The sequence below is a fragment of the Chenopodium album genome, chromosome 24 (assembly GCF_948465745.1).
Source record: "Chenopodium album chromosome 24, dcCheAlbu1.1, whole genome shotgun sequence".
Classification (NCBI taxonomy): Eukaryota; Viridiplantae; Streptophyta; class Magnoliopsida; order Caryophyllales; family Amaranthaceae; genus Chenopodium; species Chenopodium album.
This window is the reverse complement of record NC_137857.1, coordinates 9835921-10095723: the sequence shown is the minus strand read 5'-3', so window position 1 is coordinate 10095723 and position 259803 is coordinate 9835921. Positions and strand designations below refer to the sequence as shown.

The 259803-nt window shown below is 34.5% G+C and overlaps 19 protein-coding genes, 3 long non-coding RNA genes and 1 pseudogene across 26 annotated transcripts; 14 read left to right on the top strand and 9 right to left on the bottom strand.

Annotated features, from left to right (window-relative positions):
• Nucleotides 1–3064: 3064 nt before the first annotated feature.
• On the top strand, nt 3065–9315 carry LOC145610537 (protein FAR-RED IMPAIRED RESPONSE 1-like). Its single transcript, XM_081665857.1, has 4 exons — nt 3065–3286; nt 7714–7840; nt 7952–8176; nt 8315–9315. The coding sequence occupies exons 1-4, from the start codon at nt 3065–3067 to the stop codon at nt 9313–9315; spliced, it is 1575 nt and encodes a 524-aa protein (XP_081521983.1).
• A 7969-nt stretch (nt 9316–17284) lies between these two features.
• Nucleotides 17285–23588, top strand: LOC145611340 (uroporphyrinogen decarboxylase 1, chloroplastic-like). The gene is made up of 7 exons (XM_081666658.1): nt 17285–17463; nt 18957–19037; nt 19152–19294; nt 21026–21408; nt 21497–21781; nt 22857–23092; nt 23224–23588. Exons 2-7 carry the CDS (start codon nt 19015–19017, stop codon nt 23345–23347), a joined length of 1194 nt encoding a protein of 397 aa, XP_081522784.1. The 5' UTR covers nt 17285–17463; nt 18957–19014; the 3' UTR covers nt 23348–23588.
• Nucleotides 23589–26443: 2855 nt separating this feature from the next.
• On the top strand, nt 26444–33889 carry LOC145611238 (uncharacterized). Of its 2 annotated transcripts, none has more exons than XM_081666541.1 (17): nt 26444–26638; nt 26911–26967; nt 27748–27826; nt 27905–28057; nt 28165–28242; nt 28354–28458; nt 28577–28643; nt 28748–28809; nt 30385–30524; nt 31060–31186; nt 31303–31417; nt 31873–31961; nt 32071–32154; nt 32233–32571; nt 32776–33294; nt 33409–33468; nt 33664–33889. In XM_081666541.1, the coding sequence occupies exons 2-17, from the start codon at nt 26924–26926 to the stop codon at nt 33742–33744; spliced, it is 2142 nt and encodes a 713-aa protein (XP_081522667.1). In that variant the 5' UTR covers nt 26444–26638; nt 26911–26923; the 3' UTR covers nt 33745–33889. The 2 variants fall into 2 exon arrangements, with proteins under 2 accessions (XP_081522667.1, XP_081522666.1); XM_081666540.1 differs by having other exon boundaries at nt 26898–26967.
• A 360-nt stretch (nt 33890–34249) lies between these two features.
• Nucleotides 34250–44233, bottom strand: LOC145611737 (THO complex subunit 3-like). The gene is made up of 12 exons (XM_081667095.1): nt 44078–44233; nt 43745–43857; nt 43521–43616; nt 40540–40669; nt 37689–37780; nt 37390–37458; nt 36557–36614; nt 36373–36472; nt 35674–35760; nt 35495–35573; nt 35215–35347; nt 34250–35081 (listed from the first exon to the last, which is right to left on the bottom strand). Exons 2-12 carry the CDS (start codon nt 43823–43825, stop codon nt 35047–35049), a joined length of 960 nt encoding a protein of 319 aa, XP_081523221.1. The 5' UTR covers nt 43826–43857; nt 44078–44233; the 3' UTR covers nt 34250–35046.
• Nucleotides 44234–45914: 1681 nt separating this feature from the next.
• LOC145611396 (conserved oligomeric Golgi complex subunit 8-like) lies at nt 45915–53902 on the top strand. The gene is made up of 12 exons (XM_081666723.1): nt 45915–46168; nt 46247–46399; nt 48629–48777; nt 49361–49438; nt 49552–49645; nt 49786–49860; nt 50008–50304; nt 51749–51816; nt 51905–51959; nt 52249–52387; nt 52607–52791; nt 52871–53902. The coding sequence occupies exons 1-12, from the start codon at nt 46028–46030 to the stop codon at nt 53186–53188; spliced, it is 1752 nt and encodes a 583-aa protein (XP_081522849.1). The 5' UTR covers nt 45915–46027; the 3' UTR covers nt 53189–53902.
• A 162-nt stretch (nt 53903–54064) lies between these two features.
• On the bottom strand, nt 54065–60821 carry LOC145611598 (vacuolar protein sorting-associated protein 29). Its single transcript, XM_081666937.1, has 3 exons — nt 60590–60821; nt 55854–55991; nt 54065–54646 (listed from the first exon to the last, which is right to left on the bottom strand). Exons 1-3 carry the CDS (start codon nt 60719–60721, stop codon nt 54344–54346), a joined length of 573 nt encoding a protein of 190 aa, XP_081523063.1. The 5' UTR covers nt 60722–60821; the 3' UTR covers nt 54065–54343.
• A 5720-nt stretch (nt 60822–66541) lies between these two features.
• LOC145612357 (uncharacterized) lies at nt 66542–66986 on the bottom strand. The gene is made up of 3 exons (XR_014106583.1): nt 66930–66986; nt 66780–66859; nt 66542–66688 (listed from the first exon to the last, which is right to left on the bottom strand). It is a non-coding gene; the product is annotated as an uncharacterized LOC145612357 (long non-coding RNA).
• A 12136-nt stretch (nt 66987–79122) lies between these two features.
• On the top strand, nt 79123–80796 carry LOC145610536 (1-aminocyclopropane-1-carboxylate synthase 7-like). Its single transcript, XM_081665855.1, has 3 exons — nt 79123–79302; nt 79442–79734; nt 79845–80796. Exons 1-3 carry the CDS (start codon nt 79123–79125, stop codon nt 80707–80709), a joined length of 1338 nt encoding a protein of 445 aa, XP_081521981.1. The 3' UTR covers nt 80710–80796.
• A 5860-nt stretch (nt 80797–86656) lies between these two features.
• LOC145612224 (putative phospholipase A2 homolog 1) lies at nt 86657–89862 on the bottom strand. Its single transcript, XM_081667603.1, has 4 exons — nt 89711–89862; nt 89563–89602; nt 89334–89453; nt 86657–87031 (listed from the first exon to the last, which is right to left on the bottom strand). Exons 1-4 carry the CDS (start codon nt 89810–89812, stop codon nt 86853–86855), a joined length of 441 nt encoding a protein of 146 aa, XP_081523729.1. The 5' UTR covers nt 89813–89862; the 3' UTR covers nt 86657–86852.
• Nucleotides 89863–90699: 837 nt separating this feature from the next.
• Nucleotides 90700–100293, top strand: LOC145611863 (uncharacterized). Its single transcript, XM_081667244.1, has 7 exons — nt 90700–90997; nt 91157–91289; nt 92103–92206; nt 94257–94428; nt 94566–94706; nt 97365–97560; nt 97656–100293. The coding sequence occupies exons 1-7, from the start codon at nt 90966–90968 to the stop codon at nt 99920–99922; spliced, it is 3045 nt and encodes a 1014-aa protein (XP_081523370.1). The 5' UTR covers nt 90700–90965; the 3' UTR covers nt 99923–100293.
• Nucleotides 100294–104693: 4400 nt separating this feature from the next.
• Nucleotides 104694–106571, top strand: LOC145612619 (putative caffeoyl-CoA O-methyltransferase At4g26220). The gene is made up of 5 exons (XM_081667954.1): nt 104694–104794; nt 104962–105053; nt 105314–105461; nt 105567–105698; nt 106171–106571. Exons 1-5 carry the CDS (start codon nt 104729–104731, stop codon nt 106462–106464), a joined length of 732 nt encoding a protein of 243 aa, XP_081524080.1. The 5' UTR covers nt 104694–104728; the 3' UTR covers nt 106465–106571.
• A 15725-nt stretch (nt 106572–122296) lies between these two features.
• Nucleotides 122297–134824, bottom strand: LOC145612039 (general transcription and DNA repair factor IIH helicase subunit XPD-like). 2 transcript variants are annotated; one of them, XM_081667417.1, is made up of 12 exons: nt 134575–134824; nt 133168–134095; nt 129886–129968; nt 129289–129692; nt 128837–129030; nt 128499–128679; nt 128089–128213; nt 127292–127381; nt 125893–125971; nt 124183–124259; nt 123619–123727; nt 122297–123463 (listed from the first exon to the last, which is right to left on the bottom strand). In XM_081667417.1, exons 2-12 carry the CDS (start codon nt 133971–133973, stop codon nt 123344–123346), a joined length of 2268 nt encoding a protein of 755 aa, XP_081523543.1. In that variant the 5' UTR covers nt 133974–134095; nt 134575–134824; the 3' UTR covers nt 122297–123343. The 2 variants fall into 2 exon arrangements, 1 of the variants encoding a protein (XP_081523543.1); XR_014106516.1 differs by having other exon boundaries at nt 123434–123463; nt 124183–124237.
• A 10702-nt stretch (nt 134825–145526) lies between these two features.
• On the top strand, nt 145527–146103 carry LOC145610318 (uncharacterized). The gene is made up of 3 exons (XR_014106270.1): nt 145527–145582; nt 145660–145744; nt 146029–146103. It is a non-coding gene; the product is annotated as an uncharacterized LOC145610318 (long non-coding RNA).
• A 2054-nt stretch (nt 146104–148157) lies between these two features.
• On the bottom strand, nt 148158–150728 carry LOC145610133 (putative metal-nicotianamine transporter YSL7). The gene is made up of 5 exons (XM_081665401.1): nt 150563–150728; nt 150073–150170; nt 149811–149945; nt 149458–149647; nt 148158–149368 (listed from the first exon to the last, which is right to left on the bottom strand). Exons 1-5 carry the CDS (start codon nt 150692–150694, stop codon nt 148289–148291), a joined length of 1635 nt encoding a protein of 544 aa, XP_081521527.1. The 5' UTR covers nt 150695–150728; the 3' UTR covers nt 148158–148288.
• Nucleotides 150729–158558: 7830 nt separating this feature from the next.
• Nucleotides 158559–162565, top strand: LOC145610267 (putative metal-nicotianamine transporter YSL7). Its single transcript, XM_081665578.1, has 6 exons — nt 158559–158763; nt 160410–160570; nt 160727–160824; nt 160936–161070; nt 161197–161386; nt 161495–162565. The coding sequence occupies exons 1-6, from the start codon at nt 158574–158576 to the stop codon at nt 162563–162565; spliced, it is 1845 nt and encodes a 614-aa protein (XP_081521704.1). The 5' UTR covers nt 158559–158573.
• Nucleotides 162566–173538: 10973 nt separating this feature from the next.
• LOC145610385 (putative disease resistance protein RGA1) lies at nt 173539–179082 on the top strand. Its single transcript, XM_081665731.1, has 2 exons — nt 173539–177222; nt 178448–179082. Exons 1-2 carry the CDS (start codon nt 173781–173783, stop codon nt 178474–178476), a joined length of 3471 nt encoding a protein of 1156 aa, XP_081521857.1. The 5' UTR covers nt 173539–173780; the 3' UTR covers nt 178477–179082.
• Nucleotides 179083–180149: 1067 nt separating this feature from the next.
• On the top strand, nt 180150–187028 carry LOC145610386 (caffeoyl-CoA O-methyltransferase-like). The gene is made up of 6 exons (XM_081665732.1): nt 180150–180222; nt 183962–184069; nt 184197–184276; nt 185116–185260; nt 185563–185694; nt 186632–187028. Exons 2-6 carry the CDS (start codon nt 183974–183976, stop codon nt 186920–186922), a joined length of 744 nt encoding a protein of 247 aa, XP_081521858.1. The 5' UTR covers nt 180150–180222; nt 183962–183973; the 3' UTR covers nt 186923–187028.
• A 5373-nt stretch (nt 187029–192401) lies between these two features.
• On the top strand, nt 192402–193806 carry LOC145612417 (caffeoyl-CoA O-methyltransferase-like). The gene is made up of 5 exons (XM_081667793.1): nt 192402–192467; nt 192575–192654; nt 192741–192885; nt 193070–193201; nt 193463–193806. Exons 1-5 carry the CDS (start codon nt 192402–192404, stop codon nt 193751–193753), a joined length of 714 nt encoding a protein of 237 aa, XP_081523919.1. The 3' UTR covers nt 193754–193806.
• A 53-nt stretch (nt 193807–193859) lies between these two features.
• On the bottom strand, nt 193860–197741 carry LOC145612416 (deoxyhypusine synthase-like). The gene is made up of 8 exons (XM_081667792.1): nt 197640–197741; nt 197127–197334; nt 196867–197034; nt 195723–195941; nt 195372–195458; nt 194712–194817; nt 194397–194632; nt 193860–194302 (listed from the first exon to the last, which is right to left on the bottom strand). Exons 2-8 carry the CDS (start codon nt 197322–197324, stop codon nt 194222–194224), a joined length of 1095 nt encoding a protein of 364 aa, XP_081523918.1. The 5' UTR covers nt 197325–197334; nt 197640–197741; the 3' UTR covers nt 193860–194221.
• A 16219-nt stretch (nt 197742–213960) lies between these two features.
• LOC145612504 (uncharacterized) lies at nt 213961–216484 on the top strand. Of its 3 annotated transcripts, none has more exons than XR_014106625.1 (4): nt 213961–214320; nt 214814–214972; nt 216041–216139; nt 216234–216484. It is a non-coding gene; the product is annotated as an uncharacterized LOC145612504 (long non-coding RNA). The 3 variants fall into 3 exon arrangements; XR_014106624.1 differs by having other exon boundaries at nt 213961–214356; nt 214814–214962; XR_014106623.1 differs by having other exon boundaries at nt 213961–214356.
• Nucleotides 216485–223356: 6872 nt separating this feature from the next.
• On the top strand, nt 223357–226762 carry LOC145610535 (kirola pseudogene; annotated as a pseudogene).
• A 16833-nt stretch (nt 226763–243595) lies between these two features.
• LOC145610533 (ethylene-responsive transcription factor ERF026-like) lies at nt 243596–244132 on the bottom strand. The gene has a single exon (XM_081665854.1). It carries the CDS (start codon nt 244130–244132, stop codon nt 243596–243598), a length of 537 nt encoding a protein of 178 aa, XP_081521980.1.
• An 11436-nt stretch (nt 244133–255568) lies between these two features.
• LOC145610532 (uncharacterized) lies at nt 255569–259536 on the bottom strand. The gene is made up of 4 exons (XM_081665853.1): nt 258792–259536; nt 257564–258702; nt 255893–257521; nt 255569–255811 (listed from the first exon to the last, which is right to left on the bottom strand). The coding sequence occupies exons 1-4, from the start codon at nt 259534–259536 to the stop codon at nt 255569–255571; spliced, it is 3756 nt and encodes a 1251-aa protein (XP_081521979.1).
• Nucleotides 259537–259803: the final 267 nt, after the last annotated feature.

The following is a 259803-nucleotide window of genomic DNA, read 5'->3' as shown; positions in this document are numbered from 1 at the left end:
AAATAATTTCAGTTCAATAAAATTAATTTAAGTTCAATAAAAATAATTTAAGTTCAGAAAAAAAAAAAAAAAAAAAAAAAAAAAAAGAGTATTAGGTGAGACAAGCCTGACCTAACCATTGGTGAGACGACCCCACCTTCACATATTCCATCAACCTAACAATCTTTTGCTTCCAAACACAGGTTCGCTCACACCACCTCCAATTCCCATAATTCCCACTGTCACTTTCTCTCTCATACGACCCCAGTCTTCTTCCATGGAGTCATTCCTTCGTTCCCATCACCGTCGTTACCTAAGAGCATCAACAATGGGAAGGAAGCTTATATCCTTTTTAGGGTGCATTCTATTCACCTGATTTTTACTTATTTTAACTTATCTGAACTTACCTGAACTTATTAAACTTATTTTAGTTGTAATTTGTACTTGGGTAACCCTTATCAGAACTGATTAAACCTTATCTGAACTTATTACACCTGAAATAAGTGAAAATAATGTGAACAGAATAAACCCTCAATTTTCTCTCTCTTTTTCTTCATTTGACACATCACACTCTCTTCCCTCCACGTTAGTTCCCACTTTTCTCCATCGTTTTTCCCTTTCCTCTTTCTTTTTTTAAATATTTCCAACATCAATGAGTATCCTTACCATTATAGATTTTACAACCACATATAAATAATAGATCACTCATATCTTGACAAGTGGCTTCACAATGATGTTACTTTTGCTCTTCAACACTAATTTCCTTTTGCTAATTATTATTAAATTCAAACTAGTGAGTAGCCCGGACGTTGCTCAGAGATACTACTTTTATAGTTGTGCAGCTTCAATACTTTTATAGTATTATATTATTTAGTGTGCAATATTAAAACATAATTAGCTATTAGCCTAGATGGTTACACAATAATCTCTCTTCCAAGAGGTCTAGTGTTCGAATCTTGTCATCCATATTTTCTTTTTTCAATATAGTTGAGCCAACATGGAGTATTTTTGGTAGTGCGGTGATGTGGCATATTGAGAAATGGGGTAGCTGACGTGGCATAATAAGGAGTTGAGTTAGTGACGTGACATAGTGAGGGGCTCTACGTGGCGTAGAGACGTTTTTAGAAACGCCTTTTAATATATTAGTATAGATATTGTGTTAAAATTGGCACAAAGGCCTAGGTTACAAATCATTTTCACCTAAAGGAATAGCTTAAATCCTTTTGGTAAAAGGATTCTTGTAGGATACTAGGAATAATGTATTATAATGTGAGTGGGGTCAAAAGTAAGAATAGATTGGAGAGAGAGAGTGTGTAAAAGGGGGAAAAGTAGGAGAAAGTGAGCAATTCTCAACCTCAACTAAGATGAGGCATCAAGGACTCAACTAAGGTTAAAAAAAAAGGAAAAAAAATTTTTCTCTAAAATTAATAAAAGGATTGAAGTACAAGTGGGACCTTAAGTAATAAAACACACTAAAATAATGTAAGAATGGGGGGACCTCAATATGTTAGAGAGGAACACATCTCCATCTTAAAGAGGGAAGACCAAATATCCCAAATTAATGGAGGGGAGTTTTTTTCCCAAAAATCTCCTAAATTTTTTCCCTACCAATTTTTTCACCAACAAATAATGGAATTAGTAATCTATTCCTCAAATTTGTTCCAGAAAAATAAACGAAGAGCATCAAAGACGAGTTGGTTGCGAGCTTAGTCGTAGGCTAATATTCAACATAATTTACACACACTGATTACTAAGCAAATATTCAACAATTTACACCCAATTTTTTCACAAAAAAATAATCGAAGCTGATTGGGAGCTGATTGCTGCTGCAGCTTAGTCGTTGAGGCATCAGAGACGAGCAGGTTGCCAGCTTAGTCGTAGGTTGTACAAAATGGATTATGGTGGTGCTTGTGTGAATAGAGAAATTGAAATTATTGAGGTAAGTTAATGTTAATTTAGAATGTTTAATTATTGAGGTAATTTAATGTTGAAATTATCAGAAATTGGTCATTGTAAGATTAATTGTTTAAGTTTAGAGCTATGGAATGTGTTTGCAAATTGGGCATGCAATTGTTCTTTTTTTGGGACAATTGAATTGCAATTGATGTTTATTTATTATGAAATATGCATTCTAATGTTGAAATTCTCTTAATTGAATTGGATGCTGAAATTCTTTTAATTGGATTTTGCTCACTCATAGATGTGTTTGGATCTCATAATGTGTTGGTTCATGCTCGTTTTTTTTATTCATTGTTCTTGTAATTAGCTTGAGTGTTGCTAATGTGGTTGGTGTTAGTTGTTTCTGTGACAATTCTCTCCATCTCCCTAATTCGTAATTCGTGATGTTCTATTCCCATATTAAGCAGAATGACTGTCATAGTTCAAACAATGATGAAATTCCACATAGTGTTGTGAATGATGATGGATGGGAGGCCTTTGACTTGAATAAGGAGCCTCCATCTAAGGTGTTCACTCTTTTATTGTGCGTGGTGGCATCAATAGGGACAGTGAGTTTATTGACATGAATGAAGACTGTATAGTGGGTTCAAAGAGGGAGTTAGATAGTTCTATAGGTAGTGTATTACCTCAACAAAAAGTGGGAATGGTGTTCTACACCTAGGATGAAATGAATAAGTTTTATCGTGGTTATGGGAGGCAAGAAGGGTTTGGTGTTGTGTGTATAGGTGGTGGGAAGCCAGCCTCAAAAAATGCTGAAAAGTCAACTTCATATCGCACTTATGTATGGAAGTGTGCGTGCTATGGGAAGACAACATACATAAGGAAGGTTAATGGTAAGAGGGTTGTGGTTAAGGATGAACCAGTGGTGAAGAAGAAGACTAAAAAATGCGATTGTCTAGTTATGATGTACGACCAAGGTAATGATGAAGGTGGTTGGATGATAAAGAAGGTTGTGAATGAGCATAATCATGTAGTGAGTCCCGAGATGTCCAAACACATAGCTATGTATAGGAAGGAGAATATTACAAAGCACTTGGAGTATAGGATAGAAAACGATCATGGATCCGGCGGTCCAATCGGGCAGATTTACAACAATATGGAAAGTTAAAGGAATGGTGTTGGGAATATGGGATTCACTAAGAAAGATATGCACAACTTGGTGAATAGAAAGAGGAGGTTGAAGTTAAAAAATGGTGATGTCTCGGCTATGTTGTACTATTTTGATAGGATGAGTGCCGATAATCAAATTTTTATTCATATGCACTTTCTTGATGAGAAGGGGAGGTTGAAAGACATAATGTGGGTTGATGCTCGGAGTAGGAAGGCATTTAACTATATTAGGGATGTCGTATGTTTTGATTTGATGTACCTAACAAATTAGTACGAACTTCTCTTTTCGAATTTCGTAGGGGTTAATCACTACGGCCAGACTATCCTTCTTGGTTGTGCGTTGGTTTCTCATGAGAATGTGGAGACCTTTGAGTAGTTATTCAAGACTTGGATGTCATTGTAACATCCTAGAAATTCCTTTCCTTTAAATACACACTTTACTCTTTGAAAATACGTTTAGGAATATCTAAGACATTACCGCCACCGTGAAAACGGCTAAGGCAACTATCAAAGATACACAGCGGAAGACTTGAAAACCAAAACTATTTAAATAACACAATTTAAAAACCAAACCAACGAAAGTAAAGTTGAAAATCAACAAAACCAAAGTCAAATAAAATCCACTACAACTTGGAACCATTTAAGGCCCTTATTCAAAACCGAATCAACCAAACTTTTGCGTTAGTCCATAAACTAATGTAATAAAATATTTAATGCATAAAACACATCATATCCTTATGGAAACTAGCATGATTCTCTCTTTACTCATGCCCCGTCATGAACATACCTCAATACCTGAAAAGTGTATCTCTACTTGCCCCCACTACTCTCCATTAAAATGGATCATCGTAGGGCAAAGATAAAGACATGGCCAGACACAAACAACACACACAATTAGCAAAGCTGAGTACATAAGCGTAATTAAACACACTAACATGCATTCTCCTATCATCACACACACTTACCTCATTGCACCTGTTTATAAGCACACACAACATTCAACAAGACACTTTAACTAGACACTAACTAATTCATTTAGCGTTGATTACGCATCGAACGGGTTTCCAACTATACCTCCCCCAATAAATTGAGGTTAACTGACACGGGAGCTAACCGTGTTAGCAACAAACCTGTGCCACACATAGGTGGTGGAATTCCAGCGCATAATAATAATAAAAAGGAATATACAGCAACCTGTACTCCGTTAGAAGTTATGATCAAATATAAAGTCACATAACTGCCCCCATATGTTCATACTCAAGGTATATACGTTCCAAGAGTTTTGGTGCGTAATCTCTTTCACTTTACGTTATTTACATATTATTAGACTTGGTGATGACTCTCAAAGCATAACAATTCAATCATCAATAATAATTCAATCAATCAACATACCAATTTAATTCTTGAATATTTAGTGATCACATAATATTTAATGTTGAACCCTTTTTAATTCTACCTCAGTGTCAAAGACACCTTAAATGCATAAAACGCCAAAAATCCTATCCCTCGGTGTTAAAAACACCTTAAGTGCACAAAGGCACCAACATACTATTTATTCCTTGTATACATAGACACTTATATAGCTCCTTCCTCATGCTTAAAGCATCAATAAAAATTATATGAACCTTAATAAAATTCCTTTTCAATATTCCAAACATAATTAAACAATTAGTTTGATTAAACATGCTCTCTATCATGCCATAAATAAATATGTAGTTCATAAATAATATTCCAAACTATAAAATTCCATTCAATATCTCATCACAAATAAATCATACATCTCAATTCCATCACTAATAACATCCAACTCACAAATTTCCACTTCAAACCTAGCATGATACTATTTTTAATTAATCAAACATCTTTTGCATGCTACTACATCAATCATAACTATGCTAAGTACGCGAACATACCTTGAATACGATCTTAAAATCGCCACGACTAGTAAAAATTGCTCACTTCGAAGTCTCCTACACATTAAAATTATAATAGAGCATTAAAATCCACTCTAAACAAATTTCCAGCAATTTATACTATTTTAAAACCCCTCATAAATTAATTAGAATAAGCTGAAATTATATTTAAAACACCATAATTAAGTCCCACTTGATGGGTAATTTAAATTTCCTTCAAAAACATAATATTAAGGGTTCTACATAAAATTCCAGCACTTTATTTCTAATTAAAACTTGTTGTAATTTGGTCTTAAAGCACTTAAACACTAGTAGAAAAACGCATTTGGCCACCGGTTCAAAACCCCCCTATGCCACCGGTTTTGAACCGGTCCGCATTTGGGGGGTGGCAATAGTCAGATGCAATGCCACCGGTTCAAAACCGGTGGCATTACGGTTAACTGGTGGCAATAGTCACTTCCCGGTTTTTTTTTATTATTCAAAATTTAATGCCACTGGTTAACCGGTGGCAATACTCCATGTAGAAATTTTTTTTTAAAATTCACTTGAAATAATACGGAATATCAAACTTTGGTGATATTGATTGCTATGAGTGCTCGTTTTTCCTCAAAAAAAAAAAAAAAAAAAGCAAAAATTACAATCAAACAATTAAAGGTAAGAAACACAACATCATAATCAACTGAAATATAATTATCATTAAATTGTTATTGTAAAATACCAAAAAAAAAAAAAACAAAACAAAAATTACAACATAAAAATCAGAAAAAAAAAATTATTTACAACATCAAAATCCAAAAACAAAATTACAACATTAACAACATGATTCCAAAATTAAAAATTAACATCTTGATTCTTTTGTGTGGAGTCATAAACTAGTACCTGCAACAATTAAAACACCAAATTAAAATTAATAAAACTCACATTACAAGCTTCAAAAAAATAAAAAAAAAAAAAAAACACTCATGCATGTACCTAGAAATTTAACCCAGAAAAATCGATTAATTTAACCTAGAAATTAAACCCAGAAAGTTGATTAAAATCAAACCCTAAAAAATCCAAAATTAAACCGATGAACAACCCACAACGCATGAACAACCCACAACCCAGAAAAAACCCACAACCCACAACGATGAACAACAACCCACGACCCACAACCCACCACCAACGACTTTACCACCCAAAAACAGAAAAAATGAAAAAAAAACACAAATCTTCATTCAACGACACTCATACTTTGAATTGAGTTTACGAGGCCAATTTCGACCATGAAAACTCTAGATCTAGAGTTTTCATGGTCGAATTTGACCTGAAAACTTATATTTTCATCACGAGGTGGGCGACGGTGGTGTTGTCGAAGGGGGTTGTTGGTCTTGGTGGCGGGGATGGTTAGAAGCGGTGGTGATTTTAGGTGGGTGGTTAGGAGCGGTAGAGGGAGAGGTGAGAGAAGGAGAGATGAGAGAGAGGAGATCAGAGAGAAGCATAGACGAGAGAGAAGCAGAGACGAGGGAAGAAGACGTTGGTGGTGGTGGTGAGACGAAGGAGTAGAAAAGAGAGGGAGAGGAGAGAGAATGAGAGAGAGGAAGAGGAGTGAGAAGGAGTGATGAGAAGAAGGAGGCCGTGAGTGAAATGAATTAGGGTTAGGATTTATATAGGGGGGCTTTTTTTTTAAATAAAATGGCACGGGTTTGGCAAACCGGTGGGAATAATGATTTTTCCCACCGGTTCAAACTGAACCGGTGGCAAAAATCTCCCCTCAAAATCCCGCCTATTTTTTCCCCTATTTTCCCCACCGGTTTTAAATAACCGGTGGCCTTAGGGCGGTGCCTATCTTCTTTTTTCACCTAGTGAAATTAAAGATCTAAACATTTATACATCATATACTTTCATAATTTCATAAATCAAGAACCTAGGGTTTCAAAAATTGGGGCTTTTTAATTAAAAACCAAATCTGAAAATTAATTAACATAATTACTATAATCAAACATCAAAATTAAATCCCAAAACTCACAAATTACAATTAGGTCTAGTCATAGATTAAATTAAAATAGGAAAGATTAAATTATTTTTTTTTTCGAGGACCATCGACGGCAGCAGCAGCCACCACGGCACGGCTGGGCTGCTGCCGCTGCTGCTGGCCGTGTTCTGGTGGCGCGCGGTGGTGTGCGGTGGTGGTCCGGCCACGTGTGTGGTGGTGGTGGTGGCCGGCCGTGAAAAAGGGGAAGGGGAAGAGGAAGAAAAAAAAGAAAGAAAAGTAAGGAGAAAAGGGGAGAAGCTTACCTTGGGTTTTCTCCACTCTGGGCAAAGTTGATTTGCCTCATAAGTGGGATATTTATACCCCTTCTCTACTAACCCTTTACCCTAAACTTTCCTCTTTTAGTTTTTCCTAATCCCTTTCCTAATAAAACTTGTTAAAATTAAACTTTCTTAAAATAAAACCCCAACTTTTAAATAAAATAAATAAATAAACTTTCCTTTTATAATAATATTAATTAAAATACTTTAATTAAAATAATTACAACTATTTAAATACTTTATAAAATACATACTTTAAATAAAATACGTATAAAAATACGGGGTATTACAGTCATGCATGAGAGGCAAGGCTCCGGCAGAGATCATGACAGATTAGTGTGCAGCAATGAGGAAGGCGATTAGAGCTGTTTTCCCCATGCCTCAAACACGCCATCGTTGGTCTATGTGGCATATTATGAAGAAGTTTGGGTAGAAACTTGGTGCTTTGTCTAACTATTAGAATGTGAAAGATGAGTTGCAGAATGTGATCTACGACAGCATTACCTTGAAGGAGTTTGTTGAGTCTTGGTGCGAAGTGATGAAAAAGTTCAAGCTCGAAGAATTTGATTGGTATGAATGGCTGGAAGGTCAGTATTTTGTTAGTCTTTTAACTGATGTGCATAGTCCATGCTTTGCTAATTTATTTTTTATGTTTTGGTCCTTTTTTAGTTTCTGTTTTGTATGTTTCTGCCATCCAGTCTCTATTCTGCCTCATGTTTTGGCTGTGTTATTTTTATTCTGCCCCTCGTGTTTCTGTCCTGTATATTCTGTAATTTTTTTTCTGCCTCATGTTGGTAGTACCATCATGGGTTTGGATGGTACTGCCAACATGTGGCAGCACAGAATGAGCAGAACCATCATGGGTTTGGATGGTACTTCATTTAATACTGATGGTACTTCAGTATACCACATTGTTGTGAATGGTATTGTATTTGAGTTAGTCTAATGTTGCATAGTTGATTTGACACTTTACTTAGTAAAATTCGACCTTTTGTTGTTAGGCCTGTTTGATGAAAGAGAGATGTGGATTCCTTGCTATGTTAAGGATGTCTTTTGGGCAGGAATGCAGACAACTCAAAGGGTTGAAAGCATCAACATCTTTTTTGATGGGTATATTAACAGGCACACTCGCCTTTGTGAATTTGCTCATAACTATTGCAAGGCCATGGAAAGTCTTGCAAGTGATGAGAAGGATACGGACGCGAACTCAGCCCGGTATGTAAGGCCTTTGCTATCGGAATTCAGGTTGGAACACCAATTTCAAAAAGTGTATACGAATTCAAAGTTTGTTGAGGTACAGAATCAGTGCAACCGAGTGGCATATGTGGCCCCTGTTAGGCCAAAGAAGATGTTGTCACCTACTGAGGAAAAGCATGTTTTTTCAAATCGTGTTTGGATCTATAGCACGAAAAAGAGGAGAGAAGTTCCTCTGCAAAATAGGGGGCAGAATAGGTTGAAGGAGTACACAGTTTTATATAACAAGGAGAAAAAAGAGGCGTACTGTGATTGTCGGCACTTCGAATGTAATGGGATTGTTTGTAGACACATAATTAAGGTATTAGACATGAATGGTGTTACTAAGGTCCCTCCCATGTACATTCTAGATAGGTGGAGAAAGGATATAACCAGGAAACATACCCTTACCAAAGTTGCTTACCATGATGCATCCAAAACGGAAGATGTGATGAGATATGATAAGTCGATGCTAGCTCTAGATCCCGTTGTTATGTGTGCTACATCATTCGAAGAAGCTGTAGAATTGTTGATGGATATGATTCAGTTTATGAGCCTAAAGGTTGATGAACTACAAGTGTTGGCTCAAGGTTCAGGACAAGGTTCTGGCGGTGATGAAAGGCCTAGTGGTGAAATTGAGATGGTGCAACTGGCTATTCCTCCAACTCCAAAAACTCCTAGCTCAGTTAACAAAGGGAGCACTGTACATCTAGAAGATACACCGAACTCAAACGTGAAAGATCCTGAATCTTGGGGTAATAATAAAAAGGGCAGACCAAGAGCTACTCGATTTGTATCACCTGCAGAAAAAGGGAGTACGAATAAGTAGGCCAAGGCAGGAAGAGGCAAGAAGAAACAGGTTACGGGAAAAGAGACTGATGTGGTTAATGGGACTGTACATACGTTCAACATGAAAAATGAGGTAAGTGTAGTGTCATTGAAGTGGTAAGTGTGTGCTAATTAGATTACAGTTGCTTATTACTGCGATTATGCTTGCAGCTTCCTTTTCCTAATATGTTTGGTGCTCAATATTTTCAACAGCAACTGTACCAACTAATATAATAATAATAATAATAATAATAATATTTAATTTAATTAATTTAATTTGGAGTAAGCAATAGACGAGGTTGTCCAATCCACCAAATCATTTTGGCCCTAAATGACCATTTAAAAGAAAAGTTTACCGCGATGTAAGAATGGGCGTGACTCCATTCTCACAAAGTTAGTCTAGGATCCCATCCAACTTTCATTATAAATAAAAATTGTAAATTCCAAAAGAAAAGAGGACATGTTGATCAAACAAGCCTCGAAAAGCCACGGGCTACCACCGTGTACCCCAACCCATAATTGTCAATACTCTAGAAGTGCACGCTTTCCAGAGTTTTATTGTTCATCCAGTTTCACTTAACAGCCGACTCATTCAAGAAGACCATACATAAAAATCATACATAAATTCACTTTTAATCTTATTTAGGACAATGGTGATCATATAACAAATTGACCTTTAATTCCATTAAACTTCCAAATTATCCAAAATTGTTGAACATAGTCAACCCACCTAGCCATTTCGGCTTAACCCACCCTTACTCAACATACCAACAAGTTATGATTGAGTAATAAATATATAAATAATAACCTTGTGGAATGATTAATAAATTCATTCCACTTAAACCATTCAACTCCAATCCTTTAATAATCCAAATGTGGTTAACAAACTAATCCAATAAAAATATGCTTGTATCAACATTCCATACAAACAATTAATCCAAGATAATTCAACATGCTTGCATCCATGATTCTATACAAACATAATTAATTCACCAAAACATGTCTCATAAACATAAGCACATGAATTAAATCAATGTGTAACCAAACAATTTCCATACAAGTGTTCCTTAAACATGAAACTAAGTTCTTTTCTTTTAGTACCTAAACATGATACTTCTTACAACGAAGTAGACATGTACGTATCTCGTGTAAACAATCCTTTGTGCCACTTTTAATAACTTAAAAGTCTCCTGGAGAATAATCACTTCCTAGAAAACAACCAACAACAATAAATTAATACTTAACCAAAATTCCAGCAATACAAATTAGATTAAAAGTCCTTAAAACTTCATCAAAAACATGTTTTTATGCTTAATTAACCAATAAAATACAATAGGGACAAAAGCCCCAAATTAATTAGTCATAAGAACCCTAAAATCCCAATTTCAATAAATTGAAACCCTAGGTTCTATAATCACAAAATCTGAAAATTAATAACATAATTAAAATATGAAATTATAAGTTGAAGCTATCAAAAACATGATTTTGATACTAAAAATGATCTTTATAATACAAAATCAAAACCCATAACTAACACATTAAAATTCATACAAGGTAAATAAAACAGAGATGGAAGAAGAAGGGGTAGGCCACGTGGGCTGCTGGTGGGCCGGCAGGGTCGCCGGCGGTCAGGCGGCGGTGACAAGTGGTGCGCCAGAGGTTAGGCAGCGTGATGGTTGGCGGCAAAACAAGGCAGCAGTGAGTGAAAACTCACGTAAAAGGGGAAAAAGGAAAAGGAAAAAGAAAAGAAAGAAAAAGGAAAAAGAAAAGAAAGGAAAAAAAAATAAAGGAAAAATAAAGAAATAAAATAAAGAGGAGAGAATTTACTAACCTTTTAGTGTGGAAAAAATTTGGGAATGTACATTTATAGGAGAGAGAGATGTAGGGTAAGTAGGAGTGTTGGGCCTCATAAAATAATAATGGGTTAATTAGATAAATGAAATGGACTAGCTTCGTTGAATATGTATGACATAAATTGTAGAATGGACAATTAAAAATCCCTTTATAACAAAATCGTTTATCAACCCAAAAATAATTTCAAACTTTAAAACTTAATTCCCGGAAAAACACACAAAATATTATAAATAAAATAAAATTTCATTTATAATATATTTATAAATACGGGGGATTACAAAATTAATATGCAAATAGAATATAAAATACCGTGCAAATATGCATAAGACATAAAGACCACCAATAATAATTCTCCTTAAAGGGCTAGCCATCTACGCACATCGAGCGCGTAAGAATCCCTAGTTAATTAATAAAACTATTACTTTTTTCTCTTAATAAAAGTAAATTGTCATATATATATATATATATATATATATATATATATATATATATATATATATATATATATATATATATATCATTGTTTCAAAAAAAGTATTATAAAAATATCATTCTTTACATAAAATTTAATTGTCATATGATTTTTTTTTCCATGTGACTCATTATACGTTAGATGTAAATTAAAAATTAACGTATTCATTAATTAAAAAAATCTCAAATTTAGCATGTTTTAATCCAAATTCGTCTTTCAAAATGACTGGTAGTGAATTTGGGAAATAGATATTGTATTTTTTTGGTGGAAAGGGGAAAAAAAAACAGATTACGGTGAAAAAAGAATTAGTACTCCTAAAGTCCTAATGTCCTACGCTGCTACGCATGATATTAGTGAGGAGAGAGAAGCAAAGAATATATTGAAGTAATGAAGTTATTTCTATTATATTAAGCCATTAATTAAAAGATACGGTGTACAAAGTAAGGCCCTGTTCTGATTGACTGAAATTAACTGAACTGAACTGAACTGAACTTATTAATTAGTGATTTTTAACTACGGATTAATGCTCTTTGATTATATATTACTATACCTATGTGTATATACAAATGTACATATTAAAATATTTACGAAAAATATACTATATAATTATAAAATTTATGGAAAATATATTAAAAACTTGAAACCTCTAAATATTTTAAACACATATACTATTTAATTTTAAAATAAAATAGTATTATGAGAAAATAACACAAAACACTTACATGTATCTAACCCATTTAAACAAATTAAAAAAAATAAAAAAAAAATAATAAAAGAAAAAAAAAAGAAAAGAAAAAAAACGAAAAGCTAACAGAAGCAATGGCCCAACAGTCCAACACCCTAACCCACTATCTTTAATGCTAACTAGTATCTTTAATGCTAACCCCAAATAAAGAGAAAAAAAACCCCAAAAGGCTATCTCCTTCCTCCTACCCCCAACGACGCCGTCACCTTCATCTTGTAGTCCACCAGATTGGCGGTGCCCAGCCGGTTGAGCTTGATTTTTCGGCGACTGTTCTGCTACGTGAAGGTGTCAAAGCTAAGGTTAGTATCAACACTCTTCCTAGTTTGTTTTAGATAGTTTTGTTTTGGATAGGTTAGTATCATTCCTCCTTTCGTATTAGATAGATCTATTTTGTTAGCTGAATATTCTTCCTTTTGGTTAGTTTGTATTTGTTGTTGTTGTTAAAATTTTAATATGAATTGAATTATGAATTGAATAGTTCTTGAATAAATTTCTAATTGCCTAGTTTGGTTCATTGTAGTAGTGTAGTTTTTTTTTTTTTTTTTAAATTGAATAGCAGTGTAGTTTTTTTTTTTTTTTTTTTTAAATTGAATGTTTACTGCTCTACTCTTTTTGTTCTGTCCATTAGAGGTTACGGAATGAAGAAACGTATTTGCGTAAATCAAAAAGGAATTCTTCCCTGATATGCTCATCTTGTAAACCATTAATCAACAATACTCCAAAATTATATGACATCAAAAAGGATGCAAAAAGTAAAACCCAATCTCTGGGTATGGTAGCTTGGTTAAATTTTAATACACTACTCAAAACTTTCCAACAATTCATGGGGCTCAGAGCTGTTTTTATTTTTTATTTTTTTTGCTTTCTGGTTGGAGGCTAGTGCAACAATAACACCAATCAATCTACACATATAATTTGTTTGGTTCATTGCTAATTGGATTTATTACACATGTTTTAATTGCAAATTGCAAATTGAATTTATTGTTAGTAGAAATAATTCATCAGAGGAGTTTGTGGTGTAATGTTTGTTTTGTTACTTTGATTGATGTTTAGCAATATCTTGTTTGCAATGAGTACCAAACGGGCATCATTCACTACGGACATTGTGACCATACTTTTGGGAATCCTGCCGGAACATGTAAGATGTAACCCCAGCTGGGGGGAAAGTTGATTGGGACAATGTTGCAAATACTTTAAACACCCGGACAGGAAAGACATTTTCAGCCGTTTCTGTTAAGAATTGGTTCTCGAGTATGAAAGAAAAACACAAAGCTTGGAAAGAATTGAAGAGATGGACTGGTCTTGGATGGGGGCCGAATAATTGCCCTCTAGTTGATCTTCAATCAGAAAAATGGCAAGCCTTTTCTAAGGTACTTGTTGAGTATTTTTTTCCTTTTAAATTTCTATAATGTACACATATGTTTTTTTTTCCCCACTAATGCATCTCTTTGAAACGGAATCCTTTTTCAGAAATATAAAGCCAACGGAAGATCCCTTCTTAGGACTCCATTCGAGAATGTGCAAGAATGGGATAACATTTTGAAAGGTGGTTATGCAACTGGTGATTTAAGTTTTACACCTGCTTCACTTGGGAAGAAAGAACAGGAATATGTTGTTGAAGATGACGATGAAGGAGCAGGTGACTCTGATGATGTTTAGGGAGATGAAACCCAAACCCCCAATACTGCCATCCAGCCACCTGTTGCCCGAATGGACTAAAAAAAACGTAAAAGCATTGACAGCCAGCCTTCTAGAATATCTGGTAAAAAGTCTAGGGAAGAGGATATTGATGCGTGTCTTGATGTACTAAGGCGATCCTCTTTGAGTCAATCTTCTAAACCCAAAAATGCTTTTGATGAAGTTCTCAGTATCTTGGACTCCATGGGGATTTTAGAACAGTATGGGGAAGCCTTTGCTGTAGATATTCTTGATAGCTTTCGCAAAACCCCCGGTGCCATTGATCTTTTCACTGCTTTGCGTTCTGATGAAGGGAGACTTCACTTCATCCAATGCTTCCTGATGAAGCGTATAAGCCAGACACCTCTTTCAGTTCATTGATATATGAAGATGTCTTGATGTATGACAACTAGTATGTTAGGTTGGAATTTTGTGACTTTCTGCCGGCTTTTATGTTTGTGATCAGATTTTCATTTTCTATTTTAGGTACAACATATGCTGTTGTAATAAGATCGGATGATCTCGGTACAATTATTTATGTTATGCGTGTTTGTATCAACTTTTGTGACCACTATGTATCAACTTTTATTTATCCTTTTTATTTTGAATTTCGTATAAAGTAATTTGTGTTAAATGTTTTGTTGGTTATGTAGAATGGATGATGAGTTGGTGCAAGAAAGTTTGACACGTATAGCATTGTATGAGCTACGGAGATTGACGTCCCAAGTTGAACGGATTCCTATGCATGTTGGTGAGGAAATGGGGAGCCAATGGATTCATAGGATGCTGACAGGCCATCATAATTTGTGTAAAGAACAACTTCGGCTAAGTAGAGAAATATTTATAAGTCTTGCTAATGTCCTCAGAGCACAACAATTGTTGACAGATGGTTCTGGTAAACATATGCACATTGAAGAGCAACTTGGGATAGGTTTGTACATGCTTGCCAAACCTGCTTCCGTTCGTGATGCTGCTGAAAGATTTCAACATGGGGTATGTACTATTTCGAGGTATTTCCACAAAGTGTTAGAGGCATTGCAAACATTGTCAACTCAAATAATTCGACCTTATCAAAGTTTGAATGAAACACCTCCTGAAATTCAAAACAACAGCAAACTCTGGCCTTTCTTTAAGGTACTCATTCACAATAAATTTTCAAGATTATTAGTGTCTATGTAATAACCATGTCCACTTTTGTGCTTAGGATTGTGTTGGTGCCATTGATGGTACCCTCATACATACAGTTGTTGCCGATGATGTGGGCAAGGCCTACAGAGATCGAAAAGGGGACAAATCATGGAATGTGATGGCAGTGTGTTCACATAACATGTTGTTTACTCACATCAACGTAGGCTACGAAGGCAGTGCACATGATAGCACCGTTTGGAACGAAGTTTAGGAGAAGCAAGAATGGGATTCCCTCATCCACCGCCTGGTACAAACTAAATTTCATGAATAAAATGGGAAAATCTATTAGTTTCGTTAACTAACATTATCATTATTGCACAGGAAAATACTATGTAGTTGATTCAGCGTATCTTAATACACTCGGGTACTTGAGTCCTCATACAGGACGTGATTTGAGGTACCATTTGCCTGATTTCAAGAGATCAGGTCCTCCACAAGGAATGTTTGAGCATTTCAATTACCTACACTCGTCTTGTCGAAATGTAATTGAGCGGATTTTTGCGATTCTGAAAAATAGGTGGAAGGTTCTACAACCTAAATTGATGCCGCAAATGGAATTACGTTTTCAGTTGCAAATAATCGTTGCTTGTTGTACTCTACACAATTTTATTCGTTTACATGAACTAGGGATTCCATTCACGCACCAAGTTGAAGTCATGGAGCGAAGAGAAGATCACACTATGTACGATCCTAGCAGAAAAGCAGCTATGGATATTGTACGACAAGAAATAACTGATCAGATATGGGAGTCAGTTCAGAGGAATGCCGAGGTAATGGAGGAGCTTGGTGGACAAGAAGAAGACGAAGAACTAACTGACTATGAAAATTAGTTTAAGTTGTGTAGTACTCTAATTTTCTCAATAAGATTAACAATAGAAATGTGTATCAAAAAAATAGAACCATTTGAACAATGAATTGTATCAATATTATTATTATTATTATTAATTATTGATTATTATTATTATTAATTAATTATTGATCGATTATTATTATTATTAGTATTATTGTTATTATTATTATTATTATTATTTATTCATGATTATTATTATTATTATTATTTGTTGTTGTTGTCGTCGTTGTAATAAGAGCTTAAAAGAATGAAATTTGGCTTTATATCATTAGCAATATCATTAGACATAAGAGCTGAACTAAACTGAACTGAGCTGAACTGAACTGAGCTGAACTGAACTGAACTGAATTTCAACGGAAGAGAACATGCCCTAATGGGATATAGCTGGCGACAGCAATTATTAAAAAAAAAAAATTCCATAACAAGAATTGAACCCCTGACTTTACCACTAAACCGGAAAAGGCTTTACTACTGAATCGGAAAAAGCTTTACTTAACTATTTATTCACAATAACCTTTTAAGCTTTTATTATATTCTGGGCCCCTATTATTCTGGGGTCTCGCACGATCATTCAAGTAACACCGCGCCAGCGTCGCCCTTAGAATAAGGTGAAGTACAGATAGACAAGAGAGAACGAAAAAAAAAATGCGAAACGAATAAATCCCTTAAGATGTCTATCAAGTGTATTTTTATTTTCCCATATTAGCGTAGTGGAGAGAGCATGATATAAACGAGGATTCGAGGAAGTATGACCACGTGTCAAAACCACACACAACCCGACCCGATCCAAAAAATATCCGATTCTGATTTCGATTTATGTGACTCAACTTTAAAATTTGACCCAACCCAATTATCCGAATTGACACCTCTAAGGGTCTATTCTGATTAACTGAACTAAACTGATTGGAGCTGAACTGAACTGAATATTTTATGAGAGAAAGAAATTAAGATAATAACTAAATTAAACTGAATTTATTAGAGCTGAACTTAACATAACCGAACTGAACCGAACTGAAAATAATCTAAAGAAAACCGGCCCTGAATTTGATGTTTTTTTCAACATTACTTTTTTTTTTTTTTTTTTTTTTTTTTTTTTTTTTTTTTTTTTTTTTTTTTTGACGCAACATTACTCTATTTACTTCGTCCGTATATGCGTATCATTAATCTTATCTTCCTCAAACATTTCAATTATTTTCCTCCTTTTTGAAGCTCTTCACTTTTGCAAATTAGCTGCAGTTCACCCCATCCTTCTCTCTCCTCCACTGAATCGCAATGCTTTGAATTCTCCATTGAAGCGCACACTCTAAATTCACCATTCAAGCAACTTCTGAGCTTTCTCTCCTCCATTAAAGCAGCTTCTGAGGTAAATTATTTGTTTTTTTAATTTTCTTATCTTAAGCATCAGATTCAATTTCACAATGTAGGTTTCATTGTTAATTTAATTCTCAGTATAGTCAATTTAGGGTTCTTCTAAGATGAATTATTGAACTTTTGGTTGTATAATTACTCAAGTTATGAACGATTATAGCAATTGATTTTGTTGCTAGAATTTGCTATGTGCAATTTGCGTTGACATTCTTAAGGGAGGAGATTTTAAAGTGATTATTCTGGAGCCTAGTTTGATAATTGTCAATTGAGTCAAATGTGGTTGCTAATGTGTTGCATGATGTTGTGTTTATGACCTATTTAGCTCAATATCTTGACCAATTTAGGCTGAAATAATTGGGTTTATGGATTTGTTTTAGTATTGGATTGGTTTTTAGCAATTTATATGCCCATTCGTGGAACCATTGCAACTAAGAACTGTTATTGTTTAACTATCGATTTATCGGACTTTATGTTGGGAGTTTGGGACGAGAGGAAGGGACAATTTTTGATGTCTACACCATGTCGAGGATGATAGAGAAATTTTTCAATACCACATTAAAGCAGTAGATGGAAATCAATAACGAACTCATCTAAGACGAACACAAAAAAAATATGGAGAATGGAAAGAATATTTCTATTAGATTGTTACTAAACAAATTAGTTTTTATAATAAAAACTACATAATTTCACATATTTTTATATGTGGTTAGCTACATTATGTTCATGTATAAGACAATTAATTGAGTGATGGGGGATATAATAATGAATAATTGGGGTTACTTTGATGGATGGGGTCAAAAAAATGGGGTTATTCTTATGAACAAGTGAGATTATTCTTAAAGGTAGAACAAAAGAAGGGGGGATAGTGTTTACTCAAATGAATAAATGGGGTTATTTTTTTATAGTAGATTGATATTACTCCTATAATGAATTTGAGTTACTCTTATGGAAATAATTAGGCTACATAAATGAATAAATGAAGTTACTCATGTGAATGAATAATGGTTAGTCTTATAAGCAATGTAGCCACACCCTGTGATCACAATACTCAAGACTTGCTGATAAAATTTAGCCTGTGATCACAACACTCAAGACTTGCTGATAAAATTTAGGTGTTTGAAAAAAATAAAATTATAAGGAACTTAAGAGACCCATTTGATATTTTGTAATTTATTAATATGTTAATATACAAACACGATTAAAGTTCAATTTCAACAAAATGAGAAATTGTATAAAAAAAATTTGGAATTGTTATATTGTGGATAATGCATTTAACAAAGACATTTTTCATCATTTTGGCATTACGAGTATCTTAAGGATTACATGTAAAATAAGAAGGTTGTAACCATGTAATGTTTGTTATTATATCTAGAAATTACATAATTTCCATGTTATATGCACTATTCAAAACAAACAACTTATTGATGAAGGATTTTAAAAAGGTTGAGTCCTATCCTCTACTCACATATTCACATTGCCTCTTTTCAGCCATAGAAGCCATTGAAGAAAAATAATTAGCAAGAGAGAGAAAAAATAGCCATTGGAGATGACTCTTCCTTCTCTTTCAAGGTCAATTTACTTCCTCAATTTTAGATTTATTTTCTTAATGTTGATAATTATTGATTTGCATTGACCTCAAATTTGAATTCTGTAAATCCTCAATTTTCATGGCGAATTTTGCAGCGGTTGTTGTCACACTAATGGTTGGAATTCGTTGAGCTTTTTATCTACTCTTCCTAAATCCAATTATAAACACATTCTCTCTCCTCGTCGCAAGATCAATTACAGGAAATTCCCTCAGACTTGTTCTGCTTCTGCTACCACAGGTATGGATTTTTATGATTCTGATTTTAATTTAAAGGCTTATTCATTACAACCTCCATCTTTTTTTTGCAACTGTTTTATTTTGATCCTTGAAAACACTTAATACCATTTAGATTTTTACTAACAATACGAAATGTGGGAATGGGAATCAGGGGAAAAGAGTGGGAAATGTATTGGAAATTGCTGGTTGGGTATATTATAAAAATATCACCATTGCCTTGTTTGGTGGGGAATATGTTAGGAATAGATATCACAGAAAACAAATTAGGAATTTTGGAGCTCTTCCTTAACACTTTAAGACATAAGAGGCTCTCTTCATGCAAATTGAATACATAAAGGTAAGAGAAGGTCACCTTAGCGCAATCCACAAAGGGATTAGAAGTGCTTTAAATATTTCCAATTACCAATACTGTGATAAGAACCATTATAATGCATAGACTGACGAGTTAAATCCAATGCTTCAAGAATTCATGTACACATAAACAGCTAGGAAGAAAGAACCAGCTAACCCGATCACAGACCTTATTCTTATAAATCTTAACCACCTCCAAATCAACTAATACTCTTCAACTTCTTATAGCTCGGAACTTGACGTGAGGCCAGGCGTTTATATTTGGATGATTTTAATAAATTGTACTTATACTCTATGGGGGATGTTGGTGGTGGTGGCCTGGTGGGGGGAGGTAATGTCTTGTAGCAAGCTGCAATTCCTGAATTCATACTGCTTTTTATACCCTTAACATGTCACCTTCACACCAACATGTGGCTGATACATCAGTTTGTTGAGTTTAGTACCGGAACTCTACAGATGTATCCTCTTAAATATTGGTGTATAAGCATGTGAATATACAACTTCTTTGTATTAGCACTAGGTGTGACTAGCATGTTGGGATAGACATGCTTGTGAGTTAAAAGGTGATTTTCGGTGGAGACGTGAGATTCCTTACCTAGGACACAACGAATTTGTATGTGCGACATTTCGTGCTAAACTGCTAAAGTTATATCTTTTTTAACCGTAGACCAAATAAGCTGCTGCAAATGGGATTGATCATCTTTTCCCTCTAAGTAAAGAGACACTACATTAACATTTAAGTATCTTGTTACATTGGGATAATTAGGGTTTGGAACCTTCAAATAGCTTTAAAGGCAGTAGCCCAAGGGTCATGGTGGCCAGGATCTAGAATTCACTAATCATATCTAATGATGTAATGGTAGTTCCATTATGCGCAACAGAAATAACTTGGCTTCTCAACAAAACTTGGAAGACTAATTTTATGCTGTGGCTTGTGACATTGGGAAAGAAGAACTGATGACCAATAATTTAGAAGATGTTTGTGAAGAAATCCACGATAGACTAGGTTGTGCAGCTTTTTTTTTTTTTTTTTTTTTTTTTTTTTTTTTTTTTTTTTTGAGGAAAAGACTAGGTTGTGCAGCTTTAAATTATTAAAGTCTTGTAAAAAATGAGCTTAACTTATGTTTCTGAGAGTTTCACCGGATGTTAAATCTTAGGAAACAGACTATTGTTTGTGGTGGTATACGTTAGAATGTACAAATTGAATCCGAAGACAGCATTTGTTATGTTTTATTTGCATCATGATAGATGGCTGACTATGTGACTATTTGACCTATGCTGCCGCTGAAGCAGTGGTAACATTATATGAGCTTTTACCACTTTCCATGTATCAATTTTTATTGCTAGATCTCTTATTTCCTCCACATTTTACAAAATTCAGATCCACTCTTGGTTCAGGCTGCAAGAGGACATCCTGTTAGCCGGCCCCCAGCATGGATGATGCGCCAGGCAGGAAGGTATATGGCTGTTTACAGAAAGCTCGCAGAGAAATACCCATCCTTTAGAGAGAGATCAGAGACAACTGATCTTATTGTGAAAATTTCCTTGCAGCCTTGGGAAGCATTTCGCCCTGATGGGGTTATAATATTTTCTGACATACTCACTCCTCTTCCTGCTTTTGGGGTTCCTTTTGACATAGAAGAAGTCAGAGGCCCTGTCATCCAGTCACCTATTCGTGATGAAGATGCCTTGAAAGCATTGCATCCAATTGACTTGGAAAAGCTTAATTTTGTTGGCGAATCTCTTAAAATTTTGCGCAATGAGGTGAATGCTAATTTCTTCATGATCCCTGTGTAAATCCCTCGTGCTGTGTGAATCTCTGTTGTTACTAAATGCACTTCCTTCCCCTTAGGTTGGTGACAAGGCTGCCGTTCTGGGATTTGTGGGTGCACCTTGGACTATAGCAACATACATAGTGGAAGGGGGTACTACTCGCACCTACACCACAATAAAAAGTATGTGCCACACAGCGCCTCATGTCCTCGAGACTCTTCTGTCACACATAACGGAGGCAATTACTGAATATGTAATTTACCAAGTTAAGTCTGGAGCTCACTGTATTCAAATATTTGATTCATGGGGTGGACAACTACCACCACATATGTGGGAACGCTGGTCTAAGCCTTATATTAAACAGGTAAGTCTCCAGTATGTTTTCTACAGTTTATGACTAGATCATTGTTCATTTGTCGGCTTGTGCTTTTGAGCTTTTTCTATATTTTACGCCAAGAGACTTGTATTATTGTTTAGAATTTGTCTGCTAGGGGTGATTAATTCTCTTTATCTGCTAAGCCAGAAAAATTAGATGCAAGCCTCTATACTGTCTTTTACCGATTAATTTTTTAAAACTAAACAAGATGAGAACTTTTGTCAAATCTTGAGCCCACGTCCCACTGATTTGTAATCATACGTAAATTATGTGTAACTGTTTATCAAAAGCTTTAATATCGCCTGACAAACATTTACTACCTCCTCATTCCTTCCTTTTACTGTCATATTTAGTCAATGCTTTCTCTGGTTGAAGCTCCTCCTGATATTCCTACTTTTCTGCCAGTTTTTGTATTACCCTTATTTTAAGGGGAATTGGGGGGTGTTGAAGCTGACTGTAAATGCAGGGTTGCATAGCTTGATGGTAATTCTAGAGCTGGTGCTGGTTGTGGGGTTTGTATTGGTTTGATAACTTTGCAAGGTTTTGTTGAACTGTATTCCTGTGCCCGTGAATCTGCACTGTACACTAAGGTCTTTGTGAGCTGGTTACCAAGCTTAAACTTTCCAAATAAGCTTCCTCTACAAGAGAGTAACACATTGTTCTGGATGAGCTTAGCATTGACATCTGGAACAGTATCTTAGTATCATAAATGGATCTACTCGGACATTGGATGTTTAAAAAGGTTTAGGCCCTATTCTCTTCATTGTAAACTAATATAATAGAGAATCAGTAAAAATATGTTTAGTTTAGGAAAAGTAAGTGAAGTTCAGTAATGATAAGTTGAAAGAGCAAATATAATAGAGCATCAATAAGAATAAGTTTATAAATTAGTAAAAATAATTTCGTTTAGTAAATATCAAGTGAAGAGATAGTGCCTTATTGTAGCAATGTAGCCATGAGTTGTTGGATTTAATGGCTATACCTTTTCACTACACCTTCCTTTTTATGTGGTTGTAATTTGGAAAAGCTTGGTGGTATCTGATAGACTTTAGAAAAAATGCAGATAGTAGATGCAGTGAGGAAAAAATGCCCTGAAACACCACTTGTTTTCTACATCAATGGAAATGGCGGTCTCCTTGAGAGGATGAAAGACACTGGAGTCGATGTGATTGGGCTGGACTGGACAGTAGATATGGCTGATGGAAGATCACGCTTGGGTCCAGAAATCGGTGTGCAGGGGAATGTTGACCCTGCTTGTTTATTTTCTCCTCTTGCAGCCTTGACTGATGAAATCCATAGGTTGTCTTTTCAAACTATGCAACCTTAGGCTTTTATTTTATTTTATTTATTTTTTTTTTAATTTTTTTTTAATACAAGGTGGGGCCTAAACTGATTTATTTTTAATTTTTTTTTTCCCTATGTAATTGCAGAGTAGTGAAATGTGCAGGGCCAAGGGGTCACATCTTAAATCTTGGTCATGGCGTTCTTGTGGGAACACCAGAAGAAGCTGTTGCCCACTTCTTCGATGTTGCAAAAAGCTTTAAGTTTGACTGAGTTATTTGCACAACAGAAGAGCCTCAATTTGTAATTTGAGGGAAAAAATGATTCAGCTTAATCGTAGTTAACAATTTTTGGTAAGAGTCAAGTGATTTATAGAGGGCTGTATGTTGTTTGTTGTATGATGAAGTTTGCAGGCTGCATATCATAAACTATTACCAAGTGCTAATTTGTAAATGTTAATGCTGAGGAAATAATTTTGTAATTGAGTTCCAGCTAATAGACCTGTTTATGTCAAGTCCATCATCAAATGCCCCATTTTTCTTCGATTAAGGCTTCAATCTGCCTTTGTTCATTTGTTTAGTACTCAAGTCAATCTGATTCTGTTTACTTGATCTTTCATGTGGTTTGAGAGTGTCTTAAGATTACCTGAAGTCAGTCTTTGCAGAGTGGCATCTTTCGATTAAGGCTTCTGATGATGCTTATAGGAGGATGAAGTCGGGGATAAATAAATCGCAGATAAATAGTCTATTACCTTAGTAGTTGGATGCTATACAATTAATACAAATGGTAAAAGCACTATTGTAGTATTGAAAAACAAAGCCATTCTTTTTTATCCTATTATTCTTATATTAGAGGAGGCATTTTTTAAGGCCACAAGTAAGTTACCTATCTTTCGCCATTGGCTATGTAAGACTGTTGTTCTTTGCTAAAGATGTGGTCCGTATATTAGTAAGGATACATTCTACAGAGTTGTAATCTAAATGCATGAGTGATTGGACCTCTTCTACAACCTTTGACATAAACTTAGCACTTAAAATAATACCACATTTAACAAAACCGGACGATAATCATTGGTAGGTCTTTATATTTATTTATTGTGATTATAAAATAGTGTTTTATATGTACGTTATTTTAAGTTGTTTCATCGTCGCAAAAATATTGATTTGATCATCCTTGGTTATTTATATATAATGAAAATCATAGTCATGTTATATCTTGTTTAGATTCTCTCAACATACTATCATATTGTTACAAAATATCAACTTTTGTCAAGGGATGCGGATTCGCCAAAATAGCCATGGTTAATTGGTCAGTGCACCCACTTATGTTCGAACCAAAGTTAACTGTGATTGGGTTGTGCTTCCCAGCAGTGCTTGATTGAGCCTAATAATGTGAGCTTGCATACAATATGTATGATGTATCTCTGTCTCAGAAAGTGTATATAACTATGTTAGTTCACCTCAACCAAAGTTCAGCGTATAGTATAAGATTAGCTTAGTAAAAATAAGTTTTAATCAGTAAAAAAAAAAAGAAAATTTTAAAGAATAAATATAATAGAGAAACTGTAAAAATAAGTTTTACTTAATAAGAATAATTGTAGTTTAGTAAAAATAATTACTAGAATGATTTAGCAAATATAAGTTGAAGAGAACATTTATTCTTTAAAGTTGCTGATTTTTACTGTTTGAAACTTATTATAAGTCAATTGAATTGAACTTACTAAAATAAAATTCATTTTACCATATTTAAATAATTTTTAGATTTTTTTACCGAATATTATTACTTGTAGAATAATAAGCAAAATAGGGCCAAGAATAAGTAAGACCAAATATTGTAATAAACTAATAATCATAAGCGTAAAAGTACTGTAGTGACTATCCTTGATTCCTTGGTAGAGGTGTCTAAAGCTGATCCGGCCGACCCAATCTAATTTAACTCGGAAAACAAATTTTATACTTCCTCCGTTTCTTTTTAGTTGACACGTTTCCTTATTCACGTTTGCCAATGCACAAATCAAAACGTTAATATCTTGAGTTACCGATAAGTAAAAATTATAAAAAGTTGATATTTTGAAAATATATACCGTGACGAATCTAACAAGACCCCACATGACTATATTTTTTCATTACGTATAAATCACAAAACATGGTCAAAGGGGAGTGTGTGAATAGTGCTAAAGTCAAAATGTGTCAATTAATAAAAAACGGAGGTAGTATTAGATTTTGACTTGCATTGACATAATAATTTAGCATGACTCTAGTTTAAAAAAGATCTGACTCGATCTAACCTCATCAAATCCGAATTAAGTATCCGAATTGACACCTCCGCTTCAAAGTCGTATTGAACACTTATAGTACCATTTTTATACTCCGTGTTAAGTTTAAATAAAAAAAATAACGAATGAGATTAATCTCTAAATCAGAGATGGGATCATATAATAATCACGTGAGAAAGTGGTCCGAAGCACAAAAGAACGAAATATGTTTTGGAGTTAATAAGTTAAAAGGAAAGAAATGATGAAACATGGTCCCGCAAACGATGCAATATTGCCGCACGTATTAAATAGCTTTGCCCTTGTTCTTCGTCATCATTTCCCACCTCCAACCGTCAACACTCAACTGGTCACTCACTCACTCTTTCCCGTACTACTACACTAAACCAGGCGTACTATAGCATCAACGTTAACATCGGGAAAGAGTAAATTTTTTTTTTTTTTTTAATTTTTGGCACACTTAAAAAAAGGAACTTTACATGGATTCGATTATCCATGTCCGACACAAGTATGTGTTTAAGCGTCTAACTCGGTTATTTTGTGAAAAAAATATTCATGGTTTCAAATTAGAAGTGAAGGGTCTAAGTGTCATACTCATATTCGAATGTCGAGGGTCCAACATAGGTACTTGAAGTGAAACGAAGAGTTTATATAAAATAGGGACTTAGGGAGGGCTCGAGAGAGTAATTAAAGTTGTGCCTTAATTTTTGTATATGAATAAGTGCATCACTTAATTAAAATATATTTGGAATTCTAAATAACTACTCCGTACATCACATTCTTAAATGATACGAAATACTCATATCTTTTTTTATGTTTAATCTTTTTTCTCCTACAAACTCCGCTTTTTATAGTTTATCATTTCTCTCCTTACTCATAGTATCAACACACGCTCACATTAACATTCGAATAAAATACCATCTCACTCATCCTTTATCAACATATTTAACCCAATTTACACATTACGACTTTACGAGTAATACTCATTAGATTTCACTTGCATAAAACTCTAATTGTGAACGATTAATGACTATGAACAAAGTAAATTACACGAGTACCTTTTTCTCCTACTCTCTCAGTCTCTCTCAATGCTGCTAACATGCGCCTCATTTTTGTCTTTCCCAATTACAGCTTATCTCTGCCTTATACAGTACCTGTAATAAAAGAGAGATAAGATTCTGTCTTCCTCTTCAATACGGTGTCGTTTCAGTCTCTCTGCTTCGTTTCTTCTTTTGGGTTCTTCAGTATTTCCGCCTATTTTCTCTCTCCTATTTCGCACTTCACTTATTCAGGTACTGTTTTTCTCTTTTCATCTTTAGAATCTTCTATACTGAAGAATCTATGTTTTTGCTTTTAATGTCTTTTTAAGATTTTGGGTCTTTTTGCTTTTATATTACTTGCTTTTATTTCTAAAAAATAATAATAAAAATTAAGTTTTAAAGTTACCCTTTTTTTAGTTGTTGATTAAATAGTGGAATTTCAATTTTTTATTTTTATTTTTTTTGGTGGGTCTGTTTTCAATTATAATGTTGTTGATTTTTGATTAATTAGGATTATATTGAAGGGAACTTGTACATATGAAAATGTTTGGCTTTTCGCGGAGGCGGGCGAAGCTGGGAAGGTCAGTATTCTTATGATTTATTTAATACTCGATTTGAACTAGTAATGTGACAACTAAATCAAGACGTAAGTAGTACATTAAGTATGGTAGTGCTGCTGTTCTTGTTTATGTAGTATATGGTAATTTTTTTTTAATGATGTAACAACTGTAATTTAATGGGGACATGGGGTACAAGTATTTGTGTACTCAGTCAATGTTGAATTTCGGGTTGAAGGAGGTTACATTCATGGATTGTTGATGAGTAATTTGTATATTGTAGTATTTTAATTCTTGGAAAAATGTTTTTAGTGTTGAATTTGGGTTGAAGGATCTTACATTTGTGCCAAGTGATTTGTAATTTACTAATTTATAATGTTTAATACTTGGAATTATGTTTTCTGGCGTTGAAATTTGAATTGAAGGATCTTAAATGCATGCTGAGTAATATGTAGTTTATGATGTTTTAATTCTTGGAATTACGCTTTCTGGGGTCGAATTTTGGTTAGAAGGAAGGTACTTCAATGCATTTGCTAAGTACTGTAATATGTAATTCATGATGTTTCAAATCTTTCAATTCATGGAGTTCCATTTCACTTTCACAATTCACATTATACTGATGAAGTCATTATGATACGTTCTTTTTTATGGGGTTATTGTGATTTTTGTGAATTTTTTTGTAAAGGGTCTTTTTTGTGATTTTTTATGACAATGGTTTGGAAGGAAAGTAGATAACAACATTGAGGTTTTTATATTTATAAGCTGTAGAAGCAGAGATGCTTACTTGATTGAATTTTATTCCAGGATGAAAGTGCACCTTGCAGACTCAGCACAGGGTACAAAAAGTCCTTTAAGACCTCTCAAGCGGACTAGCAATTCCAATGTAAGACATATAAGTCACCTTTATGTAACATCGTGTCAGGAAGTTGGAATTTTGCTTAATAATCCTTATACATGATAGGTGGAAACCACTGTGTCTGCTGCTAACCAAGAAGGCGAGTCCGATTGTCATTGTTCATCTGCTCCACGAGATATCAGCAATTGCACATCAGGAAGCTCTGAGAGCTGGATGGTTTTGTCAATTTCTGGAGACAAGCCCAAACCTCGCTTGAATGTAACTTTTATTTCACTTCAGTCACACGTCATTAACTTTTTTTTTTAATTATTCTTGGTAACGGATTTAGCTGAACAAGATAAATCATGTCCTGTATATTTGAGCAGCATGCTGCAACTGTAGTAGGAAACAAGATGGTGGTGGTTGGTGGAGAATCTACGGATGGAATGTTAGATGATGTGCAGGTTCTCCCTTACATTGTTCACTTTTAATTATAATGATTAAATGTAATACAACATCATGAATTTACGATGTACAATTGCTGTTCCCTTCAACACTTTGTCACACGACCGCAGGTGCTTAGTTTTGATCAATTTTCATGGACCACAGCTTCTTCAAAAATATATTTGTCACCAAATACCCTGCCTCTGAAGATCCCATCTTGCAAGGGACATAGTTTGGTACTGTTACTATATTCTGATATATATAATGCATCAGATTTTGATCATTGAACATTATCTATTAACAAGCTTGAGGCCCTTAACAATTTATTTGTGTGTTCCTTGTTCTCTTTACCAGGTTTCTTGGGGTAAGAAAGCTCTCTTGGTTGGAGGAAAAACTAATCCTGGTAGCGAAAAGGTTTCAGGTTTGCACCTTGAGCACTTTCACTGACTATAAGTTGCTATTCTTGCCAAAATCAGCTCTTACGGGGAAGTAAGCATATCTAATTTGTATGTTTATGTTCTGTAGTGTGGGCATATGACACAGAAACAGAATGCTGGTCACTAATGGAAGCAAAGGGTGATGTACCGGTATGCTCTCTTCACAACTTCCAGGATGAAAAATGACCCATGTTGGAGCTTATTGTAGTGCTTTAATTTATCCAAGTACCAAATAACCCAGCCCAAAGGTGATTCTTTCTTGAGGATTATGATACGATAGTTTGTGTTAGGGACCCTTTTTTCTTGTTGAAGGATGACCGTGATTGTTCTGCAATGCCGCTCTTTAATCCTTCATTTTGATAGGAATACCCAAATGAGAGTGGTCACTGAAGGATATCAAATCTATTATCTGATATTAATATTTGTACTAGCAGTTTAGAGCCAATGGAAATGGAGGATACCATATCTCTCATATACTTCTGAAAATTTCTTCAAAAGCGGAGACATGTTTAGGACTGCTGCTTTTGTCTATTTTGATCTTTCCCCTCTGCATTATTTATATCCACAAATAGTAAATTAAGCGACATGTTATTCTTCACTTCATTAATAGGAGCTTTTTTTCCCTAAAAACTCTTATTCAAGGTTGTGATTATTGGTGTTGTGTCCCTACACTTGTCTTTTAACCAAACACAGGGCTATATTTTTAGATTGTGGTTAGTGCTTCTAGTCTGCTCCACTCCGCTTGCTGAACTCAGACATATGAAACAAAGTTGTGCATATTTACTTATACCATTAAAGATGTTTAACTAAATACGAGAGCCGCTACCTCTAGTTACTTTACTTGGACTGGACTACCTTTGATTGCTGTGATTGATAACAATGATGATTTTATGCAAGTAGTTAGTGAATTTGTACTCACTAGTCAATCATTCAATGTCAAAATTATTTCATTGCTTCGAAGAACTTTTAAGGGAAATTTTGGGATCATAATAATGTGATAGGTACAATAATGTACCTACTACCCTATCATCCCCGTTGTGATTTCTGTAGTTTCTTAAGTGACTGTCATGCTTGGTCATTGTTATGCAGTTTATGCATAATTGGACACTTGAACTCCTTGGTGATAGATAACGATAAATAGTGAATGGCCTTGATGATATCTGTGGCTGAAATCTTTTTTGGCATGATTTAATTACAGTGTAGATGTATATTTTGCAAGAAAGGGATTCTTTCAACTATATCTATCATCATGGAAAGACAAGAGTATTATGTGTGAATAGTGTATGTCTCAATCATGTTTAGTTATTTGTTTGTAGAAAGATCTAATTGCATAAGAAAGTCCATAGCTGCCTTGCCTGCCTAGATGAAAAGCTGCATAGAGAGTGAATAGCACTCTTGTTGGGACCAATTATGTTAATCAAGAGTTGTTTGGCAACTTCATCAAATTAATAGGGCGGAGTAAGAAGGATACTCTCCTAAAGTGCGGACAATTTGGGTTTGATAAAGTGTGGACAATACATTAAACTATGTGAGCTATTCATGTACCTCCTTACCGTTCATAAAAACATTTACTGAGATATTGATCATTGTTTACTATGGTTAATTATACTTGTCTACCTGAAGGTATTCATACAAACATGTCCACAGATCATGATTATTTACATGTATTTACATTAAAGCTTCAATTTGAAAGTAGAGATTCTTAAAGAAAGCATATCCGTGTAGGTTGCTCGTAGTGGTCATACGGTGGTCAAATCAAGTTCTGTTTTAATCCTCTTTGGAGGTGAGGATTCTAAAAGAAGGAAGTTAAATGACCTTCACATGTTTGATCTGAAGTCAATGACATGGTTACCTCTTCAATGCACGTAAGTGGATCCCATTTCCCCTCACATGTCTTTAATCTTTTCTTGTAACTCTTAGCACTTTTGCACCTAGGTTAAAATTTAGCATGACTGTATTTTATTATTCATGATTTTTGAGTTGCACCCAATGCCACTCCTTTTATTTGAACTCAATGCCACTCCTTTTAATTCCACTCATTTATGAGGAAAAAGAGATATTTGAGGGCGGACAAGCATAGGCATGACTGCATGGACTTTTTATATATTAGTCCCATTATTGCTGTTTTTTACCAATTATCTAATGGACTGTTAGTTCTATGTCTTAGATGTCCAACTAAATGATTAAAGTTACATATAAATTCATTTCCAATATTGCTATTTATAACCGCCTATCAAATGGACCACTAGTTCAATGCCTTACATGTCCAGGGTTACATCGTACATGATTAAAATAGCTGGTACTTGTTTGAGAGATTTTTTGAAATTTTGGGGGCGGGTACTTGGAAAGTAAAGAATAGCTGGTATTACCAGAGGTTTAACAAGTACTATGTGTGAACAGGGGAACAGGTCCATCTCCAAGATCCAATCATGTTGCAGCTCTATACGATGATAGGATACTCTATATCTTCGGAGGGACTTCAAAATCTAAGACTTTTAATGACTTGTACTCGTTAGATTTTGAGACTGTGAGTAGAATCATTCCTGCTCATATATCATTGTTCAACTTTTCATCTAAATTCATTATGTACCTTCATATGTTTGATTTAAATGAATAAAATAAACTTGTGCCTTTGTGTTGCAGATGATGTGGTCAAAAAACAAGATCAGGGGATTCCATCCTTCACCAAGAGCTGGTTGTTGCGGTGTACTATGTGGAACTAAATGGTATATTACTGGTGGTGGAAGCCGTAAAAAAAGTAAGTATTAGCAGTATCTATTTTTTCTGAAAATTTTACTATTGTCTTGCTTTTGCTTTCTGCAATAGCTGGCTGGATTCAGGAGTAGTGAGAGAGGCTTGCAACTTTATTGGGGTGTCAATCTATCCAAAAATTGGCCACTGTGAATTTGTGAATTTTTCATCTTAATCCAAAGCCAACACATAGTCAAAATATTTTGGCATAATTGGATATGGACAACTTATCAGTACATTGATATTAGATGATAGATTTTACTGGTTAGAGTTCTGTACTAAAAATTTCTTTTCACTGAACCATCATGAGCACCTGTACTTTTTAAAAATTAGCATAAAGCATACCTTTTTACCTTGTTTAAAAAGTATGATACCTAATTATAATGGATGAATAAGCATTGAAACTGCCCTAGTAAGTACTTTGCTCATGTTTCAATGGTGTTTTTCTTATGCCTTGTGCAGGACACTTGGAGACCTTAATTTTTGACATTGTAAAAGTTGAATGGTCGGTTGCGACTACATCACCTCCATCTTCCATCACAACCAATAAAGTGAGTCAACTCTCTCTCTTTCACATGAAGCAATTGTAGCTAGTTTCTCTGAGGGTGTTGTCCTAGCATGTCTACATTCCTTATTACTATTTTCTGATGTAATTTGCAGGGATTTAGTCTTGTGCTGGTACAACACAAGGAGAGGGACTTTCTTGTTGCATTTGGAGGATCTAGGAAAGAACCATCAAATCAGGTTTGTTCTAAGTTTTTCTTCCACAGCTGGTGTTAGAAATCACTTGTGTTTCAATAATTTACCATTCTTTATTGACAGGTTGAGGTGCTGATATTGGACAAGAGTGGAAACTCTTCTGGGAGAAGGTTGGCCCCAAATAAAAATCCAGGGCCATTAACACGGCATAATCGTTCTTCATCTAATGAGTTTACATCTCAGCTTCATGGTGCTCCTTCCTGTCCAGTTGATTCTCTTAGACAAAATTTAGCATCGATAATAGAAGAACATGGCTCTACCAGGAGATCTCTATCAGAGTCTGTCCATGCTGATTCAACAAATGCTTCTGGAAGTGTTTCTCTAAGGAAGCAATTTCACTGTGAGGAGGATCCAACTCGTAAACCATCAAGGAGTTCTGACGATGAGAACTCGCTCTCTCAGGTGAGACCTTCATAGTCTGAACTTCTTTATAACCTTGTATGCGATATTGGGCTTTCTGTTAATTCTAAGAGATAGCTTTTCATGACATGTAAACTGTAAGTGTTGCTTGGTGGATGCCTGGTTGTTATCGTATAATTTATGTCCCTTGATAATGTAATGCTTGTATTTAAAATTTTTATCTTGTACAATTTGAATGAATTTCAGTTCTTGGAACAAAGAAGACACCCTGAAACAGCTTGTCCAGCCGAAACCTCAGGCAGATTTATCATGGAAGATATACCATCATTTTCAGAGTCCGGAAATCTTAGTGTCCCCAGCTGTGTCAGTGAAAAGTTTCCACTGGAGAATGAGGAGATAATTTTCCCAGAAAGTGATGAAAAGTGTAGAGTTTATTCTGCTCCTTCAAGCATTTATCAATTGTATGAAACACGAATGGCTGCCTTGATAAGGAAGAATGGGATGCTTGAAGGTCAACTTGCAGCTGCTTTGGCTAATCGTGACGCTACTGAGAAAAACGCATCATCTGCTCTAAAGAGTAAGCAAGAGACGGAGAAAAGGCTGGCTGATACCATGAAGGAGATGGAGTTGCTAAAGGAGAAGTTAGGAGGTCTGGAACTGGCACAGGAAGAGGCTAATAATTTGTCTAACATTGCACATTCTGATAACATAAGACTTGAACATGATGTAGCTTTCTTGAAAGCAGTCTTGGATGACACTCAGAAGGTATAGCTTTCTTCGACATCTTTACTAAAAAGCAATCCATTTTATGTGCCACTTGCTTACTCGAATATTTCATGTTCATGTATCTCCTCTTTTTCCCCTATAAACTGTATGTAGGAGCTGCATTCTACCAGGAAAATGCTGACTAATGAACGAACAAGAGCTTTCCAATTACAGGTATGGCCTTGTATTCTATGTTCAGGTTTCACTTGTGCATATCCTAGTATAGTGTTTTTATTAACCCCCCTTTTAAACAATTTCAATTAATTTTTTACGAAGTACTTTGTATTTTCAACTGTCCAAGGAGTGCATTATCTGGACATACTCGACATACATGGCAGTACACTAATTTTGCATCAATATAATTTGCAGTATGAAGTTTTTCACCTGAAGCAGAGATTGCAATCATTAGAAAATCGTACATCTACGCCAAGAAAACCATTTCAAGGATAATTCAAGAAAGCATCAAGGTTTTCCAAACTCCACATAATAGCTTTGGCGATTATTTATTTTTGGTTATTAGCTTGAATTGTAATATTGTGTAAATATCAAGACAAATTCAAGTGTCATCCATTAATCTCGGCTGCTTATTATGCAAGCTCTAATTCTCTGGAAGAAGCCAAGTAATTACAATTCCATAACTCGAAACTAAGTGGTTACACGCATTCAACATGAAGCACCAACTTCCGAAATCTTGGTTTGTACCTAAATAAATTTGCTGATGTTAATTTTGCCGTAAATCATGGGTAGGGATATAGCACTGTTAGCACAAGTGTATTCAACATGAAGCATCAACTTTCAACTGAAAACTTGATCTTAATACCCAAGCTAACTTGCAGGTGTTTGTCTCAGACTATGGATAGAAAGCTGTTACTTTAGTGCATCACATAGGATGCTTGTGTATCCCTAAGAGAGTGATTCTAGAGAGTAGCTAAGCCTACTAAAAGCCTATGCAGAATGAGTAAACAATCCGAAAACAAAATAGCTTCTTCGAATAAATTTGTACATCCGTATGAGCAAAATAAATGTCATTGGCTCAACCGCTCAAGGACTAACATAACTTTAAACTTGATCATCCAACCCTTCTCTAATCTCTTTCTTAAAATACATACTAAAATGGAAAGTATGAGTATAGCAATATGCAAAATATGCAAATTCTACCAAGATCAGAATGTTTTACTTCTGAACGGAATATTTCAAGTGCATTTCGGAGCAAAATTACCACACAATTTCTCAGCAAAACCAAGCAATAACTAGTAGTGTCTAGTGGTTGAGGCTCAAGTCTCCGATCAACGTTCATTTCTCATCCATCCTCTTTCTTCTCTTAAGCATGTCTCCCTCAGAGAAGCATAGCTGGGGAATTTTCAAAAGGGTGTTGACTGGAACCAAATCTGACTAATTCTGAAGATTAAAAACATACTTAAAATTGATTGATTTTTACAGAAAAACTAATTGTATCCCACATTAGCCAATCCGAACCCAATGACAACTATAAATGATCCAAATGAATTGGACTTGAACCATATTCCATTTGAATAATCCATCGCCGGCCTCTAAACAGATCGCTACAGGTACTGCATCATCTCTTTAATATTGGTCGAATTGGAATACATTAATAGCAATCTAGCAGTTAAATTATCCACCTAACATATGCATGTCTCATTTTCACACCAAAAGTTCAGCAGAATGCTATCACGGGAAGGGAAAGTGAGCATACTAACGTCTCATACAGTCATACTGCAAGCACTGCAAACACTAAGCACTCTGGAACCCAAATATGCGGAAAACACCTGCCAGAATCCCACCAAAAAAATAGGGTGAAAATTTGAAGATTGTCTTCTCAAAAGTAATTGAGCTGCGTGCTTACAAATATAAATAAATGATTTATCAGCTTCAAGAATAAGTGCACAGAAATCTTACGACCTTCATCGGCTTGGTATTTGTTTTTATCATCTCCAGCATATGCAAGTAAGTTTGATTTTGGATTCCATTCAACACTATTCATTGCCGCTCGACAAGGTATTTGATGGATAGATCGTCCAGTTTCAATACTTGCCTGATAAAATTTAGTCAAATAATCAGATAAAGCATTTCCAACAATCATGACCAGATTGATCACAGGGAGTTTAGATACCGAACAGAGCGGTAGACTTAGGAAAGGGTTGGAATCAAATGTCAGCAAAAGAATATCTAGGAGACTTACTATGTCAATGAATAAATCTTCACTGGCTGAAGCAATATACTCTCCAGTGTGATTAAAACTTATTGTTCGGACAGGCCACCTGAGGTTATTTTTTTTTTTTAAAAAAAAAAAAAAAGAGTTACAGTAATATAGGAGGATCACCAATATATAAACATAAAATAAATCTGAAGTAACCTTACTCGAGTTTTACAAATGTTCGAACACATAGCATCTCTTTAATATCCCAAAGACTGACCAATGAGTCAGCACTTCCAACAGCAAAATATCTGCCATTTATATCAAATGTATCAACAGGAATTGTTTGGATTAATTACAAGGAAAAAGTTATAAATGATGAATAAATTGATCTTTATAACCAGTAGACATAACCCATACACACGTCAATAATGAATTATTAGGAGCAAAATAGAGATGATTAATGACCAGAGTGCTACAAACATAACACTATATTGATAACACTGTATAATCACAAGCTATGTAACTTGGACTTTTCATTTCTCTTCAAATCAAGAGTCAGATTCTTACACAAAAATTAAGGAAGTACCAGTCTTGGATTTTCGACACTATAAACATGGAAACTTTTCACAAAATAGACAAGTTGGACACGACACACGTACAGAGTACCCAAGTAACATATTCCCAAAGGAATTCAGTAGCTGCCATCAGATTACCACGAGCACCAAAACTTTTGACTACAACTAAAAACAGATCTAATATCAGGAACAGAAAATCACACCATACAGCAACCATGAGAGTTTGAACAAAGGTATCTTAGCAAGAGAGCAGCAATTTTCTTTTCCTGCTTATCTTCCAACAAATGAAAGACAAAAACATCTGTATCAGGATGGATAGATAAGCTGAGACAGAATTCGTGATACCTTCCTAGTGGATCAATTGCAATACAATAGCAACCAGCAGTGTGAGCCGTAAGGGTGTCAAGTGCTTTCAAAGAGGGGTATGCAAGGACTTCAACAGTACCTATAGAGCAAAACATGACTGATACTGACATTTCCATTCGATAAAAGCACAAATCATTATTCTACATCAACAATCAAATCTTACCATTTCCAGTTGTCAGAAAGAACTTCTCTCCAGTCATGTCCCATGCAATCTCATTTACCTGCAAAAAAATTAGTAATAAATACTTGATCAACTCTGTAATTGGAACAACTATATCGGAGCTGATTTTTTACACTTGCTTAATTGACTTTTACACTCTTCTACTTAGAACATGAGAATCAAGAGCACTGTTTCCATTGACTTTACACTTCTCTCTGGGTGAGAAAGAGTACGGAAGTTACCTTTCTACACAAAACCCACAAAACTGTGAAACATTCATATTCATTCAGGATAGAGGACAACAAGGAAGCAATGCATAGTTGCAAGCAAGTATATATAACAAACAAAAAATGTTTATATTTGGTTTAGGTATAGAAGGCCCAACGGAAAGAAGTTTGTTGTAGTGACTGAAGAACACGAACTCATGCTAGAACCAATTGGGATTTTCCCCACAGGAATGCATACAGATAAATACATTATAACTATAGTCACCCAATTTTTTTAATTTTCAAAAAAGATTACTTTCTTTTTTGTGAATTTTCCTACACTATGAACTTTAGTCATACTACTAAAGATCTAAAACATGACCTTTTGGTTGACTTAAGCTTTCAACCTTTTAGCTCGCAGCTTCACTGCAATCGTATAACTATTTGGTTTTCAACTAGCATTTAGAATATCAGCTAGCTATGCTAAACACAACTGTAATCTAAATGTTATAATCATGTGACCAATCACACTTATCAAGAGCTACAAAGCAATGGTGAAGTGGAAATTAAAACATTTCGAGGAAGTAAAGAGCATAGAGACAAACTGACAGTAAGATGAAAGGAACTCACCTCATAATTGAACTTGCGTCTGTGAATTGGCTTAAATTTTCTAACATCTAGAATTGTTAATTCATCATCCTACAAAGAGGAAAAAAATTATGGTGTTACAATGAGCAAAACATCCCAAAGCCAAGGTCAGTTGTGAGATGGCTTCTTGTAGCAATAGGGGATAAAAAAAAAATAGCCAGCAATCTGACATGCTGCCAACCATGCATTAAGTGACATTCTAACTAAATGATCACAAAGAACAAAACTCAAAACTGTGTAAGAGCTACGCAAGAACAAGCATGAAAATTGCAGAAAATTACCCTGTTTCCAACAGCTATGTGTGCCCCATCAGGTTTATATGTAATGTTAATATTTTCACCACTAAGCTCTGTTTGCTGTGAGCATTTTCCACCTGCTCAGCACAAAGGCAAACATGCTAAGAGTCTCATTCTAGTCAATGTGCTGTAAAATGCAAAGTTGGATGATTCATTGTTCTCACATCTGACCTTTACTTAAATAGTTCAGTTATACAATCTCCGATTATTGTTTTCCCTTTTTAAGGTAAATGTAAGATTCTAGTGATTATTCAACCGGAAAGAAAGAAGGAAAGGGATGCGAACAAAGAAAAGGGGGAAAAAGGAGGGGAAAAAAGGCAATATGAATGGGGTTTTTGGCCTTCTAGTTACGAAAGTCAATGAATGCAGCATCACCCCTAAACTAGTCAAATGGATGAAGAAGTCTTACAAAACAACACTGGGTAGATGGTGCTAATCAGAAAATATAGGGTTACAGTAATATCATCATATAAAATCACCCAATAGTAGGATAGGCAATGTCCATGAGGTCAAAATGAATATTCTTAGTGCTTGTTTAGTTGAAATGGGGATATATAAAGTTATAAGAAGTATTTTATAAAAAAAATAAAATGCAGATCTTGGAGATTTGAGTTACTAGGGGTAATAAATTCCCCTGTTCTATGGGAATTCCCAATTCTACATATTCACTTTTAGCTCTCAACCAAACAGCACCCGATTCCAAATTCCCCCATTTTTTTTGGTCAACAAACAAGCACTTACACTAGCAAGCAAAGAGCAGCAACGGGGTAATTCTCTGGGGACTCACAAAGATAAATTTCTTGGAAAACACATAGTGGTAGGATGTAATATTAGTAGCAGCGGAAAACTCAATGAAAGTATCCTTAAAATGTACTTCCTCTGTTTTCTTTTAGATGCAACTCACCCTTTAGCGCGGTAATTAAGAAAGGTGGGGCTTACATGATATAATAAACTTTAAAATAGGATGAGTGGTTGTTAGGAGTGTAATTTAGTGGGCCATGTGCTTTAAATAAGGATTATAGTATAGTTTTTCCCTAAAGTAACTTTCCTTTTATAGTGTGTTGCAAGTTTGTGACATTTCTTTTTTAGGGAAGTGTTGCAAGTAAAAGAAAATGGAGGAAGTAATAGGTAGTAGCACTGTAATAGTAATAGCAGTAGCAGTGATAGTTACAGTAACAATAGAAACTATTAATATAGTTATAATAATAGTATTGTATTGACTTTGACTTTTTACACTTTTCACAGATTCTTAATACATGCAACATTAAATTTTTACACTATTCATATACTAACTTAGACCACATGTTATTAGACCACGTGTTATTATTAATATGTAGTTATATATGTCATTATCTAATTTTTGTTGGGTTAGTCTCAATGTATATTTTAATTTGGAAAAATTGCGGAAAATAATGCAACCTTTAGGTGGTTCTTTTTTAATAATACAACCTTTTGATTATGTCTTAATAATATAACCTTTGGGGGTGTTGATTTTAAATAAGACATAACCGGATAAACAAGTTACCACTGCCACATGTTATATGATTGGCTTAAATAATTTTTTTATTTTTTTATTTATTTTCTTTCTCCTTCCCTAAACACTAATAAACCACCATTGCTCCACCCTCTCTTTCCATCCCCACCACCACTGTACCACTGCCAACCCCCACAACCAGAATCAGCCCTTCCCCTTCCCCTTCCCCTTCCCGACCACCCCGCTGCCAACCCCCACAACCAGGCCAAAACTCCCACATAACCCACCATTACACATTTCCCGACCACCGCAGCCACCATTCCTCCTTTCCAGCCAACCACTCCACCTCCCCATTCCACCTTTCCTGACCACCGCAACCAACCAAGATCACCAAAAACACCCACACAGCACACCGACCTCATGAACCCAGCAGCCACTGCTGCTCCGTCCCTCTCCTCGCACCCGTATCACCAAGTCCCCAATTACGCAATAAATCACAACCAACGCCACCAATTACCACCAATTATCGCCAATTCGCCATCCCCATTTAGCAATTTGCCACCAATTTTCAACATTTTCACCCTCCGCAATTGATTTGTTAAGATTTGTGATTGATGGTGATGTCGGCGCGCGAGCATGATGTGTGAAGAAGAGAATAGGGTGGGGGATGGTGCCGGTGGTCAGAGATTAAGGATGGGGGAGCAGGTAGGCTCGGGGCGGGAGAGGTGGGCTTGTCACCGGAAGCTAGCGGGGGAGGGGGCTGGAGCGGCAAGAGGGTTTTATTTTATTTTTTTCGTAAATCAAATTTTTTTAAAAAAAAATTGAATCAAATTTTAATGTTTAGACAAATTACATAACCACACGTGTCAAAGGAGACCTGTTTATCAGGTTACAAGTTTTTTGTCTTGTTTATAATCAACACCCCCCAAAGGTTATATTATTAAGACTTAATCAAAGGTTGTATTATTAAAAAAGAACCGCCTAAAGGTTGTATTATTTTCCGCAATTTTTCCTTTTAATTTTTCAAAAAATTAACTTTTCATATTTTTTTTGGAAGAAATAATAAAGTTGTGCACTGATGCATGCACTGAGAATCAATTTAAATAAACAATATCAATAATTAAAAGAGACTATAAGAAAAGTATTAAAAAGCATGTCTGGAACCACCTTTAGTTAGAACATATTTTAACTTTGTTTTGCTAGAGATACAATAATAGGATGAGATATATGGAGCTTGTAGAAAGGAAGCATACAAAAACAAAGATCACAAAGTGACAAGGTTGTGGACATGTAAGATATATGTAAGTAATACAAAGTGACAAAGATCACAAAGTGACAAGCATCTAAATTATCTCGACTTACTGCGAGCATCCCACAAACGAACTGTTTTATCCCCTGATGCAGTTGCAAGTAGATCTGCGTGTTTGGGATCCCAACAGAGCTGGTCCACACTATCAGTGTGCCCCTTAAATTCAATATCCTTTACCTTTCCCTGCAGTAGGTATCACAAAAATAAGGAACATAAATGCATACAAAAACGCAAAACTATAAATACTATAATAGATGTATTTCAGACATGATAGCACTTGCCAGATTTAAGTAATATAAAATTTGCACAAGCCAGGATACCAACACTTTATTATATCACCATGGTTACGTGGTAACCCAAAAAAAACCCCAGTTCACGCCATTGTGAAAGGACTACTGGGAACTTAAAATAGTGTAGCACATTGCAATAGATATCAACAGTGTCCAAGCATTGACTCTAATAGGATGGACTAATGGAGTTGGGATCAACTGCATGAACCAAAGAATTATATCTAGTGGTTGTCAACAAGGATCCTTTTACTTCATTCAATGTTATCAAGTACAATATGCTCCAGAAAAAACCAAATTTTTACTTAACATTCTTAACTTTATCCAAGTTATCCGGGCCTACCTCAACTTCTAAAATCCCACATTGCAATAGACAAAAGATATCAAAACAGATACTCCCTCCATCAAGATTTAATTTTCACATTTAGACTAGTCGAGAAGCATTTTTTGACCATTCAGGTATTTAATAAGGAAATTTTTTTAAAAATTTATGTGATTAATTTAAGCTATCTTACAAGGAGGAATTTAATTAATAAGCCAACATCCAATGAGTATGCTAAACTATTCATAGTAAAAGCTATAATTCCTTAACTTTTGACTTTTTATTATTGACTTGGGTAAATTAGATCCAAATAAAGGGAGTAATAACATGCAAAAGTGTTGCAAACATCAGACTATTATAAGTAGTAGGATTTCTTCTAACTCAAGCTTTATATTTGTGTAAAAGTCAATGTGGTCAAGTTCTCTCCCTTGAATCTTATGGGTGCTTTCCTACTATGAATTTCACCACATTTTCAAAGGGAATGTGTATGAACTAGAAGTTCTCTCCAATATCCATGAGATAATAAATCAATTTTCACTTGTGCGACTAGATTGTGCATATGTTACAGAGTTACCAAAAAATGGCATAAGAAACTGGGAAATTTACCCTTGGTGTTGTTTGTGGATGATCAACATGTAACAATCAAGTTAGTCTTGTTTGAGAGAGCAAATGACAACTAACTTATCAAAGGGTGTCATGTTGCATTCTACAAAATGTCTCTTTGTCCTTCTTCTAGAGGAAATACACTGCCACATACACCTTCAAGCATTTTGCATCTTTGGTGGGGGATTCTTCTTTCCCTCCAGTCATTCTTTAAAAGAAGAAAAGGTTTTTAAGGTTTATGAAAGAGTTTGTGATAGACTCAATGGGCCTGCCACCTAAGTGTAATGGGAAGCATAGAACAGCAAGGCACTATTGGACAAAACTCATCAATGAAATTCTAATGGGAAAGGTAACAAAAGCCTGCTGTTTTGATAGTCTGTGGAATAGTGACAATGTTAATTAATATTAGGTTATCTTTCTTGTCTAGTGTAGATTGCTTGATTATATAAGGAGGAGGAGTATAGCAATAGAAGGCATGAGATTTGTATTGAGGAAATGAGAGAGAATGGTAACCTAAAGTTACTAAGAGAGTGATAACCTAAAGTTATCAAGGAGAGTAATAGCCTAAAGCTATTAACTTATCATTTTGTAACCTCTTTTGCCATTATCAATCAAACTTCAAGCTTCCATTTTTATTTACTTTCCTTCTTAAATCAGAAATACTAAGCTAGAAATTCAGTCTAAAACAGAGTTGTGCACTTATATGGTCAGAAAGCTAAGGACGCAGCTGACAGTAGTAAAAGTGGAGAAAAGAGGAAAGACTTTGGAAATTCTGATAACCAAAGTAATGCTAAAAGGTTTAAATTAGAAACTCTTCTTAGAAAGGTAACCAGAGTGTAAGTGATTCTCTTATATCTTATTTTAAGTTATTGTACAGGTAGGAGCGACAACTATTGGGGTGTTACACTTAGAGTATCAAAAGCAAGGCAGCTCAGGCTCCAAAACTAAAAAAAAAAACAGCACTATTAGGAAGAGCGTCGGAGGGTACTACTTGAGTATCATATACAACAATCAAAGACATCAAGGGATAAAGTATGCACGTTAATACATTATAGTGCAATATTCCAATAGGTCCCCCAATCCACAAATCTAGTATCCACACAATATTCCAATAGGTCTGCCTAATCCACAGATCTTGTATCCAAAACAATATTTTAATCAATCTTCCCGATTAATAAGTCCCATGAGGACACTAGGAAGAGAATAAGGGAAAGCTATGTTAATTGAACTCCTCATTTCACCTTAATAGTACCCATGTTGAATTCCCCTTGGACATTCTGGCACTTCACTTTGGGCCAAAATTACGAAAATTTTTCACAAATTAGCCATATAAAGGAATCCTTTCAAGCTAAAGTGCATAAGACTGAGATAAATTAGAACCACATCTTCTAGAGGGCAAGTCAATAATTTTCTGGTAGTAGCTTAGGCAAAGTCACGGTTTATCAAATACCAATTCCCCTCTCAATTAGTTCTGGCAAGGTCATCAAACTACGACTAGTCAACTACAAACATAAATTTCTAATTTAATCTCTTCCCCTCCTCACCTGAAAGGCGGGCCTCATTGCTCTCAAAACGATTCATGCACAGCTAAGTAGGTCAGTTGGTCACTAAATGATAAATTTGACAACCCAATTCAATAAACATTTCAACCACCGGTCTACCTGGTATTGATCCCCCGTTTGGTGAATATATGCAATCTCACCTCTAACCACTTACAACTTCAACAAAACCACCCAAAACAGATTCATTCAATCTTAGCAATATTATACAAACATCAAATAATATACACATTAATTGAGGAGTGCATAGAACCAATACTTACATGACTAGTAGGTTCAATGTGCCAAACTCGAGCTGTTTGATCAACTGAACCCGAAGCAAGCTTAGTTCCAATACAATTCCAAGCCACTGAATGCACCTAAATAAACACATTTACAATATTACTCACAAAAAATTCTACTCTTGTGCAGGAAATAGGACCCAAAAAAATAATGAAAATCCTATATAAAGGGCAATTAAGAAATGAGAAATTAAAGCTAAAGTTACCTTCTTTTTGTGACCCTGATATTCTCTACTGTAGAGATTCTTAAAAGGGTGTGTTGCATCCTCCGCTTTCTGCTGCGCCATTAAAATAAAGCTCTCTTTCTCCAAGAAATGAGCTATTTTGCCAAACCCACAATTAAAATCATACAATTAATCACATATTATTTTCACAAATATGAAATTAAAGACAAATAACAGAAATGTAATACACAAATCTTGATTGAAACAACAATTGGATCAACAGAATTACAAATTCAATGAACAATTCAACAGAATTAATAGTATGGAGTACAATTATACATTAAGTTAAGTTTTAAAAATGAAATAAGGGGGTACCTTGTTGTGCAAACGATGCTTATAGTACTGGAGGTTATGCTATGCACGGCTGCCGGAGAGATTGGAGGCGGAAAGATGCGGCGGTGGACGGGGGGCTTCGTGGATGAACCAGTTTAAGAACAACAATGAATTTCAATGTGTAGTTGTGTACTGCAAGTCTGCAACTGTAGCCATTAGAATTTTACTTGGACTCTCACGGAGTCACGGTCATGGTAAAAAAAAACACAAATGCCCATGAGGAAATTGTCAAACGTTCATGGAATGACAAAAATAAATAAATAAATAAAATAAAATAAATGATGGTAAAAAAAAGAAATGATGGTAAAATTTTAAAAAATGTTTCAAAAAAATAAAAATAAAAAAATTTGAAAAAACAGGGTAGCTAAATCAAAATGAGGTTTTTTAGGGAATCCTCGATTTATCTTTGTGATAAACAAAAAAAAAAAAAAAAAAAAAATTATCTAGTGAAATTTCTTAATACTCCATATTTTTAAATCCGTTTAATTATTAACTTTGGGTTTCTTTTAAAATATTTCAAATATTATGTTATTATATACAATATAAAATTTTATAATTACGCTTTATAATGAGTTTGCTTATACTAGTCAAGTCAAAATTGTCATACCAAAAACCTGATTTTTAACCTTAAGTGTTTTGTTCCCAAGTCAAACACCTTATTTTCGAGTCATATTACAAAAGTGCTAAAAATATTTAATCTCCTCTTTGCTAAAGTCAACTCTAAACTTCCCACTTGAACCACAAAAATGCTCCACATAGCTCTCTTATACACCACTCAATCCCAAAATCTTTCCAAACTTGAGGAGTCTCGGAAATCACTTCCGATTAAGGTTCATCCGTGGTCCGATTTGGCTGAAATTTTGACAGCTTATTTGAACATCCAGAGTTTCAATTTCAACGGTGGTGTGATTGTCGTTTTATGCTATAATCAAAAGTTATGGCTGAAATTTTGACACTTCTTCATGTTGGCAAAAATGGAACCAAGACCCCCACTTGCTCTTCCATTAATTAAATCAGCTGTAAAAGTACCTAATTGAGGCCGTTACTAGCCATGAAAATCAGTTCCATTGCTCAAAATCATCCTTCCCAAGCCATTTTCTTCATCTTCCTTCCTCCCTTTCCTCTTTCCCTTCCTTCCTCTTTGGGGTGAGCACCATGACCACCACATGACCACCACTACTCCGACCACCTTGTTGCTGCCCTCCTACTGTTGTCGTCGCTGTCCCCATAGGTAGTGCCTCCACCTTTCTTTCCTTGTTTGATTATCAAAGCTTCTTACATTTTGATATCACATTGTTGTTGTTCATCTTTAATTTTGGGGTAACATTAATAGTACTATTGTACACTACTAGTACTACATACATGTTACTCTCTCCGTCCCCTTTTGATAGTCCCTTATGGGCAAATTTTAATCCCAAAATGTTCATCCCATTTGTTTTTTCCAACAACCATTAAAATTAATTTTTTACCAAAATTCCCTCTAATTTGCAACAATACTTGCGCAAATGTAAATTTTCCATGTAAATTTTGTTTTCCGATATATCTTTATTACTTTATCTCTCTACTTTTTTATATACCCAATGTCAATTTACTTTTTCAATGCACTTTTACTATTCTTATTTAAGTTTATTAATTCCCGTGAAAAATGCCCATAAGAGACTATCAAAAGGGGACGGAGGGAGTATGATTTATGTTGATTTTATTAATTGAGATAAATGAATTAAATATTGTACTATGTAAAAAAAATTTCTAGGAAAAATGAAGAAGTATTTAAAAACGGAAGGGTAATAAAAAAATAAAAATTGAAATACGAGTAAATTCATTTGGATCTGAGAGTGTTGTTTCTTCTCATCACACTCATCATGATCTCCCTCCTTCCATTTCGCCATTGAAGCTCAAGCTGAAGAACACTATCAAGGAGAGAGAAAATCCATGGAGTCGTTCCCCCTGTCATCGTCCTCAAACCTAGACGATAATGGCGAAGAAGTTGCAGGTCTCATTCCTCTCGCTTCAATCTCGCAACAACCTTACGTTTCTGAGCTCCTCTCTTTCACCCTTGATCGTCTTCACAAGGTCAGATTCTCTCAATTTCTCTTTGAATTTCTCCATTTCTGAGGTCTAATTTTTGCGCCATTATTGGATTTCTGGCAGGAACCGGAGCTTCTTCGAGTTGATGCGGAGAGGATTCGGCGGCAGATGCAGGAAGTTGCGGTTGCGAATTATCGCTCTTTTATATCTGCTGCTGATGCTTTGGTTTCGATTAGAGAAGAGGTTTCTTCAATTGATAATCATCTTGAATCACTGGTAATTATTTGATCTTGTTGCTGTTTTGATTTAGTTAGAAATGTTTGTTTGTTTGTTTGTTTGTAATTCTTAATGTTACGGTTAGGTTTCAACAATGTTTGCGAGTTAGATCCTACACTCGAGAGCATCATGCGCATTCACTTAACATTGTTCTAAGAACATGCGGTGAACAATGTTGGTTATTTACTTATTTGAACTGAATTTTATATTTTAGTCCATATCTTATACTTAGATGTTATGTGGCAATGCACTTCACTGTTTGAAAATTGTAGATTGTGCTGCGGACACACAGTAATTTTCTTTTTTTGAGTCTTTTGATTTTGATCAAGATTTATTGTAAATTCGTCTCTAAGTTCCATGTGTTATTGTTGAAGATTTGAAATTGATTAATCACTCAATATTCACCTAATAGTGTTGAGCTTGATTTGCTGTTTTTTATGTTACTTGAACTCGGGTGTCATTGTTTGACATGGGAATGACTATTTCCCTTGTTTTGTTCCTATGTAAAGTGATGATTAGACACCCATACCCAAATTTAACTCTATGCTTGCCTACTTGGATAAAATGGTAATGGAGAGATAAAGAGTGGTTGTGGGTGGGGGGGAGGGAAAGGAATGGGGACAAATTTCTTTGTTTGAATTAAAGGTTGGAGTAAGAGGAGGGTTCTATTTTCCCTCCCTCATTATAAAAACCATTTTTTAAAAAGGGGAGAGATTTGGAGGGAAAATAGAGCTCAACTTTGCATCCTCCTTTCCTTTTCCCTCTCCTTTCTCCCGCCTTCCTTTCACTTCTATCATGCTATCCCAAACAAAGTGTGAGTGTCGAAAGTTTGTCAATGGTACTTGAGGAGAAGTGAAAAGTCCAAAGAACATAGATCAAATTTATTTGAGGGATATACCCAATTGCAGATCAATGAATGATACACTGTGGACCTAATTGCTATTTTTTAGGCAGAAGTAAATTGCAGGTTAAAACAACTGTCGGTGGACTCAACTATTATTTTTCTTTAGCGTACTTCGTTTGTCACCTGATTAAAAATGAATAGAGAAGTTCATCGAAATGCTATTATTTTTTGCTTTTGGAATGAACTATGTATGAGTTTCTACATCGAATGTGGAGGTTCGTGAGAGCAAAAGGTTGTAGGTGACACAAGAATATGCAGTTTTAAGATGAAGTTTTGATTAAAAATATTAAAATGGACGATTTGCTATGAAATAAAGTTAAAAGATGAAGAGGGAATAAGTTGTCTCTAGGCCCTTGGGGATCATAATGTCCAAGAATGTATACAGCTTTGATTAGTTTATTTGTAAACACTCACTTGCCAGATAGAGTATTTCACATAATTAATTTGACGAATTTGATATCTTGGATATGCCTGTAAGAAAGGGAGACTATGTATGCAGACATTCTTCAAAGCAATTTTAATTAGAGGGAGATCATTTTTTTTAAAAGACAAGACTTGCACAGAGAGGAGAAATTACATTGTCTCATTTTTTTCATTGGCTAATGTATATTTGCTGCTGAATTTTCCAAATTAAATCCTCTTCGGTGGTTATCTCTCTATCCTAGATAAGAAGTCTGTCTTTCCTATAAAAGATGTTTCGAGACTCAAATTGCTCCTCTGACTATATCTGGTATTCTGGTGTATTTTATTTAGTGAAATTCTAAAGTTCTAATACACCGAGTAATAACTTTTCAAATTTTAAATCAATGTAAAAAGTAATACTGTAGGGTGACCAGTGACAACTGTCCTGTTTGACAGTCAAATGTCAGGATTTTAGAATCTCAATCAGCACTAAGTTTTCATCTCTTCTGTTTGCATGAAGAAGGAAAATGATAGAAAATCCTAGAAAAGCTCTTCATTCCTTTATAACACATGTTGGCATCTAAGCATTTTTACGTGTGAAAACTCATCCTCCACCTTTTGCCCCCAAAACCCTATTGAATTATGTATATGCCCCTGCTTTTCACATGGGGATCAATTCATGCTTGCCTTAGTTCATGTAATTTTCTTAGTTTACAATACCCTTCTTATGCCCCTCCTTTTTCTCCTAAATTATGTTGCCAAAAAGAAATGGTGCAAATAAATAGGAACACAGGAAGTATGTTTTAAATTTGAAGCTGTATGCAATCTTGAATTTTATTTTTCTCAAATTTTGAAAAACTTTGATATTTGTAAATTGATCATTGATTTTTTGAAATGAATATATGCTTTAATGTTTGTTGCAGATTGATGAAGTCCCTAAGCTGACATCTGGTTGTACAGAGTTCATTGAGTCAGCTGAACAGATTCTGGAGAAGAGGAAAATGAACCAAACATTGCTGGCAAATCACAGTACTTTGCTTGACTTGCTTGAAATTCCTCAGCTTATGGACACGTATGTAGCTATAAAGTGGTAACTGTGTTTGATCCTTGAGGGCACCCAAAGTGCATATATGCTTGGTATTTTGACTAGATATGTGACTTTAGGCAATTACAGAAAGTGGTTAAATATCAATTTCCCATGTATAACATGTTAGAATACACTAACAGTTTCTAGTTGTAGTGCTGCTTCACCTTTTTTTTTTTGGTTTTTGGCCCTCTTCATTTTTTTTTCCCTTCCTTGCAAAAGCAGATATTTATTTGAACTTAAAGGGTTTCTTAATTTGGTTTTAACATTGAACACGAGTCATATCTGGTTAGAATTTCACAGTGGCCTGTAATCAGGCTAAAGAGTAATGAAAATTGAACCAGAACTCATATTTACTGGCACAGTAGCAGAAGGCTGAGAACCTGACTATCAATATATAATCGTCATGTTATCTGCCTATCCGGTGTTTATCACATACCTATATCACTATGAAACCTTTGTTTTCTAGTCAGCAATAAAATTTCAAGATGCTTTCCTGGTTTTTGATTTCTGCTCGTAGGTGAGGTACTTAGGTCATTGCTGATAATTGTGTATCACCTTATCTGTCCAGATGTGTTAGGAATGGAAATTATGATGAAGCTCTTGACTTGGAAGCTTTTGTTAGTAAGCTTTGCACCATGCACCCAAAGTGAGAATCATGCTCCAACTTTATTCTTTACAAATATTGTCATAGCTGAGCAGTTTAGAGAACCTTTTTGATATTCAACGTGATTTATTTATTATTCTTTATGTTTTATAAAGGATCCCTGTCATTCAGGCTTTGGCTGCAGAGGTTAAGCAAACAACTCAATCTCTGTTATCACAGCTTCTCCAGAAGCTCAGGTCAAATATTCAGGTACGAATAATGTGCCTCTTTTTCGGTTCAAAAGATACATGTTTTATATAAGATTTATAGCTCTTTCTTGCCCCTCTCCAGTAATTCTGAAACTTTCAGGAAGCCAGGGCTATATCAATTTGACAAGTTTTATATTGCAGTTGCCAGAATGTCTTCGTATCATTGGATATTTACGTCGGATTGGTGTCTTCAGCGAATACGAAATGCGCTTGCAGGTTAGGCTTGTTTTAACAGCTTACTTTTTTGGTATAAAGCTATTGAATTATTAGTGTAGTTTAGGTATCTTTTTGCTCCCTATTCAGATGTTCTTGATTTTTTGTTGCTAGTTGGTGATATTTGACTTTGTAGTTGGTTTGATACAGTTCTTGAGATGTAGAGAGGCATGGATCTCTGGAACCCTTGATGATTTAGACCAAAGAAATCCGTATGAATACTTGAGAGGAATGGTTAATTGTCACAGGATGCATTTATTTGATGTTGTCAACCAATACCGAGCAATATTTGCTGATGACACATCTGGAAGTGAAGAAAACTATGATGGTGGGCTTTTGTTCAGCTGGGCTATGCATCAAATTACATCTCACCTTAGAACGCTTAAGGTCATGCTTCCCAAAATAACTGAAGGAGGATCTTTATCAAACATTCTCGATCAGTGCATGGTAAGTGATTTTTTGCATTTGGTCTAGGTTGTGTGTAATCAAGTGATTGAAGACCTATATGTGTCTAGATTCACTTGCTAACCAAAGAATTCTATTTCTAGAAATCTGTTGAGAGCACAAGTAACCATTTGTTTATTCTCAGGGTTATGAAAGGGTAGTTGGCCATGTTTAGATGTATGTATTTCCCCTAGTATTGGAAGACCATGTGTATCATATAGCAGACCTTGATGCCCTGTTTTGTAGATAGTAATGGTATATATACTTCCTTTGTTCTAATAATACTGCACCATTAAGGGAGTGCATGGGATTTTGGGTAGTTGAAAACCAGGAGAGAGAGAGAGAAAGACAACATTACCATGGTAACCATGTGATTGCACGTATTGACTAAACCAACAATTTTACACATGTAAGTTATTTTTGGTATTTGTAGTGTAAAAGGAGACATTTGATTTCCTAAATTGGGTATGATGCAATATATGTGAAACTCCCTAACTTCATATGTTATGGTTACCACTTTAGAGGTGGTATTACCAAAAGAGATACTTTTTTCTGTTGGGCGCGGGGGAGTACTAGCATTATCACTGTTGCCAATGGATGTATGGTTATTGTCTCATTAATATGGGACTTCCTTTACAGAATTACACATGAGCTCAGTTGAATTATCATTTTTACCATTAATTACAACTCACCAATATGATCTGTGGGTCTTATTCTCTTCTAATTAACACTTGTACAGTAACTCCTTAAACCAAACCTTACCTCTTCTTGTTAAAGAGGGCGGGGGGGGGGGGGGGGGGTGGGGGGGGGTGGGGTTTGTGGTGGCTGTGGCAAGACAGAAAGTTTCGAGCCCTAAAGGGACCTACATATTGCCTGGTTGTGCTCTGCTTTTTAATGAACCTCAATTGCTTGGAAATGAGAGACAAAGATGATAAGGACATTACTTTGCAAAACCATATAGATATCCCTCATTCTGGTTCTTCATTTTCATCTCCCTTATTATGGTCACAAAATATTTACTCCTGTCCCAGATTAGCTCTTACACTTTCCCTTTTCATTTGTCCTGTTTAGTTTCTACACTTTTCATTAGGGAGAGGTCTTCCTAATTACCTTCTCTTCCTGCCACTAAAATGTTCGGCCCATGGTCTCTCTCGTTTAATAAATAAAGTCCTATCTATAAAGTCCTATCTTCTATCACTACAACAAATATTGATGATCTAGGAATGCATGTAATAGCTGCAGAAGCACCCCAGGACATGGAAGGCATTGATGATGGCTTCAAAGCCAACTAGCTGCATCTTATCCCTCTTCAAATTTGAAAATGCACAACTAGCTGCATCTGATCTCTTTTCAATCTTGGAAATGCATTATTTCTGAGTGTTTTCTTAAAAAGAATTTTGTATCCTCTGATCCTGAAGTTAATGCTAGACTTCCTGCTTTGTGACAGCACTGGGCGATGGGACTTGGTTGGGTCGGACTGGATTATCGAGGTCTGCTACCATCACTATTTGAAGAGTAAGGATTCTTTTTAGATTGAAGTTTGATGCTGGAAAGTCCAAATTCTGTGAATCTTGCCAACTAAATGCATTTGCTCTCTTTCCAGGGCTGTTCTAAACTTATTTTCAAAGAATGTTGCTACTGCTGTTGAGAATTTTCAGGTAACACATGTAGCTAAATTCTGAAATTTATGACTGCTAACATCTTTCAATAATTTATGTGGGGCTTTGGTTTAAAAACGCTTACATCTATGGAGAGAAAATAGAGTATAGTGAAGGAAATACGTATGTAAAAAACTAAGATTTCTTCGCGAGGCTATTAATTTGGATAATTCTCTTAGCTATCACTTCAACGAACTGATTATCGTGGTCTTGACTCTCTCTTTCGGTATTTCTAAAATATAGCTCGTTTCTTGTATAATTGCATTTAACTCTTCAAATACTTTGCCAGCTTGTCTTGGATTCACATCGTTGGGTACCACTGCCAGCAGTTGGGTATTCAGGCAGTACCGCCAGTGAAGAAAGTCAAGAGGATGTGACCCCACCTTCATATTTGATGGAGCATCCGCCCCTTGCTGTATTTATAAATGGTATGTTTTTCAAGCATATATTTAGGCTTGAAATACATTGTAATATTTAAAAAAATGTGTTATTATGCATAAGAATCTGTTTCAGCCTGGGTGAGTACTAGATAAATGTAAAGTATGCTCTATCCAATGTCAGATCACAAATGCATTGATTAGATTAATCCTGCCTTAGATCAGTTTTCTGACTGGTTCCTTCTTTCTATGATCTCTTGATGCTGGTAGGTGTGTCAGCAGCAATGAATGAGTTACGTCCGTGTGCTCCAGTAAGCTTGAAACATATTCTTGCCCAGGAATTAATGAAGGGACTGAAAGCTGTTCATAATTCATTGTTGAGATATAACGAAGCTCGGATGCTTAGAAATAATGAATCCACACTTTTCTTCTCACTTTGTCGTGCATTCATGGAGGTAAATATCATTTAGTTCTCTTCTTTTTGTGATTTGACATTATATCTTAACTAATAACTTGCATTTTATTCCTGATCAGGTTGTCTTTCCTCATTGTGCAACATGCTTTGGTCGTTGTTTCCCTGGTGGTGCTGCCCTTATTATGGATGCCAAGGGTTCATTTGATGGGTTAAGCCGTTTGTTATCCGTATCTTCATCATCAAGAGAGATTCCTAGGCGAACACAAAGTACAGATGTACAAAACATATCAGAAAATGGGAGTTCATCTATTGTAGAAAATGGGGTTGTCTCTGAAAGTGAACAAAAAGAGGATACAAATGTAGTTGAAGACGAGGAGAAGAGTGAAGACTCGAAGGTTGATGGCAATTCGGCTATTCATGATAGCAGTGCAGAATGATTCCTCTGAGGTATAATTGATATCTTGGAAGATGGTTCATGTTGTCGGAAATTTACGTCTCTGGCCAGTTTTGGATTTTTCTTCATCATGAGGAAGAAATAGCATGAGTGGCCAATTCATTTATGGATAAACAAAGGGGTAATTAATAGAAATTGAATTTTCAAATGTGAGCAGTCGCGTATATTCTGGAAAGGGAATAGGATTACAAAACTGGGTATACTTGTGTTTTGTATGTTTTCAGGAGCATTTCAGAAGATATCATTGTACATTTTTTTTGGCATGGGTGAACTAAACGAAATATATTGTTGTAAATTTGAGGGTTTGGTATGGTTGTGTAACAAATTTTGCTCCCAGCAGTTTATCGAACGACATGGTCCGACGAGTGTTATAATGTAGAATAGGGGAAGACAGAACACATGTTAGCCGACCCCACTTTTGGGATTAAGGCTTTGATTGATTGATGATTGATTGATAGAACACATGTATCAAACTATCAATCATAACTACTCTTAAGAATTTGTACGTTTTCATTGAATAGATTATAGTCCTTTAGCATTTCTTCCATTGTAATTGAGCTATCTGAACATCTTATTCTTATAGGTCTTATCACTTGGCAGTAATGTATTACGTAGTATTTGTTTTTATGTGTACCAAATCATAATTACCATTATTGGGGGTTCAATAACAGCTTTTACACAACTACAGTTTTTTTTAGATTGACCAGCTGTTAGAAAAGTTTAATTTATATCATGTCGACTATTTTATTTGAGATTTTAACATATGATTAGTTCGGATTCTTGGGAAATCTGGGATGGTTAAGCGGCTTAAGCCAAACTTTTCTGGATTATAGCAGCATAGGCGATTAGCATACAGCCCTACTATAAGCATGGTAAATTTTACTATCAACATCGTAGAACTACAGTAAAGTTGTTGCAGATAATTCGGACAATAAAATTCAAGATAAACAACTCAAACCAAACAATGTAGTACAAAATCGGGTTATACTCACAAGTGAAAAACCTATTTTTGACCTATTAAAAGCTTTTCATAACCATTTCAAGACAACTTTTTTAGACACGGAAAACTTGAGAAAAAGCACAAGTCAGTTTCAGGTTCCGGAGAAGAAGACAGGCACATCTACAAAGATCTTTTGAGTCAGTGAGGAGATTGAGGAGTAGTTGTCTTCTTGAAATCAATCTTATCCACCTTAACTTCCCCATCAATCAGCTCATAAACGTAAACCACCACACGCAACCCGTCAATGTCCATCAGAACAAAGCTTGGATTAACATCATAGGTGATGCTGCTGTATGCACCCGTGGCAGATCCTGGATTTATGACAACACCACCTTCGTGCTTGTATGCAGTAAATTGATGTGTGTGCCCAGTCACAAGGATGTCCACATCCAACTGCCTCTGAAGCATAGCTAAGGAGTCCAAGTCTCCCCATGGAATAACCTGAAAGAAAGAACCAACTGTGAGGTAACAAGGAAAATAAAAAAAATGTAAACTTTATGCATGCATTTAGCTTAAGAAGTTTGAAGGGAAGAATAAAAAATGTTTCCACAAAAATATGGGCAGTTATTTTTTAACAAAAATGAGACAACCACATTGGGCACTGGAGTAACACGTCTCTTTTCACAATGGCAGAGCTTCTAAAATATTTAAAGGGGGGCAAGGTTTGAAGTCACGAGTCTTGACCGTTTAATAATTACAATGCTAATTTCCTGTTTTCCATATTCCTATTCATGCTTTTCAATCACATACATCATGTTGAAGAAAAGAGTTTCACGGAAGGAGAATAGCAGACATTAGTGCCCATTCCGTATCATGGGAGGAGGAGATTACAAGCAAGCTCCATGTAATCCTAGATCCTACACCTTTCTGGACCTAAATCTTCAGGTCATTTTCACAACAATTTTCTAAATCCAACCCTCCCACTCTGATTTTCTCCTTCAATTGTCACTCTATCATACCAAATTGAAATGAGGGAGTGTTTGGTTGAGTAGGGTATGGGGCAAAAGGCTAAATTTGAGAAGCAGGGTTTAGGAGCTTTTTGGAAGAGCTTCTGAAAGAGAGTTATTCTATCCGGGTCAAATTTTCTACCCTTTATTCAACATTAGAATGAACAGGAAACTTTTTCTATCACCCAACATGAAATAGTCATGACAAACCAATACAATAGAAAACTGAGCAGTGATATGGGGGAAATAAGAATGTACATTTGCAATTATATTGAACAGGAAACTTTTTCCATCACCCAAATAACAACTAGCAAAAATTGTATCTCCTATTTACTAAATTCAAATAGTCCTTGTAGAAAAATCCTGGCCTAACTCTATATATGGTCAGAACTACATAGAACATTTAATTTAGCATTCAGGCTAGGGTTGATATTTATTTTGGTAGTGGATGGGATGGGAAAGATTTATTATACAAGTACATGTAATTAGATTCTTCCTGGTGCAGTTAGGGTCTTCAGGGGAGGACAACAATGATATACTCAATGCATAAACTGATCAGTCGAGTTGATTCTCTTGTTAAAGATTATGCAACTAGCAATTCCATTTGCCACTTGATAATTAGTTATACATCCCCCAACATGAAAGATTTTGCAAACCACAGAAATAATCTTAGGGACAACAAATTATAACAAATGTCCAACCTGGTGACCATGACAAAGTCCAAGCTTGAATTGACCGATTGTTAGGGTTTTTGTCTCTGGATAACGTGCATCTTCATCATATTCTCCTCGAGTAATATGTAGATCTGGACAAATTGTTTTTAAGTAGTCATGTACTTCCTGCAGATAACAGCTTAAAATGAGTAAAATAATCAAATTTATGCTCAGTCATCTGCCAACAATATCTAAACTTCCAGAGATACAAAAGTAATTATAAGAACTGTATTGAGTTCAATTCGAAACATCTCAAACAACTGTCATATGCAAAATAGAAATAAAAATCAAAAGTACTCAGCAAGACAGCAACTGAACATGGCTTATGAATCTCCAACCATTTAAGCAAGAACATCCATCCATTATACAGGAACTAGAGGAGAGATGATAAAGTCAATACAGCAGATGGCAGAACTGAGAATTAAGCAAATTCTTTAATAAATTTGTTCACCAATCTATCCTCACAAATTATTATGATAATTGCGTTTGTTCATTAGCCTATCAGTGGATACTGAGAACATATAAGAATTAAGCAAATAAAATTAAATTGGATATGTTCTCTGATTTATTTGTGGGATATAGAGTTTAGAGAGGAGATAAGAATCAACCACACCAAACAGTTTAGTAGTCTACCCTAATTATTTACAGAGTGGATCCAGCCAGAAATTAAATTTCCATGAAAAATGACTCAATCTATGTATAAAAAGCCAGGGGTGCATTTAAGCTTAATATGGTTTATAAGACAGCTGGTAGAACCATACGATGCCACGTCTCACGGCTATATTTTGGAACTACATACTCAGGAAATCCAATATGTGAGGTATGGAAGTCCTCCCATGAAATGAGCATAAAAAATAGTACAAACTGAAAAAGGTATAACCTACTATCATAAAGCAGCACAATCAACCACCTAGAATGTATACTGCTATTTGCAGGGTCTAGAACTGCATGGAATAATGAGGTTGTTCAGGTAGAACAAAGACATAAGATAACAGGTAGTGTCCGGGAGCCACCCGTTCTTTCCTGGCTGAAACAATGAATTGGTTGTAAATTGTAAAATTGTAACCTCTTAGACAGTCATAGTTTCTTTTGTTAAAAAGTTGCTCAAGTATTAAAGTCTTACAGACAGCAAACAATAGCATTAAACAGCTCATGCCTCATAGTACAAAGAGACTTACACTTTGTTAGGATTAAAGAAAATAGAGGGAAAGGAAGGGAAGGGAAATGGAAGGATGGAGTATCTTTCATTTGGATAACAAATGAGGAAGGAAGGGAATTAGAGGGAAGAGAAATGGAGGTTGACTTTTCAAACTATAACGAAGTGTAACCGATGAACATTATAGAAGTAGATGCAAATGCAAGTCGTCCAAATTAAATTTTGTAACAATATTTCAACAAAGATCATTATATTATTTGAAAAATGCATAGTAAATTAATGTAGTACTGTACCTTAAAAAAATTTGTTTAAACTTATAAGTAGTTTGTTTGAAACATTCCTTAACCAAACTGAGGACAGATGCATCAAAATGAACTTAAAATTAGAAAAGGAATCTTCCATAGATATAATGCATGCCAAATTAAAATGTACCACAACTATGGTGAACATAGAAGAGCCTAACCCTGTCCTAAGAGGCTTCATGAAATGAATAATGAGATAATCTAAGCTCTTAACCTAACCACAAGGATTAGGCTACCTAATGAGATAATTACTTGCTTCTTTAGCTCCTGTTGGTCTCCCAAATGATTACCCTTGCTTCCATGGGGAGTCAGAGTTAGGTATATAGACCAGAGATAAATTTCAAGGAGATACTGAGAATTGATGTAAGGGATTTCTGCTTCAAAGTTTCTGTTTGGTTCTTCTCAAGTGGTCAACTAATTAATAAGCAAGTAGATCATAATAAGTGAATTTTTAACTAACTTATAAATGTTACTTAAAATAGCTTCCAGACAATAACAAAAAGGTCTCACTTCAATTCACTCATCAACTTATTATTCCCAAAAAAAAAAAAAAAAAAAAAAAAAAAAAAAAAAAAATATCTGTTAGAAGTTCGCAAAAAGGATATAGATGTATCTCTTTAAAGACAAATATTTACAACTTGGTTAATTCCCTTAAACATACTAAAAGTCCTACAATGTGCATCCTCAGTCAATCTTGAGACACCAAAAATCACTGAAAAAGCAGAGTCTAAAGTATGACAAATGGTTTATTAAAAAAAAATAAAGTATGACGGTCACATAATTCAAAATAGAGCACTAACATTCACAAAATACAAAAGAGACGACAATCTGATCAGCTCCCTATCGTGAATTCTGATTTCATGTACCCCTTTCTTTTTATATAATCCACTAAGCAGTAATCACATACACAAGACCACATTAACTTGAAAGGGACAGACCCCACTAAACTTATTTCTCAGTTTCAAATGTAAATGGACAAAATTAAGGATTTTAAAGCCATCCCCTGAAAGAACCAATCCCCTCTAGTTCTATAAGACTATAGCTCTTACATAGCGAAATTCCATTTGAGAAACTTCAATAGTCCATAAATTCTCAAGGAGACAAGGATCACTCACTCAACCTAAAGCCTTCTTAAAAATCCATCTTAGTCACGACTCCTTTATTCCCTCCACCTTACCTATTCTACAAGTTGTAATGATGATATGATGAACTATCACAGAAGCACTTTGTTCTAACAATATATAGAAGAATTACAAAAGTCTATTCTAAGGTACCTTATAAAAATCTGGTAAACACTTGAAATGAGCCTGATAGGAGGAAGATATCAGACACCTATGACATCCAGTATAAAAAGGTGAAAAAAGAGTCCAGATGACCCCTATGACATCCAGTACAAAAAGGGGAAAAAAGAGTCCAGATGATAGCCTTATCTAGTATCAAGGCCCATTCTAAGTATTCCAACACCCAAACTATTAAACTGCTCTTGAACCCTCTCGATGAGAGACTTGTTTTTCTCAGTATTACAAAATACATTCATAACACACCACTAAAGTCTTGTGAACCAAAAATGTCCCTAGTCACAAATAGGATACAAAAACACACTGTATAAGGTCTCCAAGAAAAACATCAATGAAATACTCCTTTAAAAGCTCGTAAACCAATGTCCTGAATCAATAATTACAGCAAATAAGTACCATAAGTCCATAAAACTACCTTCAAGCTTCAACAACCTTTGCTCACTAAATGTGGCAAGATTGCTTTCATGGTACTAGAAGTTAGATTTACATGGACCAAGAGAGTCATAGTTTTTGTTCTTACACAAACTTTATGGATCTATAGTGGCAAGAGCCCTTAGCCCTTGCCAACCTACTCTGATAACAAAAAGTGAAATAGCTTTAATATGAAGACATGCAATGTTGATCAATCCAACACACGTGATTGCTTATGCTAGCCATGGGCTGAAAGGAAGTGGATATGAATTGAATTTGGTATTCATGTTAAAATTCTGAAGCTAATGGTTTTCAATTGGCCAATCATGAACTTGTCTATAACTTCTTAGCCAATTCCTATCTTTTCTTCTATGAGCTCCTTATCGAGCCCCTTTCTCTACATATATATTCTTTGTTGTTTGTTGATAAACATTTCCATGAGGTTTATAAAAGATACTTTATTCCCATTTGCCACCAATGGTACTAATTCAATACAACATATTTTGAGAACAAACCACCTAGGGCACCTACCTACAATAATCACCCTCTCTCTAGAAACTTGAAGCAACTTCCAAAAAAACCTTGTAATTTTAGGAAGATTTCTGAGATCATAGAGTAATTCAATCTATCATTTCTGAAGTTTTAATTCTTACTCGAATTTATACGGATCTAAGTGGAAAGGCCCCTCTCCTCCCCTCTCAAACCCTAGAATTGCTAAACACGTACAGTCACCTACTCACCTTAGCCCTTATTGCTCACAGACACATAGAAAGTACTGACTTTCATAGGAGATATGCATCATAAAATCAATCTTATGCGAGAATGTGATTGCTTGAGCTAGCCATTGGCAAATAGCAATTGCATGAGGATATTACTCAAAATCATTATTCATGTCTAACTTTTGAAGCCAATGTTTTTTCATTTGGCCTATGATGTACTTGCCTAGCTCCTTTAAAATTCCATGTTGGACATTGGAGATACTTTCTTCGCTTTCGCGGCCAATAGTTCCAGTTTACTGAGGAAAATTATGAAAACAAACCACTTGCCCACAATAGTCACCCGCTCATCACCCCTTTCTCTAAGAAGTTGAAAGCAAATGCAACTTCCTGAAACTCTTTGTAATTTTAGGCAGATTGCAAAATTACATTCACACTGCATAAAGTAAATATGTTTGTTCTTCTCCGTATCGATATCATATCCTTTATCTATCATTTGATCAACATATGAACATAAGATGATGTAATTTTTATCTCAATAACTCTAGACGACTAGACCCCAACTACAACAAAATCTGCAGAACAACAAATTCACATGATTTTCTACAAAAATTAATTCTAAATTTCTGGACATTGTAATTGTAACTCAGGTTACATAAACCACCAAAAGCAACAAAATCAATACATTCATCCATGATCAACCCAGAAAATCAAACAATCCAATACAATCTCAAAACCCCATTTCACAAAAAGTTCCCAAAAACCCAATCAACACAAAAATCAAGCAAACCCCAGAAAAATTCAAAGAGAGGTCAAAGGAGAGAGAAAGAAAGAAACATACTTTGATGCAAAGATTACCAGTACAGATTACGTGTTGAATCTTTCCAGGAACAAGCATAGACTTGAATTTGGCAGGGAGATCAGGTGCTCTATGTGGGATGTGTAAATCCCCAATTGCCAAAACTAACACCATTGAAAATGAAATTAGCGAAGGTCGTGAAGAACAGAGTGAGCATTCGGGGTTTGATGCGCACAAATCAGTCTTCGTCTCTCAGATCGCCAAAAATTGCAAATTTTTTTGTTTTTTCCCAATATTTTAATTTCTCTATGAAAAAAAAAAAAAAACATTATACTTTGTACTACATACTTCCTCCGTTTCTTTATAGTTGCAACACTTTTCTAAAATGGAAATGCCACAATAGTTACAACACACTGTAATTGGAAAGTATTTTGTGTCAAAAGTTATACTATTACCCTTATTATAATCTCGTGGCCCACTAAATTATACTCTCAACAATCTCTCTCCTCCTACTCTCAACAATCTCTCTCCTCCCTTTTAAGTGTTTTAAATCACATGAAATCCACTTTTCTTAAATAATGTGAAAAAGGGTGTGTTACAACTATTAAAAAATGGATGAAGTATAAGTTAACCCCTTTTGAACAATGATCACGAGTCTCGTTGCACAATCAGTTAGTTCGAGGCTTCGAGCCTAAGGGTTCGGTGATTACCCTGGTTTGGGAGATCGAGGGCACAACAAGGCCATCAATTGTTGCCCTCGAAACTTACGGTAGCTATGAATTATTGGTTTTGGTCCTATTTCGTTTTAAATCAGTAAAACTCTCTTCTCGTCTATTCATGAGACCATAAATGTAGCTATCTTGTCATTAGTGAACCCGTAGATATGTGTTCTTGTTTGTTGATTTCTAAATCTTTCTTACATTTGTTATAACACTATTTTGATAGATAAAATTTATGTGAGCATCTTGGTTTTTGTTGAATAATTCATTAAACCCATCATGTTAATTTAAGGGAGATTGGTTGAAAAAGGATACATGAAATGACGTATAAAGAATATTGAATTGCAAGAAAAAAAATCGATATGTGTTCAATTTGTAGTTTATGTATATTATAAATTGGGGAATTTGAGGCGGATATAAAGGGAACACAAGACATCATGACACGTAAACTTCATGTTGGTGTATAGATATGATCCCTTAGCTTCATAGATCCTTATTTATGTGCCCTATTTTATATATATATATATATATATATATATATATATATATATATATATATATATATATATATATATTGTAGTTTTAAGAAGGTTTGTCCATATGAAGGTATGTTACAACTAGAGACGGTTCAAGAGTGAGGGTATAGCATACTAGAAAGTCGTTCTTCTGAAGCGATCATTCTAGCCCTAATACAGACTCTACTAGCTCATCTTCTTGCTCACAAATCACAAATTCATTACTAGCTAGACAAATATATGCAAATGCGTGTCGAAATGCTATGTTGCAAATAATGTATATGGAAGGGATGAAAAATTTATATAGGATTCATAACACGTTTATATTTATATAGGATTCATAGCATGTTTATATTTATATAGGATTCATAGCACGTTTATATTTAGTAGTTTTGGTCATTTTTAGGCCACTTTTAAGAATAAATTCTCCGCTTGTAAACAAGCTTTGTCAAGATGCAATAATGTTGTAAAAAAAAAATGCAATGTTGTAAAGTCAAATGTTATCGGTTAGATACGGATTTAGGCCGCATCCGCTAACCAAGAGAATGAGTCCACTTTACAAGTCCAAAGGAATGTCCATCCAAAACCAAATGGCAAATAGGAGGAGTAGCCCCTTATCCTTATAAATTGATTAATTCTCTCTTTTTCAATTAATGTGAAACACTTTCATGTGGTTAACACCAATCACTCTCAAACTAATGTTGTAATGAGAGTGGAAAAAATAACAATTGAGTTACACTATATAATAAATTAACCCTTTGACAAGAGATAGTTTCAAGAATTAAGAATCAAAACCTTAAAGCAACTAGTTGTGCATAGTATACTATACGAAGGATATGGCTATGAATGAACTAAAAAATGCAATGAATATACATGTCGTTGTCCATCAATTGGATCTGAATGAAGAACGCATCCTTAGTTATTGCATGGAAACTTAATTACTCCCTCCGTTTATTTTATTTGTATCACTTTTCTTTTATGAATGTTTTTATTTATTTATTTATTTGCATCACTTCTATATATATTAACTTTATACTATATTTTATAATTTTTCTCTCTTACTTTAAACCCCACTTAAATAATTTATCTAAACTCTTTCTCATGGCCACTACTTTCTCTCACATACTATTACTTTCATGATCCCTACATTACTTTTACCATAATAAATATTATTCATCCACTCACATTATTATATTATACCTATTTCATTCTCTCAAAACCCCGTGTAAACACAAGTGATGCAAATAAAAAAACGGAGGGAGTATAAGAAGTTATATACCATAAATTGCTACCAGGCTATGAGAAGTATGGATTCAGATTCACATTAGAAAGTCAAGGATATTTTATCAAACATTGTATTGAAAAATTGTGTAAAATCCAATAGCCATTAAATTATCTCATTATATAAGCAAAGGGATCGAGGAGTGAAGAGTTGGTGCCCAAAATATGAACTCTACCCGTTATTCCTCCCTTTCACTTTTTTTTTTTTTTTTGAACTTATAACATCTTATTAGGCAATAAAATAATCAATGATTGATAGACCTGTAGAGTGTAGGCTCCTTCTTTTAGTCTCTTGTCTATGTCAGATAATAAGCATAAAAAATTTGTATATGTCCCGCGGTGGGTTTAATTTTCCAACCCACTGGTAGAATTCATAATTTTTATATATGATTTCAAGATCTCACCTAAGCTGTGATACCATGTCAGATAATATAAACTCCTTAATTAGAGTGATTTTCATTGATCAATATTTATAGGGTTACAATGAGAAACCTAATCATATTAAGTAACTATAAGATATGTACCGATATCAAAGATAATCTTATACAAAATATATCCTAAACCTAAGATGAGAATATTCTATGGATATTCTCTATCAGTCTCAATACGGAAGTGCAACGATGATATCAAAACCTGTTTTTCAGGCTAGATTAAAGTTAGAGTGCTTATGGACTTCGGAATGTAATATGAAGGAATTTAAACCCCTTTTTGAGATCAAAACATTTTAAAGTCCGATCCGCTTATTAAAATTAGGCCTTAAATTTGCTATCACATGTTTAATCTTGATTAATAACAGACTCAAAAAGCGTCAAATACGACACTTAGGTCAAACATATACGTACTAGGATTGTATGAGTGCATGACACGTATTGAGATGTATTGTTTTATTCCAAATTATATATCCCTTTATTTTAAACTATATGTGCTTTCTGTAAGTCTATATATGCATGCAGTTTTACTATCGTGTTCATCATTTTTTGATAACGACAATATTCAATTATTCGATTGTTTATATGACACAGTACTACATATGCTACTATCTATGTACGCGTATCATCGTGTACAATCATCTTCCATAATAAACATCCAACTCTCTATTATTCCTATCTACGTAGTTCACATCTATATGTATTACTCTTTAAGTTCTACAATTATTTAATCTTAAAAGCATTACAATATGCATGTATATATTATTACAAATTGATTCAATTCTGACAAAAAAGTGTTCACGTCGATCCCTTAAAGAGTAGTACAATCATACCACAAATTAAAGTAGCTTAGCTAGAAGTCAATGAAGTTGATAATTATCATAAAGTTTAAACACTCAAAATATTAAATGAAGATCTTCTGAGATCATTTCTTAGGAGATAATTGTTATTAAGATTGGATAATAAAATTGTCAAAAAATGGCCAAGTTGGATCAACAAGTATAAGAATTTGTCAGAGTTTAAGCTCCAATAAGGTGTGGCAGGTGAGCTTGCATGCAATATATATTTTCTGTTGGTAAATTTTTTGATAAATAATTCAATTGCATGCTTTATTTTCCCTGAAATTCAAGAACAACCATGTGTAATTTGAATATTTCGAGGCCATGTATTCTCAATCATAAACATTTATTATAATATGATCACTTTAATAATAATATGAATCCATTTTAGAGTTCCAAGGTGATGAAATTTTTATGTGAATTTTGTGGTTTTTAAAGGGTTTGCGTGGTTGGCATTTGGCTGGAATTTGCAGAAGGATTTGATAGATATTTGTTTTTTTGGAGACTCGATCAGGTAGGAACAAATTAATCAACCAACGAGTGATTGGATCAGTCGGTAAAGGTCGTTCCAACTTAGCCTAAGAGTGTAACAACTGTTGGAAGAGCTTTCATTATTACTGGGGTCTTTGAGGATATGTCCCAACTCAAATTCATATTAGTCTGAGTCTAATACACTATGAATTAGCAAATAACCAATGTAAATTAGGGAATATGATTGGTTGATCACGAGGGTTATGTAACATTAATTAGCCAATTTTGCTAGTCATTGATGGACCTCTTGAAAGAAGTATAAGTGACACATGCCCTACTATATGGTTAATTAGAGATTATTTATTAAAAATAATACGAGAAAATGAGACCTTTAGTTGATCAGCGGGCTTGGGCCACACCCAACACAACTATCCACTTTACAAGGAATTTCCAACTCAAAACCATATGGCAATGAGAGGAGTAGCCCTTTAGCCTTGAACTGGACACAGCTTTCTTGTTTCTTCAATGTGGTATACACGTCTCAATACAAACTCTCACTTATACACTCAGTGACTCAATTAATGTGGGACAACACACCACTCACATGTGGGTTTTTTCATGGGCTCAACATCTGTAATTTGCAATAAGGGCCTGTTATCTTACGTTGAAATTCAGTTCAGTTCAGTTCAACTTAGTTCAGTTCAGCTCCTAATTTCCTTCTCTTATAAAATATTCATTTCAGTTCAGTTCAGTTCAGCTCAGTTCAGTTCAGTTCAGTTCAGTTTAGTTTAGTTTAGTTTAATTCAGTTCAGCTGAGTTCAGTCAATATATGAGAACAGACCCTAAGTTGATGCCCTATCAATTTAACAATCATAGATCTGCCTCAATGTGTGACGCTAGGGCTGCTAACCTTGACGGTCAATGACTAAACTTAATTTGAGATTAATAATCATGGTTAGGTACTTAGGTTTTATCTTATCTCTTGGTTTTTTGTGTTACAATTAAGTGGGTTTGAAGCAATTATTCCAAAAAATTATGGTCAAAACCATTAATACTCCTAATGATCTTTGCAAATTGGTGTAGAAAGTTGTCACATGGATAAGACATTAAACAAAAGAATATAAGAAAGTTGTTGTTTTGCTTAGCTTCAAAAAGGCAATTTTTGGCTCGTACTTGAATAGTTGTTGGAGAATGGAGATAAGACTAGATTACATATTAATTTAATTTTCAAAGCAATTATGCAACTTGATTGGAGTTAAGATGTAGTGGAGAAAAATAAAAAATAAAAATAAAAGTTTTATTTGTATTTTTGCATGCTTGATAATTCACAACTGTATAAATAAATAAATAAAATAAATCTAAATTTGGATGGTCTTAATCTCTCAGTTGATAGTCAAGGCTATGTGGATGCACGTGGATAGGGATGGCAACGGGTCGGATTCGGAGCGGATTATGCTAAATCCGACTCCGATCCGACAGTGAGTCGGAGGCTAAATCCGACATCCGACTCCGACTCCGACATCCGACTCCGAGACTCCGAATCCGATCCGACTTAAAAATTCGACATCCGACTCCGACTCCGATCCGACCCGAATCCGAGTTTCTTTTATTTTTTGATTTTTTAGGTTTTTTTTTAAAAAAATACTAAATCAACAATTTCCAAATTCCACTAAAAAACAGTATTAATAAAAATTCAAAGTACAACAAAGAAAATATTACACATTTACACAGTACTTGTGAAATTGTCTACATTAGAACAATAATATCATAAAAATTCATAATAAATTACAAGTGCAATACAATTATACAAAACAACCAAGTTCATTCCTCCATGGCTCCATGCAACTCTTGAAGACTTCAATTCTTTAACATCAAGTTCACTGTGAAACTAACCAAGATAAAAAAAAATGAATTAGTAACATAATTACATAATATATTATTTTTAATTAATTAACCAATCAAAAACATATAAAATTCACCTTTGTTCATTATTCCTCATCAACTTCCACATCTTCATCTTCATAAATTAAAGCTAATTCTAGCTCAATCTTTGTAGTATCTAAAAATCATATAAAAAAGATACATTAGTATTATAAATTGACCAAAAAAAACTTTAATAAATGAAATACCTTTCAATAGTGAACGCCTCCAACTTTGAAGACACATCAAAGCTTCAACGGTTTCCGGTAGTAGTCTACTACGATGGGGTCCAATGATCCTCCCACTTGTGCTAAATGAACTCTCGGAAGCAACGGTGGAAATGGGTATCGCAAGAATATCTCTAGCAATCTTAGCAAGGGTGGGAAACATATGTGACTCCGCATTCCACCAAGCCAAAAGACTAAACTTACTCTCATCAACTACAAGCCTCTCCTCTAACAAGTAAGTTTCCACCTCACATTTTTTAGTCCTCTTAGGAGGTTGTTGCGAAACATGTCTTGCCCACAACCCCTCAACTTCATCAAATTCATCCATGGGCCTCTTACCATTCACATTGACAATGGAGGAAGTTACACTAAAAGGAGTGTCATCATAACTTGCATCCATCTCATAATCATGAACTAAATCAACCAACAATCTTTTCACCCTATCACATTCCATCTCAAAACAATCACCATACACAAGTCTATAATAAAAAGTCACAATATCCAATTTTCTTCTAGGATCCAAAACCGAAGCAACCGACAACATTACATTAATCACATTCCAATATTTATCAAACTTAACAATCATTTTTGAAGCCATAGATTCAATCACCTTATTCCCACAACAAACCCATTTTCTCAAAGCAAGTAAAATTTCACACACTTTTTCAAAGTACAAATTGGCCGTTGGATATTTTCTTCCCGAAAAAGCCTCCGTTGCCCTTTTAAATAGTGCTAACCTTTCACATATCTCACTAGCCATTTTCCAATCTTCTTTACTAGGTAGTTTAAATTTATTCCTTCCACTTTTGCTCACCTTTGAATCCAACCTAGTAAATGCATCTTTATACAAAAGGGCTATTTGCAACATATCATAACATGAATTCCATCTTGTCTTACAATCTAAAGTCAATTTCTTAGTGATAGGAATTCTACAATAATTACAAGCATCCTCAAACTTCTCATACCTTTTTGGTGTTGAAACACAAAAGGCAACAACACTACGAACTTTCTCAATTGCACCACTAATCATTTCCAACCCATCACCCACAATCAAGTTCAATATATGTGCACAACAACGCATATGCAAATAAGAACCACCCATAATAAGCTTGCTAGAGTTAAGTTTTTCACGCAAAACATCTACTACGGCATCATTAGTTGTACAATTGTCAAGTGTAATGGTGGATACCTTTTCATCTATATTGAAACTCTTCAAACATTCTACCAATGCCTTGCTAATTGATTCCTTGTTGTGTGGGCATGGCACATACAAAAACCTATCAAACACAATCAAGTTACATACATATCAATTATATATTCAATTAAATGTAAGTTCAAACAAAAATATAAAACTATTAAATTACCTAATGATAAGTTCACGCAAAACCCAATCATCATCAATGTAATGTGCCGTCACCGCCATATACCCTTTCCTTTGATTGCTACTACTCCACATATCGGTGGTAATAGCAATCCTAGAATCATTCTCCGCAAACAACCTCATTAACTTTGATCTTTCTTCCTTGTAATCTCGTAGAATATCCGCTTTAACGGTATTCCTAGAGATTACCTTGAAATCCGGGTTCAAACTACTTACAAATCTTCTAAACCCAACATGCTCAACAATGGCAAGTGGGTACTCATGTAATATAATCATATTCACCAACTCGGACCTTGACACTTGAGCATTAAACTTAAATTTTCCAATCCCTAAGGAAGAAGATCCACTTTTACTTGACATAGCTAGTAAAATTTGTTGTTTCACATCCATAGTATTTTTTATTTTCATACATCTCTTTATGTGATCCCTTAAATGTGTAGTACCACTCTTTCCTCCACCAACAAAAAGTTTCTTACAACCTTTACACTTTGCCTTGTCTTCTCCATTCACCTTAATTTGGTCAAAGTGTTTCCAAACAATTGAAGTTAGCTTCCTTCCCTTAACACCTATAATTTCGTCATCATCTTGAGTCATTTCTTCATCATTAACCTTTGTTGATTGTTTTGTAGTCACATTAGTAGGTTGTTTTGTAGATGGATCAACAAACCCCTCATCATCATCATATCCATTAGTAGGAGTAGATGAAACTTCTTCCATACCTAAATGCAAAATTAAATTGGGGATAAAAATCAATAATTTAACACACAACCAAAAATGAGAGCAGAATACACAAGTAACACAACCAAAAATTCGAGCAGAATTTTCCAAAAAAATTCAAGCAGAATAAACACAATCCGAAATTCGAGCAGAATACACAAGTAACACAACCAAAAATTCGAGCAGAGTAAAAAAAAAATCAAGCAGAATAAACACAATCCGAAATTCGAAATTCGAGCAGAATACACAAGTAACAATCGAGCAGAATAAAAAAAAATCAAAAAAATTCGAGCAGAATAAAAAAAATTCAAGCAGAATAAAAAAAAAATCAAAAACATCGAGCACAATACACATAACACAACCAAAAATCGAGCAGAATAAAAAAAGAATTCAAAAAAATTCGAGCATAATACACAACCAAAAATCGAGCAAAATAAATTAAAAATCAAAAAAAAATCAAGCAAACTATTCGATTTCAAAATATTCGAGCAAACAATACACATAATCGAGCAAATAATCAAGCAAACAACACATTTAATCGAGCAAATAATTCGATTTCAGAATATAAAAAAAATTAAAAAAAAATGAAAATATACTTGACTTGTTGACGGTGCTGCGCTGCATCGGTCTGAGAGCGGTGACGATAAGGTGGTTGACGTGGAGACGCGCCGCCGTGAAGAGCTGAACTGCGTGCTGAACAATTAGCTGGCTGCGTGAAAGGCTGAACTGCGTGAGAAATTGAGAATGTGGGCTGGGCGGCTGGCTGCGTGAAACTGTGAAAGAAAGGGTGAGGGGTGATCTAGGGTTTTTAGACAAAAGACCACTTAGACTACAAAATTAGAATTAGATATTTTAATTTGAAAAAAATACATAATTTGTTCATTTAAATCTAACTTTTACATAAAAAAGAATGTCTTATATTTTACACATTACAAATATTAATTGTGTAACAAGAACATAATTTTAAATAATTTGTTCATTTAAATCTAACTTTTACATAAAAAAGAATGTCTTATATTTTACACATTACAAATATTAATTGTGTAACAAGAACATAATTTTAAATAATTTGTTCATTTAAATCTAACTTTTACATTAAAAAGAATGTCTTATATTTTACACATTACAAATATTAATTGTGTAACAAGAACATAATTTTAAATAATTTGTTCATTTAAATCTAACTTTTACATTAAAAAGAATGTCTTATATTTTACACATTACAAATATTAATTGTGTAACAAGAACATAATTTTAAAATTGTGCAACTAAATTATTATGTCATTATATATCAAATTGGTCTAATATTCAAGAAAAAAAAAATTTGGTCTAATAAAGTATGGAGTAATAGTCATTAGAGATTTAGAGGTAAGGTTTAAGAATAGATCTCGTGAATCAAGGTAGTCCACATTGTTGAAAACTATCCTAATCAACTATTGATCGATCAACATTATACTTCGTTGATTGAGTGATCGACTTTATAGATATAAAATAGAATTAGTAACCGTGAATTAGTAAAAAGTTTATAATTTTGACCGATTAACAATGTTTGTGTTATTGTAATTTACTGCGTAGTTAATTGTTTGGAATAAAGATCGATTAACATTATACTTCGCTGATTGAGTGATTGACTTTATAAATATAATAGTGAATTAATAGTTTTAACTATGATTGTGTAACTGTGAATTAGTAAAAAGTTTAGAATTTAGACCGATTGAGTATTTGAGTGTGCTATTGAGTATTGACTTACTATGAATTATTAAAAAAGTTTAAACATTTGATCAAGACTAAACTATGAATCGATTAACATTATATTCCATTGATGGAGTGATTGACTTTATAGATATAAAGTACAATTAATAATTATATAGATATAAAGTACAATTAATAATTATAAATAGTTTGTGTTACTATGAATTAGTAAATGTTTAAAACTTTTGATCAAGAATTAACTATTGAGTATTGATTGGTCTCTGTTGATTGAGCACATGATTGACTTTATAGATATAAAGCTGAATTAATAACTTTAAAGAAACCACATATATGTTTATGTTTATGTTTTTGTGAATTAGTGATTGACTTTATCGATATAAAGCTGAATTAATAACTTTAAAGATATATCACATATATGTTTATGTTTATGTTTTTGTGAATTAGTAAAAACTTAAAGTTTTAAATATTGATTTTTTTTATAAAAAAATTAAAATATAAGGGACACACCAGGAAGGCAGGAAATGACACGTGTCATTGTTGATGTGTCTTTTAGTATATAATGTGACGCAACTAAATTGTGTTTATATTGTTTGACGCAACTAAATTGTGTCATTGACTCATTGTTGGTGTGTCTTTTAGACTTTTAGTATACTATCGATTGATGATTGATGATTGATGAATCATATAATGTGAGTATGTGACGCAAAATAAATATATATATATGTATATATACATATATATATATACATATACATATATATATATATAAATGCAAAATAAATAAATAAATATATATATATATATATATATATATATATATATATATATATATATATATATATATATATATATATATATATATATATATATATATATATATATATATATATATATATATATATATATATATATATATATATATATATATATAAGTTAGAGTACACAATTACACAAATCCCAAAAAAAATTGTATATAAGTCGGAGTCGGAGTCGGATTACGGGTCGGATTATCTCGGAGTCGGAGTCGGAGTCGGACATCCGCCGGAGTCGGATTTTTTTCTCGGATTTTTTGTAGGATCCGACTCCGACCCTCCTCCGATTCGGATTCGGATTATTTTATCGGAGTCGAACTCGGATTAATTTTTTCTCGGACTCGGAGCGGATTTTTTGCCTCGGATCGGGGCGGAGTAGGGTCGGATCCGGATTGAATTGCCATCCCTACACGTGGATCGCTCATTCTTTGATTTTACGATTTATATTCAATTATTATTATTGCAAAATTATGCATTTAAGCTTTTAAGTGTACCTTCTTCTTTGTTTCTTTGTATAGTTGTATACTTGTATGTAGGTAATTTCTATGACGCGGAGTAGAATAAGATTGATTACTCCTTAGCTTGTACGTGTTCAATTTCGAAATGACAAAGACATTTAATAAACTATGTTCATGGAGTTATCGAAAACTGATATTACTATTTTTTTTGTAGAGTTTGTAAAGACGAATATAGCTAACAAAACCAAGTACGTACATTATAATAATAGATCGAACGTTAAATATTTATATCACCGGCATTTACCGAAACGCTAATAAGCAAGAAAAGGTGTGTTGAAAATCAAAGATGAAAGCGAAAATGTATGCCGTATGAATTAGAACTACGTAATACATACAGCAGATCGACCTAATACAAATTGTATACAAATAACAGTGTATCTTTTAATCTGTACTATGATCTGACCTACTCAATATTCTAGTGTTATCTACATTGACATCAGAATTCATGCATGATTGTTATAAAAAAGAATTCAACGTGCCATTTTGTTATTGGATGTGTATCTTCTAAGAAGATATCTGACCGTTTGATCAGCATGCAAGTGAGATTGATTTGTATTGATCATTGACATAGAATTGTTTACTATCTTAATTAGTCTAAGGTGAATAAACAATAGGGCTTTTAATTAACCACTCGTATGTAAAGTGAAATGTGAAACTTTGTACTCCTTAATATTTATTATTATGTACTTTGTAATTAATAATTTAAGCAAAGAAAAAGGATTCCATTTGCTGTTCATCATAATATTTCTTCTCATCCCTTGTGATAGATAAATAAGATAATCATGTTTACTTTTGTGTTTGTTTGGTTTACAAATATAAATTTACAATATCCGGAAGTAATAAAGATTTACAATAGGTTACTTAATCCTCTTAGGGCACTAGGTAATTCGTGAAACGTCATCTCTAAACTCAGGTTATGTATTTGTTCTCATCTTCACCTTATTTTTATTAAACTGATTTTTTTTTTTAATAAACTTAAATAATTTATTTTTATTGAATTATTATTAATTTACCTGAGCCGAAATTGATTTTACTAAGCTAATTAAGACTTATTTTTACTGATTCTCTATTTAAATCTTTAAAGTTACTATGGAGTATTTCTTTCTTTCTTTTTTTTTTTTTTATTTTTTTTTTATTGAATAGCAATACTATTTACTAAACTAAAATTCTTTTTATTGAAATGAATTTAACTTATTTTTACTAAACTAAAATTATTTATATTGTTTATTCTTATTAAGGTGAAAAAGAACAAAGCTTGATATGACATAATTGAACCTATCTAAACTTAATTAAATAATTTTATTAGAACTTAATTTAATTGTAAATTGAACTAGTATAATCCTTATAAATTACCATTATCACTGCTTATCAAAACTTACTTTTCTTGAGCTAATTAGTTATTACCTTATGTGAAGTTATCTGAAACCTATTAACCTTAGCTTTACCCAAATTTCAATCTTTTCTCCTAAAATTAATGCAAAAATAAGGTAAAGAAAACATGACCTTAATCTCAAAAATATTAAATTGCGTTAATTTTATTTATGATCGATGAGTTACCTCATGGTGCTATGTAAGTAATGACACAACATGCTAATAATGTTCCTTCTAGAAGAAACATGTCTTGGAACGATGTGGATATAGATAGAGTATCACTCAACTCCCTAATTTTTGTTGATTGTGACACCATTAGCCGGTGGATATATAAGCAATTAAGTATCATCCATTGATTATCTCTAACCTAATCTTGATTAACAAATCATATAGTGTATGATGCTATGATATCTTAAGAACTTTATTCGGAACTTTCAGTGCAACAATTTCAATATAATGTTCGATTATTTGCGACTAAGCTAGAATGAAACACAAACTAATACAAATAAAGAGTCTCTTTCAGTATCAAATTGAATTGACATAGTCTAGTTCTAACATACTTCTCTTCTCCTAAATAAGTTTGATGTTGACACAAACTTAGCTGTTTACAGTTAAGAGAATCTCTATCTTAACCCTTCGTCACATTTATATTTGATCATCATATCTTAATTTTAATTTATGATTAGCCAAATGTCATATTTATGTAGAAGCAATGGTCCTAGTTTCTCATACAATTTCTAGGGTGTTTCATTATGGCAATTTCTCTAGGTTTGATTCCATGTTAAGCTTTTAAATTACTTTGCTTAATTATTTCATTTTAGCGATGTTAACATTCAATTCCATTCCTTTTTGTTCTTTACACTTTTAAGCGTAATATTAATTTTGGTTATCAATTTTTAGTATTTTACTAGTACAAAAGACCAACTTGTTGCCTACTTGTTAATTACTCTCTCGTTACTTATTAAGGTGATGTGCGTGCATGCATGCAAATAATAACCGTAAATAATTGCACTGTAATAATAAAGGTAGTATTAGGCAATACAAGGGGATTTTTATTATTATTTTGTGAGAATGAGCCACAAGGGTTTTGAATTTGTGACCTAATGTACTCAAATCCTTAATTTTAATCATTAGGTCAATACTTCACTGGTATGAATCGGAGAATCTTTTAAAATATAAAATATAAGAAGAAAAAAAAAATAATATTATGTTGGGGCATTATTTAATTTATCTCGATGGACAGTTTAAAATACTGATAGTAAATTTATATAGTAATTTTATTCATAATGCGTAGCTAAAGATATTGATACTCAAATACATGAGTGTGCAAATGGCAAATTTTAAGATGCACCATGGTGCACCTATTTCTAGGTGCACCACGCTTATACCTTTGAACAATCAGTAAAAAAATCTGAACAATTGCAAATTTTGAACATGTAATAAAAACATCTGAGCATCGCAAATTTTGAACATTTAGTTTAAAAATCTGAACAATTGCAATGCATCATGCCTATACTTTTGAACATTTAGTAAAAGAAATTTGAACAATCAAGAATTTTGAACATTTAGTTAAAAAATCTGAACATCACAATTTTGAACATTTAGTAAAAAAAATATGAACAATCGCAATGCACCACGCCTATAATTTTGAACTTTTAGTAAAAAAATATGAACAATAAAATTTTTTGAACATTTAGTAAAAAAATCTGAACAATCGCAAATTTTAAATTACTACGAGTCAGACAAATTTTGAACTAACTCGTAATAATTCAATAGTTTTGTAATATAAACTGAACATTTAATGTATACAAAATGAACATTTCTTGATAAAATATGAACATAAAAATTGCATGTTTATGTTCAATTTTTGTGACGTGTTCATAATCTTTTTACTAAATGTTCATTTTTTTGTAAAATGTTCAATTTTTTTTTACTAAATGTTCAAAAGTATAGTAGTGGTGCACCTATTTCTAGGTGCACCATGGTGCACATAATACTAATTGTGTGCAAATAGGAAAATGTGACAATCAAAATGGATTAAGAGGATATTTGTTTATACTTAAGCTCCCGACCCAAGTCAAACTAGAATTATAATTAATTTAATGAGCTAAACACAATTATATATCCTTTGCATTAACCAATGACTGTAGCGCTTTTCTTATTCTTTTTCATTTGTTTTATGACAATTGCTAATTATTTTATTATCTAGTGTGTGCTAAATAAAGAAACATGTGGGATAGATTTTTTGCTTACGAACCAATGATTTTAATTCTCTTTGGTGAGTCAAGTACTTAGCACCTAGCGTATTATAATGCAAATGATTCTTTTTGAATTTCGAGGTCCTATTTTGACCAACAATTTCTCTCAAACTACAATCATTAAATTAATGTTATCACATTTTGTTATAATAACCTTATTATGGAGTATATTACTTTCCTTTTAATAATGTTGTCAATATATGCTAAGATAAATTGGAAGTAGTCAAAGTTCGTAAGTGAAAAATATGCCGAAATATTTACCTTTATCAAATAAACTATACTAACTAGTCTTACCTTTAAACTCGTTTTGATATAACAAATGAGCATTAACATGCCCAAATATTTTAAGTTGTACATATTTGGTCAGCTTAGTTTAATTTAATGCATTCTGTTGTACAAAAAAAAATCCCATTATCTATTCTTTATTTAATCGAATTATCGAATGGGTTTCTTCTTTCCAAACTACAACCATTAATTTGAATTTAGTTCAATTCTTGTTAGGTGATCAAGTAACAAGCTAACTAACAATTATGCAAGAAAATCTATATGCTTAATCCAAAGCTTAAAATATTATGGAAGCTAAGCATTAATTGGATTTTAAAATGAAATTATTTTTTTTTGAGACATGTTCTTGATACATGTCACTTTTTTAGAGGTCGAGACCGCCAAACAAACGTCAGCAACAACTTCTTATTGATCCCTTTTTCACCTTAATTATAATACAAATAATCCTTTAATAGATCGAAAATCTTTTGTTGTTGAATTTTGCACATGGATTTTCATAATCTTGAGCCGACAATAGCATATTTTCCTTGTCGTTAAATTTTTTTTTATTCGATTTTTCTTCTTTTTTATCCTTATTATTTTATTTTTAGTGTAGTTGGAGGTCCATAGCTAACTCAATTCTGACAAATTAAAAATTAATTCTAATCCTAAACATTACACTTTTATACCATATGCTGCTTATTTGTTGTGCAAGAAACATTACTTTGAACATATGATTCATATCCACTTGTACTGTTAGTTGTACATAATAACATAACCATGAATAAATAATATTTATATCGAATTGTACTAGACTTCGACTAATATTAATTTGAGTTGTCAGTTCAATTCCTACCCTTTAAAGGGCTTGAATATGATGGTTACAAATCTTAGAATAGGTGATTTAGTCACGTAGAATTTCATTAATCATGCATGTCGTCTTCCTATGTAACCTTCATAGGGCCGGGCTTGAGCTCGAGATATCTAGTTAAGTAATCACAACTCGATCTTTTACTAGCTGATCTAACATGTGGTAGTTACATGCAATATATGATCGAGTTACATTATATTGACCTTCTAATGCATGAACTTCATGCATGCATGTCATCTATAATTTATCGTTTGAGTGCTTGAAGTTGGTATGAAATTGATTTTATGGTTTTACACAAAATCTAGTCCATTGCAATTTGTTGAAGGAAAAACAACATAATAAAACCAATTTGACTTAGTATATGGTATGTTATGCATTAAATTGATGTAGTTATAGGTCATCAAATCTTATAGTAGCCTCTTATTTTGTCTTTATTTATCGGAAAATCAGAATCTTAATCTTGTGTAAATTAGTATCTTTGGCCTCTCGTCAGAATTTAACTACTGTCAGATCTTATTCTTTCTAGTGTTTTAGGTATTCTACCAATTCTACAAGCATGACAGTATAGTAATGTTCTTAATTTTATCCTTCTCAAAAGATTTGATTCGTCGTATGTTGGAATTTCAAGCAATTACCAACACAAATTCAATTTTTAAAAATTGAAGGACGTAAATGAAATTAGATTAGTTTAGGACCTACTACATTCATTTACTATTTTTATTACCTAAATGTATCGTCACTAAAAACAAAGATATTTGTCTAATGAGTAAAATAATGTTAAAATTTTATCATGTATGCTTGGGAAATTATAATGAATAAAAGAGAATAAGGACATGAAATAATGTTAAACTATTCTTTAAAAAAAAAAAAATTTCAAAGTTTTATATAAAAAAAAATGCTCAAGTTGAATACATTTAAACTTTCTATGTTTTTTTACTTGTAACACTTTGACTTTTACACTTATATAATACGAAGTATATGTTATTCACTTTGACTACATTTTATCATTTATAGTGCAACTAAGGAAAATATAGTCATGTGAGAGTATAACATCGAAATATATAACTTTTGCATATTGTCAATTAAAGATACCATAAATGATTAAAATAGTGCATTAGCAACCATGAATAATAAGGTGTTGCAAGTTACAAAAATAAATAAATAAATAAATGAAATTCAAGTGAAGAGAAGTGTACCTTTATATCAAAATTTAAGGGTTTGTTTGGTATTGCTAGGGTTTCTATTTTATGCTTTTTTGTCTTTTTAAAGTATGTCATATAGTGAAAAAAAAATATTAATCAAGCTTATCATAATCATAATGATTTTGAAAAATGACTACAGAAAAATGAAAAACACTTTTTTTTTTCCTAAAAACTGAAAATACATTAAAAAAAAAAATTAATAACAATGCCAACAAGCCCTAATATATATGTTAATTATTTGACGCTATATTTTGTTATCATGATATTAGTTAGTTATGTTTATTGCTTCGAAAGATAATAAATTTATTAAATTTTCTTTGTATTTTTTTTCCCAGTGTTAACAATTGGTCATGAGGGAGCTAAATATTATTAAAATTTTTAAATAAGTAATAAAGATTATTTAATTTATTATTGTTCTCTCCACCTTATTTAAATAATAAAATAAGTTAAATCAAACAAAAATAATTAAAACTTTAGATTTTAATCAGTAAAAATCAAAATTTTAAAATAACAAAGTTAATATAATAAAAGTTATTTATAAATAAGTTTTATTAATAACTTCATAAAAAATAATTTAATTTCATAAAAATAATTATAAAACTAGTAATTTAATTTTTGCAAAAATAACGTAAAGAGAACACGGTAAAACAAGAAATTATGTATAGGGTGCAACCACAAAAATTTAGAAAACGAGTCAGTGAGCTCAACCACCAAATTTTATAGGATCTCATTCAGAGACTACTGCAACTCTACAGTTGTCATGACAAATAAAAGCGTATTATGTAAAAGGTAAGATTTGATCTTGCATTGCTTACATTACTAATCAATCATTGGTCTCTTCACTCTTTTTCTTGCACATATTTTATTGCCTTTAACTTTGTTAGTTGTAGAGAACTTGTCTTCTGTTAAACCCTACCTATATATACCAATGCTCTTACTCTCTAATCTCCATCAAACAGTTTATCGAACTCTCTCTAACTACCTATTTCGCGGTAGTATAACAAGTTTCTCTCCTACGACTCATTTTTCATCTTTCGATCAAACAGTGTCTTGAAGTTAAATTAAACCATGGCTATTCTTGAGCTTGAGCAACCATCAGCTTCCGTCGAGTTGTCAAAGATTGCTGTTTCTGATACACATGGTGAAGATTCCCCTTATTTTGCTGGATGGAAAGCGTATGATGAAGACCCTTATCAGGAAATAACGAATCCAACCGGTGTTATTCAGATGGGACTAGCTGAAAATCAAGTAAGTACTTTCAATACAAACTCGAGAATCTGAAATAATAAAATGAAATGGTGTAATAATAAAAAGACTATGTACAAATGTACAATACATTACTGTCGAAGTTGGTTGCTCATTGTGGTTGTTATTTTTACTTGAACAGGTTTCTTTCGATATCCTGGAAGAATACTTAGAACAACACTCAGAATCGAGTAGCTGGGGGAATGCAAAAAGTGCTGGATTTCGAGAAAATGCATTGTTTCAAGACTACCATGGACTGTCATCGTTTCGAAAGGCAATGGCTAGTTTCATGGAACAAATTAGAGGAGGAAAAGTAAAGTTTGATTACAACAGAATTGTCCTAACTGCAGGAGCTACTGCAGCAAATGAACTCTTAACCTTCATTATCGCCGACCCTGGAGATGCTCTATTAGTCCCAACTCCTTATTATCCAGGGTAAGAAATCGAACCTTACCTTAAAACACGAATTCTATAATCAAGTGCAATGTTTTATATGTGCAATTGTTCTTGTAAACTAATCATACTTCTTTCTGTTGTTTCTTCAGATTTGATAGAGATTTGAGGTGGAGAACTGGAGTAAATATTGTTCCAATTCACTGCGACAGCTCAAACGGCTTTCAGGTGACTCCTGCAGCATTAGAGGATGCATACAGCAGAGCAGAAGCTCTGAAAATGAAAGTAAGAGGTGTTCTGATCACAAACCCGTCGAATCCCTTAGGTGCTACTATTAACAGAAAAGTCTTGGAAGAGATATTGGACTTTGTTTCGCGTAAAAACATCCATCTTGTATCAGATGAGATCTACTCAGGTTCTGTTTTCTCCCCTGAAGACTTCACCAGTATTGCAGAAGTACTCGAGGCTCGAAACTTCAGAGATGCAGAGAGAGTACACATTGTTTACAGTCTGTCAAAGGATCTTGGACTACCCGGTTTCAGAGTAGGAACATTGTATTCTTACAATGATAAGGTTGTCACAACTGCAAGAAGAATGTCTAGTTTCACATTAGTATCATCTCAGACTCAGTATCTGTTAGCTGCAATGCTGTCAGATGAAAAATTTACCGCGAATTACATCAGGACTAACAGAGAAAGGCTAAGGAAACGTTACGACTTGATCATCAAGGGGCTAAGGAAAGCCGGGATTGAATGTTTGGAAGGAAATGCAGGGTTGTTTTGTTGGATGAATTTAAGTCCATTCCTCGAAAAACCGACACGAGAGTGTGAGTTAGAGTTATGGAGATCAATTGTTGATGAGGTGAAGCTAAACATTTCACCTGGTTCATCTTGTCATTGTTCTGAACCTGGGTGGTTCAGGGTCTGTTTTGCAAATATGAGTGAACATACACTAGAAATTGCATTAAAAAGGTTAAATAATTTTATGGAAGAAAGGAATTTTAAAGAAAGAAATTAAAAAATTCTTTCTGATTAATATTTTTTTCCTTTTTTGACATATAGATATGAAACTTTTTTTAAGGTGATATCACCTTTTAAATGTACAAGTTAGGATTGTAGATTATTGTCTCAAAATGCTGTAAAAAAAATTGGTCAATGTTGAGAAAAATTACAAGTGAAGTTCACATGAGCATGTAAACTAGTACAATAATTTGTAACAAAGTACAATCATGCAAAATATTTTAATAAGAAAATTTGCCTATAAAAGGCAAGTTCACTATTGTGAACTACACAAGCAAAAAAAATAACCGGAGTAATACTACTACACTACTTTTACTTCTTTACTTCTCTTACTCTCCAACATCTTTCTATTGGTAAAATATTTAACACGTTATCAGCACCAGTTTCCAGTCAGGTATATTTATACCTACTTCTAAAAATTATAACAAATAATACTATCTACTTCTAAATGTTTCGAGGAGTATGCTCTATAGTTGCCCATATTTGGGATCCTCTATACCAGAAACTCAAACATTTAATGTATTATATATACCTCAAAAACAACAGTGAAAGTTCTCTTACTTGTGAATTCATTACTATCATCTTTTGTTTTATTCATGTTGATGTTTCTTTGTTTGATTCATGTTGATATTACATACTCATTTTACGTAAATTTTTGATCTTAGTTATTATAATTGCTAAGTAGTAACTTTGCATGCATATTATTAACTAGATTAACAAAAAGATGCAGCCTTTTATACTTATTTTTTTTTCACTTTTATATACTTTTTGTGTTTCTTTCCGTTTTCGAACCCATGATCTTTTATAGATATTAGGGCTCTCGGACCACTATGGCTTGCATTCCCAGTGTGATAACCTTTTACAGTTATAAATATATATATATGGACCATAATTTTATGCCAGTACATTAGACTATTATATGATATATTTACAGTTGTACAAAACAGTAACGGATAAACCTACCTCTATAAAAGGCGGATTTTTCCCCCAATTTCACCACAAATCCCTTATCCCTTCCCACTTTTTATCCAAAAAAAAAAAAAAAAAAAATCACCTAAAAATTTTATCACCCCCTTCTTCTCCGATATGTTCCCCGACGACGGCAACCAGAACACCCAAAACACCCACAACTTCACCTTTGAAGAAGATTTAAGGAAGATAAAACAATATTTCCTTCTAATTACGGCGCTTGTAGTTCTATTAGTAGCAATATTAGTTTTTGTCATTATGTATAAGTAAAACTCACTTATTTTGTCGTTTTAGTATATTAAAAGCTTGTTTTTGTTTTATTATGTTTGTTGTTATTAATCATCATTGTATAATATTACCGTTATCATTATAATTGTTGTTACTACTGTTATTGTTGTCGTTTTGTTTTTTTTTGCAACTAACATGATTAATTTTTGTCTAATCATATAATTACTCACAATAATAAACCAAGGGGGAGAAAAGATTATATTATTTCTGGTTTATTATTATATTAAATTTAATTATCACGTGTCTTATTAACTTAACTATAAATATGGAAGAACTAAACATGTGAGTTGTACGTATAATTTGTTATTATAAACTAATTATAACGTAATTTGTTGTAGCTAAAATTGGAGCCTTAATGTACTTAGCTAACAATACTAGACCCGACATAGCTTTCTCTGTGAATTTGTTAGCTAGGCACAGCAATGCACCAACATATAGGCATTGGAAGGGAGTTCGACACTTACTCCGGTACCTACGAGGGACACAAGATCTTGGTTTATATTACCAACCAAAACAAGATGCTGCTCTCATTGGGTATGCAGACGCTGGATACTTATCAGATCCTCAAAATGCCAAGTCACAAAATGGATATGTGTTCACTTATGGTGGCACTGCAATATCATGGAAATCAACAAAACAGACATTGACCGCGACATCATCAAATCATGCAGAGTTGATAGCCCTCTATGAAGCAGGACGGGAATGTGTGTGGCTGAGGTCGATGATCAGTAATATCCAAAAGGAGTGTGGAATGAACACAATAACAGAAGACCCAACCATCATCTTTGAAGACAATACAGCATGTATCGCTCAAGTAACTGAAGGATATATTAAGGGAGATAAAACGAAACATATTGCTCCAAAACTGTTCTTCACACATGATCTGCAAAAGGACGAGGAAATAAATATCCAGCAAATTCAGTCTTGTGAAAATCTTGCCGACCTGTTCACCAAATCACTTCCTTCGAAGAAATTTGAGCAATTAGTTCACAAAATCGGAATGCGACATCTTCGTGAACTATGCTAAAATCAGGGGGAGTATTATATGCACTGCACTCTTTTTCCCTTCGATCAGGTTTTTATCCCACTGGGTTTTTTTTCCTGACAAGGTTTTTAACGAGGCAGTATACCAAAGCATATAATACAATAATATCGTTGTACTCTTTTTCCCTAGCTATGGTTTTTATCCATAGGGTTTTTACCTAGCAAGGTTTTTAATAAGGCAACTTACACCCCATTTCATGTGAACATTCAAGGGGGAGTGTTGAGAAAAATTACAAGTGAAGTTCACATGAGCATGTAAACTAGTACAATAATTTGTAACAAAGTACAATCATGCAAAATATTTTAATAAGAAAATTTGCCTATAAAAGGCAAGTTCACTATTGTGAACTACACAAGCAAAAAAAATAACCGGAGTAATACTACTACACTACTTTTACTTCTTTACTTCTCTTACTCTCCAACATCTTTCTATTGGTAAAATATTTAACAGTCAAGTATATAAACGTACATGTAATTTTTGTTATTTTTGGGTAATAATAATAAATCATATTGCCTATATTGGTGTTGCTGGTTTCCAAGAAGTATCCTTGTGCAATGGCGTCAAGTATTCTTTCTGTTTACATAATGTCTAAAGCTGTTGACTTTGTCATCCTACACTTGAATTTGTTGTATTGTATACTACGTATATACTTTCTTCGTTTTTTTAATTACCGTGTTTGTTGGAGATTTAATTTTAGATAACTGAGAGTGAGGTATAACTCAAGTGGTTAGAGCTCCCCTCCCGCTTCCAGAATATGTTGGGATTGATTCTCATCACCCGTCCTTATAGCTCTCTAAAAAGAAAAAAAAAACACACTAAATGACTAGCTAAATAAAAATGTGATCTCTTATTCAAATTAAATCTCAACATGTAAACTTCTAATATTAAGTTTACAAGCATTAAAAATGAAAAGATAATCGGGTTAATTTTATTGTTCCTTACAATTTTTGGCTAGGTATGAGCTTATGACCAGGCCAGTATGGTGAGTATATTTTTGGACAGTCCGTCTTGTGTGTGGTTGGTCACACCGTGTGGCCACTTATAAAAAAAAAAAAATTGTGTGGCCACTTATAAAAAAACAAAGTAACTCTTATAACACTGATCGATTACCCCCTACTACACTAACAAAGTAATACCTTTAACACGGATCAAATAACCCCTATTACACTAACGAAGTAACCTCTATAATGATTCGTCACACGGTGTGACCAACAACATATAAGACATAGTGAGTTTTGGAAGAACTAAATGATTAAGATGCCGTTTTAGTAAGAACTAATCAACCCCCAAGCATGCATCAACCCACTAAATTAGGCATCGTGGTCCATGTTACTATCACATTTTAGCTTTATTAGTAATTTTAGCTTTGTAAATATGCTCAAAAGGCAAAAGTCAACGAATATGAAGTACTTACTCCGTATTCATTCTACTTATGAGTTACGACGAAAATATAATAAATGTATGGCTCGACTTAGTTTGATTTAATTTCACTATACTTAAACTCCAACTTGCATCACTTTGAACTTGAAATTCTTACTCAAAATTGGTTTGATCCTAATTATAATGTTCGAGCTAAGTTTTGAGCTGACTTGATATAGCGTTCCCAATTCAATTGATAACTTAAGCTTTGGTATGGTGTTATGGATATATACAACAAAATCTAATAAAATAGTATTACAGTACTTTTTAAATTAATGTGTTCACAAGTATGGATGTCAATGAGTCGAAAGACTTGTGAATATGTTATCACCTGACTTGGTCAATAGATCCACAAAATTAATCGATGATTGTTCTTAATGTTTTTTTGACAAGCGCTCACTCAATGTTTAGATGATGTATGTCTATTGTTCACCATTTGAATCATCTATACTATATATATATTAAAAAGGTCGATGTGCCACGCAGTCTCTTTTTTGTTGCAGCACGTCATCTTCTCAATGTCTCATGATGGATAAGGGGGATTGAACCCTCAATCTCTTACAACAAAAATAACCATTTTCACCATCTAAGCCACTTAGCAAGTATATTATCAATATGTAAAAAAAATTATATAATTGCAAACCACAAGATTCAATTAAAATAAAATATACTAAAAAAAAACTCAATTTTAGTTTGACAATAATAATTATTATACAAGTTTTAAAAGTCTTTTAAAAAATTTATCGATTGCACGTCTACAACAGTAGCAACTCGGGACAACGCCTGGGCTACTCACTAGTTAACCTAATTAAAAGGCATAAAATCTTATTCATCCATCTCAAAGTGATTCCTATCACACTCTTATGTGTCATGTTGGACCAACAACTTACAACATTGTTGGTTAAAAAGTATGTTTTTAAAATTTGGTATCTATTCCACCATGCACGTTCCCTCTTTGTTGTACATACATATCTTATTTACCTGTACTGTTACTCTATTAGCTTAATTAATTATGTACTTCTTTAAGCCACTAGTACCTATTTCTACCATATTATAGAAAAGAGAATAAGTGTCTTATTAATCTTAAATCTAATTGCTAATGTAATTTAACATTAACATAATTTAATACTATAATTTTAACAAATTAAAGTAAAGTAAGATGAATCACGCAGCTTTGCTTATATAGTCCCACTCCCACGTGACTAGAGAATTGCTTGATATATTATGATTGGATAGCTACTTTTGGTTTTAGCTTAAACCGAATAATTAAGAAGAGGTTTGAACAACTAATATTTCCTCACTTATTATCCTTCATAATCATGCATTCTAATATTTTTTTACATGGACTGTATGCATGATTCCTCCCTTTGATCTTTTAAATTATGATTATGGGATAGTAATGATATTTCTACGTTTATTACTCAAACATGCACACTCCCAACATAAGCTTATTTAACAATCATCGGAATAATGATAGTGTAATATTACTCTATCTATATGTTTGTCCCGTTTAGAATATTTTATTTAGTGAGAGAGAAACTTTGACCATGATTATTCATCGATATGTAAGAGGTGTTTTGAAGGTATAGTACATGCCTACAGGGAGTGTTCGGTATGTATCAAATATAGCCGTATAGCGCTCCTGTATGTTCCAATTAAGCTAAAATATCAGTTGCTACATCAATTTTTCTAAGTCATCCCAAGATCTACTTATTTACTTTACAGACTACTGAAGAAATTTTTTATGATTGTTACCAACTTAATGACAGCTTTTACTAAGACAATTCTGAATAAAAATCATGCATGAAAACCATTAGTATACCAAGTATGAATTTTTTTGTAAAAAAAGGGCAATACTTCAATCTTCAAGCTAAGGATAACTATTGAAAGTTTTTTCTTAACTTGTAGCTGTACTACTGAAATCAAAACTGGTGAATTTACTATCCTTCAGTTGTTAACTTAAAGACTTCGTATTTATTGTTTATGTGGTCAAACTTTTAAAACTTTGCTCGTAATTAGTAGTTTATACATTACAAATCAGAGTACAAGCGTCAAAATGTACCAATATGGAATAGGCTGACAAGATGAGACGCCAGTAGAGAAGAACCTCCATAATAATCAGCATTTTAACAGTCACATGACTACATGAGCATAAACATCAAGCAGACAAAAGAAGCAAATTAAGAGTAGATACACTGATACCTTGCATAATAGATTAGTAACCTTAATAAACATATACTCTGTATTAAGCTTTGTTACGCCAATGATGAGTCTTGGCAAAGAATAACCTTTCATCAATCGAGTCTACTTTATCTAATTTCATAATGGTTGAAACTATCTGTGAGCACAAAATTCAGTTTTTTTACAGCAGATAAATTTTACGGGCTTTAATTGGCTCTTAAGTCAAAACGAAAATTAGGCTAAAGCTCGAACTTTGAAGAAGCAAATTGACTCATTAGAATAGCCATATCCATTCCTTGTACCATGGTGTGCACGACAACATCATAAGGGCAATCCTTCGAAAAACCAGCCTTTCCAGATTTCTGCGCTTTCTTGATGCATCTCTTGAACTTTTCATGGCATTTTATATTTGTCATACCTGAAAGATTTGAGTACTACTTGTTAGCAATCTTACTAGCCACTATTACTCTCATCAAGCCCGTGCATTTCCATCCCCAACCACAACTAGTAAAAGACAAAGGAAAAATAAGATGAGACTATAACCAACCCCCTTATCCACAAAAAAAAAAAAAAAAATTACACTTCTCACCCAAACACCAGGAAAAAGAAGATAAAGGACTAGAAAACAACTAGTGTTTTACTAAAGGTGCTAAAATTGAATGGCTAATTTGACCAAAATGATACAACTTGGAGACCAAATAAACAAGATTCTTTAAAAATCAAGCAGTCTTATTGAATTAATTCACATTTCTCATTTCATAGATTTGGAAACACATAATTCAAGTTAATTCATAGAAAACCTCTTTTTTAAATGATCAACAAGTTATATACCTTCAAAGATGTTTAGCTGTGCAATGATTTTTTTTTTTTCTTTTTAATAATTGCTAATGTAACACAAACTGATTCAATAACTCTGATAGCTTCTTTATATGAATACAGATGTTAATGAAGGACAAATGAATTCAGATTTCAAGGACAATATACTTGGTTTATTGATTTTATTTTTGCGTTGCCATATTTTGTATTGATTTGATAATTGTGTTTCCACAACCTCCCCCCCCCCCCCCCCCCTCCCTCCCTCCCCATAGTTAGTTTTACATTTCCTCCATGCAACATAGACATAGGATTTCTATGAGCACTATAATGACCTTTGTGGGATACTGGGATTCAATTATTTAAACTTCATTTTGTTCTGTCAATACTCTTGATAGTCATTGTTCTCATCAATATTCATATGAAGTCATTTCCAAAGATTGTTTTGGCCTCATGTCAACATACATAAATTACATTCCCCTAAGTCCTACACCATGTCATGACTCTCATGAGATCTAGCGAGAATGAAATAACTGCTTTAAAGTAAAAGTTTGCTACAGCAATGCTACTATACTCTCTAGAGCTAAGTCAGCTAACAGACAACACCTAAAAATTTTGCATTTCCTTCATTTCAACACAACTAATACAACTCCACTGTCCCTAACGATGTACTCTTAAAGTGTCCCATATTGACCTTTTGCAATATACACTACTCCACTTAGACTAATGTTTGTTATGTAAACATAAGAAAAAACAGTCATGTGGGTTCTTGTTAAATGTTATAATTCATTACCGCTTTCCATGGCCATCCATTCTCACTTGAGGCATGCAGACGTTACCAATTATTCACTCTTGTATGAGCCTAAATATCCAACTATATTGAGAAAAGCAATTCATTTCTCAATGTCCTAAAGTTAATCTTTTCAATTTTATAATTCTACACACGTACAGAAAATTGGAAATTATGAGATGAGCATACTTCGAATTTTAATGGGGGCAGGAGATTAATCCTCTGTATTTCATGTCATTTCTCCTTGAACGGAGTGGATCTGTGGATATTGTTAAACTAAACTGTGGTGTTGAGCACACTTCACATCCAAAATCACGTTTTTCACGTATTTAGTTCTTTAACCAAGAATCAATTCCAAAGAGAGAACAAACATCATTTTGCAATCCAACCGTCACATTGTTGTTCACTAGTCAAAATGCACCATGTTATGAGATCTAGAAAGAATGTACACTACTTTGGAGTAAAATGTATTAGCCATGGTATTAATTATCTAGAGCTATCTAGTACTCCGTAATTGACAACACACAAAAACTACAATTCCTTCTCTTCATCACACCAATTTCACCCCAAATCTCTATAGACAACTACACACCTCAAATGACCCCATCAATTTCATGAAGTCAATCTATTACAGGTGTATTCTATTCAACCAATTTTTAAAATTTAAACTTGGTGTCCTCAATTAACCATTATTGAACCTATTTTTTCCTAAATACGGAGTAAATCTTAACAACCCTTATTTGAACTTCTTTACTCTCAAATAAGGGGAAATAAGGCCGAAATAACTTTCAAGACCAACTAGAGTATGAAGAAAAATCAATTTGTTCCATTCAAATGGCCATCAACTATTTTTCACCACAAAATCGAAACCCACCCAATGAAATGGACTCTAATCACACCATTTTGGAGAAGCAATAACCTTTGAATCATATTTCATACAGATAAATCAACTATTTTCGCCACAAAATCAAAACCCACCCAATGCAATGGACCCTAGTCACGTCAACTATAAAATTTCATACACATAAATCCCACCAAAATAACACAACCAAAATCATCCAAACAACAAAATTACAATTAATAATGGCAAAAGAAAATCAAAACATAAAAAAATTACCATGCTTGTCCACACAATCGTCATGAATTTGACAGCAAGCATCAACATCATCGCAAGGCTTTTCACCCGGACATCCACTATACCCTACTCCACAGTATTTTCCATACTTTATTCCAACATCTGCTCAAATTTCCCAATAATAAATTAGCCCGAAAATAAAACTATGGTAAAGATTTACAAAAAATAAAATAAAAAATTTGAAAATTGGGTTTGAATTTTAGATGCTTACTATCACAATTCAAAGCAATACATCTTTTGCTGCATTGGATCTGCAAAACAATAGTATAAAAAAAACAATCAATTCTAATTTGAAAGATAGTATACGGAACATTAATAACACCGATCGACGCGTAAGAATGGATGAGTAATGGGGGTACCTGTGAATCGTTGGTGGCGGAATCGGCGGCGACGATGAGAAGAGAGAAAAAGAGGAAGAGAGTGAATGTTTGGTTAGAGATGACAATTGTTTCTTCCCGCATTTTCTCGTTTGGCTTGGTGAGATTCGTTTGCGATACGCCAATAGCCAACAAGTTTCAAACCAACTTGGAAGAAAAGTTGCCAATCCACACTTGGTATTTAGTCAATGGATACCACGACAAAGTATTGACTCACTTGATAAGATTCTTAACTCAGATTATAGAGGTTAAGGTAAGAAGTTAACTAATATTTTTAAGGAATTACAAGGATTTTATATGAAATTAATTAAGGTCCCGTACAATGTATATTTTATTAGTGGACAAAAAATCTATGTTGTCATTTGAAGATAATACAACAAAGCTAAAAGTATGACTTAAAGACGATACATAAATGAACAATGTCAAAACAATTTTTTTAAGAACACACCCTTATAAAGATGACACTAGGTCAGGCAGGTGTGAAGCCCGGCATGGCCTAGCACGAAAAAAGCACGACATGACACAATATTATGCGCGTGGACCGTGGGCCGCCTTTATTTGGGGGGGAGCAAAATAAGACACGACATGACAAAATATAATAAAATCAATGCAATTTTGCTTAAGCACGTAAGCCAACACGACCCGACACGATAGCACGTGGGATTGGATTGTGCATAAGCCAACCTTTTTAAAACTTCGACACGGCACGCTCGTAAGCCGAGCCTAACTAACCACAAAGCACGTGATCCTGGCACGAGGCACAATCCGGCACGGCCAAACCATCTCTACACCCTTACATTACACATTAAATCTTGGTTTACGTGGAAAAATCAATCCTTCATTCCTTCTACATAAAATACGTGTGCTCACATCAAATTCACAAAAGGTCAAAAATAGGTAACTTGGCAGGAAGAAGAATAGAAGAAACTCTTAATTTCCGTTGTTAATATTTTATTTGACGAAACAAAAAGAAAATTCATTTTTTTTTTGTTGGAAGAAGAAACAAGAAATTAAAAAGTACACCGCGTAATTTATTTTAAAGTCATCTTCCAACCGTACATACTTCGTCTCATCTTCTTCTCCAATTAATAAAATAAATCCCTAATTAAAATTCACTATTTCATTCATTCGTCGATTCTTTATCCTACGACTCTTCGAATCTCGCTTTTCGATTGATTCAGTATCTATAAATTTATCACATAAACCCTAATTTTCTGATAAATCTCAGCTTAAAATTATGTTGCATAGAGGATTTAAACCCGCGAAATGGTAAACTTTGATCATTGAGTTTTGATTGATTGATTTTTGTTTTTTTGGATTTGGATTTGAATTTGAAGTTCATTGTTAGTGAATTGATTTTTTGTTGGTGAATTTTGATTGATTGATTTTTTATTATTTTATTTATTTATTTATTTATTTATTTTGCAGTAAAACGGCATTGAATCTTGCAAAGTCGCGGATAAAATTGATGAAGAATAGAAAGGATATACAATTGAAGCAATTGAGAAGAGAAGTAGCTCAATTGCTTGATTCTGGACAGGATCAAACTGCCCGAATTCGAGTATGTTTTATCTCTAATTTTGATTGTTCTGTTGAATCATGTAATTTTGAGTTTACGTGCAATTATATAATGCTAAATTTGGTTAATCAATGATTTTACGATTTGGATATTATTTGTTTTTTTGTTCGTTTCGTTCGTAGTGAGATTTGATGCGATTAAGTTTGATGTTTACTGATTGATTCTCTGATGGAGTGATGGTTAACTAGATTTTTAGGTGTCCTGTCTAAAAGAAATGTAATTAGTCTTTAATGTACAGCAAATGGTCACTTTTAGTGAAGTCTGACTGAAGTAATGAAGATTCTGCTGCAGAGCTCTTTTTTTACTGTCTTAATGAATCGACTTGATTATTTGATCTAAATCAATCGATATCATTAACATGAAAAATTGTTCAATCTAATCCCAATAACAATATTGAATGGTTTACTTAAGTTTTAGTCTAAGGCAAATGATAACAGTAACTTATATACTCTACTCGGTCGTGTTATTGAAATGTTTCAGGTTGGTTAATAACTCAGTCAATTAATCCTTAAATGTAAATAGGATAATTTTTCTTCATTTTCAATTAAAAATTTGCATATTCAATTTGGTTTTATTCATTCTGTATATTCAAGTAGAATAGTTTAAAATTATGTAGAAATTATATTTTTGGAGGCTTTATTTGTGTATGTTCTTCATTTCCCCTAGATATGGTGTATATATCAGTTATATTTATAGTCTAGCTGCCTGATGGATTTTTGTTTGCTTACGTATTCTTATGATGATTTTGTGGCTCTTTTTTTCTTTTTACTTATTTTTTAATGATTCTTATTTCAGGTTGAGCATGTGATAAGGGAAGAGAAGATGATTGCTGCATATGAAATGATTGAGATATACTGTGAGCTTGTCGTTTCGCGGTTGCCAATCATCGAGTCGCAAAAGTATGTATCATAATAAATTTGGTTATTTCATAGAATTCATGTGTGTTGTTGTTATGTATTCTTTAGGCAATGTCTTCTTCCTCTTCATTATACTCGAAGACTCGTGCTCAAAACAACTTTTATTGTCTTTGTGGTTAACCTTTTTTTCTTGTTAGTGTGATCCTGGTGAACCTCCTTTGTGTGTATCATGCAACAAGTTTTTTAGATAGTAGTTTCATTTAAATCGAGGAATCTTGCTAAGTTGCTATAGTCTTTTCATTAAACTCGAGGAATCTTTCTGTAAACACCTTTACTTGTGGTTGTATTGAACTTTTTTTTTTGTTTTGTTTTGATTGATTTTTTTTTCTGGTGAACATCCTAATATCCTATGTATGTAAGAAGTGGCCATTGCTATATGGAGGCTGTTGTATACTGTAATTACATTTGTATTTGAATTGTTAGCATTTATGATTTATGAATCAGTGATTAAATTTATCTTAAAATGAAGTGCTTCTTGTTGAGCTCTGATATTCTTGAAATTGGATGTAACACATAAAAGAGAGAGTAACCAGTACAACGAACTTTTCCAAAAAGCAGTAGTGCTGTAGTGTAGGCTTCCATCTTTAAAATGTATCAAGCTTTGGAGCATTTGCTGTAATTAGGGTGTGCTTGCTCTTTTTTATTCTTTTTTTTGGGTGTTAATGGCTGTAAGTTTATGAATTAGGGATTTATTTAATTTTCTAATATAGACAGACCTAGACACTTCCTATTGCACCTGAAAAAAAAATTCCTTTTGTTTATATTTTAATGAACGGTGTCATTACTTTGTCTCATGTTGTGGATTGATGGGAATGGCTGGATGGATTGTGTAAGGTTATGGATGCCTTGGGTCAATGATATCTTGATATTTATTACTGAAAGGGGATTTATGTCTAAAGAGAGCAGGAAGTCACTATCCCAGTCTTGTGATGAATAACAATTCTTGGCTTGGCTTTTGAGGAGTTTGGAATTGATACCTATCCATAATGAGGCCATTTGACTTATTAATGTAATAAATCATTTTCATACTTATTGAGTACAAATTTTTACAGTTTCTTGAATCTGTATTCATGAACTAGCTGCTGTTGCATTGTTGGAATATTAGTCTTTAATCAACAAGGCTTGTGGAAAGTTTCTTTTGGCCAATAATGGAATGTGATCGTAATGATAGTAAAATTTTGTACTTTAAATGTTTGTGATGAGTGGCTCATTTAGCAAAAGATCAACATAAAAATTAAAAAAAAATAACAATGTTACATCAAAATGGCTAAAAGTGGAGGTATATTGGCTTAATTTTGAGACCTTTGAGCAGGGTTGCTGTTTTTCTTTTAAAAAACTTATGCTATGGGTTATGAATGAAAAGATTGGAATGCAAATCTAATTTGATGAATGGCGGGCTGACAAAGAACATAGTTATATTAATTTATTAGTTTAATAATATCTCCCTGACCCTTTTATGGCATTGTATAGTGTAGGCTTAATGAGCGTAATATATTCTTTATTTGTCTGGCAATTTGGGCTTTTTCTCCAATTAATTTCCCTAAGGTTTTTGAAGGATACTCTGTATATCATTCCTTTAACATGAACAGCTCTCCTATCCCTCTCTATATGAAAAAGGGAGAAAAATGTATGTACCCGCATGGCCGCATCATCCTCAAGAAATGTCAATTTTTTGGGGGAATCCTACAAAAGTGTTCGCTATCCACAATGAGCCTATGACTCCTGATTTGCTCAATTTCCCTTATTACCATTTCCTTATCTCGAAAATGGTTATTGACTTGCACATGTTTTATAGATTCATAGCAGACACATAGCAAGAAAGTTAGAAAAGTCAACGTTTTTTTTTTTTTTATTTTTTTTAACTTTTGTGACAGCTACAAATGTTCATTCTTATTGGCAGACAAGTGATTGGTTAGTTGTGATCTTATATGTGATTACTATAATCATAAAAAAAAAATTAGAATTTTCTTCGATCTATGGTGTTATGAGTTGTTATCTGCTGATGTCTCTGGCTTTTTTTTTTTTTTTACAGGAATTGTCCTCTTGACTTGAAAGAAGCTATTGCGAGCTTAATATTTGCAGCACCAAGGTGTGGAGATATTGTTGAGCTCCAGGATGTTCGCAAGCATTTCACAGCAAAATATGGTAAAGAGTTTGCCACTGCTGCTGCTGAGGTCCGCCCAGCATGTGGAGTAAGCAGAACTGTGAGTTTTCTCAGGATGTATTATTAAAATGTGATCGCATTCTGTCAGACAATTAATTTTTTACATGTCACACTTGTGAAGGCAAATTGTTTTTCATATCCCCTTGTGATCTTATATAGATTACCACTTTGTATCAGCTGGTTGAAAAGTTATCTGTGAATGCCCCTGATGGTCAGACGAAAGTGAAACTCCTTACTGCTATAGCGGAAGAACATAACATTAAATGGGAACCAAATTGGTTCAAAGACGAAGATCCAGTACCTTCTGTTGACATTCCGGTAAGACTTAATATGGTTATATAGCCTTGATATTGTACTAAACTCCCTCCTTCCAGTAGTGTTCATGGGGCTTCCACTTTGGAATGCCCCAAATGTTTCCCTGGATTTTTCAAGATATTTTTTTTTTTTACCTGAACCCATCTTGATTGCATAAGTGAACAACAATAACTATTTTGTAATGGAGGGGTAATTATCTATAATCTTCTATAACTATTACTAAAACAAAAGCTGCTGAAATCATCTTACCTCAAAATTTGACACATGTCAATTTATCTTTCACTCTTACCCCCTCCAAAATCTGCATTACAATTTACAATACACCTTTTTATAATTAGCTTCATTATCAATCAATCAAAGCCTTAATCCCAAAAGTGGGGTCGGCTAACATGAACCAAATTTGATTATTCCGTGTAGTCATCAACATAAATCTTTCTCCTCCATCCCTTACGATCCAAAACTTCATCCTCACGTAAATCCATGCACTTCATATCCTTCCTCACTCCTTCCAACCAAGTCATCTTTGGTCTCCCTCTTCCTCGTTTAATCCCTCCATGGTCCCACTCTTCCACTCTTCGCACCGGTGCACCCTCGGGTCTCCGTCTTACATGTCCAAACCAACGCAGACGATTTTCCCTTAATTTATCTACAATGCCCGCCACACCTACTTTCTTGCGAATAACCTCATTTCTGATTCTATCTCTTAAAGTGTTTCCACACATCCACCTTAACATGCGCATTTCCGTAACCTCCATCTTTTTAATATGCTCTTTCTTAGAAGCCCAACATTCTGTACCATAGAGCAACACTGGTCTTATGGCAGTCCTGTAGAATTTTCCCTTCAACTTTAAGGGAATGCTGCGGTCGCATAACACTCCCGTGGCCGCTCTCCATTTAAGCCACCCTGACTTAATCCTGTGGGTCACGTCTTGATCAATGTCACCATTCTTCTGGATGATCGACCCTAGGTACTTAAAACATTCACTCATGGTCAAATCCTTTCCATCCAAACTCACCACTTCATTGCTTGTCCCCCTCTGAGTGCCAAAACGACATACCAAATATTCAGTCTTACTCCGACTTAGCTTAAACCCTCTAGATTCCAACCTTTGCCTCCATTGCAAATTCATGAACCAAATTAGCTTCATTATAATCATAATTAATTTATTCAAAAAAAAAAAAATTCAGAATTAATTACCAAAGTTTAATACTACTACCTAAAATTAATTACTATAGATTTACTAATAATTAATTATTATAGTTTCTACTCCCTATATGTATTGTTTTTTTTAATATTAGTTTTTAAAATTCAACATTGACATATATTGAAGTTTGTATATGATTACTCCTATTCCTAATGATCTTAACTTAACTCTTGTCATTATTTAGCTACCCAATCTTGTTAAATTTTCATTTTAAAGCTATATAATTTAAGTTTATTGTTAAAATTTTGTAAACAAATTAAACAACTTTTTATTATTAAATAATGGCAAAATTGGCCGCAACACCTTGAAGTATGGTTTAGGTGCACTGAGCACCCTAAACTTTGCGTAGTAGCAAAAACACCACCAACTATGGTGTTAGGAGCAACGCATGTCATAAATAAAAATTTCCGGCAACTTGGTTCACCGAGAGGAGGTGAATCTTCACTATCTAGAGCAATTTTGTAGTCTTTCATCCACTTAGCACGCATGGATTCACCTCATCTGATGAAATAAGTGGCCAAAAATTTTCATTTAAGGCACGCGTTGCACCTAATACTATAGTTGGTGGTGTTTTGGCTACTAAGCATAGTTCAGGGTGCTCAGACTCAGCAGCTCAGTACACTTAAGCCATACTTCAGAGTGTTGTGTCCAATTTTGCCTAAATTTTTTGTCAAAACCGTGCATCGCACGGGGCTTACCTAGTTACAGTTACAATGCAGTTACTTTGATTTAATTAACTAATACAATGTTAAAGAAGTTTAGACCCGTGCAAACAGATTATTTTGCAGGGAGTATACTTTTATGTCCGTACCACATTTGAATAAGGCCTGTCACTTAGAATGGGGATATACTCCCTCAACTTGATAGCTACAATTTAATTTGCTTAGTCGTAGTTATTTGGAGGCTTGCCCCAGGATGTGATTAAATTGACTGCATGGACATATCATCACTGTTCACAAAATAAGTGAAAATGTGAGGTGTGGATTAAAGTTCTTAGGTTTACTAATCTCGTACATAATGTGTATATTTGTATATGCTTTGGCATAAGCTTATTTGGAACCCTATCCATCTGTTTTGAAATTTTACTGCTTTCACTTTTCAAGGTTGAAATTATGATGTAAATTTTTCTCAAGCTATATTAGTTAAAAAGAAAAAATTTTAAGAAATAATTTTCAAGTACGTGTATATCACTTTATTTTTATACTATTATTAAGGTTTCCTGTTTGCATAAAGTAAAAGAAAACTGTAGTGAATTGAATGAAGGTTGTAAATAGTACTCCCTCCGTCCATAAATTAAAAGCCTCATTCTCTTTATTATGTGAGCAATAAATGCTAGAAAGAGGCTTTGTATTAAGGGACGGAGGGAGTAGAAGAGTTGGGAGCATTGTTCAACACTATGTCCCAAGGATTGCTAGAATTTTCCTTAGGTTGGTTTCCTGACTAAATTTTTTTGCAGAAGGTAGCAGTCACACAATCTATGGAGGGCAATAAAATACAAATGCAACCCCTGAACTATGAGCTTGCTGACGACCTTGAGGAAAATCATTCTCGTGATAAAAGAAGAACAGGGACTTCTTCTCAAAGCCATGCTCATACACATAGTGATTTAGTTCCGCCATCTTCCACTCCTCATCCTGAACCTAGACCTTCAGGTCACAGAATTTACTTCTTGATGTTTGTATTGTAGTTTAAATGCTGTGCTACTAACATGTTTCGTTCACATGCTATGATTTTTTTATGTTTGCAGAGAGTTCCTCAGAGAAGAAGAAACTTAGTCAGTCATCTGGAACTGCTGAAACTACTTTTGGGACTGGCAGGCAAAATTGGAACATGGAATTCAAGGATGCAACTGCTGCTGCTCATGCTGCTGCTGAATCTGCAGAAATGGCAAGCTTCGCTGCTAGGGCTGCTGCAGAACTTGCTAGTCGTAGCAACGTTATGAATGATGACCACCATCACAGTGCTGGCAGTGGGCTGCAACAGAACCATGTTCACAGAAATTCAACCAGTGGTTCATTTAATCAGAAGAGTCCAAGAATGCGGAACCAAGAAGATTCATATGGGCAAAGTAATATGACAGAGGCCATAAATTTGAACAAAGATTACACTCAATATGGAGGGCAGTATGAGGCCGGAAAACAAGATTTTACCGAGAGAAAAAACAGTACAAGGCATACAGGAGACCCTGATTCTACTTCTATTACTTACCAACCTGAAGACGAGTATGATATTGAGTCTTCTGAGAACCCTTTCCATGAAGAGACAGTTGAAAGAAAGAATCACTCCAAAAGTTTTCAATCCCAATCTAGTGCTTTTGAAGACGAGTATGGTGTCTTTTCAAATATGAATTATGATAACAAGAAGCATGATCCGGGTGATGGCTATTTAGGTAGCTTTGGTAGGAAAACTGATGACCAAGAAGATTGGAATGCTCGAAGTGCTTATACTTTTGATGAAGAAGACATGACTTTCAAAGATCATAGAGCTGGAAATAGAATTCTGGAATCAAATCATAGAGAGGAAAATATATTTGACTCTGGGAATGATATTTTTGTTAAGATGGACCACAGGACCAGTGGCATGGGTCTTGATGAAAAGGAAATTCATACTAATTCTGAAGTGTTTTTTGATGAATCTGGCTCTGATGATGATGATAAAATTGTTTTCAACCCTACAGATGAACACAAGTTATATGCTCCTGCTGTACCTACACGTATAGGTTCCTCTATAAACCAAGACAATCGTCACTTTGAACCTGAACTTTCGGAAAGTTTTAGAAGATCACCAATATATTCAAAATTAACTGAACCCATGTCTTTGAATTTTGATGATTCTGATGGGGCAAGTTCGGGGAATGAGGAAGAGCTGCAGAAAGAGAAATTTGATCATGGGGTTCCTAGTTATGATAATCAGATGCCTGGTGCAGACCCCCATCTTGAACTGAGATCATCAAATGTAGACAAGGGAGCCCCTGATGATTCCATGAGCAATAAACACATGGAGGGAAAACAATATTCTGGTTCTTCAGATTCATTGTACGGGAATAGTTCTGCAGCACTGTCAACTGGCTTTAAAAGCAGGTCTCATCATGATGTATTTTATGAAGCTGGACCTCAGAAATCATTGCAGTCCTTGAGACATTCAGAGTCAGGACATCCTGATACTGAGTTTGAAAATGAAACCCAACCTACCCCTGATGGTGGTTTGGGGTTGAACCTAGGATTATTGCCTGGTGGACGTCGAAATAGGATTCAAGGGCGCATGCCAAAAGATATATTAGCTGCTGCTTCATCTCCTTCAAGATCTACTGACACATCCCTAAGTAATACTTTTGGTTCCAGTGAGAAAGCTTCTACCTATGAATCTCAATCATTAACCAGTCAAATAGACAACAAACAGGTGCCTGTGAAGATGAGTGGGCTCCATACAAATTATGATTCATCTAGTGATGATGATGAGATGATAATTATGAGGAAGGATGCAGACAGTGCTGAGGGGGCATATAGAGCAAGAAGTACAATTGATGGAAACACAAGTAAAACTAGTTTGAAAGGTTCACCAAGATTTTTTGATTCTGATGACAGCAGTTCTGAGGAGGATGTTCCTAAACCTGTCGTGAGCAAAACATTTCTAGGTGCTGGACTATCTCGGAGAACTAAAGCTTCTGCTCCTAGAACAGTTGCCAGATCAAATGCATCTGATACAGCAAAGACAGGGAGTTCTTCAAGTTCCTATAATACTGAATCATCCAGCTCTAGGATCATCGGCAAATCAAGTAGGGATGATAACCAGAATATGGCTGCAAAATCATCAGAGGATGTCATAAGTACATCCTCGTCAGTTTTAGAAAAACCAGTAACTCCGAAACGTCCTGATGTTCCTGAGACATCGAATTACAATGAAAAAGCTCCTTCTAGAGAAAACTCTGCAAAAAATCCCAGCCATGTTCATCCCAAGCTTCCTGACTTTGAGACATTAACTGCACAGCTGCATTCTTTACGGAGAAATCGCTAAATAGCCATTGAGTGACATAGATTCATATACTGTACATAGCTATTCAACAGGTATGTAAACAATTCATGTTCTAGAGTGTCTTCTCTTGATATTTTTACTTGTGAAGCAGAACTTCCATAAGCATTTATATGCTACACTTGACAGAATTCGGACCCCTTAAGTGGTGTTTCTTGAGTTGTACTAGTTTTGCCAAAAAAATTACGAATTCTTTGCAGCATCTTTACTTGAGATCGATTATATTTCATTTGTATAGAATACTTCAATTCAGGTAAGTGTGAGAGAATATTGTTACAGTAGAACAATTTTGTATAAGTATTGTTTGTGTTGTTCTTCATTCTCAATAATAGACCACATTTGATTTTGGTTTTTTACGTCTCTACTTTTAATTATTAATCTAGTCTATAATTAGAAGTTTTTATAGTAAGGGTCTCTGTCATAGGATAATATTTTTTTTGAAACCCTGTCATAGGATAATATTGTTGAATACGAGTAGTTGCTTTTGTTAAATTTGGGACAATGCAAAATAGATCTGGGTAACCAGAACAAGGAGGAGGAGAGTTTGGTTCACAAATAAGGTTAAGATGATTCCATACTTAAACCAATTGGTAAAAATAGGGGTAATTTCTCTACCTTATAAAATATAATTATATCTAATCTTTCTCTAATGTGGGAGTCTGGGACACTTACAAGTAGACTATAATGTGAGTGTCTAACATTGGGTTTCAACACTCCCCCTCACTTAAAAGAGTCCTTAGAAATTCAGAGCTAACTGGAAAGGCCAGATCAATAATCCTCTTAAGGGCTGGACATCCTGTCGAGGTAAATCCTTATTCAGTAGCGATTAAATACCCATTCTAAAAGAGACTCATAACTCGGGCTCTGATACCATGCTCTCAATTATAATACTGCTATTGCAAGGGTAGCTTGCTCAACGGTTTTGTTGCTCCTGTTCTTCAAGCCTATTCAGACTCTAACCGGGGTTCATGTCTTAGTAGTAGAAACTCTATTACAGGCTATGTCCTTATGCTTGGTAATTTTATGACAGTAGAAGATCTTATTATAGATTTATAGTAGAAGATCTCATAGTTTTGATCATGAGATGGGCCGTAAGACTTAAAAATGATTTTAAATTATTAAATTAACACAAATAATACTCTTTCATTTGAAATTACATTTCGTATTATATCACTTTAAGTTATGCTATCAATGCAATGATAATGTTTTTATGGAGACAATATAGACAAAAATCATGAGTAAAAACAATCCTCACATTTCTCTCTACTCACTTTCTCACTCCTTCACATCACCTTTCTCATTAGGGAACTTTTTATTTTTTGGTTAAATTATTAAAGAACTTGCTCGCTTCTACAATATCCGAGTAAAATTTAGAAGAAATTTTCTAATTATTTGCCCCATAATATTGTTTTACTTTAGTAAGTTTTGTTTGAGAAGTGATGACATAAAAGCAATTTTTGTGAGAGCAAAGTTGCGATCTCTTTAGACATACTTTGTACTTAAAATAAGACAAACAAATATAGGTAGAGAGAGTACTTTAAATTGCCATTTCTACTCAGATATTTCTGCTCCAAGAACATTTACCAGCTATAAATCTATATTACATTAATACCTACTTAAGTCTTAAGATAGAAGAAAATTAGTTAGGTGACGTAATTGGTGTTTGTGTTTTGAGTTTTTTCACAGACTAACGTTTACTTCAAGCCCGCCACATTTGAAATCAACGCATTATAAAATTGACCTCTAATAACATACAAAAGGTTTTGTGTGAGACCGGACTCACGTGAGACCGGGCTCTAACAAAAGTCCAATAAAAAGACGCGGGCTAACTAAACCCGATCGCGAGGCCCGCAACACCTAAAACATGATAGTCACGTGAGTCCGTCTCACCCAAAACTTTACCAATAACCTATATCCGTTTTACTTCGTAATTTCACACATACTTTGTATTACTCCAAGATTTAAGAGTAATAAAAGGTGATTTCCGTTTAAATGACAACTAGGTTAAGTCTCGTGCCATGCACGGTAATTTTTAAAACTTAATACTTATCATTAATTTAGCATTATTATTTAATTATAAAAAATTAAACCTAATTGCAGAATAAGATAAAAGTTTTGTAATTACAAAAAAATTTAAAAAAATTGATCACACTAAGAAAACAGAGAGAATGCGAGTGAGGGATAGCTCAAGTGGTTAGAGCTCCCTCCCGGTTCCAGGAGATCTTGGGATCGATTCTTACCCCCGCCCTTGTGGCTCCCTTAACACACAAAAAAAAAAAAAAAAAAAAAAAAACAGAAAGAATAATGTATACACAACTAATAAAAATAACTATGATTTACATCATAAAGTTATAGATAGAAAACAATTATTGCATAATATTGTATATATATAAAAAAAAAAAAATTTCTTTGTTTGATTGTGAACAAATGTCAAATGGAATATACTTATAAAAGAGGAAGTGAATTATTATTGAATAGTTTTTAGTGGGAAAATTTTTAACCAGGAGATGACATGTGTCAGTCCTGTTTTCGTCTTTAGCATAAAGTTATATAATATTTAATTATAAAAAATTAAACCTAATTGCAGAATAACATAAAAGTTTTGTAATTACAAAAAAATTTACAAAAATTGATCACGCTAAAGAAAACAAAGAGAATGCGAGTGACGGATAGCTCAAGTGGTTAGAGCTCCCTCCCGGTTCTAGGAGATCTTGGGATCGATTCTTACCCCCGCCCTTGTGGCTCTCTTAACACACACAAAAAAAAAAATGTATACACAACTAATAAAAATAACTATGAATTACATCATAAAGTTATAGATAGAAAAAAATTATTGCATAATATTGTATATATATAAAAAAAAAAATCTTAGTTTGATTGTGTACAAATGTCAAATGGAATTACTTATAAAAGAGGAAGTGAAATATTATTGAATAGTTTGTATTAAAAAACTTCTCTAAGAAGCTTTGGCCCAAAAAAAAAAAAAAAAAAAACTTTTGGAGGGAAAATTTTTAACCAGGAGATGACATGTGTCATTCCTGGTTTGGCCTTTAGTATAAAGTTATAGAAGATTGCAGAATAAGATAAAAGTTTTGTAATTACAAAAAAATTTACAAAAATTGATCACACTAAAGAAAACAAAGAGAATGCGAGTGACGTATAGCTCAAGTGGTTAGAGCTCCCTCCCGGTTCCAGGAGATCTTGGGATCAATTCTTACCCCAGCCCTTGTGGCTCTCTTAACACACAAAAAAAAAAAAAATATACACAACTAATAAAAATAACTATGAATTATAGATAGAAAACAATTATTGCGTAATATTGTACGTAGTATATATAAAAAAAATGTTTGTATTAAAAAACTTCTCTAAGAAGCTTTGGCCAAAAAAAAAAAAAAAAAAAAAAACTTTTGGAGGGAAAATTTTTAACCAGGAAATGACATGTGTCATTGCTGGTTTGGCCTTTAGTATAAAGTTATAGATGAAAAATACGGAATATTAATTTTGATAAGCTGTATAGTGATCGAATTCAAGTAGACCTTATCTCTTTTTTTTTTTTTTTTTTTTTTTTTTTTTGACAGCCAACAAGTAGATCTTATCAACTCATATAAAATCTTATTTTTCCTAAGTTTATCTTATCTGAGCTATTTATTTTTAAAGTAGTAAAAATAAGGTGAACTGAACATATATTAGTAATAGCAAATAATCTATGCAACGTTATGTGCACCAAAAAAAAAAAAAAAAAAAATCTATGCAACGTTATGAAGTGAACTTGGAGGGAGTAAAACTGTAAAATGACTAATAATAGTATTGTTATTATAAATATAAGGATAATGGTTTCAAAAAAAAATATATGTATAAGGATAATTGGATACTTAATTTTACTTATTTTAGAAAAAATAAGTTCAGATTAGGTCATCGTTTTATGTGCAGTTTTTTATCAAAAAATACCTTTAATTTCGTAATGAAAAAAATTATGAAAATCACATATTAATAAAACACACATTATCACAAATCTAACAAAACCCCACTTGCTACATATTTTCCGTATAGATTATCGTATATTTAAGGTTAAAGTTTGGTCAACTTTGTCATTCAGATCAGATCAGACAAGATTAAATTAGATCAGATCAGACCAGACCAGATTAAATAAACAAAAATAAGGTCAACCAAATAAGGCCTTAGTAAATGTATTATTCGTTTATTTTGATAGAATGTAAAACGTACTATCTAAGATTTGAATTAAGATTAAATCCAAGACCCCAAGTCATTATTCTGACCAAGTCAAGAATCAATAAGAGGTTACAATATTTTACAAGCCTTGACTTTTGAATTTTCTAGTGGTTTGTTTGACTTTGAAGAAGGGTCAGTCCAAAAAATTTGTTTATAAATATACCACTAATTATTCCAATTTTCACAACTTAAATTAGTTGATATATTGCTCAAGCAAGGCATTCATTTATATATTTTCATCAAAAGGTTTGTGCTCTTTGATTAGGTTTCATAAATTTTTCCAAATTTTAATGTTCGTTAGTTATTTTAAAATTTGATTAGATAAATTAAATTATTGCATGCAATTTCCACTAATTTTACTTAAATTATTGCATTGTAGTAGCTCATCATAACATTAGTTCGTTGTAAAAGTTGGTTAAAATATTTGTGCTTAATTTCTTTCTTTCCCTTGCTATCATTTACAATTTTCATCCAAGTTTTGTTTGGCATTTATTAATCTTTTCAAGGTACTCTCTTGTATAAGGTTTCGAAACACCGCGAAAATTTGAGTGTAAAATAGCTATGGCCTCTATGGAGCCATCATCAATTGCAAACGAATCACTGCTGCAGAGCAACGAGCTATACCAGGTACGAGCTGAGTAATAGCTTAGACATTAAGCAAAATAAAACTTTATTTTTTGTTTTAAAAATATTAAACTAAAAATATAAAACTTAAATATTGTTAATTACCAAATGGTAATTTATTTTGACTAAGATTTATTATAATGTAATTTTTTAATATGGATGATGGGCAGTATATTTTGGAGACCACCGTATATCCAATGGAGCCAACATCATTGAAAGAATTGAGAGATGTCACTACTCCTAACAATAAAAACCATCCTTTGTAAGTACTCGTTATGACGTTAGAGTTAAATACTACCTCTGTTTCAATTTGATTGTCATATTTTTAATTTACGTTAGGCCTATTTTAATTGTCTTCTCTTTATAATTTTGATTCACCAATATTTTATTATCGTCTAGATCTTTCCACTACCAAAAGTTAGACAACGAAGAGAGTAACATGTTACATATTTGACCTTATAGCTCTTTACTTGGTACTCGGTACATTTTTTTGAATTTATGGTTTTATTGAATTAATTTCAGAGACGATATTGGTATTACGTGTCCACTTGGAGGACAATATTTAGGCATGCTCTTAAAGCTAGTGAATGCAAAAATGGTGATTGAAATTGGAGTTTCTACTGGATACTTAACACTCTTCACTGCTCTCTCTATTCCAAAAGATGGCGAGGTAATTTAATTTAATTATGCCTAGCAAAATCCAATAAAATTACAATTTCGATCATATGAATAATGCGATTAATTATGGTACCAACTTCTTTATGATCATACGCAGATTCTAGCCATTAGTTCATATCCAAAGTCGTATGAACTTGGTTTACCTATCATTAAGAAAGCAGGAGTTGAGCACAAAATCAACTTCATTGACTCCGAAGCGCTTCCCATTCTTGATCAATTTGCCAAAGACGTAAGCACTCATCTATACAAGTGACGACTATCGTAAATACTCCCTCTGTCCCAAATAACTGAGTATATGATTTTATGAACTTCTCTTTTAGTAGTAATAGTAAAGAAATAGTATAGGTTCTTTTTTTTTTTTTTTTTTTTTTTTTTTTTTGAAAGAAAGTATAGGTTCTTTAATTTTCACATAATTTATATTGAATTGAAATCATCTTCACTTAGTAATGCTTCATATTTATTTTTTAAGGTGAGAGATTAATTAATTTCAAGGTATTATTTCAAAGTATAATATATTGTAGAGTTATATATGTCACTTATATGTAATTTTTAATTCTACAAATTAATATTACCAGTAGTATTATATAAATATGACAACATTTCTCAAACAAATAGATGGGCTATTAATTACAAAAATTGTATGTAAATATATTACTTCAAGTCGATTTTTAACTTGTCAATTAATGTGTTTTCTTATGCAGAAATTAAACTTAGGAAGCTTTGATTTTGCAATTATTAACGAAGCTCAGACCAATAATTACACTGATTACTGTAAGAGATTAGTGAAGCTGGTAAAGATTGGAGGGTTAATTTGTTTTAGTAACACCCTATGCGAAGGATATGTGGCTAAACAAGAGCAAGATGTGCCAGAAAACAAGAGACTTTTTAGGCAACAATGTCTCAACTTCGTTAAGGAAATATCACAAAATCCTCAAGTAGAAATATGCCATTTACCATTAAGCAACGGTTTTCTTGTGTGCAAGCGCCTTTACTAATATAATTCTTCAATAAATTTGTGGTGACTCAAGTTTAATTTGTTGTACTTTAATCGTACGAACAATAATTTCAATTGAATAATGATAATCACAATATATGTTCAAAACTTGTAATTGAAATTATTAATATCCGTGTTTAGTTTATTCATATATAACTCTAGGCATTAAATGAAAAGAGGGAAGGAAATCAAGACTTGCTGTGGATCACAAATTCTTATATAAGACTTGCTGGATATGTTCGCCATATTATTGTTTTTTTTAAAAAAATATTATTTTTTTTATCCAACTTGCAACACGTAACAATTTCATTCATTTTGAGGTGTCAACACGTAACTAGTTATTTATTAAGCTGCACTAGGCAGCATATGCGGTATCTGTAGGAATTATGTCTTCGATAAGTGCAATTACTAGATATATCAAGGATCACTATTATGGAGATAATAAGTTCATTCTATAGGGACGTCAATATCTGGTGCTAGATATGATAATTGATCTTTGGGTTAGTTAAATAACCCAAAGCCTTATAGAATGGATCCTATGAGGTCACACAACAAGGGTATTAGGTTAAACAAGTAAGAGGCCCATTAATGGGCCTCATGAGATTATGACATACCATGTAGAGTGTTGAGCTAGAGTAGTGTGTTTAGGATAAGGGTTTTGGGCTTTTGACATGGGCTCTTATTTAGAGATGTGATCTATAAATAAGATCCATGCCTAGGGTTGCATGTAAGCAGTAACAATCAACATACAGTAGATTGTGAAAGAAGCAACCAAGCCCCAAAACCCTAAACACTCTCCTCACTCACGACCCTACCCTCTCCCCTTCACGTCCGTAAGTGCGGTGCCCCTCATGGTGGCTCGTGGTGTTCGTCGTGGTGGTTCATGGTTAACTCGTGTCTCTCTTCTCCGTTGAAGGTTGATTGAAGCGTTCAGTCACGACTAACTAGCATTAGTGGAGGTTTAACTTGTGCCCGTGGACCAAGTAGAGGAATCACGCTTGGGGTTCTTTATCTCCCTTTGTTCTTGCTCGATCGCACGTGGAATCACGCTTCAAAGGTACAATTATGTGTTCTTTATGTGTTATGCAAAGATCCTTGGATTAGGTACTGTATGAATATGATTCATGTTTATTTCCGCTGCGTAGTACCTATAAACCCCTACAGTATCAAGTGCATTTAAGAACCGAAATAGTAATTGCTCTTCCTCGGCATGTTTAATGAATTCACAAATGCATTAATTTAGGAGTCATGTTGGTAATGGGTGGCATAAAATTCAAGCTTTCAATAATTTCAGCCCATAGGGATCTGATTCTGGTGTAATACTCACTAATAGAGTCACCATTTTGCTTGATCTCATACATTTATTTGTTTAGCATACACTTCCTAACACCATTAGTCTGCAAAAATATAGTTTCAAGCTAGTTCTAAATCTCTGAAGCTGTATCAAGAAACATTACTAATTTCTTAACATTATCTACCATGTTGCTTGTAAGCCAGGCTATCACCATGCTATTGCATATATCCCACTTATCAGCTTTGACATCGTCAGTGGTATCCTTCTTGATCAAACCAGTGACAAATCTCAACTTCCTTTTTGAGGCTAAGTTAATCTTCATTGATCTCCTCCACTCTGTATAGTTACTCTCCCCGGCAAGCTTCTCAACTGATACAAAGTGTTGTCCATCTCCAGGATAAAGATAGAGTGGGTTTTGCATATATCAACCAGTGAGATTTTTGACATTTCCAAGGTTAAAGATTGAAATTTTTTGAGAGTTACAGGTGAAGCTTTTGTAAAATAAATATTTGAACTTTTGTGAGGAATAAAACAACTAAGAAAGCTGTAATCTTTTACACTCAGTTCCTTTCTTGCACTATCAAACTCGGCTCTGATACCATGAAAATAGAGTTTGTAATGCAGAAGAAACATATGCAAGAAAGATATTGGAAATAGATATGGCGACTCAAAGGGATTATTCCATTCATCCATCCCAAAACTGCAGTTGCATACATATATATATACTAGGGTAGCAATCCCTAGGATGATCTTACCCTAATGACTTAGTTGTAATATGTACAATAAGACAAAACACTAACAAAGAAATACTACAACACCTAATACATTGCAATTAAGCTATTAGAAAAAAAATATATAATAATCGCCAGAATGAGCTAATAAGCTTCTAATCTTCATCAAATTTTGATTAACACCAATATGTGACTTTAGGATTACTCGTTTAGAAAACAAAGTTTATCCAATTAAAAGAATCAGTTATGAGGTATGCATAATTTAATTTCAGATTTTTAGAGATTTGGTATGAGGTGGTTGTTGCATTTTTTCAAGGTTGAAAGTAAGATAGTGGTACTTTGTGATTGGGATTTACAACATTGTATTTTTATTATTTACAAAATTGCATTGGTATGAGGTGGTTGTTGCTTTTTTGTTTTTAAAGGTTGAAAGTAAGAGAGTGGTACTTTGTGATTGGGATTTACAACATTGTATTTTTATTATTTGGAATTTGGAGAATTGTTAATTAGATTATCAAGTAGTTGTTTCAATCCTACTCTCATTTTACGAATGTTTGTAGATTTTTCAGTGTTTTTTTGGTGCACTATATGTTTCTTTTCTTTTTTTATTTGGCAAAATTGGCCTCTATAGCACCAACTATAGGTTGGGTGCAAAGAATAACACAACCTTAATCGAGTTCACTCTACACCATAAACTATTAAGTTTGGTGCAGAAAATGTCATAAATGACATTAGAGGTAGGAGATTTTGCCAAAAAATTTATTATTTTAATATACCGATTTACACTCATTTTAAAAAAAAAAATATAACTTATAATTACTTTATGTACTAAGGTCTAAGGACATGCCCCCTTTATTATAATTCACCAGTTACCCCAATTAGTAAAATTAATACTACCCGAAGGACACCAAGGTCAACGAGAAAGAAGATGAACACTAATCCTAAAATCCTAGGTAGTCTCAAGATATTCTTTAAATTTTAATTTGGTAAATTTTGAAACTTAATTTCTATATCTGAAAACATATATCTGGTTATTTGTCTTTTTTTGTTCCTCCATAATTTCATGAAATTAAGGTATTAGTTAGTGTTATGATGATTTGTTGAAATTGATTTGTTGTTTATTTATTTGTATAATTAATTTATGCTGTTAGTTTTTGATTTTGAATGTCCTTTGTTTGTTGGGTTTGTTTTGTTATTAGGTATAATAAAGTAATTAAATAAGTTAGAGAAAATTTTAAAAGGGTGTGAAAATTGATTTAAAATATTATAATATAAAATACACTTTTTCGGCAGAGTCTTTGGCATTTGATATCATTTATGATAGTTTTTGAACCAAACATAATAGTTTGTGATGTAGAGTGTACCTGATCAAGGTTGTGCTATTCTCTGTTCCCAACATATAATTTGTGCTATTGAGGTCAAGTTTGCCTTGTTATTTTCATGAAAGACTTTTTGTTTAATTACTACAGTGTTAAATATCATTATAGTTTATCATCTTTGGGTGTACTGTTTGTTTACAAATAAGCATTTATGATCTTCCTAATTAGAAAAAGAAGAGGCGACGGGTTACTGTCAGAGTTTCTTCATCTAAGAGAGATTATAAGCAAACTGTTAAACTTCATTCATCAAATAAAAAGGATTCCCATATTGCATTAAGGGTAGTAGACGGGATGTGTCTTCTAAAAGATGCTCCTATATATATACACAGTTCACGATAACTTTATAATAACATTTGAATATAGCTATATAATACCAAAGATTTTTAACGGCGTCTTTCGTAACATGGACCCTTCACTTTCAATTATGAACGAGTTCATCTATATATATGTTTTTTAACATAGTTCTAATGACCCTTTCACTACCAGTGCATAAAGAGGCTGAAAAAAGCCTTAGAGGCTAATAAACTAGAGAGCATAATAAAGAACAAGAAGATGATCTGATGGCAAATTGGAATGAAAGGATCTCGAGTATACTAACCGTTTAGTTTTATGGAAAATGGCAATCCTTGTTGATTATCTATTTATACTATGGATAGTGGACTTTTTAGAGCGAGCGCAAATCTTTGTGAGATTCAACAAATAATTCATCAGTTGTTGAATCATCCAATTTTGCTAATTCAACTTACTCTTCTCAGGAAGCTCCTAATCTCACTAGCAGTTGAATCATGTCATTTAGGTGATTGATTCCACTTAAATCAGTGTATGTAATAAGAATACTAGCTAACATCACAGGCATGTAGTCGCTAAAGCGAAGCTTTTGGAAGGAAGGTTGACTATTTTGTAGGGCTGCTCTCTTCTGTGTTGACTGCTATGGGCTAAAGGCTGCGAAGTAAGAGCGATAAGGCTTTCAAGATTCACCCCATGTTCTATTCTGGGCCTTGAATATTAAACTCAATATGTGGTTTTGTCATACAATAAGATAAAATTTGTTTAGACTCGTTAGGGTTTGCCCATTACCTTGAGTGAAGCCTAACGTGTACACCTCTTGTCGTGATCTTATCCAATGATGGGTCTTGCTCTAAGCCCACTATCCTAATAGTTCCCTCTCATTTTGGGTTAAGGCTCCACCTCATGTTGGGTTAAGGGATTAGTTGAACCCAATTTCTTCACTTATAGTCTAGGGCTTTGCTTGACATTGGGCTTCGTTGCTTTCCTAGTCTTGGATTGAACCTAAACCAAAGTCTATAGGTTCAATTAGGAGAATGGAAACCTATTGGTTCTACGACACAGCTAAGCCAATAAGCAAGAAAAGAAACTAACCAAGAAGTGCTATTCACTCTTCCTTAAAAGCTTTTTTGTCCTGGCATGTACAGTGAAAAGTGCGCAAGACTGGAAAGACTCCTAACACTGGTTAATTCTTTGCTCTATGTCAATCAATATCAATAATGAAACTGGCTTGCTAACAAAATCTGTAAGAGGATAACTTTCAAAATATTACAAACTTGAAATAGCTTAACTATCGCAATTAGCTTCCCTGACTTGTTTTCTAGCTTCTACTTTGATGCAGAACTCCCAATAGCAAGAATTACACTCGATGGATTGGTGAAAGAACCCGACTTTCTAACTTGACCTTTACTCTTCATACAAAGCTTTCCGGACGAAGTGACTCAAACAAAGCAAAGCGAAGAGGTTCTTTAACGTAGGCTAGTCAATTTATTTGGAGTAGCTTTCCCGCTGCCCTCCCAGTTGAAGTCATAAGGTAAGCAAGCCTCTCTAGTGAAAGTTCTTACATTGAGAGTAAACTTACTCCTATGATAGTGCTAGGTCCTTCTATTCCTTATCCCTCTATTGATAAGCTGCTAGGCAGCCTCCCCTGAAGGACCTATGCGTGAAGATAGTTTAGGAATGGGGTTGGGCAAGAAGCTCGATGCAGGGAGTCCCTATAATAATTTAGATCGATTGGGGCTTTGCTCCAACACTTAAGCTTTCACCCAAGGTATTTGGCAACTTAGCTTGAAGTAGGAACAAAGATATATTGTAATAAGGCAATGTTCATAAAAAAAAAAAATTGTACTTTTAATTAATTAAAGTCGATTTTTAGGGTTAGGACAGGGCCTCTAAAATTTTTAAGACAACCCTAATTCCTGTTCTCATCCAACCCAAACTTGACAAATTTATCGAAACAAAATTCGAAATCGACCTAAATTCAAACCCAACCCAATTTGAACCATATCATTACTTTATTGTTATTTTGTAATGATATTATGTATATACACTAGTTGACATAGATTTTTAGCATGATCTAAAATTTAATCCGAATCCAAGTCGTTAATTAATTAATTAACTGGTAGGAAAAATTGTCAGGAAATACTTGCTTAATAGGTCAAGCTAGAATGTCAGGTTCTTTCACCAATCCATCGAGTGTAATTAGGAAAAGAATCAACCAAAAAACATAAGAGAGTTTTTGGTAATATTTTGAAAGTTATCCTCTTACAGATTCTGTTAGCAAGCCAGATTCCGTTAGCAAGCTAGAAAGTCGTGAATTAATTAACAGGTTAAGCTAGAAATACCGACTTGCTAGCTTGATTATTTGGTTGAGTTTTTGCAAAGAATAGAAAGATTAATTAATGTATAGAGAGTAAAAATGTTTTTTTAAGGGAAAATAACAAATAGGTCCCATTCGGCGGAATTAATTGTCGGAAAATAAAAAAGGTAATGCTACTCAAACTTTTAAATTTGGGAGGTAGTTTTTTTATAATACTTTTTAGCGAGTAAAGTTAACAAATTGACCTATTAAGCGGGTAGTTTCTGACAATTATTTGCAACCATTGTATCAGTTAGAAACTAAGAATAATAACACTTATCAATTGTCGTTTACTCTTCAATCTCGTCATCTGTTTTATATCCTATATTGCTTATCGAATATCTTAACGATCAATGAAAACATCTATATCAAACATCTTAATAACACTATTTATTTTATTGTCTTTATTTTTTTAGAGACATATTTCGTTGTTTGTGGCTCAATCTACTGCTCCCATCGCACCTCTCAGGGCTCCAAAAACATTTAGGCAATTTCATGATTTTTCCAACGTCAGTTATAGAATATAATTAATTTGTTTTTATAAATGAGGCATAAAAAACTAGTTTTCTAACCATTATTATGCATTGACATACAATTTGATATTTTCTTTTCAAAATATGTAACTTTAAAATGAAACAATATTATTATGAATTGTCATTGAATTTGATATGTAGTAATCAAATTATAAATCGAATGCAGAATGCTATTTTTTAAAAAATTATTTAACTCCGTTAGTTATTAAAATATGAAAAATCAATTAAAACAAATGATATTAAAAATATTTATGTATTAATTTAACAAATTACGTGAAATTATTTATAAAATATATCTATATACTATAATAAAATAGGGTACAGTAGTTCCATGGCGGACACGTGTCCTTATTTTAATTTAGTGTAGTTATTTTTTTTGGTTAAATTTGTGTTGGTGTATTTTTGTCAAATTACATCTATTCAATATGAAATTTTACAATTGCATTTTATTTCTAATGAGTCATATTTTGAAAGCAATTAGTTATATAATCACTAGTAAGCAAGAATAGGTTCTATATCAATAATTGTGTGACATCCCCTCTGCTTTATTAAAAGCTAGTAGCTACATTTCTAAATTTCTATTTTCTATCATTTAATTATAGCATAAAATTAATCACATTAGACAAATATTGTTGAATTATAATAAAGAGATGCGAGAGGGGAAAGAGTGACAGGAATTGCATTCAATCCATTGAAAACAAAATACATAGTAACATATATATATATAGTGAAAATCTAGGCTAATAATAAGTAACATGATGTAAGTTGGTGAAAATGTTCATTACAAGATCGAGTAATTGATGAGAAGAGCATCAATAAAAATGAGTAGCTGATGAGATGTGCATCACAAATGGTCGAAGAAAAGTGATTCACTGATTTGCAGAGGTCGATCAAGAAGAGAGACAACTCTTTTAAAGATGTGAATGTGTGTGTGCTAATTCAAGTAATATCGCACAAGAAATCTATCTTGGCATTATGTAATGTTGAAGCTAGTAAAGTTGTGCGCGAGGACTTTGAAGCAAGGGGGCATGTTGGATTAGTAATTCAAAGTAGTGCCATATGTTTAAGAATATATTGTGTTTAATTATCCTAGGATTCTAGAGTTTTACGAGTAATGTGCTATTGGGTTATTTCTTAAATTTCTAAGAGATTAGTTTGTAGATCATGAATTCATGATAGTAGTGGGTTAGGCATGATCATCATATCATAGGAATATTGTTCCTACCTTTTAGGCAAGTTTACTTTTATCGTTGCACTATAAATATAGAAATATTTGTCCAAAATCACCTATTAAAACGTTGAATTATTTGAACACAACTACCTTATTTCACAATTACCTTATTTTATTTGCAAACATCATGTCTTCTACCACAACACCTCTAATTACTTTTGTTTTTTCAAGTTTGACTTTTATTACCCCTTAATGTATTACCCCTAATCCAAGCATGCCTTAAGTGTTATGAAAGAGCAGTATAACTGCCTTATCTTACTTTCTTCCCCTCTCTTCTTTCTATATTTCTAAGTTCAACAAACAGTACTCCGTATATTATAATTAGCAGCATTTTATTTCAGTTGAATGTACATACAGCATTCCAAGTGACGTTGAGATGACGAAGCAATGGAAAACACTGTATAAATGCAGTCACCGCTCGTAAGTTGGTCTCCACCGTGATGAAAAGATTCCGAACAGCAGAAAACCTTGGTCGTATAGTCTCAGGAACAGGATCCTAAAAAAACAAATTCCAATAGATTAAATTAATTAATACTCGTAAATAAAATGATTAAACGATATTTTTAAAAGCCATAACGAACAAATGGAGATAAATTAATGCAACCTCATATATGGGATAGAAGGATATTCGAATGCGACTGAGGTCGTCAGAACGAATGTGGATGTGAGTTAGAGAGGGGACACTTGAAAAGTTAATAGTCCAAAACCTGTAGACGACGTGCATGAACCAACCACCTCGTGACTGCAGCATTGATTTTATCCGCGGTGCCTTGGCTATTGTACGTAGTTTGTAATCTAAGAGATAACCTCCAAAGAACCCCAACATCACTGGCTAAAACTCCGTCAACGAGAGTTACAAAATCCTCCCAAGTACGAGCTTGAGCTACATGTAATACAATGACAAGGTTACTACGAAAAGTTAAAATCAGTATAATCTCGTGTGTTTAGTATATATTTTCTTATTCGATGATAAGGTTACTACGAAATTTTAAATTTTTTTATATTAAATTCGACACAAATGTAAGGTATAGTTTAAGATATCATTCTTTAGTCTTTCCTTACCATTTAAGCTAGATAGCATCATCATTATTTTGTAAATTAATTAATAGATTCACATATACAATAAACGTTATGTTACTTAAAAAAATACCTTCAAACTCAGCAAAATTACAAATTAATTATTTATTAAATAATTAAAACAATTTTAAAAATTACGAAAATTTGTCAATTGTAGCCGTTTAAAGTTTGTATTTTTCAAATTGCAGCCATTTAAAAAAAATTGCAAATTGCAGCCCAAAAGTTCTTATAAATTGTAAATTGAAGCCCGTATCAACTTTTTCATTGGTTTACATGTCGAAAAATATTTGCTTAAGGTTTTAGGGGCCATTTTAGCCCTTAAGGGTCCGAATTGAACTCAGTATTAGCAAAAAAATAATGTAAGTGCCTCGTGCATACTACTAAACTCCTAAAGTGCATCCTGAATAATTACTTATGAACATTTATTTCTATATATCTCATTTGTTACTATTTGCTTACCTTTATTTCTACAATCGATGTCCTAAAGTGCATCTTGAATAATAACTTCAAAATTTCTTTCATCATGAAACCAATGTAATCAACAATTATTAAATAGAATCAGAGACTACTTTAAGTACTAAATACTTTCTTTGTTATAATAATTTTACAACAAGGATGAAATTACACATCTCAAATCACATTTTATATGTTTAATATCTATCTATATTAGAGTAATTATTAGGAAATTTTGTGTAGAACTACCCTAAAGATAGGGTCATTTGTGAACAACTACCCATTTTTTTTATTTGTTTAGAACTACCCGCAAGTTTGGAAAAGTTTGGGTAGCACTACCCACTAACGTTTTTCGTCCAATAAAAACGTTATTTTGGGCCAATTTTTCACTTTTTTCAATTACAATGGCCAATTAATGCTAAAATAAGCAAAAACCCCAATTCAATTAAACCCCCAAACCTCAGAAATTAAAATCCCCAAATAATACTACACTCATGAACCCTAAAATGAATTATGATTAAAACCCTAATTAGGTTAATTAAAATAGATTAAAACCTTTATACAAATTGGGAGAGTTAATTGGGTGACAAAAGTGAAAAAAATGAGCCCCGATAACGTCTTAATTGGACGGAATATGTTAATGGGTAGTGATACCCAAATGTTTTCAAACTTGTGGGTAGTTTTAAACAAATAAAAAAAAATGGGTAGTTGTTCACAAATGACCCTATCTTTAGGGTAGTTCTACACAAAATTCCCTAATTATTATGAAAAGTTGATATTGTGATAATATTTTACGAGACAAATCTAACAATACCTCACATTGATATATTTTATTTTACGTATAAATCATAATGTGTGGTCAAACAATCGTGATGAATAGTGCGAAAGTCAAAGTGTTGCAATATTACTAGAAAGGAGGAAGTATTAAAATAACTTTGGCATTCAATTGTGCGGGGCAGCGAGGGTGGACGGTCAAATTCGAAATATTGAGAGTTACAATCAAATTTTGTACGATTAAATTAAATGTTGCAGGGCTAGAATCAACTACTAGAGAGTTATAATTAAATCAAGAAGGGTTAATTTATTACAAAAGTACTCTAATGTGTTTACAACTTATATCCTTATTCAAAGCCGTGTTACTATAAAATATTATTTCATAGAGTTATGTTTGAATCATATATTCCTTATTCAAAATCGTGTCACTTCAAAATATTATTTTGTAAAATTATATTTGAATCATATATTCCTTATTCAAAATCATGTTACTATAAGAGTTTTTGGCAAATTTAGAGAAAGAGATAATAGAATAAAATGACTTATTTATTAGTCATCAATAGGTAGAGTATTTATACAAAACCTACAGTCATAAGATAGGAAAGAATATTTCTTAAAGATATACTAGGATAATCATAATCCCTAAAATATTATCTCTAAATAATATATTAACGTAAATAAACCTAAATATATTATTCTCCTACTAAGATCAATACGGAAAATTTTCAGATATCTCACATGTCTAACGGTGTTAGTTTATGAAATTGTATTTGACTCATATATAATGGATACAAAGTTATGTGTGTAGCAGAACCATATAGCAGGCAAATATTTATGTGTGTAGCATCAATAACCAATATTAAGGGATATTCACGTGCTGCACAAATAATTTGTGAAATATATCTATAATACTATGTGGTGACCTTAATTTTTAAACCAAATAATTAACAATGGATACTAACCCAACTATTGTTGTTACTTCCAAAATAATAAACTTAATACCTTTGATCGTTTAAGTGATTAGGCCTATATCCATCCAAACGGTACAAAATTAAACACATCCCTTTGGAATACATACAACTATCTGCTTGCTCTGAAGATTATGCTTTGTTTTTTTTTTAATATACATAATCTCTAGAAAAATTTGATTAATGTGGCTGTGGAAGAATTAATATTACAATAGAAAATTTTAATAGCGTCGGACTAGGCCTCGACTTTGTAAGAAATGGACGCACTACAATACATAACATATTGACAGAAATACTTGCGTGGACCTGGTCCACAATAATATTATTGTGAACCCGAGGTTTATACACACGCAACTGACATTATATTGAACATAGTGACCCTTATTTTTAACATAGTAACATTATTTTAAACATATTAACCTTTATTAAAAGTAGTATAACGTTTAATACTATTGTGAACTTCAAGTGCAACGTTATGACCCTAATTTTAACATAATAACCTTTATTATTTATATTGACCTTATAAAATATTTCATTAAAAAAATTAACATCTTATAGCCTATATATTACCAAAATGACTTTTATTTTCAATCTAGTGACCTTCATTTTATTATAGCGACTTTTTTTTCTATTAATAAAACAACCACATTTTCTCTAATTTTAATGGTCCACAATAAATTAGTGTGAACCAGGTCCATTTAAGAATTTGTAACATATTTATACCAAAAAAAAAAGATATTGATACCAAAATAATACAAAACTAGATGAAGCCTATGCGATGCATGGTTTGTTTGAATTTTTCAAAATATTTATTTTTGTATTTATGTGCTAAAAAATATTTAGATGAAATTCCTAATATAAAAAGATAATTTTTTATATTTAATTAATTTAAACTTAAAAATATCATTCGCCAATGTCTTATATTTTTTTAATTTTTTTTTAAAAGTGAAAGTGGATTGATATTAAGGGCATGTTCCGATTTATTGAAAACAACTGAATTGAGCTGATTTGGGCTGAACTGTACGTACTGAAATGAATTGATTGGAGTTGAAATGAACTAAAAAGAGCTAAAATGAATTATTTATGAAAAAAGGAAACTAGGGCATGTTCTGATTTATTTAACACAACTGAACCGAACTCAACTGATTGGGGTTGAATTGATCTGAATAACGCTAAAATGAATTACGAAGTATTTTTGAAAGAAGGAAATTCAACTTCATATTTTATCTCTACCTTTTAAAAAGAATGAGAAAGTATTTATGAATAGTGTGAGAACAATTTCATCTTTAAAATGTTAGTTTACCTATAAGCTCTTCTTGATTTGATGTTAATTGCATCTAAACTTTTCCCATGTGTGATTTAATGATTAAACTCTTACGGATATAGTATACCCTATATATAACATGTGTATTTGCCGTTAATTGCCATTTTTTTTAACTATTAAGAACAACGCGGACATTTATACCCCTAAAAATATTTGTATATGTTATATGAACTGTTATTATAATTTACCTTTTATTAAAAAAATTTGACTAATTTTTTTTCCCATAATACAATCAATTGAATCATTTACGAGATTGTATAGGACAAAATCAATTGCATCGCATTGATTATATACGATCAAGCAAACTGATGAAGTTTTGTTGATTTATGTTTGATTAAAATAAGTATCAATTACGTATCAACTTTGGTAAGAAATTGGCATCTCTATCACAACTTGAATAGTACCGGATATGAGAGAAGGAAAAGTAACTGCTCTAATCAGAAAATGAAGAAACTTCTTTGGGTATTGAGATGAAAACCACATATTGTAATCCTAATTATTTGAAACATGATGTTTATCATCTTCTTAGATTATTCACAAAATTTAATATAAAATAACCCCAGAAATTGATGAAAAAAGATTGAGGAGAACTTAAGGGAAAAAAACGCCCAGTATTGAGTAAAGAAGAATCTGAAAGAGAACGGATAAGAACGTGGTATTTGATTAAGCAAAGAAGAAACAATGAATGAGTGTGATTTGATTTTAGGGATACAATGCCGTTTGAAAATCCCCAAATTAAAAACACCCATTACACCAAATGTACTCTACAGAAAGATTAGATTAAAAGATGAACAATAAAAACCTCCAATTGCAAAACCCCCAATTCGAAAATCCCTCAATTAACAAACCCCCAAATTAAAAACTCTCCAATGCACCCAATACACTCAACATAAAAATTCGATTAACAAATGAGCAATAAAAAAATTCCCAATTACAAAACCCCCACTTCGAAAAACCCCCAATTAAAACCCCCTAAGTCGAAAACCCCAAATTACAAAACCCTCTAATTTTTTTTTTTTTTGAAACCAAAAAAACCCTCTAATTAAAAACACCCAATTAAAACATGAAGTATTCTGCTCACCGTTCAACATTCATGGTGGTGAAGAAATGGAAAAAAAAAATATCCAAATTAAACCAAAGAAGACTAAATCAATTACATGATGAAGAAATAAATCATAATTTTCTGCAAATAATAACATGTTGAGATTTGTCTTTTTAAGGAATCGATACTTCATCCAGTTTCTAGGCTTTCGAAGGTGTTCATGAAAAACAAGTGAAATTAAAATTGAAAAATAAAAAGTGAAAAATAATAATAAAAAAAAAATCAGAATTTATTGGGGTGTATTGAAAATGACATTTATTTTGAATTTCAAATATTAGGGTAATCAGAAATTTCATTTGAATTCAAATGAAATTTCAAAATTAGTAAATATTGGACCCCAATTTAACACCCAATCAAAATGTGACATGTCAAATTGTATGTGGCTCCCACATACAAGGCTTGTATGTGTAGCCTTTCTCCAAATACAGTATATAACAATATGCGTTAATTTTGACGCTAATAAGTTACTCCTTCCATTTTTAAATACTTGCTCCATTTTTCCATGAGCGAAGTTTTAGGAGAAATTGGAGAAAGTATTAAAATGTGGAGATAGTGGGGTTGGTGGAAGGTAAATTAGAGGAGAGAAAATCTAAAAAGTAATAAAATTGGGTCCACTAGTTGAGAAAAATGAATTAAAATCTAAATTATAAAAGGTTTCCAAATAAGGTAATGGAGCAAGTATTTAAAAACGGCCGCAAAAGAAAAGTGGAGCAAGTATTTAAAAACGGAGGGAGTATGTTGGTACTCGGAGTATTCAACGTTGGCATTTTTTTGAGTACCATCCTATTTGAGAAAAAGTATCATCTTGTTAGAGCATCAACACTTGTGGTATAATTTTTATACCACGGTATAAATATTCATGCAAAAGTAGCAAATTTTTACTACCTTAGTGGCATAAAACTATACCATCAAATGGTATATACCCTCCCATGGTAAACTTTTGCTTCGTTCTACGTGAAACATGAATCAACCAGGTCACGCCATGTGGCGCGGTTGTCATATATCTTTTATTTATTTTTTTTCAATTGCATTTTAAGAAAAAATTAAAAAGTTAAAAATTATGAAAAAATTACCATTGTTCATAATTTTTCAAGACATACACATAGACACCCATATTGATATAATTATATATATTTTTGAAATTCACTTTTTTCTACCTAAATTGCTTATTTTTATTTAATTAACTTTATAAATAGAGGTAGAAAAAAGTGAATTTAAATATATATATATATATATATATATAGGGAGAGGCCCATGTGAGAACACCTCTCTTATGTGAGAACACTTTATACATGAGAACACATCTATGTTCTAATATGCTAAGGTAAATGTTCTGAAAATAAACTAAACCCATCATCTTCAACCTCAACATTCTCTCTCCTCTCCCCACAACACTATATAATCTATAGCTCCTCCATCACTACTACTGCATGTTCCATAACTTTTACGCCGCCACCTCCACCACCAGCCAGCATTCTTTCTCTTCTCCCTGCCATCATGTCCACCACTCTCTCTCCTCTTGCACGATGACCACCTTCACCATATGCTCAAGAATTTCATGTGTTTTGTATCTACTTTTGAACAATTATAATCAAGACTTCAAGTTGTGAAGCTTAATCAAAGGTAAGCCAAGCTTAATTGACAACTTTGTACGTGAAATCAATCAAAATCAATCAAATTGGGCAAATTATATAGACTTTGAAATTTTAAGGAATTTTAATTGAATTAGAAAACAAAAATTCAATTTTTTATGCTACATTGAAAATCAAGAATAAACTTATTTCGAATCAATTCGTTGTAAAAATCGATTTTCAATTCGTGTTCTATACTAACGGATTATGTTCGGAAAAAATTTAAACATGTTCTAAATAACGTTACATAGGTTCTAAAATATGTTGCATATGTTCTAAAAAATATTGCATATGTTCAGATTTGTTTTTTGAGTTCAATGTCTTAAAATTTAAGTATCATGTTCCAATTTAAAGTATATTCTAAAAAGCTAAGTTTATTCTTCTAAGAACTACATATGTGTTAAGAATCATTGAGTCTAGGTTTAATTTTCTAGGAATTTTATTTTAAAAGCTATGCTACAGAATGTTAAGTATGATGTTCTAAAAGATGTTGCATATGTTCTAAAAAGTTCTTCTAATGTTCTAAATTTTAAATTGTTCTCACATAAGTATAGTGTTCTCATATATATAGGTGTTCTCATCGGATCCCTCCCCTTCATTTATTTTTTCTTGAGACCAAGCTAGCAATCTCGGCGTCACACCCCACGACATGGAAACGCGATTCAAATGGTCAAGGTAAAAAACCTGTCCCAAAATCAAATCAAAACAACCATTACTATAACATGTATTCAAAGCACACCACTATTAACAATAAAAACCAAAATTAGATCAAAATGCCACCAACTACCTACCAAGTACCAACACAAACAAAATACATCCACCGGATCTGGCAACAAATCCCTTTTCATTAAACTTCTTTGGAACTTCTTTGCTGCAGTGCAGAATCACTTATACACCCATGTGCACCAGTCATACTCCAACGTTTCATCATACAACAACGAGGGGGTGAGTGCAACTGCCACATGGCTAGTATTCGTTGTAGCACATAACAAGTACCCCAAAGCAAGTATAAGAAACTGAATCTTGAATTCAGCCTTCTCAGCATCAGTAAAAAAAAAGGCAACACATTGCCCTCACTATCAGTCCTGATGACTCGCTCAGAACCTACCAATAACGAGATGTTCTCACCAGCAACCTTTGCATACATCTGCACTATTCTTCTTGCCTCTGCCCGCTTTTCTTCATTGTCCGCCGGAATCTTTGCTGGAATTCCTTGGAACCCATTGGAATCCCAAGCACATACTCAACCAGGGCATAATGGAACAACATACCGATCACCAAAGACAAGGGTACCATCCCCATCCACCCTTGACATTAGCCAGTAAAAAAATTTACGATGCAAGTAAGTGAGTGAAATCTTTAACAATCCCCCAAATCCCATTTCTGTCACCACCAAGGCCTTCACACCATTCATATTTGGGGCCTACACCAATAAGTAAAAATCAACTAAGTCTTTTTGTCACCCAACCAAATTATTTCAACCACAACATTGCTTTAGCAATTAAACCAATTGAACTGGCACATTTCACTGCAAAAATATGAACTCTATGTCACACTAATTGCTCCCTCCACATTATTATTTACCGGGTTTTTGGGTACCCGTTTAAGCTAAAAAGCAGCCCAATGACACAGCCCTTTATTTGCCATTTTGATCGGTCGGGTACCCAACCCGCTAATTTGGGAAATTCTGATTTTATGAACCGCTAATTTTGATGCAGGATGGGACTATTGTTGAAAACTCAGAACACTGGCACGTCTGCACTGGCATTGCTCATCTGTTTGATGTCTTCCTGAGACAACAGGGTTTTCCTACCACTGGCACCAGTCGTATCGTATGGTTGAGCCATCTTTCGGAGAAACTGTAGCCAAGAAAATACAAAAAGAATAGAAAAACATTTGAAAAATAGAAACTAAAAGAAAAGAGTGAAAATAATGTTGGCAGGTGAATAGGTGGTACTAGATTAAGAAAGAAAATTATCCGAGTAGACAATATAAAACGTAGAGTGTGGCATACCTCTCTTGCTATGTGTAGAGCCATATCAGTGCTCAAATTAAGGTAAGCATCGCAGAGATGAGACAAAATCCATCCAGGCAGCTTGGAGCGCTTATCATGCCTGCTGTATCTGCAGAAACAAGTAACAAAGGATGAAGCATTTTGGGGATTGACAGGACAAAGTTGTCCAATCGAGCAAGTTAATTAATCCATCTGATTTTCATTTTTGCCCATTCTAGTTAACACAGCAACTACAACAACAGCACAGCTAACTAAACACTGTTGCCAACAGCTTCTTAATGGAATTCAAATCTGTAAATGCATGAAAGACATTCCTAACGACTTAAGGAGTGACTTGCTAAGTTTGCTTTTAAAGAAAAATCAACATATTTGATGCAGAAATTTTAAATCCATTTAGCCACTATATCAAATACGGAGTAATTATTTAAAAAGCCAACCGATATGAAGTATCTACACAAAAAAACTAAGCAATCTTGTGCTTTTTGTATTAGTAGAATTTATATTTCTTCAAAGAGACTAGCATGCACACCAAGACAAAAACAATTTGATAGTACACTTACAAACCTTTTGTCAGCGAAAATCATCATTCCATAATCAGCCTTTGATCGTATAACTCTGCCTACACATTGAGCAGCTTGTCTCTGATTCAGAACATTTGAATCAGTCCGGCAACTCAAAGCAAAAACAATCATTGTAAATTAGTACGTACGCCTCTGTCGCTTTTTTTTTTGCTACAATTTCCTTTTATATCCGTCCCAATATTTTAGCTACATTTTCATTTTAAGTAAGTGGTCCCAACAATTTCTCTCTACTTTTTCCCTTACCCCAAACACAAAACAACTTAGGGGGCGTTTGGTTCAAACAATGGTATGGGTTTGGAATGAGGAATGAAACCTGGGTGGTATGGGGTTGGAACTTGATACTTGATTTCATGTGTTTGGTTTTTATCTAGGAATGATAGTTTTCCTTTTAATTTTAAACCTAAAGGTATGGGTATGAGCCATACCCACCTTCCCCCTTGGGTTTCAAAAACCCATACCTTGGGGGTTTGAGGTATGGGTTTGAAAAATGAAATTTCAAGAAACAAACACAAGGTATGGGTTTTGGTCATTCCAAACCCATACCTTATACCTAATATGCCTGAACCAAACACCCCATTATTATGTGATATGAAGCATAATGCTATCGTGTAATGTACTCGATTCATGATAATAATAAAAAAAAAAAAAAGAGATTATTATTGAGATCTCCAAGAAGATTATATAGTAATTGAGATCTCCAAGAATAATTTGTGAATGATGCATGAGATATAAGTTTCATATACTGTACAATTATACACCGTAATATTACTTGATGCAAGTAATATTATGATAATATTATATAATGTTCAAATAATATTACCGATGCACCAAATAATATCATTGTAGAATACCACCCATGCAAATTATTCACACGTGCAAATATAAAGTATTAGATTGCGTGCATATAATATCACCCATGCAAATAATAAGATTGTTTCTTCTATGCATATAATAAAGAGTGTATCACGCATGCAAATAAAGAGAATATCACCCGCACAAATACTAAGAATTTTTTCCTTATTAGTGTTGAATTAGATTTTGTGATTATCTTTCGTGATCATATCAAAGATGTTGTAGAATAATCTTCCGTGATATTGTAAGGAAGGAAATCTTATTATTAGTCATGCATAACATAACAATTTTATTTGCTAAAAATAAATTGTGTAGAGTATATATTTATTTTTTTAATTGAATAATCTATTTACTACTTCCTCCGTTTCTATTTAGTTGACGCGTTTGATTTAGGCACATATATTAAGGAGAGGAGAGAGAGAGAGAATGAAAAAGCAAGTAGGGTAGCTTGTAAATGCAAGGTAAAAAAGTTACCCTAAAAGGAAACGTGTCAACTAAAAAAAACTTTCTAAAAAGGAATACGTATCAACTAAAAAGAAACGGAGGTAGTATATTATACCTATACACTACTTTGATAAGATAAGCGAATCACGGAGTGACACTTCTTGTCTTATAGTATAGTATATAAGATCATAGATAATTACAAAGTATTATTTTATTTTATTTCATTAGTTACTTATGCCGAGCCCCACACCCATGTCCAAATCTCGGACAATTTCCGTGTCCTGATTTTAGGAATTGCCATACCGGTCACTCAAATCTGTACCCGTACCTGATCCTTTTAGCCGAGTCAAGGTGACTATGTTAGTAATGGACAACGATATTGTGGTAAAGACCATACCAAAGCATCAAAAGTCAAAAAATCTCCTTCTTTAATCTGAAACGTGTCCCGCAAATATTCTAGTCGGGCAAGCAATATCCTGCAATGTAAAGAACCAACAAGCTCAGTTTATTTGATCTCAGCTGATGAGTATAAAGATGTTAAAAAGAAGAAACAGATCGCACATCACAACAGTAAAAACAATGGAAGATAATGCGAAAGCATTGGCCACCTTGGTCATAATAGTAGTTTGGCCATAAGAGGCTGAAACCAAGCAATTTATGACAGTCTTCTACCACAGGTTACGACACAATGAACGGAATTTGGGTGGTGTCGGGATTGGGCTGTTACAAGGGTCATACACTCATACACAATGTTATTGATGGGAAAGTGGTGGAGGTTTTGTTATTCACAGGGGAGTCAAGAAAGAGGGGAAAATTCTATCGACAAAGCACATTAGAGAGAGAAGGATATTATGGAGTGTTTCTTTAGTTGGTTTTTGGAGTGTTCAAGCCACAGAGAATGCTTGTACTTGGGAGAGAATCAACCTTACCCTTAATTAATGTAAATTCCCCCCACCCCCCACCACCCCCCCCCCCCCAAAAAAAAAAAAAAAAAAAAAAAAAAAAAAAAAAACACACACACACTTTTTCTCCCTCTCCCTCTTCTCACTCTTCCACTTTCTTGACTGAAGGCCATATGAACCCTTAATATTACGACTTTAAGAGTGATGATACTATTCTTCTCAAGCTAGATCCAATATACATTTTGACAAGTCTTAGGCTAGTAGAGATAAATGTAATTAAATCTTAAAAAGTCTTCACAAGATTTTGAAGCTTAAATAATACTTCCTTTGCTTATATTCAATTGCATCACTGGATCTTGGCACAAGAATTAAGGAGATGAAAGAGATTTATTGAGGAGAGAGAAAGAGAAGGGAAAAAAATAAAAGAAAATAAGGGAAAAAAAAAAAGAAAGAAAGAAAAGGACCCATGTGATAAAGGTAGAGAAAATTTATTGCCCAAATAAGAAATGACACAAGTAATTGCAACTTCCTTACATGGAAATGACGCAAGTAAATAAATAAAAAATAAAAATAATTAAAACAAACAAACAAACAAACAGAGAACATAATATATTTTAGTTAAAATTTTAAAGAAAGACTAGGGTTGAACACGCCCTTAATAACAAGAATGGCATCCTCATTGACCAGAGGCCACTATTTTCCCTTATAAACACCTGTAACACAGTTTCAGTGTTGAGATGGAAAGATCCATTCAATGATGAACTATAGGTTATAAGCCTTCTCTAGCAAATAATGAACACTTCAAAGCATTTTTCGTACATATTCTTAGTTTTTGGAAGAAGAAATTATTGCAAATCAGCCTGTAGGCACTCAGAAGGGACAGTAGGCACTCACTTGCTTAATGTGTATTGGAAAGGAATCCCGAACATTATCACTAGCCTGCCATAATGCCGATCAAAATCTATACCTTCAGCTACCTTTCCCCTACAATAGAAGTGAAGTATGTAAACATCTCAAAATTTAACCAATAATTAATAATCAAATAACAAGAGAACAATAAGGTCCAGCTTCTTAAGGATTAAGATAACAATCTCTATAACACCTTCTTTGTTATTAATCACCACCGCTTAAACAAAAAAAAAAACATCATGTGACATTTAGCCGATCACCGTATTGTCAAAGGAGAAATGGTGATGGTTACTACCCTCGGTAGCCAACTTGAAGCCACATGGTTATACATTGAGGTGTCTCTTTAGAGGAAATGGTGATGGTTACTTCACTCGGTAGCCAACATGAAGCCACATGGTTATTGATTGAGGGGTGTCCTTAGTGGTGGTTAGTGTGCTGGTCCCATGGCCAAGCCATTTTGCAGTAATAAGGCCTATACTCAACTAAATAATATAAAAAAACAAAGCTAATCAGGCTAAGTCTTTAGTTGGCCAATTCAAACTGATCTAGATTTCTGAACCACACCTCCAGCCTGACAAGTCCAAGCTGGTCCAGGGGTGAATAGGCTCACACTAACCTGATCCCCTAACCACCTCTAGTTGTCAATTTATAAGCTAAAAGGAATTATAATAGTTAAGTGCCAAGCCCAAAGAAACCAACTTCAAACGTACGAGTAGTTACTTTTCCAAAAAGTTGAAATTACTGACAGAAGATGACATATATATCGCACATAGCTAAAGTACCTAGCGACAGAGAAAAAGACAGCACCTCTCCCGCAATCACAAGCCCTGCGGTAGTTGTCTAGAGCCAATGTTGTTTCCACGACATCTTGAGTTTCAATGAATACAAGCTTATGCTGCATTATATCCTACAAAAATTAAAAACAGTTGAGTTGTTATTAAGGAAGCCCATCCCTCAAGTATTAAAAATCTTCATCCAGAAGAAATATAAAGAAACTCTATGAAGTAAGATCCAGTTAAGCACTAAACACGCACTGATAAACATGATAACATTTCAATAAAAGACTATTTTGTATAAAGCATCAACGCATTAATTCACAAAGCAAACAGCCGGATTTTTTTTAAAAAAAAAAAAAAAAGAGATCAGGCAATGTAGAAAGCAAGGAAACACGATGCTTAATCATCATCTATACCTTCAGAATTCCAGTATCATTCCAAGTATTAACAATGGCATCCATATATGAATAGCTGACAAAAAAGCATACTATTCCATCAGGAACTACAGAAACCATTTCTAGTAGTAGCCTTCCATAGTTCCTTGCAACACCTGGATCACTTCTCATATCATACTTTGTGCTGACAGGAAGTTGATCACTGAAACAAACATACAAACTAAATTAGTCACCAGCCAACAGACAAAGATATTTACCTGTTAATCAAAGATATATATTCTCACTCAAAACTTTGCACAAAATAGAGTAAAATTTCCAATGCAAAAGATAAGAATGCAGATAGCGCCTAAAGCTTTTACCTTCCACGAGTTAGAACCATCGGACATATGCACTCCCTTGTCAAGGACATGGTGAAACTTCGACTGACTACAGGATTGAAGTTAAGAAGGCGAGGATACAGATCTATAGGACTCAGAGTTCCTGAGGTAATCACAACTGTCTGGAAGCGTTCAAATACAGGCTTTATAGCAAGTGAAGCATCATGACAGCTCAGCTGAAAAATTCCAAAGAACAAAAGAAATTCTAAAGAGAATTGCAAGTAATGAAATCTAAAAGCACAAAAAATACAAAAAGGCAAGCAATACAGAAATGAAACACCTACGACTTAAGGAAAATTCAACATGAGGACAGTAGACAGTAATAACATTACAACAGAGAACAATTATAGAAACAAAGGGAAGGGGCAAGAACGACCATTAACTGTATATAACAGGCTAGCACTTTTATACACATGAATAGCGTTTAAACCAACCTGGAGTATAGGATCAGGGATATCAGGCATCCTCTCATCGAAAGGTTCAATGATGATTGAGAAACCCCTCGTATATGTGCTTACTAGTGTTGCAAAATCACAAATTGTCTGAACATTTAAGTACTCATTTGTATCAGTTATTTCTAGTGTCAACATAAGAGAGTGCAGGCGGTCATAATAAAATCTCAAGGTTTTTTGGTCGAGTCCAACTTGAGAATTGAGGGATGCTACGAAAGAAACAGGCGACTCCTTTTCAAAATTCTCAGTTAGCAGCCGGCTTTTGAGATATTGCACCAATCTCCGTAAAACTGATAAAAAATGCTCTGCTCGGCAGATATTCCCTGGTACAGCCTCTTTCAGAATATCATCAGGAAGAGCTGGGTTGGAAAGCCAAGTATCTCCATCTGGAGAAAAAAGTAAATACATAAATAATAATAATAAATATAATAATTATAATAATAATAACAATAACAATAACAATAATAATAATAACAACAAAAACAACACCAGAAGCATTCAGTGAATCGTTAGGGAATGCCATCACCTGGATAAAAAATAGATATTTTAAAATAGAATTCCTATACAACAATGACATACTTGGTAAATTTCTCCCTTGGGCCAACCCTTCAACAAGGCGGTTGTACTCTGCACGAAGTTTACCTGCATCTGTGGCCTTGAACCTTCCCAACACATCAAATGATAGAACAATAATAAGTTAATATTATTTCATAAACTAACCTTCCACATAAAATGGATTACATAATCAAGTAATATATACTCATAAACTAGTAAGCTAAAACAACATATTGTTAACTTTTTCAACTGACAATATCAAATACAAGCAATACGTCCGTCCCTTATTGTTTGCCCCATTTCCTTTTTTAGAGTCAAACTTTGACAACTTTGACCATTCATTCTGATTAATATATATAAGTCAAAAGACTATCATTGAAATCTTATTTGATTCATCATGGAGTATAGTTTCTAAATATGTAAATTTCATAAATTTTATCAACACAAATTTTAAGATAATTATGATAAAAAAAAACTGTCTTGAAAACCGTGTAAAAGAAAATGTTGCCAAGAATTGGGGATGGAGGGAGTATACAATTTCTGTCTAGGCAACTATATAAAATATCTACAGGTTTGAGATAACATAATTGTAATCGCATAATCGATTTGGGGCAATGAATTAGTGGAGTAATATCAAACTGAGAAGATGTAGTAGTGTTTTGATGAGAAGGGAGATATAGAAAAGTAATTACCCCACAATCCCACATATTGGGGTAGTTACATCCTATTTAATATAACTTCATTCATCACCACCTCTAACCACCCTAACTTTCATTAATTTGACTTTTTATCACAACCTAACTATGCTACCCACAATCCAAGTATTAGGACTGCGCAAAACTATCTAATAATCTGAAAATCCGAAATTCCGATCCGCATTCGATCCGAAAATTTAGGATAATCGATCCGAAAAGATCTTCGGGTCGGATATCCGATCCGAATATTTCGGATATCGGATATCGAAAATATCGATTTCGGATATCCGAAAAAAAAACCACTACCTCCTTTTAATATCCATCAGTTTTTAGAAACTCCCCATTTCCCTAAAGGCCCAAGTACCAAACCCTAATAATCTAATTATTTCTCTCTCCTCTCTCATTCAGCCGTTTCCTCCTCCCCCCCCCCCCCCCTCTCTCTCTCTCCTCTCTTTCTCTCTCCTCCTTACTCTCCCAAAATTCAGATCTCCTCCTTTCTCTTCATGAGTTCATGGCTGCTTCACTATACTAGTTCACTCTCTCCTTAAACATTTGCCTCTCTTTCTCTCAATTTCAACCTCTTAGATCTACAAATCTTCGCGTCTTCGTCGTCCTCACAAGTCACAACCAGAAGCTTAACTTTCACAAGTCTCATCTCTCGTCGTCCTCACTCCACTCAAGATCTACATTTTTTTCTATCATTTAATTTGGTTTTTTATGATTTGTCTTGTATAATGTACATAAGTACAAGGGTTCTTTAATTTTTATTCCATTTTGACAGTGAATTAACTTTGGTTTTTTGTTATTTGGGTTTTATTTTCTGCTATCTATTGGTATGTGTAACTGTTAATCTTTGATTTTAGATTTTGAAATTTGTGGATTGTTATATTTTGAAATTTGTAGAATTATTAAACTCAAATTATATGAATAATTGTAGCTTGTAATTATGAGTTTGAGTTTGTAGTCATGAATTGCCTTTAAAAACAAATTAATTTTGACAATAAATTATTATTTTAAAATAAATATTCGTGTAAAAAAAAAACCAAATCATTAAAAGGTTCGGATATAGGATATCCAAACTATCCGATCCGGATATCCAAAAATTTCGGATCGGACACGGATATCAAATATTTGCATTTTCGGATACGGATATCCGATCCGAAATCCAACTTCGGGTCGGATCAGATATCCGATCCGTGCTCACCCCTACCAAGTATACCCTAAAAAACTATCCAACCCTAAAAAGTATCCCGCAACAAAATTGGTACCAAATCCTTCTTCCATTGTTGGCCTTAAGAACATTAGGTCACTTTGGTGAATGCAACCTAGCCACAATTGATTTAGCCACAGCAATATAGGCGATATCTTACAATTTTATTCTTCAATATTATTTGCTACACTTTGTTGAATACTAATAAGACCGCTAAGGCAAATTCCTTAACAAAGCTCACTCTTTTTTTTTTTTTTGACCCAAGCAAAGCTCACTCTAGATCAACCTCATGTAGTCATCTCAAAGAATCATGTTTTGACACCAACAGAAACCATCCAACATTATTACTTATCATGTTGGCTAATATCCCAACAAGGTGAACAATTGATTGCAAGCAAGCCCCAAATTTATCAAACAAATAAAGTCCAGCAACAAAGCTCATATTATGGCTTAAGCCAAATCCAAAATGAATTAAGCACTGAATGCTTTCTGCCATATTGGATCATTGAGATGAATGCAACCATGATTTTAACCGGTTGAGCCTCAATCGTACGAAAGGCAACATCTTACAACTTCACTAGCTTTACACTGGACAATTTTCCATTACAAAACACAGCCTAGATCAACCTCAAATCTACGTAGCATGTTTCGGCACAGTAAGATATAGTCAAACATTATTGAGTACTCCCTCTGGTTTTTTTTTAAAGTGACACAGTTTGACCAACACGGAGTTTTAGGCGATTTTATTGACTTTAATAAAATAAGATGTTAGTGAGGTAGGTTGGAGGAGTGGGAAATAATAAAGTAAAAAAGTGAGAGGAAGTAGGGATCATGAGATGAGTAAGAAAATGATAAACAAAGATATAGTGGGACCATTGGTAGGTGAATGTATATTATTAAAATGTAAAAGTTTTCTAAAAGATGAAGTGTCACTTTTAAAAAAAAACGGCCGCATAAGGAAAGTGTGTCACTTAAAAAAAAACGAAGGGAGTACTTAGTAGGCTGGCTAATATACCAACAAGGAGAGCAAAAGGGTTGCAACCAAAAGTATTATGTAAAATAAAGTCCAGCAAAGAATATTACTATGGCTTAAGGATAAATTCAATTACAAACTTGTAAATTTTGAACCTCGCGACAGTCAAGAGCTGTTATAAGATCAAATTTTCATAAGTGATTTGAGAAGAATACAATGAGAATATCTCTGCCAATTGCAAACAAAAGGCAACTTCAGCATTAAACTTGTTTGTCCAATAGGATATTCGCTATACTCTCTACAATTCATCAAACAAATATAAATGCAGGCCAGCATTAACACAATGGACTAACTGATAAGAAAGGTTGATTGAAACTCAAGGGTCATAAACAATTAATAAGGCAGCTTGCAAACAAAAACTTAAATACCTCTCAATCTCTTGATACATCTTAGAAATATTTCTGGTAGCACCTTCAAGAGTTTGTCTTCTCACACTGACACTAAGAGCCTCGATGCAGACATTATCAATGTTATGAGCCTCATCAAAAACAACCACAGACTCACATTGCATCTTTTCTGATATTATCCCGGCAACTTTTGGATCAAGTAGATACTGGTAACTGCACACCAAAACATGAGCAAATTGCACCATATGTCGTGCCAAGAAATATGGACACCATCCTTTCTGCTTGCCAAACGCTCTCAAATCCTGCAGAGTATAAACTCCAAGGGGCAAAAATTCATCAAAACTAGCTTTCTCATAATTCTCAAAAAAGGAGCATGTAGGTATATTCGGATTTTCAATTGCCAAAGCTCTAACCCAACTGGCTGTGAGCTTCCGACAACCAGCATCAACAGAATCTCGATTTTCAGCAGAAACAACAGCTGGATTTATGCACAAGTTCTTACGAGAAGATAACCCAACTGCAAGAAGCTGCGCTGAGGGGCCAAGGTGACGAACTTGATAGTCATAGAGCAATTTCAACTCTGCTAGGGTTTTCTCCATCTCATGAACCGTTCGAGTGCAGTAAATGAGTTTGATAGGTTTTGAAAGAGCATAACTAGTAATAAGGGACAAAAGGGCAATTGTTTTTCCAGTTCCAGTGGGCATTTCGAGCAAGCAATGACCCTTGACATCGAGGGCTCGCTTGATTTCGACCATGTAGGAATGTTGTTCAGGGTAAATGTGGTCATATGGGAAGTAAACTGTAATGTCTTCTATTTCAAACTTCATCTCGATCTCCCCACTTTGAACAATGGTTTAATATTATACTGGGTTTTCAATGTTGATCTCACCCACAAATCACTGCAACCCCACCAAATACACTAGCCAAATCAAGCTTCTACATTGGTTTTCTGACATTATAAAAAGCAACCCCATTTAACAACAGTTCAAATGTATGATCAGACACACACACACGAGAACAAATGAGGCATTGCTTAAAGAAAAATATGAATGAATGCACATGTACAAATTAATTAAGTGTAAACCATAAAGATATTTTCTTGAATTCATATTCCTATAAAACAAACATAAATCATACATGAATCAAACCCAAGAATCATTGATGGAAACCAACAAGTAGTAAATTATCAGGCCCAGGGTAAAGAGATTTGATTTCATATTGAATTATCTCGAAAAATACATAATTTTAGGGATATTTGATTCAATAATCAAATTACGCTCATAAATTTCTTATCTTTTGGATATGATATTTCATAATCTAAGAATTTACGAACACTAAACTTAAGCACTGATAATTAAATTAGATTAGATAAAATATAAACCCTAGATTGTGAAATTGATATGATGATGACAACAACAAACAACTTACCTTAGAAGCTGCTTCAATGGGGGATACAAGGATAAGATTCAACGGAAAACGCTTCAATGGAGAACGTTGAGTGCGCTTCAACTGAGAGTCTGAGAGAGGTAGGATATAGGAACGGAGGCCTTTAAAAGCCATGTCCCGCCATAATTATAATATGGTGCGGTGGATAAGAGAGAAGAGATGGTGTGGTGGTGGTGCGGTGGAACGGTGGGTGGTGCGGTGGTTGTGAGGGAGGAGAGGGAACGTGGGTTAGGGTTTTAAATATTAATAAATTAATTTGGGTTAAAAGAGTTAATACGTTGTTTATTAAAGTTAAGTACAATTTAGTAAGGGTATGGTGGTAATTTTACATAGAAAATCTATAACCCTTAATAAAAGTGGGAAGTTAGTAACAGTAACTTTTGGGGTTATTACACTAACACCCCCGAAATCAATGGATTGCCGAAATTATCCTTTGAATTCTCACCGACTTTCCTACTCCCTTTGCTCTGTTTCTTCTCATCTCAGAAAAAAGGCTGAAAGTATTAAGGGGAACAAGGAGAGAGAAAAGTATGTTTTCCTTCAACAGCAATGGCAATGAGCTCAAAACCACCGATCATCGATCCCTTCGACGATGGATATGGGGCTTCGATTCTTCTCAGTGTTTCGATTTTTCCGGTTTCGGCGACACAGTTGCTAAGGTTCCTTTCTCTTTCTTGTTCTAATTTGTTCGATGAAAGATGTTTTATTTATTTCTGGGCTTGCGATTGCTAAGGTTACGGTTGAGGAAGATGATTTCCTGATCTCCAGGTATAATTATCTCTCTTCTCTCTTTCTTGTTCTAATTGATCCAATTTTCATCTCTTCTCTTCAATCAGATTTTACCTTTTATGGAGTATATGAATCTTGACTGTTTTTTTTTTGTTTGTTTGTTTATTTCTCCTTTTTTTTTTTGGCTTTTTTTCTCGTCCTCCTGTTTCTCTATTTTCGCTCTAAAATAGGCGAAAGGAGAAGATGGAGCAAGGTTTGATGGACTCGAGTTTGAGGTGAATGTACTCAGGTATTATTGGATGTTCGGTCTTTTTTTTAATTTATTTAATTTCTAGAAAAAATTTCTGATATTGTTGATGTTTGTTTGTGTTTTGTGGAATTGATGGAATTTTACTTTGATTGAGAAATTTGAACTGTAAACTTCGAATTGTTTTTGGTAAATTGGCAAGTGAATTGGTGAGAGTTTTGAGTGGTTATATTACACATTGATGAAGTGTTTTGTTGTTAGTTACCCTTTATAATGGTTATCACTTATGAACAAGTGAACTTTTTTATTTTCCCTCTATAATCAATAAACGCCCAATGCAAGAAGTCAAGAGTTGGTTCACACTGAATTTCTGCCATTAATGCAACAGGGAGATCAACCAATACATTTTAAGAGACATAAAATATCTTTTCCTTTCTACTCGTAACTTCTTTTGCCTCTTTGTATCATCTTTGTCTTTCAAGCACTACTAAAATTCGGTCAATTTGCGACCGTTTTTCTACGACCGTCATGAAAACGGTCACAAAATATGAAATTTGCGACCGTTTTTAAGGCGGTCGCAGATTTGCGACCGTTTTTTGGTTATAAAACGGTCGCAAAGGTATTTAAATAATTTTTTAAAATAAAATACATGTCAAAAATAATTCAAAAAAAAAATAATGATATTGCGACCGTTAGTAGCGGTCGCAAATTTATACAATTGCGACTGTTTGAGAGTCGGTCGCAAATTTCTACAATTGCGACCGGTTTAGAGTCGGTCGCAAATCACTAAAATTGCGACCGTTTGTGAGTCGGTCGCAAATCACTAAAATTGCGACCGTTTATTGCCTGTCGCAAAAGATTTATTTTTTTTTTAAAAAAAGGTAATATATATAAAAGAGGAACACACCCTAACCCTAATAAGTGTACAGCCGCTCCACTTCCCCTTTCTCATTTTTTTTATTTCTCTTTCTTCTTCTCACGCCTCTCTCCTCTTTCCTCTCTCTCTTTCCTCTTCTTCTTTCCCTGATCTACTCCCCCTTCTCTTTCTGATTCATCCCCGTTTTTTTTCCTCCTCTTTCCCCTCTCTCTTCTCTATCTATCCTTCTCACGCCCCTCCTCTTTCACTCTCATCTCCTAATTCTCTGAATTTCACTGCCAAAAATGAAGAAAAGCACTTGAGAATTGAAGAATAAGAAGCCGAAAATCGCTGCTCATTCAAGCTTTGGCTCAAATCGGAAGCTTCGCTTGTGGTGTTGATGCCGGCGATTTCTCTCTCCTCACCGTCACAAGAACGAGCCTAAGAGAAGTCAAGGTTTTTTAGATCTGATTTTTTTTTTTTTTTTTTTTTTTTTAGAAAACTTCTAGATCTGATATTTAATTAAGGTTATATTGTTGATCTCAATTTTTTGTTTCGAATTTTTGATTATGTATAATTATTTAATTGTAATTTTAATTTTTAATTTTGAAAGATCTATATTATTGTTTTATTTCTGATTTGTGTTTTTTTATTGTAATTTTAGTTTATAATTTTTGAAAGATCTATGTTATTGCTTTATTTTTGATTTGTGGGTAATTTTCTGTAATTTGTATAATTATTGTATAACTTTATTTCTGATTTTGTGGGTAATTTTCTTAAATTTTTTAAATTTTGTGGGCGGCGGTGGGTTGAGGTGGTAGGTGAGCGGCGTTGGGTTAAGGTGGTTTCAGGTGAGCGGCGGCTGATTTACTATTTAGGGTGGGGAGTTGTGGTGGGTTGGCGGTGGTGGTGGGTTAGGTGGTTTCAGATGAGCGGCGGCGGGTTTTCGTGGTTAGGGTGGGCAGAAGTGGTGGGTAAAGGTGGTTTGGGTTGACAGTGGTAGTGGGCAAAGGTGGTTTCGGTGGTGTGAGGCTAGATGTGAAGTACAGTAGTGTGATTTTTTGTTTTTTTTTTAAATTTTAGCGACGGCTTATGGCGGTCGCTAATTCCAAAAATTGCGACCGCTGATATTACCTGTCGCAATTTTTAATTTTTGCGACCGTTTTCTAAACAGTCGTTGAAAATAATAAAAACGGTCGCAAAAAATCTGCGACCGTTTAAATGATTTTTTGCGACCACGTGAATAACGACCACCACCTTACGACCGTTGACGGTCGCAATTACTAATTGCGACCGTTTTTACTATAATCTGCGACCGTCAGAGACGGTTGCAATTTGGCCGAATTTTAGTAGTGAAGTATCAAAATTGAAGCTTATGTAATTTTAAAAAAAATTAAAAAAAAAAGTACCTAAATTGGAGCTTATGCAAAGACTATTGGGTATCGAAGCACATAAAAGATTAAAAGCACGTTTGCAAGGTAATACTTTTGAGCACCCAAACTTTAAAGGTTAAAATTTGAAAACCCACTGTCCTCGTTCTACACACATGATTTAGTTACCTCAATTTAGTCTTTCTCTAATTGCATTCATAAAATTAAAGGACTACAATTCACTTTAATGGATACTCCACGAGAAGTATTGACGAGCGATTTCGTGTCTATGTTCCCAGCTTGCTTTAATTTATGTGTGTATGTTTTTTACATTTTCAATTCCCTCAACCCTTTAACCTATCTGATAAAGTATAAACAAATTTCTTAGTCTCAACCATCAGTTTTAGCTTTTGGTTGAATTGGTTCTTTAACACTAACAAATGAACTTGTTTTGTTGTTCTTCTTTTTCCTCCCCCTCTTTCGCTCCATTTACTTCAATTAAAACAAAGTATTAATGAACTTCAATTCGTACCTTACGGAGGGGAACAACAGAAGGAAGTCCAATAAAGCTAACAATAAAGATGAAGCCAATAAAAGATTATGATTTAGTAATCTGATCATATAAACTAAATGATTTAAGTAATATACTTCGTTGTAAATAAAATATTATGATTTAGAGCCTGTTCACATTTACTTAATTTTAGTTCAGCTCTAATCACTAATCAGTTCAGTTCAGTTCAGCTCCTAATTTCCATCTCTCATAAAATATTCATTTCAGCTCAGTCCAGTTCCAATCAGTTTAGTTCAGTTCAGTTTAGCTCCAATCAGTTCAGTTCAATTCAGTAAATATGATCAGGCCCTTAGTTTAAGCTAGCAATGAACTCTACTTTTTGTTTATTTAAACTAAATTATAAAAATGTTATTTTTTTTTTTGAGGGAAAAATTATAAAAATGTTATAAATACGTAATAATAAGGATAATAAAGTTTTCAAAAAATCTGATCATTACTGAATTAAGTTATCAACTTACTTAATGTGAGCTGAACATAGCGTAAAAGCTTTTTTTTTTAAATTTTTAACAAGAAAATACAACGAAGTATGTTACTTAAATCATTGTTGTTTACAAAAGATAGCTTCCTACCGCAAGCAAAATGCGAAGCTACAACCATACTTGTGAACCTCAGCTTCCAAAGACATATTTTAGCAGAAGCTGAACTAGTAACTACATAAAGAAACCTAGTTAGTTTATACACAATATAATTATAACCCTACATACTAGACAAGAACCAAAGCCGAGAATATGAGTTTGTGAAAATTGTTCTAGTATGAGACCAAGAACGCAAACTATTCAGCTGCCATAGCAGCAAGAGCAGCGAGCTCTAATTCGTTGATTTATACAATAACACCCAAATACACAAGGGGAAATATCTTACTAAAATAGGTACCCAGCTTTTTATTTTTTCCGAGTAGCAGCTAGCTTAGGAGACAAGGTCGTCCACAAAATAGCAGCATCTAGTATCAACTTAACTAGTACATTCCTGACAACCTGCCTTATATTAATAGGAGTTTAGGACACACAATTTACTCACAAAAATCTCAACCCTTTTTTCAGTTTCATGAGAGTCATGTAGGCCAATTGCTGAGCAGGCTCCACAGGTTTGCTGATTTTTCTGAAGCAACAACTTGTTGTGCTCATAAACCGAGGCTGCAAAGTAGAAGACGCACGATTCAGCAACACACTTGGTCTATACTTGCCACGGGAGAATAGCTGAAAAGAGATAAGATGGCATCACTATTCACAATCACAAATAGACAAATAGAGAAAGGAGGAATAACATATACTCATCCGGTAATCCCCACCCCTACTCTCCAACTCATTCTTTACTAGCAGCAATAGTTGCTACTAACCTCCAAAAAAATATGGTTGCTATACATTTTGCATGACAAGGCTGATAGTCTGATAAGTGTGAATCAAAAGTTTTTTGTTTCATAAAGCAGAGTTATGTAGAGTGAAATTTCTTAAGAATTGTGTACTTGGTTAAGAAATAAAAAAAAGGGGCATGAAGCAGAAGAAATAAATCACCACAACAAATAGTGATATAGTGCTTTAGCGCTTCAAAAAAACTCAGTCAGCCTACAACCCTTAGGACTAACCTTCCACGAGTTCATTAATAGTCACATGCTCACATTACGAAGTAAAGAATACCCTTCAAAATTCGATCAACAACCCAAAAAATACCCCTATACATCACATACCAAAGTACCAACAATCCTAAAGCAGTTATCACATAGCCGTGCAGTGGCAGATCTTGAAGGATTTTCTCAGGGGAAGCAAAAAAGTATTAAAATGGCACATATTAAAATTTAAGAATAACACGAGGAGATTCAGATATTAAATGGGATGCAGAGGAGAAGTGCTAGGAATCAGAGCATGGGCATTGAGCATGTATTAAGTGTGTTGAGTACCTAATACATGCATTTAGGTTTTAGCAAGTCAACAAAAATTTACTCACTGTCCTTGCTTATATATGGCCCCATTTGGTTCAACCAATGGTATCAAGTATGGCTTTACGTACATTTAAACCCATGGTTCCAAAAGGAAAGTCAATGGTTGTTACAGTTGTAAAGACTATCTACAGTTTTTTCAGTGGTGGTGTTGGTATAACAGTAGGCAGGTGATCAGAGAAGGGTGGTGGTTCTTGTGGAAAACAAGCGACGGAGGGAGAAAGGCAATGATGGCAGGGGAGCACTGGGATGGCAAGTTTTCCATCACCAACAGTGTGTACTTTCCGTATTTAAAAAGGTTAAATATTTACAGCGTGTAATATTCCATGTATCAATCTTACATATGGCTGTTTCCAAGGTATGTCTGAGGCATCATTTTTATTTAGAAATAGCACAACATTTCTGCTCTATATAACTCAACTTACATAGTAGGATTGTGGTTCTGCAGGAAGAACATGTAACCAATTTTTATTCATCGACTGTTGAGTACCAGAAGCACCAAAATCCAGCACAGAAAGATGAGTACTTCCCTTATAAGGGTACACCAAAAAGTAAAAGGGCAAAGGTGATCATAAGAACAGACTGAAACAGTTACCTAAAATTTTTGACGTCTTCGATGCAATTCTTGAAAAGACACGAGGATTTCTATCAATCCAACATTTGAAACAGACAAATAAAGAAGAAGCTTTTAAATATGCTCTAAAAGGCTAAAACAAGATATTGCAAGCGACAAATGAACCCCAAGCAGAAGGAAAGAGAACGTACCTGAAATTATTATTCAAATGGAGCTCTTCCATGCACACGTGAACCTTAGCTTTCTTGAGCAACTTCCAAACATCAACAATAGTGTCTTCTACAGCTACCTGATTAGAGGTAAATAAATACCGTCTGTATCAGATGTCTCCTAAGAGTATCATATTGTAGCACAAGAGAATAATTATTTGTCAATTGATGGTAAAATACAAGTCAGCCAACATACATATTTATGCATTGAGCTACAATATGAGCTCAAAGCATCACCAACTCTCTCAAACACAACAAGCAGTTGTTGTGCATCAATAAGCGTGTTTTTGTACTCAGCTTGTTTGCTTCCAACATCAGTTTTAGATAATGAATCGATCTCATTTGTTAGGTATTGGCGAATGGTCAAGCCTACAAAACAACAGAAATTTACTACAGCTAATATAATGAGTTTATAAAATTTGAGCATATATGCAATGTACACAATATCCGAGTCAAGTGGAGCCACGACTTTTTCTCGGGCAATCAATAGCAGAGCCCCAAACTGTTTTAATGCTCCATACTGAACAAAAGTCCAAGCAATATCATTGATCGAATCAGTATATTGAACAAGCGACCGTGCAGCGTCCAAAAGCAGTTTCTACAACAATATTTTTGGGAAAGAAATTTAAGATAACGAACAAATATGAATAAATTTACAGCACTGAGACTACTTAACCACCTTATAGCTGCCAAAATAAACCTAGCCCCAATATATAGGTATAAACAAATGGACAAAGGACAAATCATAAGTTGCTCAAAAGTCAAGTTTGACTCATCGTTCATTACAATAAGGAACTGATCATGTGATCAATCTTGCAAGGTTCATAAGAGAGTAAGTCAACTCAAATGCTTGATGAACTAAAATTGTAACAATAAACAATAAAACAAGAGGAACAACTCGAATTTACATATAAATGAGCACTCGGATCTTTACATACAAGTTGGTCAATCAACACTTTGCTTACAACATTGCTGAAGAGGAACATTACAAGGCGTGAAGAGTAAGAAATAACCAACCGTTTTCCATAGGCACAGAAAACAAACAAGTTTGATGAGGGAGTCGCCTTGAGTCCATGAATACATAAGCTCCAGATAACTACAACCATTTAAGGACACCAGGAGCACAAGTGAATAACACAATGTCAAATACTAAACAAATAGAAATAATGAAGAATACTCGAGTAGAGAAGGATAAAGTACCTCAAACGAAGAAGGACAAAATGGATAGGAAGGCCATGTACTGAAGCAATAGTGCAACTGACATTAACAAGAGGAATAGTGTTGCAACGCATGAGCATTAGATCAATAATTTGAGCATTAGGACAGCAATGAGCAACATAGGCAAGCGCTGTAACGCTGTTAGGTGAGTGAGCATCAAGTGCAGGAAGAGCATCGGATTTACATAGTTCCCCATTGAGCAAAGCAAGCAAACACTTTCTGGCCCCAAATTCAGCACACTTTTCTACCAAAGATTTGGTTATCTCAGCAGGATGATTTTGAAGCAACTTCACAAAACGAGGTTTGCTATCTTTGTCAAGGATCCTTTCCAACCTTTCAGAAAATTCTCTCTTCATTTCGTGGTCAGATATAAGCACTGAGAGTGTGTACCCTAGAGTGAAAGAGATTAATCACTTGGGCAAGTCATCTCATGTCAAATATATACAGGTATATTTTTTTTAAAAAAACAACTATATACTTGATATAAAATACAGCTTAAAAACAACTATATACTTTTTTTTTTATTATTTTTTTTAAGGATAGACGAGCAATATATTACTGAGTAGCATCAAGTTCCACCAAAGATAAAATACTTTGGGGAAATAGTTTACAAATTCTCTCATCAGTCATCACACATACCCGTATCCCATCTAGCAACTAAATTGTCTATTGTATATCCTGCTCTCTTAACATGCGAAAAATTACATAAACTGAAAGACTTAGCAATACTAACATTAAAGGGTTCTGCAACACATTATTACTAGCAACCAAATTTGATTCGACAAAGAGAGCTACCAAAAAAAACAAACAACAAACAAAGCTATTAAAAAAAAAAACAAATTAAATTCAATTATCACATAAACAAAGAGGAAATCTTAGTTCATCAGGCTAAGTAACAAAACTTGTAAATCTAGGGGCAACTTCGTACATTCGCACATTTAATGAAGGGTAGTGTCGTAACTACAAGCATATGAATAGAAGACGGAACTATGACATGGCAAAGTTGGAAGTTATCCCTGTATTCACAGTTGTGTAATTAACAACAGTTCACATACTTTACAAGATTAATTAATTAACAGCAGATCACACACTTGACAAGATTAATAATCAACAATTTATAACATATTATAAATTGCCACATTTAGTAATCACAAAATTAACAGCAGGACAAATAATTGCCATCAAATATTAAATCCAGGGAAAATATCCAATCCCAAACCTAATTCAGTGGAACAATGGCTGATAATTGAAAAAGGGCAAGTTAAGCAACAAAATGCGAATTAACCCTAAACCCTACATTACATGAGCTCATGAATTTATGTGAAATCGACACCACTCTCTGATTTCAGAGCAATTGCAACTCTCATTAACACAGTTACAGAGCACAATTTCAATGATATCGTAGACAAATTATCAAAAGAAGGTACGATTAAAGGAGAAGAGCAAGAAATTAACTTACATACCTAATTGAGCAATGCAATGTCGACTGATTTTAAGCCTTTTTAACGATGCAAAAAATGGGCAATTTGAGTTAATGAAACGACGTTAGTAACAGCCATTTTAACGATGCAAAAAATGGGCCGTCAATATAAAAATAATACTTTTCAAGATGAGGGCCCACAAAAGCAGCTGATTAACAACATTTCGTTGATCAACCGGGTCGGCCTCCATAAACAAATTACCTCAGAAGCTGCTTCAATGGGAGTTTAGGGATATGTTTTTTTTTTTTGTTTATCAAATACATTAACTTGTATTTTCTATTAGATTAGATATCCTATCTTTCCTTCAATAAAAAAAAAAAAAAAAAAAAAAAAATCCTCTCTTCTCAGATTTCTCCATCCCTCCTCTTTCTGCCATTTCCTCCCAATTGTGAAAGCTCTGTTTTGTCATCAAAGGTAAAATCTTTTTCTTTTCTTTACTCTTTCTCATTTTCTCTTTTAAATACCTTGTGTTAATGCTTCAAATTCACTTCATTTTTCTCTAATTATTATATTGAAAAATGCAATATATAGCCCTTAGCGCTACATATACTCCCTCCGTCCCCAAATGATAGTCCCTTATGGCAAAAATCACGGGAATTAAGAAACTTAAATCAAAGTAGTAAAATTACATTAAAAAGATAAATTTACATTGGGTATGTAAAATAGTAGAGAGAGAAAATAAAAAAAGTACATTGAAAAACACAATTTACATGGGAAAGTTAAATTTGCACAAATATTATTGCAATTGGAGGAAATTTTGATAAAAAATTGATATTAATAGTACTTAAAAAAACACAAATGGGACTATCAATTTGGGATTAAAAATAAGCTATAAGGGACTATCATTTGGGGACGGAGGGAGTAACTATATAAATATTAAATTTATACTTGAAAATCATAAAAAGTTAAAAAATCATGAAAATATAAACACTAATTACACTAATTTACGTGTATTTTTGTCATTAATTCCTAATTTTATACAATTTCCAAGAGTAAATTTAATGCTTATATATAGCCCTTAGGGCTACATTTAGCATTATCCTTATTATATTTTCGCTTGCTAATTACTGCATTTAGATATAAGGTTGAATTTAAGAGAGTTTGACTGTATAAATAACTATAATTATATATATATATATATTTTTGAAAGGAGATAACTATAATATGGGTGTTTGCTAATTACTGCATTTGAATCCTTTTTTTTTTTTTTTTTATTGATTTTACAAGGTGTGTGTTTGTTGAAAAGTCCATGAGAGTTTGGCTGTGTAGATAACTATAATATGGGTGTGAGATAGACACTGTTGAATATCAAATTTCTTTTCTTTTCTTTTGGTATAAGAATTTAGGTGACGAAAAATAGATTTGGAGGGAAAAATCTTATAGCTTTGTTGATTCTTGATTTGCTACTACTTTTGATTCTCTTTCCAGATGTCAATCAAGATGGATCATGAAAAGGTTTTTGATGAATTGGTATGCATACTTGACCGCGATGACAAAGAAAGTTTCGTGGAGTTTCTTCGTGCGCATCCAGAAAGTATAGGAGAATATTTGGTGTCTATTTGTGCAGCAGCCTCATCCAAAAAATGTTTGACTACATTGGTCAATGAGGAGGCGTGCGATCAACTCCCTCAACTCAAGGGCTGGGCTGAATGTATTCATATAGTTTCATGTTTCTTCCCTGACCCTGATGTTATTAGCATAATGCTCGAGCGAGGTGCTATTGTGGAATGCAACATTAAGCGTGAAGTAGGTTTTCTTCAAAATTATGGGACTCCACTTTACCTTTTACTTGATCATTTTAGGTACCAACCTCCTAATTTAGTCATCCAATTTCAATTTTATGATCACGTGTTTCTGATCTCTTGTGCTCTTCCTGCAGTTGTGAAAGGGATTTGCCTCTACAATCGTGGTCTGAAGGCGATTCTATCTTCAAACTTATAATATTACTTTGCTCCTGGGAATCGGTTGGTCTTTTGTTTTTGCTGTTTGGAAAATAATTAGCTTATTGTTACTAAATGAATATGACTTATTACCTTCGTTACATATTATTTGCAACGAATTGACATAAATTAGAGAGGAAAATGTCTAATCGTTGCAAATAATATGTAACAGAGGTAGTATATGAGAATTGTGTCCAGCTTGCAACACATTTCGTTTCCTTATCATATGTTGTGACTGTATATGTGTGTTTGGATGAATATTGGCTTGTGATGTATCTAATATTGTCCTGTTTATTTCTTCAACATAGAAAAAAAATTTGGACTCTGCAAGGCTGCTAGCTTGCCATACTGAGTCAATCAATGAAATTGCTTGGACCTTTCTTCAGAATGGAAAATTGAAACAGTTAGCGGCTTTACTTTTGGTTGCTCGAGAGGAGGTTATGCGTCCAACTGGGACAGGTATGTTTACTTTCCAGCCATTTTGTCAGTATGTTTAGCTGCGTATATGTCATGTACAATTTCTTTTATGATTGTGTCAAATAGGGATGACAATTCAAGAACAGTTACGAATGAAATTGATGGATTGGGTTCTGAAGTCGATTCTGACCATCAGTACAAGTCTATGCTTATGGATGCCCGTGTGCTGTTTGATGTTTTTGAAAGAGCTGGTGATGCCTTAAGCTTATATCGTACCTCGATGGTTAAGCGAGTATGTTTAGAGGGAGTTCGTTCCAATCAATTAGTAAATCATCATCATTCATCAATATCAATTTTATGGTTCTCATCTCTTTTTTCTTTCAGATCCCTCCGGAGAAAGTGCTGATGGATGTTGTGCGCTGCTTAAGAAAGCTGGTTTTTCCTTGCAATCTGCAGACCTTGACTTGCGAGATTGTTACAGGTTAAGAGTGTCATTGTTCTTTCTAATCTCTCTTTTTATCCTTTTGCTTTATTCATGTACAATTGTTTCCCACATTCACAATGTTTGTTGAGAAAACTTTGCTTTGCATCTAATATTGGGTTAACAGGGAACATGGTGAGCTTTGGAAGGCAAACTTGTTTAAGCTATCAGGTAAGTCATAGTTTAAGTTTGACAATAAGGCGATTTATATCGGGGCATTATAATTGCAGGTGCAATTTTATTTTCCTGATTTTGTGATGCATTCTTGGAATAGATACTCCAAGTCTGGACAACAAATTTTTGCATCAGTTTCCAAGTTTTGGCACCGCACTTTGCAATCTTCGATCTGTAAGTAAAATGATGTTGGGAATCAAATAAACAACTTTCTACTGATAAATTTGTGAGATTTTATCTGTTGCATCATGTGACTGTAGGAAATCTTATTCCAACTTTTCTTATGCAAATTCTCCATTGTTCTTAAACATTGAATACATGTTGTTTGTTGCTGCCAGTTCTTAGCCTCATGGTCTTTAGGTGTGCTGTGTGCAGCTTATGGGATGGATGGCTAGTTTTCCTAATAAGCGGTTTCAACCCAACATAATACACTTTAAGTGGTTGATAACTTTATGTTAATTATTACTAGTATTACTATCATTTATGTTTTATCTATTAGATTATGCTTTTTGAACTTTTACATTAAATATGAACACTATAAATTTGCCAAAAATCGAAATAGAGAATGCACCCTTAATCCAACCAACAAAGGAACTGTGACGAGTATTCTGGGTCATGGCCAAAACCAAAAGTCACCTGAACTTGAGATCACCAGACCCAAAATCGATCCCCCTGATTGTTTTGCCAACCCTTAACTGTTGTGTGAAATGCTAATATAGATAATCATACATTCGAAAACAAAAAAAATGGTTGTCAACTGTAAAGTCTTGAGGAAAACTCCTCTGCAAATTTCCTTTACATTTTTCTTTTGTTGGTCATAATTGAAAGCTTGTGCGTTGTCAGGCTCACTGGGATCCTTTGCTCGCTAGGCTCACTTCAAGGGAAGTTCTAAACTTATGTCCATCTGTCCCAGCATCGCGGTTGCTTAGCACAGCAGCTGGTTCAAACTTACCTCGTAAGAATTCTAAACTTATGTCCATCTGTCCTAGTAATTTTATTCTACTTTAAAGTGGTGCTTGTGTAGCTAACTACTAGCTTTTTAAGGGTTTCCAAGTGTTTAATTGTTTGAACGCCAATAATGATAAAAACTGTGGAGATATAGCTATAAATTTACCCTTATTTCTAGTTGTATCTTTAACTTTATGTTGTAGTTGGCCAATATGGATCTATGCTAAAAGTATTTTTATTGTATGAATTTCATATTTAAGCTTCTACATAGTATCTTTACCTTGTAACTGCTGTAAAATTAGCAATTTTTTTTTAGGCTCTAATTTTCTCCCTTTTCACATGTTTCTTACAAAATTGTATGAAAATTCACCTATGATCGATCTTTATTAATATAGGGAAGAAAAAGTAGGGACGATATTGTTGAATTGTACTGGATTCATGCATTAACGATAAAATAGCAACCCAAATATACAATTTTTGCGTCACTAGGAAATTAAATCCACACACTAATAGTCTATGTTCATATCATTAGCTTGATTTCTTCCAACTTAGCTAGATTTGCTAGATTCGAACTTCATGCAGAGTGGAGGATTTACACCAGCCAAAGCAAGTATTGCACTAGGCAAACTCCATATACCATCACCACAAATCAACCCGGAAGCAACTGCAGGCGCGAACATATCAGCCTTAGCCTTATTGTTGTACTCCCACACGAAGAGTATCAAGCTACCAACACACATGTCAATAGCAAAGTAGCCTCCAATGTAGAATGGTATAGCCATGGCCATCGGAATTGGTATAAACTTCGAGTATTTCTCACCTACCACGTCTTTTAGTCCATTTATAACAATTGCAACAACGAAAAATATTATGCATAGCAAGAGACAATGTTTAGGCAACGAACTCACTCCTTCAACTCCAAGAAGAGCTATGTTTCGATATAAGGATGCAAATGGTGCCGGATATGTGGTCTTTGGCAATCCAAGATCAGGGTAAGCCATGTAGAAAATCCAGAAGACACACGGTGATATGATACAGCCCATTGCAGTCCCTGCTATTTGGCTCACAAACATTGATCGAGGTGAGGCTAGTGTCATGTAACCTGTTTTAAAGTCTTGTGTAAGGTCTGATGCTGTTGAGACGATGTTCATCATAACACCACAGGCCGCGAGCCCTGCAACAATCCCACCATGAGAAGCACCGGCCCATCCACCAATCGTGAAGATTGCTAACTTTCCGTAAGTAGATGCCAAGGACCAGTCAGTTAGGCCACAACCATATGCGTTACAAAAAGCTAAAATTGGTGCAACAATGTACATGACTAAGATATGGTACCACTTGAGTGGATGGATGATCTTTGGAAGTGCACTCATGGCAATTATAGCAATGGCGACGTAACCAGCTGCTGCAAACCAATTTGGGATGCTGTCCTTGAGGAAATATTGAGTTCTTCGTTGGTCATCGAATGATTCAGGGGAGACTTCAGGGGTCTTATGTTCGTTAGAGGGGAGGATTGCGCCGGAGTTCTTTGCCTTGTACTGCTTGTACAAGCCTGACATTGATCTATAGAAGATTTTAACAAAATTGTATAGTCCATCAGCCAAAATTATGGCTATTGCAATAAAAATCTGCAATCAAAAGATTAGATATTATAAATTATTTTTTGTTTATCATCAATTCTCATTGAAAATACAATAATCAAACATAAACTTTATACCTTGTAGCCCTGCAAGCCATGAAGGCTGCTGTCTGCAAGGGTGTCGTCGAACCAATGTCCTTTTTGTTTCGCTATAAGAGGCCACATGATACCATATGATATAATTGCTCCGAGTAGCAAAGATATGTTAACAATGTAAGGGCATATCATACCCACACCAACATACGTTGCAGAAAAATCGAAGTAAAACCTGCAGTACGTACATTGTAGTTAGGACGGTCTTCTCTCAAAACTAAATTGATCTGTTCATGTAAGGTATGTATAATAGCTGTAAGGGAGGCTAGTAAACATGACATTTATCAGTTTAGCATGAAAACTAAATAAATAGTAGAAGATTTTCATGTAACACATACTTTTGATCATAGGCTTTTAGGCCAAAAGTTGGGAAATTCACAAATCCGCAATCATCACCTCCTGCAAAGAACCATTGGAAGAAACCCCACAAGAAGCTGAAAGAGAAGAATTTGCCTAAAATCTTCACCTTTTTCCTACAGTTAAAAAATAACAAGGTAAAGAACAAATGTTAGCCAATATTGGAACGACTCGATTCGATTCACCCCATTAATGAATTACAATGGAATCAAGTATTCAAGCTAATAAGAATGTAAAGCTTACTTGGCTATAATGGCACCTTCTGGAGTGTGAAAGCTATTGATGAGATGAGCAGTAGCAGTCCCACTTGGGTAAATGAGTTTGTAGTCGATAATCATAATCTAAGCATCCATGTTTTAAAGCATATATAGATTATTATGTGCAATATGATACGATACAATCACGAATTAAATCAAGTATTGACTCCATTCTTTTTTATTCTACCGATATAAATCCGTCAAAAAATAAATATACTTTTAATGAAATAAATAAACGTATTTTAAAAGGGAAAGAGATAGGATAGGAAATATAGAGCTCCGATTTCCCTCCAAATCACTCCAATTTTGAAGGGATGGTATCTACTAGAGAGCGAGGGAGGGAATTCAAGGAACTTCTCCCTCCTCGCTCTCCCTCCCCTTTAACCAAACAAAGGAACTCGCTCTCCTCCTTCCCCTCTTTTGGTCCATTTACTTCTATTCAAACAAAGTGTTCGCTAATAAAATTGAATACGTACCTTACGAAGGGGAACAACAGAAAGAAGTCCAATAAAGCTAACAATAAAGATGAAGCCAATCATCCATCCAAGAGAAGGATTCTTGGTGTCATGTAAAGAGCCATCTCCCAACTTTGCAATTCTATCACTCATCCCAAGAACGTAACTTGCCGCACCTCCTGCTCAATATCAATAATTTTTTCCTTGATTACATAGTTTAATTTACACATACAAGTAAAAGGCGAAATCATTTATGCATAATCAATCTAATTGTACAATGACTAGTCTAATATAGTGTAACACCAGTATAATGACTAGTCTAATAGAGTTCAACCCCTCGACACAAGCAAGTTGAGAGAGAGAGTCCATTCCACCAGATCAAGTAAGAGTTCATCCCAAAACTATAGGTCAATAAGAGTAATATTATAGATCGTTACACTATTATTGTCAAAGTGAGATGCTAATATGCGTTGTTTGGAAGTGTTACATAATAATTCTACACTGACTTTGTGAGGCTACATAATTTAGAGCCATGTTCGTGTGCACGTCCAGTGTGTTACTTTATTTTTCTAATTGGTTTATTGGTTGATATAATTATTATGTTCCGTCGTATTTATCCAAATTGTAATAATACATGATTACATAAGTCAAATAAATCATGTCATATAAGATTTGGATTCCGTACTTGCTGGTCGATTTCACTTTTGTTGCTACTTCTAGAGTTCTAGTTCAATATTTTCAGCTTGGCTATAGCCTCTTAACAAAAAATAAAAACAAAATAAAATCAATCATTGTTTATTTCCATATTGAATTCATTCCACATTTTTCCTACTAAAACTATTTAATAATCTACTTTAATTATTTTTTTTAATTTTTTAATTTTTATTTATTTATTTTTTTTTTTTTTTTTTTTTTTTTTTTTTTTGTGGTTTGGTTTGGTATCTTAAAAATCCCTTTAATTGACTGATGACATAGATGCATACCATCTCAAATTTATTGGCGTATCATTATAGAATGGAAAACAACTGTGAAATGTGAAATACTGAAATCCAATTAGAAAGAATAATTTTGGTACACGTTTTTGTTTTTTTTTTTTTTTTTTTTTTTGGTAATTTCAATATTCTTTTAAGAGAGCAAAAGCTGTAAGATAAGCTTAACTTTTGTATTTTAGGGTGTTAATGTGTTATATCAAAGCAAACCCGGTTTAGATGAAAGTAATCGAAAAACTTACTTCCAAAATACAAAAACAAAAACTTCAATTACACTTTAATACGTTAAATATTAAACTCAAGGTTTGAAAGTCCCCAACAAATTGCTTATTTTGGCAATAAGAAAATATATGCCCATAATCAAACATGAGTAAATAATTGGAAAATACAACAAATGGTGCACTGTACATGGCTAAAACCAAAACTCCATATGGAATAGCTTATTCCGTAAGAAATCAAAATATTTCTAAATAGAAATTCACTATACTTAAATTGAAAAAAAGATTTGATACTCATTTAAAAGAGGAAAATGAGTACGCGATGATCCTTCTTATGATGGAAACACCTAAATCACGCGGTGTCATTAATGGCACAATGAGGTATGACAACAAAACTTAACCCAAGTCCTTATGTGCGTGTAATAGTCAATTTTCGAAGTTTCCAACAAACACAAGACTCCCAAACACTCCACACGTTACAAATTAAAATCCATACAAAATGGAGTAGATTAATCTTCAACTCATGTTTTAAATTCATAGAAAATGTCCTTCAATCCTTGTTTGAACGCATTAATTGATTTCTTGGTGTACAACGTTGAACAAAATGTATTTGACCATACTTAGGTGTAATGTTCAATATTTGGGGACAATTTGAGGTTTATGGCCCCTAATATTTTCCCTTCATACATTCTGAATCGTTAATACTCCCTCCGTCCCTAAATTACATTCCTCTTTGGAAATTTACACGGGAATTAAGGAAGGAAGAATACGACAAATAACAATAATTAGATAATGCAATGGGAAGTACAAAGATAGAGTAGTTATTACTCATGCTATGTTATCAATCCTTGCAAAAAAAAGGACCAATCACATGCTCCTAATTGAAAATTTTTAACCAATCATATTCATTGTAATTTGACACAAGGATTATGAGTGAGATTATGTAAGAATGAGTGAGAAAGCATTAAATATAAAACAGAAAAAGAGAGTTAATTTACTAAAAAAAACTTACCAAAAATAGAAAGGAGGAATATAATTTTAGAATACCAAAAATAGAAAGGAGGAATGTAATTTAGGGACGGAGGGAGTATAAGAAATTAACTACAAAAATCATTCTCTTTGGTCTTTACAAAGAGTATTCTTTAATGAGTTGACCCGTCATATCATAGGATCAGTTATCTCAGCAAACCACACAAAAAATGAACATTATTTCAAAACATAAATAATCCTTCTTGATATTAATTTTAATTTTTCTTATTATATGTTCCTTCCATAAATATTGAAAAATTATTAAAAATTAATATTCAAAAGGAAACTAATTAAAGACCAATACAAATTTTTATATGTGGTTGATCAAGTAATCTCTGATCGATTAAGGTCTGTTCGTTCACTTCACTTTAAAAAAAATAATATTTAGTAAAAATAATCTCAGTTCAACAAAAATTTCAGTAAAAATAATTTCAGTTCAGTAAAAATCAATAAATGTAAAGAAGAAATATAATAGAGATTCAGTAAAAATAATTTCAGTTCAGCAAAAATAATTTCAGTTTAGTAAAAATAATTTAAGCTCGGCAAAAATAATTTTAGTTCAGTAAAAATAATTTCAGTTCAGCAAAAATAAGGTAAAGTGAACAGGGCCTAACTCTTGAATAAGTAATCCCTGACCGACCGATTAATAAAATAAGTACCCAATCACACAGAAAATGCACTCATCAATCAATGATGAATTTCTACAAAAACAATCTTTGTACATAATTATCACTAAATTATTAGATACCATTTGAATTGAAATTTATACATAATTAAAAAAGAATTAAGGGACTAATTGAGAAATTCCATCAAGATACGCATAAAATTAAATCAGCCATTAAGTTAACAAACGTAATTAATTAATATCAAACCAATAAAAATCAGAATTACTCAAGAACAATTTACGCCGGTAAAAATTGAAAAACTCACCGGAAAAGGCGATACCGGAGGAGGCAACAACACAAGTCTGAATAACAGTATTCTCTTGACGAGTAAAAGGTTGTTTAAGATAACCAGATTTCTCAAGCAACTTTGTCCACGTCTTAACAAAGAAGAAACCCAACAATCCAGCCGAAACATTCAAAGATGGTATAATCCCGGTAGTAAGATTGAGTTTCATTACAATGAATGTAAAAAGAATGCTCAACACGAAGCTTACGACGAATGCTCGAATCGTTAGCTGTTGTTTCCATGGTGGTACCACGGTTCCCTCGAATGTCTTCTCTACGGAGGTTATTAGGGTTGTGTTTGTTGTCGAATTGTCGATTTCGAACGTCGTTACAGCTGATTTGTTTTCTCTATCAGGATCCATTATTGTAAGGGTTTAAGGATTAAGGTTGTTTATTTGTTTTGAGAATGGGAAATGAGACAATGTATGTATGTATGAAGTTGTAATAGAGTATCTATTAATAGGGAATCAAATCAAATGAAATCATTTAGGTCCTATTTTAATATGGGAGTTTTTGATACATTTGATTCATTTCTATGTATGTATTCTTTGACTGTTGACAGCTTGCTACTAGGCCAAAGTAAAGCCAATGGTGTGAACTTATTAATTACCCCAAAGTCTCCCATTATTTGTTGTTTATGCATTAGTTTCTACGTAATTTAATGCACACATTTAATTTTGAATACTTATTTCGTCTTGGAGCACCTTCAATGGTTGTAGGTAGGGACTTGCTTGTAATTTTCAAAAGCTACAAGTTAGACCAGTGGTGGAGCCAGGATTTTCCACCTAGGAGGACGGACTAAAGGTGGCGTCGTACATTCTATAAATGAATTAACCTTTTAAACATACAAAAATTGTACGGACTATGCTTAATACTTATAAGTTTTACAACTCGGAAATCCAAATTTCTTAGTTATACAGTCCAAAAATTGGAAAAAAAAAACAAAAAAAAAAAAGTATATTTACAATTACAACTACACCTTCAAATCTTCATTTTTTTTTTTTGAAAGTGATATACACTCAAATTTATTAATTCATAAATGTGATTTCTAATTCACGATAATCCTAACAAATAAACAATTTCTTTATTCAAATTTGGTCAATAGCGGATCCTTAGGTTCAAAGTTTTTAAACCCGTGACAATTTAATTTATATTAAGATATATAATAATATCAAACACCTTTACCCGAAATCCCTACTATAACCAATAATTTGGGGTTGTATGTATGCATTAATAAAAAAAAAATTATGTAAATTACTATGGTAATTTAGAAGTTAGTACATGATGCCGTTAAAGTACTACTATGTGTTACTTCTAATTGAATGTGTGAAGTAAAAAAATTATGTAAATTACTATGGTAATTTAGAAGTTAGAACATGATGCCATTAAAGTAAGAAAAAAATGTTAGTCAAAGGGATTGAACCCATGACCGTACAGACTACTAATAAGCCTTGCAACCATTGAAACAAACTCTTTTTCTTATTCTTTATGTTGCACATAATTTCTTTGAACTATTTTTTTTTTTATTGAAGTGGGGGGACAACTGTCCCCCCTTGTAACCCTCTCCCTCCGCCCCTGAGTTAGACCATTGGAGCTAAAAATACAATTAGTTTGGCTAACCTAATTTGATTGAGAAAAAAATTTCTAAAATTTTAAGAAATTAATATATTAAATAATTAAATTTATAAAGCTAATTGAGAAAGTCAAGCTTATTTAATTAGCTAGCAAGCTCATAGCCAATCATCAGGAGTAAAAATAGCTACAAAGAAAATTAGCTCAAAATCATAAGTGACATGACAAACTAATTTAACAATTACCATTGGAGATGCTCTTATTAACCTTGGTTGGGATGTCCCAATTTACTTGTCCCATATACTCCCCATTCCTTTGTTCTACCATTACTTTTTTTTACTAATATAAAATCATGTATGTGTAAGATAAATAATTCAAGATAGAGGGATTATATATTAAATAATTATTACAAACAAATATCAAAAGGCTAAAAATTGGATAGTATAGTGAAACAAACTAAATAAAAAAATGATAAATATATATTCAACAAAATGTGTGTGTTAGGCCATGTTTAATTCAACTTTTTTTAGTCATTTTAATTTAGATCGGCTCATAAACAAATTATGACTAGATCAGATTAGCACAGTTATGGTCATACTTTATTGTTTTATGTGCAATTATTTATCACTAACACATTAATATTTATTACACATTATTATAATTCTAATAAGACCTCACTTGATATAATATTTTCTTCATAGATTACATACACATAATATCATAAGATCAAAGTTTAATAAAAACAGACAATCAAATTAAATTAAAATTTTGTGCAAATCTGTTTCTAAAAAAAAAAAAAAAAAAAAAAAAAAAAACAAAAACTTAGTGCAAATCAGATTAAATTAAATAAAAAATTACTGCAATTCTATTAAAAAAAAAAAACCTTAGTGCAGGTCAAATTAGATTAAATAAGCAAAAACAATGAATTAAACAAAGCCTTATTAATGAGATTTGGGCACTAATCCCAAATACTCTCGTCGATATGTTCTGTTTTTTTTGTGCACACGAGGGGTTAGGCCCCATAAAATACTCTCGTCGATATGTCATGTCAGTAGCCACACAAAAATACCCCTAAAGTTGGTATATATATTTGAATTATAATAGATGTGATAGATGGTCCATGAAAAAAGTATAATGTTATTACCAATTTAAAATGTATTTAAAAAAAATGTATTCAAATATCATTGAAGAATAGTATTATACATTATATCTTAAGGAATTTTTTTGATCTGGTATTTATATGTTAAAGAATTTCTAATGATCTGGTATTGGTATATGCTATAACCGATATATTGTAATTCATTTTGGGTAAATAAATGATGGATGGCAATCAAGTTATTTGGTTTGGGTTAAAATTGAGTCCATTAGAATTGCTCACATTTAAGTACGGACTTTTTTTAGTTTAGATCAAGTCAATATAAATAAGATGAAAAAATAGCCCCCTCTCTCTTCTCTTTCCTAAACTCTAGCCTTCATTGTCAATTTGAAGGGGATTCCATCGGATTTTACCGGTGGAAAGCCCCAATCTTTATTTCTATTAAGTTTTTTGTTTTTTAGGTTACAATAATGTCTCCCTTGAAAAAAAAGGGTTTATCTCCTTCGAAAGACAAGATTTTTTCGATCTCCTTCGAAAGACAAGGTTTTTCGGACTCCTTCAAAAGACAAGGATTTATATGTGTTTAATTTGGTCTCCGGTTGTGCGGGGTTACGATTGATTATGACTTGGATTCGGGTTACGGAATCAGCACAATAAATTACTTTTTCACAAAATTGCGAAGCGGCAACAGATCCACTCAAAAAGTTGTATGGGACAACGAATCGAGAATGTGCCGAATTGTTATATTTATGTATTTGAATTTTTAGCCCTTTCCCGATTAATTCTTGTTTGATTGTATTAAATTCGTTTTCATTATCGTTACTTGTCAATTGTAGATGTCGTATGGCTATAATTAATGAAATTTAGTGTCCTTTAGGACTTCTTTTAAAAATAAACTAGTGTGCAGCTCCGGCGATGCCCCTGGTTAATTTGTGCATTTCTTGCTTTAATTTAACAATTATGTTGGACTATTTGTGTAGTTAGTGAGTGTAGTGGTTCGGGCATTGCCTTGGACGTCACCTTTTTTTTTTTTTTTTTACATCATATGTATTTATATTTTAATCTTGTGTAAAATAAATGAATTATATTACCTCTAATGTACTTAATAAATGAAAGGATTATTTTAATATTATGTGAAACTTAAAACATTAATAATAGTTGGTTGAGATGGTAAAAGTATTATCTATATATATTGGAGGTTGTGGGTTCGAATCTTGGTGAAAGCATATTTTATTTTATTAAATGAAGTGGCTAAATTGTTTATTAGTTTATTATGAAAAAACATTTCAATTCGAGCAATATTTGGTTTTAAAATGGGTTTAGTTTAAATCAATTTTGTGTAATTCGGGTATGGATCAGGTCATTAGGGTCAAGTCATTTTTCATCGGATAAGAGTTCAAACATTTGTTAAACAAATCTTTTAAAATTTTGGTAATAAAATTAGAGTATTAGTCATGCTTTTCCTCAAAAAAAAAAAAAAAAAAAAAAAAAAAAAAAAAAAAAAAAAAAAAAAAAAAAAAAAAGTATTAGTCATGCACTCATGCTCAAGCCCAAAACTAGTAAATAAAAAGTTAAGCTTAAAAACAATAATGAAGATGTAAAAAACAACCCAAATAAAAAATAAAAATATAAATATAAACACCTATATTTTTTTTTTTTTTTTGAAAGGATATAAACACCTATATTTTTATCCGAAAGTTTGTGATAAGCTTTTTTATTTTTTTTGGAGAGAAAAAAAAAATAATAAAAACTTTGTTTTTTTTAATGAAGATGAAAAAAAACTCCACTTTAAAACTCCACTTAACAATTAATTTATCCTTAAAGTCGGTAAACTCTAGTAGGGAAGAAAAACTCAAAACCCTCCCTTATAAATAGGACGTAAACAATGAAATATGATTCATTCATTCTTTCACCATCACAATTTCATAATACAAGAATAACACATAACAAAAAACATAAAGAAAACAACCTAGCTAAACCATAGCAATGGCAACTGACGAGGAAGAGAACAAGCCAGCATCATCCCTCGAAATCGATAACTCAACAACGGACACAACCCTAATAGCATCAGTAGAGAAGACATTCGAGGGTACGGAGGTGCCATCATGGAAACAACAGTTAACGATTCGAGCTTTCATCGTAAGCTTTGTGTTGAGCATTCTTTTTACCTTCATTGTAATGAAGCTCAACCTTACTACCGGAATTATACCATCGTTGAATGTTTCGGCTGGATTATTGGGTTTTTTCTTTGTTAAAACTTGGACAAAGTTGCTTGAGAAATCTGGTTATCTTAAACAACCTTTTACTCGTCAAGAAAATACTGTTATTCAGACTTGTGTTGTTGCCTCCTCCGGCATTGCCTTTTCCGGTGAGTTTTTAATTTTTGAGAATATAAATTAAATTTCTCTTAATTATGATTTTTCTTGATAATTATTTAGTCCATTAGATGTTTATAAATATTATTTTTTATGATAATATTGGAGTTCTTGGTTGTGTATCTTTAGGTTAGGTTATCTTTAGCGTAGTATTATTGATAATCTTCCTAAATATAAACGTTTTCAAGATTCAAGAATTAGGGTTAATAAGCATGAAATTTTAATTTTTTGATAATAATAATAATTTTGATCGAGTATTTTTATTTATAGCGAGATACAATAAGAAATTAGTAGAGAAAAAACTAATTAAATGTACAAACAATTTTATTTTGGTTGAACTGAACGATCCTAAACCTATGCAATGAAAAGAGCATGCGAATTGAATAAAAAGTAAAAAACGGAGTTAAGGTCAAAATCATAAATCCGTGGAAGTTAGTGTGGGATCTAGCTTATTACGATGTATTATTTTTCTAAAGTAGCTTTTATATAATTTTTTTGTAAATACAAAATTTATAATGGACAAGCTTGTGCATAAAATACAAGGGAAATCTAAATGAACGGATGACGTATTTAGTTTTTCATTCTTGAAATTTCATGTAAAATATAGAGCAATTAATCATTATCAAGAGATAAGTTCGCTCACAAAACTTGAACTAGTAACATGCCCGATTTACTCACAATAAAGATGCACGATTAAACTAAGAAAGATGTTACTTATTAGTAATACATGACACCCATATGTATAATAAAATTTTGATCCAATTTGTCTAAGGCAATATATTATTTATCATCAACTTAACTATAACAAGTATGGTGCACGAGGAAATCGATCAATGCATTTGTGTGATTTGTCTAATAACACAATTATTAAAACATAAAACCTTATAAACAAGGTACACGAAGAAATCGATCAATTAATTTGAAAATTTTATCTTCATACTTAAAACATTGGTGTGTTTGGTGTGATATAACTGAATTCCTAACCTCAAGGATATAATTTGGATAAGGTTTTGTAGTCTTGTGCCTTACTAGAGCAATCCATGATCTGTGTTGATCACTATATTCCTCAATTGCTCTACGTATGATACAAAGTACTCGTATTTCCACCATGTACAAATGCATCATTAGCTGTATTTTAATTTCTTTTTTATGCGAATTTATAATATTTTGAAATGTTATTATCCTAATAAAAAAAATGTTATTATGTGTCCAAAGAGAAATTTGTATTTTAATTTCATCCTATTTCTCACACATGCTCATGTGTCCATGAGAATGAGTAATTTGTTACTTCGTATATAACATCCGAGTATAACATGAACACCCTATAATATGATGTTCGATTAAGCTAAATTTCTTAGACACTAGGATATTGATCGACATTGAGATTACAAGGATTTTATATATACCTTCATAATGTGAATGAAATTTGGATACTACTTATATAAAATAATGATTTGGATACTATGTATATAAATTAATGGAAATCACAATCTATCATCAAATAATCTTGCAAAGTACTCAATAATTAATTTTAAGTATGGATTAATATGATTCAATTCAACATCCTTTATATTTATACTTAAGCAAAATTTTCATTTTCTTTGTAATAATTCTAAGTTAATAACAATTTGTTAAACAGGTGGTGCTGGGAGTTATGTACTTGGTATGAGTAAAAGAGTTGCTGAGCTAGGTGACAAAGCGTTTTTACTAGACATCAAGAATCCTTCCTTAGGATGGATGACTGGCTTTCTCTTTGTTGTTAGCTTCATTGGCCTTTTTTCGGTTGTCCCCCTCCGTAAGGTATGACTTTGCTTGTGATCAAAACTCGAAAATATAATGTACATTACAATTGCATAAAATGTTGTTCACAATGTAATTAGCTACGATCATTTTTACTTATTATGCCTTAAGGCTTAAACCACGGATGCTTAATTAATTTTATTTTCTTGGATGTAGATTATGATTGTCGACTTTAAACTTACTTACCCGAGTGGGACTGCTACCGCGCACCTCATCAACAGCTTCCATACTCCAGAGGGTGCTGTATTAGCCAAGTAAGATTTGCATTACTTGAATTCAGTGTACTAAATTGTTAAATGGGATTAAATATTGTTAAGTGGCTCATTTTCGCTCTTCAAATTCTTATGTATCGATTTCTATTGTAGGAAGAAGGTGAAGATGTTAGGCAAATTCTTCACTTTCAGCTTCTTTTGGAGTTTCTTCCAATGGTTCTTTGCAGGAGGTGATGATTGTGGTTTTGCAAGTTTTCCAACTTTCGGTCTACAAGCCTATAAGCAAAAGTATGTGTTACATGAAAATAATTCAATCTTTTACCTATTAATTGTTGACTTGCTACACTTAAAGCTAGTAAAATCTGTATAATGAATCAAGTTTAACATCATACTTTTATGTGATTATTAATGCAGGTTTTACTTCGATTTCTCTGCAACATATGTGGGTGTGGGGATGATTTGCCCGTATCTTATCAACATATCTATACTACTCGGAGCAATTTTATCATGGGGTGTCATGTGGCCTCTGATAGCGCAACAGAAAGGTCATTGGTACGCTGCAGATGCAGGGGACAGCAACCTTCATGGCCTGCAGGGTTACAGGGTAATGCCTTTTTCTTTGTTCAAACTCGATTTTCTTAAAACTGACTAATGCCCCAAAATAATTGGGATGGTTAAATATTTAAATTTGGTTTCACATGTTTGATTGCAGGTTTTTATTGCCATAGCAATTATCCTAGGAGATGGACTATATAATTTTGTCAAAGTTTTCGGGAGATCAGTGATAGCCTTGTACAAAGAGTACAAGAAAAAACAATCAGGAGCAATTATTCCATACAGTGAACGCCCCACCCCTGAAGTCTCCCCTGAATCATTCGATGACCAACGAAGAACTGAGTACTTTCTCATGGACAGAATTCCAAATTGGGCTGCAGCAGCTGGTTATGTTGCTATTGCCGCGATTGCTATAGGTGTACTGCCACAGATCATCCATCAGCTAAAGTGGTACCATGTTTTAGTCCTGTACATTGTTGCACCCGTGTTAGCCTTCTGTAACGCGTATGGTTGTGGGCTGACTGACTGGTCCTTGGCATCTACTTATGGAAAGTTAGCAATCTTCATTATTGGTGGATGGGCCGGTGCTTCTCATGGTGGGATTGTTGCAGGGCTCGCGGCCTGTGGTGTTATGATGAACATCGTCTCAACAGCATCAGACCTGACACAGGACTTTAAAACAGGTTACATGACACTAGCTTCACCTCGATCAATGTTTGTGAGCCAAATAGTAGGGACTGCAATGGGCTGTGTAATATCTCCAATTGTCTTCTGGATTTTCTACAATGCTTACCCTGATCTTGGACTACCAGAGTCCAAGTATCCTGCACCATTTGCTGCTGTGTATCGAAACATAGCTCTTCTTGGAGTCGAGGGAGTAAGTACATTGCCTAAGAACTGTCTCCTGTTATGCATTATATTCTTTATCATAGCCATGGGAATAAATGGAGTTAAGGATGTCGTAGGGGAGAAATACTCGAGGTTCATACCAATTCCTATGGCCATGGCTATACCTTTCTACCTTGGAGGCTACTTTGCTATCGACATGTGTGTTGGTAGCTTGATACTCTTCGTGTGGGAGTACAGGAATAAGGCTAAAGCTGATGCATTCTCGCCTGCAGTTGCCTCAGGTTTGATTTGTGGTGATGGAATATGGAGTTTGCCTAGTGCTATACTTGGATTGGCTGGTGTTAATCCACCTATTTGCATGAAGTTCGTTAAAAGCTAGGTTGGAAGAAAGCTAAGGATATGATTGACCAGATAGAAAAGTTTAGTATTTGTATGTTTGGATTCTTAGTTATATCAACAGTAGAATCATTTTAGTTATTTTGATGTTATTGTATGTAGTACAAATACAATCAACACTAAATTTGATATGATGTTTAACTTTCTTAGATGATAAATGTTAAAAAGTAATTTTTCAATGTATCATGTATGATGTATGCATGGTAATCTGGAGTATATAGTTTTAAAAAATGATCTTTTATGCTATGTTACTCTCCTAGTTTCCAATTGTGGTCATACTAGTGAATTTTAGAAGGTCAAGGGGAGAATTTGTTGTAGGGGATGTAGGTTCGCAACACAATCAACGATATGCTTTCAACATTGAGTCACATAGAACAGCTTACAGAGCTTAGTAACCTAACCTGGAACTACATCAGCAGCTCTCTTCAAGGAAGTGTATGTTGATGAATTTCTGTAAGGAAGCTGTTATATCAAATACGAATTCAGAGATTTCAGACAACAATTTAGCTGCCAATCCGAACTTTAAAGATTAAAAAGGATATAAATTTAGGCAGTGATCAAATCTACCAAGAGTTCAACCCATAACATTTATGCTCAAGTATTTCACTTCTTCTAATCAAATTGTGCAATGTTGTTACTCCCTTTGTCTCATGATTTTGTTTACACTTTCCTCGTATTATTTCCTCTGGCTTAAAATTCAATTTACGTTTCCACGAGTACTCTCTCTTTTCCATTATTAAAAAGTTTGATTTCATACATTCTCTCATCCGATTTCAATTCTGCTTATTCAATAATACAAGTATTACAAATGTAGTTGGGTGGTATTTTCTGTAACATTGGCGTAGTCTATATGTAGATAAATGACGTATTAGGTTGGCAGGCTAATGGCACTTGTGTTTTTAGTTATTTTTACTTATTCATTATTACTCCCTTCACTCATATGTAGAAACATTATATGCATTCTTTACCCAAAAAAAAAAAAAAAAAAAAAAAAAAAAAAAAAAAAAAAAAAAAAAAACAGAAATTATGTATTTGATAACTTTTAAACATATTGGGAACTTTTATTCGCTCATGAAAAAACATAACATTGAATGGACCTTAGAGGCTTAGACTTGTGATTTAAGATTAGGGTCTCATTTAGTAATCTTATCTCTGAACCTTATTACTTATTGCTTCAGATTAGCACATAAAAACGGAGTAAGTTTTGATCATTATCAAATTAGAAAAAAATAAGTTCATGTTAGACCTTATCAATTTGTTTGCAATTTTTATTTGCTTTCGTTAAAAAAAAAAAATGTATATATATATATGAAAAGACGAAAAGTAAATATAATACAAATCTCTTATATAGTCGTAGAGTCAGTTTATAACAACACTTCAAAACCCCAATTCTCAAATCTCATGGTTTTTTTTTTTTTTTTGGGCAAAACCTCCAATTAAATAACCTCCATTTTTTATTTTATAACTGTTATGAAGCAACTTGTGTGAATGCCACACAATTATTTGGTCTTCTTTGTCATGACCATTAAATGCATAGCCAAGTTTTTCCAAGTCTATTAACCTATATGCATGACTAATGTGTATCTAGTAGTAGCTTGTTTCTACTATAAATACATGGTGAATGCACTTGCAAATTCACCCATTCTCAATATCATCCGTAGTGAGATAATATTACAGATAGTAAACTACTTCTTTAGCTCTCTCTCTATATATATAATTTATAACACGTTATCAGCACCATCTTCAATCAGGTATACTTATACCGATTATCCAATTTTTACAAAGATTCAATTCCTTTCACAAAATATATTTTGAGGAGTATGCTCTATAGTTGCCCATACGGGATCCTCTATACCAGAAACTCATAATATATTTCTCCACAAAATTACTCTACATAATTAGCCATGTTGATAAAAATGAGGATATCAATACATACCTTATTTATGATATTTAGTTTGGTAACTCTCATGCATGGTTATAGAAAGTAATATATAATTACTTTTGCATGTGGAAATATTTGTTGTATGCATGTTAATAAAGTAAATTCCATGGTCACACAAATCATGTTCATACTTACTAAAATGAAAAAAATGATGCAGCCTTTATATTTATTTAATTTTTAGATTACACACTTTTTATGTTTCTTTCAGTTTTCGAACCCTTGACCTCATGAATAGATTAGGGTTCTCGGACCACTACGGCTTGCATCCCAGTGTGATACTTATTTACGTTTGTAAATATTAATAGTTTGATCACAATTTTTTTTACCAGTCTACTAGAACATTGTATGATATTTTTACAGTTGCATAAAGCTGAAACAGATAATTTACCCCCTATAAAAGGCGGATTACACCCCCTTATTTCACCATACAAACCTTATCCCCTCCTTAAACTTTACCCAAATTATCTCCTCTTCTTCTTCCTCCATTCACTCCGGCCACACACCATGTTCCCCGTCGACAACTGACAACCACCACACCCCTTTACCTTTGAAGAAGATTTAAGAAAGTTAAAACTATACTTAGTTTTAATTATGGCCCTAGTAGTTTTATTAATGGCAATGATGATTTTCATCATTTTACATAAGTAGCACTCGGTTTTTCGACAAAGGGAATTAATGCATGTAATCTCCGTAGTACTTCAAGTTTTTTTTTGTCTTCTAGATAGATTATAAGTGCATTTTGCTATAATAAATGTTCCTTTTGTCTTATCATTAATGTATGTCATTAATATTATTATTATTATTATTATTGTTGTTGTTGTCTGTGATGTAGTAATAGTAGTAGTATTTATTGTTATTGTTATTATTATCATTATTATTGTTATTATTGTTGTTGTCGTTGCTTAACTAACGTAATTATCATGTTTGATTTTAGCTTAACTTTATGTAAATCATAATAATAACCCAAGGGGGAGAAGCAAATATGTTTTAAATGGATTATTATCATGATTATAATTTGATTATTTTAATTATCACTTACTTAAATTGACTTAATAATAATTATCTATTTGATTGTAGTTAAAATGGAAGACTTGATGAAAAGACAATTTGACGTATTAGACTTGTCCGGACATAATTATCTTGAATGGACAGTTGATGCCCAAATGAATTTAAAGGCTCAGGGATTGGATCATACAATCAAAGAAATTACCATCCCAGGAAACGAAAAAGATGCCCCTGCTCAACTTAAAGTTCCTACTGATCAAGAGAAAGCAAAAGCTATAGTTCTCTTAAGGCACCATTTACATAACAGTTTAAAAACTGAGTATTTAATGGTGGAAAATCCCAAAGAACTATGGGATAGCCTGAAAGGAAGGTATGACCACCACAAAAGGGTACTCCTTCCTTCAGCACAGTTTGAGTGGACAAACCTGAGATTTCAGGACTTTAAATCTGTCAGTGATTATAATTCATCACTATATAAAATCGTATCAATATTGAGATATTGTGATCAACCAGTCACTGAAGTGCAAATGATAGAGAAAACACTCTCTACATTCCATGCTAACAACATTGTATTGCAACAGCAATACCGTGAAAGAGGCTTTGCAAAATATTCTGAGCTTATTTCTACATTATTAGTTGCTGAAAAGAATAATGATCTTCTGTTGAAGAATCACAACCTAAGACTAACTGGGTCTCAAGCATTCAATGAAACAAATGCTGTAGAAAGCTCAAATCCACCCGAGACAAATGTTGCTCATAGATGTGGACGTGGAAAATATAATAACCGTGGCAGAGGTCGTGGAAATTTCCGCGGACGTGGCCGTGGACGTGGTCATGGCCGTGGTAGAGGCCAACTTCCCCCTAGAAACAACACTCAAAGGGGGCATCAACAAGGAAACAAAAATCAAGCCACCACAAAAGGAAAAGACACTTGTTATAGATGTGGCATGACTGAACATTGGGGACGTACTTGTCGTACGGCCAAACATCTGGTAGAACTATACCAGGCTTCCATTAAAGGGAAAGAAAAACATGCCGAAGCAAATTATGTTAATGAAGAAAATGTCCCTGGAATTAGCCTTGATGTGTCTGATTTCCACATAGACAATGGTGAAGCTGGTGGTGAATTTATCTTTGGAGAGAATAATCATGTTTAGATAATTCATCAATTACTATGATATGTATTATGTTTTCATTATGTACTTTTCTTTTATGTTTTTCATGTTCAAGTTATGTACTTTTAATTTTCCATCATTAATAAAGTAAGTCCAGTTTAATTATCTTAAACTAATCTTATACTTATTATTTTATGAAGATATGGATCTGCCCGAAGTTGGTTCCAAATTTCAATGCCTTTTGGACAGTGGAACAACACACACTATTCTGAAGGATAGAAAATATTTTTTAAAGTTAAGATTGTTTCAAGCAAATGTTAATACCATTTCTGGGTCAGCCAAGCTAATAGAAGGTTCTGGAAAAGCTTGCATAATACTCCCAAATGGAACAAAATTAATCATTAATGACGCTTTATATTCGAGTAAATCTCGAAGAAATCTTATAAGCTTTAAAGATGTGCGTCAAAATGGTTTTCATTTAGAAACAATGATAGTGGATCAAAAGGAATATTTATGCCTCACGGCAGAAAAACATGGCAAGAAGCATGTGTATGAGAAATTGCCAGCATATTCTTCAGGGTTATATCAGATAGATATATGACCAGTTGAAATAAATTCGATATCTAACCAGAAGTTAGATAACAAGAATCTGCTAACTTTATGGCATGATCGTTTGGGTCATCCTGGTACAGGAATGATGCATAGGATTATAGCAAATTCAGTAGGGTAGGAATGTCAAAATCCCTCGATCAGATGAATTAACATGCTCTGCATGTTCACTTGGCAAATTAATAATAAGGCCATCTATGAACAAAATTGCTACTGAATCTCCAACATTTTTAGAGAGGATTCAAGGAGACATTTGTGGACCAATTAATCCTGCATGTGGAACATTTCGATATTTTATGGTATTAATTGATGCCTTAACTCGATGGTCACATGTAAGTCTCCTATCCAGTAGAAATGTTGCTTTTGCAAAACTTCTTGCTCAAATTATTAAACTAAGAGCACAATTTCCAGACCATACAATAAAAAGAATAAGGCTTGACAATGCTGGGGAATTTACATCCCAAACATTTAATGATTATTGTATGTCGATTGGAATTGTTGTAGAACATCCAGTAGCTCATGTTCATACACAAAATGGACTCGCTGAGTCATTAATTAAGAGACTACAATTGATTGCAAGGCCATTATTAATAAGATCAAAATTGCCTTCATCTGCTTGGGGTCATGCCATAATACATGCGGCAACTCTAATTAGATTGAGACCAACTGCTTATCATAAGTTCTCACCACTACAATTAGTTTTTGGTCGAGAACCTAATGTCTCACATCTAAAAATTTTTGGTTGTGCGGTATATGTTCCTATTGCTCCACCCCAACGAACAAAGATGGGTCCACAAAGAAGGCTGGGAATTTATGTTGGGTTTGAATCACCCTCCATAATTAAATATCTTGAACCAATGACCGGTGATTTATTTACGGCTAGATTTGCCGACTGTCATTTCAATGAGACAGTATTCCCAGCCTTAGGGGGAGAGAAAGTGGACCCACGAAAGAAAGAAATAGAAATCATTTGGAATGCAACACAATTGTCAATGTTCGATCCACGAACAAATATGTGTGAACAAGAAGTTCAGAAAATTGTTCATTTACAAAGCATTGCAAATCAGCTGCCTGATGCATTTATAGATGCAAGGAAAGTGACCAAATCACATATACCAGCTGAAAATGCCCCTGCACGAATTGAAATTCCATCTAGTGATAAGATCATTGAAAATGAATCTCTAGCACGCCGAAAGCGTGGAAGACCACTTGGTTCAAAAGACTCTAAACCAAGAAAATTAAAAAGACCTGATGAGATCAACAACATTCCCCTTACGGAAGGTCAAGAAAAACAAAGTACAGATGAGAATAGAGAAAAAGATGATAATCCGAAAGGGGATGAACAAGATGACCATGACATCGATAACAATGAAACTTCAATAAACTTTGTTTCTACCAGGAATTATTGGAATAGAAATGATGTTATCGTAAATGAAATATTTGCATATTCCATTGCAATTGAAATGGCATCTGACGAACATGATAGTGAACCAAGAACAGTGGAAGAATGTCGTTGCAGGCATGATTGGCCAAAATGGAAAGAGGCAATGCAGATAGAGTTAAAGTCACTCGAAAAACGAGAAGTATTTGGAAAAATAACCCTTACACCAGAAGGTGTAAAGCCAGTTGGATACAAGTGGGTATTTGTGAGAAAACGAAATGAGAAAAACGAGGTTGTTAGGTACAAGGCAAGACTTGTAGCCCAAGGTTTTTCTCAAATTCCAGGGATTGATTATGAGGAGACATATTCTCCCGTAGTTGATGCAACTACGTTAAGATTTCTGGTAAGCTTGACAGTCTCAGAAGGACTAAAGATGCGATTGATGGATGTAGTGACCGCATATTTATATGGATCACTCGATACAGACATTTATATGAAAGTCCCAGATGGACTAAAATTACCAGAAAACCACAAGCCTAGACATTTACTTTCCATAAAATTAAAAAAGGTCACTTATGGATTGAAACAGTCTGGAAGGATGTGGTATAATCGTCTTAGTGAATACCTAATGAAAGAAGGGTTCAAGAATAATCAAATCAGTCCTTGTGTTTTCATTAAGAGATCACAATCAGGATTTGCAATTGTTGCGGTTTATGTTGATGACTTGAATATCATTGGAACTCCGAATGAACTTAAAAGAACTGCAAAGTACTTGATGAAAGAATTTGAGATGAAAGACCTTGGACAAACTAAATTTTGTCTTGGATTGCAAATTGAGCACTTAAATAATGGTATTTTTGTCCATCAGTCTAACTACACTGAAAGAGTGTTAAAACGTTTTTTCATGGACAAAGCGACCCCAACAAACACCCTGATGATTGTTCGGTCTTTGACTATGAAATATGATCCATTTAGACCTCGAGAGGAAAACGAAGATGTCCTTGGTCCTGAAGTACCATATCTGAGTGCAATTGGGGCTCTAATGTATCTAGCTAACAATACTAGACCAGACATAGCTTTTTCTGTGAATTTGTTAGCCAGGTTTAGTAACGCACCAACGAAGAGACACTGGAAAGGAGTAAGACACTTACTACGATATCTACGAGGAACGAAAGATCTTGGTTTGTTTTATCAATCAAGGCAAGATGCCACCCTCATCGGATATGCAGATGCTGGATATCTATCAGACCCACAAAACGCCAAGTCACAAACTGGATATCTGTTCACCTATGGTGGAACTGCAATTTCTTGGAAATCAACAAAGCAAACCTTGACTGCGACATCATCAAATCATGCTGAGTTGATTGCCCTTTATGAAGCAGGACGTGAGTGTGTATGGCTAAGGTCAATGATCGGCAATATCCAAGAAGAATGTGGGATGAAAGAAGTAACTGAAAGTCCAACCATCATTTACGAAGACAATACTGCATGTATCGCACAAGTAACTGAAGGATATATTAAAGGTGATAGGACTAAACATTTATCCCCAAAACTGTTTTTTACACACGATTTGCAGAAGGAAGGGAAGATAAATGTCCAACAGATCCAATCATCCGATAATCTTGCAGACTTGTTTACAAAGTCCCTACCTTCGAAGAGTGTTGAGCGGTTGGTCCACAAGATTGGGATGCGTCGTCTTCATAAACTATGTTAAAATCAGGGGGAGCATTATATGCACTGCACTCTTTTTCCCTTCGATCAGGTTTTTATCCCAATGGGTTTTTCCTGACAAGGTTTTTAATGAGGCAGTACACTATAGCATATAATAGAATATTTTTCCTAGTAAGATTTTAATTAGACAACTTTAACTCAGTTTTGTGTGGGCATTCAAGGGGGAGTGTTATGAAGCAACTTGTGTGAATGCCACACAATTATTTGGTCTTCTTTGTCATGACCATTAAATGCATAGCCAAGTTTTTCCAAGTCTATTAACCTATATGCATGACTAATGTGTATCTAGTAGTAGCTTGTTTCTACTATAAATACATGGTGAATGCACTTGCAAATTCACCCATTCTCAATATCTTCCGTAGTGAGATAATATTACAGATAGTAAACTACTTCTTTAGCTCTCTCTCTATATATATAATTTATAACAATAACTTCCACATCTCTTATTGTTTTTCCTTCTAAATATATAAGTTATGTATATACCGTGCATTAGCACGGACTCTAGTCTAGTGAAATATAAGAGTAAGTTTATACTAGCCTACATAGCCACATAGGCCTAATTCTCTATAAAGACAATCATATCATTTTAGAAATAATATACCTGGGAATAATAAACTCACGAGTCATATTGAGCAAGTTTAGGGGGTGACATCATCATTTTGAGTCTAAGATTTATACTTAAAACTTTTTCCATTTTTCTTCAAAAATCTCAAGCAAGTCTCAAGTTGAGACTTGAGATTGGGACCCACTTCACTCACTTCATTTTATTTTTATTATCCCTTTATTTTTTATACACTTTTCTATATATAATATGTCAAATATTTAAGTCTTAGGGCTAAAGTGATAAAATTTTTGTAAGTCTTAGGGCCTGTTCATATTTACTGAACTGAGCTGAACTAAACTGAACTGAACTGATTGGAGCTGAACTGAACTGAACTGAATTGATTGGAACTGAACTGAACTGAACTGAATTGAGCTGAAATGAATATTTTATGTGAGAGGGAAATTAAGAGCTGAACTGAACTGAACTGATTGGAACTGAACTGAACTGATTGGAGCTGAACTGAATTGAACTGAACTGAAATTAAGTAAATGTGAACAGGCCCTTAGTGAGTCTTAACAAGAATTTAATGACATCATTTTCAATGGGACCACCAAAAATGATGTTACATTCAGGTCTTAAGACTTGGGGCTAAACTAGATAAACAAACATCTACAACTCTACAAGTACTTTTTTTAGACATAAACAAGGAATAAAACATAACATTAATTAATTCAATTGGTTTTGTATGGACCGGTCTACAATAAATTATTGTATACCCAAAATTTGACACTTTCAAATAATATAATCACATTCTGAATGATATAATCACTTTTTTAGATGATATAATTATCTTTTTGTGAGTCATATTTTGAATTATATAATCTCATATTAAACCATTTAATGAGATTATATAATCATCTTTAGGATGATAAAATTTAAAAATCATCTTTTGAATGATGTAATTTACTATTTGATACCTTTTATAATAATAAATTCACTTTTTGAGTAATACATTTACATAATAGTTTCAGGATGATATAATTACTTTTGTAGTAATATAATCACATTCATACGGTATACTAGAAAGTTGGGTCTACAATAAGGGCCTGTTCACATTTACAGAACTAAGCTGAACTGAACTGATTGGAGCTGAACTGAACTGAACTGAAATGAATATTTTATGTGAGAGGGAAATTAAGAGCTGAGCTGAGCTGAGCTGAACTGAATTGAACTGAACTGAACTGAACTGATTGGAGCGGAACTGAACTGAACTGAAATTAAGTAAATGTGAACAGGCCCTAAGTTATTATATCATCCTGAAACTATTTTGTAAATGTATTACTCAAAAAGTGAATTTATTTTTATAAAATTGATATAAAATTATAAAAGTGATAGTCGTTACCTAATTCAATAAGAAAAAAAATTTAACGGCTAGCCTTGAAATAAGAAATTAAGTCAAGGTAATTGTCAATTGAATTGAATTGAATTGAATTGCTAGCCTTCCGTAGTAAAATTACAGCTCAACTTGTGTCGTCAAAAAAAAATAAAAATAAAAATAAAAATAAAAATAAAATAAAATAAAATTGCAGCTCAACTGGTCGGAATTTCAGAAAATTTCCAACAGTTTCTCCACCATCACTCCTTTCGCCTCTCACTTCGCCTCAGTTCGTTTGGTTCAAGGTATGTCGCCGGAAACTGAATTTTTTAATTTATCACTGTTTAATTATATGCTTTAATTACCAGAATTTAATTTAATTTTACGATTCAAAGGTATAATATCTTGAATTTGTAATCATAATAAGCTTCTGATCCTATTTTAACAAAAATTAAATAATTAGAAGTACTTGAAATGGTAAATGCATGTCTATTTTCATCCTCCCACCTCTTTACATGTGGTTTGTAAAGTAATTACTACCTTTGTTTCATATTGTATTATTTGCACCAGTTAAACGAAAAGTACTCTATCCGTCCCTAAATTACATAATTACATTCATACTTCTCTCTATTATGTGAGGAATAAATACTATAAATACGAATGTAATTTAGTGATGAAGGGAGTACTATCTTTATTTTTCGACATTTGAGTATTTGACTCACTAGTCTTTTGTTTTTCAACCATTAATATTTTCAATTGTGTATGAGTAAATAATTTGCAAATTAAGATGGTTTAATTATTTTATCAATGACTCCAGGCCAATATATTTTGTATTATTATTAGTACTTAATCTGTTACTCGTATTGGATATCATATTGGCTATTCTTATACGAGTATCAAATTTGGGTCCAACTTATTGGATTGATGACATTATGTCCCAAGACTCTCAAGTTTCAACATGTACCTAGTGACACCAGTTTTACTTGGTAGAACTTTGAAATGAATTTTGTTTTTATATTACCTCCATCTTTTTTTTTTTTTTTTCCTTTTTTTTGGTTTAATAATTTAGTTAATGTTATGCAAATCAAATTGAGAATATAAAGTGAGTATAACAAAAACGGACAAAGTAAAAGAAAAAAAAGTTGGTCTATAAAAAGGTAGACAAAGTAGTTTGAATATTTATGCGAATAACCTTACAATGTTCTCCTTTGTATAATTCAATAATTGCATAGCTTGATGTGGTTCCAGTTCATTTCATGAAAACCAACAAGAAGCTGCTGATTTTACTCACAGCTCACTTTACACTGTCCAAGAATGAAGTGAGCCCCAGTAAATAAGTGGAGCTCATTATACTTGTTTGGTAGTGATGATTGAAGAGTTGAAGTACATACATGTTCATTCAACACTACTCAATTACTCCTTAATTAAATTACAGCATCCTTCTAAATCTTCTCATCTCTACATTCTTATTCATTCTCATCTCATTCAAATCCCCAATGGCCGAACTCGGAATCACCATTGTTGGAAAGCTCATTGCAGTTATTGGGTCTGAGATCATCAAAGAGATTTGTGACATGTGGGGCTACAAATCTCAACTCCAAGACCTCATCAAAACTGTCTCCACCGTCAAGAATGTGCTCCTTGATGCTGACTCCAAGCGGGAACTCTCCCACGAAACACGAGGCTATATCGAGGACCTCAAGGCTGCTGTTTATGATGCTGATGATCTGTTCGATGAGTTCTTCACCCTTGCTGAGCTCAAGCTGCTTGATGGCAACAAGGACGATAAAGTCCTTAAAAAGGTACGTCGCTTTTTTTCTGGTAAGAAAAAGGAGGTAAGTCAAGCTCATAGAATGTCTCGTCAAGTTAAGGACATTAAGGAGCAGTTGGATACTATTGTCAGTAACCATCAGAAATTTGGGCTTAGTGTTGACTATAATCCTATTTGTAGAAGGAGGGAGGAAACTTGTTCCTACGTGGATGCAGGGGATATTATTGGGAGGGAGGATGATAAAAAGATTGTCATTGATATGTTGTTAAGTCCGAATGATGCTCATGAAAGTTTTCGCTTTGTGACTATTGTTGGAGTGGGGGGATTGGGTAAAACTGCTCTTTCCCAGCTTGTGTATAACGATGAAAGGGTTGTAGCAAAGTTTCCGGATCCCAAGTTAAGATTGTGGGTTTGTGTGTCTGATCAAGATGGGGAACCATTTGATGTTAAGATCATTCTTTGTAAGATTCTAGAATTAGTTTCTGGTATTAGGCCTGATAATACCTCCTCAATGGAATGGGTGCAAAGGCAAATTCAAGAGCAATTAAGAGGAAAGAAGTATTTGCTTGTTCTTGATGATGTATGGAATGAAAATCTTGAGAAATGGCGTAGCCTGTGTAGGTTCTTAATGCTGGGTCAAGAGGGTAGTAGGATTGTGGTAACAACACGTTCAGAGATGACTGCGAAAATTATTGGGGAAAAGCATGTGCACAAATTGCAAGGTTTGTCTCCAAAGAATTCATGGCTCTTGTTCGAGTCTGTAGCGTTTGATAAAGAGGAACAAGCACTTATAAATCATCTTGATTTAGTTGATATTGGGAAGAAGATTGTTGAAAAATGCTATAACATACCGCTTGCCATAAAGGTGGTAGGTAGCCTTCTATTTGGCCAGCCTGTAAATAAGTGGCAGACATTTGAGCACATCGGATTCACTGGAATTGGAAAAGGTGATAATGAAATAATGTCTATACTAAAGCTTAGTTACCACAACCTTAGATCCTCTTTGAAGAATTGTTTTAGCTATTGTTCGCTGTTTCCCAAAGATTATAGACTCAATAGGAAGGAATTGATTAGCCTTTGGATGGCACAAGGATACATTGTGTCGTTGGATAGAGATCAAAGCATAGAAGATGCGGCGGAGGAGCATTTCCTGATTTTGGTACGCAGATATTTCTTTCAAGATGTAGAGAAGGATGAGTATGGTGAAATTAGGTCCGTGAAAATCCATGACTTCATGCACGATGTTGCTCTTGAAGTGGGGAGGGAGGAAATTAGTGTGGTGAGTTCTAATAGAACCAAATTGGGAGATAAGGTTCGTCATGTGTATTTTTCTCGTGGTACTTTTTCACAAAGTTACTCATTTAAGAGTAAGATACGTTCGTTTATTTTAAGTTACGATCGTTCAAAAACTCTTGTGGATACACACATGGATAGTTTGATGTGTCTAAGGGTGTTGTGTTTGAAGTCAATAGGAATAAAAAGGTTGCCTGATTCAATTGGTAAGCTACTGCATTTAAGGTACCTTGACTTGTCTTGCAATTATTATTTGGAGACACTCTCTGATTCTATTACTGGACTACATAATCTGCAGACATTAGATATATATGATTGCATTAAATTGAGGGAGTTGCCAAAAGATTTTAGCAAATTGGTAAAACTTAGGCACTTGGATTTAAGTAGGTGTGATAAGTTAACTGATATGCCTTGCATGGATAAATTAACAAATCTTAGGCACTTAGATTTAAGTGGGTGCTGTTTAGCTAGTATGCCTACAAGCATGGGTCAGTTGACAAGTCTTAGGCACTTGGATTTAAGTCGTTGTCTTAAGTTAACTCATATGCCATCAGGCATGGTTAAGTTGACTAATCTTAGGGTGCTACCATCGTTTGTGGTGGGTATGGCAAAGAGAGTTTCTAAAGAGGAACAATGTATGGGAGAGCTCAAAGATCTTAAACCCCTGACCAACTTAAAAGGTGGCATAAGCATCAATATCGGCAAATTTTACATGAATGATGGAGGAGGAGAGTATTTGATGGGTCTGAAATATCTCACTGAGGTTGTAATCGATTTTTTGGAGGCTGAGGATGAGGATGAGGATGAGGATGAAAATGATAGATGTTTAGAGTGGGAAGGTGTGATGGAAAAGCTAGAACCACCTTTTAATCTCAAGATATTCACCTTGTGGGATTACAAGGGTACAACAATTCCAAGGTGGGGTAGAGCCGAGGACAACTGGGCACTCTCCCTCCCACATCTTGTTGAGATCAAGCTTTTTTATTGCAACAACTTGGAGCAGATACCATCGTTGAGTAAACTGCGTAATCTGAAATCACTGACACTTGAATCTCTACACAAGCTGGAATATATGGAGATTACAAGCAGCAACAATGGCAATGGCAAAGAAGATTTGATGGCATTCTTCCCCTCCCTTGAAACTCTCTACATGAGTGATCTTAGAAGTTTGAAAGGATGGTGGAGGGAAGAGGAGTTGGTTGAGGATGATGACGATGATCGTATCTTAAGGAGTAGCTTCACATTTTCTCGTCTCTCCAAATTGTTTATTTGTAAGTGCCCTAAGTTAACTTCATTTCCTTCCTGTAGAAGCCTCAAAGATTTGGACCTGAATGAGGCTGACTGTTTTGGGAATACACAAGGTGACGTTAGGTTAAGGGAGGTTAATATAGATGATGTGGGTCTTCTCAACTTAATACACTCTCCAGTCAATAAACTACATATATTAAAGAATGAGAAGGTGGAGAGTTTATCAGTATTTGGGGCTGTATTCCAGAAATACAAATACACTTCTTCCCTACGAAGCCTCCAAATTTCTAATTGCCGAAATTTGCAGAGACTTGGAAGAGGGGGGTTGGAGCATCTCACTGCCTTGGAGTCATTAGTGCTGACTCACAATGATCAACTTAGCTTCTCTGAAGACGAGGTCAATGATGATGGCTTGCCTTGGAAGTCCCTTCAACACTGTCTCCGTTCCCTTTCTATTATTGGATGCGGTGCCATAAAGTCACTCCCTGAATCAATCCGGAACCTCACCACCCTTCAGAAACTTGACATCTTTATGTGTCCAGAACTAAGAAAAAGTTGTAACGAACCCAACGGAAAGGACTGGTCCAAGATACAACACATCCCCGACATTAAAGTCAGACGAGTAGGTGCGAAAATTCTACCTAGTCTATCCTTTTCTTGAATCAACCACATGCCATTACGTTTTTTTAGCATTCACAGCAGACTAGTTTACAGAATTTCGTCTAATACAATAATCTGTGATCCTTTTTTTAACTTCTGGGAGTTGTGCTGGTCATTTGTTGTCTTACTTATTATCAGCTAGCATAGACATTTTTATTTTTCCCCCAACCTACCGGTATCCAATTCATTTTTCTGTTCAGTTTATGTAGCATTAGGCATTGTTTTTCTTTGATCCACCTACATCTATATGTTTGTGCAACGAGATTTTATCTGGTGTAATAACGTGTTTGCATTTAATATATACTGGACTAGAGAAATCCAGGTAATGTTTGTGTGCACACCTGATTGATGACTAGAATGCAGCTCCAGAGTCATTGTTGCTGGTTCAATTGTATAAAAAATTCTGAAAATGCATTTTGAAAACTAGGTGAACTTTCTGCCATGTTTATTTTAAGAAGCCTAAATATAATTTGCAGCATTAGGTTAGTAAATGCTTGGTTTTTGTAAAAAAAAAAAAAACAAAAAACAAAAAACAAAAAAAACAAAAAAAAAAAGGACTCTCACTAAGATTTCACCTTTGACACTTAACATTGATTTCTACATTGAGCTGTGAATATTCATGCTATGTTCAAGATATTGAAGTATGTTTTGATTTCTAAAAGCTTCTCCGATCATGTTGTGATTAACTCTGATAGTTTATGATTGTGGTAATAGTCAATGCTATTATTTAAAAAGACTAGAAAAATATAATAGATGTATGTACACATCTCAAAGAGAGTGTCCTGTTGATTGGGATTTGATTTGGTTGTAGACTGATGAAGTGATGAACAAATTTGGAGTAATTTGAAATCAAGCTTTCTTGTCTAGCTTACTTAGTAAGAGAGCTAAAATGGGGGTTGCAGTGATTCTTAATTGGTCCAGTCGCATATGTGTTAAGAGTATGTACCTACTGCAATTTGTTTTATCAGTCTCAAGCCTAGCCTTTTGTTCTTATGAACAAACTTAGAATATCTTGATTCCTATAAATTGATTATTGCTCCACCAGTACCTAGTATATCTATGCAAAACATGATGCAAACTCCTTTTAAGATAAAGATCGCAAACATTTTGCAGCTTCTGTTTTACTTAATATAATGTAGCAGCTTTCTTGTTATCAAGGAGTCTTACTTAACTCTTTATATGATGCTACAGCTCCTTTCAGAAAGAAGTTCCAGCATTGATTACGATAGCTATGGCCCCTGATCTGATGTTAACACATCCGTTGATCAAGTATTCAGATCACTTGAGCTCTATATTATGCCTCCAGGCCTGCCCACATTTTCAACATTCGTACAGAACAAGTGCATATGTTTCTCAGCTCCCGTGTTGCAGCCCGCAGCTATGTTAGATCAGACAGATCAGTTCTTTTTTATTTGTTCCTTACAGTGAACACCCCACACCTGAAGTCTCCCCTGAATCATTCGATGACCAACGAAGAACTCAGTATTTTCTCCAGGACAGAATTCCATATTGGGCTGCAGCAGCTGGCTATGTTGCTATTGCCGCGATTGCTATTGGTGTACTGCCACAGATCATCCATCAGCTAGCTCAAGTGGTGTGGTACCATGTCTTAGTCCTGTATATTGGTACCATGTCTTAGTCTTAGTACTTGCTTTGGCTGGTGTTAATCCACCTATTTGCATGAAGATCGTTAAAAGCTAGGTTGGAAGAAAGCTAAGGATATGATAGATCAAATAGAAAAGTTTATTATTTGTATGTTTGGTTTCTTAGTTATATTAGCAGTAGAATCATTTTTGTTATTTTGATCTTATTGTATGTAGTACAAATGCAATCAACACTAAATTCGATGTTTAACTTTCTTAGATGATAAATGTTAAAAAGTAATTTTTCTATGTATGTATACAAGGTAACCTAGAGTAAAGGTTTAAAAAATATGATCTTTTATGCTATGTTACTCTACTATTGTGGTTATACAGTGTTATACTAGTGATTATTGGAAGGCAGGAGAAGAATTCGTTGCAGCCTTGCAGGGCATGTATGTTTGCAACGCTATGACATGAAACTTTGAAAGCAAGGGTGTAGGCGTGTAGCAATCAACGATGTAATAATAGAACTTACAACACACGTCCGATGATTATGTGAAAAGGAGGATAATTGGTAATTTTTTGTACATGTGTGAGAAAAAAAAAAATATTGTCTCATACAGAGTACTTCATATATATATCTTTTCGCTCGCTTATTTCTTCTATAGCCATATGATTTTGGATGTAAACACATCCATTATAGATCACTTTTCTTTATGAGCCTTGGCCCAAGGGTTTTGCAGTAGACTGTTACCATATTGGATTGTAGTAGACTGAATGATAACTGATACCCAATGTATTGAAGCTAGTTGGGCCTGGTGACATTTTGATGTTGTTTATAATGCTTTTACATGCCAAAAACGAATTGGAAAAGTCCTAATAATACTACATTCGTCCCCTTTTTTATTTTTCACTGTATTATTTTGGAAGCTAACCTTTCATTATTTTTATCTCAAATCTTCATTAATCTATTAAAAATAATATCATGTACATAAATTCTTATACTTCGTATGTGACTGGCTACACAATGTGACTAATTTATTGGAGTTATTTGGTCAATGTCATAGGGATATTTTATTCGTCAATATTATAAGGGTTACTTAATTAGTATTACAAGGGTTATTCGATTAATGTTATAGGGATTAATTGATTCTTTTATAAATCATTACATGGTAATGGTCAACCGCACACAACAGTAAGAACTGTAATCAATCAAGGAGACGGGGATGCATATAAAGTAACACACGTGGCACATTTGAATAAAAACCTGGAAACAATGGGACTACAATTCTATTTAAAGCGTGGAAGCTATTCCTTTCATTACGCACTCTTCTCTCGGTTGTGACATAAGAAGCTCCTTAATCTGTTAGTCCAAACTACTTGGTACGTCACCTTTCTTATTCATCTATCTTTTCTGCCTTTCTTTTCTTTTTCAATCATGCTTATTCAATTAAATTCAGTTAATGTTTTAATTTTATTTTTTATTTTTGATGAAAATCTGAGTTAAAACTTTGTTGATGATGATTTAATACATATATTGATATATAAGAGTAATATGTAAGTTAATCCATGGATTTCTATGGCTCTACCCTTGTGGATCTTGCTTGCTTTCCCTAAATTTTGTTCTTTTGCTCTCATCTCTCTAGATTCGCATCATTCGTTTCGTTTTCATGGTAAATTTTTTATATTACTAGAATGTATCCATGCATTATGTTAACAAATGTCATGTCTACCGTCTATGTATGTGATCGATATACCAAAGGCTTAGGCCACCAAGTTTAGCTTGGTTTAGTGGGGAATATTACATCTTCAAATCTCGTGGTTAAGGGTTTAATTTCACTAGGGATGTTTTGAGGATGGAAATCCCTTATCCTTAACCCTCTCACTTTCAAAGTGTCTAATCCTTTTTTTAGAGTGTCAAGTTTAAGTAATTCCTTTTTATCGTTGAACCAAACAAATAAAAAGCACCTGTTAAAAAAAATTAAATTAAATTAAAAATTAAAAAAAATAATAAAAAAGATAGGAGTTATATGATTTATTTCTTCCCTCTTATCTACGGAGTATTTCTTTTCATTCCATTCTCGATGTTAGAACAATATGCTCTTATCAAAAGATATTCAAGATATTATCTTGTGTCAATAATAACATATACAACGAAACTACCTTAACCAAAAATATATGATAATAATGATAAATATTCACCTTATATATATTCCTAACACCTACCCCTCAAGTTTGAGCATGTGGACTGAAAATGCCCAACTTGTGAAGTAGGAAATCAAACTGCGATTTATCAAGTGCTTTGGTAAAATTATCGGCTTATGGTGCATATGTAGGGACATAAGATGGATATGATGTTAGGAATATTAGGAGAATATTTATCATTATTATCATATATTTTTGGTTAATCTAGTTTCCTTGTTCATAGGTTATTATTGACACAAGATAATATCTTGAATATCTTTTGATTTTATCCCATATATTTTGGGAAAACTATTGTACGCTATATATGGCTCTGATACCATGTAGAAACTGGTCAAAGCATTATATGAAATAAAATCAAAAGACATTAAAGATATTATCTTGTGTCAATAATATCTTATATATAAGGAAACTACCTTAACAAAAAATATATGAAAAATATTCTTCTAATATTCCTTACAAAATTAGTTACTAGAAAGTCTAGTAAGCTGTAACTTTTCTAACATTTGTACAAGAAAACATATAGATTTGTACAAGACAACATACAGATAAGGGTTTCACTTTAAAATCTTAATATCACAATGACAAATTAAATGGCCCAGTTATTTAGGGCCTGCTCTCAGTTCAATTCAGATTCAATCAATTCAGCTCAGCTCAGTTCCAATTAGTTCAGTGCAGTTTAGTTCAGCTCCTAATTTCCTTCTACTCCCTCCGTGTTTTTTTTAAGTGATACATTTTCCATTTCCGGCCGTGTTTTTTTAAGTGATACATTTCTTTTTTTGGCAAAACAATACATTAAAATATTATATCTCTCTCCTCTCATGGTCCCCACCCAAACCCACTACTACTTTTTTATTATATATTTCCTCTCACATTCATTACTTTTCAATAAACTATTAACCCCACTATCTTTCTTTAACAATTTTTTAATACTCCACTACCCCACTTACCTCTTATTTTATTTACTACTAAGTCAATTAAATTTCCTAAAACTATGTGCCGGACAATATGTATCACTTAAAAAAACACGGAGGGAGTATCATAAAATATTCATTTCAGCTCTATTAAGTTCAGTTTAGTTCAGCTTAGTTCAGCTCCAATCAGTTCAATTCATCTCTAATCATTTTAGTTCATTTCAGTAAATTTTTTTTTTTTTTTTTTTGGAGGGACAGTTCAGTAAATGTAAACAGACCCTTAAGAGCTCGTTAGGATTACTAGAATGAAAATGGCTTTTGATATTATTATAAACTGGAATGTACATGAAAGAATCAGAAAAAATAACATTATGAACTCGACATCATCATAATGGAAATTGTCGTCGATAATAATATAATAATCCGCAATTATTTGTTATGCTGATATGATTTGATAAAGAAATCGGTGGATTTATCGTTGGAATCCACTAGCACTCTGTAGTATCACGATTTTCTACTAAATTAAAACTTCCAATTATGATAGGATATGACTTACAAGTATATGTTATATCAGATGCCTCCGAAGAGACAGGTTATGAGTCTTATGACTTATATATGAATGATTGAATGATCTTATTTTGTCCATTTGAGGTGAGGAGCCCACCCACTCAACATGTTTTGTATCTTATTCTTTACGTTTGCTTTATTATCTAACTCAAATAATTCCAATCACAAAGAAATCTTTACGTTAAAAGAATTTTGTTGATTAAAATTAAATGAAAACTTAAAGTTTTACTCGTAGTTGAACCTTGTTATAACATATGGGAAAGAACAAAGCTGATTAAATTTATTTTTGTAATAGTTAATGTTGTATATGCATGCATATATACATTTATCATTATAAATACTCTCTCCGTCTCTTTATTAGAGTTCTCTTTCTAACATTTATGCCTGCATATACATCACAAACTATTATTAAAATCGAACGTACACTAAATATTATACATCTGTTGTAAAATTGCACTAAACGATTTAACATAACCTTGAAATAAATAAAAAAAAATGACGGAAAATAAATAGAAATTAGTTCAATCCCTACCCTATAAAAAGTAGAAACATACTCTTATGAATAGTGTAATGCCAATTGTACCCTTCAAAATGTGTATTTACATACATACCCTCATTAATAGTAGATGCTATTTTAATGAATAGTGTTTAGACAATTATACCCTCTAAAATATTTATGTACTTTTATGCTTTCATAAATGTTAGTTGTCTTGAACATTTATACCACCTAAATATAGTTGATTACATATTTTCTCTTATTGTTTTTTTTTTTAGGAAAAATTTCTCTTATTGTTAATTTAACTAATTTTGTGATTTAAAAGCCAAACCAAAAAAACCTTCAAGATATGGCTAGCTATGACGCGCGCGTTAGCTGCCCTAGTTTAAATAAAAGTCAAATATATTACGAGTATATTGACAAAGTTACCCTTTTTAAGTGAGTAAAAATTAAATCTTATTGTCTCAATAAATGAAAATAAAGAACTATGTTACCTTCTCGTCAAAAAAAAAAAGAACTATGTTACCTTTATTAAACGTATTCCATTGCCTATTACGGAGTATCATATTTAGTTTACAATTACCCTAAAGAAAGCTGTGAGTTATTCTAAATTGGTTAAAAATTTAAAATTGTTCGATTTATACTAATTTATTATAAGCTGGGTATATATAAACAAAAGTTTATGCATATACATTCGATACATTGGAAATAATTTGTTATTTTAGCAAACTTTTCATTTGTATACATATCTAAGAGTGTTAGTTCTAATCAACAATATGAATTAGGATTTCGCACTAGTAGTGAAGCACATAATCCTACAAGATTACCCCTCTGATTGCCAATTAGGGCAATTACATGAGGGGTTTTTTTTTTTTTTTTTTGTGCATATCCAATGAACAAACACTTTCAACTAAAAGAACCCTAAACTTAAAAATTTGTGTAGGAAATTTAAGATATGGAATTTGATCTCAAGAAGCAAGAGAAGCATGAATTTGATATCAAGAAGCAGGTGAAGAACACAGGGTTGTTGCAGAGTGAGGAACTGCACAATGTTAGTCTTGCATTCGATCTCGCTTTCTTGAGTTATTGATTCATTACATTGATCTTTGGATTGTAATGCTGAATTTTATTTGATGTTGTACTTAGAATTAACCTTATAGTTGATTATTTGGATGCAGTATATTCTGGAAAGTAGTGTTTATCCACGCGAAGCAGAACCTCTCAAGGAGCTCAGGGAAGCAACTGAAAGTCACCCCAAGTAATTTTTTTTCTTTTTCCTCTGTTAGTCTATTACTCCTTCCGTCACTTTTCTATGGTTATATATTCTATTTTAGGCGTCTCTTTTATATGGTTACAATTCTAAACTTTTCTAAAATATGATACTAATTTTACACATTTACCTTCATGTTTTCATACTCCCAATACACTAATCCTCATACTCCGAATTACATTTTTTCCATGCAACTAATTCCATTTACTAAAACATAGTATATACATACTAGATAGTGCTCATGCGATGCCCGGGATTTTAACTTAATACGTAGTACATCTATTTAAAAATAATAATGATGCTTCACAAAAAATGGTACGGAGTAGAGTGCTTAGGAGGGAAAATTAACTTAATACATCAAGTTCCTAGACAAATTAATGCTTCACAAAAAAATAAAAATTTATCTTGGAGAATGAAAACCGCGCAAAGTTAAATGGGGCAAAAACAAAGGAACTAAGTGAGCGATAGATTCCCAAAGCAACTAATCTGTACTACGGAGTACGGAGTAGTAAATTAGTGACCTTGGTGTAATTATAATTGTAATTTGTAAACAATCAATTTTAGATCAAACATGCACCATTATAATCAAGATAAGGACATTACATCTTTCCCAAATAATTGAACTATTATACTATTTCCGTTCCCACTTTTTATTCATAATATGTGACTTTCACTTGCATAAATTTAAATAATGGTAACTCATTGAGAATTAATTTTTACTCATTTGAAGAGGGTGTCATGTACTATAAGTCTATGACTTTGTTGTTTTACAACACTTCAAATGTGTGTAAACTTTGTATTCACAGCCTCTTCTAATAATTTACTAGGTCCTTCATGGCTGGCTCACCAATTGCAGGACAAATGATTTCGTTCCTTTTGAAGAAGGAGAATGCTAAAAAGACTATTGAAGTTGGAGTATTTACAGGATATTCTCTTTTGCTAACTGCTCTTTCGATTCCAGATGATGCAAAGGTTGAAATTTTTTGAGTTGATGTTTTCGTTACATCGTCCCAACCTATTTTTGTTAGCCCGAAGCAACAGATAATTATAAATGCACATACTTTTTTTTGAGGGAATAAATGCACATACTTTGTTTATAACGGATGAGTCATTTGTGATAGACTATAAAACATATTCATTCATGATAGGCTTCAACTATCAGCTTAAGCTTTTGGTTAAATTGAATCTCTAACAATTTTTATCATCACTTTTCTCTCAGAAATAGTTACCAATTCCTTGCAAAAGTAAACAATTTTTGTTGTTGATTAATACAGATTACTGCAATTGATTGTGATAGAGAAGCATATGAGATCGGCTTGCCATTCATCAAAAAAGCTGGCGTTGAAGGAAAAATTGATTTTATTGAATCGGATGCTCACCTAGCTCTTGATAATCTTCTGTTGAATGTAAGTACATCTGATTCGATAGAATTATCTGATTTCACCATCACCACCCCTACGACCCTAACTTATATCCAGGCCACCTTAGGCCCTGTTCCTTTGGACTTTTCTACAGTTTATTTCAGTTCTATACAATTTTATTTAATAAAACTCGGTTTAAAAGGAAAATGTTATACATAGCCCTTAGGGCTACATATAAGCATTAAAAACGCACTAGAAAATTGTGTAAAGTTAGGAAATCATGAAAATATATACACTAATTACATTAATTTACACGTGTTTTTGTCATGAATTCCTAATTTTATACCATTTTCAAGAGTATATTAAATGCTTATATATAACCCTTAGGGCTACATATAACATTGCCCAAAAATTAAAACAAGGTGTTACTCGTCCCCCACCGACTTAGCCTTAATTAATATCCATCTCACATTTATTTGTATTGTTAAGTTTCAACAAATAATTTTAAAAAACTAACATACAACACAATAATATATAGTACATCACTAATATATATATATATATATATATAGAGCCCTACATACCTTGCTCTTACAATAATTGATTTCCTCCATAATACATTAATACGTAACCACCTATCACAGATTCACAGATGGGGCAACTAGTTTAGTTATTAAAGGGTATATTGCATGATGTGTTTTGATTATTTATTTTGCAAAAACCAATGTACCATTATACAAAAATGCAATTTTAAAAGATTCTGAAAGTTTTACTTATATTATTATCTAGGCATTTCAAAAGATATGTTGTTGCAACTTTTTTTTTTTCAAAAAATAAAAATAAAAAATAAAATAAAAAATAAATAACAAGATATGTTGTTGTAACTAATTATGGGATTAAGGCTTTGATTGATTTATTGTTGTAACTAGATTAAGACTTAATTGATGAATAACTTGATTGAGTACGTGTATATTGTATACAGCCTAAGAATGAGGGAAGTTTCGACTTTGCCTTTGTGGACGCGGACAAGCCTAGCTACCAAAAATACCATGAGCAGTTGATCAAGCTCATCAAGGTTGGCGGCGTGATTGCTTACGACAACACACTTTGGGGGGGAACGGTAGCCATGCCTGAATCACAAGTACCGGACTTCATGAAGGTGAATCGAGAGGCCATCATGAAATTAAACAAGTCTCTAGCTGCTGATCCACGCATTGATATTGCTCACCTTCCTCTAGGTGATGGTATTACTTTTTGTAGACGTCTTTATTGATCAATTCTCTTAATTAATGCTTCTAATAATGTTGCAATAATTGAACAATCAAAACTTTGTAGACGCTTAAACGGTACAATTTGTTAGACTAGTTAATATTGTGTTTAATGCATATTAATTAATTTTGTTGATCATTTATACTTTGTACTGTTGGATAAGTAGCAAGAAACTTCTCTTGTGATAGAATTAGAAAGTTGACTAAAAATAATGAGACTTAGCTTGATAAAATTGGAAGAAGAATGTGATGACTCATTTGGCTTTGATATAAATTTTGCATAAAGTATCTACACAACTCTAAGCAGAGGCATCAATTACAAATTTAAAAGCTTGGGAAAATATTAATTACAATTGAATTTATCACTTGATTGATCCAATTACAAGCTTGGGAAAATATTACTCCTTAACAGCTTGTATGATATATTAAAAAATTTATATGAAATATTTAAAACTGTAACTTATATCTAAGTTTAATTCAAAAGTCGAGATGTTCAAAAAACTTATACAATACGCGACGTTCTCATGACTCTATATTGTAATTGTCATCAATGGGCTTTTTTTTTCTTATAATGAAGATTCGCATGGTAAGGAGTTAGCGACATGACAATCCTCTTTCTCCTTTATGTTTATCATATACTCGTATCAATTGTCATATGTTGGCCTGGGTTAAGAAGTGTTAATAATAATTTATGAAAAATAAGGGCATGTTCACTTCAGCTTAATTTCAGTTTAATTCAGCTCCAATCAGTTCACTTTAGCTTCTAATTTCCTTCTCTCATAAAATATTCATTTAAGCTCTGTTCAGTTCAGTTCAATTTAGTTTAGCTCCAATAATCAGTTCAGTTCAATGTAAACGAGCTCTAAATTAATAATTATTCTTTTTTATTTCAAATGACTTTTGTTGTACTTTTAGGATCAAACTCTAAATGAGAGTGATGGATAGCTCAAGTGGTTAGAGCTCCCCTCCCAATTCTAAGAGATCTTGGGATCGATTCTCATCACCCGCCCTTGTGGCTCTCTAAACACCAAAAAAAAAAGGATCAAACTCTAAAGGTTTAAAAAAAAAAAAAAAAGGATCAAACTCTAAAAACTTTGACCATAAACTCTTATTGATCCATAAGTAGAAATACGAAAAACAATTATGTTGAACATTATTGGATTCAATTCAATGCATATGACAATCGATATAATATTGGTTAAGAGGCATGGAGTACTGTCGTTAAAATTAAAAAGAAACACATAGATGTAGTATAAAACTTGAATAAATCTGTCTTTTTGTTTGAAAAATGTTGTCAATCTTTTTTTTTTTTTTTTTTTTTTTTTTTTTTTTTTTTTTTTTTTGAAAGAAGTCCTAAAGGACATTAAATTTCATTGATAATAACCATACGGCATCTACAATTGACAATTAATGATAATGAAAACAAAAAATCTTGTACGGAGTAATTCTTATGATCAAACAATTGTATTATCCCTCCAAAAAAAAAAAAAATAAATAAAAAAAAAAAATTTGTCTAAAATGCATGGCACGAGTTATAAATGTAATATTGTAAATGTAACTCTTTTTTTGTGGAGAAATACAAGTTTTATTGTGGTGCACAGAGGAATAGGCCCCCAAAAGACACATACAAATAAAAATAAAGTTTACAAATCATAGCATAGGCATCCTTACAATATCATATAAGAATGAAGAGACTTGAATCAACTCAAAATTTTTGTTTTGATTTACGCCTTGATTTGCCAATCAATTTGCAACTCAATTTACCTATAGATAAATATGGTAGGAGCAACAATATCTTTCCTCTGGTAGCTTCTTCCATCTTGAAAGGATATGACAATTTCTCCTATAGGACATTGTGTTACTAAGAACCATGCATGACCACTGCTTAATTATCTAGTTGGACATGTAGCTTTTTACTACGCTCATATTGTAAAAAGTTTTTTCACCATATATTCCTGAATTCGTTTATTTACTATATACTCATAAAACTTTTCAAATTCACCACATACCCCGGAGTTTAACAAGAATATCATCAAATGATCAAATGACTAACATACGTTAACTTCGTTATTATAAAAGGTTAAATGTGTCATATGACATCATGGGTATATGGTGAATAAACGAATTACTAAGGGGTATATGGTGAAACAACTGTACATGTATATATTATAAATATAATAAAAGTAATGTTATTGCCAATTATATTATTAATTGTGATTAAGGGGGGTGGGTCACCAATTGAGTGGCTATGCTTATTAGTACGTAATCTTTTTCATTATCACATCGATAAACTATACGAACACTTTAATTTAAACTCTCATATTGAAAACCAAGATTGAGAACTTTCAAACTAGCCACCAGTCCACTACACATACGATTGAATTAAGAAGAATTGCTCACCTTTATTTGGTACGTTATTTGGTTTAATTTTATCTGTTATTTCATTTCATATTTCGAATCTTTTGAAATTCAATTAGTTAAGTTAAGCAAACTTTGTTACGTAGTACTCTGTAGTAATGTCGTAGTTAATCAACTTGTTTATCATATATAGAATGCCTGTAAAGTCCATGATTTGGGTGCTCTAAATTTACTTCATTTATTTTTGTATTTGGTGTTCAATTGTTCATCATTATTTGATTATACGTTCAAGGGATATCTGGCTCACATAGTCGATCTAGGAATGAGGTTAGAGAGATAAGAATTTAAAACGCTTTAGAGGAAATAAAATAAATAAATAAATAAAAGGAGTACTAGATACGAAGTACGAAGTATGTATTTTAAGTTGTAGTAATTCCAAACCTTAGACGTAAAGTCTTGTCACTTTCCAAACTAGTTGATGTATACGAGTACTACGATTTTCGCTCTAGTCTTTAGAATGAATGGTTATATATTATTATTAAATAATGGAAAATGCTATACATAGCCTTTAGGGCTATATATAAGCATTAAATTTACACTTGAAAATCGTAAAAAGTTAAGAAATCATAAAAATATAAACACTAATTACACTAATTTACGCGTGTTTTTGTCATGAATTCCTAATTTTATACAATTTTCAAGAGTATATTTAATGCTTATATATAGCCTTTAGGGCTACATATATCATTACCCTTAAATAATTACTACTATTATATTATCACAAATCCCTATATGACGATGTGACTAGTGGGCGGGTCAAGTAGGAGACCCCGCCCCATTAGTGGGGCGTGCCGGCGTCGGTGGGTCTCAATTTTGTGGGTGGTGAAACGGGGATGGGATAAAAACTATACCCGCCATGGGTAATGAAGATTTTAGGTTGAACCCGTCCCCATCCCCACCCCATACCTATATCTACATGTTTTTGAAAACAAAATTATTTATTATTATACTATTTTATAAAAAAATCAATTATGTAAAATATTTTTTTTGGTAACCTATATTAATTACTAGGTTAGTCCCATGTGATACACAATTTATCAAAAATATATAATGATGTTTATGTCACCTTTAGCATATACTGTATGCATTAACGATCAATGCAAACAACTACTCATTAAAAGAAAATTCGTCTAAAACCATTGCAAATGTTGAGAACCACGTTGATGACCAAAATCACGAGTAATTAAGCATATCAATCCAGGGTATGAACACCATACACATTATTTCCACTACTCCGTATCATAATGAAAAGAGAAGAAGGATCATTAGAAAAATATCAACATTTAGCACATAATTAATACAGTACGAAGTATTTAACTATTACTGCGTAACATGTACCTGAAATAGAGTTGAAATACAAAATAATATGTAGAATGGAAAGAGATGAGAAAGGAAAATGCTTTTTGCGTGACATAAAAATGAAATGAAAGGAGGGCCTTATTAATTAATAAGATAGTCAATTTTTTTTAGTTTCCTATGATTAGCAAATTTGTACAATTGTTCGATAGTCTGTAAAAAGCATCTTCTCCGTATTTGTTTTTTTTTTTTTTTTTTTTTTTTTTGGGAACACTCCGTAAGTCCGTAACAGTTGAAGTCATTATTTATAATCCAATGCAATTTTTAAAGTAATTTAAATGAAGTAGCTGAGCTTTAAAATTAAAAAAAAATATTAACAAGATGATATCATCAATGCATTTAAGCGGGAAAAAATATCATTACAAAACGACACATTTACAAAATTGAAAAAGGATAATGTCAGTGGTTTCTATTTTAGTTTTTTATTTTTATTTTTTTCTATTTTAGTTCTAGTTATAGATGTATGATTATGTATTTGGTAGACGGGGATTAGGTGGGTCTTGGGTGGGTATTAGGTAGGGTGGATATCTAAGTGGACCTGGGGAGGGGATTGTACCCGCCACGGCGAGGATGGAGATGAAAATCTTAGGTGTGGATGGCCGAATGGGCATAGGAAGACCAACATTCGTCTCGCCCCAATAACATCCCTAGGTGTGACCAACCATTATAAGGCTTACTTCATTAGAGTTATAGGGTTACTTTGTTAATGCTACATACTCCCTCCGTGTTTTTTTAAGTGACACAGTTTGACCGACACAGAGTTTTAGGAGATTTTATTAACTTTAATAAAATAAAATGTTAGTGGGGTAGGTTGGAGGAGTGAGAAATGATAAAGTAAAAGAATGTGAGAGGAAATGGGGACCATGAAAGGAGTGAGAAATGATAAAGTAAGAGATAGTAGGGTTAGTAGGGCGAAGATATATTATTAAATTATAAGGAATTTCTAAAAAAGGAAGTGTGTCACTTAAAAAAATACGGCCGGAAATGGAAAGTGTGTCACTTAAAAAAAACACGGAGGGAGTAGTTTACTTCATCAGTGTTATCTGGTCGGTGTTATAAAGGTTATTTTAATTGTTCTTTTACAAGTGGTCACATGGTATGGCCAGCTGCAAACAAGATGTACTGATATATTATTACTAAATATTTGATAATAATAATAATAATAATATGTATTCTTTTCACCCTTTTCAAATAATTTTCAGTAAAAATAATTTAAGTTCGGCAAAAATAAATTCAGTTTAGTAAAAATACATAACTTGAAGTTAAATCAGTAAAGATAAGTTTTAATTACCAATAGTTAAAATAACTTAAGTTTAGCTTTGATGAATTAAAATTATTTTTGTTGAATGGAAATTGTTTTTACTGAACTTAACTTATTTGATTTTTACTGATTAAAATCTATTCTTACATAACAAAATTTATTTTTGTTAAACTTAAATTTTTTGTACTAAACTTATTAATTTATACTTTGTATTATAATACTAGTGTTTCTAAATAACTCTTTATTCTCTCATTTATGTGGTTTTCAATTACTACAGTGTGTTGGAATATAAAGTATAAGTCTTTCAATGGGTATGGGTTTGAATAAGTAGTAATCTTAGTGGACTACCACTCTTATTGCCAGCTACAATTGAGGTCTTTATTTTGCAAATATGTCAAACTAACACTTTCAAAACTCTTTACTCATTAAAATTTATGCAGGGATTTAAGATGGATTTTGATATAAAGAAGCAAATCAAGATTACAGGGTTGCTGCAGAGTGAAGAACTGCACAATGTTAGTCTTGCACTCGATCTCGCTTTCTCGAGTTATTGATACTATGTTGATCTTCTTTGGATTACAATGCTGAATTTTTGGTTGATGTTGCATTCATTTGGATGCAGTATATTCTCGAAACTAGTGTTTATCCACGCGAAGCAGAACCCCTCAAGGAGTTAAGGGAAGCAACTGAAAATCACCCTAAGTAATACAGCATTCCTTTTGTACTATCATAGCTTAAGATTTATTATTCTATACAAATTTGGTACTCATCTCCTCTTCACTTTGAAGGTCCTACATGGCTGGTGCACCAATTGCAGGACAAATGATTTCATTCCTTTTGAAGAAGGAGAATGCTAAAAAAACTATTGAAGTTGGAGTGTTTACAGGATACTCCCTCTTGCTAACCGCTCTTTCGATCCCAGATGATGGGAAGGTTAACTTAATTATCCCATTAATCTTCTTATTACTAGTTATCACATCGTCTCAATCCCTTGCAACTAAAGCCTATGATATTGAGTTATAAAATTCTTTATAACAGCTGGATCATTTCTATTTTCCCTCACTTATCAATCACTTAATCTCAAAATAGCCTACTTCTGTTTTTATTGTTACGACAGATTGTTGCAATCGACTGCGATAGGGAAGCATATGAGATTGGCTTACCATTCATCAAGAAAGCCGGTGTTGAAGACAAAATCGACTTCATTGTATCAGATGCTCATCTAGCTCTTGATAATCTAATGCTGAATGTAAGCGAACTATTCCATAAAAATATCTCCACACTTCCACAGTAGTTTAAGTTCAAAAGCTTTTCCTTAAATTCTAACAAAGCTCTAGACTACATTGCTGTAAGCCTGTAATAACCTTCATTTAGTATTGTTTCGGGTAGGAAACAATTTCCCTGAATATGGTTGATTTTATATTTAAAAAATGATTGCAAAAGATATGATGCTTACTGTCTTAGCTTAGATTATGATTAGCTGACGCATTACCTTGTTGAGTGACTACAGGCAGAAAATGATGGAAGTTTCGACTTTTCCTTCGTGGATGCAGACAAAACTAGCTACCTGAATTACCATGAGAGGTTGATGAAGCTCGTCAAGGTTGGGGGTGTGATTGCGTACGATAACACACTTTGGGGAGGAACAGTGGCCATGCCTGAATCACATGTACCAGACACCATGAAGAAGAATCGAGAGGCTGTTATCAAGTTCAACAAGTTCCTTGCTGCTGATCCTCGCATTGACATTGCTCAACTTCCTCTGGGTGATGGAATCACTTTTTGTAGGCGTCTTATTTGATCTACTATTCTACTGTCTTCATGCTTCTAAAATTTCAATTGGAGGAGCATATCAGCATGTGCACCCATTGAACAATGTGTTAGCAAGTGTAATAATGCGTTTAATGCAAAGTAATTAAGTTTAGTACTTGTCTTTCATATATTTTCCAACAACATGGGATTAAACCATGGAGCAAATAGGTTTCCTACAGGAACAAAGCTTACAGACTTTAAAACTCAGTAGAATGATGTGTAAAAGTAGCTCAACAATGATGTTTTAGTTTTACACAGACGTCGAGAAACCAGAGTTCAACAATTCTGCTTATATCTGTCCACCGGATTGGCGGGTGCAAAGATGGATAAGTGAAATAGCAGAAGCACTACCAAAATTGATTGTTTTTATGGTATAATTGTAGGTATCAAGTTTAATCACCCTTGCAGAAATATGGAGAGTAAATATCAAAATCTAGCTCCTTTGTCAACATTTGAGCTAGCCTCTCTCACACTCTTTTTTAGCCGCAAAGGTCTCTGCGACTAATAGTGGGAAAGCAATAGTGGCATCACAATGCACCTGAACACCAAGGTCATTACTAATTAGGACATGGAAAAATAAGGGATACAAAAGTAAAACTTCAAGAAAAGAAGATATATACAATTACACAAACCTTAACGGTTTTAGCAGAATCTCGGATTTTTCCCCAGGAGACGGCCTCATCAGGACGAGCGCCAGAATCACTACCGTCATACTCCTGGGCAGTGTTAATGAAAACTGCATAATCTGCCCCGTTTCGCATCATATTTGCATTGCAAATGTGATGTTTAGGCAACCCTCCACCAAGAATTATCATTCCAGTCTTCCTGGGGTTCGCATGAACAGCCTCGCCATTCATGGCTCTTATATCTACATATAACCATAAAATGTCTGTAAGCATATTATATTGGAACAAGTCGTACATCATATTATCAAGAAAATAACTGACCTTGAACAATGTCGATGATTAAACCTGGATTCCGAATTGAATGAAAGTACAACATGTCTCCAAGTGAACCGTCTGTTAAACCTGGGCAGTATACTGGAATATTATTCTGAAAATTTGTGCATAAGTGAAAGCTGAATCAGTTAAACACTATGGGGAAAAAATTATACAAAACTTTTTCCATGATAATCTACTATCCATCAACCACCACATGCTACAGATACTTTTCTTGATTTGGATTTAGATTGACCCTTTTGCTCCAATTTAGCAGGAAATAGTAAAACTGCTTCAAATAGACTTTTATTGAACAGATTTCCAGTGTAAACAGTTAAATATCAAAAGCATGGAGTCTCGCAACTAAAGAGCATTCAGACTTTTGTTGAGTTAAAGATAATTTTTTGATAGTATTACTAGTCATAGCAGTGTTTTCAGCAGTACTTCAGATTTAATAAGAAGACAAGCATGAATGTCCATTACATGAACTGTCAAACAGGCTTGTAAGTTTGGTATTAATGAGCATTGAAATTGAGCGACATAGAAAAGGAACAACTTCGTGCACAAGTTGACCAAAACTTAAAACGGATTAATATGGAGTAACATTATTTTATGAGAATCTATGGGGGAAAAAACCAAGCCTAACCTCTAAATGAGTAGATTTTTCACCTTGTATGCCCAATAAAGGTATGAGCTCTCATCATTTATTTCTTTACCCAAACGAGCAATCACCTTAGATGGCGTCCATGTTATCTTCTGCATTCAGCAATTTTTGAGAAATATGAACATAAATAAATGGAAAACAACTAACAAGTGCTAACAAAGAAAGCTTGGAAACATATAATTGTTGACAGGGATGAAGTAAATCTAATAGTTTTATATGATAACAATAGGATTATGTTGTACTCAGGAAAAAAAAAAAAATTCAACCAACCACACACCAAGGCACAAAAGCAGAACAAAAGTATCTAATTGGAGATCAATTCATCAGATAATAGACATCAATAATTAAGAAATTACCTCTTTAATTTGCTCTTCTAGCATTTTATCAAAAATTGGAACAATCCAATCCTCGAATTTGCAGTAGTTGTCATTTGGAACCAATAAATTACCAATGCGATTCAATCCTTTTGAGCGTAACTGAGCTCCAGGTAAAGAAAATTCGCCTTTGAATGTAGGTGCAAGACATTTAACAAGATCCTCCTCTATACCGCCGGTAGTTGTTACAACAACATCTACCTGAAGAGGTGCAAATGCCCGATCTTTTGAGTGCAAATAATCTAATCTTAGAAACTTGGGTATAAAAAAAAAAGATGCTAAACTCGAAACTTCATACAAGGCCATGACGGAGAGAAGAAACAGTTATGTGAGCAAAATAACAGGTCACAACGGAATCCATCAGCTAATAATTCAAATCACATAGCCAACAACTCTGTATTTTAGGCCCCCAAGACATATCTAACACGAAATTTCTCTTTAAAAAAAAAAGAGAATGATTCTACAGTTGAAGGTTTGAAGCCGAAAGTTATCAGAGAACAAAGCCCCCAAGGTTTGCACGAAGTTTTCTCTTTCTATTTCCCCTTTTCTTATGGTGTTTGAAGTGGACAGCTACATCCCAAAGTCTACATTATTAGTACAACAGTGCAGGGAAAAGACATTATGGAAGCAACAAAACTAAAGCCGTGAAGGGTTCCCAGAAAAAGGAACTACTTCAATCACACTTCTTCCAAGCAATAAAACTAATGTGGTGAAAGACTGAAATGTTCCTAAACCCCCTCCTTTACATAAGCCTTCTTACGGTTCTCAATCAAAAATATAACTCAAACATGAGACAGCCACTAATAACGCCATTTACAATGATACAGTCAAACAATTAAGAGAGAGAGTGTCATTTAAATTGTTGTTGAGCAAATAAAAAACTTCCATTCAAAAATCTAAACAAACAACAGATTACGATCTGAGCTACAAGTCATTTGCTACTGCACATTCTTCACTCTTAAACAATCTTTCTTTCAACCAAAAACCCAAGACCATTTTAAGCATAGGATCTACTGAAACTAATAAGTCAAATACCCCACAACTAATTTCACACCTCTTCACACATTTGAATAACACTTAATGAAAAATCAAATAAAGCAAAGTAAAAACTCAATATTAATCTCACCATATGATGCTGAGTAAGATAACGAACGGTGTCACGAACACCGGAAGATATAAGATTCGAGGTAAAACCTAAAAACACTTTGCACCCCACAGAATCCCTATAAACAGGATCCCTCTCTTCCTCGCTACAATCTTCATCAAGTATCTCATTTGCCAGCCGCCAATCTAGCTTGAACCACACAAAACACACAAATGAACACAAAACGAAAAACGGGCAGAACAACACCTAAAATTGTTACACAGCTTAAAACTTAAGCTAACCATTTGATTTACAACATCAATAGCATCACCGAGATTAGATGCTTGGAAACCGGTTGAGACGAACGATTTCAAAAGCTTGGGATAATTCACTCCTTGATTAAAATCATAACCCTCAATCTTAATACATTTCCCTTCAAGGGTTTCTGATTCCTTGAACACCACAGAACGAACCGACGCCATTATATCATTATTATCCATATCTCAACACCTAATACAATTTACTACCACAATTAAAATGAATGAATTGCACAAAATCAATAATTCTCAATTTCTCACTACTTTTACATAACAAAATTTCTCAAAACCCCAATTTAAAAACTATATGAACCATTTTGGTCAGAGAATCTCAAAAGCAAAGAATACATTAGATTTACAATTGAGGAATAAATAATCCCAAATAAAAGGAAAAAGGGTGTGTGTAGAGTAAAGCAATGCAATAAACAATGGTGCAGGGTAACTAAGAAAGAACAGAACTTTAAAGAAAGAAAGAAAACGGAGAAGAGGGTACATTACCTTGCCGCAGGATTCTGTTGGCCGCGGCGTTGCCGGATTCTTCTTTTGCGCGGTATCGCCGGAGGCTTGTGTTAGGGAAGAAGGGAGGTGAGGGGGTGTCGGAACTCGGAAGTAGAATAGAGTTTGGGGTCGGGGAATTGGAGCTGTAGGGGGGTCCGTCGGGTGGAAAGCTAAACGTCGCCCTCGAATATCTAACTAACGCCCGCAAAATAAATTAAAATTACAAACTTACCCTTTATATATATATATAAAAAAAAAATCTTCAAACAAAATTACCCCCCTCCCCCAACAAAACCCTCATTCCTTACTCACTCTCATTCTCTCTCTAAACAAACCGTCACCACCACATCCACCTCCACCACCACAACATCCACCTCCGCCACCACCATCACCGCAGATAAAAGCGTCGGAGCAGTAGTGGAGCGCCGATCTACACAGTGATAATGCCGCGGAAGGACAAAGGCAAGTCAGTCATGGCCAGCGGAGAAGAGGTTTGATTTTTTTTTATTTTTATTTTCTGAAATCGCGGCAAAACGCCTGATTTTTTCGCACAACCATGGCTGAAACGCCTAGTTCGTGCGTACAACCGTGTGGTTGTACGAAAAATCTAGGCGGTTGAGGTGAAACGCCCAGTTTTTTCGTACAACCACACAGTTGTATGCACGAACTAGGTGTTTTAGCCATGGTTGTGCGAAAAAATCAGGCGTTTCCTGGGTTTCGAATTTTTTTTAAAAAATTAACGCAACGTACCGATTCTGATCGGTTCAACGAGCCTTCGGCAAGCGTCAAAGGCTGTGTTTCTGGTATTTCGTTGTTGTCCATAAGATCTAACGAAATTGATTTTGCAAAATTTATAAAATTTGTTTGATTTCACGGTTGTTGGGGTGGTTGTCCGATGAACGTCGGTGGCCGTTGACCACTAGAGAGAGCGGTAAAAAGTTTTGTGTCCAGTAAAAATATGAAATTAAGGTAAAATTAGTTATTTTTATAATCGTTATAATAAGGTTAAATACGTAATTTAATTTCATTTTGCGGGCGTTAGTTAGAAAATCGAGGGCGGTATAAAATATTCATTTTAGTTCTGTTCAATTCAGTTCAGCTCTAATAAGTCCAGTTCAGCTCAGCTCAGTTCAGTCAATGAGAACAGGTCCTAACCCAATCTATCTATCTATCTATAACTATAACTAAAGTAAGTACTGCTGACATAATGACACTATTACTATCCACATATCAATTTCTCATAAAAAAAAAATTTCCCGTCAAAACTATTAATGACATCATTATTTTTTTTCAAGATACATAAAGGTTTGAAAATGGTAAATTAATTATACATTTTCTTAAAGATTTGATATTTAAATTAGGAAAAATTATCACCATTAATCCCAACTTTGCTCTGCCCGTCAATATTAATCCCAATTTCAATTTATTTTTTTTATTACTCCTACCTTTGTACCCCATTAATTTTTTTTATCACCCCCAAGTGACTTGGAATCGGTTGAAGAGGTAAACTTTGCTGACTTGTGAATATTTGCACACGTGTCGCAACATGATAGGTTAAAAAAGAAAAAAAATAAAACAAAAAATAAAAATATCCCCATTTCCTCAACCTCCCCTTCCCTTAGCCACCCTATGGCCAGGCCAGCCCGCTGCCACGGCAGCCCAACCCCCTTCCCCCCCGGAGCGTCGACCGCCGCCCAGGCTCAGCTCCTTCCCCTCCCTTGATGCCGACGCTACCCCGACTAGCCTCCTCGGTCTTCTTCTCCTTCTCCTTCTCTTGTCTTCCCTCGCTCTTTTCTTTCTCAGTCTTCTTCAATTCTCCTTCTCCTTCTCTTATCTTCTCCCTCTTCTTTCTCATAGCTGCGCCCTCCTTCTCTTTTCTCGTCCTCCCTTCAACGCCTAATGTTGCCCCGCCAAACCCCCCGTCGCCCTTCAACGCCTAATGCCGCCCCGCCCTATATTTGGTTTTGATTTTGTATTGTTTTTAAGGTCAAATTTGACGATACTAGAGTTTTCTTGGTCGAAGGCATAATTAACCAAATTTGAGGTGAAACTCAAAGCCAATTTCTAATTTAAGGTGTGTTTTCGTGTTTGTGGTGGATGTTCTTGGTGGTGGTGGGTCTAGGCTTAGGGTTAGGGTTAGGTGTGATTTTGTGGTTGTGGTGGGTCACTGGCGGAAATGAAGGCTGGTGAAGGGATGATGAAATTCGCTATCAAAGGGGGCGGAAATGAAGTCTGGAGATGCCTCCCTGTTGGAAACGATCAGGGCTGCCTCGGGCGCCACCTGCGCTGCCGGAGGTAGTAGGGTAGCCACCTGAGTAAGGGTTGGTTTTTTTTTCAAATTAAATTTATTTTATTTTATTTTTTTGGACCTATCACGTGTTAACACGTGTATGCAGCTGGTAACTTGCAATATCAATTAATATTGATGGACAGAGCAAAGTTGGGAGTGATAAAAAATAAATTGAAGTTGGGATAATAAAGTTGGGATTAATGGTGACAAGTTTTCCTTTAAATTAACTAAATACACAATTTCCATTGGAGTAAAAAAAATGTGGTTGAACTATTTCATTTTTCTATACACATTAGCTTTTTTCTTACTTTTTATATTTTATATAAATTGTATGAATTTGGAATTTCCTTATTTAGTAATTCATCAATTTGTTAAATTTTGCTTAAAAATCGTGAATTAATTGACATATTTATAAATTAATCAACAAAAAATTAATTAGGCTCTGTTCATTTCACCTTAAAAAAATAATATTAAGTAAAAATAATTTCAGTTTAGTAAAAATAAATATAATTTATGTTCAGCAAAAATAAGTTCAGTTTAGTAAATATAATTTCAATTCAATGCAAAATTATTTTTAGTTCAGTAAAAATAATTTCAATTCATCAAAATGAATTTCAGTTTAACAAAAATAATAAGGTGAAGTGATTCACGCCTAATACGTAGTATTTTTTTTTCATAAATAAATCAACATATGTGGGCTCACACTTAATAAAAAAATTATTTTTTTTTTTACAAAAATATCATTAGATACACTTTTTTTTTTAAATCATGATGATAAACTTGTATTTTTCCGAAAGAAATAATGATAAAAAAAAGGGTATAATTCACCATATATAAGACCGTATTACAATACATACTACTATATTAGATCAGATAAAGGTAAATAAAGTAACTTAACATAATTTTCTCAAAAAAAAAAAAAAAAAAAACATAATACAGGAGTCGAGTATGGGATAACACAAGTCTATCAATCTACCATTTTGATAATGGATCAATAATGTATAATTATACAATGTTGCTGGTGTTGTTAATACGAGATAGTGCTTGTCATTGTCGGTCGTTCATAATGGCTAGTTGTTAGCCGGTGATCCGTTTAATTTTTACCTTTTTTACTAGTAAAAGCTATTGCGCTTCATTCATAATGGCTGGTTGTTAGCCGGTGATCGGTGAGTATAACGTTGATAAACAATTTTTTTTTTTTTTTAACATGTTACATTTATGTATTGGACAAATGACTGAGCAATTATAAAATTTATGTAGGGTAAATATTTATGATTTTGTAAGATTTAGTCAGTCTTATTGATAATATTTAATACACATGTTTGGTGAAACAATTACATCGATCCATCAAATTTAAGTGCTTGTCTAATTAACATGAAAATAAATATAAATATTAAAACAATTAAACAAAACAAAACAAAAGGTTCATATAGGAACTTCAAAAAAATGAAGTTGTTTGGCTAGAAACTTATCAATTGGTTCCTTGAAAAATTATTTCTCCATACAAAAATAAAGTTGGTTACCTAAATTTCCCTTTGAAAAAACTTTCTCCGTTCCCTAAATATTGCAACATTTATCATTTTGGCCAACCATTACAGAGGTTACTTCGTTAGTGTAATAGGGGCTACTCGGTCAATTTTACCGTGGTAATTTCATCATTGCTATAAGGATTGGTCAATTTTACCGTGGTAATTTCATCATTGCTATAGGGATTATCAATCAGTATTATAGAGATTACTTGGTTAGTATTATAGGGATTATTTTGTTAATTTACAAACGGCCACATGGTGTGGCCAGCCACACACAAGACGCGGTAAATATTGTAACATTTTCCTATACGCACATGTTTTCTCTTTTTCTTTCGACTCATCACATGAATTCCTATCTCTATTCCTCTCTATTTCTCTCCTCTTAGAATTCGTATTCAACCTCCATGTTGAAATATTAGGCCAAGAGTACGGAGAAAATATTTATGTCAGTATGTGCAAGCAAAAATGAAGTTCCAAGGGAAAAATATTTAATAATTCTTATACAGACATATCATATCATCATTAGACAAATTGCTTGTATTAAAAAAATAAACAATATTAATTTTATATTCAAACAAACAAAACAAATGTAATCATGCAAACAACTAATTAAAATCTTTTCAGTTACTGTCATTTTTTGTTTTTTTTGGTGAAAGTTACTGTCATAATCTGCCTGTTAAAACAATTTGGGATATGTATTTGCTTCTCTCTCCAAAGGGATATAGACATATAGTCAATTGGCTGGATGGCAATGCCACGAATATCTGTCAATTTTTATGTTCTTTTGTATAGAGGAAAAATACACGAAAATTAGGAAAATTTTCATCTCAATACTATTCTCCACTTTCCACACAAAGTGATAATTTAAGCTACGTAAAACTCCTACAATAGTACTCCTTTCATTTTTTTTAAACCAATATTTATGATCTATACGTATGATTTTATATAGCGCAAATTATAAGGTGAACCATGGTGCACCTTCCTCTACATGGTCCAGGTCTAAAACGACATCATTTTATACATCTTTTTCTGTTTCTCAAATTTTTTTTTTTTTTTCAATCTGATCGAAGTTACTCATATGATTGATCAACGAATTTAAATTAGTACCGAATATCAATGCAAACAGGCAAACTGCTCGTAAATTTCAACGCAGAAATTCAGGCAAACTGCTCGTAAATTTCAACGCAGAAATTCGAAACTTGATTTTTGGAGTATGAGATTCATATTTTGGCGGAAGAAGTACTCCTATCTTTTTACATCTGTAATTTTTTTTAACAATCAATTGGTTGTGTTGAGGAGGACAGAGAAATTTTTTTGGACAACACCAACAAACAGAGCATACATTTAAACAATGAAAAAGGGAAAAATGAAATTGAAGGACAATGAAAAAGGGAAAAATGGAGGAGAGAGGAAATTGAGAACTGAGAAGTTTCTGTTCTTTTCACCCTTCGTGAAATTATACATTTTTTCTTGATTTTTTTTTTCTTTTTTTGACAGACTTGATTTTTTAATCTTAATACTACCTCCGGTCCAAATTACTCGTAACTTTGGGGTATTATTTGTGAGATATAAAATATTCCAAGGTTGCAAGTAATTTGGACCGGAGGTAGTAGATGAGAGTAGATTTTGGATATAATTTAATATGATTAGGCACTATGGGCCGTTTGTTAGTTTTAGAGTGAACATTGTTCAATTTAATTTGAACATTGTACAATTTAATTTGAACATTGTATCATGTAGTTGTAAAATGAACCATATACATTCCTACCTTTAATTGGTATATGGATGTGTATATCAACCAATCAAATTTTCCTTGCCTAATTGTTAAACTTATATAGTACTGAGTATATTGCAATGAGTCTAACCACTTATTAAACAAAACATTTTTTAAATAAACATAATAGACATATCTTCTTATTATTTATTATTATAAGAACAATGATGAATAAACATATTACTACACCTGTATGATAATTTTCTTCTCACTAGGATACTTATAACTCCTTGTATAGTAGTCTAATAGCTTCAAATAAGAAACGAAAGTGATAATACATTACTATATATGTTGATAATTGGTTTGCATGAGGTGAAAGATTTATAGCCAAACTCGTACTTTAGATTCTGAAAAATAATAATTTGGGAATTTGACATACAAGTGAATAAACATGAAGTACTAAATATAAAAATCAACTAATAAGAAAATGAATACGAAGAATCGAGAAAATAAACCTATAGGTAACTATTATATTGAAAATAAATATGAACATATTCTATCACAATTCGACACCCTTATTATGTTCTTGTGTTAATTGAATTTGGATTTTTGGCTTGCAGCACAATTCTTATTTTGTACCTTGCCTCTTTTTTTTTCTCCAATCCATTTTATTTATTCATGGTTTGAAGCTTTTTGTAGGTGGTTCAAAGGTTTTTGCAAGGTATTCAGTGGTTTGTGGTTGGGGTTCAAAAGTTTTTGTAAGGGTTACTGGTTTAGAGGTTTTTGTAGGGTGTTCAGTGATTCGTGGTTGGGGTTTAGAAGTTTTTGTAGGTTGTTCAGTGGTTTGTGGTTGGGGTTTAGAAGCTTTTTGTAGGGGGTTCAAAGGTTTTTGCAGGGTGTTTAGTGGTTTGTGGTTGGGGTTCAGAAGTTTTTGTAGGGGGTTAAGAGGTTTCTGTAGGGTGTTCAGTGGTTTGTGTTTGTGGTTCAGTAGAATTTTTTGTAGGGTGTTCAGTGGTTTGTGGTTGGGGTTCAGAAGTTTTTGTAGGGTATTCAGTGGTTTGTGGTTGGGGTTTAAAAATTTTTGTAAGGGTAAACTGGTTTAGAGGAAGTTTTTGTAGGTTGTTTAGTTGTTTAGTTGTTTGTGGTTGAGGTTTAGAAGCTTTTTGTAGGGGGTTCAAAGGTTTTTGCAGGGTGTTCAGTGGTTTGTGGTTGGGGCTCAGAAGTTTTGGTAGGGGGTTAAGAGGTTTCTGTAGGGTGTTCAATGGTTTGTGGTTGTGGTTCAAAATTTTTTGTAGGGTGTTCAGTGATTTGTGGTTGGGGTTCAGAAGTTTTAGTAGGGTATTCAGTGGTTTGTGGTTAGGGTTCAAAATTTTTTGTAATGGTTAACTGGTTTAGAAGTTTTTGTAGGGTGTTCAGTGGTTCGTGGTTGGGGTTTAAAAGTTTTTGTAGGTTGTTCAGTGGTTTGTGGTTGGGGTTCAGAAGTTTTTTTAGGGGGTTAAGAGGTTTTTGTAGGGTGTTTAATGGTTTGTGGTTGTGGTTCAAATTTTTTTGTAGGGTGTTCAGTGGTTTTTGAGGTTGGTTCAGTGTTTATTATCAAAATTGTTATTAGCGGTATCATATTCTAAACACAGTTTCTATTTTTATGAAATTTAGGTTACTTTTATGAACCTTTCCATTTTATAAGCTTTTTAGAAAATAATTGAACACGTAATTATGAACATTTTTTCCCTATATTTGAACTTTGTTGTTTTATTTTTGAACTCCAAATCTCCAATAATGGTAATTATGAATTGTGTTTGTTTATTGCAGTTAGAACGTATAAAATAGTTTATAAGGATCGAAAAGTCTGAAGACAGAACATCATTCTAAGCAGTGTTTTTAGGGGAGAAGTTTTGAATGGTGTTCAGTGGTTTCTGATTGGGGTTCATAAGTATGAACAAAAGTAGTGTTTCAATATTGATGATTTAATATTGATGATTTAAGTTACTCTTCAATTTCTTATTTTTGTAATCCTAATTTTTTTATTGAATTTTTTATACATATAAAAATGAAAAAAAAAAGCTTAAAAACTATGAACTTCCTACTTGGAATTTTTGCATTTACCTTTCCAACTTCTTTCATCCGTGTCTAATGTATTTTGATCAACAATTGAATTTTCACAGCTTTTTATAATTGTATGTGTTGAACACCTAAAAAAAAAAAAAAAAAAAAAAAGAAAAAAAAGAAAAAAAAAGAGAAATTTCATCCATGACATTCTAAAAATATATGAACAACATTATAATTTTTTTTATAGGTTTAGCAAAATAATAGTAAATTCAACACAATTAAACAATGTTAAAATAATTTTATCTTTATTTTAAGAATTTTGCTTGAATTTGAAGCTTTTGTAGAATATCCATGGTGGTCTTTGATTTTTTTGTAGAGAGAGAAAAACTGTAGAGAAGAGAGAGAATTATGATCTCGTGTAAGTGGAGGAAAAATGGGAAAGTTACAGTTTGATATAAAAAGATGATAGTTGATAAACAAAACAAGAGGGAATTATTAATTGGGCGTGGATTTTCTTCTGCTTGGGCTTTTATTTGGGCCTGGTCTAGGTGCACCAAGGTACATGTAATACTAATTGTAAATATAGTCATTATAAATATTTATTATTTGGGTCCAATTTATCTTAATTGGGCCCAATCCATAAATGATTCAATTATAAGGCCAAGGTTAAAGGTTCAACTCTCCAATCCATGTCAAGTCAAAGTCAAGTCAAGGCCCAGCCAACATGGCAAGCCCATTTGGCTTTAGGCCCAATTCTCCCATTATGCAAAGGTATACAAGTCATCAATTGTACCATTTTACATTCATTCACATATAGCCTCAAGTAATTAATTCTCTTGCATAGTTTTCTCTCTAAACATTGTACTGATTTCGGTATCGGAGGGGCCTTCCTGGGAAAAACCCCCGAGGCTAATTTACATGTGTTTGCTGTGGAAATCCTCGGCCCAACATCACCTGGACCGAGCCCAGTCTTCAGCCACTTCAGAAGGACCTTGCCGAAGGTCCCATTGTTTTACCCGGAACAATTTGGCGCCGTCTGAGGGGAAGACTTTTAAAAATTTTTTAAGCCAATCTTAATCGTTCTGCTCTAATCTTAGTATAATGGCTAAGAACCGTAAGAACAAAAAATCGGATAGTGGCCCTTCTTCAGCCAAGAAAGGTTAAATGACGCCGGGGAAAAGGCCGTTAGACCCACCTTCCTCGTCGCCACCGCCTTCACCGGGCAGGCACTCCTAAGGGGAGGCAAGTTCGAGAAGGGCGTCTCGGGAGAGGTCTATATCTCCCTCCATGCGTTCTCAGCATAGGACGAGCCCTCCTCAGTGCAATGCTAGGACTCAATCCATCGCTCGAAGTTAGCCTTTGAGCCATCATTCCCACTCTCGTTCTCAGCGAGGACCTCTTTGACGGGGCCCAATTCGAAGGAAGTAGCGAGAGCCCTTGCGGTCCTCATGGATGCCATGAAAGCCCAAGCCATGCCACCTCCACGCTACTGATCGCCTCCGCAAACAAGGCATCAGCGAAGGAGGATCGATCAAGGGGGAGGGAAACCTTCCTCTTTCAAGGAGCTGGCCGAAGGATGGGAAGAGGACACCTGCAGAACCGAGCGGGAAAGAAAAAGAAACTTGCATTACTTCAAGGAGTCTGACACCCAACTTGTTCAGAGCAAAAGCAACAAAAGAAGCAGCTCTGCCTCTCGGCCAGAAACTGCTCGCTGAAGCGCTTTCGACTGTCTCGGCCACAGGGAAACGAGTGTGCACAACTGCCTCTACTTTCTTGATAATGCCGAGGCCCAACCTTCCCAGCCAGGCACGAAAACCACTTCTACCTCTCTGAGAGGGTAGAGCGCGGTCCCTTCGGCTAGGAATAAGGGTAAGGCCGTAATGCCTCCTTCCAGCTTTCCATTCGTACAGTGGATTCTGGAAGAACCTATGCCGACGGTCAAAATCCCGTCGCACATCAATTGTGATGGTACTTCGGATTCGAAGGACCACATTACTTCTTACGAGGGGCACATGCATCTAAGCCCCTGGTCCGAAGCGACCTGGTGCAAGTACTTTCCCACCACTCTCAAGGGGGTCGCGCAAGCGTGGATCTTAAAGGAGTAAAGGAAGGTTCTATAACTGGGTGGGATGATCTCTCCACCAAGTTCAAAAGTAAATTCTCTACGGCAAATCGCCAAGAGAAAGCAACTGCAGAGCTCATGGCCTTGTAGCAAGGAGAGGCCGAAAGCCTCCGCGACTACCTGACTCGCTTCAGCAATGAGTCGTCCAGTATTTCTCGGCTGGACCAAGGGCTGGCCGTTTTTGCTATGCAAAATGGCCTTCAGTCTGGCAAGTTCCTCGACTTCATGGTCATGCATCCCCCGCAGACCTTGGAGGAAGCTGTGAACGCCTCGGACAAATTCATCTGAGCCGAAGAGTGGAACAAAGCAAAATTCCATCCCCAAATAGGGGTTGGGACACAAAAACAGCAATCGTCCGAAGGCCAAGGCCAGAAGGCGAAAGGAAAGGCGAAAGCCTCGGAACAATCTTCGGCCAACGAGTCAAAGAAGGACAAATCTGCGCCTCATCTGTGCAGATACAAGTCCTATACTCCTCTTGCCCTTCCATGCTCTAAGATCTACAGCGTGACGAAGGGGGAGCAGAGTTATCGAAAGCCGAGACCACTACCTCAGTGGTATTAGCTGAAAAATAAAAATCTACGGTATGAGTTCCACGAGTCACCGGGACACAACACCGAAGAGTGTATTCAGCTGAAGGACCAGATCGAAGATATGGTCCGGAAGGGATACTTGAAAAAATATATCGCGGATCACCGCGAGAAAAAAGAGGCCGAGAGGTCTGAGAAAGACTCTCGGCAGGAAATTGACTTCCCCTAGAAGAACAATAGCAAAGCTTCGGAGGATAAATATCCCCCGATCCATGCCATTTCCGGAGGGACATGTTCTCGGAGGGAGCACAAGCGTCACCTCAGGGCCCTGACTCACCAGGTGAACAATGCTGACATACAGCCTCCTGAGTCGCCGGTGCCGAACATGACGTTCACCGCCGCCGACTACAGGGGGGTGACGTATTCTCACGAGGATCCGCTGTTGATTTGTCACCACGGTGGCCAATCACAACGTTTGGCGAACTCTCGTCGACGGTGGTAGCGGAGCATACATTTTGTTCCAAAAGGCCTATAACCATATCAAGCTGAAGCCCAAGCACCTCACGCCGGTACCCTACCCGGTATCCAAATTCAACGGGTCTTCAACTTATTTTGATGGGAAGGTTACCCTTCCTATCACCATCGGCCGCGATGAAGCAGCCAGGAATGTCATGGCCAAATTCTTGGTCATTGACGCTCCTTCAGTGTGCAACGTGATCATGGGGAGACTTATGATTTACGAGATCTAAGGGGTAGTCTCCACGTATCATCAAATTATGATCTGCGTTTCAGACGCCGGCTACCCCGAAAGAATTGAGGGCAGCCAAAAGGAAGCCCAAAGGTGCAATTACCTCAAGCCATCCACCAGTAGTTTGGAAGGCGGCGACGAGGATGAGGAGGAAAAATAAAGGGAGCCAAGTGCGAAGAAGCTGAAAGGCCTAAGCGTTTTGGCTTAAGGTTCTCTGGCTAAATAAAAACAGCCAGAGAAAGAGAAGGTTGGTTCTTCATCTGGGCCGAAAAGACTTAGAGAGCCAGCCGAAGAAAAAGTCTAGGAAGCCTGTTGATATTGACAGCAGTCCCAATAGTGAAGAATCTTGCCCCAAGGAAATGGAGCTAGATCAGCAGACCGAAACAGTTGAGTTGACCGAGGGAGACGCTAAAAAATGTGTTACAATCGGGCTGGATCTTGATTCGAATGTCCGCGTTAAGCTCATCCAACTCCTTCGGGACAACCGAGATGTGTTTGCTGTCTCGGTAGCTTACATGCTCGGGATAAGTCAAGACCTCATCTCTCACAAGCTTAATGTCGACCCTACGTGTCGACCAGTTAAGCAAAAGAAGCGGAATTACTCCGGAAGTAAGAACCAAGACATCGCAGCCGAAGTAAAAAAATTGTCGGATGCATGCTTCATCGAACCTTGTCAGTATCCAGAATGGCTGGCTAATGTGGTGATGGTTCAGAAGGCAAATGGCACCTGGAGAATGTGCGTTGACTTCACGTACCTAAATAGGGCCTGTCCGAAGGACTTCTATCCCTTGCCGAGGATCGATCAGCTAGTCGACTCGACAAGTGGACATGCTCTGCTTAGCTTCATGGACGCATTCTCGGGGTATCATCAGATCTTCATGCACCCCGACGACCGAGCAAAGACGACATTCGTCACGAACGTCGGGGTGTACAATTACAAAATGATGCCTTTCGGATTGAAAAATGCGGGGGCAACATATCAAAGGCTGGTGGATCAGGTTTTCGTCGATCAAAAAGGCCGAAACATGGAAGTCTACGTTGACGATTCTATCGTCAAGAACAAAGAAGATAAAGACTATGTTACGGACCTGGTTGAAACCTTTGCCACCTTAAGAAAGCACCTAATGAAGCTGAATCCGAAGAAGTGTGTCTTCGGCGTGAAGTCCGGGAAATTCCTCGGCTTCATGGTTAGCAAAAGAGGGATTGATGTTAATCCAGCAAAGGTGCAAGCGGCGCTCGATCTTCCTGAGCCGAAAATAAAGAGGGACGTTCAGCGGCTTATCGGAAGAATGGCAGCCCTTTCAAAGTTTATCTCTAGAGCCTCGGATAAGGGGTTACTCTTCTTCAAAACCCTGAAACTCCCAAAAACAAAAGAGCTCATCTAGGGAGATGAGCAAAAAGAAGCCTTCAAGCAGCTTTGAGAGCACCTGGCTCAACTCCCGACGCTGGCTCGCCCAGCCGAAGGAGAAACTTTGTACTTTTACGCGGCAGTCAGTCCAGCCACTATAAGTGCGGTGCTGCTGAAAGAAGAAGAAAAAGTCCAGCAGCCCGATCTACTTTTTCAGTCACACTCTGACGGATGCCGAGACTCCCTACCCCCTACTCGAAAAAGTTGCTTATGAAAAAGTGGCAGCCGCTCGAAAGCTGAGGCCCTATTTTGATTGCCATCAAATAGTGGTCTTAACTGATTAGCCACTGGAAAAAGTCCTCGGCAAAGTTGAAAAATCCGGTAGGCTGGCTAAGTGGGCTTTCGAGCTTACAGAATTCAGCATAAGCTACCAGCCGAGAGCAGCCATCAAGGCTCAAGCTCTAGCGGACTTCCTGGCCGAATGCTCGTACCAGGAGACGCTAGACGAAGAATAGAAAACTTGGACCGTTTTTCGAATGGATCCTCCATCGTAAATGGTTCAAAGGCAGGGGTAGTGATAACCTCTCCCAAAGGCAAATCCTTTGAGTATGCACTCAAATTTTCTTTCAAAGCTTCGAACAACGAAGCCGAATATGAGGCAGCAGTTGCTGGCCTAGAACTGTGCATCTCTTTGGAAGCCGAACATGTCTGTCTAAAGACAGACTCTTAGCTAGTTGCATATCAGATCAGGGGCGACTATGAGGCCGAAGAGCCCTCAATGGTAGCTTACCTCGCCAAGATCAAAACAGTTATTGCAAAGCTGAGAACTTTTGAAGTTCTGCTGATCCCAAGGGGTCAGAATGCTCAAGCCGACGCACTTTCCAAACTTGCTAGTTCGACTCTCACTGAACTGAACCCATCTGTATATGTGGAAGTGCGCCGAGAAAGAAGTGTTGACGAAGCACCTGAGGTGTGCAACGTTGACCACGAACCAAGCTGGATGGACCCCATCCTAGCTTTCAAGCTTCGGGGAGAAATTCCCGAAGACAAAATCATAGCCTCCATGCTGAAGCGAACCAGCTCAAGGTTCATAGTCTTTAAAGGAGAGCTGTTGAAAAAATCCTTCTCAGCCCCATTGCTGAAGTACGTGGGACCAACAGATGCTGATTACATCCTTCGGGAAAATCATCTCGGCATTTGCGGGAACCACATTGGGGGAAGAATACTAGCCCACAAGGCATTGAGGGCAGGGTACTATTGGCCCACCATGATCTCAGATGCTAAGGAACTGGTCAGAAAGTGTGAAAAATGTCAAAAATTTGCACCAGTTATACATAAGTCAGCTCGGGATCGGCAGTCGATCCTGAATCCGCTTCCATTTGCCTAATGGGGGCTAGATATCTTTGGTCCATTTTTAGATGCTCCATACCAAAAAAGATGGTTGATAGTCGGCATCGTCTATTTCAGCAAATGGATTGAGGCCGAAGTGGCCTCGAACATCATAGAGCAAACTTTCAGAAAATTCACCAGGTAGAATATTATCACTCGCTTTGGTATTCCGAAGGTCTTTGTCTTTGATCATGGGAGACAATTTGATAATTTGCCACTGAGGCGGTACACTGACCAGTTTGGCATACTCAGCAGTGTGTCACCCATAAAGCAATGGTCAAGCCGAAGCTGCAAATAAGCAGATCCTCAATGCTCTGAAGAAGAGGGTTGGAGACCAAAAGTCCAAGTGGATAGAGGAACTCCTCGAAACTCTCTGGTCACTTCGGACAATTGAAAAAGAGGCAATGGGCCACTCACCTTTTGAGCTGGTGTATGGTGCCGAAGCCGTCCTTCCAGTGGAAATCGGTTCTGAGAGTCTGCATGTGCACCACTTCTCGGCTGAGAATGAGCAACTTATGAAGAAATCCCTTGATTTCCTGGACGAAGTCAGAGACTTAGCCCGAGACAGAATGTCTGCATACAAGCAAAGAATCAACAAGTTTTACAACCAAAGGGTTCATGCGAGGCCTCTCAGAATTGGAGACTTCGTCCTTTCGAATGCTGCAGCAGTTCAGAATAGCCGAATTCATGGGAAACTCTCAGTTACTTGGGAGGGACCTTACGAAATTTATGATGAGCATCAGCTAGGAACGAACATACCGACTTCGGCAGTTGGATGGAACTGAACTGAAAAATCATTGGAATGCTGATGTACTTAAGAATCATGTGTAAATCCTTCGGGGCAGAACAATCTTTGTAAGTACGTTCATTTATTAATGAAAGGCCTCAGAGCCACCATTCCCATAAATACTTGCAATTTTTTATTCTTTTAGTTTTCTTTATTCTATCTACTCTTTAAGGGTTTTCTTCATCACTGTCTGAAACCTTCACCTTTAAGGCACCAAGTTTTGGATCGCTGATAAACTCGCCTAAAACAGTACACTGGTGTTTCAATCGAAGAAAATGCTTCGGTAAGACCTGTTCTCGGAGGCATTGAGTCCATGGACGAATCTGGGGTATTGCCATAACTGAGCCATGTAACCCAGAGGGTGATTGTCTGAGACATTGCTTTAAGTTGGCCCTGTGTCTCAGGTATCCATTATTTCAGATAGACAGAAAATCAAGAATAATAGCACGGAGTATTAGAAATTCTTTAAACACTGAAAGCTTTGTCTAAATACAAAACGACAAGCAGACATCTCAAAAATCCGAATATGAGGTCTTTAAATTTCTGGGGGGCAATAAGCATTACAAGTGCAAATCATCTTCAGCAGAAATCTTCCAAGTCGAAGCTTTTTAGTTAGCAAATTCTTGCAAATTTTCAAAAACTCAGAAAGGTAAATACGCAAGTTTAAAGAAATCAATGAGAAGAAAAGCATCAAATTCATAACATCAGATTCATAATAACGAGCTACAGTAAGTTCAAATGTTTTCAGTACATAATAAGACATTGGTAGCCGCCCTCAAGCAAAAAATTACAGCTGCCGAATGCGTACAAAGGCAAAAATGAAGGTTTTTGTACATCAAGGCAAGCTGAAGCAAAACAAAAGGCAAAAAATTTTCAGAAGCGGCAAGTCAGAAATTAAGCGCAAGTTGATCTGCAAGATTCTGAAGACGACTGCCCGAGTTCCTAGGCTTCAGCTGAAGGGTTAGGATGATCAGCTTCGTTGGAGTCCAAGGTGGCTTCAACTCCAGCTGCAGAAGAGGGAGGCTTTACCATCGTTTGAGCTTCTCTCTCTTTGTTCTCAGCCTCCTTCTTTTCTATGGCTTTGTCCAGCTCCTCAGCATTGAGACGGGCCTCAAGGTCCAGCTCAGCCTGACTAGCAAATTGCATATGAGGGTCGTTAGCATCTTCGGCCCAGACTTCACATTGGTACCAGTCCAGGTCAGTCGCAACATGAAGAGCTAACCTTCAGGCCACCTTATATCCATTGGTATATGCCTTCCCATATTCAGCCTTGGTGTAGACCCGAAGAGTTAGCTGAGCCTCAATGTCGGCCAACTTCTTCCAAACCTCCTCTAAGTTCTTTTGGGATTGCTTTAACTTAGCAGCTACCTTAGAGGAGGATTCCCTTTGAACCCTCAGCTGCTCCCGGGCTTCGCCTAGCTGAAGCTGAACTCTAGCAGCTTCGTCGTTCTGAGTCTACAGCTGACTCCGAATGAACCCAACAGCGGTCTTGGCTTCACTACTACATTTACGATCAAATGCAACGCCAAAACATGAGCTAATACAACGCCCAATTTAATGCCGTCGCAATAGGTAGCCTGATGCAATGGTAGGATAAGCTAATACAACGGTGAATTATATATCATATCTAATGCAACGGTCCATTATATGCCGTGGCATTAGGTTGGGCTAACGCAACGGAAACAAGAGCTAACACAACGGGTGTAAAATCTTCAACCTTATATTCTCTCCCTCCATATTTTTTACCCAAAATTTCGAACTGAAATCCCCAAATATTTAAGCCCCCGCTTTTCTCTTATCTCCAATATCATAGTTACAAATTAAAATATCTCCAAATTCCCCTTCTTCTAGAAAAAATTAAAAACCCTCCTAAAAAAAAAAGCAAAATCCCTAAATTCTCTCAAAAATCAGATTGGAGAAGTAGAAATTCACATTTTTTTTTCTTCATTTTTTTGGTGAATTTTCAATTCACGTAGTTAGGGTTTCCTATAATTTATGGATTTGAATTATCTCGTAATGAGGAGCACCAAGGGTTCGTAGATCTGGTGCGGCAGTTTCAAATACCGATGTTCTGTTACGCTGATGTGTGGTGGGCCTATGCCTTCAACACTCTTACAGTAGGAAGAAGAAGAAGATTAATTTTACTCGTATTGTTAAGCTCTTATGGCGGCTGTGTTCAAGGTCTTGTTCTTAAATTAGTTGTTGCTACACCTTGTGGTAACTCATCTATTATCAATTTTCTTTTTATTAAGTAACTTTTTGAGTTTTCAATTTAGAAATGGTGATTATTGCTATTTTGGGGTTAGCTAAAGTGAATAATTTTAATTTTATAGATGTGTTTAATTGATAACTGCTCACTAATGTGTATTTTTTTTTAAAATTTTGAAGGCAATTATATGATTATTACATCTTTTATAAGAATTTTTAAGTGTATAATTTTGATTAGAAAGTACTGTAATGTTTAATTGGTAAGCTAGTTTTTACGACCTTCAATTTTCTAGATTTTTTTCCCTGTGCATGTCTTTAAGTTGTTTCCTGCCTACTGTTTCATCCCTACCTGCCTTTATGCTGCTAATGATACTAGTGCGGAAATAAAATCTTGCCCCATTTTAATTTTATCAATTATTGTCTAAAATGTTGGACAGAAAGCTAATAATTTGTTGTAATATGAAAGGGAATTGGCGAAATATTACCTAGAGAAGGGAACAATATCAGCACTAGAAAATGCAGATTCCTTTTTCACCTTGCATGCAACTAAAGATGTGGATGGTTTTTATAGAGATCACTTTGCTATCACCATTCACCAACTGCTAGACCTCCCAGGTAGAAACATGTACGAAGTAATTAAAGACAGTCTTATTGCTTGTCTATGAGCTTACTACTATGTCATTAGTATTGAGTGCATTATCTTGTAAAGCATGTTGACCTGTGAACTACTACTAGATATCAGGTTAATTTGTTGGTTTTGTTAACCTGCTGAATTTTGGTGTCACTCTTGATTTTATGAGAAGTGGCCATGTTATTATGAACCTTTTAAGAGCGTCTTATATTAAAACTTGAGGATTATACTTGGCTGCAACTATAATTATCAAATACCTAACCCTTGGAAATATGAAATCATGTGTTAAGTGATTTATGGGTTTATCATGAATAAAGTTTAGTTGAATTTACATTTATTGATTGTTGTTGTGGTGGTTACGTGACCAGATTTTGTGTTAGAATCAGATTTTAACCTTTGTTTCTATATTTGTTTTTGTCTCTGTTTTGTGTTTAGAACTTTATTTTTTTTGCGAATTATGGGTCATTTTTTGGTGTTAATTTGCTTCATAGATAATGTGACATTTTATATGGGTATTAAAGTATAGTTTGTACGTATTGATTTGAGGCTCTAGTTATATGTTGATTGATGTTGGGGTTTAAGAATGTGTTGATTACATCTGAGAGCTATGAACTTCTAAACCTCAAATTTATGTTATTTAACTTATATGTTGCTCTTTATTGAACCTATAGCTATAAGCTGAACTTAGTCGACTTTTCAGAACCTATAGCTCTTTATTAGATAGTTTGGGCATTTTAGAGAATGCTTGCTATTAACTTATTAAGTCATGTTTGTTATCTTATTGACATACTATGATAACGTGCTATAGAGAAGTTAATACTAGTTTTAGTTGATGGTGACACTGCATTGCGATGCGATATCTGATTAAAATAGTTCTTTCTTTCTATAGTGAATTATATTGTGCTTAATCCTTATCATTTTTAAGGAAATGTGTCTCGTGGGTGGATGACTTATGTACATTTGTCCTATGTTACCTGGTTTGGGCTTTACTTCACCAAGTACCTAAGTTGATTGAATTACTGCTACTGTGCCTTTGCTTCATATTTTATGTTTCGTGTGCAGAGCAACACAAGCAAATGACTCCATGAGGATGCTTATAGCTACATGAGATCCCTCAGACCAAGGGTTCATCTTGCTTTAATCCAGTGGCGGCCCTGGCAGGTACTTTATCATTGACTTGCCTTGTTCAATTGCCTTCTATATAACTAGTTGACTATATTCTTAATTGCTTTGGATTAAATTTTATATTTTTCAGGTATTATTTTGAATTGCATTGTGTTCATTAATGAAATTGATGATGTTGGGAGGCAAAGAGGAGGAGCAAGAATGAGAGAAAGAAATGATAATGCAGTCCAAACAATTGCCCAAAATATCAGACAAAAATGATTTAGTTTTAACTTTTTTTTTTCTTAGTTTAATAGTGGTAATTTAAATTTGTAATTTTCCTATATATATAATAATGTACAAACTTTTTATTTATATTAATAAAATTCTGATGTTTTTTTATTTTGAAAATTCTAATTTGAATTGTATTATTATTATTATTATTATTATTGGCATTAGGGTATATGAACCGTGGAATTAGGTATTTATAGCTATTGCCACGGCAATAATGTTGCCGTTGTGTTAGGTATTGATCTAATGCAACGGAACATTGATGCCGTGGCATTAGGTGTCATGTGCCGTTGCATTAGACCTACTGCAACGCCAGCAGATGCCACGGTACGTGTCCGTTGCATTAGGCCTAATGCCACGGATTTTGATGCCTAATACAACGGATTTGGGGGTTGCAATAGGCCAAAAATGTAGTAGTGCTTGAGAGAGCTCTGCCTCTTTCTCCTTCAGTTGGGCTTCTAGACTCTGAACAGCAGCTTGAGCCTCGGATAGTTGAGACTCCTTATTCTTCATAGCTTGGTCAGCAGTCCTTGCATCAGCTTCCAGCATATCTATCCTTTGCTGGAGCCTTTGCTCTCGGCTAATCACCCGGGAACGGACTTCATCCTTTATTCGTCGCTCGATGTGAGCCTTGAGGCTTGGGATGTCAACTGCCCCGCACTCATTCAGCGTAGAAGGTGCGGAGGGCTTCAGTTGCCTGCTTCTTGTATTTCTCAGCCTTCGCACGCTTCTCATCTGCTGCTTCAGCTTGCAGCTTTGCTAGCTTGGCTTTCGCTTCAGCAACATCCACCCTGTGCTGGAGAGAGTCAATCATCTCCACATTCAGGGTGTGGTTGTGGACAACCTGCAAATCTAGGGCACAGTTCAGCAAAAAAAAAAAAAAAAAAAAATAAAATTTGATGGACCAAGTTAAGGCGGAAGCTAAGCTGAATCAAGTTACCTGTCTCAGCAGCCTTTGGTTGTCTCTTGCGAGATCTGGAATCTCAGGCCTTGGTTCGGCAATTCCAGTAGTGGCTTTGATGGGCCACTTTGTGGGAGCAGTCTCTGAAGTAGGCCGCAGCCTCTTCCCGATGCTGCCCCCAAATTGCAGCCCAAGCGCTATCAGGAATGGGGATTTGGGGTGCTTAAAACCCCATGTCTCCGGACTGAAAAGTCTTGAAGGAATGAAATGAGGGTGAGGGAACATCTTCAGCTTTTTCAGGATCAGTTTGGTTCCCCCTTTCAGCAGACCCATTTGGTCTCCGGTGAGGTTGACAACCTCAACCTTTTCTTCTTCTTCGGGCTGACGAATGAAGGTGTCAACCTCTCTCTGAAGTTCCGCTACAAACCCTTCAGCGGTTGTCTTCTCAGCAATTTCAGCACCTTTTGAAGGCTTCACAGCACTTCCTTGCTTCGGCGCTTCTTCTTGAACCCCCTCCTTCGGATCAGGAGTTCGTTGGTCCACCTCCACTTCTCGAGTCTCAGGAGGTGGTGGAAGGGTCTTTGGAGGAGGGTTCACGGGTGGCGAAGGAGCCCTCGGCGGAACCCTGCATTCGGTGGGCTCCTTTATGTTGATGCCTGTCATCGACCTGACCATAAACTAGTCATGACCCAACACTGCCATTCTTCTTCTCCACTTGATTAGAGGCTGATCATCCATGTCCGAGTTTGAAGTCTCGGACTCAGAGAAGTCTTCGGGATTGGCAGGTGCTTTCCCTTCTCTTCTTTTTCTGCCTTCCTACTCAGGCTGCAGAAAACGGGGGGCAGGAAAAGGGTAAGAAAATAGCCGAAAGAAAAGCTAAAAAAAAAGAAATGCTAAGTCAAAACTAAAGGACTTACCGAGGTATTCTTCTGGGCCTCGTCTTCAGCAACCTTTTCTTCTTGCGCTTCAGTAGCTCTGGAGGGTCCTTCACCACTTTCAAAGGCCTCAGCTACTTTAGCTACTTCTGCAGCAGTTTTAGCAGCGTCTTCTTCTTAGGGGGATAGGCGGTAAAAAGGGTCCCGCTTTTCCCACCAGGGCTTCTGCTTCAGATAATCCGCAACTGGAGTAATCTGAAGCTTAGTCGAGTGCAGGTGCAAGGGTCGTTTCTTAGGGTCAGTGATCGACGGAGCGTTGTTTAACACAGCTCTTTTAGTGTTGATCCCTAAACGCTCGTAGTCGATCTTGACGTTGCCCTCGTTCAGCTTTGAAAGACAAAGATAAACAAATTAGCTTAACCAAACAGATGCTGAAAAGCACTAAGATGAATGCAAAGCAAGGAAATATAAGTCCTCGGCCCCAGTCGAAGAAACTTACCCTCTCGGTACTTTCGGCTGAGGCCGACGACAGCAAGCATCGGCTCTTGGAAGACGTAGAAGGAATATGGCAGCCAAGTCTATGGCACAGATTTACATCGGCCTGTCCCTCCAGGATTTTCCTTCTTCCCGAAGAGCTTCAGTTGCCTGTAGCTTGGATGATCAACAGCACCATCCTCTTCGGGGCCCAAATCATCCATGTTTGGGTCTGGCTCGGATAAGTATCAGGGAGCACTGAAAAATATGGATGGTCCGGTTCCGAGGGTGCCCTAACCCAGATCCACTAGCCCCGCCAGTCCTTATCTAAAGAATCATTCTGCCATATGGTTAGATACTTCGGCTGGCTTTCGATTCTCCACTAGCCAGGGCCGTTGTGACCATACCCACTCTGAGTGTTCAGCACAAGTTTGTGCAACTTCTTAAAGTAGTGCAGATTCGGCTCAATCCGAAAAAATAGTCACACCTAGAGATACGTTATCACCCTTTGGATGCTGACAGGGGTTAATTGGCATAGGGAAATCATGTACTTTATCAGCACGCCCCTGACGAAGGGATGTAGGGGAAACCTCAGCCCATACAGTAATTGCCGAGTGTACACCCCCACATAGCCTGGGGGTGGACGATGGATCTTATCAGTCGCAGTGGGCAGGTCATTAAGCCGAAATTTGCTTCGGCATCAACCCATTCAGTAGCCCAAGGGGGCAAGTCCCAAGGCGCAGCGGCCTGTTCCTCTTTTTTCCCAAAGGTACTCGTCGCCTCCGTTCCTTGGGGCGGCGCTGTAGAAATCGGCAATGCTCAGATTCCTCCCGGAATAGGCTGAGGGTTTTCCTCACCTTGATTATTGCTAATTCAGTCCCTCGGATGCCGAGGTTGCCGAGGTTGTCGGGGCCGTCATGCTCTACCTCCAACCATGGCGGAAATTCGAGAGGAATATCGAAAGAAAAAAAAGGGTACTTTGAAATTCTAGAAAAACGAACAAAATTCAAAGAAAATTACCTTAATTTGAAGCGGAATTTGCCGATCTACAAGTTGGGAGCAACAAATTTCAGTTTCAGGGCCTTAATTTCAAGGATTTAGTGAAGTTATAAGTCAAAATCAAGGGTTTTTGCGCGATTTTGAAGTGTGAATTTGTGAAGAAATGAGGACTAAGAGTATGGAAATCCGATTTATATTTCCAGAATTGGGAATTCTGGGAGTTCGCGCCCTTAATCTCTCTTTAATTACTCATTAAGTAACCGTTAATCACACTTCCCTCCAAATAAACTACCCATTATCCGTCCAACTTCCTCCATTATCATCCAAGCTGTCGTTATCTCATTAATTGCAGTTTAAATTCAAATTTTTGGATTAATTAAATCATTTACTTCCCTCCTTTTTTGTTAATCGAAACCCGACCCGTCATCCTTCCAAATCGGGTCTGGGGGGCAAGTTGTTTGGGTCCAATTTATCCTAATTGGGCCTAGTCAATAAATGATTCAATTATAAGCCCAAGGTCAAAGGTTCAACTCCCCAATCCAAGCAAAAAGTCAAAGTCAAGTCAAGGCCCAGTCAACATGGCAAGCCCATTTGGCTTTAGGCTCAATTCTCCCATTATGCAAAGGTATAAAAGCCATCAATTGTACCATTTTACATTCATTCACATATAGCCTTAAGCAATTAATTCTCTTGCATAGCTTTCTCTCTACACATTGTACTAAGTTCGGCATCGGAGGGGCCTTCCTCGGCAAAACCCCCGAGGCTAGTTTACGTGTGTTTGCTGTGCAGGAAATCCTCGGCCCAATATCACTTGGACCGAACCCAGTCTTCAGCCACTTCAGAAGGACCTTGCCGAAGGTCCCATTGTTTTACCTGACACACTTATTAAATTGTCTCAATATATAATTTTCGAACATAATCTATAATTATTGTTAATTGAAAATATAATTAATCAAAGTAATGCATTGACAAATGTATCAGTCATACACTTAAATAAAATAGGGAGACAAAAAGTACTAGATTTGGTAGTTGGTACACACATGATTCGCGGGGTTTCAAAAAAATGTAATAAAAAAATAATAATGATAATAAGGTGACGAAATTACTTACTAGTTAGTAGTTCCTAACAACTATTAATATTCACTATACATGGAACAATTATTAGTTTTTTTTTCTTTCTTTCCTTTTTTTTTTTAACAATTATTGTTATTCTTGATCCTTCTTTTATTTTATTTTATTTTTATGGGAGGTGCAATGGTCCGCCAACCATCTATATATAAATAAGGTCCTTCTATAAGCCATGTTTGTATCTCAAAATTTAAAATACAAATTTATAATTAATTTCCTAGAGTATTTTTCAAGTATGGGAGTAACAGGAAAGCTTGAAGTTGAAGTTGATATCAAGTGTCATGGAGATGTATTTCATGAACTATTTGGGAAGAAGCTATTAGAGTCGGTTTAGTTATATTTGTTAATATTGTATTTATGTTAAGTTTATCTTGTTAGGAGTTTTAGGCAAGTTATGTATTGTGTATATATATGTGAGTATTATCAATACAAAGGTTAAGCCGTTTTCTCCACAATATTCTTGAGTTTAACATGGTATCAGTCCTCTCTAATTTCTAGAGAAATTTTCGATCTTGGTTTGTTCTTCCGCTTAATTATCTATTCCGCAAATTTTTGAGATTAGGGCTTCAATTTTCTGATTTTTTTTTACGAAATCAATTCGGTTTCAATTCTGTTTTTGGTCGAAATTAGGGCTCACAAACCCTAATTATTGTTCGGTTTTCTGGGTGTGCTACGAGTGTGGTGCGCTGTGTTTGGGTGCTCTCTGTGGGGTGCTCGTTGCGTGGTGTTGAGGTGTGTCGAGTGTTCAGGTGCTGCGTTTTTGTACCGCTTGGTGTGTGTTGTGCGCGCAGGGCTTTTGTGGTGTTGTGCGTTAGTTTTGTGTAGTGCTGCTGCGATTATTGCGTGGTGCTGTTTGTTTATTGGTGCTCTGAGTGTGTGCTGCGCGTTTAGTGTGGTGCTTGTTGCGTGAGGTTGTTTGTGGCAGCCTTGGTTTGGTTTGTTCGGTGGTTTATCTTTGGTGTGTGTAGTTTCCCTCGTGTGTGGGTAAGCTATTGTTGGAGTTTTATTCTTTTATTATTGCTTGCTTTTCTTTATTTGAAAGCAGCCATAATTAGTAGCTTTGCTCTCGCTGCCACTTATATTGTTTTTGAGTTGCAAGTTGGTTTGGTTGATTCCACTAGTTGGTGTGTGTGTATCCTTATTTATTCAAGGATATCATTAATTATAAGTGGATCATAATTTGATTTTATTCTTGCTGCCATTTATTTTGTGGGTGCCAATTGGTTTTCTCTTGGTTTGTGTGTTGTGGTGGTGCCTTTTGGTAGTATTTGGTGGCTCCTTTGTTGCACCGTTTCATCTACTTGTTGCTCTGCAGTAGTTGGTGGTTGATTGTTCGAGTTTGTGTTTCTTGGATTTTTTCTATCGTACGTGTTAGTGTGTTATTGAGCTGTTTGGTGTTCTTTTTAATGAGGGCTCAATCTAACCGTGCATTTGAGCGTCTCACTAACGCAGATCGTAGGAGTGTTCCTACTATCATTGATGAGCAATGGAAAGAACTTCTATCTGTCGTTCAGTGCTCGAGTTCTTCGTCTATTCGTACCGATAATTCTCTCGATTGGCTCATTGATACTGGAGCTTCAAATCATATGTCTGGTAATATTGATTTATTTACCCATTTATCTGATATTTCGTCGCCTGTTGGTTTGCCTAATGGGAAGAGCACTACTGCTACAAAAGAAGGGAGAGTTATTCTGTCTGATAATTTAACTCTTGATAATGTTCTTTTTGTTCCTACTCTTAAATGCAACTTGTTGTCTGTGTCTCAGTTGTTAGAAAACCAAACCGACTCTAATAGACACAGGTGTTTTCTGGCGACGATCACTAAGGGAAAGAAACCGTCTTCATTCAAAGAGGCGGTTAAAGACGTCGGTTGGCGTAAGGCTATGCAAGATGAGATTGATGCTCTAGAACGCAATGGCACATGGACCATTGTGGATCTTCCTCCAGGCAAGAGGGCTATTGGTTGTGGTTGGGTGTACAAAATCAAGTACACAAACAAGTCAAAGGTGGAACGTCTCAAGGCTCGTTTGGTTGTCCGTGGCAACCGTCAGGTTGAAGGTGTTGATTATAATGAGACGTTCGCTCCAGTTGCAAAAATGACTACGGTACGTGTTTTGTTGTCTGTTGCCGTATCTTTGAATTGGGAGTTACATCAGATGGATGTTCATAATGCTTCTCTTCATGGTGATTTGGATGAAGAAGTATATATGCAATTACCTCCAGGGTACGGTACTTCGACACCTGGCAAAGTTTGCAGGTTGGAGAAATCTTTATACGGCTTGAAACAAGCCTCGAGACAGTGGTTTGCAAAACTGTCAAGTGCTCTACGAGGTTTTGGGTTTAAAAACTCATATGCTGATTACTCTCTATTTAGCTATGTACAGGGCAGTGTCTCTTTGCATGTTCTTGTATATGTCGATGACTTGATAATTGCAGGCTCCTCTCATGATGCCATTGTTCGATTTAAAGCTTATTTGAGCAAATGCTTCTATATGAAGGATTTGGGTTTGCTTAAGTATTTCTTAGGCATTGAGGTTGCTCGGAGTCCCGAGGGCATCTTTCTTTCTCAATGAAAGTATGCTCTAGATATTTTGACTGAGGCAGGAATGTTGGGTTGTAAACCCATTGATACTCCGATGGAGCAGAATCATCGTCTTGCACATGCCTCCGGTGAGCCGTTTGCTCATCCGGAACAGTATCGTCGTTTGGTTGGTCGTTTGGTTTACTTGTCGGTCACTCGACCGGAGTTGAGTTATTTAGTGCATGTTTTGGCACAGTTTTTGAGTGTTCCACAGGTTTCTCATTGGGATGCGGCCATTCGTGTCTTGCGCTATCTTAAGGGCAGTCCGGGACAAGGTATTTTGTTGCGACCTACGACAGATTTACGCTTGACGGCGTTTTGTGATAGTGATTGGGCGGCGTGCCCGTTGAGTCGGCGTTCCTTGTCAGGTTATTTTGTTTTCTTAGGTCGTTCCCCTATTTCTTGGAAGACTAAGAAACAGCCTACTGTAGCCACATCCTCTTCTGAAGCCGAATACAGGTCTATGTCTCTCACTTCTCGTGAGTTGAAATGGTTGAAAATGTTGTTATTTGTTCTTGGTGTTAAGCATTCAAAGCCTATGCAGTTGTTTTGTGATAATCAGTCGGCTTTGCATATTGCTAAGAATCCGGTGTTTCATGAACGTACGAAGCATATTGAGGTAGACTGTCATTTTGTTCGTGATGAGTTGATAAACGGTAATATTTCTACCTCATATGTTCCGACAGGTCATCAGTTGACAGATATTCTTACCAAGGCTCTTGGACGTCAGCAGTTTGGTTTTCTCTTGCGCAAGTTGGGCATTCGCGATTTGCATGCTCCAACTTGAGGGGGAGTATTAGAGTCGGTTTGGTTATATTTGTTAATATTGTATTTATGTTAAGTTTATCTTGTTAGGAGTTTTAGGCAAGTTATGTATTGTGTATATATATGTGAGTATTATCAATACAAAGGTTAAGCCGTTTTCTCCACAATATTCTTGAGTTTAACAGAAGCCACACCACGTCTCCAAAATTGTCCCGACAAAATTCATGGTTGTGATGTCCATGAGGGTGAATTTGGCAAGCCTGGTTCCATCATTTTATGGAACTATACCGTTGGTAACGCAACCCTAATCCATCTCAACTCGATATCATATATTGTTATCATTATTGTTATCGTTACATTCTAACCTATCATATATATTATGCTCATATATAAGTACTTTATAATGCTTTATTTATGACAATATCGCATCAACTCAAATTGCTTATTACTACTATTAATATTGTTTATCTTTAATTGTTTGTTTTTACTATGAACAAATTCTTTTGGTGTGCAATTAAGGAAGAGATTAGAAAAAGGTTGTGATCAACTTAATAAAAATGAATCAAAGCCGTAATAAAGACCCAACCCGCCATTCTTACTAGCTTTCACGTTATTTGCTTAAACTTCTTATTTATCTAATCTAATCTGTTTCTTAAATCGCAAGTATTTTGAAATTAAATAAGCGAATATGATTCAATATAGCCATATACTACCTTCGATTTTTTTTAGTTGCAACTTTGGAATATTTTATATCTCACAAATAATACCCTAAAGTTGCAACTAATAAAAATCGGAGAAACTTGGAGTTTTCTGTTGTAAGGGCTTGCTTATACTACTTTCGGGCCCGTTCACTTCAACTTAATATCAGTTCAGTTCAGCTCCAATCAGTTCAGTTCAGTTCAGTTCAGCTCCTAATTTCCTTCTCTCATAAAATATTCATTTCAGCTCTATTCAGTTCAGTTCAGTTCAGTTCAGTTGAGTTCCAATCAGTTTAGTTCAGTTCAGTTCAGCTCCAATCAGTTCAGTAAATGTGAACATGCCCTTCATATTGATACTCCATATATTGTGTTAAAACATATTCTTAATTGATTGGTCCCCAAAGAGCTAGCTACATATGATGCTGATCACTTTTGTACTTTGTAGTTCGTACTATGTAATACTCTTTTTGGCATAGTTGCATAGTGATAAAGTATATATGGAAATCATTCAAATAGCTATTTACAGAAAGATACAATATTTAGATTAATGTAGCAAAATAATTATTTACCGGTAGCCTTGTTGTAAACTCAAATAAAAAAAGAAACCCTACAGAAGAGGTGGTGAATCTGAAAAATTGAGAATCCTAGAGAGAAATTTATAAAAATTTTCATGAATTGATTAGTTTTTTGTTTTTCTTTTATTTTTGTGGTGGTTTAATGATTAATTAATTAATTATATATACGTTTATGTAAATGTCATTTTATGCTCATGGACACACTTAATTAAGAATATCCCTTAACATAAATCCATAAGATGATATATCTAAGATCGAATTGCAATCTAACAGCTTATTTATATTGCAAGGATACCCGACAATTTAGAGCCTACTCGGATTTTATATTAATTCTAGTTTGACATTTTGACTTGATCGAATTTCAAATGGCGTAAAAACTCTCCTACGGTGTTGTGTTCCCAAGTTTTGAACTGTATACACCTTAGTTGATAGGGAACAAGTCCCTTGCTAGCTTTTAGTTTGAATCTAAAAACTTTTCAAACCTGAGTAATTCATTTGTAATAATGGAGATAAACTCCATCTCCAATAATCTAGAACTAAATATTTGAAAATTTTACTAAAATCACCATGTCGCCTTGCATATACTTTTTGTTCGAGTAACACCACCATTTAATGATTTGAATTATATTGCCCAATTTACTTCTATATCTTTTAGGGGTATGTGCAATAATTTACCTTAGTTTCACTTATTTTAGAAAAAAATAAGTTTAGGTAAGTTGTTCAATCAGATAAGATAAGTTCAAGAAAAATAAGTCCTGATAAGAGTTACTCAAGTTCGGATTCCAACTAAAATAAGTTCATACAAGTTTAAATCTGTCTCTTTATTAGCTTAGAGTCTCACTCTAATAATAAAGAGACGCAGGGAGTAAGTGTAAAGAAGCTCTGGTAATAAGTTCAAATAAAATAACATAATGTAAATCAGGCGAATAAAACTATTTCATGTGCATTCAGGCATCCGTCCATCTTTTTTTGTGATTCTTGTAATTATTATTGCATTGCATGTTTATACACCAATATCGATCATCATAGATTAATAATAGTTGATGTTTCATGCATATATGAATTACAGATAAGAAAAAATGTGTTGCGAAGGAAGTAGTTGAGGCCATAGATGAAGAGAAAAAATCGGTGAGGTTCAAAGTCATTGAAGGAGATCTTCTTAAGGAATTCAAGAGCATAAGTTTTAGCATTCATGTTGTTCCAAAAGGTGAAACTACTGCAGTAATGTGGGTTGCTGAGTTTGAAAAAATTACTGATGATGGGCCCTACCCTACCAAAATTATGGACTTCTGTATTCACGTCACTAGGGATATCGAAAAGCATCATCTCAAAGATTAATTTATTATATAAATAATATTATCTATATGCATGCATGAATAATGCTTGATAATAGTATTTTTCAAATAAATAAAAAAAAAGCTTGATAATAGTATAATTTTCTATGCATGGATCGAATGTATGATGGAATTCTAGATTTACATATGTACAACTTGGTTTGTTGTTGTATGGTTTGATTAAAGAATGGTGTTATTGCTACCTAGTTACCAGTCTTTTATGCCAGACTGTTAACTATGCCTAAGCTTATTAATATCGTACTGTGTATCTTTCTTTGATGTTGAAATAAATGTTTGATTGTAGGGATTCTTTTGTGTATTACTATGTAGTAGTATGTAAGATAATTTTGATTTTTATACTTTTCTTAACATAACGTCACAACATATCATCATAATTATTATTCTTTATAAGATAGGTGATTACTCATTAGATGTGTATTGAAGAGAATTGGTAGTGTTTCGGGTGTTTTATCCCTCGGGAGAGTTACAACTCGAAGTTTGGTTGAACGCGGCATCTACCTGCAAAACAACGGAGACTTCGGGTGGTTGGAGCTCCATCTCCGACGATCAAGTTAGTACTTGAGTGAGAATAGGACAAGGTGCGGAAATTGAGGTGAAATCTTCTCGGATACCGAGATCAGGTGTTCTTTGATGTGAGAGAATGTGGGGTTGTAATAAATGATTGAATGTGTCCCCAAAATGGGGGAATATCTCTCTATTTATAGGGTCGTTGGGAAAAGTGTCCTCTCTTAGGTCACTCTGACCTAGATTTGGCGGGCTGCGCCGTTTTGCGGCGTTCTCTGGAATTGGGCCTTAACGGCTGCAATTCAGTTGATATCTGAGGCTAACACGTTTCAGCTGGCGAGTGGTCCAAGTGGACCTGTCCAGGCTTGACACGTGGGCCTCTATGATTGGTCCACTCGTCTAGAGTATTTTTACCCTAAACATTTGCCCCTCACAAGGTGACGTGGCGGGCCACGTGGCATCTGTGACGCGTGTCCCTCCTACAAGTAGTAAACAGTAAAAACGACTGCTCACCTTTTGGGGTGTGACGGGGATGCCCCCCTATTAACCCCTCTATAAATAGAATTTACCCCCCTCTTTCTCTCACTTTGTTTGACTTATCCAATTTTTTTAAATAGAGAAAGAAGGGATTTTAGAGAGAGAGACTCTACCCCCACCTGTTGCTGAATTTTCGAGTTTTCCATTTGCTCTTTAGGGGGACACAACCGGTCACTGTTTACTATTATCAGAGTTTCAGAACTTAAAGCAGAGGCAATCGTCTATCCCCTTCTTAGATATTTCAAGCTTTTTCCATTTGTATTTCTATTCTTTTTCAATAAATGGATTCCCCATCAACACACACGGCACAGCTTAGGACAGTGGTCAGCCGGTCTCCTGGTACGGCTGAGTCTAGGACTGGGGGTGCCGTCTCTTGATGCTTGGACCTGCTTTGCTCATCCCCGAATCCCTCCGTCTCTGTGTCTATGCAGGACACAATGGCCAGAACAAAGCAGACGGCTACAAAGCCGAGAAGGAGTCGCACTATGGAAGTATCTGTTGATGAAGTGACCCCGGATGACGGATAAGGATAATTCGAGGGAGGAAGTAAGGTCTCCACTGCGTGCCCTCACCACTCCAAGTGACGGAATCTTGGAGGAGTCAGACAGCGAAGGATCCGCCTCAGCTCAGAATCTAAATAACGAGTCAGACGACGAAGGATCCACCTCGGCTCAGAATCTAAATAACGAGTCAGACGGCGAAGAAGCTGCTGACAGGTCCAGCTCAGAGGCTTTTAGCTCCGACCAGGATGAAATTGCTTCTGAGTATCAGCGACCCAAGAAAGTGTAGGAGTTTATAGGTACTATGCAGCGGAAATAACATGAATCATATTCAATAAAGTACCTAATCCCAAGAATCACATGCATAACACACAAGACACATAATCATACCTTTGAAGCGTGAATTCCACGAAGCTATTCGACAGACAAATCAGGGAGAGAATAAAGCCCCAAGTGTTGCTCTTCTACTTAGTCCACGAGATTCGAACGAGCCGTCCACCAATACTAGATTGGTCGAGTGATTGAGGAAAAACCGCGATCACCACCTTTTCGGACAACCGACCACCGCACGAACCACCACAACCACGAGACACCAGCGTGCGCCGGGGAGGAGGAGAAAGCCGTGAGAGAGAGGACTTTGAGAGGGGTTGGGTTTCGTGTTTGCTAATTCGGGTTTGATCAAAAGATCAGTAAACTGCTTACTTGCAAACCTAGGCACCTAGTCTATTTATAATCCCATTATAATTAGACTAGTGCACGAAGCCCAAAAGCCTCTTAAAGCCCCTACATGGCCGGCCACCTAGAGTGATGAGGCCCATGATGGGCCTCGTCCTCTAATGCTCGATCTAGCCCCTTTGTGTGACCTTATAGGATCCGTCAAATTGGGCTTTGGCCTATTTTACTAGTCCAAAGATCGTAAGTACCTCTAGCTATGGCAAAACGACGACCCAAATGTCCGGACTTAATTATCTCCATAATTTGATCCAATTATATATCTAGTAATTGCACACGACGAAGACATAACTCCTTCAATCTCCCACTTGTCTGAGACAAGGGTGCAATATTCAAATTCCTTAAGTCGATGTATATGTCGATTTGATAATATGATTGCATCACATGTCGAGATCATATTAATCTACAAGTTGTTTCTTGAAATCTGAGTTAGAATTACAAAACCAAATGATTACTGAGTAATACATTTGAACGCGGCCACGTATTTTCTGAATTCTCCCTCTTCAAGCGGCCATGACACATTTCCTAATTTAATGGGTAGACTCTATCCAATCTTGTGACAATAAGCCTTCCCACTCAACTTCTGAAATGACCGGGAAACACCCTTTATAATCTTCAATTACGGGCAGACGTTTGAGTGTACCACAGCCATAACATCCATTGAATGAAATCATGTTCCACTCATGTCAAAGGAATCCACTAATATATACGGAAGCTCTATACTTGAACTTCAAAGTAGGTCAATAATTCGATCATGCATCATTCATGCATATCCAAGTGATTGACCGAGCATCACCATGCCCCTATAGCCCATGAAACTGTGCTATCCAATCAATCTTACATGCTAGTCCATTTATTGAAATCATTTATGCCCACTTTAATGATTTCGAACTAGGAACTTAAATAATGTATGAATTTTGTTCACCTGTGGGGTTTCATTCAAAAGGTCATCAACCTAGTGAGCCCATCAATTCATAATTATTTTGGAAATTTTATTTAATTTCCAAAACCATAATTAAATAAGAGAAATAATAATTTCTATTTTAAACATAATTCTGCAAATTGATGCATTTCTTATGTAATATGTTTTCTCAAACATACACAACTTAAATTACATAATTTGCTTCAATCCAAGACTTTAATATGACTTTCATACCTTTGTCTATGGAAGGGGTTTAGTGATTTCTCACTCATAATAAAACTTTGCAGAACATGACCTCCCGCTGGTCAATGATCTCATAACTGAGGTGATATCTCATATGCATTTGTTTGGATTTGTGATGTGACCCTGTCTCCTTTGTTCTTGGGCAAAGGTGACTCTTTAGTCATATGACATTTTAATTCGAACTTCCTCTAAAACTATCTGACTATAGCTTAATACACATATTCTGACATTAAGCATGCAATAGTGCTCTGCTTTGAACTTTTCAAGCTCACTGTACTTCTCCATACTGACAAAAATTATGCATCTAGATCAACTTCTAGAATCATCTTGCCTGTTTGGAAAAACTTGCATCCGTAAAACTTTTGACAACTTGTTTACCTTTAACACCATAAACTAGAAAAATTCCTTTAGTGCTTCTCAAGTACTCAAGGATTTGTTCTTGGTAATTTTTCGTATGCTTATTCTGTATTTGCTTGAAACTTGTTACACATGCACAAGTCATATGTAACAACTTGCTTTGTACATTTCATGGCACATGTAATGGACCCTTTTGCAAATGCATAAGGTACATTACCTTTACAACTCAACTCTACTAGCTTTTAAAGCACTGAGTTTTACTGAGTGTAAAACCATGAGACATGGGAAGAGATCCTCTCTTAGAATCTTGCATCTTGAACTTGTCAAGAACCTTATCAACATAATTCTCTTAATTAGGTCCAGTCATCCTTCAAGATTCACTTTGTGGATTTTGATTCCCAATATGTACTCAATATCTCCTAAGTCTTTCATATAGAAATAATCTTTATAACCATTGCTTGACTTATTCAACTATTGATTTATCATTTCATGTATGTCAACTACATACTAGACTAAGAAGACAAATTGCTCCCACTAAACTTCTTGTCTCTACAAGATTCCTTTTCATTATTCCAAGGTAATCAAATTGTTTGATTTCCTAATCGAAATGAATGTTCCAACTCCATGATGCTTACTCCAATCCATAAATGAATTTCTGAAGTTTGCAAAACTTTCTAGGAATTTCTGGATTTCAAAACTCTTAGGTTGTATCATATACATACCATCCATCAAGAACGTTTCATGAAGGTGATTTTGATTTCCAAAATTAGAATAATCCGAATAGGCTTACACAACTAATAGGTTTGACCCCATTTGTAAGACTATCATGGACTAGCACATCTTTACAGACATGGAGTCCATTATGTATTTCTTGGCTTTAAGCCACTTCTTGAGTTGGCACTTGTCCAAAGCTTGCTTGTAGGTATAGGTTCCAACTATTCCAATAGGAAAATATTAGAATCCACCTTGTACTAGAATTTCAATAAACTGTTTGTTTCGATCCTAAGTAACCTACGATAGGTATGAGCGACAATAGAATTATTCTCTTCAACTCTTTGAAGTCTTTCATTCTAGTAGGACGATAGAAGTCTCGCTACTTGAATTAGCTTGCTTCGACACATGTTTTATCAAATTAGCTGATTTCATGCGCCTTCGTCTCTGATGTAGTGTTATCCACATCCTTTTGTTGCTCGTCTCGAATCTCATCGAGATCTAACTTTATTCCCACTTGGCTTTGTAGGAAGACACTTCTTTCTATAAAGACACTATTGCGAGCAACAAACATTTTGTTTTTAAGCGATTGTAGGAATAATACCTCTGATTTAGGGTCTATTATGTCATCTTTGTAAACATTTTGCATAGATTTCATAACCCTTGAATCCTGTTAGAAAAGATAACTTTGGAACATTTCCAGTCCATAACTCTTATGACATCTTTCTACTGCTTTGGTAAGTCTCTTTTTAGTATATTCGCAATTGTTGTTGTTCTAATGCATATCCTCAAAACGATATTTGTAAATCATTAAATCTTGGATCGATCCATGGCAACCAAAGTTTGATTCCTACTTTAAATATACAATTTAATTGTAATTTTCCTGGATTGTGAACTAATTCAACAATTCCTTTAGATGATCATTTGTTTTGAGTTATTTATCACAACAATCATATTGTAGTGCTAAATTGTTTATCTCAAACTGGATTTTACATTTCATTTTGGAATTTTGAACATTTCAATGATTCCAGCCTTTACTTCATTAAGTAATTATCGACATATTTACTTAAATCGTTAATAAAAGCAATGAATTAGTTAAATCCTTTTGCTAAATCTTGAACTTGCGGTACACACACATCATATGTTTGTGTTCCAAAAGGTCATTTTAGCTTTTTTACCCTTTCAACTAAAAGGTAACTTGGTCATTTTACCTTATCAAGCATGACTTCTAATTCTCAAGTGATTCATAATCATATAAGAGTAAGGGTCCATCCATAACTTTGGATGTGCAAATGGTTTATTTGACCTAACCTTACTTTATTTATAAGTAAGTTTACTTTGAATCATCTAAATTTACTTTTGTGATCTACTTATATCAATGTCATAAAACCAAAATTAACTCATATCTAGAAAAATGAAAACAATTTATTACCTTGGTCATGGATCAACATTTGTCCAAGCCAAGTAAAACCAAATCAGTATTCAAAACAAGAAAACCGAAATATTGTCTCATCAAAAACCGGAAATTGTTCTAAGTGTCATGATAAACTAATCAGAAATTAAAACTATGAACTATTTCTGGCCACTCAAAACTTCTAGTTCACCTTCAAGCTCCATCTCCATGCTAGCTTCACTTGTTTGCAGTTCCTGCGCAACATCACAATGTTAAGCACTGCAACTTGGTATCACATACCTTAGTGAAAGTTAAAATGTTTATAACATAATACCTGAGGTTGATGCTCCATTCTTCTTCTTGAGGAAATCAAGGTATTTCTAGCAATTGCGTTTCCAATGCCCCTTCTTCTTGCAGTAAAAGCATTCACTCTCACTTGCAGCCTTGGGTTTTGGATTCGCCTTAGGCATTTCAGGAGCCTTGGCAACTTGCTTGCCCTTGCTCTTGGCACTAGCCTTTTACCCCTTCTTCTTGAACCCCTTTCCCTTTTGGATCATAAGAACTTCCTTCTTAGGTTCCTTAGGGATTTGTTTCTCAGCACTAACCAGCATTGCATGCAATTGATTCATAGTCTTTGCATTGGCAGTCATATTAAAATTCATGATAAACTGGTTGAAACTTTCTGGAAGTGAGTGGAGAATGATGTCTGTTGCCAAATCATCACTATATCGGTACCCCAGTTTCTCCATACTTTGAATTAGGCCGATCATTTTGAAAACATGATCATGAACTGTGGTACCCTTCTCCATTCTACAATCCAGAATCTCACGATGAAGCTCATACCTTTCAACTCTAGCTTGTTTCTTAAACAATGCTTTGAGTTCTTCCATGATTGAATAGGCATCCTGGTCCTCAAAACGCTTTTAAAGACTAGGTTCCATGGTAGCAATCATTAAGCAAGTGATAGGCATAGCTCTATCATGAGCTTCCTTGTGCTTCTTGATCTCTGCCGCAGTTGGATTTTCTGGCAGAGGTCTTGGCAATGGGGTATCAATGACATCCTCCTTACCTTCAGATTTCAGAACAAGCCTTAGCATTCTTTCCCAGTTGGAAAAGTTTTCCCCTGTCAACCTATCCTTCTCAAGGAATGGTCGCAAATTGTAAACGTTGCTGTCATTGTTATTACGGCTACCCATCTATGTCAAAATAAGGCAAAGTTTAATAATTATGTTTAATAAATTAAAGTACCATAAAACGCATTCATTTGGTAACTTTAAAACACTTTATTCAATGATTAAATGATCCCAATTGAATTTTAAGTGATTCCAAGATCCTTTATTTGTGCAATAATTGACCGAACTGAGGCCCTACCATCAATCATTACATTTTCAAGGTGAGTAAACTCTTTACTGATTACAACTCTTGTAACTCTTGGTTGAATAATTAACCATCACATGTTCAATTATTACCCTTAGCTTTAAGGTTCTAAACGCTTTAGGTAACCTTGTTGAGTATAACCAATTATAATTGTAGAATGGGTCCTACCCCCACTTCCCCAAGATATATTATGACGCTCTGCTGAGGCCGACCCATCATAAACGATCGAAGGTTTCGTCGGGTTTTTAATTGGAAAAGCTGCGTCAATATTACTGGGATCTAGATTTATTATGTTGTGATTATTTAGTGAACTCTAGCGCATCATCAATCAACATAAATAAACCTAAACATGCATAATCAACTAATGTAATAAAATAAACATGATGTAGTATGGCCCCTTAGTCCTAAGAAAACTAGAAATGAAAAAATGCTCCCACTTGAATCATCATGGATCTTCATCCACCTTGCTCCTTTGGGCCTTCACTTCATGGGCTTCTTTTGGGCTAACACCATTTAAATAACTATTCTATTTACATTAAATAAAAGTTATAAAAATACTTAACGGTACGCAGACCGTATTTAGATTACAAAAATACATCACGATGCGCAGATCGTATTTAAGAATCTATGGGTCATACTAGTCTATATATAGCAACATAATATCATATATTAGAAAAGTGTCATATAATAAATCACTCAACATGCTTGTCTAAACTACAACATCGAATGTTCATAATAAAGTCAACGCATTTCCTAAAATATCTTATATTTTAATTATAACTAGATAATATCATATATTATTCATGACGGTTCATAAAATATCATATATTTAATTTAGTCATGAGATAGAATCAAATCATATTTTAACCTAGAAAGATAAATCATATTTAATCTTCCATGATTATCCTAACTAATTTAGGAGATTCTATCCTAATTACTAGCCAATCAAATAATTTTAAAATCAATTACATCCTAATCTAATTATGGGATAATCACATTATTTAAATCAATTATTATCGTTTTGGAATATGCTCAGAATATCCTAATCAATCTTATCCATAATTAACCACTTTAATATAGGATAATTACTAATTTAACAACTTAAATATGGATAATATTAAATATAACAACTTTTGAATATTTGATTTTATCCTAAAATAAAAGATTTTATCCAAATAAAACCAATTTTATCTTTTAAAATAAAAGATCATATTTTCAAAATATTTTAACTTATCCAAAATAAAACTGATTTTATCCCAAAATAATTCATAATTATCTTGAAATAATTTTTCCAAAAACAGTTTTTTTTTTTTTTTTTTTTTTTTTTTTTTTTTTGAAAAACCGTGACTGCACGGTTGCTGGCCACCGTGGTTGGCTAGCCGGAGCTAGCCACAGTGGCTGGCCGCTTCACAACAGCCACTGCCGCAAGGCAGCAGCAACCAGCAGCAGAGGCAGCCACGGCAGCAGCGTGCAACGTTTGCACAGCTGCTGCCTCAACCACTAAGACCGCCGCCCTCCCCTTCCCCTCCCTCTTGGACCGCCACCTGGTCGGTAGTTGCCGACCAAAATAATTTTTTTTTGCTGTTAATTTAATTAAAATAACATTTATCCTAATTAAATTAAATCAGTCCATAAGATTAAAATTAAATCACATTCAACTTTATAATTAGGGTTTATCATAAAATTAATCCCAATTTAATTCTAACTTTTAAAATTAAATCTATGATCATACATAAAACATTTTTATGCATAAATCAATCAAATTAAAATTATGAAACATAAAACAAATCGAATTAAAACAAAATCAAGCACAAAATCATATTTTTAGGGCTTGGAATTTTCGGAAATTCGAAATTAGGGTTAGGGGTTCGAAAAATTCGAACAATTTTAGGGCATAATTTGGTCCTCTTCATGGCTATTTGAGCATACTTAAATCGCATTTAATCGATTCCAAAAGTTTAATCATATTAAATATAACAATTGAACCATAATTAAATTAATTTCTCCCTCTTAATTGATTATAAAATTAACGTGGACATCAAATAATCGTATTATTAAGATCTAGCGCGTTCATGCGAGAGGCTAACTGATACCACTGTAGGAGTTTATAGGTACTACGCAGTGGAAATAAAATGAATCATATTCAATAAAGTACCTAATCCCAAGAATCACATGCATAACACACATGACACATAATCATACCTTTGAAGCGTAAATTCCACGAAGCTATTCGACAGACAAATCAGGGAGAGAATAGAGCCCCAAGTGTTGCTCCTCTACTTAGTCCACGAGATTCGAACGAGCCATCCACCAATACTAGATTGGTCGAGTGATTGAGGAAAACCGCGATCACCACCTTTTCGGACAACCGACCACCGCACGAACCACCATCACCACGAGACACCACCGTGCGCCGGGGAGGAGGAGAAAGCCGTGAGAGAGAGGACTTTGAGAGGGGTTGGGTTTCGTGTTTGCTAATTCGAGTTTGATCAAAAGATCAGTAAACTGCTTACTTGCAAACCTAGGCACCTAGTCTATTTATAATCCCATTATAATTAGACTAGTGCACGAAGCCCAAAAGCCTCTTAAAGCCCCTACATGGCCAGCCACCTAGAGTGATGAGGCCCATGATGGGCCTCGTCCTCTAATGCTCGATCTAGCCCCTTTGTGTGATCTTATAGGATCCGTCCAATTGGGCTTTGGCCTATTTTACTAGTCCAAAGATCGTAAGTACCTCTAGCTATGGCAAAACGACGACCCAAATGTCCGGACTTAATTTTCTCCATAATTTGATCCAATTATATATCTAGTAATTGCACACGACGAAGACATAACTCCTTCAGAAAGGTCCGTCAATTTCAGACCCTACCCAGACGGTTATGACCCTTAGAGACATTGAGACGCTAAATAGTAGTTTCAAAGTGTTCCAAGACAGTCATCCGATAGGGAAAGGATGGGTCATTGAAGTGCCCCCTTAAGAGGCGACGGTCACCTGGGATGACGACATAGAAAATGCGGATAATTACTTCGGCTGCTACGAGGCGGCGTTTACAGCCGATGTACGTTTTCCCCTCCATAGAGGGATTAGCTAGAGCAATCTTGAGGGGGTATGAGCTTGGTGTCTGGTAGCTCACTCCCAACTCGTGGGTGAACATACTATGCTATATTGCCGCCTGTGAGTTTCACAATGTGACGCCTAGCTTTGAGGCGTTTGCTCATATGCATTACATGAGCCGCGCCCCAGGCGACTTAGAAGCATGGTATACTTTAACCACCCTCCTGAAATACATGATATCACTTGAGAAAGTGTGTAAATGGAGCGACTGGAAGGAGAAGTTTTATTTCGTCTACTCTCCAACACTTGTTTATTATTTATGATGATTGTCTAACCAGTTGACTTGCCCTTTTGCAGCTGTTGCTTTAGAAATGTTGGATCCTAACAAAACGCCTGCCAAACCGACTGCCCAGGTCCGAAAGGAGCTTCTGGAGCAAAGTAAGGCTGTGGCAGCCAACAGGAGTGGGGTAAGCTCTGTCTGACCCATTAGCTTGTAAGATTTCTCTTTTCTGTCTGCTGAGCTAAATGAGCCGGTTGTCCAATTTCAGGGTGATAACAAAGGGGTGCCCCGGTCGATTACCAAAATGCTCAAACGGACTCGAGCGGATGACTCCAAGAAAATCCCTGTCAAGACAACGAAGACTCAGGCCACCCTGTCAGTAACTGAGAAGAGAGCTACAATTGCGGGCAAAATCCCATCTGCGTTGAGGACTCTAAGCGAGAGTGCTAAGATTGCCAGCAAAGAGTCGGGTGTCTCTGAGACGCCGAAGGGTAGCAAGCTACCCGGTACTGCATCCGAATCTGCAGCAGCTAAAGGCCTTGGGAACCCTTAATCTGGAGCCCAAGGTATGACTAATCCCGAACTCCCATGGCTGTTTGACTACTTAGTGCGTGTAAAATCTCAGACTTCGCAATCTAGAGATTCGCCTGGCAGTCTACACAATATCGGTGCTGCCTGTAGACATCTACTTTTGGCCTTCTGTCCCGATAGGGAGTACAATGACGATAAATAAAGCCATCTTCGTGTTCGATCAATGTGAAGAATGCTTATGGATGACTGGTTAAACCGTAAAGACACAAAAAAGACTAGCCTAACCCAAAAACAAATGCAAACAAGGTCCAATTAACTAAGCCCGATCATAATAAGGCTTGAGAGAGGCTGAGTGCATACTAGGCATCAAGATCTATAGGGATAGGTCAAAGAGAATGATAGGAATGAGTCAAAGTACTTACGTCGATAAGGTACTAACTCGATTCCAAATGGAAGGAGCCAAGAAAGGGCACCTACCCATGTCACATGGCATAACCTTAAGCAAGAAGCAGTGTCCAAAGACACCTGATGAGCGAGAAAGGATGAGTCGTATTCCATATGCTTCGCTTATTGGATCGATCATGTATGCCATGATATGTACTAGGCCAGATGTATTGTATGACTTGAGTGCTACGAGCCGATACCAATCAGACCCAGGAGAGGCGCATTTGACTGCGGCCAAGAATATTCTGAAGTACCTGAAAAGGAAAAAGGATAAATTCCTGGTCTATGGCGGTAAAGATGAATTGGTTGTTGAGGGATATACCGACGCAAGCTTCCAGACAGACAGAGACGACTTCAAGTCACAATCCGGATATATATTCTGTCTCAATGGAGAAGCGTTTAGTTGGAAAAGTGCAAAGCAAAGCACAACCACTAATTCTACAACTGAAGCTGAGTACTTGGCAGCATCTGAGGTAGCCAAGGAGGCAGTTTGGATTCATAAGTTCATTAGGGAACTTGGTGTTGTACCCTCCATTAAGGGTCTAATAGACCTCTATTGTGACAACAATGGAGCTATTGCTCAGGCTAGAGAGCCACGAGAACATCGGAAGGTCAAACATGTCCAGAGGCGATTTCACATGATTTGAGAATGGAAGTCAGAGGGTGAAATCAGAATTTGCAAAGTGGGAACGGATGATAATGTAGTCGATCCACTCACTAACCTTTGTCTCAAGTGAAGCACAACAAACACATTGAGGCAATGGGAATTAAACATGTCGCGAACTGGCTTTGATTTCCATATTATAGTGTTTTAATTAAATTTTGGACAATGTTAATGTAAAGCACTATGATGAACCATTCAGTTTTTGGAGTAATTAAAATTTTCATGCAATTTAAATCACTATGTGATTTAGAATTAAATAATGAGTCCATTCGATTTTAATAAATATTCAAAATAGGGTATCAAGTCAATGGCTTGAATAAAGAAACACCTATTAAGTGAACATTGAATATTTTAATCGAAAATTATCCTAATCAAGGTCATTTATTTGTGGACGATTAATGAGCATTAGAGATTAGTGTATAGTATGATTTATAACACCGTTTCTTGTGCTATGAGGATATAAATCATTTGCACAGGTATTGATTTAGAACCAAACTGGATCGACCTATGAGAATACTTTAAGAGATTTAAAAATCGTCATAAGTATTTTTCTCATTATTACTATCGGAACTCTTTTCCTTGACCATGAGTAGTGGGAGGTCTCTTGTTTGAGTACTAGTCCGTTTTTGGTATCCGTCAAATGTCTGCCATAACTGGAGATTATAACGACAGATATCAGGCGGCTAGGTCCTCTTAGTAAGAGAAGCTACATTACAAGACTGGGAATGTCCCCCTACTAATAATATGGAACATGTCTTGTTGTTTACAAGGCCTCTGGAAGAGCGAGACTGTGAAAATGCATGGCCGTGCTCAGATGGATTTTAGAAATCATCTGCTTATTGACAGTCGAACTCGAATTTCGAGAAACACTTCGGGACGTAACAGGGATGACAAGTAATCTTACTCTGTAGTTCATGAGGAGACATGAAGAGACATAAGAAAGGGGCTATACACTAAATGCACACTTGTCCGGAAGGACAAGTGGAAGATTGAAAGGAATGGTGTCCTTCGAACAAGTGTATTATTCTGATAGCGGGTTCAGAATTATTAGAAAGCTAATATGTTCAGTAAGGTCAAGTGATCGGAATGCCTGGGTGGAGGCCGCTTCCGATTAGTAATATTAATACAATTAATATTACAGCTTAATCTTGACTGAACCTTCTAGTCACACCCAAGCAAAATATACGAACCGACTCGACGAATTAATTCGGACGAAATTAATTCGTCGCCTGAGTGTTAAATATTTAGACGTCGGTAATTCGAGCTTGGAGCGTCGAAACCGAGCGTCTGAAGTCGAGTCAAAAATAATAAAAGACGAGACGCGCAAAATAATAATAAATCAACCATATTCCCAAAATACCCCCAGCATCAGAGTGCCCCGAGCACCCGAATACTAGGGGGAAAAATGTCCAAGCATAGGTGGCTAGCAAGCGCACCAAGCCGAGCCTAGCATAGCTGGCTGGTGCGTGCTAGCGCACCATGTTAGCAGCCACAAGCTAGCAGCAGCTAGCAGCCGCATGCACATGGTGCGTGCAGCAGCTAGCTGCCGCAAGCTAGGCGTGCTAGCAGCGCACGCACTAGTAACGCACGCATAAGCAGCAGCCCGCACCAAGCGTGCGAGGCTTGCACGCGCAGCAGCAGCCCGCATCTTGGTGCGGGGCTGGGCTCGTGGCTGGGCCATAGGGCCGGTCATATAAGGGAAGCATGAGGAATATGGAAGCAAGTGAGTGAGGGACATGTGGCACAAGGAGAGTATTGAGTGGGGAGCAAGTATGGTCCTCTACTTTCCATGTGGTCCTCACCACCTTTTTCACATGGTAGCCACTTGTAGATTTTTTATTAGTTTGCAATTTTAATTTAATTTAGCTTTAAATTAATTTGTGGAATTTCATGATCCTACATTGATGGAATAGAAATTCCCACTCATACTTTCCTCTATAAATACCAACCTTGGGAATTGGAGTAAAGTGCTTGAGTGGGAGTTAGAAAGAGCATTGGATTTTAGCAAAAACTCTTAAACTCCATTAACACTTGGGTTTTGGTCGGACCTTGCTAACTCCAAGGTAACAGACCTAAAAAGTCGTGTTCGGCCTTTGTGGGTGGATACCGTTGGAGGCGCGGCATTTGCGGTGCTTAAGGCGACTTTCAAATAAGAGCCCGTTTGAGAGGGCAAAGCTCGCTTCAAGGGTATGATTCGTTCTTCCTTTTCTCGTGTTTATTAGTTATGCTTTATGGTTTTATTAATTACGAATGGTTCCTTCGGTCCGGGTCGTTTCCGCGGTAAGTTGGACTCACCAAACCCCAACAAAGTGATCAGCCAACAATTATATAATTCAATTATAATCTTTATTTAACGCAAGATACTATGTAGAATTGATTAATTAATTATTTTAAAGGTGATCAAACAACACTAGTTGATTGATTAGGATTCTTTTAAACATGAAAATAAATGTGATTTAACTAAGTGCTCGGGAATTTACCACTTCTCTTTGCTAGATCTCCGTTTAGAACGCTTATGGACTCCTTCTTATTGGGGAACCTCCACCGTATTAACCAAATATCAAAAGGGTGAGTGTTTAGGACAAAAGGGCTAGGTTGCACAAGTTCACAAGTATTCTGCCAGAATTTTAGGTTATTTTCTGTCTGTTTAAGCCTCAGTTTAAGCTCTTATTAATAGGGAATGATTAGTTTTAGGGTTACGAGCATTCTGCCGCAGCAGGGGTCACACGCAACTAAATGAGTTGCGCGCGGCATCCCAACGCAAGTGAATTGGTTGCACTTCTATGGAAAGCGCAACTATTTTTCTTGCACGCGGCATTATGGTAAGATTCGATTTTATATTTTTCGTATAATTCTGAACCTTCTGCAACGCAACTCTGGAGGTTGCGCTAGGTGTCGTGCGCAACTGAATTAATTGCGCGCGCCAGCCCAGCGCAGCTGATTGAGATGCGCGCGGCTTTTCCTGCGGCACTAGATTTTAACCTAGGCGCTCCTAAATCCGTCATTATTGAGTTTTAAGCACGGGCTTAAGCCTAATTATGATCGGGTTTAGTTAGTTGGACCTCACTTTAGCCTTATTCTTTTATTCGGGCTAGTCTTTTGTGTTTTTTGGCTTAACCAATTATCCATAAGTTTTCTTCACTTCGATCCAACACGGAGATGGTTTTATTTATCGTCATTGTACTTCCTGTCGGGACAGGAGGCCAAATGTAGATGTCTAGTTAAGGCTTTGTTTGGTTCATTCATTGTTAGTAAAAGGAAAGAAGAGAAAGGAAAGGAGAGGAAAAGAAATTAAAGGAGGAGAAGGGAAAATAAGGAGATGTTATTTCTAATGTTTGGTTAATGAAAGGAAGAGAAAGGAAATATGCTTTTTTTTCTCTTTCCAGTGAAATTCCTCTAATTTTTGAAGCAAAGAAAAACTGAAAATTTGTAAAGAGGCTTTCCTTTAACTTCCCTTCTTTTTTTTTTAAATTCTCATGTCATTCATCAAACCAAACATGAGAACATATTAAAAGCTATTCCTTTCTTTTCTTTTCCAGCCAAATCCCTTCAACTAAAAAAGGCCTAAGGGGTTCGGTCAAGGGTTACTTGTGAGGTTCGGTCAGGCTAGGGGTTACTCATCAGGGGTTATATACTTGAGGGGTTCGGTCAGGGTTACTCAGTCAAGGGTTATATACTTGACAGGTTACTCGGTCAGGGGTTACTCAAGGGTTTATCCGGTCAAGGATTACTTAAGGGGTTAAGTCAAGAGTTGCTCATGCAGTCAAGGGTCATATACTTGAGGTTGAGGGGTTACTCGGTGAGGGTTACTCGGTAAGGAGTTACTTGAGGGGTTACTCGGTAAAAGATACTCAAGGGTTTATCCGGTCATGGGTTACTTAAGGGGTTCGGTCAGGGGTTCGTTATTCGGTCAGAGGTTACTTGAGGGGTTACTCGGTCAGGGGTGACTCAAAGGTTACTTAGTCAAGGGTTATATACTTGAGGAGTTCGGTCAAGAATTATGTACTTGAGGGGTTACTCAAGGGTTTATCTAGTCAAGGGTTACTTAAGGGGTTTGATCAGGGGTTACTCGGTCAGAGGTTACACGGTGAGGGGTTACTCGAGGTTTACTTGGTCAGGTATTACTCGAGGAGTTTGATTTGGGGTTACTCGGTCAGGAGTAACTCGAGTAACCCCGGCCACACGGTGTGGCTAGCAATACAAAAAAACTTCCCATTTTAAAGTAGTATATCATTATTTTGAGAGGTGAAAAATTTTATGATTAAAATACCTATGTAATTAAATTCATTAGTACTCATTAAATCGTTTTATCTTTAAAATTTTGTTAAATGAATATAAATTAAGATTTGTAAGCCGTGCATCGCAAAGGTACTATGCTAGTACATTAATTATTTGAAAGCAAAATACATTTACTAACATCCATGTAGAGTTTAAAAATACCAATAGATTGTTGGTGTACATACTCGTGATTGAGACTACACTTGATTGGGAGGACCCGTGTTCGATTCCCCGCAACATTAATCGGGAGGTGACTGGAACCTAACCACCCAAGTTTGATAAATAGTGTGAAAAGACCGCAAGCTAAAGCCTTTCTATAAATAATAATAATTAAACTTAATTACTAATAATCATAATTCCACAAGCTCCCAGATTCACCAACTTCATAATCATCATCAAGCCAGTAATGATCATCAGTCATGCTTAATCGAGGCGGGCTAACCATCATTGCTCCCGCCATATCCACAAGCAAATTCGGCATATTTAAGAACTCCTCCATATCTAATATCCCTTGTTTTTCAGCTTTTTCCAACTCCAAATCATCCTTAACTTTATTTTCTCTTTCCTGCTTCATAGCTGCGGCAGCAGCTGCAGCATTCCTGATATCTGCAGGAGAAGAAGAATTCGGAACCGGGTACCACAGTACATCCTCAGGAAAATTCAACACGGCCTCGCTCCCTTTAAGAGCTAGGGCAGCAACGTCATAAGCAGCTGCTGCCATTTCGGCAGTATGCCATGTGCCGAGCCATATCCGTGTTGTTTTCCTTGGTTCTCGAATTTCCGACACCCATTTACCTCTCCGGGGACGTATCCCCCTGTACAAGGGGTGCTTCCCCGTCGGAGACACAGATGGCATTGACGACGGCCCTGCACCTGCCATTGTATGTAGTAATGGCAGTTCGTTGCTGATTAAGGGTGTTTTTTTTATGACCTTAACGTTGGATGATTCAGTATAGTATATGGTCGGCCATAAGTGTAATACATATACTACTACGACAACACCTAGCTATATCTTATTAATAGTGACTGGTTTTTTGGATTATTTCTAGTTGAAAAATAAATAAATAAGGTATAAAAGTTTGATATAATTAATTCAATGACAATTACAATTTACATCCTTGGGAAATAAGAGGTCAAGGCGTGGGAAATTCGCGTAAGTATTACTAGATAGATCATCATAACATTATAATTTAAAAAGTTTATTTTTGATTTTGAATTTTGCATGGTGCTTGTTGGAAAACATAAGGTAATAAGGTATTAGCTTTTTGGTTTTTTTTAAATTTTTTTTAAAACTCTTTTTTTTTTTTTTTATAGTTGTAACAGTTTGACTTTTATACTATTCATGTATTTCACTTTGAGTAGTTTTGACGATTTATACTTGGGTAAAAATATACAAATGTGGGATCATGTTAAATTTGTCTTAATTTGTACAATTTTAAAATTTATAATTTTTTACATATTGGTAAACAAAGATATTAACGATTGAAAACATACATCGACAAGCGTGAAAAGAGAAGTGTTGCAACTATTAAAAAAACAGAGGAAGTATTAGCTAATTAAAATCGAGGGTTTAAAAAAAATTAAAATTCTAGGATATTTGATGTAGATCAAAACAAGGAAAGTACACAGATTAATTAAGAATGAATTATACGTTTATATATCTTATGTGATTATAATATTAAAATTCATTAAATAGCACATTCTATATGTAATTTTCTACAAAAGATTGGTAACAATGCAGGATTATGTTTAATGAGATAAGTTATAAACACACGAGAGTATTTAGCAATAAGTGATAATAACTTGTATGTAGCCTTTCGTGTTTTGGTTTAAACTACTACCTCCATTAATTATGATCACTCAAATCATAGAATCTCAATCCCAACTCCCAATATTTATAAGTGTGAACTCTCACAATTAAAATTGTCTCTCAAATTTAAGATCCCACAAATAGAAGGATGACGCAAATAGTCCTCACAATGGATCTGAAACACTGTTCCGATCGAAAATAAAAAAATTTATGTGAACCATCAGACTCCTCACAATTTTACGAAATTATGTAAATAACGGAATCACCTATTATCAGTTCGTCGGAAAAATTTTGGATCAAATCTGGCTCTGATACCATGTTAAATATTCTATTAATAATAATCCTCTGTATTTGTCATTGATCAACATCAGCCTCATACAATATTTATAGTTAGTTATACTTGGAGGACAAGGCCAAATAAATTGAGATAAGTCACAACATCAAAATATATTTTAAGGTATCTTTTCACAATATTCACAATATTATCATCTCCTAAAATATATCCCAATAGATTTAAAATATTTCAAAGTTGCAACTAATATTTAACGGAAGTTGTATTAACTGTTTGATTCAAACCCTTTAACAAATGAATTAAACTCTTCAATATAAAAAATAAATCAGTACAACACTTGATAATTGATTTCATACAATTAATATATATGTAATAAAAATATAATTTATAATTGTTTAGTATCAGTGGCGGATCTAGAGGGGTACATAGAGTTACAACTGTACCCCCATTCCGCGGAAAAAAAAAAAAAAAAAAAAAAAAAACTGATACAAAAAGAGACCGCCTATATCTAATAGGCGGTCTCTTAGGTACTGTTATCTACTTGCCACAACAACAGCGCGCCTCTTTTGTACAAGTATTAAATTCTAAGAGACCGCCTATTTTAAAACTGGTCTCAGGCGATCTCTTAGATGATATATATTCCACAGTAGTGCTTTTGAACAAAGAGACCTGTTGTTACAATAACAGATCTCTTATGTTATATTGTTTATTTTCAACGCCAGATTTGTACTTTTGATCAAAGAGAAATATTGTTACCATAACAAGTTTCTTAGACAATCTCTTTTTAATAATATATTTCGTTACTCAATTGTAAGTCTTGTTGTTGGAAGATAGGGTGTATAGTACACGCAAATACTAATACAATAGTTAAATGTTTTATTAACTCAAAATTTAGTTAAGAAAAAATTATTACGTTCCACATATTACTTTGTATTTTGTAAATTTTTTTATTAAACTTTACTTTCGTACCCCCATTACCCAAATCCTGGATCCGCCACTGTTTAGTATGTTTGAAATTTTTATAGTAACAATAATGACAAATTAGTAACACTTACTAATAAAATAACAAAATATAGTACGGTTAAGATTGCCCAATTTCATCAAAATTTCGAAAATATATCAATATAGATATCTATAGAAAGATTATTATTGAAAAATAAAGTTTTTGGTTTTTTATTATAATATTTTGATTAATAGTTTGTAAAATATCGCCAAATGAAGTATTATTCGAATCTTAAAATAAACATCTCTCCTCATTAATGACACTCATTATGACATTTATTCTAGTAACAAAATTATTTGGCAACAATGAAATTTATCCAGCCTTTTTCTGGTAAATGGCGCCAAAAACCAAAAATGTTTCCTTCTCAATTTTCCCTCTCATTTTTTAGTTAATGATGAGTTGTCAATTTTAAAGTGGTGTTGTATGTTTGGTCCACATACAAGCAATTGTATGTGTATCACCTCCCGTATCCATAATTATGATTAATCACCCATCAACTTATTAATTTAGGTCTAATCAAAGAAAACAGTCTTGTTAAACCATTCTTAGTGTTCATGTGATTTATTCTCAATCCTCTTTTAGGTTGTGGGTGTTTTGGTATTTGATAATTGTGTGCTCATTCTTTCTAGGTAGGGATCTGGTTTTGTTGGTTTTACCTTTTTTTTTTTTTTTTTTTAATCAAACGAGGCAAAGCCAAGAAGGAAGAAAGACAGCAAAAACACCAAAACTACAAGCTACAAACGCAAAGAAAATGAGGAATGAGGAGATGGAAGGGTGGTGAATCCCTCCATCTCCCCCCCCCCCATGTGATGGGGGTTCGATTCCTCATAGCCCCCTTTCCTGTGATAGGAAGGGGGGCCCCTCCCCGTAGTTTACCGTAAAAAAAAAAAAAAAAAAAAAAAAAAAAAAACAACGCAAAGAAAATAAACACCTAGGGAGGTACTAGGCGTGGGAAATTCACACCCCTAGCATCCTCTTCTAAATTAATTTGTGTAGAGGAAGGCTCATATAATTAAGAACCATCGCATCCTCTATATAAGAACTCAATCTTATATAAGAATCAATCTCAGCCCTTTATCAGTTTTAATCTAACCATCTAAAATGATCTTTAGTAATGGTATTTCTATAATTTTGAGGAGTTCGTATTTAGAATATAGAAAAAAATTTAAAACATAGGTAAAATTTTAGAACATACTACCTCCGTTTCTTTTTAGTTGACACGTATTCCTTTTTAGGATGTTTTTTTTAGTTGATACGTTTCCTTTTGAGGTAACATTTTTACCTTGTATTTACATGCTACCCCACTTGTCTTTTCATTCTCTCTCACTCTGTCTCCTCTCCTTAATATGTGTGCCTAAATCAAACGCGTCAACTAAATAGAAACGGAGGAAGTATATAAGTAGAAAAAAATTAGAACAAATTTAGAACATAAGAAAGAAGATAGCAAAATTTAGAACATAAGCGAACAAAAATTTAGAACATAAGAAAAATAATTTAGTACATAAGTTGAATAGATAATTTATAGCATAAAAAAGTTTATAATATAAGCTAAAAAAATAATTTAGAACATTAGAACAAATTTAGAACATAGGATGAAAAAATAAATTTAGAACATAGGGACAATTTTGAACATAAGCTAAAAATTATTTTAAAACTTAAGAAATTATTTAGAACATAAGTTAGAAAAAAAATTAGAATATGTGAAAAACTTTAGAACATAAACAGAAAAAATTTAGAATGTAAGAAAAATTTTAGAACATAAGGTGTTCTTACATAATAAAGGGTTCTTATATAACGATGGGTTCTTACTGGATCCCTCCCCTATATATAGTATACTCCTTAATAAAATTTTGTCTAACAATAATAAAAAAAAAACTTAATTTTAAAATATGGGTTCGTTGGTATCATTGTGGTTTTCAGTTTTTTTTTAAGTCATATGATACTAGGGATTCCAATTTCCAATGTGCACAATGCGCGCGGTATAGTTAGCTTTGAGAAGAAGAATTATGACTGATGTTCTTTATGTCCTATGCATGTTTGTATAATATTTTAGAAGAACTATTTACATATATAGACGATAAATATGTTGGATGTTGTGTAGTTTTGCAATTGTCTAACTTTTAAACTTTAGTTGAACTACTTTAATTTAGTGATTATAAAAATGTATATTATTGAGTTCAATGTAGAAATATAAATATCTAATAAGTTCTAATTAGGAAAATTAATATAAAAGAAATAGAGAGAAATATTGATTTAAATATTGAAATAAACATTACTCATACTTTTTAAATCAATTTGGGGAAATCAAGAGACATTTATAAAGACTTTTGAAATCAAATGGGGCAAATATGTAAAATAACATTTTCTAGTTATATATATGTATAATATGTATATATGTATATATACGTATATATGTATAGATATATACATATATACATATATACATATATATATATACATATATATATACATATATATATATATACATATACATATATACATATACATATACATATACATATACATATATATATATATATATGTATATATATATATGTATATGTGTATATATATATATATATATATATATATATATATATATATATATATATATATATATATATATATATATATATATATATATATATATATATATATATATAATATGGAAAATAAATAATGCTCCATAAATTTAAATATGGGGTATATTTTAATGGGCTTAGCTAGGTTAGATCCCATGTCATGCACATTGATCTATAGTTATAGATTTTTTTTGCTTTAATTAAATTATAGAGTGAGATGTTGGTTTGATATTTGCATTTTTAATTGTAACTTCTAATGCACAACTAAAAAAAAAGTAGACAAAATTCTGAGTAATATTTTTTTTCTCGTTGTGAAGATGATCACAAGTTATTTTCAGAATATGATTTCTTGGATTTATAGTGTTCCAAGGTTTTTAAGAAAGATTTGTGAAATCTTTTTATTTTAAATATAATAATTAATACGCAATAATATGGAATATGCATTAAAAAACAAAATTATAAGTATTATTTTTGTAAATATTTTGTTTCATTAATCAATAGATTTTTGTTTTTACAGAAAAAAAAGGAAAAATAACTATTACAAAATGTCATTTTTTGGGCATGAAATACATACATATGATTTTATAGTAAGTAAAAATATCTAAATGTTCATGAAAATTATCATGGTAACTTGTTTGCATTTTTTTTTTTTTGTTGATGATATATACAAAGTATTTCAATAATTACTTCGCAATATATATGAAAGGATTCTTTGAAATATATAATCACTATTTGACTAAGGTATGTTCAGTTCAGCTTAATTTCAGTTCAGTTCAGTTTAGCTCCAATCAGTTCAATTCAGTTTAACTCCAATCGGTTTAGCTCCCAATTTCCTTCTCTCATAAAATATTCATTTCAGCTTTATTCAGTTCAGCTCATTTCATTTCAGCTCCATCGGTCAATTCAGTTCAGCTCCAATCAGTTCAGTTTAGTTCAATTCAATTTTACTAAGTTCAGTAAATGTGAACAGACCCTAATACCTTTTGCATATATATTATGATGAAATGTTTGATTACTATCTTAACCAAATTTATTACTCGTATATATTAAGTAAGGAGCATCAAATGTAGTGATTATTTCCTATACGGAGTAATATAGTATTGTTGGAATATTTTAGTTTCCTTTCAAAGAAATATAGTATCATCAAGGTCAATATTTTTTATTTTGTCAAAAAAAAAATAATTCACAAGGATACACTAAGAGATGACATGTATCATTGCTGGTGAATCTTTTAGTATATAAGTTATTGATGATTTCTAACACCCACTTTCCTGATTCTGAATCTGCCACTAGATTTGCATATTGAAACATTTATAAACTATACACCAGATTTATTATAAATCCTCAAAGTAAGTATCATTTTGAGATTAATTCCTCTTTCTTTTTTTATTTACGTGGTATTTTTGATAAGTGCATACAATTTATTTATTTTTTTGTAGGGAGAAAAAAATTTCAATAATAAAATATAGCTAAAAGACACATACAAACAACTCCAAGGACCTTGAACTAATTATATTTTAGATTCGATTAATGATGTCTCAATGAAAAAAAGAGGAAAATTCTTAATGGTGACCCTCAAGTGTAACACTGAAATGATCACCCTCATTTATTTCAATTATACAAAATGACCATCATTAAGTATTTATTGTCACTTATAACCTTCTTTCACTAAATGCATGGTTAATTTAAACTAACTATGGTTAGTTTTTTTATATTAAAATAAAGAAAAAACTTATAATAAAAAATAAAACCACCAACACCCACACCACCACCTCCAAACCTGCTAGCCCCCTTCACTAGCTAGCACGACCTTCCCCAGGAGGAACCATGAACCTTCCCCGACCATCGCCTCTCCTCCCTCTTTGTCCTCTAACAACACTGAAACCCACCAACGCACACAAATTGAACACCGACCCGATTTTGATTGTAGGTTGTGGTTTTAATTTTGGGTTAGGAGGGATTCTGTGTCGGGTCTAAGTTTAGGGGAGAGTGGTCCGAATCCGGATGGCTTGTAAAAGGAGACAGAGGGAGGTGCGGCGAGTGACCTTAGTGTGGGTCGAAGGAGAGAGAGGGAGGGTCGTGGGTCTGGTGGGTATTTGGTTGGGGTGAGGAGCTGGTGGTGGCAACTGGATGAGGGTTAGGTGGAGGCACAGGTGGTGGTGGTGGCGGTGGCTAGAAAGGGTGACGATGAAGGTGGCTAGTGAAGGTGATTGGGTGGTTTTTTTTTTTTGGGTTTTCTTTTTTTATAAAAAAACAAAAAAATCAATTTTTCTATCAAATAAGACTCATTAATGTCGTAACTATAATAAATTTCTTAATGAAGGTCATCTTGTATAATTGAAAAAAAGAGTTACCATTTCAACGTTACACAAGTTGGGGTTACCGTTGAGAATTTCCTTAAGAAAAAACTTCATCTATAGTAATTCCAGCTATGAGTTTGTAATAATTCGACTTGAAATCCACAAATGTATATTCGCTTAGGTGAAACCGTGAAAATATTCGTACGATCTTCTAAATACTTACGGATATTATGTAACTTGCCTAGACGTTCAATCCATCCCAAATGAACAAACAAAGAAATTAAACACATTAGAAGGTTCACCATCTAAGAATGGATTTACTTATTTATTACTCCCTCCATCCCTTTTTTACATTCCTGTTTGTAAAATTACACGGGAATTAGGAACTAATAAAATAACAAATAACAATAAAATAAAACACAATGGGAAGTACAAAACATTAAATGATATCTTTGAGTAAAACAAAAATAGATTAATATTTAATGATGCCATGTCATCAATCATTTGTAAAAAAAAAGGACCAATAACATGCTCCTATTGGAAAATTAAGAACCAATCATATTCACCTAAATTTAGGCACAAGGATTCTAAAGGAGGAGTGAGAATAGGAAAGTAAGAGTGAGAAAATAAGCAGAAAGACTTGCGTGGACCCGAGGTCTATACACACGCAACTGACATTATATTAAACATAGTGACCCTTATTTTTAACATAGTAATCTTATTTTTAACATAGTAACCTTTATTAAAACTATTACAACGTTTAATAATATTATGAACTTGAAATACGACGCTATTACCCTAATTTTAACATAGCGGCTTTTATTATTCATATTGATCAGCATACAAAATATTTCATTAAAAAAAACTAACCAATTAGGCCTATATATTACCAAAATGACTTTTATTTCAACATAGTGATGACCTTTTTTTTATTTATAGTGACCCTTTTTTTTATTAATAAAACAATCATAGTTTCACTCATGTTAGTAGTCCACAATAAATTAGTGTGAACCAGGTCCATTTAAGAATTTGTAGAAAACAAGAGTGAACATTAATTACAAAACAAAACAAGGGATAAATTGAGGATATTTGGAAAAAAAAAAAATACTTACTAAAAAAAAGGAGGAATGTAATTTTGGAATATCCAAAAAGAAAACCAGGAATGTGAAAAAGGGGAAGGAGGGAGTAGCAATTAAAAAAAAAATGTTTTTTGATGGGTGCCTAGAATTGAGGAAAATATTAACTTGATTTGGTCCCTTTTGGATCGGATCCATCCCAATTCAACTTATATAATTAATGTTGAAAGTTCTCATTCATTGAATGATTTGAATTTATATTTGGCTGAATAACTACACCAATATTAAATTCGTGAAATCGTTTTCAAGGACATGATGACAAAATACAAAATAAAATTGCTACCGAGTTTTTTTTTTTTTTTTTCCTAGCACCTTTACGATAAAATTTTGATATTAGCATTATGATACGAAGTCACAACTCACAAGTTAGCATATTTAAGTAACAATTTTGAGAGTTTTTTATAAAAAAAAATAAAAAAATTTAATTTTTTTTTTTTTTTTAAAAAACTAAATTAGGTCCCATGCCATACACGGTAATTTCACTGTACTTTAGGGATGGAGGGAGTAAAAAAAATAACACTTTATTTAAAATAACATAGTGGATAAAATACAATTACAACATATTTATTCAATAGAAACATACTAAAATTATTTATAAACTATGTATTACATGTTTTTATTAAAACCCACTAAGACAATTCTCAAAGTAGATTAGGTCAATGTAAAACCCACTAAGACCCACTAAGACAATTTTTCCCCTATATAAACTCATACATTGCTTATTTTGATAATTTGCTGAGAATATAATAAATAAAGCATAAATAGTTGAAGATAAAAAGATAAAATTATATTATTTTTGTCTAAAAAATACTTCGTATGCAATAAGCAGGATTGTAGGAAGATTCATTATAATAGAAATATTTCGTAATTTTTAATAAAAAGTACTAAAAAAACAAAATAAGCATATAAAATAATACTAATAATATAGATTTGCAATTTCTTAATAAAAAGTACTAAAAAAAAAAAACAATTAAAGCATATAAGATAATACTAACAATAATAATAATAATTAAAGATACTTATAGATTTGCAACAATATTATGACATTAATATAATATTAAAATTCTCAAAGAAGTTTTTGCAATAAGAAAGGAGTGGTTTGGAGGGAAAATAACAACACCAGGAAATGACACGTGTCAGTGTCATTTCCTGGTGTCTGTTATAGTATTATGTTACTGATAAGGAGTAAGAATTTGAGGAGATGACAATGTGGATCGAGGAAACCCCTGGTATTTCTGCTGCTGTATCAGTTGATCTTTTATGTTTTATAATCATCAATAACATAATACTAAAACAGACACCAAGAATGACACATGTAGTCATTTCTTGGTGCTGTCATTTTCCCTTCAAAACCATCTCCATCTTCTTTTGTCAAAAACTTTTTAGAAAATATTTATATAATATAATAACATAATACTAAAACAGACACCAAGAATGACACATGTAGTCATTTCTTGGTGCTGTCATTTTCCCTTCAAAACCATCTCCATCTTCTTTTGTCAAAAACTTTGTTATTGGCTTTTCTTATATATTCTATATATATACAATCAACTAAAATTTTATTCTCAGTATATTATAATTTGTATCTTTTCTTGCCAAAATCTTATAAGAGAATATTTGTATAATATGATTTCCAATTCGGTCATTTTTTTAGGTAATCCGTAATCATGCCTTTTTATTTAATGAGATGCATTTTATATTGTGTTGGGAAAAATAAACTAATGTAACAATTTTCTTTTCCCCAAAAAATTACAAGATCAATTTAACTATTAGCTTAACTTCATTTCCTCTATTTAATCTCATTTTATCATATCACGTCCCTATTTTGTTTGTTTTTCTTTTTCACTTCATACATATCATTGAATCAAGGAGAATTATTGACTAAAGTATCAAACATTATTATTGTTGTAGTAAGTTACGTATTGATTTTAAAACTATATCAATAATATACAACTGTAATTTACACAAAATTAAATTTTTAGTTAAATCCTTGTATCGCACGGGCAATAATCTAGTTAATAAATTAATGTGTGCCTCGTTCTTGTTATAAAAATATACTCGATAATGCTAGTACAAATTAGTTTAATAACATATGACAAATTTATTCGTAATTTTTTTAGAACAAATTTATACGTCAGTTAGTATTATTATTGTAGGATTATTCTTTTATGGTTTTATATTTAAGCCCCAATCTTTCACCAAAAAAACTAAAAAAATATTTAAGCCCCAATCAACATCTTTTAAATCTCTTTTTGTACTGCCGGATGCACATATTCCATAACATTTTTTTTTATTAATTACGGAGTATATTGTTTTCATAGAACAAGAATGATTTTTATTCTTTATTATTGTTTAGGGTTTGTTCTGATTTTCTAAACTGAGCTAAACTGAACTGAACTTATTGAAGCTGAACTGAATATTTTATGATAGGAGGACATTAGGAACTGAACTGAACTTAAGATGAAGAAAACAGACCCTACTTGTATAATCTTTATTATGACAAGATTATAAGCTTGATTATGACAAGATTATATATATCTATATATATACTACGTATATATATTTTTTTTATTCTTCATCATACTTTGTTATGACAAGTTTTTTTTTTAATTTTTTTTTTTTAACACAAGAATTGTGTACACTGCATTAGTGAATTAAATTTCCTATTCTATGTGGTGGAAAATAAGTTAAAAAAAACAATGGAAACGCTACAGAAAAACAAAATTCTAGTCGATGCTCTTTTATGGGTTATGTCTTATGTGCCTATGGCATATGATTCCCTGGCCAGCTTCACGACAAAAAGGTGTAATTGCCCAACAAATATTTACGACTACGTTTTCTATTATTGCCTGGATGACTTATTTTCATATTTTTATGTATGGACGAAGTAGTTGTGGACTTGTGGGAGAACGTGTTGTGTGCGTGCCCACCAAAATTTGTACACGTAAATTTAAGCGTTTTTTTTTTTTTTTTTTTTTTTTTTGAGTTCATCTTTTTGTCACCTCGTCGGCTCGTCCTAACCTATTTCTGTTTAAGTGTTTTTTTTTTTTTTTAAAAGGACCTATTTTTGTTAAGTCAGAAGTAACTGATTATAAAAGCACATATATCATTTACAATAGCTGAGTCAATTCTATCATTTTTTTTTTGACAAGACGAACTAAAAAAAGAAAACACAACAACAAACAGAAAAAAACTAGAAAGACCACATCAACAGTTGACGCTGACGCGCTTGAGTTGCCAACCAATGAGCAGGAGCCACCCACTGTCGAGGAACCTTCTGAATAACACAAGACGAAAACCGAGAAACCAAACTCCTGATATCTTGCAACAGCCATAAACAAGAAATATCCCGACACCCGTCATTACTGAGGAAACATAACAAGGACGAGCAGTCCGTATAAATCAGCAAGTGTCGAAAACCACGACGATCTGCTGCCTGTAAAGCCCAAAAACAAGCCTTCAATTCTAACTAAAAGGCCGAAGATGAAAGGAAAGCTCTAGAACCTCCCCCTAGAACTGTATCAGAATGTGGAGATCTAAAAATCCAACCAGCCCCTGCAGCATTATCACGGGAGTTGTAAGCACCATCGATCAAAAGAGAGACATCAGCAGAAGAATCTGAAGATCCCATGAGAGAACATGACGAAAGAGTAGGGTGCCTGATAGCGCCAGAGGCGACTCTAGTAAGACGAGCAGAGGCCCCAAAATCATCGACCGCAGAACTTCGAGAAACCCAGTCTTGCATAATATGAAGAATTACAGTAGGAGAAATAACAGCATAACGAAAAATTTTGTGATTCCGAGCTATCCAAATGGCCCAAAAGAAAGAGACTACGGTAATCAACGTGTCCCAAAGCTTATTTTGCCGCAACTGAGAAATCAAACCCGCAAACCAGACATAAAAAGGAACGTCCCGCCGAATGACAATAGACGAAAGCAGAGGAACAGACGACCAGATGTCCGAAACAAAGGAGCAATCTCGAAACAGATGATCAACCGATTCATGAGAACTAAGACAAAGAACACAAATAGTCTCTACTGGGATCCCTCGCTGCTGCAGAACACCATTGAGAGGAAGTGCATTATGAAGGAGCTTCCAACAGAATAATTGTAACTTTGGCAAAAGCGGCAAACCCCAGAAAGCCTTCCACCATGAAGAAGGTAAGGGAGATCCCCTAGAGAAGTAGTCAAGACGACGTAACAGCATGGCGTAGGCTGATTTAGTAGAAAAAACCCCATCCTTAGAATTTTTCCAGTATACAAAATCATCCATCGGTCTTCTCGGGCGCTCAAGGGCGAGAATACGACCAGCTGTAGAGGAGTCAAACAGCTGATGAACCCGAGATGTATGCCATGCGTAGGAACGTGGATTTATGATAGAAGAAACATGAGACGGGAGAGGCGTCTCACAATTATCACGAAACCTGATCGAATCTCCAGGAACCCAAGAGTCCTGGAGAATGTGAACCTGAGACCCGGAACCAACTATCCAGGCTGCACCTTCAGCTAACACAGCAAAACCCTGTAAAAGGCCTTGACACCCCCAAGAGGATCCTGGAATTCTCCTAGTCTGAAAGATACGGAGAGAAGGATACCGAGCTGAGAGAGTTCTAGAAACAAGAAGCTGAGGATTATGATGAATACGCCAGCATTGTCTAGCCAACAGAACCAAATTGAAAGAGTGAAGCTGACGAATTCCTAATCCACCTAGCCCTTTTGGAAGATGCAAAAGGGTAGAAGAACGCAGAGCCAACCCTCGGGAACGATGGTCCGATCTCCACCAGAAGCGAGCCAAAAGACCATCCACTTTGGAACAGATAGACAAGGGAACTTTAAAAATGGAGAGAATATGATTAAAAGAAGCCACCAGAACAGAGTTGATGATAACCAATTTAGCCGCAGACGAAAGACCCAAGGAGGCAAAAGCCGACAAACGCTGAACCACCTTATCAATCAGGAAACCGAAATCTGCAACCTTACTACGACCTAATTCCACCGGGACACCCAAATAAGAACCCAGTGTAGACTTACATTGAAGCTTCAAACTCCGGCTCAGAAAATCTCTGTAGTCTGTCGGAGTGTTAGGGCTAAACTTAACAAAGGATTTCTGAAGATTAATCACTTGTCCGGATAAGGAGCAAAACTCCTAGAGAAGAGCCATAAGATTTTCACAAGCTTCAGGAGAAACTTGCAAAAATAATAGAGAATCATCAGCGAAGAACAAGTGAGAAATAGCAGGAGCGTTCTGAGAAATACAAATACCCTTAAGAAGAGAAGCCCGCTCAGCCCTTCGAATCATAGCCGACAGAACCTCCATACATAGAACAAACAGATAGGATGACAGGGGATCACCCTGTCGGAGACCACACTGAGGGAAAAAAGTCGGAAGGGGATTACCATTAACCAAAACTTGATAGGAAACCGTTGAGACGCACTGACGAATAATGTGAATCCAATAAGGAGGAAAACCATAGGCCTGGAGCAAACGAAACAGAAAATCCCAATTTACCCTATCATAAGCTTTGTTCATATCTAACTTAAGAGCAGCAAAAAACTTCTTTTTAGCTTTCGACTTGTTCATAAAAGAAAGAACTTCATGCGCAATCAGGGCATTATCCGAAAGAAGCCTCCCTGGAACAAAAGCATTCTGATAATCTGCAACCAAAGTAGGTAACACCTGACGAATCCGACTAATAAGGCATTTAGCCACACACTTATAGATGACATTACAAAGACCAATCGGACGGAATTGAGAAATAAACTCCAGATTATCCACCTTCGGTAGTAAAGTCAAAAAAGTGCGATTCCAGTCCTTCAGCATATAGCCATGAACAAAGAAATGCTGAACCGCTACCACCACCGATTGACCAACCAACTGCCATGAAGATTTAAAAAAGGCAGACGGGAAGCCATCAGGCCCAGGAGATTTACCGTCATCAATACTAAAAATAGCAGTTCGAATTTCTTCCGAGGTAAAAGGCTCCATAAGAAACGCTATCTGAGCAGAGGAGAGAGAGGGAAGACAAAGACTATCCCACCAATCTGTATCAAAGGTAGAAACTTCAGGAGACACTGAATACAGCTCTTTATAAAAGTCTAGCGTTATTAAACTTATTTGAGCAGTATCCTGATGCCAACAACCAGAGGAATCTCTAAGACCCAAAATCTTATTCCTTCGTTTACGAGATTGAACCTTAGAGAACAAAAGGCGAGAATGTGAATCTCCTAAAGCATCCCACTTAGTCTTAGCACGTTGCTGCCAGAAAATATAAGCCGCCTGTGTTTCAGCTATCCTCTCATTCTTAGTAGAGATGAACAAGCACCGGTCTGCACGGGAGCAAAGAGATTGCGAAGCTTGTTGAATGTCAAAGACAAGCTGTTTCCAGTTAATACCCCAAGCTTTTTATGGGAAATACACCAAGCGAGAAGACGATCCCGAGCAACAGAGAGCTTCCGAGATAAGGCGAACATGGGAGAGCCAGGAAAGAACATGGAGAACACAGAAGCTATAATGTTGTGAATGGCTGGAGCTGACAAACACCAGTTCTCCACCCGATAGGGATGTTTACTGAAGTCAGAATCTGCAGAATCGGACAGGATAACAGCAGCATGGTCCGGAAATAAGATGGGCTGGTGCAAAAGCTTAGTATCCGAGTAATTAGTAAACCAAGTGGAAGAGCCATAAGCCCGATCTAGACGTTCAAAAATAGGATCCGAATCTAATCTGTTATTAGTCCAGGTATAACGAGGACCAAAAAAAGGAACGTCTACCAAGTCCAAACCTATCCTCCAATTCATAAAGTCCAATTGTCCCGGAATCGAGAAATTACCCCCTAATTTGTCCGAACTATATTCCACTTGATTAAAGTCCCCAATAATCACCACATTTGAAATTGTTTCCAGTAAATTACTAATCAAGTACAAAATCTCCAAGTGATTAGTAATATGAGGCGAGCCATACACAAACATTACATGTTTTATTTCATCTCCTTGCACTAATTTACAAAGATATAAATTTTGTGAAGCATATACAGGGACTAAACTAAACGCCGAAAACCAACATATGAACAAACCACCACTAAGACCAACAGCATCTATACCACAACAACCCAAAAAAGGTAAAGATGCTAACTTTTGAGCTACATTATCTACAGACGCCATTGTCTCCAAAAGACAAACTAGATCCAAACTATGAGAGTGGACTAAGGTAGTAATATAAGGAATTTTAGGGGAGTCCGCTTGTCCTAAGCCCCTACAATTCCAAAGAGCAACTCTCATCCAGAATTTGGTGACCTTTCACGGGAGGTCACCGATCCCTCAGATGAAACCGGAGAAGAAGAACAAACATCACCCTTACGCTTCTTGTAAGGGAGGAAACAAGGAAGGCAAGTAGAGTCCCAAGAATGCTGCTGCTGCTCATCAGGTAAA

What these genes read in the sequence shown, in the direction of transcription:
- LOC145610537 (XM_081665857.1), top strand. Translation starts at nt 3,065, where the DNA reads ATGGGATTCACTAAGAAAGATATGCACAACTTGGTGAATAGAAAGAGG. An exon ending in TTAACTATATTAGGGATGTC is followed by an intron (nt 3,287 to 7,713) that starts GTATGTTTTGAT and finishes TCTAACTATTAG; the next exon opens with AATGTGAAAGATGAGTTGCA. An exon ending in TTGGTATGAATGGCTGGAAG is followed by an intron (nt 7,841 to 7,951) that starts GTCAGTATTTTG and finishes TCTGCCATCCAG; the next exon opens with TCTCTATTCTGCCTCATGTT.
- LOC145610386 (XM_081665732.1), top strand. Translation starts at nt 183,974, where the DNA reads ATGGAATTTGATCTCAAGAAGCAAGAGAAGCATGAATTTGATATCAAG. An exon ending in GCAACTGAAAGTCACCCCAA is followed by an intron (nt 184,277 to 185,115) that starts GTAATTTTTTTT and finishes ATAATTTACTAG; the next exon opens with GTCCTTCATGGCTGGCTCAC. An exon ending in TTGATAATCTTCTGTTGAAT is followed by an intron (nt 185,695 to 186,631) that starts GTAAGTACATCT and finishes TATTGTATACAG; the next exon opens with CCTAAGAATGAGGGAAGTTT.
- LOC145612417 (XM_081667793.1), top strand. Translation starts at nt 192,402, where the DNA reads ATGGATTTTGATATAAAGAAGCAAATCAAGATTACAGGGTTGCTGCAG. An exon ending in CGATCCCAGATGATGGGAAG is followed by an intron (nt 192,886 to 193,069) that starts GTTAACTTAATT and finishes TTGTTACGACAG; the next exon opens with ATTGTTGCAATCGACTGCGA. An exon ending in TTGATAATCTAATGCTGAAT is followed by an intron (nt 193,202 to 193,462) that starts GTAAGCGAACTA and finishes GAGTGACTACAG; the next exon opens with GCAGAAAATGATGGAAGTTT.
- LOC145610267 (XM_081665578.1), top strand. Translation starts at nt 158,574, where the DNA reads ATGAAGCTCAACCTTACTACCGGAATTATACCATCGTTGAATGTTTCG. An exon ending in CGGTTGTCCCCCTCCGTAAG is followed by an intron (nt 160,571 to 160,726) that starts GTATGACTTTGC and finishes TCTTGGATGTAG; the next exon opens with ATTATGATTGTCGACTTTAA. An exon ending in CTACAAGCCTATAAGCAAAA is followed by an intron (nt 161,071 to 161,196) that starts GTATGTGTTACA and finishes TTATTAATGCAG; the next exon opens with GTTTTACTTCGATTTCTCTG.
- LOC145610533 (XM_081665854.1), bottom strand. Translation starts at nt 244,132, where the DNA reads ATGGCAGGTGCAGGGCCGTCGTCAATGCCATCTGTGTCTCCGACGGGG.
- LOC145612619 (XM_081667954.1), top strand. Translation starts at nt 104,729, where the DNA reads ATGGCCTCTATGGAGCCATCATCAATTGCAAACGAATCACTGCTGCAG. An exon ending in AGAGCAACGAGCTATACCAG is followed by an intron (nt 104,795 to 104,961) that starts GTACGAGCTGAG and finishes GATGATGGGCAG; the next exon opens with TATATTTTGGAGACCACCGT. An exon ending in TTGATCAATTTGCCAAAGAC is followed by an intron (nt 105,699 to 106,170) that starts GTAAGCACTCAT and finishes TTTCTTATGCAG; the next exon opens with AAATTAAACTTAGGAAGCTT.
- LOC145611737 (XM_081667095.1), bottom strand. Translation starts at nt 43,825, where the DNA reads ATGGCGCAGCAGAAAGCGGAGGATGCAACACACCCTTTTAAGAATCTC. An exon ending in ATCAGGGTCACAAAAAGAAG is followed by an intron (nt 43,617 to 43,744) that starts GTAACTTTAGCT and finishes GTGTTTATTTAG; the next exon opens with GTGCATTCAGTGGCTTGGAA. An exon ending in ACATAGCTGTTGGAAACAGG is followed by an intron (nt 37,459 to 37,688) that starts GTAATTTTCTGC and finishes TCCTCTTTGTAG; the next exon opens with GATGATGAATTAACAATTCT.
- LOC145610385 (XM_081665731.1), top strand. Translation starts at nt 173,781, where the DNA reads ATGGCCGAACTCGGAATCACCATTGTTGGAAAGCTCATTGCAGTTATT. An exon ending in CATTAAAGTCAGACGAGTAG is followed by an intron (nt 177,223 to 178,447) that starts GTGCGAAAATTC and finishes ATGATGCTACAG; the next exon opens with CTCCTTTCAGAAAGAAGTTC.
- LOC145611598 (XM_081666937.1), bottom strand. Translation starts at nt 60,721, where the DNA reads ATGGTGTTAGTTTTGGCAATTGGGGATTTACACATCCCACATAGAGCA. An exon ending in CTGGTAATCTTTGCATCAAA is followed by an intron (nt 55,992 to 60,589) that starts GTATGTTTCTTT and finishes TGTTATCTGCAG; the next exon opens with GAAGTACATGACTACTTAAA. An exon ending in GACTTTGTCATGGTCACCAG is followed by an intron (nt 54,647 to 55,853) that starts GTTGGACATTTG and finishes TCTTTCTTTCAG; the next exon opens with GTTATTCCATGGGGAGACTT.
- LOC145611863 (XM_081667244.1), top strand. Translation starts at nt 90,966, where the DNA reads ATGTTGCATAGAGGATTTAAACCCGCGAAATG. An exon ending in TACCTTCTGTTGACATTCCG is followed by an intron (nt 94,707 to 97,364) that starts GTAAGACTTAAT and finishes ATTTTTTTGCAG; the next exon opens with AAGGTAGCAGTCACACAATC. An exon ending in TCCTGAACCTAGACCTTCAG is followed by an intron (nt 97,561 to 97,655) that starts GTCACAGAATTT and finishes TTATGTTTGCAG; the next exon opens with AGAGTTCCTCAGAGAAGAAG.
- LOC145610133 (XM_081665401.1), bottom strand. Translation starts at nt 150,694, where the DNA reads ATGAGTGATAGAATTGCAAAGTTGGGAGATGGCTCTTTACATGACACC. An exon ending in CTAAAAGCCTATGATCAAAA is followed by an intron (nt 149,648 to 149,810) that starts GTATGTGTTACA and finishes TACGTACTGCAG; the next exon opens with GTTTTACTTCGATTTTTCTG. An exon ending in ATGGCTTGCAGGGCTACAAG is followed by an intron (nt 149,369 to 149,457) that starts GTATAAAGTTTA and finishes TTTTGATTGCAG; the next exon opens with ATTTTTATTGCAATAGCCAT.
- LOC145612416 (XM_081667792.1), bottom strand. Translation starts at nt 197,324, where the DNA reads ATGGATAATAATGATATAATGGCGTCGGTTCGTTCTGTGGTGTTCAAG. An exon ending in ATCTTACTCAGCATCATATG is followed by an intron (nt 195,942 to 196,866) that starts GTGAGATTAATA and finishes GCACCTCTTCAG; the next exon opens with GTAGATGTTGTTGTAACAAC. An exon ending in TAGAAGAGCAAATTAAAGAG is followed by an intron (nt 195,459 to 195,722) that starts GTAATTTCTTAA and finishes TGCTGAATGCAG; the next exon opens with AAGATAACATGGACGCCATC.
- LOC145612224 (XM_081667603.1), bottom strand. Translation starts at nt 89,812, where the DNA reads ATGCGGGAAGAAACAATTGTCATCTCTAACCAAACATTCACTCTCTTC. An exon ending in TATTGCTTTGAATTGTGATA is followed by an intron (nt 89,454 to 89,562) that starts GTAAGCATCTAA and finishes AAATTTGAGCAG; the next exon opens with ATGTTGGAATAAAGTATGGA. An exon ending in CGATTGTGTGGACAAGCATG is followed by an intron (nt 87,032 to 89,333) that starts GTAATTTTTTTA and finishes CAAATCTTTCAG; the next exon opens with GTATGACAAATATAAAATGC.
- LOC145611340 (XM_081666658.1), top strand. Translation starts at nt 19,015, where the DNA reads ATGACTCTTCCTTCTCTTTCAAG. An exon ending in ACTCTTCCTTCTCTTTCAAG is followed by an intron (nt 19,038 to 19,151) that starts GTCAATTTACTT and finishes CGAATTTTGCAG; the next exon opens with CGGTTGTTGTCACACTAATG. An exon ending in TTGACTGATGAAATCCATAG is followed by an intron (nt 23,093 to 23,223) that starts GTTGTCTTTTCA and finishes ATGTAATTGCAG; the next exon opens with AGTAGTGAAATGTGCAGGGC.
- LOC145611238 (XM_081666541.1), top strand. Translation starts at nt 26,924, where the DNA reads ATGAAAATGTTTGGCTTTTCGCGGAGGCGGGCGAAGCTGGGAAG. An exon ending in ACTCGTTAGATTTTGAGACT is followed by an intron (nt 31,187 to 31,302) that starts GTGAGTAGAATC and finishes TTTGTGTTGCAG; the next exon opens with ATGATGTGGTCAAAAAACAA. An exon ending in ATGAGAACTCGCTCTCTCAG is followed by an intron (nt 32,572 to 32,775) that starts GTGAGACCTTCA and finishes AATGAATTTCAG; the next exon opens with TTCTTGGAACAAAGAAGACA.
- LOC145612039 (XM_081667417.1), bottom strand. Translation starts at nt 133,973, where the DNA reads ATGAAGTTTGAAATAGAAGACATTACAGTTTACTTCCCATATGACCAC. An exon ending in ATGGTTCTAACTCGTGGAAG is followed by an intron (nt 128,680 to 128,836) that starts GTAAAAGCTTTA and finishes TGTTTGTTTCAG; the next exon opens with TGATCAACTTCCTGTCAGCA. An exon ending in CTCTACACATAGCAAGAGAG is followed by an intron (nt 123,464 to 123,618) that starts GTATGCCACACT and finishes TCTTGGCTACAG; the next exon opens with TTTCTCCGAAAGATGGCTCA.
- LOC145610536 (XM_081665855.1), top strand. Translation starts at nt 79,123, where the DNA reads ATGGCTATTCTTGAGCTTGAGCAACCATCAGCTTCCGTCGAGTTGTCA. An exon ending in TGGGACTAGCTGAAAATCAA is followed by an intron (nt 79,303 to 79,441) that starts GTAAGTACTTTC and finishes TTACTTGAACAG; the next exon opens with GTTTCTTTCGATATCCTGGA. An exon ending in CCAACTCCTTATTATCCAGG is followed by an intron (nt 79,735 to 79,844) that starts GTAAGAAATCGA and finishes TTGTTTCTTCAG; the next exon opens with ATTTGATAGAGATTTGAGGT.
- LOC145610532 (XM_081665853.1), bottom strand. Translation starts at nt 259,536, where the DNA reads ATGGCGTCTGTAGATAATGTAGCTCAAAAGTTAGCATCTTTACCTTTT. An exon ending in GGATCGTCTTCTCGCTTGGT is followed by an intron (nt 258,703 to 258,791) that starts GTATTTCCCATA and finishes GCTCCCGTGCAG; the next exon opens with ACCGGTGCTTGTTCATCTCT. An exon ending in ATTCTCTATTATTTTTGCAA is followed by an intron (nt 257,522 to 257,563) that starts GTTTCTCCTGAA and finishes GCTCTTCTCTAG; the next exon opens with GAGTTTTGCTCCTTATCCGG.
- LOC145611396 (XM_081666723.1), top strand. Translation starts at nt 46,028, where the DNA reads ATGGAGTCGTTCCCCCTGTCATCGTCCTCAAACCTAGACGATAATGGC. An exon ending in AATACGAAATGCGCTTGCAG is followed by an intron (nt 49,861 to 50,007) that starts GTTAGGCTTGTT and finishes GGTTTGATACAG; the next exon opens with TTCTTGAGATGTAGAGAGGC. An exon ending in CTGCTGTTGAGAATTTTCAG is followed by an intron (nt 51,960 to 52,248) that starts GTAACACATGTA and finishes ATACTTTGCCAG; the next exon opens with CTTGTCTTGGATTCACATCG.